Source organism: Momordica charantia (assembly GCF_013281855.1).
Source record: "Momordica charantia cultivar OHB3-1 chromosome 11 unlocalized genomic scaffold, Mcharantia_2.0 BLBB01000011.1, whole genome shotgun sequence".
NCBI classification, from domain to species: Eukaryota; Viridiplantae; Streptophyta; class Magnoliopsida; order Cucurbitales; family Cucurbitaceae; genus Momordica; species Momordica charantia.
Window position 1 is genome coordinate 2213878 of NW_028275159.1, and position 274988 is coordinate 2488865.

Consider the following 274988-nt stretch of genomic DNA (forward strand, 5'->3'; position numbering starts at 1 on the left):
AAAACTCACCGGTGTTTTCGCCGGCGGCGATAATTCACTGCGATTGGTAGGGTAGGGTTCCGACGAACGATTATTATATCTCATTGGATTATTCACTGACGTCATTCCGCCACCGCCCCATACAAACAAAAATTCTAACCTCTCTTTTTTTTCAGATGAACAAGTTTAAGAGCTTCCTCTCCTTCCGCCGGTCGCCGTCGCCGAGATCGCCGCTTCCGAAGCTGGTCATCACCGACTCCTCCGAGTCCAGCGATCTCCGATTCTCCATTTGAGGATAATGATTCTTTCCTCCGCCGAGATCGGAGAGCCGCCGATAACCGGACGGAACGGAGGGGTAAAATTGGAGATTCTGTGTGGTCCACACATCTGTACTGAAACTGACAGACGATTCATCCACGTGTCCCGTCGAATTTCCAGAAACATCGATTCCGGGTATCGGCCGGAGAACTCCCCCACCGAGCACTGTCTCCGCCGCCGCCTGACACACGTGCCAGTTCCCGCTCGATAACAGCCCCACGGCGCCGCTCACCGGATTCACCGTGCGGCCGCAAGCTTCGAATAACAGAGACTGGAACAAAGCTTCAAAAAAAAAAAAAAAAAGGAAATCTCAGAGAGTTCATTGCGGAATAAAATTAATAAAAAAACAGGGTGAAAAAAGATGGTTACCAGGTCTTTGGTGATCGGGGACGGCGGAGATGAAGGACAAGAGATCGCTTCGGCCGAAAAATTTAGCGAGAAATAAGGTGGCGTTGCCTTGGGATTCCGGCGAATCAATCCAGTGGAGACACGATCTTAGAACACAGCCTTCGCTGCAACCCTTTCGAAGAACTCTGCATCCGTTGCAACTCATTTTTCCACCGTCCGATTAATATTCAACACTCCAATCCAACGCCTCCTGTGATTACTTTAGATGGAAGCAAAATATGAAGGAAGAGGCAGGGAGAGATTGGAGGTGGGGGGATTAATAATAATAAATAATAATAATAATAATAGTAGTAATGTTGAGGGGGTGAGTGGTGAGGTTAAAAAGAGAGAGGGAATGGGGGAAATGGTTGGCGTCGGGGTTAGAAAAGTAACTGTGGTTAAGTTTGATGTCAGAGTGTTGACGGTGGACTTTTGTAAAAGGGGTGGGGCCCGCTGTCAGAAGTGAGAGTGGTGGCCGGTGGGCCCCAAACATTAGCGTTTCCGAGGGAATATCTTCCAAACTCTGGGCGAGAGCGGCTCCGTGTTTCCGCGACTCTTTGTTCCTTCAACCTCAATCTCCACCGCTCGATCTCCTCTTCTTTTGCTTTTTCGCTTTCATCTCAGCCGTTCATATCATCCTCATCCCCCTTTTTCTTTTCTTTATTATTTTTTATTTAAAATAAATAAAGCTTCTCCGAGTCCAAGTTCAAGTACAAATTGAAACGCAAGTGGTGCGGTCCGGTCAGCCGGTCGCACCCAGCGCGGCCTTGCACACATGTCACTCACGTGGCTAAGGTTAAACTATTTTCTTTAACGTTTAATTTAATTACTGTTTAACTGGGTTATTAATTAATTAGGATTAGTAATTTCAAAGAAACAAATAAAAGTAAAGTAAAGTAAGTAGGATTATGATTTGAATTAAATTATATTCTCAGCTCTCACCAAACTTTTTTACCTCACACCTATCTCTATGAGCTTAACCTGAAATTATTCCCCTACAAACTTGCAATTAATGTTTCGGAGATCTCAAAAAGACTATGCATTCATGCTATTGTTAGGTTTTAATTTTTATTTCTCTAGAGTTATTACTTTTATGTATATTCTATTTATCTTTTCTATAAATTTTGTTCCTATTATCTTTATTCGTTTTTAATTTTTATTGTAATATATGGGGTTAGTGATTCGAACTCACGAATTTAATCATTATATATCGTAACCAGTTCAGTTACGTTACTTACTATTTTTTTTTTCAATTGCATTTCTTTTTTAGTGCATTTTATCCCACATTTTAGTTTGGCTTATGTTTTCTGTTTTTTAGAAAATAAATTTATTTGTTCTGAAAACTGCTAGGCTTATGTTTATGTCAGTTATTTCTGGCTCTAAAATTGCTTCTAGAAGTTATTGGGTCAAATTGGTTTTCTACATAAAATAATATATATTTTTGAAATTTTTATTCCAAATATACCCTTACATAATTTGTTGGAGTTAATCTCGATTTATTACGATGGAAGCAGTTGGTTGAATAAACTAGAATGTAAAAGCATTATTAAAGTTTTGTCTCAACATGTAGAAGGATAATGGATCTATGTTCAAACACGTGTACTTTATATAATAATGAAATATGTCCATGTCCAAAACAGTCTTAATTACACCAAGCTGAATGAATTCAAAATCAACTTAAATATTTCCAACAAAAAATAAATACAAAAGAGGGTTTGTTTTTACATATGGAGATAGAATATTAACGGTTGTAGCAGTACAAAATTTGTGACTCTATTGTCTGTCTACGAAAGATCGAATAAGATAACCAAAATAATTGATGTAGTAATTGAGTTTAAAGACATGAAAATTGAATTCGACAATTTTTATATAGTAGTATATCAAGGTCAACTACAGTCAAACAATATGTCAGAAGAGTCCTAATATCATAGTTGTGAGATGCGGGTCTTTTACTCCCCATAGAATTCGTTCATCATCATGTTGTGACGAATAATAGTTGACAACATCTCCAAGATATTACCGTGTTAATTATGACCAATTTGGTCTTGAATGACCAAGACGAAGATTTGCTCAGAGTGTACTCCAAAGGTCTATCCTTACTAAACCAATGGAGGTCAAACTAGATATGATGTTAATTAGGAGATTTTCAAATATAAAATGTAATCAAGATCGTCTATTTAATTATCTAAAAGATGAATAATTTTTTCTCAAGTATTTCCAAGAAGAGAAGCATAAGATAGGATGGTTGGGGTTGGAAAATTTGAGAGAATTATGTATAAAAATGGTGGTAAAGTAGGGCCTTTGCCTTAAACAACTAGACCAAGAAAACCACTTATCTAACCAAAAACTGCAGAAAAATGAAAAGAGAAGAGAGGGAATATGATCTTCCCACCAATCATATGTCTCTAATAACAACATTGCCCAAAGCTTGGATGCTTTACAATTCATATCACTCTTTGGAGTCCATTAAAGGTACTTCAACTCACCCTCAACCATATTATGTCTACCCCACAAATATCAAATATGTGCACTTTTATTTTATAAAGTAGACTACATACATTTGATAAAAAAAATATATTAATAATTAGTATAATGGGCCAAATTAAAAGTGATCAAATACTTTACACCTATTTTTATCGGATATGTGCATCTAAGTGGACACCATTTTCTTATTCCTTTAGGACCAGTAGTTCTTCATAGACATTGTGTTATGATAACATGTCTCCCCATATTTAGTTCTTCATAGACATTGTGTTATGATAACATGTCTCCCCATATTTTACAATGATACGATATTATTTACTTTTTATTCTTTTTTATTTTGGTCAGTGTGAGACTATGTTAGTATTTCCAATGAACAATATTAGATTCTACGTTAGTATTTCCAATTAACAATATTGGATTCGAATTATCTTTTCTAAAGTGTACGAAAAAAATTAAATAACCACGCCGTATATGATTGATTGTGTCATTGTTTAGATAAAAAGGGTCGCGTGAGCGTGCCCGTTATGAGAGGCTTTAGGCACCTCGAAGGTCCAATCAGTAAAATGGAGTTGACATCACCAAATTTCTTCTCCTCCGTTGGTTTGGACTCGAAAGAATTGACAATTTTTCGCACATGGCAATGAATTGTGATTGGCCCCTTTTTTTTCTTCTTTGATATTGCGCTCTCCTTTCGAAAGATGTGGAGAAAAGTAAATATAACTATGGAGCAAAATGCCCATTCCGGTAGAAAAGGCTTTTTCTTTTGATTCTAAGTTGTAAGCTCCAAAAGGGTCACTGTCAAAGGCAATCGATCAGTGACAACCCCAGAAATCGATTGAATTTGTACTCATTACATGCACAAGAAATCATTAAACTCACACACACACAGAAAATAGAGAGAGCTCATAAATGGAGGCCTAGAAAGGGCAATAATTTATTGGGATTGACCTAGATTTCATGCCCATTTCTGTGTCTTTGGCCAGAATTCTTACACATAACTTATTGGAATTCACGAAAATTAATTTTGGTTATGTGGGATTGCTTTGAAGATGAAAAGAGGAGAGACAGAAACAAGAATAAGACAAAAGATTGATTGTTTGGTGATTTTTGTTCTTAGAAAACTTGCTGTCAGCCATCAAAGATGCTGCTGCCTGCTACTACGTGTTTGGATAATTTGGGCTTCACATGTAAACCCAATTGATCGTTTGGGCCTATGGGGCAGATTCAAATGAAAAGTTATCAATTGGGCCCAAGCTCCACACAAGTTCAAAATTTTGGTGGGCTATGCTTGATGTTAGAGCTTACAATTATTTTCTTTCCACAGAAAGTTATGTTATTGATGATTACTTTTCATATGCGGCTTGTGATATACGTAAATGAAGGATTGTATTAAATTATGGATACTTTGACATGTTAGCCATGTGGGAAACGATTGGTGACATCTATTATGAGTTGTATGGAAGGATATAAAGTATTGCAAATTGTGTATAAACATGCATTGTATGTGTTGTGCTTGCATAGGTTCCTTCTTTGATTAATTTAAGGTTAGGTGTTTTTGTTTCCTTTGTAATGGAAAATCTAAGCTGCAAGAAGAGAATATTTTAGATGAATTGGAAAAATGGGAGAGAATAAAAGCAAACTTTTGAGAATGGCTTCAAAGAGAAGCACGGGATAATGAAGTAGGGACGATAACGAGGTAGGGTGGTGTTGGAGATGTTCTTTCTATCTAATCCCACAACAAATTTCAATATGAATTCTCTTACTAAAAATTCTTCTTCTCCACATATGTTAAAAGTAAGGTTTTAAATGTCAATATTGATGGATAAATATGGATATTTTAATTTTATGAAAACATCAATGGAAATATTGATATAGAAAATTTTTTTTGCAATACTATATAAATATTGATTTACCCCTTGTGTTAATGTTAAACGCATGAAATTTAATACCATGAATGAGAAAATACTAGGGTCACATCTTAAAACTTATCTCCTTAAATACGAAACACATGGAACACAAGACTCACTTCTATGGAAAATTTGATTATGTTGTTGAAAAATTTTGGTCATGTCATTTAAAATGAATGAATTTTTATTGAGTGAAAACAAGTATAACTGAACGGTAATTGGGAAAAGTGGGCAGTGAGTGGGCAGTGAGTGGGAAAGCGGTGGCGGAGGCGGATCGTGTCGGGGCTCGAGTGGATGGTCGGAAATCGAAATCTCCCAAATTCCATGTACTAAGAAACCAACTCTCTCGGCTCCAAAATGATGCAATTTCCCCACCACTTCAAATGTTCTGTTTCTCCACTTGGTCGGCGTCGGCCCACCCATTTTCCATTCCATATCTTTTTGCAATTTCCTTTCCACCCATAAAAAATAAAAAAATAAAAAATAGTCAAATTTTCTGGATGGAGTAAACTCAGTGGCCTAGTTGACTTTTCTTCTTCTTAATTTTAAATGTAAAATAAACCGAGTACACGTAGCATTCAACATTCAACGCCCCACACGCAAAAGGCAAAACAAAACCCACTTTTCAAATTCACACACAGCCTCTGAAAAAGTCCTCATCAAAACCCATTAGTTGGCTTTTGCTTATAACATCGGCATTCTGTTTACGCGTACAGCGCATGCAGTTCATGTTCATCTGCGGTTACTCCAAAAGTTTGAAGAATTAATGGAAATGCAAATCAAAATCCTTGCTTTATGGCGCAACTGAAGGGAAGTTTTTCTATTTTTACGGGGAATATTCCGGACGCGGTGGCTTTGTTTTGCAGTCCCAGATCGTTTCCTTGTGGAAAACAGTTCCAAAAAGTCGTATTTCCTTCCCACATTTTGCACCCACTTGGAAAAAAAATATATATTAAAAATCCCAGATGGGGTTCCTTCCTTTTCGGTTCTTTTACTTGGGTACGTGGCAAAATCTCACTTTGCCACCCCAATGATTTAGAATAACAAATTGGAACACAACGTTCTATTATTTTTCACGTTTCTGTAGCGTCATAAACCAAATATACTCCACACCCCACTGGACTAACCAAAGCTGAAACTAATTACACAAGTTGAACATGGAAAATGGGAATTTGGCAGAAAAGGTTGAAAGAAAGAATAGAGACAAAATTAAGAAACCAAACGAAACCGTGAGATTCGGTGTGGAGTGGGCTTTGAAACTCGGCCACGCATGCCGCCACGTCACCGCACGCCACCTCCCCCATCTTCATTCCTTGCGTGCTCTGAATTTGGATCCCCCCTTCTTTACCTTTTCTTTTCCCCTGTCACTCTCATTAATTCAATTTCTCATTTTATAAATTTCCATAATTGAGAATTAAATGCCCAACTGAACCAATATGAAAGAATAATTAATTGAATTTATCATTTGGACGGACTACCAAGTACAATAGGAGTAGGGAGTAGGACAAAGGACAAACCAAAGATATTCAAAGCGCGATAAATGGGGTTATAATTTCTACTTTCTTCTATGTACACAAAATCAAATCACCTAAACAAACAAACAAATTGTATTTTCCTTCTTAATTGGAATTTCCCTAAGATTATGAATCTGGGTTTGATTTCAAAGATTTTGAGAAATTTCGATTTTGGGAATCGTCAGTATGCGAGGCTTCTTGAGGGGTAATGGGCTTTGGACCTCGTCGTCGCCGGCGGAGACTAAGAACTCCGGTGACAGTTCCGGTAAGGCCGGGAGGTTGAGGTCGAAGTCGCGGTGGCTCTGCGTGTGGCTCTCCGATGATGTCACGGCGTGGTTGTGGTTGCTGCTGTTGTTGTGGTTATTGCTGTTGTTGTTGCCGATTCCGCCGTCGTAGTGGCAGCGTTTGTGACCGCCCAACGCCTGGCCGGTCGGAAACGATTTGTGGCAAATAGAACACTGGTGGGATTTTCCCCCACCGACGGCGGCGGTGGCGGTGGCGGAAGTGGTGGTTGTGGAGGAAGTTGACTGGTCTTCCCCTGTAGCTGATTTCCTATGGCTGGCTTTGTGGCCACCCAAGGCCTGGTAAGACGAAAACGCCTTGTCGCAGACAGAGCACTTGTAGCTAAGCTTAACGACCGATATGGGCTGAGCCGGAATCGGAACTTCATAGCCAGGGTCAGCTCCGCCGCCACGAGCCAGCATGATGAGACATAGCGCCAAGTACTCTTCCTCTGTGGGTGGGTTGTCGAACCCCCGTGGACGCTTGGTCCTCTTCCGCTTGGACCACGACTCTAACGAATTCAGGCTCGGGTCGTCGTAGTGGAGAGCCGGCGACGGAGTAGTGGGAGAATTTAGAGCTTCCAAAGCCATGGGTCGGTTCTCTGTTTCTGATGATAATCAAACAGCAGAGGAGATGAAGAAGAAGAAGAAAGCAAAGTTGTGATGTGGGGGATTCGGTTGGAATTGGAAGTGTTTTCGAGTGATAAGAGTGAGAGAAAGGGGAGATGGGTTTATAAGGAGGGAGGGAAAAGGACCAAGAAGAGTAAGGAAGTTGCGTGACAAGTGGTGAGAAAGTAAGAGAGATGCCCAAGTTATTATAAAAAAATTAAAAAAAAAAAAAAAGACAACTTTTCTTTTATTTTCTTTTTTAATTTTTGCCCACAAAAGAAAGAAAAAAAGAACTTGAAGGAAGGAAGGAAGGAAGGAGAATATAAATTGGAAGACATCACGTTTGGGTTTGGTTTTGGGCATTTCTTGGTGGCGAAGGAGGACCCAGTTGGGTCAAAATCAAAAAACTTAGAAGAATAAGAAGAAGAGTGGAAGTTGTAAGTAAGTGAGTGAGTGAGTTTTAGAGTTTAAAGAAATCCCCACCATGACCACGCCACTCCCCAAATGGAACAATACCCATTATTGATTATTCCACGTTCAAAGTCAAAATCTAAGCAGTCCCCCTGACCAAGCCCAACCCAACCCAACCCCCAAGGATCTCTCAGCAGCAGCAGCCGGCGTCTTTATTAATTTTCATTTTAAATTTAACTTTGCTACCACCAGATCAGCAGCACAGACTTTAATTTCCGTCTCCAACAAAACTTCCTAACCCAGATTACTTCTCACGCAACGCTGCGCCATGAAATACAATGAATCTAATCTATTATACCCAACCGCCATATTTCTACTTTATTTTATTTTCGCAAGTAATTGGGAATGAGCTGCAATTTCAAACTGAGAGTGAGACGGTGGGTTTAATTTTAATTTTAATTTGTAGATTGGTTTTCTTTTCATTACCTATAAAATCTTTTATATTCATTCCACTGGGATCATGCCGAATTTGACCACACACCTGCACATTGGAACAAATTGTGGATGGGGAGGGGGGAGTTCACTTACTTTTAAAACGTCTAAAAATTGACTTTTTCAACCTCGCTTTGGTAAAACACTCTCCACCGCCATTTCACACCACAAACAACCACCTTCCCAGAAATTCCATCCAAACGCCCCACTTTACCCCTCTCCAAACTTCACTCGGTTATGGGTATTTCCGTAATTTCCAGCTAGAGTAAAGGTAGATTTTACCAATTTTGTACTGGTAAGAGGCGGGGAGTACGTGAAGAGAAAACGTCGTGTCGTAATAGTCGACTGTAGGAAATCTGAAACCAGCAGCCTCTGTGGAATCAGGAGGAAAAAAATAATAAAAATTAAATTCCAAGTAGGATGTGTTGATGACGTAGCCGAGCGGGGTCCATATTTGTGAATCAGAATAAAGATTTACACGTGTTATATAAGTGCTTCGCTGCTGTCACTGCCTACTCATCACTCCATTCTTATCCCTAAAAAACAATAAAATAAAAAACACCAGTTTCTTTTTTTTTCCCCTAGCTTAAAATTATCCAATCCAGTGGGCTTGTTTCACTCATTGTAACACAAAAACAAAAATCCGAGGACAGTTTGGGGATATTGGGTTGAACAAAAGTGCACCCACATCGGGTAAATAAAGAAATAGTAGAAGCGGCACAAAATAAAAGTGTGGGATGGCCGATGGGATTGTGATTCCGGCCGCCGCAGCCACAAGGTGGGCGGCCTCAGCGCTAGCTGCCTGAATTTTAATTGCAAATGGCTTTTCAAATTCTACAACACGTGGGTTTATCTCCTATAATATTCTAACCAACCTTTTCCAAAGACTACACGCAATTCAACTTAAAACTTCCTCTCACCCTTAACACGTAACTAATCAAACTCACATGGAACTCCCAAGAAATTTTCAAATTTGTTGATTGAATTGCCACTTCAGTTTATCACGACTTTAAAGCAAGTAAGTAATCGTGTGCAAAAACAAAATGGTCTTCTCAGGTTTGGATTTGAAAAGGATAAGCTTCAACTTGAAGGGAATGTAATATAAATTTTGAGCCGCGGTCGTATTTTTCTTAGGCTTTGTGTATTGGGCCACAGTGCTTGGTCATTTGATCCACGTGGGGGCCCACTTTTTGGGCACATATGTTGGGCCTGTACTTAATACTGTTATTATAAAGCAATCAAAATTTGTATTTTTATTTTCTAAAATATCGACAAAGTATCTTGAAAATAAAGAAATAAATAAATCCACCCAAATAGAGCTCATTCATGTTTAAGCGATAACTATACAATACAACAATTTACAACCCATCTGTGAAGTTGTTCGTTGCACTTGCACGGCATTTTATTAAATAAAGTCTGTGAAATGAAATGTGTGAAAGGGAAATTAAGCAGAGAGGTTGAGAGTTTGGAGTTGATAATTAATCCATGATATTAATTAGTGTGACAGAGGCAGAGTGGGACATGCCCAATGCCCAACCAATAAATTTAACAGCGTGTTTGGTAACAACATCAAAAAATTTTCAATAGGTACTCCACCGTGTAATATTAATATTAGTAGACCTCACATGATTTTCAATATAATATTAAAGTGTCGAACAATATATAGGAAAAGTTTATATATATTCATAGTTCTGTAAACTTTCTCGTTCAAATCTAATACTGGCAGCTCATAAAAGCAAGTACCAACCATTTCAATATTTTTTGAAAACTATTTCAATATTACAAAAATATCATACTCCTTTTGTTCAATAAAAAACTATTTCAGTACTACAAGAATATCATACTCTTTTTATTTAGTAAATAATTTTTTAATATTGATAAAATTACGTTATTTTTAATACAGCGTTGATAAACGAGTCCTGTACTCTTATGGTGTAGTACCATAAATTTTTTGAGCGGGACTTGGTAGACTCCCTAAAGGTGACACGTGCCCAACAAAGACGAACGCACGTAGGAGTTAGGAGAAGATGACACGAGGGAAAACACGTTTACCGGAATAAAATCCCCTCTCCGTTCTGGCATTCCGATCTGATCCTCTCTCTCCTGCTTTATTATTATTATTATTATTATTATTATTATTTTTTTTGGAGATTTTATTCTGTGGTGCAGGTGCAGTGGGGCGGTGGAATTTTGGAGCAACAAATTAAAACGGGACCAACGAACAAAACCTTATTAACGTTTGTAATTATGCAACAATTTAATTAATTTTTGTTTTTTGTTGTGTGTCCAAACTCCAAAGTCCATTATTATTAAAATTAAAAATGTGGAAACTTGTCTCCATCCAACGCGTGAGATTTAAGCGCCGGAATCTTAGGAGGACGGGTACCGAACCCTAAAGTAAACCCTAAAACCCGATTTTGAGTTCGTGGCTTTGTTCAGGTAATCTCATCTTTCTGTAATAAATCCCCTTCAAAATCTTACAGCTGGATTCTTTCCCTCTCTCTTTTGACATTCTCTCTATCCACCACAAAAAAAAAAAAAAAAAAAAAAGTCTATATCATTAATTTTGTCTTGAATCTCCTTTCATTTTGTAATTTTGTTTCTGTATTGAACTTTTCATTTTACTTTATTTCAAAATTTACTGATGTGGCAAACAAAGTAGTTAGATGAACTCAAAAAACGAAACAAAATAGTTGGATTAATTTAATAGAATAATATACACAAGTTTATATCCATAGAATATTGAAATATTATCCGATGGGACTTCAATGGCTTACTCGAATCCAAATAATTATATGGACTTATAAAACATACTACTATACTAGTACTTGATAATTAATATCTCATGAACTATACTTTTTTTCAAGGTTAAATTTGTAATATTTATTCAATTTTATGATATTAAAATTGAAAATTTTAAGTTAGATTTTACCCGCTAACCTAAATTCAAAGATAGAAATTAAAATTGTTCCTTATTTTCACAGTAAGATCTTGATTTTAAAAATTAAATATATAAAAAAAGCATAAACGAAATAGTTTAATATATACTAGAGACAAAGTTGAAAACAACAATATATAGTAGAAAGTTTATTATTCATTAGTTAGGGTCAGTTCTCACGAACTACAAGAGATGCAAGTTTAAAATAGGTATATTGTTTCGAGATATAATTTTTAAGTACATTTAATAGTATGAAATTGTGAGTCACATTGTTCCAACCTCATTGAATTAATAATATATTTAACAAGTAAAATTACATTTGGGTCCTCTATGATTTTACAACCCAATTAAATCGCCACGTTTTAATTAATTACCATACTGTTGTTTTCCCTTCACTCGTTAAATAAATGTAAAGTGCCCAACTTTATATATTTATATATAAAATGACTTATTTGTCGGACGTTGGGTTGAGTCATATGACACGTGTTGGAATTTAGACCACCAAAAAGTCGTGCCTTAAATAAGGAATATTATTATATTCGAACTTATGGTTGAAAATTGGAAGAATAAAATAAAATAAATAAAAGTTTGCCGATTTTTAAATAGTAGTTAGGACTTAGGGGTTGGGATTATCTCGAAAGTCATTAGGTTGAGTTGTACATCAGTTTACGGGCTAAGTGTTTGATTAAGGTAGTAGCAATGGTTCCAAATTTCAATGTTATCTTCTCTTTATTTTATGCTTTTTATTTACTAATTCTCTCCAATTATTTCATAATATTAAATAATAATTTTATATATTATCGTAGAATTATCAAGAAAGATGATAGCGAAAGATCATCGCTCATAAATGAAACAAGGTCTTCTTCACTAAAAAATTATTATTTATATATTTTTCATCATATTTTCAACCATAGTCAATTGAGTTATTTGTTCAATATAATGTTGTAAATATTGTTTTTAAAATTCATAGATTAGATAGATATAAGCATAAGAACAAAGCTACTTATAATTAATTAACCTAACAAAAGTAGAGAGAACAAATTATTGTTGGGGGTATTTTTGGGTGGGGAAGATAAATTTTAATATAGAGAGGAAAATGTTTTGCAGCCAATAGGAAAATGGGGGGGGGGGGGGGGGGGGGGGGGGGGGGGGGGGGCGGGGGGAAGTTGACCAAAAGAATTAACACTTAAATCTCGATTTTAATTAATCATCTTTCAAGTTTATTTTGTTTCAGTATATGTGAATTTTAAAAGTATGTCTAGTTTAGTGTTTCTAAACCTTTTAAAATATAACTATATTTTTCTTCAAGCTTTAATATATTTATTATGATCCTTGAACTTTTTTCTAATTCACTTATCTCCAAAATACTCTTATCAATACTTAATTTATATCTTAATAATTTATATGATTTCAAAACAGGTATCTACTGGCACATTATATTAGTATACATAGGTAAAGTCACACTGAGTCCATCTGTTGAGCACTTTATGATAGAGTAACTAATTGACAACATCAGCACATATAGATGTTCAATAGTAAATACACTTTACTTATTTTTTTTTATATCAATAACTTACATCTGCACATCCCATAGTTGTTGTACTAAAAAAAAGTAGAGAAATATATTTTAAAAAAAGGCACAATAATTAAAATAACCATTTTGAAAAATCATTTAAAAAATGAAAAAGTTAGTAAACAGACACTTTAAGAGTTGAAAGACTAAAATAAAATTTAAACCAAATTTTAGTTAGGTCAATGTTTAATCCAATAAACTAATCATTAAAGTACTTTTTCTTATTCAAAAGTTAAGTATAATTGCAAAGGAAACAAATGTATCTCGTAGAAGACGCACAAATGAAACAAATAGATACTTGCTAATAAGGCGATAGTAGAGTAACAAGAAAGTCAACAACACAACTAACACTAGCAAGAAAGTAAACAACACAACTAAAAGCAGACAAATAATAAAAGAACACCACACATGACTTATAAAACAAGACACAATATATAACATCTGACCATTTATGGAAACAAATTCTAATAAAGCTTTATCAACTAGAACAAATGCTATCTATAGATGGAGTAGTAGTACGAATATAAACATCACTTTGAAGAAAATGTAAAATAATCAGAATCAAATGATAAACACCTCTATGAATTCTAGAATTACGTTCACAATTATCTCTACTATCTCTACTGTGTACGTCTACGTATGGACGACAACTATTAAACTAACTGCAATTAAAAGCAAAAGTATTGAAGTCTATTTCTACCAATTTTAAAATTAAAAATCAAGGCTTTAGAGACATCAATATGGACAGAAAAAACTTTGGGAGCAAGAGCAAAAGCTAGCTAGGTAATTAAAATTGTGTTCGACGGTTAGAAATGCATGATGTTACATCTCACCACTCGATGAACAAGAACACCATAAACTTGGTTTAATTAATTAAAACCCATCAGAAAATTAGCAGACACAGAACGAGTTTGAAGCTGATATTGTCTGGCTTTTGATTGTACTTTTCAAACAAACTTCAGAAACAATCAGAACTCATCTCCACGATGTATACCCGACATCTTAACTGTATTTATCACTTTATTTTATATCATTACATATATTCCCAAAAAGAAGAATAAAAAAAAAAGAGACCCTCCACGTTCTTTCAATTTTCAACTCTCATCAATATTTAATACATGCTTAATGTTACCTTAATTACTTGTTAATTCAAGCATAACTGCATAAGCAGTGGCTCAGTATCCCCTTCGTTCTTCTCAAGCTGATTTTTTAGTATTATTTTTCCAAAATGTGATTAATTAAGGAGCCTTTGATAATTAGTTAGTTCATCTCGCTAATTTTATTATTTCAAGCCTATGATTGCATGAACTTGGCCAACTCGATCGTACGATTAATTACCCAAATTTATAATTCAGACTATATCCATTTAATGAGCAATGATTGGATTCAAGCCATTTAACTAATTAAAAATCCAAGTCAAAATCTAATTAATTGCATTACACAGCGTATAAAACCCCAGCTTCCAATTCCTCTGCTTTCACCAACACCACAAACTATAATTCGCACTTAAATTTGTACGACGACAAATTTTAGCCATATGGATTGTTTTGGGGAATGGGATTTTTGCAGCTCCATTTTATCACTGGAAGAGCTTGATTTTGCGCCATTTAATAATAGTCCTCCCGCCGGGGCCGATGCTTGGTTTTGTTCTTTGGATTACGCCAATAATTTTGTGGATCAAATTCCTTGTTGTATTGCTGCTGATGATCACTCCATAGCCAGTGGTGGCATTGCCATGGAAGAGATGAAGAATATGGAGTCCATTTTAGTGCAAGAGATGACTGGTTTTTGTGGCCATGATGAACATAGCATTCTCCCAAATCAACTGTTGCACCAAAAAAGGAAATCAAATCTCCCTGCTGATGATGATCACAACAATCTCCACGTCCCCAAAAAGAAGATTCGAACTTCAAACAATGTGAGTAATATAATCTCAATGTGACTAAAACATTAAAATTTGTTGGTTTTAGGGAAGATTTAGCATAGTATTTATATTGTCGTTTCCAATTCAATTAATATTGGTAATCACACATAATTACATGTTTGGGAGTATCATTTTTAGTTAGGTAGAATGGTCTTAGATTTTGTTTTGTAATATCTCTCTACCTTTTTAGTTCTAATATCTTTTCTAAGTTTGTTTCTCCAATTTTTTATCTCTCATCTTATGGAATTTTTCTCTCTAGATTTTGATTTCTGTCTAACTTTTCCTTTCTCTCTATTTTTTTTTTTCAAATTCTCTATTTTTAAACTTGAAATATTAATAATTCAAAATCATTTTTAATTATATCAAAACCACTTGAAAAAGTGTAACCAAACATTAAAATAATTATATAAAAATCACCATTATAAAATCAATTATAATTTAATCTCTTTTGCTCAAATCATCCATTAAAGATCAAGATCATTATCATTTGATTCTTTGTGCTAATTTTTAAAGTCATGGGATGGGTGAACATTAAGAATATGAATAAACAAAATAAATTCCCATAATTTATGAGAAACTTTGGAGTTAGTGGGGATTTCATGTATTTAGAGTTAGAACATAAGGGTCTTCAAACTATTCTAAAATATTATTCTCTCTTAAAAGAGGCGGAGTAATTTGAAGTGTATTCTCTCATGCCGAACCTACTATCCCAGTGACTAAATTAGTACAGTTTACTATAATTTATCCACTTTTGAATGGAGTGGTAATTAACAGTTTTAAAAATTAATTTAGGTACAGAAAACTAGGAAGCCAAATGTGAAGACGATGCAGAAGTTGGGGAGTCGCGGGCGGAAATGCGAAGAAGAAGAGGAAAATGGAGTGTCTGATCATATGAACAGTTACAGCAGTGAAAACTCATCAGAGGATGAAAATGCTTCACAGGAATTAACTAATGGAGGCCATGATCGGGCCGAGGCCGAGCCCCCAAAAGCCAAGACCAGAGCCTCTAGAGGCTCGGCAACTGATCCACAGAGTCTTTACGCAAGGGTATGAACAACCAAAGAAAAAACTTTGATCCATAATTATATTGAACTTTTGGTCTGATTTCACCCCAATTAATATTGCAGAAGAGAAGGGAGAGGATCAACGAGCGGCTCAGAATCCTGCAGAAACTTGTCCCAAATGGAACAAAGGTATAACTTTAATAAATAAGCCAAGTTCATCAACAAATTACTACATTTCATTTTTTCAAATGGAGTTAATTAAAGTTGTGAACTTTTTGATAATGGGTGTTGATAAAATGGATTACTTGACAGGTTGACATTAGCACAATGCTTGAGGAAGCAGTTCATTATGTGAAATTTCTGCAGCTCCAAATAAAGGTATAGACTTCAAATTTGGTCATTGAAATTTGCTAATTAATTATTGATAATTATGTGATCGATATGAGGAATTATTTCTGTTGCAGCTTTTGAGCTCTGATGAGTTGTGGATGTATGCTCCAATCGCTTACAATGGGATGGATATTGGTCTCCAGCAGAGGCTTTCTTCATTTTTATGACGAAACTAAAATTACCCTTTTTTTTTCTTCTTCTTCTTCTTCTTTTTTCTTCTTCTTTTTTTTTTTTTGGTAACATTTCATGTTTCATGACCCTTTTTTTTGTAAATGCACGATCCATATGATAAGAATCTGAATTTATACGGGTTAGAATATCCTGATTAAAAAGTTATGAGTTCGAATCGTCGCTCCCACGTACTTTTGTATTAAAAAATATAAATAAATGTGATACTCATATTGGATTAAATTTAAATGAATCCATAACCTTATGTATTTACAGATTTGTAATATACCAGGAATAATGATACTAACTTAATTGCTTATTAGGTTAAATATGATTGAATCTTGTACTAATATATATATATGATTAAATAATCGAAGAAACAAATAGATTATGGTAAATTAATTAATCAATTAAAAGATAACTAATACTTAGGTCCATCTTCAATTAATTTTAACCAAAATAAAGTATAATAGAACATTTAAAACTACGTATATTTTTATGAAACTACTGGTTAATAAAAATTTAATTTTATAACCGAACATAGCTCAAGTGGTTAAGGCACCTATCTCTTATCTGAATTCAAACCCCCAACCCCACATATTATATCAAAAATAATAAAAATTAAATTTTATAAAAGTTATTTCAATTGATTATTTATATAATATTACCTTTCTAGTGAACATAGACCATGATAAAGTTTATAGAATATGTGTGTTTGATCTATTTGGAACATAATTTATCGATGTTTGAATTTTTCATTCCTTAAAAAATCGTGGTAAACATTTAACATTTGGTTAAATTAAATAAAATAAATAACAACAAATTAAATGAATCAAGATTATAAAAGAAACAATTTTTTATCTGGATATTTTAATTTAAAAGATGATTTAGTCAATGTATTTTAGAATGATAATATTCATATCTTTAAATTAAACAGGTTTCTTAATCAAATAGATATGTCAATTAAAGTTGAACTAACCAAACGAAACTAAATATTAATATGAAATACTGATTCAGTAAGAAAAAAAAAAGAAAGAAAGAAAAATAAAATAAAAGAAATACCGCTGAAAATAATGCCATTTGCTTAAAGAAAAAAAAAGGAACTTGAATTCCTACCCTAACTGTCATAAAAAATTATCAGAGACCGCGCGCGCGTCTTTCTTTCTCGCAGTGGGCCATGGCCTCGGCGGAGCAGCCTCTGAAGAAGCGCAGGAACTACGGACCCTCATCAGAATCGCCGCCACTTCCGCAGTCGGCTCAGCCACCGACACCGCCACCGGAAATCCTAGCGCCGGACCAGACGTCCGCCGCTCCACCGCCTCCTACTCCACCACAGCTGTCCCACGCGGAAATCCTCATCAGAAGGAGGAACAGGGATGAGATTAGAAGTGTCTATGAATGTTATAAGCGAATTAGGTTTTTCCTTTCCCGGAAGGAGAAAGGCGCCCCTACGCCAGATATTGAGCAAGCATATCTTTCTCTCATCACTGCTTCCAGGGGTCAGTGTCCTGTTCTCTTCCTCCTTCTTGGCATTTTATATCATTTCCGGTATTCTAGGACTCAATTTTTATGTTTTAAGTGTCAAATTAGGGTTTCACAACACTTACGATGTGGAGAGGAATGTTGTTGATTTAAACGCTTCTTATGTGTGCCAGAGCCAGAGTCAGAACATAGTACTTCTTTCTGGAGCAAATTATATATTAGAAATCCTTCAAGTACTGTTGAAGAGTTTATAGTTCCAGCTTGTAGATTGCGACCTACGGAATATGGACTAGAAACCAATTAACACGTCCAAAGATTAGATGCGGCTGCTACTTTACACCCCGCATTTTGTTTATTAATTAATCCCAAACGACTTGCAATGACATCAATATGCCTTTGAAATTTGAAACTATATACATGCAGCGGAGTACTATTTCTGATACTTCTTTATTCTTTAAAATGATTTCTCCCGTTAGTTTCCACTAGAATAAGTTATGAAGTCTGTTCAACAATGAATTGAAATGGGAGTATAGACATAGTGGGGAACATCATACTGGTGATCCATGTAGCATTTGACTATAATTTTAGTGTTGGATTTGAATCAGATTGGGAAATGAACGGATGAGAAATTTTTTTGTGAAAAATGAGCCATCTTCAGTTCAAATCTTAACAGCTACTTCTTCCTCCTGGGGCTTTCTCTCACCTATGTTGCAATATGCTTGTTAACTTGCAGGATGCACCAGTGTGAAGCGTATTGTGGCCGACTTCATTCCTCGATATGCATCTCATTGTCCAACTGCCCTTGAAGCTGCAACGAAAGTTATTATCAATATGCACAATCAGAGCTTGGAAATGATAAATAATGGGGAGGATGTTGATAATGTTGCATTTGAGACGGCGAGGGCTTGTATTATTGGTCTAGTTGAGATTTGTGCTGCTGTAATATCTAAGGCACCTACGTCATCTGTCATCAGAGGCATTTGCTTTGCAGTCTTTCAGAATGTTTTCACCTTCCTTATGTCATCTTTTGAGGGTAAAGATATCTTTCAGATTGTAGACAAGGAAGCTCTTAAAATTCAAGATTCTACTGATGTTTTCACTGAGTTAAAGCAGAAATATACTGACGAAAATATTTTGCCGGTGATGAAGCTATCCAAGTTACGTGCTATCAGTCTCCTCTGGCTATTCTTTCATTACCCTAAAAACTTAGCTGCAGCTTGTTTTGAACTTTTCAATATGTCTACCGAGGTAGTTCACAAGGATGGGCTGTATTTTCTAACTCAGATTATACTTGGGCTCGATGATGACATCACCCATCAGTCGGATAAAAGAAGTGACAACAGGACAAGCCCCAAATGCGGCAAGGATGGGGTTAAGGAGCAAATTTCAGTTAGTAGCCACTTCTCTGTTGATGCATTTTCTGCTTCAAGGAACTGCATGTTGAGCTTGGTAATGCTTATGTTTTCTTTCTCTTAATTATTATTATTGACTGTGTCCTTATACATGTAGACAATAATCTTAAAGACTACAGTATCATGGCTGCTCATCTTTGCCTTCACTATAATTTATTTATATCCCGAGGTTGGACTCTTAAAAAGATGCTACGACAATGCCCTGGTTGGGGGGGATTGGTGTTTCATGGTCTTTGTTTCTGTAATTAGAGTGAGACATTATTCTCCTCTTGAATTATTTCAGTCGCATTGCATGAAAAACTTGGAAATTTTAGTTATGTGACCTATAATTATCTAATCAATGACCATAATTGTGTTTGAGCTAGTTATTCATTACATAATTACATTTTATGGAAATAAATCTACAGTAGTATGATCTAACATTTGTCTATCTCCACGAGGAATGAGCAGCAAGTCTTTAATTTCTTGATAAAAATATAGAATTATAGACTATTTATGCTCAATTGTTCAGGCTGGGTTAGAGGAGAGCTGTATCAGAGCTGTCTTCCTAAATCCTAACATACTCAGGAGTTTAATGATGTATTGGAACTTGAAAAATATAATGAACATTTTGGTCGACAAAAATCAGGATATTATGTATAATTCACTTCTGTTTTTCTCTTCAACTTGTGATTGATTGATTACTGTTACACATTAATGCATACTAGGACTCCATGTGTGAAATATATGGTCACCGGTTGAAACTGGGATTATTAACAAATCACTATTTATGGGCCGATTAACTACTTATTTTCTTATTTTCTCTCTCCCTACTCCCTGGAACTCATGAAGGAATAAATTCTTGCATATGGTTCATATTACAAGGCTTTCCTTTTCCCCCCTCATTCATGTATCATTGTACTAGGGGTTCTTGAATGCAGGTACTTGGAAAAGATCAATCATTTCGACACTGGATGTTTACTCAGTATAAGAGGTTCTCTGACTTGCCTTCCTTTAGAGCTTTAACAGATGTAAAATCTGCTCTGGAAGGAATTTTTGAATCATTCTCTGAGTTAATGAACAATGAAGACAGTCAAGTGAATATTGACGAGGAAATTACTGATTCCTTGAAGCATTCTACTCATAATTCATGTGAAATTTCCATTGAACTATCTGATAAAAAGAGAAAGTTGAGACATTGTGATTCCCTTGAAGATGGTGTCAATGACAAACATCGCTCATCAATTCCTCTTGATGGCAAGCACACCACGTGTTCTGATTTTGATACTGGTGGCTTAAGACCCATGGCCTTTGAAGTTCAGGAGCCTGGAGGCTTGCTACATGGCAGCTTGCCCAAGTCCCAGGATGCTAGCAAGCATGATTATTTGTCTTTTGCGAAAACATCATTAGACCCGGAGGGCAATTCATTTGAATGTACAAAGCATTCAGGTGATGTGAATCAAGTTTCAAAGGCTGACCGCAAATTTCCTACCCAGAGAGTGTCTACTGGAGATATCAATAGTGATCTTGTGCCTCCTAGACATCAATCATCAGCAACATGTAGTTCTACCACTTCTCAGAGTTTGTGGTTTTCTGATGGAGATCCATCAGCCATGGAGATCTTCTCTGCTTCTAAACAGCTATGGGTAGGTATTTTAGCCCCTGATGCATCTGAGGGTCATATAAGGTATCAATTTGAGAGGTTTGGTTACATCGAACATTTTTTCTTCTTTCCATTAAAAAGATTTGCATTAGTGGAGTATGGTCACATTATTGATGCCATAAGGGCACGTGAATATATGCGTGGACAATTTCAATGGTGTGTAAAATTCATGGATATTGGTTTAGGTACTAGGGGTTCTACCCACGGGGTTGCAATCGGTTCTAGTTCTCATGTTTATGTTGGAAGTGTTTTGAGCCACTGGTTGAAGGATGAGATTCTGCATGAGACAAGGAAAGTGCTGAACAAGGGTCCATACATGGTCTCTGATCTTAGCAGTGAGGGAGCATTACTGATGGAATTTGAGACTCCTGAAGAAGCTGCAGTTGTAATGACACATCTCAGACAACATCGAAGAGAAAGGAATATTCACTGGCCCCCTTCAAATGCAGGACAGACTAACATCGCCATGCCTTATTTAGATATTGGAAGAACTGCTTGTGCCCATACTCGTGGTAGCATCAGAAGTAACAATCCTGCAAACATGCCAAGTGGTATGGTTGGGTCACCTCATGCTCCCATTGTCCCAGAGAGTCCTAACTTCAGGACAAGAATGTCAGACCTTTCTTCCTTGCTCTATACACTACGTGCAAAATACAACATCAATCAAAACTCAAGTTATTTTGAAAACTACATATCTGGAGGTTGCAACACTTCCATGAGGGAAGAAGACAGAACCCCTACTAGCACTCTCTGGGTTTCTTTCCCGAATTTTAATTCTCCTTTTGTCACTGATGAGGAGTTGATGAACATCTGTAGTCTTGCCATCTCCAATACTGGGTCTGTTGTCAGGTTGACTCGGGCAAGTGTACAGGTGGGCTGTGGTTGGTTTATTGAGTGCAGCAGTGTAGATGCTGCAATCACTGTCTTGAAGAATCTCCGTGGTTGTCCTGGAATTTTCCTTCGAATAGAATTCAGGTTTTTCCCACCTTAACTTTCTCACGTTTTGTTTTTGTAGAAGATCTTCTCGTCATGTTTCAGGAGCTGTTGGTTTTATATATTATTCCTCCTGCCCCTGGAATGTTCTTTTGTTCTTGTGTTAATATATCTTCTTTTGTCTCTTATCCACATAAAAATATTATTCTGTGGTTGTCCTCGAATTTTCCTTTGCAGTATTGAGGTCCCCCCTCTCCTACATTTAAGTTCTACTTGCGAGAACCTTAGATCATATTCTTAAAGAATTTAAGATATTTTTATCATGTTTAGTCAGCTGTTACTTCTTAAATTCAGTTACACTCGGCTGTCTTCTATTTTGCATCTTTTCTTACTCCTACATTATCTGCTGTTCAGGTTGCATTTAGCCTGTCATTAAAGTATTTCTTCTGTATTTGAACAGTATACCCGGAAGGTTCCATACTACACCTTTTCTGAGGAACCACGATAGTTGTGCTATGGAGCATCCATCTCCTAGAGTAATACATGAGAATCATCCAATAGCTCAGCAAGGTGGATATTCATATCAATCCAACTGGGCTCCTAGTCATGCAGAGATTCCTGAAGTAGGGGTCAGAAAGACTGATGCTTATGAAAAAAACCTACTGATAGATCATCCACAAGGTGATATCTACTGTTGGTGACTTTCCTTTTTTTTTCCTTCCCCCTTCCCCATTATATGCTGTTTAACTGCAAAAATAAAAAAATGATGGACATCATTTAAAGTTACTGCTTCTTGTATTTGTATTTAGTTAGTAGTTTAATATTCTATTTAGGTGGACACATGGTGTCTGGAAGCATTCCATGCTTGCCCATATCAACAATGGGGCCTCCCGCTCCACCTCCTCCACCACAGATTCAGCCACCTCCATTTGTGCGATCTCCATACCCTCCTCCAAATGGTTCTTGGGATGCAAGGGGTTTAAATCATCCTTTGCCCTTAAATCCAATATCACCAAGTGTTATGCCTAATACTTTTCCGGGTAGTTCTGTTGCATGCCCTCCCTTTTTACCTGCTTCTGTGACACCTCTTGCTCAGATACAGGGAACTTCAATGCCGCAGCATCTAGATCATGTTTTTCCCCATCTGGCTCCACCACTAATATCATCTCTACCACCTCCCCAGCCCGAGAGGCTTCCTCCCATGCCTCCATCTCCACCACCTTTGCCTCACTCACAACCACCTAATATTCCTCCTCCACCCAGTTCTCCTCCACCTCCACCTCAACCCTTAGCTTCTACAGGAACAAGTGAAGTTGAAAGTTGCAGCCAGCATATTCAGTATCAATGGCAAGGAGCACTGTGTAAAAGCGGGGTTCAGTACTGTACGATTTATGCAAAAAGAGTGGATTCACATACTTGCAAATATTTGAATGCTGGTGCAGAACCCATTGAGTAAAGACCCTGTCCCTTTTCCTCTTCAATTTCAGCTGCTGGTTTCTTCTCCTTACATCTGCTGCTGCTGATATTTTACTTAAATTGTTGGTGCAGGTGGCCGGCAAAATTGGATATGACCAAACGCACGGATTTTAGGCATGTGAAGTCGACATTCACTAGCAGTTCACCAAATAAAGCAAGTACCTCATTCTTAAGATAAAAAGAAGCTCACTGGAGCTTATGATAGCTCCTCTTTCTGTTGCAAATATGTCGCAGACTTGGTCTAGATCTAGTAGATGCAAAGCCGTTTTTCATCCCCTTATTAATTCTCGCATTTCTCTAGCCATTTAGTGCTTATTTTAATGGTTTCCCATCTTAATTTTTTCTTTACAGAGGGAGATATGTCAGCTTATCCCATCTTCTGGTGGAGACCATAAAGGAGTAAGTAGACCTTTGCGTTTTAAATTTGTCTCGTTTTCTTTAGTTCTTTGGAAAAAGGTTTATTCCCACTAGTGGCATATCCTTGGAGGTTATAGTAGCTATTTCAAATAATTGATCTCTGTTTTCTAACCGGTGCCTCGACAGAAAATATGTTTACTATTTGCATTTTGCATGCAATGCATGTTTGCCACTTGAATGTTTAGGAGGAACAGACATGGCTACAGGCTACCTTTATTCTACATTTTAAAAATTATTCGCTGTTATTTTGGCAGTTCCAAGATTTTGTGTCATATTTGAAGCAGAGGGATTGTGCCGGAGTAATAAAGATTCCGGCCACCAAATCCCTATGGACAAGGCTTCTCTTCATACTTCCATATTCACAGGAATCGTGTTCTCTGTTCTCAATTCCACCAGGTCCATCAGATAGCCTGATTGCCTTGGTTCTTCCCAAAGAAACGAACTTCGAATGGGTTTGATTATGGTTGCTCGCAATCTTGTGCCAAATGGGAAATGAAGAGTATAATACGACACCACGCCTATTGCTGTCATCATGTTTGTGCGCTAGATGAGAGTATGTTAATATTGTACGAAACATACAAATTTTGACTCTCTTTGTTAGGAATTTCACTCAAGGTGGCAACTTTTTTCAAAATAGATGACCTTTCACTTCTTTTTTTTTTCTTTTTGTTATTATTATACGTGGGTGGAAATTCGAACTTACAATTTTTGGTCAAGAATATATGTTTTAATCAATTAAGCTAGGTTCACGGTTTAGGTTGGTTCCTTTCGTGTTCACCTTAACTTTGTTCAAGCAGAATTGAAAAGAATTTTGGAAACTGATGAAATTAAATAATGGTCATTTGTTGACAAGGTGATTTAACTTTTTTTTAGGAAAAGCGATACAGGTCGAATCAGTTCTAGACATGAAAAGTAAAGATTGTGGGAGTTTAATAATGTGTAAAGCTTATGTATACAGTAGCATGTATTTACAATGTGCGGAGGTAATTCTATTCTATGAATTAATAAGGTAATTCTATTCCATGAATTAATAAGTTTTTGTTCCATCTAACCTAAAATGTTCATAAACTTTTTAGAAACTAAATTGAATAGGCTTTTGAACTTTGTTTAGTAATGTCTTCGAACAGTCAGCAATTATATTTATGATGCCTAAATCTTCTAAAACCGATTGAATTAATTTGTCGTGTAAGGAGATTAGTTAATGATCGGTTTGAGACAAATAATTAAAAATTAATTTAAATACTATTTTGATTATTGTACTTTTTATTTTGGTCCAAATAATTTTGAAATATTTATTTTGATGTATATATAAAAAATTTTGAAAGGTAATCATAAATTTATATTAAAGAGAAATTTGGTAAAATTTTACCAACAGAGACTATTGATCTGTTTTTAGAATAAAAATGAACGTTTTTTTAATCAAAATAGTATGTTTATTTTACTAAGAAGAAGAACCAAAATAACATTTAAATCTGGATCTAGTTAAAAAAAATGGACCAAAATTATAATTTAACGTTTCAAACGATAATGTAATTACTATTCTTAAATATGGTTTTTCATATCTAAAAGCAGCTCTGGAAGACCAAGGTGCCGCTCGTCTCGTCGGAAACCAAAGCGAATTCCCAACCCAAGTCCCCGCCGCGGCCACTCGGCACCCGCCAATAACAGAGTCCAAGAAAGGTATAAATACGGAAGCCAACCGATTCGTCTTCCTCCTCCTCTCGACCCGCCGCGCTCTTCTTGCTATCAGTATCTGATAATCAACGAACCAACGAAGAAGTCATCTGAAAACAGAATGTCGAATCGGTACAACCAAGACGCAAACAAGGGTTTAAGGAAAGACCAGAGGAAGTACATACCCAAGAATCAAAATCATGCCTCAAAACAACTCCCCAACCCTAAACCTACGCTTTCCACTTCTCTCAGACAATCGCTACCGAAGCCATCCGATTCTGCTGCTGTAACCACTGCTACTGCGCCATCAATGAGTAGGATTCAGATGGGTGCCAATGGAGATTGGGTGTCTAGCGGAGCTAGTGGTGGAAGTTTTGTGAATTACTTGCCACAGGACGAGGCTGTTGCCACTGGTCTTCGTGCCGAAGATGGAGCGTTGGATCCGGTGGAATCTCAAAGAGTCGTCGACCTTTTGAACAGAGAGTTGTCTCGGCTGCTCAAGTTGAGTGCTAAAGAGTTTTGGACAGAAGGTATGTAGATAACGTTTCTGAACGCGTGCTTCTGATTCAGTAACAATTAACGGAATTTGTGGGCATCTTTGTCTCAATATCACTTTTTCTTACGATGATGAATCTAGCTAGAAGATTATTCTCCCAATTATCACGCAGTCGGTATTATGATTTTTATATTGATTGGTATCATGTGTTCCTGTGAGTAATTTTATGGATAGAGACACGAATTACTTGCGTTGAGTATATTTTGATGGTAATATGGATATAATGCTGAAGGCTTGTCTCCTTATATCCTTCCATAAAAGTTCTCCATACGTGGTGCTTGTCTCTTGTTGCCTGTAGGAAGTCTTAATCTTGTTATATGATTTTGATGTATTGATGATAGGTAAAGGTAGAAGGTAATCATCCTATAGTCGGCTGATTGATTCTTCTGTTCCTTTTGTCTTATTCCTTGCAGTGGCTAAGGATACTTCCTTGCATGAATTTCTCGATAGCTTCCTAAAGTTCAGGAGTAGATGGTATGATTTCCCTCATCGTGGAGCAAATGGATTAGTTGCAGGGGTCATCGTTGGAGAACTTGAATTAAGCCGCCGTGTTTTCATGGTATTATATCGCATGTAAGTTCCACTACTAAGTTATATTTACATTGAACATTAATGCATCACTGAATGACTATCGACAGATTTTTTTTTTCCCCTTCTAAAACCTTTTTCCTCAGGTCTTCCAATAGGGATCCTGGAGCACGAGCTGCTGACAGCCTCAGTTTAAAAGATCATGGAGGTGATTTCACTTTGTCTATTTTAACGTTGCCTTGTTCAGATTTATAGTCTAGCATGGCTTCCGAACAATATTTATAATTGTTTATCATATCACTATGCAATTGGGGCTATATTAAATCCTGTCTTAAGATTTGTTTCAACAAATTGAATCTGACAAAAGTGCGAAGAGTCGAACCAGTTATATGAAAAATTAGGAAAGCTAAATGGAGTATAGAAGAAATAAATGAAGAGAACAAAGGGTTCCATGAGGCAACAAAAGCATAGTGCTTCAGAGCAGATACTTATTTATACCTTGCTTATGATATTAGTGCACATATGGATAGGATGATTGAACATCTTTTTCCTGTTGGTTGTACAGTAGCCATGAAAATCATGTGTTTAACGTTCAATTAAGATTCTACACTGTTTTAAAAATCATGGATAGCCACTAGGTGGACCTTTAGGGATGCGTCAGGTGCACCTTGTGCTTCATGTATCCACTCTAAATGATGAGTGAGGTTCCTGCATTTAACACGCTACTATCTTCTCAGTTTCTCATAAATGAATGTCTTTCTTTAAGATTTTTTTGTCAATGTGGTCCATGGTTTTTTTTCTAGATACTCCAAATACTTCTTCTATTTCCCTTTTTCTACCAGTGCTCTTCCTTAAGCTTTTTCTCTTCTTGTTTAGTTGTTTTTACTCCTTTTATTTGTTGATGAGGAAATATGTATTTTCTCCTTTTTCTTTTCTTTTATTTGTTTCAATAGCAACTTCGAAGATAATAAAATTTGTCGCTTGATAGATTAATTTGCTTCTTAAGTATTTTCTAGGCGTGCTTTTTGTACTTTGTGCATTGTGCATCTCACCTTATTCAAGCTGTGATGTCACCTGGTGCCCAGGCTCCAAGGTCATTTGAGCCTCGAGTAAAATACCATTCTTTTTCAGACTTTGAAATTGCTGATGCCTTTATGCTATGAACAGCGGCTCAAAATTTTTGTTTATTTGATAATTAGAAATGAGCTCAATGAAATTTGATGCACCTGTTACAGTCCTGATTCTGCATGTTATGATATGCAGCTTACTGTTGTTGCACGTTTGTACAAATATTTATTAACAGGTTGTTGGAAGAATCATGTGAGCTTTTTGAAATATTTTTAGTTTGGTCAAGAGTATTTTACTTTGAATAGCTTCAAATGTTCTTAGGACGATCTGGAGTTTATATCAATTTTGTTGTAGTGGTACACTGTTGTTCACTAATTTTGCATGTAGTTCTTCTGCAGGGAAAGAAGTTGCTTGACCTTCCAAAGTTACTTGATATATGTGCTATATATAGTCACGAGAATGAAGATTTAACTAGAATACTGGTAATCATCTGGCTTAGTAGCTCCTATTGGTTATCATCGTAATGATCACATGATGTCTCCAACGTTTTGTACTCTGTTGCTTCAGATCTTCTAATTTTTGGATAATAAAGGTCAACTAGTTCAGCATGTTCATGTTTTAATTCACATTTATACATGCACAAGTTTGGAGCTTTTAGATGTTATGATGTAGTATTTTTCTCTTGCAGTTATCATAATGATTTTGGAGGTTTATTAGATTATTTTAGAAACTATCACTTGAGGAGAGAGAGAATTACCAATTTTCCAGAAGACATAGATGAGTAATTGTTTGTGAACTAACACTGGAAAGTAGAAACTGAGAACAGGCTGCAGCCTGCAACAGATATAGAACTTTTCTGTCTGTGGAAGATTGATTATAAAAATGTTTTCTCTTCTTCTTATCTACTTTATTGATGCTTTAGCTGCTGATTATTAAGGTCAGGGAATAAAAAGAAGAAGATAATAGAATATGTCAGCTGATTTTAGTGGAGCATCATATGTTACTTTTCTATTGTAAGTTGAAATATGAGAAACTGCCTCAACGCATTTTCCTGGTCGAGTATGCTTTAAAATCCCAGCATAGTGTTCTTGAAAATTTGAAAGGAAAAGGATACGGGGAGCTTTTAGCTGATTTTAGTGAAATGCTATATGTTACCCTTCTATTTTAAGTCCAAATTTGAAACTGCCTTTGCACATTATTCAGGTTGAGAATGCTATGAATTTGCAGCCTAGTATTCATGAAAATTTATCATCAGTTGCATCTCACTTCCTCGGCATTGTCTCTATGATGCATCAAAGGTGCAGCTCATCTCTTGAGGTATTTTTTAAATTAATATGTTGCGTTGATATTTGATGTCCCAGGCTATACTCTGGTATTCCCTGTAACAGCTAAAAGTTAATTGGCCTTTTGTACCTCTTTCTTTTTTGTAAGAAATAGAAGACAATTTTGGTGATAAGAAAGATACTAAAATCGATGGGAAGACAGGGGATCTCCTCCTCTCAAGCAGAGGACTGAGGAGTTTACAAAAAATTCTCTTGTTAGCTAGAACTATAGAAGAAGAGTGATTACATAAGAGCCAAAATTACCATCTATGCTTAAGAAGAGCCTTTTGTTCCTCGAAAGCCAAATATTCCATAGGATAGCTCTCATGTGACTTGACCAAAATATGTTTCCCTTGAAAAGGTGAAACGATGGCCGTGGAGTTGTTGAAGAAGTTGGCTGACTTTCCAAGTAGAAACGCACTATAAATGATAGGTCTTCACTCTTGAGGAAGCACTTCAAGTTGAGAAGCAACAGAACATGTGGAGGAAGTATGATTTACAGATTCATTAACCTGCTTGCAAAGAATACACTAATTTTGGCTTGAGCAAGTTGAAGGGGTTCGGGGTTCCTTCTCTAAATTTTATTAGAGGTATTCAAATCCCTCATGAGCCTACCGGAAGAAATTAATTTTCTTTGGATAGTTTCCTTTCCATAAAGCCTCATATTTGTAAAGAGGAAGGTTGGAGATCTTAGCACTGGATGATAACTTTTAGTAAGGAGTTGACAGTGAAGAGGACTTCAAAGTATGAAGATTCTAGAGTCTTCGATCTCTATCTCAGGAAATGGAGACCAGTTGAAGCAGAGAAGATAAAGATAGCCACTCTTGTAGTTTTGTATCTCTGAAGTTGCACCCAAAGCCAAGATTCTGGCTGCTATCTGAAGCAAACTGGGGGTTCTTTATGCTGGATTTTGAAGTAAAGGCAAAAATGTACAATCTGAGGAAGAGGACATTTAATGGAGTGTTACCCAACTAGTTGTACTCCCAATTTTATCATGGCTTCATAACCAATCTCAGGGTCAAGGAAGGGCCTTACTTTGTCATTGAATATGCTATTGTTTCTCTCTAGCCAAAGAGACCGAAAGAAAGCTCTTATAAATTGAAGCCAAAATATCTCTTCTCCTTTCTTTAATGGGTGACCCACCACAGTTGGGAAGCTTTATTTATTTATTTTTCCTTGTATCCTCTTCAAGGCTTGGAATTGACACCAGAAAAGATAGACTTGGAGAACTTCTCAACCTTGGGTGCAAACTTTTGGCCTTAAGGACAACATTAGAAAAATACCGTAAAGCATTTTCAAGGTCAAATCACTTATTGAGTGAATTTTTGCTATTTCTCATTTGCGACGAACCCTCGGTATCATATCGTTGCACTGCCAAAACATTACACAAAAAGGCACATGTTTCACTTTTTTATTTGCTCCACAACTCTGGATGATATACACACCAATGTGTATGTCCATGCCGGGGAACAGTGCTGTTGAACCTCTCATTATGGACTTCCATTGCTTTAGACAATTTTACTGCTTTTTTTTCCTCTTTTTCTTTCCCCTTTATTTCTGAAGAATAGTTTATCAAATAATTGTCTTATTGATTTTATGAAGTACCATGTGCAAATTGTGTTGTACAGACCTAAAATTTGAACTTTATTCATCACGGGGTCATTTTCTTTTATGCAGACTCTCTTTTCCTCCAATAGCCATGGGGAAAGTGGGTACAGTAGGCTTCAAGCTGACTTCTTGGAGGTAGGTGGACTTAAACAAGGGGGGAAATGCTGGATATTAGATTAACGCTCTCTCTTCCACGTTTGTGAATTTATTGTGTCAAGAAGGGCTAGATATTATACGTAGCTTACCAGTGTGTCCTTTCATTTGATGAAGAGTTTTCGTTTAAAATACCAATAATAAATGATTGCATTTCTCATGTCATTTTCATCTAATCAACTATGTAGCTGCCTTCATGATTTCCAATGTGGGTTTCTTCAAGGAATTAGTTGAAACTCAATTTATCAGGTCATAGTTAATTATTCAATTAAGCTAAAAAATGGAATAATTTCTGAACCTTCATTTTATTGTCCTTTCAACATTCTTTGATGCAAGGGCAAATAAACCTCTATACGTCACTTTCTGTTGTGGCAATTACTAACTTAATTTTCTGGATAGGTGATTGATTTTATCAATGATGCAATTGTGACTCTGGACTCCTATGTCACTGCATACAGATCGGCAGCTATATTCTTCTCCTCTGCAGTTGAAGTAAGGTATTTTTATATTTGATCAAAGTCTCTGGTTCTGAATTTTCACCTTGGGAAGCTTGTAGTAGTCTTTGAACATGTACTCTCACTCTCTACACAATTAATTTTAATTTTGTTTTGCAGTTGTGGGAATGAGGATTTGCTCGGAACTCTTGCTAGGTTGCATGATTTATTACTTCCATCTTTACAGCAGGGATTCCAAATTGTCTTCGTTCCTAGAGGAGATGATATGATTTCTAATGTAGCAACAAGTTTGAAAATGCTAGCAATAAGAATTGTGAGATTTGGTTGGAAACTGCTGGAAGCTTGCTATCTAGGGGACGATGTGTTTAGAAATGACCTCCCTGTTCCAGTCTCCATGAAGATGTTTCCAGCAAATGTAGAAGATCCTGTCATAAGAGCAGATATTTTGATTCAAACTTTGAGAGAAATCAACGGAATCTCGCAACAGGTTCCAGATAAACAACTTGGTCAAACATTCCTCCAGCGTATGGAAAAGAACCACTTCATAATGAACAGAATCAACAGTTTACGAAACAATGGTAAGTTTTCTTGACGGAAGTCGTATTTCCACTACATATAGGGTAAATTATAGTTGGTAATACATTCCTTGGTGCTGCAACATACAAATAAATAAGAGAGTAACATTATTTGAATTTTTTTGCTACTAATTGCTCATGCTTGAAATAGTCGATCATTAGACCATAAAACATCTTATGCATGGTTTGTGTCGGATTTAGTTCCTGTCGTCCTGTGAGATAAAGATTTGAGTTTGCCATCATGGCACTTGTATGATCTCAATGAATGAATATCTTGAAAATAGAATAAATTTCAATTTTCTCCTCTCGCCTACACAAGGGATGGAGCCTACAAAATGAAAAAACAAAGTAGATAGGCAGATTTCTGGAATGCATTTTGAGTATGGACTAATCTCCTTTTCCTCACTAGAAATAGCATTTTGACATGAATCGTTTTGCCTACTCTTCCTATTCTTACAGGATGGGTACTTGTCGATGATGAACAACTTGATTATCTATCGACGATACTGATGTATACCACCACATCTAATACCAAGGAACCCCCCGTGATGAACCACGTATCAGAAGTAGATGAAGATGCTGCAATGTTGGAGTCTAAAATCTGTCAAATAAAGGATCTCTTCCCTGAGTATGGCAGTGGGTTTCTAGCTGCATGTCTGGTAGCTTATAATCAGAACCCTGAAGAAGTGATCCAACGAATACTTGAGGGGACACTTCATGCTGATCTTCAGTCTTTGGACACTTCCTTAGAAACAATGCCAGTGCCCAATTCTGGTGCGAGTGTTGATAATAGGAATGACAAAGGAAAAGGAAAACTAATCGAGTCTTCAGCAGTTCCCTATACCAACCAAGTCCCTCGGGGTAAAGATTTACCAATGGAAGGCCCTTCAGTTTCATCAGCTTCTGGTGGTAGGTTTGTTCGAAAATCTAAAGATGAGTCACCATACTCAGAGACCCTCGACAGGAGAAATGAAGCAGATACAGTGAGGACTGCAGCTTTAATTTCTCAATACGAGTATGAAGATGAGTATGACGACTCTTTCGATGATCTTGGTATCAGTATAGCAGAGACAGCTACAGAAGATAATGAAGACTTGGTGGGTCAAAAGCTGAGTTCAGATTTGGGTAACTCTTCGAACTCGATGCGTGGAAGTTCGGCTCAAAGTGCTTCCAACTCTAAGTGGGGATCTAGGAGTAAACCACAATTCTATGTCAAGGATGGTAAGAATTATAGTTACAAGGTTGCAGGTTCGATTGCAGTTTCCAATTCTGATGAGGCATCCTTAGTTAATCAAGCTCAGAAAGAACTGATTTATGGACTTGGACGTGGAGGCAACTTGCCGCTTGGGGCAGTAAGAAAACTGACAGAGTCGGAGCAGGATAGCGAACCTGTTGTTTCTGCAGTAGATCCAAGAGATGGTGTACGGAAGTCCTGGGGAAGAGGAAGGAGGGAAGGTGGAACAGATGCAGCCATCACTGAAGGACAAGGTAAACAATCAAATGTGGCTGAGGTTTCAGACAGAGGGAGAGGCGGGAACAGGGGCCGTGGACGGAGGGGGGGAGGAGGGGGTAACCATCACAGGAAGGACAGAGCCATGAATAAACATTTTGCTGGATTATCTGGCTTCTGAGTTAATAAATCGGATCAGCAGTGTTTATATTCCCTTGGAAACCCCCATCCCCTGCAGTTCCAAATACAGAAAGTTAAGGTGTGTCTTTTTTCAGTCTAAGACACAGTCGAATGTTGCATACGACCGATAAGCTCCCTATTAGTTGAATTGAACCTCCGCAGCACAGCTTTCCTCTATGAGAGGATGTAGCTGACTAGCAAATTTTTATAGTAATTATGAAAGTTCTGTTTTATCTTAGGTTTTTGTTTGTCTCGGTGCATTGTCGGAAAATATGGGTGAAAGTCCAAGATATGAGAGAAGGTTGTGCATTCTAACCTCCACAGCAAGTCGTTGATGATCAAATGTACAGATATGTACAGTAGGGTCATCCTCTCTACCCAAGTTAGAATTTTAATTTTGTAACTGAATGCGAGTATTTTTTGGCTGAATTCTGTCCACTTTGGTGTGTAAATTTTGAATGAAATATGTAATCATTAATCTGAGAAATTTCTAGGAAAATAGGATTATCAACTTGAACACTAAAATAGAAATGTTAACTCAGGAGCATAACATTTGTTTGGAGAAAAATGTTTTAGAGGCAAAATACGAGAAACAAGGTTGGTGGTTGTGGTTAGAATGCACTTCTAGTTCCTAAGTTTGAGAAAATGTTCTGTCCCTCAAACTTCTTTATTGTTAGTTGACCAATAGGGAGATAATATCACAGTTAAATTACTTAATATAGTCGATAAAATATAATATTCTAATAATATTTTTTTTGTGATCAGGCTCTCGAACCATTGCTAGTCGTTGATCTATTTGAAACAAAGAACGCACTTGACTCATTCAAAACAGGAATGTTCTCATTCTAATGAGTCCCGTAAGCCAAAGAGAACAAGTCATATTACGAGAAACTTCCAAACATAAAGGGGATAACGTCATTCCTCATTCCTGATTCCAGATAAATTGGAAGGACGAAGGCTTTCAATGAGGACTTCCAACAACAGCTACTAGCAAAGAGGGAGACGGTGCGGCAAAATTTGCCCGAGGAAAAGAGTGAAGGAGAGAGTCTTGTCACCAAAAAAAACTAATAAATCAACATATTTTACCCAAATTGAATCATTTTGTCCAAATTTTTTTTTAGAAAAATAAATAAATAAATAAATGCAGAAATGTTTGCACTCACGCTACTGCAATGCGAAAACCTTTTAGAACAAAATCTTAACCAAAAAAGACAATAGTTTGCTTTTCATAAGAGTAATAATCTAAAACACGCAATCTAGAGGTAGAATAATATTTTACTATAACAAAACTGTCGACCAAACATATATTTAGCTTAGCTAACTCCACTTCCCAAACATGAATCTTGACTTAGCTAACTTTACTCCCCATTTCAACCAAACATCCCATAAAAGGAAAGTTAACTTACTCGGCCAAATATGAAAGTAAAAAACAGTTATTTATTTATTTATTATTATTTTTTTCAGATTTTTATCCTGCAAGAAGTCAGGATATAAAGAGGCTTCTTCGGAGTCCTTCTCCATCCACTCTAAGCCAACCTCTTGACCATATAACAGACCGAAATTATAGTACCCTACCCTATAACAGAAATAGTAATGTATGACTAAAGAGAGTGCTTGTATAGAAAATGTCTATTAGTCAGTCATAGAGGGCAATAGCCCCTCTTATAGAATGACATGGGCCCAAATTTATGAAATGGCACGTCAGTCTAAAAATAGTAAGTTACGTGCTAAACCGAATTTAAATGTGAATCGCCAGCACTTATGAATCATGGGCTGCACCATAATTCGAAATTGACAGCCCGAATCTGAACTGCGAGTAAATTTGGTTCCTACTATTTTACAATCTCTGAAATACAATTGTCTTAACAGAAGTGTGTTGGAGGCTCGCATCAGGCCTTTAACAGCACCTCTTCAATATCTAATTCAAGTCGCAATAAATAAATTCTACAATTCTCAGTCGCCCACATTTATTGCATAATGCCCAATGTTTCTGCCCTGCAAACACAATGCAAAAGAGGTTAACAAATATAATTCTATCGAAGAAGATAAAGAGTTCGACAATGTTTTAACCCAATTAACATTGGTTTTAGGCCACAGCATATATGCCAAGAGATCAACATTGCATAAGATTTATCAGTTAGATTGGGAATCATATAAAGTTGCCCTCGCCCCCCAACCACTGCCCAAATAAGGCAAGTGAAGAAGCAAACTACCCAGATTTCAAATAAATAATTTTCATATGTTGCAATATTGATCTCTAAATGTGGTACTACTAAACCAAACGCATGAATATAATAAGAAAAATTCATCAGCAATTTTAGCATATTTGTATATTCCTCGGATCAGGGAAACTAAAAAAAAAAAAAAAGCCCTTCATAATCATGTGAAGAAACTACCTCAGCTAACATTCGTTGCTTATTCAGTAGCTGAGTCCTTGCCTTATTAGCAAATGAATTTGGTGACTTGAACATCCTCTGTAATAAGAAAAGGCTAATCAGATGAGAGACAAGTACCATATCTACAATCGCATGTAAAGCCAATTAACGCAGAAATGGGGTTGCCATACGCAAGGAATAGAAATTACATCATTCAATACAACGCATTGAACCCAAAAAATAAATAAATAAAATAATAAAAAATCATAGTGGAAACTGACCTTTTCTGCACTTGATATTCGATGTTCGCCGTCCAAGAGAAATTTTTTCTTTGGAGTGAACCCAAAGACATCATGGAGGAATTCATTCTCCTATTACAGGAAATAATGAGAATATTAGAATATGCTAGAAGTCACAGGAATAATAACCACAGATTAATAATAAATCAAACTTTAAAAAAATACGTTCGTTGGCATACAAAAGGCAAAGAAACTAACCTGCATGTGCTTAACAAATCCTCCTCCAAGATAGTGCTTCAAGAAGTTCAACTGTACAAATTTAAAAATTTAGTGAACCAAACAAAAATAAAAGTTATACCATTGTCAGACAAGTACAACAAAAAGATAAATAAACCTGAATCAGTTTGGACCACGTTGAAGTCTGCAACAAATCTCCTCCAATCTTAATTGAAGTTTCAGGACAATAGCCATCCTAAATTTACAGAACCGATAATCAAATAAGCCTAAAAACAAAAAGGACCCGAAAATCAACAAATTTATAGAAGCAATAAAGATATAATGTACCTCGAGAAACTCCAAAATATCTCGAAATGTATTCCGTTGGAAGTTGAGATCTTTTTTAGCAGAACCCTTACCACCAGCTTCCACCGAGAGGCTTTTCACTTGATTCAAGATTTTTCCCTTCAATCCCTGTATATGTACATACCAATCCCGCAGTTTACTTCCCTCTAGGACGGAGCCGTCAGTCAATCCTTTAGCTTCAGCAGAAAACTTCTCCAAAACGCCCATCTCAAAAACCAATGCAAGTGCTTCACCAGCAGCAATGCGTACAGCACGGTCCTCCTTGTCCAGGAGACTTGATAAATATGAAATTGACCTGTATATGTGCAATATAATGATTTCCTTCAATTATTACATCATTCGATAATCAGAAACAATGAGAACTTATATTAATCACAGAAAATAACAAAGTAAGGGCAGGGGATCAGAACCCTTCAAATTCTCTTTAGAAAGAAACCGTATTGCCCCATCACGGGGGCAAGAACGCGCATCATAATGTCAGATGACAAAATAAATAATAAATTTATATACAACTATGACCGTTTCTTTACTTTTTTTTTTTTTAATATCTGTGAGTATCCGGACCAGCTTATGCGCACCTCGACTAATCTATGTTTCTTTACACATTTATTTACCAATTTTTTATGTACATATCTATTTACCATTTCAACACAATCAACCCCAATGATGTCCTTATTCCAACCACCTACAAATTCATTTTGATGATTCATTATTTCATACCTACACGTGCAAAATTATGTCTTCAACCACCTACAAATGATGTCCTAGACATGCAATTACCATTTTAACACAAAACCTCAATGATGCCCTTATTCCAACCACCTACAAATTCATTGGATGGTTCGTTATTCATACCTAGACATGCAAATTGTCTTTAACCCATTAACAAACACACTCAAATCAACTAATCAAAAAAGCAGAAAGAGGAAGCTGAATAATAACAAGCTCACTCTTGCCAATCTTTGGAATTAAGCTTCAACGCATCCGTAGTTGTAAGGACAAAGGACCATGCAGACACCACGGCTGTTATGACAGCTGCTGATTGCCTGACCGCGACTACCTATCAAATTTGAAGAACAATGAGAAAAATAGAGATCCATTTACTGGATGGTAAAAACTGTAAATATAAAACTTTGCACAGGATAACGAATTCGTAACACTAAACAGAGATTTAAAAAATTAGGGGAAGATAAAATGATATCAAGAGACATAAGGGAATACATTTGGTCCTAGTTTAGGATTGACAACTTGCCACATGAGCTGCAATGATCGTTCAGTTTCCTCCAGGTCATTCCCACCAACAAAAGTGATAATTGCCAAGCATTCGAGCAGCTATATAAAACAGATCACTCCAAGCATCAGTTGAATGAAAATCATATAGTTACTGTAAAGTTATAAGTAAATTTAGATTACAAATATATATCAAATACCGATATCTTTGAGGACTCTGGGCCAGATTTAAGAGCTTGAGAAATGGAGGGAACTGATTCTGACAATATTTCCCGAGCATTGTCGCCATAACCCACAGTTAAAGCCAATAATCCTACAGCTCATATATGATCATAAAATTAATTGGCATATGGACAAATAGTAGTTGAAAAGGCTAATGTTATAAAACGCCTACCAATTGCATGAGAAGCCAATGATATTTCCTTGCTGGAACCCTTTTTGATAGAATTCAGACACTGATGAAGCAGGGTAGCAAACCTGAAAAATGTCACCACAGGCAGAATAAATGCAATTAATCAATATTCACGTTTTTTCTTCTTTTCTTCTTTTTTTGGCTCCAATAGAATCTAAGATATACATTATATGGAGATTTCATCAAAGATTCAAAAGGCACATCCTATTAAAAGGGGGAAATTATTTGTTTTACACTATACTTAGCTAAAGATTTAATTTGATCAAACTGAACCAAATGACGAAATGCTTGAATGATAATGATAATTTTATCACTTAGTCGAGTTGCTGTTTTTTAGAGATTTTCGGCCAGGTGCGCATTTTCTGCTAGATAGGGGCATATTGGACTCTTTTTACTGCTTGGTTTAGTGGCCATGTAAGTTCAAGGTTCAAAATTAAGATTTTCGCCTAAATTTTGGGTACTCAAAATTTTTGACTTCTAGATTGTCGAACTTAGTATGGCATTGCCATTGGACCATGTTATATGTTCATGGTCATGGCAACAAAATAGGCGACCGTGACATGAACCTTATTAAAGGTGTACAACACAGTAATTTTTGTGGCAAGTATGGGGCAGCCTCCTTGTGCCTCAATAACATTGGCCAAGATTGAGCATTCTTGTAGCTAAGTTTGGGGATTTATAAGAAATGATTATGAGTATTTTGTTGGTTGGGTTTTAGACTATCTATTAGTCAGTTTCTCTGGATAATATTTTAACTTGATTTTGAGAATGGTATTACTTCTCTCACTTATTAAGTTTGTTGCTTGATTTTTAAGGTTAAAATTGAGTACATCTATATTGGTGAAAAGGACTTCTTCCCCAAATAAAAATTCTTGACATGAATGAACATGAAATAGCTGTTTATCTTCCATTTTGAACAGTTCTATACTATGCAGTAAGACTACGTTCTGCTGGATCCACATAACTAATCAGATTTAACAATGAAAGTGAATGAAGCAAGTGTGAAATCGTTTACTTTCAAGAATAGGCCCAAGAAAAATAAAAGGCCAATCTCGGAATATGGTAACAGATCAATAGAGCTAAAGACTGCTTGAAATAAGAAAAACTTTCACGGAGAGAGAGGGTAAAGAAGTGCTTACTTCTTTTCCACAAACTGATGTTGCAAATTGTTGCTGAAATTTTCTATAATTGATGACAGCGCTTTCTCTCTTGTGGAACCCCTTCATTTCAGAAATTACACATACTTTAATTCAAAATAAAAGGAATTAACTAACAAGTTATAAACCACAATGGGGCAACTGCTGTGGCTACTGGCAACAAATTGCATTAATTTTCGTTCTAGGAGTAAAACAATTAGTAGAAATAATCATTCAAAAACTAAAAGAATACCTCTTCTCATATAAAGCATCAAGAGCTAGATCAAGTAAAGAATCTTTGTCAAATTGAATATCTTCAGTCCCTACAACAGACATACGATCGGACCGCATAGTCGATGATGAACTCACACTACTGTCGTCGTCGCTATCCACCGCAGGAGAATTTTTACGCTGAGATTTACCTGCCAAATAGGAACAATATCAGTACCAAACCTTTGCAATTTATACCTTGCACGGTTAGAAGTTAAAACTTGGTCGTGGCAATTATATAAAGATCCATGGATAATCATTAAGACAGGATGATATTTCCAAATTATAAGCCGCATAGTAAAACATGAACACTTCAGGGCGAAAAGTCAAACATCAAAAAATGAAAACCGAAGAGGAAAATAAACCAAAGGCGAGATAAATTTCGTTGATAAAACAACGAAAGTAGGCTCAATTATCGATCAAAGTACGGAAAAGAAAGAGACGAAACTCACGTCTTCCCATTTGTAAAGATCACGGCGGCTCGGCTCGTCCCACCAATTGACGTTAATTAGAACTACAAGGGTTCGTAAAAATCGAAGAAGGAAAAAGCTTCGGAAAGAAAAGACGAAGAGAATCTAAAGGAATTGAAACGAGAGTGGTGAAGCAGTTGGATGAATTATAGAAGCATGAAATCGCCATCAAAATTGTTGAAGATAGGAAAAGAGGGGAAAGTTTCAGAGAGAAACGAATTAGGGATTTTATAGAATGAAGAAATAGAAAAAAGAACCTATCAGGTCGAAGACCTTTAAAACGCTGAACGGTGCCAAGGGTTCGTCTTCGTGGTAAGGAAAGGGAATTATTCAATTCGTATGGCAAAGAATATTCCGCGAAGCTGTGGTGCGCTGAAGACGATGACGTGGACGGCCTACTCACCGTCGGATGCGGCCAGTATTGGATTAGGAGGAGCCGGAAGTCGGCACGCGGTGCGTGGCAAATGAAATAAGAGGAAAGAGAACACGTGCGTTTCGAATAGGACGCGTGACCGATACGCTGTTCAAATTGGAGAGATTTTGGGATACGATTGTTCCGGAAAGCGGGAATTTGCCGCTATATTGCAGGATTTCGAGCCCACCTCAGCACATGCCCAACACAACCGGTTTCAATATCTCTGCAGAATAGATTATGGGCCTCACATCTTCCGGCCCAGTTTCATTGGGCCAATACTTAAGCCCGAAACGTTGGGCCTTGCTTTGGTCCAACCTCACACATATGGTAGATTTTCTTCTGCATAATTATAGTAAATCTTATAGGCAACAGGCTTTCAATATATTACCTTTTTTATTCTGAGTGAATTTTAAATATGTTGTCCAACCTAAACATTGTTTTTTTTATACAACAAGTGGGAGTGGGAAATTCGAACTCACACCCTCATGATCGAAGATACATGGGCTGAAGCCCATGTTGGCGTCAAGCTGAACATTGTTGAGGCACCTAAAAAAATTGTGTAAATTTTTAATTATTTATTATTATAAAAATATATTCTTCTCCCCCATTTTCACCCACAGCTTGAGCTCCATGCTTTTTCTCTACTTTTTGTTATCTCATACTTATTTTGCCTTTTTTTCTCTTTAATCTTGAAAGCATCTTAAAACATTATTCACATTTTTTGAGCATAAGATGTTTGTGTCCAATCCACGTTGTTATTATTATTATTATTATGCTTGTCTAGCAATTACCAAGTAATATGTATGGTAGTATTTATACTTGATATAACAATCCTTTTAAAATATCTCAATTTTCTTCTTTATTATATTGTTTCTTTTTCATAATTATTGGTATTCTTTGTTCTTAGATATTATTATAAAATCAAATCAAATTAAAAAATATATATGTATGTGTATATGTCCGCATGTGACACTAAATTAATTGATTTAACCCGTACCATGGTATAGAAGTTTATCTTACCAAACTTGGACGAGTGTCATTTTTAACTTAAAACAGGGGATTAATATTTGAAGTCATGGTCGGAGTTACCCCTAAAATATAATGTTGCTCCAAGGAATCCAAAATTGTAGGAAGGAGATGGATCAAACAATATAGTTCACAAACTAAGGACAACAAAACAACATAGAAACAAGCATAAATTGCTGTTTGATGAGAATGACATTCAAACTGTCACTACCAAAGGAAAGAAAGAAGAATAAAAGGGGGGAAAAAGAAAAGAAAAAGGGTATGTTTTATGAATTATGATTGAACATTAAAGCATGGAGGGGAATGGCTCAACTATCCTATCTACATATTCTCTCATCTTTATCCTCCCAGCTCTTCTTGTGTGCCTATATTCCCATCTGCTTGTCGCACACCACTTGTTTCTATGTAAATAACCATAAAACATTCATTTCTAAAAGAAAAAACATTTCTCTATCAACTAACTCCTACCTACCGGTAACTATTAAATTTTTTACTAATTGAAAATTGAAAGGTAGAGAAGAAACTTTTGCTATCTTTTAGAAAAAAAATATTTATCCTCTATAATGTTGATGTAAGATTGTTCCCAAGATGATACATCATCAGGGGATCCAAGGTAGACACTAGCTTGTGTTCTGGTAATAGAATATTGCAGTGATATGGTACTCAGCCACATACATTTCGAAGAAGTTAGTATATTGTTCGAGTTCATGTCGAATCGAGCTTAATTGAATGCGCAGAGATTGTGTAATTTTGAGAAAGCGGGAGCCAACCTTCATAGGTGGAGAGCATTGTGAAAGTATTCTTTTCGTCAGCAATCAAAAGATCCTATATTATCGAAATTTTATACAAGTCGGAGTTAAGCTGAGCTCTAATGTAAACTCTTTCATTTTCATCTGTTAGAAACAATAGACCAATGATATTATCTATTCTGGACATAAACCTCCGTGATTTTATTTTTAGTCTTACCTAAAGATCTATCTATACACAGATATTGTCTCACGAAATCTTCTCATTCTCTAATAATATAAGACTTTGATCTCATTCATTTCAACATCATCGATAACGCATGGCACACATTTTCCAGTGTTGTATTATGTAATGTGTTGGGATCGGAAACAAATAAGATACCCACCCATCTGCAGGCTGCAGGCACCCGGTCAAAGCCTCGGAATTTGGCTCCGCCGTGTCAGACTGCGAGTTTTGGTGGTGGGGCAGCACACGCACAACCACAACTCCAATCTCCAAACTCCAACTACTACAAAACCGTTTCTTTTTTTTCTCTAAACTACACTTGCTTTCAATTACTACTGACAAACCCACCTCCCCTCGCCGACATCTACCAAACCTAATTCCACCAATCATATTATTCCCATCGATTTTAAATTGAAGCTGGGGAGAGGGCATGCACAGCCACATGGGAGATGGCAGATGAAATGGAGGGGAGTGACTCATAGTGAAAGATGGGAGGTATGCGATCGTCTCTCCCACCATTTTCATCTCTAAAGGATAGTTCGGATGGTTTGGGGCCTTAAGGAATAACGTTGAGACCTTGAGTTCAAACCACATAAAACGCAACTTCCACCAAGTGATAACTGCTTGCATACATATGAGTATGGGAACAATGCACATACCTCAAGCATAAGATGAGAGAACGAAAAGGCATGCGGGAGTTTTTAAGTTTTGCTTGTCGAGGTCTTTGAATTAATTATGAATCCACTAACACTCCCAGCGTCACCTAAAACTTGAAAGGCAATTGCTTGCTTTTTGCTAGTTCTGTCACTTCTATGCCGCTGTTGCATATTCATCCATCACATGGGGTATCACACAGGGTGTGGGGTCGCTTTTTGCTTAATCATATGGCCCAAGATTTCTTGTGTGCCAATTCCCTACAACCTCTCCTTTTGCTTACTGATCTACAACACATTCCACTCCTACCGTTCCAACAAAAATGTTTATTTATTTATTTATTTATTTATTTATTTTTGCTTTATACACACAAGGAAAGAAAAAATCAATTTATACCCCAAAATTTGGAGTAGTCAATTTACATCTTTTGTTATAGGATTGCCTTTGAAAATTGTGAAGGCATGATTATTAGTGGCAGATCCATGCTGAATCTAAGGATCCAATCCCACTTCCATCAATTTTTTATCTTTTCTTTCCCTATTTTTCTCTCCCTATTTTTCTCTCGATGAAATTGGCTCTCAACTCCTTGATTCCAACGTTCCCCTGTCTACTCATATACATGTGAGAGTTTTACACTAACTATTTTCTCTCCAATAATACTGTTCACTTTATGCATAATTCTCACACGGTTTTCTTTTGATTTCACTCATCTATATAACCAATAACCACGATCTTCTTATTTAATCAATGTAGGATATTTTGACAGCATTCTTAATAAATGGGAAGAGAAAAGAAAAAAAAAACTAAACATCCCATCAGTGTTGTTACGATGACGTGGCATGAAAAGTTTTATTGTTTGTAAATTTGAAAACATGGTTACATCATCCATGATCTTTTTTTTTTTTAATAATATCATCCTATCTGTGAATTTTGAATATGTATAATTGTGGTGGTCTGCCACACCAAACATCTAATAAACTATTAGAGCAATGTAAAAAGAAAAAAAAAAGTTCAAAATAATTTAGGGCATATTTGATAATTTTCACATGGGATAATTTACTTAAAAATTTTTCTTGAACTCAAAGGTTGAAAGCCTTACAATTACATTTGTGGTAAAAAAAATTATTATAAAATTGATACTTCATTCAAGAGCCCTACAAAAAAAAAATAATAATAATAAAGAAAAAAAGGTACGTATTTGAAAATATAGTTTTGATCAAAATGACGGGTACTTAAACTTTGTACTATGAAAGGTCTCTTCAAATATATTGGAAAAGAAAATTAAATTTAGTGCTGTGATGTTTAAGAAAAAAATAGTACGCTTCGAGACTCAACTATTAATAATCATAGGGCTTCACCTTAAAATCAATTGGCAATGAGAGTTTTATGTATATTATAAATTTTTGTCCGCTCTCTTATATTTTAAATGTGAGATCTTTAACATGTCCTCTCAAAATTGTGACTCTTTTTAGTTCACCAATCTCGGTGAGATCTCATTTCGAACTAAATGCTCGTTTGAATTTTTTAAATTCTAATACCATATTAATATTCATGGGCTACAAGATCACACATCTTTTCAATTTGAGATTCTTAACATCAACTAATGATGGGTCATGAATAAATTTGAAAAGGACGAGCTTAGAACAACAAATCAACGTAGCATCAACCCACATGAAAACTCAAGCTAGTGACAGGCTGATCGTGAAGGGCCTCACCCTAGTCTGTCCCCCCAACCATTAATACGTTTTGTATGGATAAAATTCAATTGTCTCCTCAATAGGGGAGACCACTATAAAGCGCAAAGGAACCAAATCACCATACCAGTTACAAGAGATTCTCACCCAACTAAACTTAGCCTTCTCTAATCCATGTTTTAACTTAGGCATTCCACAGCGTAATACTGCAAGATTCCTCTTTTTAGTACAGGTCGATAAATGATTGTGTTCAAGAAACTTCCAACCACCCCTCTTGTGGGAATCAGTACACATCAACATATCGTAAGAAAAAAAAATAAAAAATCTTAGAATGGATGGGAATTTTATGAAATGGGTGAAGTGAACCCCAGAAGAAAAACAGGTTGGCGGGTAGCCCAGGCCCAGCGGTGGGGTTGTGGAAAAGGAAATTATGATGAGAATAATGGAATCAAAATGAAATGAATATTGGGAATCTGGGATAGGGTCATTTCGTTGCAGTGGTTGGAGGAAACAAATTGCATGTGGAATTCCCATATAATTTCAGCTCTCTGCAGCAAATATCAGATTATTAGCTGCCTCTTCAACTCCTTCTGGTACTGTGTATAATTTTCACTCTCAGGCAAATTTCTTTTAATATTCTATATCTATTTTGATAAATTTAGACCAAGAAAATAAAGATAAGAGTCCAAAAAATGGTTGAGAGTTTTATCAAATGAAATTGTACCTATAACAACTTGTTTATACTAAACAAATATAAGAAGTGATATAAACCCAAATTAGAATACCAAATAAACCTATAAAAGCTTTGTATGAATTGTGATTTTATATGATCTCTACCATTAATTGCATTAGCATTGACTAAATGATAACATGAAATATATGTGACAAATGTGTATAGTTAGATAAGATAAAGTAGTACTAAGGACATCATATCTTCTCTTTGAATATATTAAATACTTTTTTAGAATGTGTCACTTCATTTTATATATCCGTCCAATTTCTTTTAGTATATCATGTCATGCTTAAATTAATTGATGTGCTCCATCGACAAATTGTCACATTCTTTTTAATGGTGTTTAACCATAATAATTATATAGATACACACCAATTCTTTTGAGACTAAACAAACACCATCATCTAATTCATTAATTCATGCAGTATAATTATAATTTAACCAAATAATCTTTTTACCGATCACAAATGGTAAAAAAGTGAGTTATGTTACAAATATGGATTGCGATAGACAATGAGACAGACTAGAAAATGAATGATTTATGTCTCGGCCTCATATATTGAGAAATGCAAAAACAAACCAATTATAATTTCAAATTTAGCAATGCCTATGCATTAAAAACATGGTTGGAATTATGTGCTCAACGGGAAGAATAAATAATGCATAATTTATGTTAAATGTGTGGGAGGACCGAGGAGTAGTTGAAGAATTTGAAGTTGGGACAGCCACCAAAAGAGATTTTTACCCATGTTATACTCTAAATTAAAACTCCTTCAAAATACTAAAATATAGATATTACAATATGTTCCTAAATTTTCAATTTTCAATTTTGTATTTGATGGATCCATCTTTTCAATAATTTTAAAATAGAAAAGATTAAATTGTAATTGTATCTTTATTTTCAAATAATAAATAGGAAAATATTGAGCTGAACATTAGTATTGTATTGTATTGAGAAGAATTAGAAAAATGTTTGCGAGCAATATTCCAGGCCAATAAAATTAAAATTATTGGGTGGCAGATCCATGACAGAAATTAACAATAGAAAAAAATAATAATAATAATAAATGATCTTTAAATTTGGGCAACCCGATGCGACAAACCAGTATTTTTCTTCCCGTTGGGGTTGCTGAAGAACAGTTTGGTATTTCTCCGCACCACGTGTTTGGGGCTCTACTGATCCAAAGTCACACCAAATCAAAAAATTTTCCACAAATTATCGCTTTTCATTATTAAATTTAGACTTTAGATTTCATTCTTATTTCATCTTAATGTTTATATTTTTACTAAATATATAATTTGGTCTGTTATCAATATCAATTTTTATAGAAATTACAATTTCATTATTGAATTTTTTGACCAAATTTTTACTTTGCAAAACACTTACATTCATTTTTTAAATGAAAAAAAAAGTGATGTCAAAATATATGTAGTTAAAAATCAACCAAAAATAATTCAGCATATATTATTAACGTATAAAAAAAAGGTTTTATATAGAGTCACCTACTAAATACTTGAGAAAACTAATCATAACATGTATTTTAATCTCATGAAATAGACATATTTATTCTTGTAAATATATATATATATATATATATATATATATAGTTTTTATTCAACGTGATTATGTTTTGGATTAGATTTTCTTGAAAAATAAATCTTTGTATTATAATTCAATAAATAAATGGATTAAACAATTTGTATTACACAAGGAACGTGTAGTTTTTTCTTTTTTATAAGACCACAGTAGTTAATTGTAAAATCTCAAGAATAAGATTGAATATTTTCAAAATATAACATTAAAGTAGGACAGATTCAAAATATGATTTAAATATTAGTTTATTTTTATAAAATTATTCTCAGATATTTAAAATATTCAGATGCTTGAATTAAAAATTTTCCTTTTTTTAATGATCGTTACCAGAATGAAAAATCCAAAAAAGAAATACATTCATTTTAAAATATAATTTAAATGCTTTATTATTTATTATATTAGAAAGTGGATGATAAGGGACAAAAAGCTATGGAAGAGAGATTAAAATTTTGAATATCAGTGGGTAGCAAATGGGTATCATTCAGGCTTGTGGGCCAACTTTGGAGTTCCCCAATGATTCGTTGTTCCTTAATTTCTTTTTATTAATTAAGTCCCATAAATAAATAAATCAGTAATTCAGCATCTAAATAATATTATCATTAGAGCATTCCCTTAATTTAATTAAGAAAAAATAACTCACATTTTCATCATATGTACTGTAGGTTTAACTTTTCGAATGGGTTTATTTTTATTAAATTGAACTCCAAATGAAAATAATTATAATAATCATCATAAAAATACTTAGGTTGATGGGGTATGAACGAAAAAAAATAAAAAATTAACTCATAACTTGTCCGTTATCATGGTTATTGGGCTCTTTGGATCATGTGTTATCATTAAAAAAAGAAAAAGCTCAATTTAAAATTGTCTTCCACGGTAGTTAAAAACTCGAACCTAGAATCTAGTTCAACTGATTACGATATTTATATATGACTAAAAAGTCCATCATTCCCATATATTGTACTTAAAAAAACGTTCATAGAGAACAATAAGATTTCAATTTTATTTTGACACGAACCATATTTCTTACCTGCAATTATTGGACTAAAAAAAAGAATTAACAATTTTTTTAGTATAAATCCAGGAAGATTTGAACTCATAATCAAACTCTATTCATTGCTTTTTTTTTTCTCTAAATTGAGATAGTGATGTCATTAAAAATACTGGAGAAATAAAAGCCATAAAAAACAATTAACACGATGAATTAGAACCTCGTTTTATTTTTTATTGTTCGATGTTGATTTTGATATAATAATATGAAAGAAAAATACTAAATTTTTTCATGACGAGATCATGATGTTCCTTGTTTGCTAGTTATTATTTCATACATGAGTGGACAATTTAAAAAATGTACCATTAAATGATAATATTAAATTTATGGCAAAATACATTTTTATCCCTCAGGTTTCAAAATGAACACTTTTGTTCTCTAAAGTTTCAAAATAAACACTTTTAATCCTTGAGGTTTAAAGTAAGTGTCAATTTGATCCGTTTAAAATAAACATTTTTGGTCTCTGAAGTTTGAGAAATCGTTTTAAATGGTTTCTGATTTATTTTACTGTTAATTAACTAATATTAAACGACATGACAAATTGCAATTAAATTGTTTATTGTAGTTGTTGATGTGATAAATTATATTAATTAAATAACACCTATTTCAAGCCTCGGGAACCAAAAGCGTTTATTAGATACTACCACAAATCTCATGACCAAAACTTTATTTTGCCATTAAATTTATAAAGTACTTGGAAACTCTTGCCAACTAATCCATCTAAATGCAAACAAATTCTATAAAATAAGAGATCTTCATTTTTCTTTTGATATTTCGACCTTTTAATTATTATTAATCAAACTATTTGTTGCTAAGGTAATAAAGAGAAAATATTGGCATTATCTTATGATTGACCACCATCATTTGCTTTTCTCCATCTTAAATTAAATCCAATTATTGATTTTGTTTTCCAAATATACCCTAGGAGTTTTGATGCACACGTGGGTTGAGATATTTCGATGCTAATCTTCTAATTGCTACTTTTGAGCCATGTATTAGAAAGAATAATGGGTAAAAATGTCTTTACACCTTTTCCAAAATTTAAAAGCTAGATTCATATTCATTCACCTTTTTTCCCGAGTCGATCTATTTTTGGAAAGGGAGAGGGGAGGGAAAATAAAAGGGTATACTAGTAATTTTGTGGGGTAGAAAATTTAAGAGGTTTCCCTAAATTACACAAAATGTCCTTGGTTTCAATTTTACTCCCAATGTCTATAAGATTTCAATTATGCCATCAGTGTTTAAATTTGTTTCAAAGAACCTTTTAAATATCTAACAAATAAATTTGAACATTTTGCAACATTTAGGGCACAATTGGAATGGATATGTTAAGTAGCATTTATTTGATTTCACTTTTAACCCCTCACCCAAGTATTTGGTTCAATCTCATTTTCACTTCGATTAAGTGAAATTGAAACTCATACAATTTCAAACAAAATTAAAAAACCAACTATATAACTCATTGTAATTTCATATAAGGTTAAATTACAAGTTTAGACGATGAATTTTCAAGTTTGTGTTTAATAAGTCTTTGAATTTTAAAAATGTCTAACAGGTCACTAAATTTTCAATTTTGTATCTAATACATCCATATCATATTAAAAAATTTTAAAATTTGTGAATATATTAGTCACAAAATAGAACCTTAAACTTTTAATTTTTATGTCTAATAAATTTGTGAAGTTTGAAAAATATTGATTACATCAAGAATATATTACATACAAATTTCAAAATTCAAAAGCTTATTAAACACAAAATTAAAAGATTTAAGGAACTGTTACACTTTTTAACATACAAAGATCTATTAAACATAAAATTAAAACTTTAGAGATCTATTAAACAAATCTTACATACTATACTTATAATTTAACATTTATGTAATTTAGCCTCAATTTAATTAACCCAAAGTGTTCATTTAGATTAAAAAAAAAGAGTAAAAATGAAAGTAATAATTGCAAAAGTACGATAATGGTCATACGGCTCTTCAAAACAGTACGCTGGTGGTGTTTCTTGTAATAATGACGTGGCGAGATTTGACTGGCCATTGAACCGAAGTTGGCGCTGCGAGTGCAAGGCTTCTAAATTAAATACCATTAAATAAATAAATAAACAAATACGAAAAAAGAAAAATGGGGGTAAAAAGTATTGGGTGCGGTTACAGAATACAGAAAGTACTTGCTTCTGGTACGGTACCAGCCAATAGTATTAATAAGAGTGGCAGTGAGAGATCTCATCCGTGATTGGTGCGTGTACTCCACTCGCGTATATTCAAACAGTCCAATCCGAGCCGGCAACCCCAAAACAAGCTCTGCTTCTTCTTCGGTCAAATTTCAGTCTTCCTTCAAAACCCAACAACTATTCTCTCTCCTCTCTCTAAAATTCTCTCCCAAGCAAAACACTTTCTAAAATCTCGCCACGTTCTAAGTAAACCCAGATTCGGCTTTTTTCTTTTCTGGTTCTGTAACTGCTGGAGAACACCCTCCCCCATCATCCCCACTTCCCCCTGTTCTCGGTTCCTGGTTCTGGGTTTTCGCAGTTTCCTTATAATCGGATCCCCTCTTGAATGTAGAGAAGAAAAAAGCATCCATTCTTGTAAAAATGGACGATGTTGATGTGGATGTCGTAATCCCGAGTCTAACCTGTTTGGATGGGGAGATTGTGGAAGAAGAAGAACAGACATTCATCGGAATTGGGAATCAGAGCGAAGCAGAGGATGATTATGTGGATACATTATTGGCGAAGGAGACGAGTTTTGGGTTCAGAAAAGAGAAATCTTTGGTGTTCGGGAACTGGGTCAGATGTGCCCGTTTGGAAGCCATTGCATGGATTCTCAAAGTCGGTTCTTTTTTCTTCATTTTTTTTTTGTTGGGTTTGATTCATTTGGGATTCGATTCAATTAATTAATCAATTGTTCTAATTTTGCAGACCAGGGAAGTGTTTGGATTCGGTTTTCAGACGGCTTATCTTTCAATGATATACTTCGATCGGTTCCTCTCGCGGCGGGCCATTATTGTAAGGCTCCAGTTTCCATTTCCTCTGGCAATGGCTTCTTAATTTGCTTTCTTAATCCCAAATTCCATCGCTGCAGAATGAGAAGCTGTGGGCAATTAGACTCCTGGCGGTGGCCTGTCTTTCATTGGCGGCGAAAATGGAGGAATTGAAGGTTCCGGCACTGTCGGAATTTCCGGTGGAAGATTTCAGCTTTGAAAGTAAAGTAATACAAAGAATGGAGCTTCTGGTGTTGAATACATTGGAGTGGAAGATGGGTTCAACAACTCCATTCTCCTTCATTCCTTATTTCATTTCTAAATTATCCATTGAATCCCCACCAAGCAATAAGGTTTCTCAGATTGTTGAACTCATCTGGGTCATGATTAGAGGTAATTTCTCTTAACCCATTCCATCAATTTCATCGAATTTGTTCATCATCACATTCGAATCTTGAATGCAGAAAGGAGTACAGAGGACCACAGGCCTTCTGTAATAGCAGCAGCCGCAGCCATTTTGGCGGCAATGGATGACAGATTAACAAGGAAAGCCTTGGAGCTGAAGATGAATTCCATTTCACAATGTAGATTTCTCGAAGTAGTAAGTTCCATTGAGAAATTGGGGATTTGGGGTTTTTGATTAATTGAATTGATTGTTGGATGAAGTGTTCTGTTCTTCTTTCTGTGTCCAAATTTGCTCCACAGGAAGATGTGATTTCATGTTACAATCTGATGCAAGAGCTCAGATTGGAGAGATGTAGAGAAGAAGCAGAGTGTTTAAAATCGCCAGATTTATCACCCACCCAAATGAAATCAATGGATTGTTCGGAAAATTCTTCAGTAACATCCACGATTGCCTCCAAAAGGAAACGGCTAAACTTCAGTAACTGTGATGAAAAAAAGTATGGTGTGGCTGAAGGGGAAGCGGCCCCGGTAGAGGGAAAAAGATGAGGAATGTTTTTTTTCTTTTTTCCCTTATTTTTTCCTTCTCACAAATGACTTGTGGTGATAATTAGGGGTTTTGATGGTGGGGGGTTTTATGATTACAATAATTGCTTGATTTGTTGGTTTATTGATCAAGTTCTCTCAGAAAACAACCAAATGATGGAAGAAACAGTGGTAGAAAGAATAGAGAAAAATAATTTAAAAGAAAAGAAAAAGGTTAGATTTATTGGGGTGAATGTAAAAATAGAAAAAAGTGAAAAGAGAAGAAGAAAAGCTGATTCTGATTTGTATTAGGCCAAAGCCAAGGGGGGAGGGAGGGCTTCAAACAAAGCTGTTTTATAATGGGGCTGGATTTTTTTATTTTTTATTTTTATTTTTGAGGTGTCTGCAAAACCCTAGCTTTAAATGGGATGCTTTCTTTTGGTGTCTTTGAAAAGGCTGTAAGAAAGTTGAAGTGAAAGAAGAGGCACTGGGGGGTGTGGGGGAAGAGTGTTGAAAAGAGCTGAGGAGTGATGGGCAAGCTCTGTGACTGTGTTATTGTGATTTGATGCATTTTTTTGCTTCATTTTAGCCTTCAAAAATGTTTCTTTTTAAAAGGTGAGAACGATTGGATATGTTTGAATGTTTGGGGCAAAGCCTTTTCAGGTGGGGCCGACCTCTTTTTCCCTGTATACAAAGGGAAAAAATTGAACTCCAGGCTACTTTCTTTTTCTTTGTTTGTGTGTGTTATTTTTCTTTTTTTTTTTATTAAACTTCAATGAAATTGATTTTTTTGCCACACATCATGTGTATTCACTATGTAATTGCTTAAACAAACCAAAAAGTCTAGCATAAAAGTCCATATCCAATGAAGATGGATAGATTGGAACCATCAACGTAAAAGCCAATTTCTTCTTTGGCTTTTACCAAAGGATAAACATCCCACACCGTGGGGAAGCAATGGAAGTCAATTGAAAGATCAAACTAAAAACAAATTTACCCATTTACCGAGATAAAAGGTAAAAAACAGACTCCAGAGAGAGAGGAAGCAAACAAAAGGGAGTCGTTTCCATGGGAGGAGGCAAGGGGGAGATATGGTCAGATCAGGTTGACGTGCCATGAGATTGCCAGAGGATACTGTATGCAGTTATCAGTAGAATTGTTCTTTTGCTGAATGAGCTACAGGAATCCAAGCTGTGCAGTCAAACAAAAACAACCAAAAAAATAAATTTACTCCTACTACTATGGTAATTGGTACTTTCTCTTTGGCATAGGATGCCCTATTTCCTAGGGCAACTTGACACGTGGATTCCTCCTATTGGCTCTTTTTAGAAACTGCCCATCAAAAGCCAGTGTAATTTTTCCACCTCAACTTTTGCACCCATATTTTATCCAACAATGGCTAAGTGATTCACAAGCTAACTTGGTCTGCTGCAATCTTTTTCTTCAACATAGAATAAAGACAGCGATGCCAAAGGACTTTTTGTAAGGTGGGGGGAGTTGATACCATACCATGGAGAAATTTCAGATATGATATGTCAAAGGGGGGCAAAAAACAAAAAAAAAAAAAGATGACTAGTCTTTGAGGGTGTGATATATCTTGATGAAGTGACAGAGGCTCTATTTCTCAAGGAAGCTTCTACTTCCAATGTATGGAACTAAAACTAAAAAGTGACATGCTCCTCCTATGCTTTCTTCTTTTGCACACAATATGTTTGATAATTGATAGGTTGTGGCGGTGCCAAAAGCTTGAGCTGTCACTTGGAAAATTGGTAAAGAGAGAGAGGGAGATTTGCCATCTCTGTCAGAGAGCATATTCTTGTTTCAGCCTTTGCCTACGCTCCTCTATATGGTGTGTCCTCTCGAGGGAAAGTGAAAACTCCTCTTTTTACCAACGAAAAGCCTAATTTACCATGGAAAATGTGACAGGGGATAAGGGGAGGTTAAAGGAGGTAAAAAAATGGTGGGATTTAATACCACATAGTACAGGAATAAAACTGTAGAATATCAATATCAGCACCAACACTTTCACAGCTTCATATACCGAGTTCAAACTTTTTACAACTAGCTGCCTCCTTGTTCAATTTCGTCAGAAACAAATAACATTGGGACCCTAATATTGAAGGACTAAGAGAGCAAGTGTGGCCTGTGGTAGTTACTATTGAGCAATAGTTAATTGGTTTGAAGGCATTTAATTTGGGAGCAAACAGTGGCTCGATGGCAAACCAGGCCATTATGCCTCAAAGAAGGTTTGGGATTTCCCAACAGGGTGAAACCATATAAATGTCCCTGGAAAACTACTACAAGTTGTGGATTGGATAATCTGAGTAATGATGTTCATCACAAAATAGCAACTAAGCAATAAATCAAAAGAAATGTGGAGTGATAAATACAAGCGTATATAACTGAATAAAAAGGACCTTCCATGATCCAAGACTGATGTCCTATAAATCTTTCTTTTAAAAAGAAAAAAAGAAGTTGGTAAGCAACTTTTGAGAGGTTAATATACAGGAAAGAACTTCATCTTCTGCTGCACATGGCTATCATCACCTCAAGTTCTTGGTAACTTGTCTAATTTGATTTACGATAAGTCTAGTTCAAATTCAGATCAATGTAAATCCTACTTCGTGAGGAAATGACCTCAAAAAATTGGGGAAAAAAACTTGAGTTTTCGGCTGGAATTTTGCTGGGTTAAGAAGATACCGTTTTCAGTCTGATGGTACTGGAATCATCTTCAAAGCTGCTGCAATTGGCATACCAAGAAATCCGAATAGCACAGTGACAAACCATTGCTGGGAATTTAGAGGATACGTGTTTGCAAATGTTCCGAGGAATTGGATGATTATGATTTGGAAAAGTACAGTGCAAGTGAGCACTGCCACGAAGACGTAATTCTTCAGTATTCCTTCAAACACATTTATCTTCTCCATATCTCTAGAGCTTATCTCATTGAAAACCTACAAGGACCAGCAATTCATCAACGGTTAATTTTAGTCAGTAGAAACATGGATGTCCTTCTGCTACTATATCAGAAGGAGAATATTACACGACCATATCCGTGCAAGGGCGAGGATTCGGAAGAAACAAATTACCTGACAAAAGACGAATGCATTGAAAATCAGTGTATTCAGTATTAATCCAGAGTCTGGGCCATCAAGATAAAAAAGAGCCTGTCCTCTTGTCTGGAGATACCAAACTATTATAAACTGATATATAGACTGCCCCAAGATATTTCTCCACATCACATTGCTAATGAAATTCCCTTTCCGACCAACTGGCAATCTCTTCATCAAGTCATCAGTAGGAGGTTCGGTTGCCAATGCAAGCGCCCCTAGTGTGTCCATTATCATGTTGACCCATAGCAGTTGCACAGCAGTGAGGGGAGCATTTCCTGCGAAAATATTAGCCACATATTAAGTTTTTTTCTTTTTTTCTTTTAATGAAAGATTCACATTGATAAGGGAAATTTGAACTGCATAAATTAAGGTCAGCTAACCTGTCAAACAGGCTGAAGAGAAGTTGACGAGAAGTGCAACCACATTCACTGTTAGCTGAAACTGAACAAACTTTTGGATATTTATGTAGACTGAACGTCCCCATTTAGCAACAGTAGCAATTGTAGAGAAGTTGTCGTCTAGAATTATTACATCAGCACTCTCTTTGGCAACCTGCATTTTAATACGTTTCGTGTCATTTACTAAAAAACTGTATCAATGAAAGATGTACGGTAAACATTCAATTATTTGACCAGAAAACCCCTCCCCAACTCTATACCGGACCTCCCATTCAAAAAGATTTAATAGCGTGTCCATGGAAAGAAACAAATTAGAAGTTGAAATTAATAGTTCTCTGGATTATCATCTTTAAGACGATTAAAAAGTACCTCAGTTCCAGCGATGCCCATAGCTAATCCAATATCTGCTTCATGAAGCGCCGGAGCATCGTTTGTTCCATCCCCCGTCACTGCAACAACTTCTTGAAAAGTGGTGCGTAAGTGCTTAACAAGAGTATGTTTATCCATTGGTGAAGATCGAGCCATGACCTACACAAGAAATACCAGACTTTGTTCAGCACGCCAATTTTTTATAGCGTTAATGTAAAGAATTATTGAACCGAGTCAAAAAAAAAAGGACAAAGCCAATAAAAAACAGCATGGACTAAAACTATCTGTCTGTTATTTCTAAAATCGACAGCAACTTCTGTTACGTCCATTTTTTTCGGTTTGAGGTTATAATATCGATATCCAGCTCTAGGAGTAGTGGTTACAGTTCCAGAATCAAAATTCGTTTAAAAGTACCTGAATTTTTGGTACTATTTCACTCAATTCTTCTTCCTTCTTCTCCCGGAATTCAGGACCTTCGATTGCTATACCATCATCAGTCAAAATTCCACATTCCCTAGCAATTGCTTTGGCAGTGGTGATGTTATCTCCCGTAACCATCCGTACGGTTATACCGGCGGCCTTGCAAATTGCAACGGACTCCTTGACACCCGGACGAACGGGATCCTTGATACCAACAATTCCTATGCACGTGTAGCCACTTGCGGCAATCGGACTTTCAGGGTTATACTCGCCTTCGATGTCCATGTAAGCGAGGCACAAAGTTCGAAGAGCTTCGCTCGCAAATTCTTCGATTGTTTCCTTCAAAAAGTTGACGGACGCTTCGTTGAGAGGAACTGCCTCACCGTTCGAGTCAAGAACTTTGTCGCATGAAGCTAAAACGATCTCTGAAGCACCTTTGCAGTGGGCGCGGAAGCCACCGGCTGGGAGCTCCAAAACAATCCCCATTCGTTTCTTCACAGAATTAAAGGGCTCAACTCTTGCGATTTTTGACTTTTGGCGTTCTTCCTGGAAATCCCCACCAAGCAGAAGGCCGAATTCCAAAAGAGCAGACTCGGTTGGCGTCCCAATTATCTCATTCTCGCCATCTTTGTTCTTGACGATTTCTCCACCTGTGTTATTGAATATTGATTGCAGTAGAATACCAACAGCGGAATCGGGAATTTCTGAACGATAAGAAGAACACTTGCTAGAATCACTAACTTCCTTGACGTTAGTGCAGATGCAGGCTTTCACAACGGTCATGTGGTTAGTCGTTAATGTCCCAGTTTTGTCGCTACAGATAGTAGTAGCTGATCCCATTGTCTCACAAGCAGCCAAGTGCCGGACGAGTGCCTTATCGTTCATCATCTTCTTCATCGCAAAAGCAAGGCTCAGTGTCACCGCCAAAGGCAGCCCTTCAGGCACAGCAACCACAACAATCGTGACCGCAACAGCAAAGAATTCCAAAACCTCCATTGCTTCATCTCCGGACCAGCTAAAGTAAGACCCTTCTTGTAGCTTGCGACTGAACAATCCTTGCACCAATACAGTGAAAGTTATGACAGCAAAAAACAGGCCAATTTTCCCAATAATTGTTGCCACCCCATTTAGCTTCACCTGCAAAGGAGTCTCATCATCTCCTCCTTCACTAAGAGTGGCCATTAGTTTGCCCCATTGGGTTCTCATGCCAACAGAAGTCACAACCATCTTACACGAACCATCCTGAACCTTTGTTCCTGACAGCAGGAAAGGGTTTTGAGAATTTACATTAACTGGTTCGCTCTCACCTGTTAAACTGGATTCATTTATCAGAAGAGAGTACCCCGAAACAAAAAGTCCATCTGCTGGTACCTGATCACCCATGGCAAGATGAACAATATCACCCGGAAGAAGTTCGTATATGGAAATCTTTTGTCTCAGCCCATTTCTGGTAACCTGAACCGAAATTTTCTTCTTTTCTTTATCCAAATCCTTGAACTGAATCGATTGCCTATAGTCACTGGTGGCAGTGACAAATACAACAAGCAAGATGCTAGCAACGATGCCGAGCCCATCATGAGCACCCTTCGGCCATCCTTCCATCACTATGCCAACAAGAAGGGAAACAACAGCACAGACGGCGAGTATCATTAGAGTCGTATCCTGGAGAGCTTCCCAAACAAAAAGCCAAAATCCTCGAGATGGGCTTTCGGTGAATTTGTTAATTCCATAAATGTCTTGCCTTTTCTTGATCAAATGCTCTGTAGTAGGAATACCAGTCGCGGTTGATGTGGCAAGCTTAGTCGCAATACCCTCGGCACCCCCGTGAATCTTCAGCTTCTTCACGTCACGGCCGTCCACAATGGAGCCCGCTTCATCTCCACAAATTTCAAAACCTGCTTGCCTAACCTCTTCAGGCACAAGGTAATCAGGAGACAAATCCAAACCTGCAGGCATTCAAAGACATTGTCAACGTGCATTACTAATCTACAACCTCAGTTCTCAGTTGATCGCATAACCAAGACCTTACTTACCATTGATGAACTGAAGTGCAGCTTGTGAAACTAAAACTGCAACTCTGAACTTCTCCTGCAACGATTGTTGAAAATGAACAGATGGGCATCAAAAGCAAAACAAGATGGAAAAGAAAATCTTATTACAGAACATAGTTGTTATCGTTCAAGGTTGGACTCCAATGCATGTTAGAAATTTGTGAAGAACAAGGTTGAATATTACTTCATTCCAATCTCTTAGTCCTGGAAACAGTGACTATTTATCACGTCTATACCCCGTTCCAGAACTTGCAATACTGTAGAAAGGCATCATATGATGCTTGGAAAATGTCTCCAAGGTGATCACGAATTCTTATGGTATGATGTTCGTAAGACCTTACAACCAAACAAATACAAAAGATGAAAAGAACTGATGATATCAACATACGGGAAACACCACAGGATATCAATGTCAAATTGAGAGAGATGAAAGCTAAACTCAGACACATTACTCTAAGAACTCATATATAAATTTTGTAAATAATGTACATATCTTTCATCTGCCTCATTTTGGCCTTAACTATCTGGTCGACAGGTCCATTAAGTTTAAGGTTGACTCTTGAAGTTTAAGGTGAGTTTGGGATGATTTTTTGAATAATGGAAAATGCTTATGATTAAGTAATTTTCAAAATTTTAGCTTTGGGTTATGTAGTCAAAAGTGGTTGAGGAAGCACTTCGAGAAGTATGAAAAGTCATCCTACGCATTAATTTGAAAAATATTTTTAATTTGTTCAAACTAAAGTGTCTCCAAATACTCTAGTCAATCTTGCTTCGCCGTTCTTCATAGGATGGGTGCCTTTCAGTGGAAATGGTCAGTTCAAAAAAATAATGATGAACACCTTGACCAACTTTCCATACTTTCCACACCCACTAGCATATTTCACGAGTTGTGAAAAAAGGGTATGAGAATAAGTGTGGTGAAATCTTAGAGTCTACATGGAATCGAAGTGGACAGAATAGAGAAAACGAACTGATTATTTGGAATCAGTAGCTTCTGAACATCCACTTCTTAAGATGCAAACACTTCAAGTTGACCTAGTCAAGAAACTACAGCAGGTCCAAAATACAGGTAAGAAAAAAAAAATAACGGGGCAAGAATTAGGATCAACGAGAAACCTGATTGGAGCGTCTAATAGCGTCGGCCTCAAATCTTTTAGAGAGATTAGCAGTAAATCGAAACCTCCGTTTCCGATTCTTAACCAGCCAGCAAAGCCGCCTCCATCTCTGAAGCGCTTCTTCCGACGAGTTTTTCGGCTTCACGTCCCCAAAGTGTTCGTTCAAATAATTTTCCATCCGAGCTGTATTACCTTCCGCCTTCAAGATCTAGAGCTATTAAAGAAAAAGAAAAAACTCCAGATCTTGCTTCAGCTTCAAGTTCAGCGCAGAAATCAAGGCAAGACAAGGGGCGTGGAGAACGGGACACGCACAAAACCGCGTAGATGAAAAACAGTCAGCGGTACGGTAGAGCTGAGAATCAAAATCCAGTCTCCTCCGAGTCCTTGATCTGATATAACTATGGAATCAAGGCTTCACTTGTTCTACTATTACCAGAAAACAAAGAAACATGCGAAAAATGGTACGAACAGAAACAGAACAGAGATTTGAGATGGCCTGATTCAGCTGCTTCGTTTTGACTCCATGGCCTCCGGTGGCTGCTTCTGCCTAAAATATTTTATAATTGGCCAGCTTGAGACCAGAAACATCACTTTTGACCTCGATAATGGCGAATTGGAAGGTGTTGGGAAGTTGGTTTGGAACTTAGGCGCGTTTCTTCCACTCTTTCTTTTTCCAACTTTCCTACTGCGTACGCCTGTAATTCTGATTTCTGTCTTTATGTTTTCTATTTCAGTTTATTAACTACATGTCTACATCATTGTATTTTTTTCCTTATTATTTCATTTTATGAGTAACCTAACTTTAGTTTAACTGTTACTTATATGGTCAAGTAAAAATTTAACCAACATATAATAATTTCTTACCATAAATATTTCTCACTCTTTTTCTAATTTCTTAATTTCAGCATCTCAAATTCAACCTTCGACTTTTTTTTTTTTTGCAAGACTATGATTATAGTAGAAACTTTAATCCTACGATTGACATTTAAATTTGTTGAAATATTTTATTAATCAAGTAGTATGCAGTTGTTGAATGAATATCTTGCCTCGTCAGAATGACATCCCAAAAGTTATTTTCCATGTATAGAATCACACTTTTAATCTTATGCATGTGCGTGCTTATTACCCACAAATAAAAGTCCTGGAGTTCAATACACATTGTGGTTATAGTTAGGTCCAGTAGAGTTGACTACTTAATGATTGTTAATAAGTATTTTATTATTTATGAACTATTGAGATTGTGGAAACAAACAGCTGTGAATTACGGATTGAAATGTGAAAATAGAATGGTATAATTTCACCTAATCGAAAATTTTCAAGACCGTTGTACAAATACATGTTAAATAAACAATTAAATATGATACAAATTTGAAAACTACCATTTTTATAGCAGGCATTTGCTCGAAACTTGAAAGTACCACTCTTAGGTACTTTGAAATTCAGTAGCACGATGAAGGTTGAACGTAGATATCGATGGTCCGAAAATCTCTTTATTTCACTTTCAAATTTGAATGCTTTGAAAATTATGTCTAAAGATATTTGTATGACAATAAAAGCGTCAACAAAATATTTAATTTAAAAATACTATATTTGAAAACCTTTTTCAAGTATTGGAAATTTTAGTTTCACAATTATAAATATTTGAGCTGTTTTCCCTTTGAACGACGCGGTAGGAATATGTAGAATTAATTAACGCGGTGTTTTTTCTTTTTCACATTTACTTTTACTTGAAAAACTCAGAAACAAATTAATTAATATTAACGTTATTTAAATTAATTTCATAATTTGAGATGGCATTGAAAAAATAAGTTCTGAAAAGCGGTCAATAAAACTCTCCAGTTAACCAAACTCTAAATTTTAATATAATATAGTTAATTTCTAGTTGATTTTGCCAGAGAATTAAGTGTAAATGGGTTGCACTGTTTCTCTTGAAAAAAAATATATAAATATAAATATAAATATAAATGGGTGACAGTAAAATTATTCATCTTTTAAGGCCAGATATGTTATTGAAAATAAATAATATATTAAAAATAAAATAAATTTATTATTTTTACTATATTTGAAACGTCTTTGGCTGCAAATCAAACAAATTTGAATTTGAATTCAAATTTTGAAAAATGTATTTGTTAATGAATTTCGGGGAAAAACACACAAAATTGTATACATATTGTTGATAGAGAAATTTTCACTCATTATTAAATGTCACGTCACAAATTTAAAATTAAATTTAGGACCAATCACAAATTTACACGTGTCCTAACTTACTTTAAAAATCAACGAAGATAATCATGTCACGTGTCTCTCTTATGGCCGTCCGATGAAATCAATTAATTGAATCAAAACTCATAAAGAGATTAGGCTCAAACCCACAACCCATTAAAGTCCATGACCCATACAAGACTCATCAAACTCTATAAACAGAGGGAGTCACCTTTCGTTTGAGACATTCGAGGAGAAAAGATCCATAAGCATTGGAGATTCAAAACCAGAAAAGACTCGAAGAAAAGAATGGAAGACTTGAACACTACGAGAGTTTGAGAATTCTAAATCTTCTCTTTGTCAAGCAACCGACCGAAAAACTTCACAAGCTACGAGCCGAAAACTTCATCAACCCACAAATTTCGTCAAACATCAAGCTTCATGACCAAAGACTTTAAAAATTCTTCAATACGCTCAAAGCTGAAGCTCACAAGCCCTCGAAATAAAGTTCACATCTAAAAGAATCAATCAGAAGATCATACTAGAGATTGTAACACTACATATATTCAATACAATACAAGTTCATAAGTTCGAATTTTCTCTTATTGAATTTCTCGTCGAACACGTGTTTCATAAAATATAATCAATCTCAGCCAAGCAGGACAAAATTATGAAAAAATATAATTTATACAATTTACTACTTTAAAAAATTTATTGGTTTTTGTAAATAGAGAGTTTTGGTTTTTATAAACAGAGAGCTTAAGTATACAAATTAACAACTTAAAAGCAAATGTCAAAAGAGATAAATGTGATGGAGACGGGAAATTTATTTCGACATTTTCAAAAGTACATCAAACGCATTTTATTATTTTTTATTACTACTTTTTTGTTTTTTTATTTATTTATAAAATCAAATGCGTTTTTATTGCTTTTCATGCATTCATAATTTTTTAAAACATGAAGATATAAATATTATATAAACGAATCACAGACCAAATGAGACATTGCCCAATGAATCAAAATAAATAATAAAAAAATATCTAACTTTATGTGATTCCACATGTCATATGATCATATGTCTTGTCTTTATAGCATACGATAAATTATAGACGTGGGGAATCTCTGGAACGAAATTATTAAAGCATATTTATTTATGGTTTAAAAAATACATTTGGTACTATTTATTCATTAAATTTTAATATTAATTTTGTAATGAGTTTAACCTCTAAGTTATAATAGGTAACATGTAGGCCCATTTGGCAACTACGTCATTTTTTGTTTTACTTTATTAACTTTTCTTTTAATGCACCAGAACTCTTAGCCAAATTAAAAAATAAAACATAAAACTTTTTTTTTCTGACTTAGATTTTTAAAATATTTTTCAAAAAAGTATTTCTTAAAATTTTTTGATGAGTGAAATGTTTTTAACAAAAGTAGATGGAAAACAAATAAATACACAGAGGAACATAATTATCATACATGTCTTAATTTTTGTTAGTTTAAATTCGACAAATTTAAACTAATAAACAGTTACCCACTAAAATATTGAGACCAAATTATTATATGCTAAAATTCATGGAATAATCTACTACTTTGAATTAGTACAATTAACTTAAAACATATATTTTTTTAACTCTCTCTCTTCTTTTTTTTTTACCAATCCATGGGAGGGGTTATTGTTGGGAATGTTTTCAAATTTTAATTGGCAAAACATGTTGATAGATTCTAATTTGGTAGCCATAACACCAAAATAAATGATAAAAGCAACTGGATTGTAGAAACTTTGATATTGCAAACTCCTTTGAGAATCTAAAGTGCACATTGGTCGTTTATTCAACGGTATGAGTAAATAGATAAGATTTTTACTATAAATATGAACTTCGTTTAAATAACATATAATCTTTATCATACCTTCAAAGAGAGGTTTTAAAAAACGAACCGTTGGCATTAAATAAAATTTCAATTGAATTTCACAAAGTATTAGCTAAACATTACTTTATTTTATTAGTACGTTTTGAACAAAAAAAATTAAAATTCATTACAATTTATTTTTAAAATCAAATTTAAAAACTTACTTTTGGCTTTAAACAATTTTTTATAAAACAAAGCGTGTGTGGGGATAAAGTTGAATTCAAACTCTTCTCATACAAAAAGAAATAAAAAGAAAAAGGTACTGAGTTGAATTGAATTGTTATAGCGCATCTGCTTTATCTTATAAAATATAAATATTTTAGAATTAAAAAACGTTACATGCAATTCAACTTTGTCCACACAGGCTTTGTTTTTATATGGTAAAAATAAAATATTATCATAAACATTAAACAGTAAACATTAGTGGAATTGCATTCTTTTAGCGAAAATAAGAATCGCCTTTCAAAATGCTCTCGTAGCTCAGTTGGTTAGAGCACCCGTTTAGTAAGCGGGAGGTCTTGAGTTCGACTCTCAACGAGAGCATTTTTCTCTTTTTACTAGTAATTTTTTTTTTCTCTCTCGCCCGACTCCATTAAACCCCGCGTGATATGAAAAATCGCATGCGAGGGTTTATGAAATTCCCACCCCTTCTGTAAAAACCCTCCTTTCTTCCCTCACACCCACAATTTTCTCTTCAATTCTCTCAGCCCTAGGACCTGCAAGATGGCCGGGAAAGGTCCCGGGCTCTTCTCCGATATAGGCCAGAAAGCTAGAGGTAAAGAGCTTCCGCTTCATCTCCCCACTTTCTAAAACTTGTTCTAATTGGGTAATTGGGTACTGGAATTTACTTTATCGCCAGCCTACTAGATACTCTTCGATGATTTGCAGACTTGCTCTGGAAGGACTATAGCATTGATCAGAAGTTCACCATCACCACCTTTACCGACATTGGAGTGGTATTGAACGCCTTCACAATCATTTTCTTTTCTGTCCTGTTCTTGACTTGCTTCGCTTTTGATTCAGTATCGTTTACATTTTGCCCTTCTGCGTGTTACCTCTGTAGCTTGCACGGTTATTTTTTGATGTTTTTGTAAATTTTATTCTTCTTTTGTTTTGGTGCGTTTGCTGTCCTGCTTTGTCTTCTTGAGGACTGCACAAGTTGTTTATAGCAATCTGAAGACTCAACTCTGATTGATGGATGATACGTTTCTGGAGGGCTATGATTTAAATGTTTATTTACTTGAAATTTAAAATGTTGGACTGAACTCATCTTTATCAATTACTTTAGGAAGAGGGTTGCTTTTGTGAAATTGGATGTAAGGTACATAAAGTGGTCAAATCTCAGTGAACCGTGGTTTTCTTTGAATCACATAAAGTTTTGAGGGTGTACGTCTACTTCTTCAAATATTTAGGATTTTAAAACACGATGTGAAGGTGAAGGTGAAGGTGTAGATTCATTTCTGTGCTATCATTGGCTATAAGACTATGTCTTTATTCAAATTCTAGATTTGAGGAATATTTATTCAAACATTGGTTTTCTAAGATTGTTAACAGTATACAACTTCTTGTAATATTGACGAGAATCCATGTAAATAATTGCCTATTCATTTTGGTGAAAAGGTCTCTCTTGGTTAAAGTTTAGTTGGTACTGCTTACCTAGGGGTAAATGGGGTGTCCCACTGGTGTTTCATGGAAGGGTAGAGTGTTCTAGGTGGTTCATGTAATCTAATAATTTTCTCTTAACTTTTAGCTAAGCCGGTTCCCTTTATTCCCTGTAACATTACTTCTTGATCAATTATCTTCCCTCACATGCATTCTTATTTTGGCTTGAAACATTAAGAATTTCTCTTTCATTTTAGGGCCTTAACTCAACCGTGGTGAAGAGGGGAGGTCTTTACACAGGGGACGTGGCAGCACAGTACAAGCACAAGAATGCTGTTGTTGATTTCAAATTTGACACAGAGTCAAACGTAGTGTACCTCTTTCTTTAATTTCTGATATGTTTTATACTTGTATGTTTTATTTTTCTAACCTCGCATCATTCATGCAGGTCTCCTCAGTCCTGACAGTTACAGATATTCTGCCATCCACGCATGTCATTGCTTCATTGAGACTACCAGATTACAACTCTGGCAAGGTAATGTTTTCGATAATACTTGAGATGAATATGTACTTATGACTGTCCTGTCCCTATAAATTGCAAATTTTGCAACCTTTGAGATCTAATATCTGCCAATTCATTTGTTACAGGTGGAGGTTCAATACTTCCACGAGCATGCTACATTTGCTACAGCCTTTGCTTTAAACAAGTCTCCTTCAGTTGATATTTCTGCAACCATTGGGACACCCCACATTGCTTTTGGAGCGGAAGCTAGTTATTTAACAAATTCTGGTCACTTTGCAAAATATAATGCTGGCGTGAGTGTGACAAAGGCAGATTCCAACGCATCAGCAATATTGTTAGTGCTCTGTTCTAAGGGTTGTTCATTGAGATCTTGCCTCCGAATTAGTTGATGTTTAGTTGCACACACTTTATTTTGTTGTACAATAATATGACTTACAGGAAAACGGATAATTGACAATATCAGTCATCAGAGGATAATTTCTGAGTAGCGATCATATTTATTTCAATGTTTTCATTGGTTAAATTTCACTTAATGTTTGTTAATTCTCTCCCTATTATAGGGCGGATAAAGGAGACTCGGTAAGAGTGTCATACTTGCACCTTTTTGATTGGCTGAATGGGGGAGCTGTTGTGGGAGAAATCAGCAGAAAGTTCTCTACCAATGACAATACGTTGACAGTCGGGTGTTCTTATGTGGTTGACTCTCAAACAGTAGTGAAAGCAAAACTTAACAACCACGGCAATCTCGGGGCTCTTTTACAGCACCAGCTGACACCCAAGTCTTTCCTAACTGTATCTGGTGCCTTTGACACAAATGCTCTGGCAAATAATCCCAAGTTCGGGTTGGCGCTATTTTTGAAGCCTTGAAAAATATCGAAAGGATTCCAAGAAGGGTGAGTGAGTCCCAAACACGAGTAAAATACCATCTGTTTGTGCTGTCTTTCAGAATATGAAAAATAGCTTCTGTCTGTAGTCATAGGATTCTTTGCTCTTTTTTCTTTGTATGCTGTGCAATTAATTTTCGATATTTGTATGGATTGTTTAGAGTTTTGAGACATTCCCCTCCCCACGCCCGATTCGTTCGTGGAGAAAATGATAGAGTAAAAATGTAATCCATAGCATTTGTTAGAAGGTAATTTTCAGTGAAAACTCCGTCGTTTTTATTTCTACAGATGTAACTTGTGTCGATAGAATAGATAATAGATTATAGATATAACCGTCTTTCTTTGTTATTTTACTCAATCCTCTATATTTGGATACTCTCATACTCTATCCCTCTCTCTTGCTGCATGACATTCATTCACGAGGATGGCCTCATATTTAAGCAGCTACTTGATTTATGATCCAAAAATGTGGTGGAATTATTGGGTAGAGACGAGGACCTGAAATTTTGGTCCAAAAAAAGAGGATGATACTCCCTTGGTGTGGTCATATTCTAACTACTGTTGGCCATGTATGGGGTCGAGGAATCCCCGATCTAACTGGTACGGGTCAAATTGGAGATCATAAATGGTGGCCCCGACCCCACCCCGTACAATTTTTTTTTTAAATATTAGTAATTATAATAATAATCTATAAATATAATAATATTTTATATTTTATTTATCTACATATTGTATTTTGTTTTAGTATGTATTTTTATTATGACTTTGTGTTGATAAATCAGAATCTTATAATATTATGGTAGTTTTTAAAAATTTTGTTTTAGATCGTATACCTTTGATTCTAGTAAAACATTTGCCTTGCAAAAAATAGACGACAGATCCTGCAAAACAGTTGAAAATCCCTGACCCGTCCCCACTCCTAAATTGCGGGATGTCTCCATTGCCAATTCTGAACTACTTATATTTGAAATTGGTGTCCATCTTGAGGATTGAGAAAATCTTCTCTATTTGAATTTTATTTAGTTTTAATGTAAGCATTCTAAATCACTCCCATTTTGAATTCATGACAGTGGATCTAATAGTAGGGTTGTGAAAATATATATTGCACACGAGGCATTTGACTAAATTGAGGAGATATCATGTGTCGGGAACAACTCACAATTAGTTATCACCTTAACTCGGCTCTGGAGTTTGGCCAGGTTAGCTTGATCCCGCGATTTGGTTCACATCGCTTTTTAAGCTTGGCATAGGTTGGGGTAGGCATATATAATTTGATAAGTATATAAAATAATTAAAGTGATGCATATAATATTCTATAGATCTCGCACCTTCGGGTGTTGGTATCCAAGATCCAGGTTCGAGCTTTCCTGTGTCCCGAAGTAAAAAAAAAAAAAATTTATAGATCTCTGTGCGCTATTTTGTCCATCTCTTTTAACTTATGATCATTTAACATTTTAGAGAAAAAAATATACCACTGCTTACCCATGTCTAATGCATTGTTGAAAATGTTTAGGTCATTGAAATTTTTTACAACTTTACTCTAAGGAACACAGTTTGAAATCAACGAGAAGAAACATTATATTTAAATTTTATTATTTTTTTGTGCAATAAAAAAATAAAAGTAATTTTATTTATTTAATTTAACAAAGTTATGGCTTTTCAACCTTTATTTTACTTTATAAATTTAGTTTTATGTTTAGCATACAAACATTCAGACATTATTTTCTATATTATTTAAAATTTAGTCTATATATTCATGAGTTAAAAATCATTAGGAACTTTTTTTTAATGAAAAAAAATCATTAGGAACTTAATCAAGTTTGAAAAATGCATTATTTAATAATGTGCATAGATTAAGAACTTGTGCTCAATTAAATAGTAATGTTGCCAAAACGAGCGGAACTCAACGGTAGTTAGCATATATTTCCAATTAAGAGGTTATGAATTTAATTCACCACCCCACATGTTGTACTAAAAAATAGTAATGCTATAATAAGAAATTTATTATTATAATTATGAAATACATCAACTTTTTCGGAAAAAAAAACAAATGTTAATTTTTTAAACAAAGTTTAGTTACATTATATCAGCATTACATCAGGTTTATTTAAGACATTTTTTTGAATTTTTTTTTAAAAATTTCTATATTATGTAATAAAGTGAATGAACAGTGCCATTAGAAAGAAAAAATTTCAAATAAGAATGAGGATTTGGTCTAATAAAATTAGTAACTGTAAATGTCTGGATCAGTTTGTTCAATAAGATTCTTTTCTTCCCTTCCATGAACCCGGCTTATTTATTTATATTTCTCCTTGTTTCCTAATCTAATTTCAGTAACAATAGACAAATCATTTAAACCAAAATCATCGCCAAAATCGTCGCCGTTGTCCGTCGTGAGAGAGTTTCGGTGATGACTTCTATTTGTCGTCGTCGAAGGCCACCTTCAGAGACGAAAACTAATTTGGTTGAAGGTACCTTCGACGACCAAATTTGTATCGTTGCCGAAGATATCTTTGACGACGACATGAAATTAGTCGCGTAGATATCTTCGGCGACTAAATTTAGATCTTGTCGTTGAAACCTTGACTATTGACGACCAAATATAATTTCGTCGTCCAAGATATCTTTTGACGATGAAATTCTTTGTTTAGTCGTCAAAGATTCCCTCGCCAAAAAAGTTAAAATTCTTGTATTATAAACAAATAAAATATAGAGGTAAAAATAACATTTGTTTTTTAGTACAACAAGTGAGGTGGAAAGATCGAACTCGAGATATTTGTCGTTAAATTTATGTCGGCAAAAATAACATTTGTTGGGTTATTATATTAAAAAAGAAAGTGACCATTTAGTCCCTATAAACAAATTTTAATATAAATTTTATACTCAATATAAATTATTGTACACAAAATTACAGCTAAAATTTAGTCAGTAAAATTAAAATATAATGCTAAAGTACAAAATGATCATTTTAAATACTGAAATCCAAACTAACTTTTATAAGATACAATGACCAAAATGGATAAAAATTAAAAAAAAACATAGAGATTAAATAGACGTTTTAATGGTAAAAAAATCAAAATTAACCAAAAGAATTTAAATCTATAAATAATTCTCATAAAATTTAATTTAATAATTATTTTCTTATTGTTTGAGTACAATTAAAATCATTATCAAACGTAAAAAATCGTTATCTAACCGATCTTAAAAATTAAAGCTCGATAATAATTAATAACAAAAAGAAAAGAAAATGATAAAATAAAATGATTGACAAAAATATCAATATCCCGAAATATAGCATGAGGATCAAATCTTTGCGTATTTGAAAGCCATCGTCAATTCTAAACATATTTACAAATCTTCTTCCCTTCTTCGGAAATCAAATTCTTCTATTCTTCTATTCTAATGCTTGGATACCAAGCTATTTCCTAAAGATAATGCAATTCATGAACTAGGGTTTTGGTTTCTCCGCAGGATTCTTCCAAAAACCCTTCTCCCACTGCAACTTATTATGGCTTCTGCCATTTTACCTTCTTTTCCATCCCATTCTTCTGCTTCTGCTTCTCCTTCTCCTTTTGATTTTGATTTCGATTTTGATTTTAAATTTCCCTGCGCTGATTTCAGCGAGATGCCGAAAATGGCGGCCGATTCTTGCCTGGAGAAATCTGAAGAAACCAGCGACGACGACGACGACAATGACGCCGATTACTTTCCAGAAGGGTACGACCGGAGCAATTCCCGGATGTTCACGGTGAAGTTCGCTCCACAGGCGGTGGTCGACTGGTACACGATTGCTCTGGACAAGAGCGGCATCAAGAAATCGACTGTGAAAAATGATGCGTTAGGGCATCTTTTGGCCACGGGGTGGGAGATATATTACATTCAGAAGACAAAAGACAAGCGTGAGTTGCGATATAGATCTCCGTCCGGTAAGGTTTATATTTCTCTCAGAACCGCCTGCAAAGCCTACATCGATCAAGGCGCCGCCACCGCCACAGCCACCGCGGTTCCCGGTTCTTCCCGTGTAAAGAAAGATTCACGCCGCCGCGTATGGAAAGGAAAACAAATCACCTCCGACTCGAAGAAACAAATCCACGAATCATCGGATCGCGTCAAATTACCAGTGCCGCCGGTTTCAAATTTGGGCAAAAGGAAAACGTCGCCGAGGACGCCGGAAGCAGCGGCGGAGACGAGTTTCTCGCGCCGCCGCAACTCACGCGCCGGTCTTTCCTGTTTGATCGATCAGGGCATAGTTTCGCCGGGAGATAAAGTGTGCTACAAATTATCCGGGAAAGATCCGTTGGGTTGGGGAAGAATAACAAACGAAGGCATTATCAGATGCGATTGCTGCTCAAATCTGTTCAGAATCAGCAGTTTCGAGGCTCACACAGGCAGTACAAAGCGTAGGCCGGCGGCCAACATCTTTTTGGAAAACGGGCGCTCCCTATTGGAGTGCCTAAATCAATTGACGATCATCCCTCAAATCAAATCCCCTCACGAGAAACCGAATAACAACAATAAAATCAGCCCTCCACCATCTTCTTCTGACAAGTTTGTTCCGGACCAAAACGACAGCGTCTGCTCCGTTTGTTATTTTGGGGGCGAGTTGATTCTGTGCGATCACTGCCCCGCCGCCTTCCATGGCAGTTGCCTCGGTTTCAAGGCCATCCCATTAGGGGAATGGTTCTGCCCTTCTTGCTGCTGCAAAATCTGCGGCCAAGGCACCTACGATTCCACTGGGCCTTCTCCTTCTTCTTCTTCTAACCATCAAATCGATTCCAATTTCGTCAAATGTGTTCAATGCGAGCAGAAGGTTCATGTAGGATGCGTAAACAGCATTCGAGGGCTTGAAGAAGATGACCCAAATAATCCAAACATCGATAGAGAAAATTGGTTTTGTACCCAGAAATGCGAGAACATCCACACGGGTCTGCAGAACCTCTTATGGAAAGAAATCAAAATCCCAATGGGGGAAGAAGGGGAAGAAGATAGATATCTGACTTGGACATTAATGAAACACAGTACAGAACTCGCGGCTGAGGGCACCCACAGGAAGAAGCTAAATCTTTCTCTTGCTGTAATGCACGAGAGCTTCCGGCCCGTGAAGGACCCCATGACCAAAAACGACCTGATTGAAGATGTAGTCTACAGCAGAAGATCAGAGCTGAAACGGTTGAACTTTGGGGGGTTCTACACAGTGGCTTTGGAGGGGAAGAACAGTAAGGTAATGACAGTGGCAACGGTGAGGGTGTATGGAGAGGAGGTGGCAGAGGTTCCATTAGTTGCCACTCGGCTAAAACACCGCAGACATGGGATGTGCCGCGCATTGATGAAGGAGCTGGAGCAACAGCTAATGAAGCTGGGAGTGAAGAAGCTGACTCTGCCGGCGGTCCCCGAGGCCCTCGGAACTTGGACCGGCGCATTTGGGTTCTCGAGAATGGCGGAATCTGATAGATCAGAGCTTGTTAAATACACATTGTTGAGCTTTCAGCACACTGTGATGTGCCAGAAGCTGCTTACAAAGAGGAGCTCAGATGAAGAAGATATTCAATGGTGGGGACTGGGAGCGAGGAAGAGGCTGAAGCAAACTGCTGTGGAAGATGAGATCTCTGATGGTTGGAACTCAATTTCCGATTCATTATAACTGAGGATTTTGAAATTGTGAGGTGGTTTTTAGCTTCTTTTTTTTTGGTAGATTACATTATATGTTGATTCTTCACTGTAGATGATTGACAAAATTTTGTACACTGTCATTGACTTGCCCAGCCCATTAAATTTAAGCTGCTATATAATGTTAATAACATAAGGAGAAGCCTAATTGAAGTAGCTTTTTTTTTTCTTTTCATTATTATGTTTAATGATGATTTGAATGTTCAATTAATATTTGTGTTCTGTTATTGAGGTGAGTGATTTATTTCACTTCGCATGTGTTACAATATTAAATATTAGCTTGACTTTTTGGATACCCTACGAAATTTACAGCATGCAATAATTAGCTAAAGTTTATTTGGTCGGAGGGTTCACTTTTTCCATGTCCACATCATCATTCCATTTAAATATATAGAATTATAATTCAAAGTCGAGCAACGTTACTAGAATTTTTGTAAATAACTTTTGCAGACTTAATAATTTTACGACATGCAATAAATAGCCAAAATTTAAGAATTACGTAGACATAAACTAACAAATTTTAGAGGCTAATTTTGTAATTTAACCTCGGATAATGGAGTATTTATCACCTATTCGGGCAATTAATTTTGTTCTTAAATAAAGAATATATTTTAAAAATATGCTTTTGTTGAATTATTTTTTAATAATAATAATTTGATGGGTATTTGGTTTAATTTATTAAAGTAAAAATTAGAAAAATAAAATGAAATGAAAAACTGTGGAATGATAATAAAAAATTTAAAATAATATATAATTAAAATTATTTCAAAACTAAAATGAATCGAACTTGCAACCTCTTGGTTGAATATATATGTCAATTATCGGAATCATGCTCGTTTTGGCTATTCAAGATTAACTATTAATAACCTATAAATTTTATAATTACCTTGATTTAAAATTGGTCTATAAACTTTAAAACATTTTGTTTAATCTATAAATTTTACAGAACATTCTAATCCTTATAATTGACAGATTATTTAACAAAAATCCTACATAGACACATTGCTTATTTATTTAATTAGTAAATAAACATTTACATGGACACGTTTCAGGTTTCTAAATAGATTGAAGTTCTTAATTACGTGACATTGAAGATAAAATACAACATTTTTTAAGATAAAATACAACATTGGATAGTTTAAGAAGAAAAATAAAAAAGAAATAAGTGGGTAAGTTGAAACAATAAAATAAAATTTAAACCTGAACCCATAAACTTTGGATGAGTTTTATGAGAAGCTTATCTACAAGTAGGGTTTATTGCTTACTCTCTCGTATGAATATTTTCCCTCTATTTATAAAGGGTAAAATTTAAGGATTCTATGATATATTATTCTCAAATTATCAGGATATTTTATTTGAATTCCCGAAATAAAATATGATATCCTCGTTCTCTTTGGGATATCTTTTTCTTTTTCATAGTTGGACTTTCTAGACTTTTTCCTTTAGAGTCTAAGAATGAAGATCTAAATCGAATTGGGCTAACGAGCCAAATTGTTAGGTTGGTTGGACTCCGCCTAGCGTTGAGGTACTGAGCCAGAATGTCAAGGCGCTTGGGGCATAACTTTAATGGTGTTATGGAGAACGAAAATGACCCAAAACGAGACAAGGAGTTGAAGTCTGATTGGGGAAGACCGGCCCGGGACATAACATGCCGGCCAAAAGAGTGACCTAACGCCGGGGCAGAGAACGAGGAAAGCGACCAGAGGGAAGCCCACTGAGCCACGAAGGGCTCGGCCCCGACCCGGGGCTCGGTCCCGAGCCGTGCTCGGCCCACGGCCCAGCCAGTGATCCCTCGTCTTCGATCGACGATGTCGCCCAGGCCCTGCAACGGTGAATTAGGGTTAGCTACGGAAGATTCTGGAACAACTTCACGCTATAAGTATTGATCCAGCCTTAGAGGTATAGGGGGAAGAGAGTTGACTACATTTACGTTATTCTCTTGCTAACTTAAGCATCGGAGCCCGTGTGACTAGAGTCACACCGGTTTAGCTCGATTTGATTTTGCAGGTACTAGTCCCGAATCAACAAGTTTGGTGGATGCGAGGTAGTGAACCGGAGGACCGAAATCCACACATCAACAATTGGCGTCGTCTGTGGGGACAATACAGCAAAACGAGTTTCGTCGAAGCAAAATCCCGATTTGAGGTGAAATTTCGATCCAAGGCGTGTAGGGTGCAGTGGCCGACCATTCAGGCGAGGTAGGACGAAGCCCTGATCATCGACTTGGTCCGAAAGCGACATGAATCCTGATGAGAGCCATCGGTGCTTCGAAGAGAAGAGCCTGAAAGAAGCGGCTGATCACTTAGATGAGGCAAGACCGAGCCCTGATCGTCAACTTAATCCGACCACCCTTGACGGGGGAGAACCAGTGTCGGGCCTGAATAAAGCGACAGACCTCTCGGGAAAGGCGAGGCCGAGCCCTGGTTATCGACTTAATCCGACCACCCTTGATAAGGGAGAACCAGTGGCGGGCCTGATTAAAGCGACAGATCTTTCGGGAGAGGCAAGGCCGAGCCCTGGTCATCGACTTAATTCGACCACCCTTGACAGGGGAGAACCGGCTGAAGAGGTAGAATCTGTCCCTCTGACAGCCGAAGATCGACGGGTCAACATCGGAACCAAGTTGGGGAGTGAGGAAAGAGAAAGCCTTATAAACTTCCTCAGAAGCAACACTGATGTGTTCGCATGGTCACCAGTGGACATGCCGGGAATCGACCGAGGAGTTATGGTACATCGACTCAACGTCGACGAAAGCTGTAAGCCAGTGAAACAGAAGCGTCGCGCGTTCAACCAAGAAAGAAACGAGATTGTAGCTGAACAGGTGGATGAGCTACTGAAAACAGGCTTCATTCGGGAAGTACATTATCCCCAGTGGATATCCAACGTGGTGCTGGTAAAGAAGCCAAACGGCAAATGGAGAATGTGCATCGACTTCACGGATCTAAATAAGGCCTGTCCAAAGGATTCTTTTCCTTTGCCTCGAATAGATCAACTGGTTGATGCCACTGCAGGACATGAAAGATTGAGTTTCATGGATGCCTACTCTGGATATAATCAAATCAAGATGCATGTACCGGATCAGGAGAAAACTTCTTTTGTCACGAGTCGAGGCTTGTATTGCTACACCGTGATGCCATTTGGACTAAAGAATGCAGGTGCAACCTACCAACGAATGGTGAATCGGATGTTTGCAGCCTTAATCGGCAAAAATATGGAAGTCTACGTAGACGACATGCTGGTAAAGAGTCGAAAGAACGAGCGACACGAAGAGGATTTGGCAGAAGCGTTCGACATCTTGCGAAAGTACAAGATGAAGTTGAATCCCACCAAATGCACGTTTGGAGTGACCTCAGGCAAGTTCCTGGGATTTTTAGTGCACCAAAGGGGAATCGAAGCCAATCCAGATAAGATCAAAGCTGTTCTGGAGATGGATCCACCTAAAACTCTAAAGCAGCTGCAGGGACTCAATGGAAGGATAGCAGCACTCAACAGATTCGTTAGCCGTTCCACTGACAAGTGCCTACCATTCTTCAAAATCTTAAGGAAGAAAGGACAATTTGAATGGACGGAAGAGTGCGAGGCTGCCTTTAAGGAGCTGAAACAGTACCTAGGGGCAGCTCCACTCCTCGCAAAGCTGATCGTGGGTGATGAACTCTACTTATACTTAGCTGTATCCAGCACTGCGGTGAGTTCCGCGTTAATAAAGGAAGAAGATGGACGACGATCCCCAATTTACTACACAAGCAAAGCAATGGTAGATGCAGAACTTAGATACCCACCAATGGAGAAGCTGGCATTGGCACTGGTCACTTCAGCTCGGAGACTACGCCCGTATTTCCAAGCTCACAAAATAATGGTCCTCACCAACTTTCCCTTACGACAGATCTTACAAAAGCCAGACACTTCTGGACGACTGGTAAAGTGGGCTGTAGAACTCAGCGAGTACGACATTCACTATAAGCCAAGAACTGCCATGAAAGGGCAGGTTGTGGCAGACTTCATAGCGGAATTAACACCAACAGAGCCTCAAGTATATAGTATCGACCCACAAGTGGTTGAGGAAGAACAACTCTTGACACTCTACGTAGATGGGTCCTCAAATTTTCGGGGATGCGGGGTAGGACTCCTACTAATCTCTCCAGATAAAGAAAGATTCGAATATGCGCTGCGATTCAACTTTCATGCATCCAACAACGAAGCCGAGTACGAAGCTCTACTAGCAGGACTAAAAGTGGCCAGGTACGTTGGGGTCAGGAACATACTAATACTTAGTGATTCACAGCTGATTGTGGGTCAGGTGAAACAGGAGTTCCAGGCTAGAGAACCGCGAATGGCGAAATACCTTTCACAGGTAAGAAACCAGCTCGACCAGTTCTCAAAATATGAGATTTGACAAATTCCACGTGCTCAAAACGTCAACGCCGATGCGTTAGCTCGACTAGCTGCGGCTTATGAAACCGACTTAGGCAGAACTGTACCGGTCGAGATTCTACCCGAGCCAAGCATAGAAGCTCAGGAAGCCATGGATATCGACAATCAAGGGCAACCAGAAGAAAACTGGAAGAGCCCTTTGATCAAATGTTTGAAAGATGGGATCCTGCCTACTGAAAAGATAGAGGCACAGCAGCTACAACGACGAGCGGCCAGATATGTGCTTAAAGACGACAATCTGTACAAAAGAGGCTACTCGTTGCCGCTTTTAAAATGTCTAACGCCCGATGAAGCCGACTACGTCATGAGAGAGATACATGAGGGTGTTTGTGGGAGCCATTCTGGAGCACGATTCCTAAGTCACAAAATAATTCGACAAGGGTACTACTGGCCGACCATGCTGAATGACACGAAGCAATTCACCAAAAAATGCCACAAATGCCAACGGTTTGCAACCGTACCTAGACAACCGCCAGAGCCTCTGACAAGCATAATGAGTCCTTGGCCCTTTGCTCAGTGGGGAATAGACCTTATAGGGCCTCTCCCACTAGGAAAGGGCCAGACCAAATTTGCAGTAGTGGCAATCGACTATTTTACTAAGTGGGCCGAAGCCAAAGCCCAAACGACAATTACAGAGAAAAAGGTCACCGACTTCATCTAGAAGAACATAATTTGCCGCTTCAGAATACCCTACGCCATTATCAGTGATAATGGGAAGCAGTTCGACAATGCTGCCTTTCGAGAATTTTGCAAGGAGTTGGGCATTAAGCACATCTGTTCCTCGCTAGCACATCCGCAGGCTAATGGGCAGGTTGAAGCAGTCAACAAAATTATCAAAAGAACTTTGAAGACCAGATTAGAAAAGCTCAAAGGGTTGTGGGCAGAGGAACTTCCCAACGCATTATGGGCATACAGAACGACACCTTGTACTTCGACAGGAGAAACGCCATTTTCATTATCATTTGGCTCTGAGGCGGTAGTGCCAGTCGAGATCGGACTCCCCTCCCAAAGGGTAGAGCAGTTCACTCTACTTGACAACAACGAATCCGTAAAGCTCAACCTCGACCTATTAGAAGAACATCGAGAAACAGCACAACTACGAACGGCTGAATACAAAAATCGAATAGCTCGATACTACAACTCGAAGGTCAAACAACGTGACTTTAGAGAAGGTGATCTGGTGTTAAGAAAGGTTATGCCCAATACAAAAGATCAACTAGCGGTACGCTCGGGCCAACATGGGAGGGCCCATACAAAGTCACTAAAGTGGTGCGAATAGGCACTTATGCTTTAGAAGACCAGCGGGGGAAGGCCTTACTACACCCGTGGCACGCCCAACACCTCAAAAGATACTACCACTAGTTCGACATATTTCTGGACATTTTTATGTTTCTCCATTATTTGGACCAACTAAGCTTATTGTAACCAAATCTTCGACAGGACGATTTTCCTACTAATAAAGTATTCGACGTTCGACGTGATACTTGAGTTCTTATGTTCATTCTGAAATAAACTTCTCAAGCAGGGAGCATCATATAAATATCTACATATCTACGACCTGAACATCTACATATCTACGACCAATCAAGGAACTCAAAATTGGGACGGACCTAGAAGCAGGCCGATAAGCTGAAAGCCAATCAGTGAAACCAGGGAAAAGAATCCCGAGGTGCTGAGAAAGGCATGCGTACGGGCCCAGCAAGGTTAAAACAGAAAACAGGCAAGCCTAACCGATCAAGGAAACCCACGGGTAGAAAATCATATGGCAAAAGTCAAAATAGGTTAAAAACCCGAGGGTGTTGATTTAACTGGGGGTAAAAAACCGGCAGAAGCCAAATATGTTAGAAACCTAAGGGTACCGACTAAACTCAGGGTATAAAGGCCATTGGCAAAAGCCAAGTGGGTTAGAAACCCGAGAGTAAACCCTGAGGTATAAAACATGGGCAAAAGCCAAATAGGTTAGAAACCCAAAGGTATCGACATTAGTTCTGTTAAAGTTAGATCCCAAGGCCAAAATGGTTTAAACTCAGATGAGAATAAAACCAGGCTCAGGAGACTTGATTATGGTCAACAAAAATTGGAAAAACTTCCAATTCATGAATAGTATCGACAAGTTCAAGGTACAAAACCAGTGGCAGGAACCAAGCACTAAGATCCAAAATTGGATCAAAAGCTTTTGGTAGAAGCCCTGTGCGTTAGCAACCTTCCCATTTTTAGCCACTGATATACAATGATCTCGTGGTAACGACAAAGCGACAAGTACTCTCAAAACAAAGATCATTACACAATTATTCGTCTTCTGTTTTGAGAGTGGGGGTCATTGTTATGGAGAACGAAAATGACCCGAAACGAGACAAGGAGTTGAAGTCTGATTGGGGAAGACCTGCCCGGGACATAACGGGCCGGCCAAAAGAGTGACCTAACGCTGGGGCAGAGAACGAGGAAAGCGACCAGAGGGAAGCCCACTGAGCCACGAAGGGCTCGGCCCCGACCCGGGGCTCGGTCCCGAGCCGTGCTCGGCCCACGGCCCAGCCAGTGATCCCCCGTCTTCGATCGACGATGTTGCCCAGGCCCTGCAACGGTGAATTAGGGTTAGCTACGGAAGATTCTGGAACAACTTCACGCTATAAGTATTGATCCAGCCTTAGAGGTATAGGGGGAAGAGAGTCGACTACATTTACGTTATTCTCTTGCTAACTTAAGCATCAGAGCCCGTGGTTTAGCTCGATTTGATTTTGCAGGTACTAGTCCCGAATCAACAAGTTTGGTGGATGGGAGGTAGTGAACCGGAGGACCGAAATCCATGCATCAACAAATGGTATGATGCACTATGCCATGCGTAGGCCAACCTCACTGGTCGGTCAACCTCCATGGTATTGGTGTCCTTCCTTGGGTTGGTTGCTGATATCTATTTTGCCACTTTCGACTTTATCGGTCATTTCTATAACTTTAACAAAAATAGAGTTCTACCCTACCCCTAACATAACATAATAAATCCAAAGTAATCTAAATTGGGAAAAAAAGAATCGAATTGGATTGTTTATCACTTAAACCTCCCTCACTAGTTACTAGTATTCTCTCCATGTTCCTACACCATCACTTAAATGAACTTCTAAAGAAAATAATAATAAATATTAACTTCAAACATGGCTGAAAATTTAGGAAAAACAACATTCTCATCCAAAACATGTTTTAGTAGTGAAAATTAAAATTTAGGTATCTTAAACACCTAAATTTTATGAATAATGTGAATTAGAGGATAAGAAATGTTTAAACGGTAAAAAAATGAGGATAAGAAGCAAAGAACGGATGCAATTTGTTTTTGTCTTAAATGCATTCGCCATTAATTACAAAGTAACCAACCACCTTGAAAATATCAACACTCCTAACCTATGCTATAACTGAAAACCCCAAACCTTCCATTTGGTAGAAGCATCATTAATCCACAAATTAAGAAGTTTAATTAGTAGCATTTAACTTCTGATCAACCCAACTCCCCTAATTACCCATCTAATTAATTTACATTCATGGTCATTCAGCTCGAACCCCATCAAAGATCAAGGAGGAAAAAAAAAAGAGTAAGAAATCAAGAAACACCCAAAAGATCAAATTTTTTGTTTGCCCTTTGAATTGATCTTCATTCTTCAAAAGCTTTTCCGATGGCCTCGAATTGGAGAAGAAAGAGCAGAAGAGGCATCTGGGTTCATCTTTTTTGCAGTCAAAATTCTTCTATACTCCTTTCTCTTAGAGCTCTGTTTCAAAACAGGGACCAAATACCAAAGAACACAAGTGCAGAGGATGGTCACCGATTTCCCAAACACACTCAACAGAAACAGAATCAAAATCACCATGGCTGTAATATAACAACACGGTTTGCTCAATAATCTCCTTAAATTTCTCGACTGTACGATGCTCTTCTTGTCGGCCGGCTTCTGGATTGTCGATCGTTTGGTCTCTGAAACATCACTCTGCTTCTCTTCTTTCTTGTCCTTCTGCTTCACCACCACTGGAACGCACTCATCTGAATTCTTGTAAGCAAAACGAACCATAACTATGTTTTCTGGGTCGGTTTGGGAGTAAATTTTCTTCCTTTTTTCTTCAAGATTTGTTAACAAGGCAGAGAATTTGTCGAGGCCACGGTCGGAGTAAGGATTCTTCTTGTTTCTGGACCTTCTGGGAGTGGAATTGGGGCTGCTGCCATTTGGGGCCAATGATTCGTGAGCCATTACTGATGGGGAAGAAACAAAAGTTGACCTTTTTATGAACAGAGCTGCCGTCTGGAAGAAGGGGTTTGGGGATTGGAATGTGCGCAAAATGGAGAAGAAAAATGAGGATTCATATAAAGAAATTTAGACCCATTTAATCATTTAATGGTGGGGTGAGAAGACCAGATCCAAGCTAAAAGTTTGGTCAAATTGAAATCTTGAAAAAAAAAATAATAAATTTAAATACAATAGAAGCTTCGTGGCCCCATTGATTTGATTGACTTTGTTGGAGAAGAGAGATTGGATAACAAATTCGTTAAATAAATTGGTTGGAAGAAAAACGCAACTTGAAGAAGAAGTTTTAATTCGTCAACAAGTAATTTAAAATATGCTTGCCTCAAAAAATAATAATAAATAAATAAATATGCAGCAGAAAAGTCCAATGCTTAATTTAAGAAACAATTTTGAGTTTTCAATAAATGATAACAATGACAAAGATATGTTTAAACCAGATGCAATGAAATTTTTTTATTTATTTACCAGATTATCTTGTTGGGCATCTAAGAATGCCATAATATGACTGGTGTCTGGGAATGATGTTTAGAATAAAAGAACTTGGGAAAAACTTAATTTTTTTTCTTTGGTTGAAAAAATTGTGTTTCAAGAACAAAAACAATAACGATGATGACGATTAACCCGTTATAATCCATTTTCATTTATGATTTAAATAAGTTTTTTTTTTTTTTTTTGGATTTCATCAACAATGTACTACAATCTATCAATATATTATTTTATGCCGTCTATCAATAGAGAAATTTCGAAGAATCATTCATTTCTTTAAAAAATTAGAGAACATAAATTTCAACCCTGTTCACAATCTCTAATTTCTTAGAACTATATTAAAAAACAAATGTTAGGTATGTCTAAGTGCTGATTTTCCTTGTTTTAAGATATTATCCGTATCAAAATAACATTTTTATTTTTCATTTCTTGAAGAACAAGTTTAATTAGATACAACAACCTTTTTTCTTTCATATGCAAAACTTTAAAACCCTTCTGTTAGTAGAAAATAGCTTTAACTCCAAGAAATACTTTCAGCAAGTAGAAAGTAGAAAAAACAACTAAATTAATTTACTTGTAAAACAAGAAACAATAGAACCCATGAAACGTTGAGAAGAAAGTGAGCAAAAATGAGACCTTTTTGGATGTGATTCTTAATCGAGCCGAAGGGGCAGTTGAGAGGGCAGAAGATAAGCATTTTGTGAATTGAGAATGTGATAAATGTAAAGAAAGTGATCCGTAAGGAAAGAAAAACGAGTCATTATTCACTTCTTAACCCTCACACAAACTCAAGGTCTTTTTTTTTTCTTTTGTGATAACTGGGAGTCAGAGCTTTGCTCCCAATCCAGAGACACCCACGCTCGCTACAGAGCTCGGATCCGAGAGACAAATAATTTTTTGGTATTAAGCTCACTAGAAGGTTCGAATTTGAGACCTTTTAAGTCAGTATTACCAAGAGACCCCAAACCCTTGTCAATTTGGCTGCCCCTGGAGGCGTTCTCAATCTCACCTTGAAGTCACTATTTGGACCTGCAAGGTTTCTCACCATACCCACCAACCAAGCAAAAAATACAAATGCATCTAGTAGTTAATTAACCTATGGAAAATGAACACCACGTTGCTCGTGTATCGAACAATCTATATGGTTGGCGTATTAGAGGACCATGGAAACACAGTAGTCTACTGTTTCTAAGTGCAAGTTTGTTGAATCGAAAAAACCCAAGGCAAAAGGGGAAATAATCAAGGATAGTTGCCTAAGACGGTAATAGTTGTTCAAGTTGACTCAATGGAGCACAACACAGTCATACTCTAGATAGTAGTCCACAACACATGCTTTTTACATTCATTCAACATCTTACCAGTCAGTCCTTTTGAGGCAATATGGTTGAGAAGAACATCAGCTACTGCACAGCACAGGTGACAAGACACTAGACATCGCATCGCCGTGGCTGCCCATTGATAACTTAGGCCCAAGCAGTGCGCATAAAAAGAGGAGGAGACTGGTTCACCAGTACATGCACTTTCTCAGTAGAATTGTATTGATGTTAACCATCAGTCAGTTGAACTCGAGGTTTTCATCATTCATGTATTTCTCTTGCACTGCTGCGACTGTAATACTTAGTTAAGTAAATTCAACAGACTGTTCCTTTAGAGTAATAAATCGACTTAAAATGAATTATTGAGTGAGGAAAAACAGCTCTTCAGCTCATTCCTATCTTATAAAGATAACTACGTTATAGCTAAGAAAAGAAAACACCACAAAGTTCATTGCTTTCAGAAATCACGCACAAGAAATGAACACTCTTTTTACCACTCTTTCACAATATAGCCTGCTAACTTGGCAACAGAATAATCATATGATTTTTAGCCTGCTAACTCTTTCATTTATTCACTATTATTTAAATAGAACTTATAATTTGTCTCCACCATATTCAGTACAGTTCCAAGACCAGCGACTAGATTGTGAAATTGAAGAGAGCAGGCAGGTAATTCAAGTAAATTTCAAAATCAACATTAACAAGAGAGGTGAACAGCAGATAAGACAACCAGTTGCATGTCAAGATTAGAAACAGCAATGAGAAAATATATAATAAAAAAATTGTACACAAAGTAAGGATATCTATAATAATCCCAGTCCGTAGCACCAACTGCAATCTTGCTAAATTCAACTGCGCTAGCTTCCATACCAGCAAAAATGTACCCATTGCTCTTGTCTATTAGCTTAACTAGATTCCCTACGCTCTCTTTATCCTGTGAATAAGAATCTGACTGATAAATCCTTAGATTGACCAAGTGATATACAAAAAGTGAGACGGAGTTGCTTGCCTGGATATCTAAGGTTGTAAAATTGACTAAACCAAAATCTTCAATTACCTCACAAAGCTCCTTAGTGAGCTTTCTGCAACAAAAAGAGAATAATTTCAGAGAAGACTAGAGATGCTCAATTTACAAGATCACTGAAATAAAGAACAATTGGTGTAAACTAACTCTATAGATCAAATTGATATAAATATTGGACAGTACCTACTCTATCATAACATATGAAAGAGTGTTAAAAAATCTTACAACCACTTAACTATCCACATGAATGGTATAAACATCAATAAGACCCGTCTCTAACAATTTGTAAGCACTCGTCAAGCTTTGCAAGCTAAATCCATGTTCGAGAAAGCGGAGAAAACACCAAGTGGGTATTTGTATCACACTAGATTATGCAAAGAAAATATGGAATTTTGGAACGAAAATCTTTTAGGACAGATCAATAATGAATATACCAATATAACTTTGAAAGACAGGGACTACAGTGAGAAAGCAACAAAGTCCTTGTTCCAGTTAGATAAAAGAATAACGAATGGCTGACAGTGAAGATATCAGGTATACTTCAATTAACCATTTATTGTAAAGTGAAAAGATCCAAAACTTGGCTTAGCTAGTGGCCATCAACATCAAACCTGTACTTAGCAGAACGAGGATCTTGGTCAAGATGACATTGTAGGTATGATAAATCTTGCACATCCGTATAGAAGTCAAGATTAAAAGCTGTAAGAATAAAAAATAATAAGGAGCAATTACAATTACTGATGTGATCACCCTCTTCTACCAAAACGAACATAACATTAAACATACCAAGCCTTCCATAGTTCTCAATTAAGTCAATCTTAGATAAGACATTAATGTGTGGGAGCTCCAGATGCAACATGGTTGATAAAGAGAGCAGCAACGCACTAATATACTTCCCAGGGTCACTGCAAAGATGAGCATCAACTAAATGCACCGCAGTCAACTGCAGAACAAGCAGAATCTTATTAAGAAGTTTTCTAATATTATTTTCTAACAAACTGGGATCCATTTGTAACAATTTCATTTCTGATTTTCTGTTTTTAAAGTTTAGACTTGTTCACTTCTAATTTATTTGTTTAGTTTTTCACCTTTTTAAAACACTTTTTAACTCTGAGCTAGACTTCAAAAGCAAAAACTACGTTATGAAAACTGCTTTTTTAGTTCTAAAAATTTAACTATGATTTTAAATATGTTCGGAAAGAGAGAGAGGTTAGCTTATTTTCTAATGACAGAAAAGTAGAAACACCAGGTTATCAATGAACCCTGATATTATTACTGGTTTGGAGGGAAGTTTTAAATACATAGTTCTCCAAAAGTCCATACCCTCAGATTTAAATTCTTGATGAGCTTCATTATAACACTCTTGGCATTGGAGTGTAGCGAAAATAGTTCAACTTGTCCAGGAAAATCAAATAGGAGATAGTGATCTGCAAAATTTGATATTATCATCAGATGGGATTCCTTAAATTCTGAACCAAGAAATTGATAACTATTATAAACTAGCACAAGGGAAAGTTATAATTACTAGAAAGATAAATGCAGAGTTTAAAATACAACAGACAACAGCACAAAAAGCCACATCCTATATCAGAAGGGGTGACTAGAACAAACAATGATGCTAGGAGAAGATAGAGATCTAGACACAAACACAACCAAAATTTCAGATTCTAAATCCTTCAACAAATAAGAACAAGAAACTACCCATACCAAGTATTCATGAATGATTACATTATAAAAGGGTTTTTTTTTTTCTAATGGGCAACAGGAATTTATTATGAGCAAAAACAATGCTAAGAAAAGGTTAAAACTTTCAAGATAAACTAGAGATTCATATATAATGCTGAATAAACAGGTTTCCTCAACATTTTGACCAGCATTGGTTGGAAATAGATTGATCGACCATTTTTGAGGGGGGAAAAACTGATGAATTTATACCAACCTTTCAAAAGAGGTGCCAATCTAGCTTGCAACCAATCTATATTTTTCTCTAGATAATCCATGCAATAAACCAAGCCTGTAAAAGACATAAATATGTAATTCCAACAAAAATATTGAAAAATGAAGTATGTTGGTCAATAGCTCACCATATAGTCAACCTACTAAAACACATTACAGAAATTTCCCAGCCTTTAATTTTTTTATCTTCAGAGAATGTCTCTCTCTCTCTTTCCCGTTCTTTATGCAAAATCTCTATATTAATGATAAAAGGTTTTTCATACAAGACAAGATTCTCTGTATCACTTTATAGAGTTTTTTTCTATTTCTCATCCATAACTTAGCAAGTTTTTAACGTGACATGGATGCCATGCAGCTTCCAGAATAGCATGTTGAACTCATCATGCATTGACATTTGGGAACCTGACATAATAATTTTAGAAGACAAAGAGACCAACAAAGACTTCGGTATACCTACCTCCATTAGGACCAAGAGAATGTTCCATCATCACATCACTTAACTTGATTAGATCCTCAATGTTTACAGCACATTCATAACTACATTTCTGTCAAGGATACCTGAACTTATATTTCAGCCAAATGAACTCTTGAACTTGAATATTAACACATAAAATTGAGATCAGAGAGCCAAAAGATTGGGGAGGAAAGCCATTAGCAAGGATACGGTAATGAGTCATTAGCAGGATCCAAGTTGATAACGGCAACCTTTCTACATGCAAGCAAGAAATTGTCATTGACACAATGAGAAAAAATGTGCAAGTATATTGCGTTCTCTAACTAAGAAACTGAACATTAACACTGAAAAGTTCACGACTGTGAATAAAAGCTATTGTGCCACCCCTTTCAAGAGATAGTTTTAACACATAAGGCTTTCTAGAAGTTGTCAAATAACAGAAGTTACCCATTGATGTGCTACATAATAAAATATTTAATTACAGCATGACTCTTTACCGAATCAATAAGCTAACATTTTCCATCGTTAGCATAGAAGACTTCAATCAAGTAGAAGTTGCACAACAATAAAAGGGATGGGAAAATAAGAACTTCTTCACAAATAAAACTCAACTCCCAGCTGCTTCCTTCAAGGAATGCAATCAATTATCAAGAGCTCCGGAGTTGTTTGGGTCAGATGGAACATTAATTCTAACTTTAAAAAAGAAAAGAAAAGAAAAACAAAAAAGATCAAGCCCTGGGTTTGGAATTTGGTATTCAACATGGGAAATCGAAGTCAAACATCTACTGCCACAATGGCTTGGCATAGAACGTATTAGGTTATCGAGTTCAAAATTGAAATTATTGTAGGAAGTGCTGAAGTAACCAAACTTCGAACGTCGATTGTTACCCATCTATCTAGATGATTGTTTGATGATTTGAATAAAGAAAATTCAAAAGAAAAATCCAATTGCTATAGTTCCAATCTTCATCCAGTCACAAGGTATAGTTGGCTTCCTACTACTATATGGATTTAACTAATAGCAGTTCCAAAATCCTGAAAAGTGAAAACCCATTATTCTCTGGCAAAGAGATAAACCGGCGTCCCACTCGGACTGGACGGAACAAACGAGTCATCGTGAGATTTTCAACCAAGATATTAAAATTGAATTGGGTCCGGGGTTAAGCTAACTGAGAAGATATTTGGAAATGAGTTCAATGCGTTGCTATGCTGCACCAAGGAGAAGTTCGTACCTTCCGATTAGTTTCAAAAACTGAGACATGCCATTACAGTAGGTGGTCTTCCCTGAACCAGGCGGGCCGATCACAACTTGCCCAAACACCATCTTCGTTTTCCACTCTTCCCCTCCGCACTAGAAAATAGCTTTTAATTCTTCCGCCAAGAAATTTTCCGAAATAGTAGGACTGCAACAAGTCGAATCTAAAGTTTTCAATGCACCAAATGCTAAAACAACAGAAGAAAAAAAATTACCAGGATCAGTCCGCCTTCTACCGGCAACTACGCACTGGTTCCAGAATAAAGAGGAAACCAAATAAAATGGAAAGAAAGAAGAAAATTTGTTATTTTAATAAATCATTCAAAAAACAACTTTAATTTTTCCAAAAGAATAAAGAGGAAACCAAATCAAACATATGAGAATGATGACAAAAAAAAAAAAAAAGCCAACTGAACGTCAAACGAGCAGCAAATGCCAAATAGTTCGCACTTTCTTTCCATTTTGCTACCCTCACCTTTATTTTGTTCCATCTTTTTGAGTTTTTGCTTTTCAAAATAGTTACCTGTGGCTGAATTTAGAAGAATAGAAGAGAAAGTGAGAAGTTTCTGTGTGGATTTTGAGATGGTTTAATGAAAATTTGGTGAAAAAACAATTGGAGTTAGGTTAGAAGATGGAAGGAACAGAGAGCAGGTGGGGGGAAAGAAGAAGTAAAATGTCGGGTCATACCGGTTCGGTTTTCCTCAACACCCGACCCGACCGATTACACCCCTAAATTGACAACAGAGAAAAATAATTATCAGGGGCATTCCGAGAATCGAACTCGGGATCTCTCGCACCCAAAGCGAGAATCATACCACTAGACCAAATGCCCAGATGTGATTTATAAATGAATAGTTTATTAGGTAATAACTAGCAAGTAATAAGTGCGTACGGCCAGCAGTCGTCATAAATTGAGTTTTTCTTAGTATATAAATTGAGAAACAAAAAAATGGAGAGCGATTTGAAAGGTCCACTCTACTCTCCGCTTTGCCAACTGCCAACCCAATTATTCCAATATGCCCATGTTCCATGGCTGTCTTCCCTCTCATTTTACTTTTAAATATTTATTCAATTCACAAATTTCTAGGAAAAACATAACTTTTTTAAAAGAGGAATCCAAAACCGTTTTCGAAACCACAATTATTTGTTAATAAAAAGATTAATCATGATGAAAATTTTAAAATGGTCTTAAAAAAGACACAACTGTTTGAAATTTGATATACTTCCAGAACATATTTTCAAAATAAAATGGAAAGAATGAAGAAAATTTGTTATTTTAATAAATCATTACTTAACTTTTCCAAAAGGATAGAGAGGAAACCAAATCAAAGTTTCAAACACATGAGAATGATAAAAAAAAAAAAAATTAAAAAGGCCAACTAAACGTCAAACGAGCAGCAAACGGTTCATTTTCTAAAACCCCAAGGTCTATAAAATCAAAATTATAAGCAAACAAACAAAAAGCAATTTCCTGTGTAGAAAAATATTATCTTTGGAGAATAATCTCGAACCCACTCTTACTAGTTGTGGTAATAAAAAAATAATATTTTATCTCATACAACTTACAAAATTTAGGGGTAACATTTAATTTTTTTCCTCCTAATTATTATGATCTCAAAAACAGGAATAATTCAATTTCATTTAAACTAGTTGTGTATATTTTGGAAATTCCCTTTTCTTGACTCGCCATACTGTGCCCCCTCTTTATTCGTTTGTCACCCCTCCAAACTGTCATGGTCCCATCCGGATTCCTTGACACACAGATATTTTGTGGTCATGTTACAAATAAAAAAAATAATTAAAAAATTTTCATAAGAAAGTTATTGCCTTATTGTTATTGTTTCTTTTAATGATAAGTTAAATTTTAACTTTAAACTTTTAATTTTGAGAATATATTAATTATAACATTTATTCAAATGTAATAATTAAAATGAACGAGATTCATAGTTTAAATTTAGCTTTGATTTATTTTGGTTTCCTACCTCATTTTAGTCGTTGTAGTTTCAAAATGTTTATCTTAGTCTCTAAATTTTAAAAAAATGATTATTTTGATTGACATTTAACTCAATCAATTATTTGAAAATATAACCATAAACTTGTATAAAATAATTTTATCGGGTATAAAATATGAACTAAAATAATTAATTTTTAAAAATACACAAAGTTAAAATGAACTAAAGTTAAACGCAGGCAAACTGAGTAGATATTTTGAAAGTATAGAAAACCCAAATGTAATTACAATGACAAAAAATAATATTAAAAAAAACAAACAAAACAGCTAGTTAATTTCAAATTGATGTGGCTATTCACCATCTTTTGTTGTCAAAGAATAGAAATTTCACTTTCAAAAGAAAGTAGGGAATGTAAGGGGAATAATATAATCTCCATTCAAAATTTAGTAGGTCTAATATTGGCTTTAATTTTTTGTTCCTCTTGAAAGTCTTAGCCTATAGTAACCAAATTGATTGGGGGGCAAAAAAAAAAAAAAATCTTAGAGACAGGGGGGTGGTTGGTTGGGTTGGGTGCTTGCAAATTCAGACAAATTGATTACACATTCCATTTATACCCTCCAACTTTATAGATTTGTCTTAGAAACCATTGCCAAAATTTCCTCTCCCTCCCTTATCTCCTCCACATTGTCCTCTTCTTCTTCATCTTCATCTCCATCTCTTTAAACACCGACTCAAAATTCACTCTCTACGTCTGAAAGTTCATCTCCAAAGGCTAAATCAAGGCATGGCTTTCGCAGGGACAACCCAGAAGTGCATGGCCTGCGACAAGACTGTGTATTTGGTCGACAAGCTCACTGCTGACAATCGTGTCTACCACAAAGCTTGCTTCCGCTGCCACCACTGCAAAGGAACCCTCAAGGTTACTCTTATTATTATAACATCACATCATCTCTCGGATTCCTTTTCTCTTTCCCAAATGTCATTGCCTTTTTTTTTCCTTCTCTCTTGCGTTTCTTGGATTCAACACTACTGATCTGTCCCTGAGCTAACATTTCAAAGCAAAATAAATTACTATTGGGGTCGATTCATTTTGATTGGTCGGAATGAGTTCTCAGATCTCTGCCCTGCCCTGCCCCGCCCCGCCCCGCCCATGTATTTGTTTTGGTGGGGGCTATGGTTGAATTAAATGATATTCACTAATTAATTTCAGATCTGATTTTTGCTGCAGCTAAGCAATTACAATTCGTTTGAAGGGGTGCTCTATTGTCGGCCACATTTCGATCAGATCTTTAAAAGAACTGGAAGTCTAGACAAAAGCTTCGAAGGTAAAAAAAAAAAAGACCCCAAGTTTTTAAGTAATATCATCAGCTCAAACAAACCTTCATTATTTGTATTGTGCCTCATTTTAGGGACACCAAAAATTGGGAAACCGGAGAAACCGGCTGATTCTGAGGTATCTAATTCATGCAAAATTTTCCAATTGTGTAAGTGATCATAATATAATTCAACTGAGTTTGACAGATGAAATCGGCGGCGACCAAGGTTGCAAGCATGTTTGCGGGCACCAAAGACAAGTGCCTTGGGTGTAAGAACACCGTATATCCAACGGAGAAGGTAAAATTACTAAAATCTGATCATACGGATGGCTGCAACTTTTAGAAGACACAATTTGATTTGTGTTGTGTTGTGTTGTGTTTTCTCAGGTTTCAGTGAATGGTACCTCGTACCACAAGAGCTGCTTCAAGTGCTGCCATGGCGGATGTACAATCAGCCCATCAAACTACATCGCACACGAAGGCCGGCTCTACTGCAAGCACCACCACACCCAACTCATCAAAGAAAAAGGCAACTTGAGCCAGCTCGAGGGAACCCATTAAATATAATAATTCTCTTAATTTCTAGTCCTGTTTTTACGCTTAAAATACCAACGTTATGTAAAAAACAAAACATGTTTATTGTGTGTGGGTCTCTCTTGTTCATTGTTCTTGTCTTTCTACTTTCCCCCCTCATTTCTCGCTTTGCAGCTGCTTGAATTGAATTCAAAAAAATTGAACTACATTACATACATATATGTCATATGATATGATTAATACCGTCTAATATCTTATAGTTCCACACTAAAATTTACATAGACATTTACCCATTACTTAATTTCTAGATGTGGTACGTAGTGGGGCTCCAAAACTAACTGAGCTACCTAAGGCCTTTTTTTTTTTAGTTTTGTTTTATTTTATACATTTTTAATATTAAACATTGGTACAAATTGGTTGGGAAGGATCGTTATCTCTTGTTTGGGTGTGGAACCTCCACGTGAAGAGGTAGTCACGTGAGACGCACGAGAGTTTGATGACATCGCAGAAGGCGGTGATGGAATTCTTCTTCCCGTCGTTGCTTCCCCACTCGATCCTGACCCAACAGGAGAATCCGTTGGAGGAATGCGTCACCGCCGCCGCATCGGAGAGGTGGAGCATTACTTCGCCGCCGATTCTCCTGCCTCTGAACCGTTCGTCTCCGGTCACCATCGAGTCCAGCCACGGGCACTCCGGCTGGCCCACCATTTCCTTGTACGCCGAATTGGCCATTCTCACTTTGTTGTTCGAGTCCGAAATCACCGCCGGCAAAACCTCCGACTCCACCTCCTTCTCGACCTCGTCTGGTTTCTTCGGAGCCTCCGGAGGGGTGGATTGGGTCGAATTTTGACTCTCGTTGATGCAGCCGACGCGAATGCTGGAGCCAACCGGTCGAACAGGGTGCGGCGTTATAACGTTGCAAGTCGACACCACCACCGGACCCTGAAGTTGCTGCAGCAGGTCCCTCTCCTCGGGAATTTCAGACACGCCACTGCTCAATTCCACCCTCTTCTCTTCCTCAAACGAATTAACAAAATCAAAATCCGAACCAGCGGCGGTCTGATCGGAGGGAAGAAGTGGGAGCGTGACTAAACTAGGGTTCCCAGCGGCGGCATCTTCAAATCCATCATCTCCAACACCGGCAATTGAGAGATTAGGGAGTAGGGAAGCAGGCGGAAAGGCGCGTAGAGACAAATTATGAGGAGGGCCAGTCCTGGGGCGCTTCAAGGGATGTGGCGAAATAGCAGTAGCCCTACCCCTCTTGCGGGTCCTGGTAGGGCGGGCCTGCAACTGCGGCCACACATTACGGAGAAAAGTGGAGTGGCGGACGTTGGTGTGAGAGTGGGCGTCAGTAGGGGGTTCGGGCTTGGGGGCAATGGGTCGGTACCTGGACATGATCTCGGCCGTCTTCTCGGTGGCGGCCGTGTTGTATGGGGCGAGCGTCTTGATCATGGTGGGCGGCGGTGGGTAAAGGAGGGGAGGAGGGGGTTTGGAGTGTAAATAGAGGAAAGGGGAGTGTGAATAATAATAAAACGGTGGGTTTGCGCCAATGGGTGTTGGGCAACATGAAGCGAGAAGGGAGGAGAGAGGGACAGATGGAAAATGTAGGGTGGGTACGTGGATGATATGGTAAAGAAGAGGGACATGTGGTGTGGGGGAGGGGGTGGGGCCATGCAAGCCAACACATATCCAATCCAATGAATGGGAATCCATGGGCCGTGCCGCCAATGCAGTCTCAGGGCAATGGTGCCCTAAACGCAACGCGTGTGTGGTACCCTCCCATGCGTGGATCCATCTATCAGGATTGGTTTGGGCAATCGAATTTTACTCTCCTTTTGTTGGTTTTTACGGGAGTGCCCTCTGGCGGTCCGGGTCCACGTGGCGGGGGCAGGAGTGGGAAGGCGCCGCCACCGCGTCCACGTGGAAGTTGAAATTGGAAGGGAGGGAAGCGGCGGCACTGGAGTCGCGGTTGCGTTGCGGCTGGTGTGGTCTGGTTGGTTGGTTAAATAAGGCCTACTGTGAGGCTATAAAAGGCCTAAGGGAGTGATTGTTTTGTTTGTTTGGGCACGCAAAGAGAGGAACCCAAATTTTGAAGTGGAAGCGAATGGCATTGGAATTTGGGGACTCCCACTCCCAGTTACCAACTTACCATCTGGGGATAAACTCTGTACCCATCGCCTCCTCTCTCCCTAATCTTCTTGCAACTCATTGAATATTTCACCCTTCATTACTTCTTAAAATAAAATTTTGTATTTACCTTTCTCTTCCTCTTCCATAGTTCTAAAGAGATAAACTTTTATCATTTTCAGTATTACTTATTAAAAAGGTATTTCACTCCTTGCTAGCATGGAGCAACTTATTTCTTACAATTAAGATAGAAAAATGCAAAGACCAAATATTTTTTTAAAAAAATAACGAGTTGTCAAATATTTAAAGTGGTAGGGAGGAAATTGTCTATAAATATAAAAATATGTATAAAATATGGTCATGTTGTTAAATCATTTACATGAAATATTACATAGCGCGATCTAACAACCGAAGCATACCATATAAACTAATTGGCAGTCAATAGACTCATGAGGGCGGTCTGGGGTTTAGAGAATCAAGCAAATTCTCTACAAAAATTTGTATCTTCCTTAGTTCGCTCACGTGAAATTAGTCCTATCTAGCACGTTTAATTGCCATACTGCACCAATTTTTAAACACCTTATTACGTTAACGTTAAGCTAGTAGAGTTAACTTAAAAAATTTGAACAAGATCAATGTCCAAATAAGGATGAAACAAACTTTAACGAATTGATTGGTTCGATTCTCTGAAATGTTGGGTTGCAATTTTGGCCAGCATTGAAAGAGGAGTCCACAACAACATTGTTGTGAGAGAAGAGAGATTCTGACAGTCGTGAAATGATCAGAGGAGGAGGGAGAGACAATAGTACAGCTGGGAGGTTATTATAAACTTTTGTAAAGTCTCCTTCCCTTTTAACATGGAATTCTTAATAGGTTTATACTCTTTTGGTTTGTCAATTTTGGTCGGATCTCATTTCTGGACCGATATTCATTTCAGCTTTTAGACTCTGATACTATATCAATATTTACGATGTTCTATCTCAAAATTAATTGACAATGAGATGAATAATCTACGTGTATTACAAATATTTGTAAGGTTCGTTTTTTTTTCAATGCATACGATCTTTAAGAGGAGAAACAACTACCAAGGATCTTGAAAGAAATTGGCTTCGTTTCCAAACCCAGTCAACTACCACAATTTTATCATCATACCTTTTCCTCTAGCCACCTCTAACACTTCTACACTAAAGTTGAAAACATGATTTTCGAGCACAATGGTTGTAAAAGTAGACAGGTGAATCTTTGACCTTAAAGATAATTGATACTTTATTTACCAAAGTCAGGCTCGAATTCGCTTATTAGGTTCAAATCTACATTTTTTTTAAAACTGTAGTATTTATCTATATCTATAGTATATATAAAAGGGGCTATAAGGAGAAACTTTATCTCCCTATTTTGCCCTCTAACTTTAAATATTTTCCTTATTATGTTGATGGCAATTTTGTCATTCACTCCCTACTCATTTTTTTTATATATAATTTATGTATTAATAAAGGAAGTTATTAAATGTGGCCATGAACGTGCACATCTTATCGACCCACTAAGAAAAGTAACTGTTTGTAAATTTTTTTTAAACAAAATGAACTTTATTAAAGACCATCAAGGATTACGTGTATAGAATAATGTCTATTGGCATCATTAGGAAAACAAGTGGGAAAAAAATTATCCCTTATATTAACAATCCAGAGAAACTTTTCTGCCGCTTGAAAATATTAATAATCTAAGAGGCATATTTTTTTCACGTCAGACAAATTCTCTGAACCAAAACTGTTATAAAATTAGAAAGACAATGGCAATCCATTTATATTCTAATAAATATAATCATCTTGACTGTGATATAATTAATTTTTAAAATGTCCCGTTTCAAAACGAAGAAATTAAAATTAAAATTAAAAAAAATCAAAGGAAAAGAAAGTTGAGAGAATATGGGAGAAGGAGAACCAAAGAAAATCCACAAAAAAACATGCCAGTGACTTACTTCAATTTAATCTTTCTCTTTCCATTTTTTTTCAGACAATTTGGATTCTCAAATCTAATGGCTCAGCATTTCTATTAGAATTTGTATCCAACATTCTTGCTATAAATCATGCTCTATCCTCTCCATTCAACGATGACCAAATCCTCAGTTTGCCTCTGTTCCCCTCCTTGCTCTCAAGTGTGCTATTCTATTCTCTCTTTGAATTCGTGTATTTTTTTGGAATTATCATTGTTGAATTTTCTTCTCTCTACTTTCGTTTTTTTGTTCAGGAGAAGATTTATTAACAATGAATGAAAAGGTAATCATCATCGAACTGTAGATCATAGCATGGACAAAATTAGGTTAGGGAAAGAATAATTCGATGAAAATTGGGTTGATTCTTTTTTTTTTCCAATGTGAAATTCGCAGAAGAATTAGTAGGTGTGTCACAAGGTCGTCATTGGCTCAAGGGCGAATATGAACTACTTCGCAGGTGGATTGCAGGATAATGTAGAAAGGATATGCCCCTGATAATTTGATCAACCACACCTCTATAACCCATAAATCTCTATTATCATTCAAAGAACCAGCGCAACTGTGACTTTAAAAACTATGCTCTCATGGTCATCATTAATCCAAGGTAGTCTACCTTTCCATTTTTAACACCAAATCTCTCTAATTTTGTCTGTTCTTCATTCTTTTTTCAGTTTTTTTTTTTTTTGTGGTGGTTCCTATTTTTCAAGTCATCAGAACTACATTTACACTTGAATTACAGAAGAGACAATTACCTAACTCAAGAGAAATTTTTTTAAGTGATTTAAGAAGTTTTATCTGAAGTTGTGATTAGATAAGTGGGAAGAGATAGATATTGAATATTAAAAAACCTTCCCCATCAAAACTATCGGCTTTAGCCTCTCTCTTTTTTTTTTCTTTCTTTCTTTTCAAACGTGTGTATTTTAAGGATTACATGCTTCCACCCTGTTAAGATCCTTTTTAGAAAGATTTAAATATTGATTCCTTAGCATTCATCTTTAATATTTTTTTTAAAATATCATTTTCTTTGTCAAAAATTTAGTGGTGGTCATCTAAAAATTGGTACTGATACGTTTCTAAAGAAGCTATACTAAATAAGAAAATCTATTTATAAATTAGATCAAACGAAAATAATATACATTAGATGTATTTCAAAAATCAATTTGCAAACTATACAAAATCTAAATCTTACATTTTATATGTTAGTAGGTGGAGATAGAAAAAGGGAGAGAAAATTAAAGAAATTTAGAGGGATGGTAATAAAGAAAGTTTGTATTTGAATGATAAAATTACTCCAAGTAAATAGTAATAAGATGATAAATTTCACGTGGATCGCACTTGTTACTAACTAGTTAAAAAAATACCCCAATTGTCCAGAAATAAGGTTATATTAAATGGGCCGAAGCATGCTAGAAGGGCTCAGAAAATGGGCCTATCACATCTATGAACGGCCCACTTTTCCAAATTCCTATTGACTAATACCATATATTTTTTATATAATTCATATTGTCATGCCGTTCTGTAACGGCTATTCTTGTGTTTTAAATTGCAACTTTGTATATATATATATATTTTTATTTTATTTTAATTGCAACTTTGTGTGTGTATATATATATATATATATATATATATATATTTTATTTTATTTTAATTGCAACTTTATATTATGATTTTTTTCAATGTTGGATATAAGGTATTTATTTTGATCCCCTTGAACTAAAAAAAGTCTATAGGTAAACCGTTCATAGGACCTGTGACTGGAAGAGCATGGAACCATAGGATAGAGCAACAGCTTCAACATTGTTGTGAGAGGAGAGATTCTAACAATCGTGAGAGAAGTAGAGACGGAGAGGGATGATACTAGTGTACTTGAGAGATATTATAAACATTTATAAAATCTCTTTCTCTTTTAATGTAGAATTCTTAACATGTTCCTTGATTATAACTCTTTTGGTTTGTCAATTTTGGCCAGATCCCATTTCTTGACCGATACTCATTTGAAATTTTGGGCTCAATACTATATGAGATTTCATTTCAAAACTAATTGACAATGAGATGAATAGTTCACATTTATTACAAACATTTATAAGGTTTATTTTCTTTTCAATACGTACGATCTTTAACAGGAGAAACAACTATAAAGTGTTTCCAAACCTAGTCAACTACCACAATTTGTTATCATCAAATGACCTTCTCCTCTAGCCATCTCTAACACTGCTACACTAAAGTTGAAAACATAATTTTCGAGCACAATGGTTGTAAGGAGTAGACAATTTAACTTTTGATCTCAACAAAGATAATTGGTACCTTATTTACCAAAGTTAGGCTCGAATTCGTTTATTACGTTCAAGTCTACATTTTTAAAAAACTAATATTTATTAAAGAAAACCCCCAATTGTCCAAAGATAAGTATATATTAAATGGGCCGAAGCATGATAGAAGGGCTCAGAAAATGGGCCTATCACATCTATGAACGGCCCACTTTTCCAAATTCATATGGACGAAAACCATATATATATTTTATATTCATATTGTCCTGCCGTTATTCTTCTGTTTTGAATTGCAACTTTATACTATGATTTTTTTCCCAATGTTTGGATAAGGTATTTATTTTGATCCCCTTGAACTAAACAAAAATCTCCATTATTAAGAGTAAACTGTTCATAGGACCTGTGACTGGAAGAGAATAGAACCATAGGATAGAGCGGCAGCATGAAAACCAACCATAGTTTGTCGATCATTTTCTCTCCTTCTCCTTCCCTGTGCGTCGTTCAGAAATTACAGGCGAAAGTTCCGGCCATGGCCGAATCTTCCCAGCTTTTTTGTTGCCGCCGCGCCGCCACCATTGTCGCTGCAACCATCCACTACCATATGGAGCAAGAAGGAAGAAAAAGTTTGCTGGGTAGAAGAAGTAAACTAACCCTGTTTTTAGTCCAATCACATTTTTGTGAGAATCTCTTTAATTTCAAATTTAAAGAAAAAAAAAATACGCGTGGTTGATTTGATTCTGGTAATCGATGTAGAAATGATGGGGGTTTAAATGCGAGATTACCACGCTTTAATGTTTTGTAACTGCCGGCTTTGTTCAAATTTTTGGTTCTTTCTCAATTTATATACAGTTTCTCCCTCAGTTCTCAAGCATTTAACGGCGGAAACATGGCTCAGGGTGGAGGCGGCAACGACAACAAACCTGCCGAGGATCCGCTTCAGCCACACCCGGTGAAAGAGCAGCTACCCGGAATTCAATATTGCATCAACAGTCCTCCTCCATGGCGTTCGCTCACTTTCTGATACTTATTTCACTTTTCCCCTTTTGTTATTTTGTTTGGATCTTTATTGATGGTCAATTCTTTCTATGATTTTATTTCAGCGGAGGCTTTTGTGTTGGGTTTCCAGCACTATATCCTGACTCTTGGTTTCAGTGTTCTGATTCCTAGTTTGATTGTTCCTCAAATGGGTGGAGACGATGTAAGATACTGATGAACTACATTTTATTTTGAGTAACTTTTCCTTCAAAATTTTCAACATGTCTTTAGCTTGTTGGGTTTTTTATTGAAACTCAGGCTGAGAAGGCCAAGGTGATTCAGAACTTGTTATTTGTTTCGGGATTGAACACTTTGTTTCAGTCCTTATTTGGGACTCGGCTGCCGGTGGTGGTCACCGGTTCATACTCCTATGTCATTCCTACCATTTCTATTGTTTTGGCCAAGAGATATGCTTCCTTTGAAAATCCTCATGAGGTAAGACTATGCTAATTCTCCTATTGCATTTCTACCGGTTCTAACTTCTAATACTTCTTCACTAACTTGAATGAATCTGAAGCAATAATTACATGCTACATTTTATTGCATCTTCTCCTTTAACTCTGGCGTTTACTTGTGTGCTTCAGAGATTCAATGAGACCATGCGAGGAATACAAGGAGCTCTCATAGTGGCTTCGTGTTTTCAAATGGTTATGGGTTTCGTGGGCCTTTGGAGAAATACTGTGAGGTTGGTAATGTTTAATATGTTTGTTTCTAAACCAGTTTAACTTCGTCGTTTTAGCAGAGTAGAGTAGAACATTTTTTTAATGACTTTTTCTTAATTATTTATGTATTAGATTTCTCAGCCCTCTTTCTGTGGTTCCGTGTGTAACTTTCACTGGGCTTGGTCTGTATCATCTTGGCTTTCCCATGGTAATAAAATAGATAAGCCTTTTGCTCTCGAATTCTTACCTGAGGCTATTTATTTTCAATCATATCAGCTACCTGTAGAGAGTTCTTTCTTATTATGTTCTTTGCTCTTTTAGCTGGCAAAATGTGTAGAAATTGGACTTCCGGGACTAATTGTTGTAGTTTTCATCTCACAGGCAAGTAAAAACTCATGTTTTTCCTCATATCAGTTTCATTATGTGGCTAGAGGGTATCACAAAATTTTCTTGGTTGATTGCGGTTTTGCAGTATCTTCCTCATTTATTGAAAACGAAAAAGCCAATATCCGATCGATTTGCAGTGTTGTTTTCAGTTGCAATCATCTGGTTATATGCACAACTCCTAACTTCAAGTACTGTTTATAATCACAAACCCAAAATTACTCAGAGAAGTTGTCGCACTGACCAGGCTGGACTTTTGAGCTCTGCTCGTTGGTAAAACTCTTTCTACTGAATGGGAATATTCCTTTCCGAAACTGTCGGAAACATCTTAATAGTCTATATGATTTCATTACCTGCAGGTTTTACTTTCCCTATCCATTTCAATGGGGAAGCCCCACTTTCAATACTGGAGAAGCCTTTGCAATGATGGCTGCTTCTGTCGTCTCTCTTTTTGAGGTTGATTTCTTCACTATAGATATATTTCCAATATTTTTCATGAGCAGGCTATTGTACGTCCTAATTATCTTTCTTTTAATAATAAACTATTACAGAGTACGGGAACATTTTTTGCCACATCAAGATATGGCAGTGCAACACCGGTGCCTCCATCCGTTATAAGCCGTGGTAGTGTTTGGCTGGTAAGATGTGTAGACTGTCTAATTTTCCCTCGAATTCTCATCTTTACTTCTTATAAGTTTTGGTTTTTTATTTTCTGAGTAATTCTTCTTTAATTTCAGGGAGTAGGAGGTTTGCTCAATGGCATGTTTGGCTCCATCACTGGCACTTGTGCATCTGTGTAAGAATAAGAATATATTTCACTAGTTTGCATGAATTAACAAAAATTATGTGGTTCGGTACAGTACCGAAGGATTGAAATCTGAGATTCAGTCCAGATTTCTACCATAAAATCCCAAGACGAACTAAGTAGGCTGTTGCTACTTGCAATACATCTTAACATATGGAAACTATCATATACACTATTGTTGAACAATTGGAAGTAGGACAATATATACAATATGTAAATGCATTTGGACTCTTGAGAAAGCCAACCTCATTTATAACATGTTGGAGTGTTGTTGTCTTATGATTATTATTGAATGTTTAGGGAAAATGCTGGTCTATTAGCTTTGACAAGAGTTGGTAGCAGAAGGGTCATCCAAATATCAGCTGGCTTCATGATTTTCTTCTCTTTATTTGGTATGGTAGCATGATTTCATTGGCAAAATATTGATACTTTTTGAGCCTTGGAATTACTCTACTCTCTGCTTTCCATTCCCCGAACAAACTGGCTCACTGTCATCATAACGACAGGGAAATTCGGAGCACTTTTCGCTTCTATTCCTCTTCCAATTATCGCAGCCTTGTATTGTGTCTTTTTCGGCTATGTCTGTACGTACCCCTCTCTCTCTATAACTTACCTCCATTTTGTCAGTCCTTATATTACATTAAACGACATGTGAAATTTGATTCTTAAAATGACAAGACAAGCCATATGGTTTACATTTTCCTATGAATGTTTAGATATTGTTGAAAATTGGACACTGACAGCAATCTAATGTTGTTCCTCCAGCTTCTGCTGGGCTTGGTTTTCTCCAATTCTGTAACTTGAACAGTTTCAGAACGAAATTCATCTTGGGGTCCTCCTTCTTTTTGGGTTTGTCAATACCACAATACTTCAGAGAATATTATCGTCAAGTTTTGAAGTCAGAGCACAACTACTCAGGCCATGGATGGGTAAGCAGAATGAGACAAAACAAAAAATCGACTACGTTAGTGAATTTTCTATCCCTGTTCTGGTCATTTATTGAATGTCCGTTGTTTCCTATTCTGCATTGCAGCTTAATGACGTGATCGTTGTGATCTTCATGTCTCACGCAACGGTGGCATCTTTGGTTGCTCTAATTCTGGACTGCACACTTTCCCGAGAAAACGATGCGACTCGAAAAGACAGTGGCTTGCATTGGTGGGAGAAGTTTTCCTTGTACAGTTCAGATGTAAGAAATGATGAATTCTATGCATTACCATTCTGTTTGAATAAGCTATTCCCATCTCTTTAAGGCCTCCAAAATGTCTTAGATTGCAAGAATTAGTATTTTCATCCTTGTACTGTACTGCTGAGGAAGTTGATCATTTTTTCATTAAAAAATTTAGAAAAGATTGGTTTATGATCTGCTGAGTTGTAATCAACTTGTCAAACGGAACTGAAACAGAAACAAAGCAACTCCATTTGCAAAAGCTTGGATTTTCTGCAACTATTAAATCAGGTCCAATCCATCAATCAGAACTTGAGCTTACTTACTACAAAGAAAGGTTCCAAAATTCAACTCACTTTGATTTTGAAGCTGTGGATTGAGAAAATGACATGTGAAAGTGAATGAAAGTTTTTAACTCCACTAATCTCACAAAAGCATTCAATCAATGGCTTCCACTACTGGTAGGAAAGACATTTTAAAACCAAGTGTTTAATACAAAATCGAAAAAGGCATGTTTGACTTCAACTCAGCTAACATATACGGATGTCGGATTATTTGTCTTTGGATTGAAAGGGAAAGAAAGCTGTGGAAGGAGAGAAGAATCTTTGAAAAGGTGGAATAATGAGAAGAAATGGATATTCTTCTGGAGGCAACTAACTGGCCATCTTTGACCTTGCTATCCTCCATTGATTTGGGGACCATCTTCTCTGCAACCAAAGCCCATAACTTCTAAATCTCCATACCAAGAAACTTGATGGAGTTTACATCTTCAGAACCTTCACTTTGAAAAGAGTTCTTCTTCTCAGTTCACACTCACCTGAAAGTTTTTTTTTTTCCTTTTTTTCACGTAATGGAAGTGAAACTGCACTGACTTTACAGATAAAAGAGGAAATGTAAAGGGATGGGATTACAATTTACAACAGTGTGCAGCACGACGATGACGGTCTAATCGAAAACGCCGACCAAAACCAATCTCCAATGGAAGAGAGTCTAACAACAAAAAAGGAGTCAATAATTTAGCCATGAGGGGCGTCCACCGTGGGGACTGCAGAATCTTAACTTTTTGGGCGATTTTTCAATAGGAAGACCCACCCTTTTGGCTTTTGGAAGATATAATATGAAATTGGACGCTTGAAATAGAAGCCAAGTATAAAGAAACAGCAAATACAGTAACTTAAAACATCCCAAGCTCTCCACTGTACCATTCAGTGCAGAAGAAAAACCATGGGGATGGAGGGGGGAAAAAGAGACAAAATAGGAATTTGAAAAATGGGATTTGCAAATAAGATACACAGTACCTAATTATATGCCTGTCGGTTGCTTAACAATAAATGGAAGTCCAAATACTTTACATTAAATACCAAACATTTGATAAGATAATGAGAAAAAGGAGATTCTTTTTATCATCTTCTTTTCCTGATTGAGAGAAAAAGGGAAATGACAGGATGGGTCAAAAAGGAGATGATAGGAAAAAGTAAAAATCCGAACTTAATCAATCAAATCTCTTAAGGGGATGGAGAAAAATGTTAAGTGTGTTGTAATGAAGGTAAAAATGGATAAAAGAAAATGGGGTTTCTTTGAATATTAATCGAAATGACAGCAGCACCCCACACCACCATTGTACATTAGCAGAGGGACCCTACTGTTGTTGCACATCCAAAGGTTTGTCCTTTTTGATAACATCATTGTTGTTGATTTGCCCATTGTTCTTGCCAACTGGCACCTCTGATTTGTCCACAAACAGATAAAAGGAAGAGAAAGGCCAAAAGATAGAACGAGGGATAAACTAACTCCAGGATTTTAGAAGAGGCAAATTTTTCTTATATATTCATTCCAAATCTTCCTCTCCTCTGCTCTACCTGAAACCAATTTTAGTTCTTGGCACCATGAATGATTGGTCTTCTGCACATTATTGCAGTGGAGGTGAATCAGGCTGGACTATGTACTTGGACCAATCCTATGATTCCGAGCATCGTTTCGGTGGCGGCGGTGTCGGGGAGAATTATAGGGAAAAAGAGGCAAAAGTAAGAACAGAGGAGGAGGATGAAGAAGAAGATCTATCAATGGTGTCCGATGCCTCCTCAGGTCCACCACATTACCTTGAAGATAACGAGGGATACGTTTACAATAATGGGTACTCTTCTTATGCCTATTCAGCTGCAGAATCAGCAGCAAACTGTAAAGAGGAGAAGAAGAAGAAGGGGAAAAAACATGGGAGAAATCAGCAACATTCTTACCTTGATGACACTGCAAGCTCCCCTGTATATGGCTATGGAAAAGCAAGTGTAAAAAAACAGTTCCATTAGAAATTTCTCTCAAAATCTAATGAAAATTTCTATCAATCTTATGTTGGTGATTGTATCTAATGCAGAAAATCAATGCTGCACCAAGTAATGAAGCTTCGGAGGAGAATGCAGTGGATTTTTCTCAGGGATTCTCTGCGACCCACTTTAAGGTAAGTTCTTCTTCTTCTTCTTCTTCTTCCAGTTGAACTTTGGGGATTATAATTGAACAAGTTCTTCCATGTCCTATTGACTAAAAAAATGGAGCTTTTAAACACAGAGAAAATCTTCACTGAGGAAGCACATGGGTTTTTGTCGCTCTGAAAAATCAGCACCAGAAGAATGAGGCTATTAGCGATTCTCCCGCGGCTTCAAAATTTTCTTTTTCTTTTTCTTTTTTGGGGTGTCAAAGCAAATGATAACGACGTGTTACACATATCAGAATCAGATTATTAGAGGAATATTGTTCCTTTTGCTATTGCTCTTATTTTCAATTCAATTTTCCCCCCTAATCTTGTAGGCTGTGTGCCTTATCTTTTTTCCACGTTCTTGCCAATACAATGGGAAACAGAAAAAGCTAAAAATGGACAAAAGAGAAGAAAAAAGAAAAAAAAAAGGTCATTTATTTAAGATTTTATTTATAAGAAACAAAAACCCTCTTGCTCATGAAATATATCCCACTCAAGGGAAGTTGGAACAATAAAAGAAATTAAAAAACGTTCTTCCATGAGATCGTGCCTAAATATTTAATTAGTGATTCAATTAGTGATTCAAGAAGAAAGAAGGTGGCACTAACTTGAGTCTAACTCAATTAATTAAGGTATACATATTTAATTTAAAAGATGTAAAGTTCAAATCTACACAAACATATCGATCTTCTCGGGGGGTGGGATTACATATTCCACGTAGAGTGAAACGAATAAAGAGAGAAAGAACATGATTAAGCAAATAATAATAATGTGGGCAAACAACTCAGAAGGCAACTTTAGATTGGTGATGCCAGCCTAGCTGTTAATCGACCAAACAACATTAGATTACTGAAAGGAAGAGAAAGGAAGGGAAATTGGGGTGAGACAAACATGTTTGTAAGGAAGTTGAAAACGAACCTTCATTTCAAAACCAAAACGGACACAAAAAAACAAGAAAAAGAGCAACCCCACCACTCCTTGGGACACCTACCGACTAGGAATATGATCCATTTAAATGAAACCGCACCAATTATTGAATTTCCTTGTCTTTTCATTTCCTTTTTCTGCAATAAAAAAAAAATGTTTCTTTTCCCTTCAGAAAAATTGCGCCCACATCTTGGAGAACATATGGATTTTGGGTAATCGACAACTCTGCCCACTTCACTCTGACAAGTCCTAATGTCAATCATCTTCTGCTTGCTTCTGCTCTTTCTTCTACACTCATTATACACTAATAAGTTTGAACTACACAACAATCCATTTCAGGACAGAGTCACTAAACCCTACCATAATCTTTGTGATGCAGCTGTATTTCTCTAATTAATTAACACTCCAACTAATTTGTAGTATGATGTTGTAGAAAAAGGAAAACCACGTGTGACAGTTGTTGGTGCATTCCAGCAAACTAGGATTTGAAAATTTGCAATGCCTCCTAAAAAGTTTAATTGAATAGGGCCAATTTTACCTGCTACTAGTAAACTGAACTGGACCAGAGTGCAGGCTTCTTGGAACAAGAGCTATGACCACAGATGAACAGTTCACTAATTGGAAATACCCTTTTCAAAGATGCATTCTACACCATTTAAATTTAAATGTTAAGCATAAATACTTCAAGAACTAGAAGATATGCTTTAGAAGACTTTCACCTGCTGACTCAGACTTCAGGCCAGATCAATTTTCCACGGAAACTCCAGATAAGTATATTGCAAAAGATATATCCTGTAAAGCATATACTAATTCTACTCCAACAGTTCTTCATTCTGAATTAGCAAACAATATATTCCAAAAAGATATAGCCATCGGTAAATAAGAATGCCATGCATAAAACGCTGCCAAATACTAATAACAAAGACGGAGAAAGAACTATGCCTTGATGGGGTGTTTTTATTTCTTTGGTGGGGAGTGGGGGAGGGGGGAGGGCCAATGTAAGAACTTCGTAGACTAAAAGAACTACTACTTTAAGTTATAAAAAAAATTCAATAATACAATACAACACTGCTTTAGACGCTTAGATGACCCCTCCTCCCCAGAACAAAATTGTAAGAAACCGAGAGACGTCAGAGAAAGAATGGTGGATTCCAACATTCAAATATATCCTAAAAATAACACCTTTTATATGAGGACTTAAGTCCCATATATATGTCTGTGCACAGGTGCGGCATCGAAAGTGTTAGCCACTTCTAACCATGGTTTATCCATAATCAAGAGCGAATTTTTGGAGAGGTGTCCAATAAGCAAAACAGGATCTCTAAAAGGAAAAATTTCAAAATTCTTTCTACCATGTAGTCTACCCTCTGTTTGGCAGTCTCTTAACTTACGTTTCAATTTCCCATTTATTGTTGGTGTACCCCGTAAATTCTTCACTGCTGAATCTTGTCCACTTATCATGACATATTCATCATCTTGATCCACAGACATCCTAAAGTCAATTAAGCACATTGCCCTACAAAATAAAACAGAATTTTTCAGTCAGAGCATCAAAATGCATATAGCATGAGGTATGCTATAGATTGAACAGAGCTAAATACGAGTAGGAAGATAGGGTTTCCTAAAAAACCAAATTCCATTTCTAGAAAGGCAATAATATTTGAGTACATTTCACTGCAGCCCATAAAATGATAATATAGAGTGATACCTGGAACTATATACGATAACAGGTAAAGAAGTGGCAGACGGCGGGAAAGAGAGACCAATTACTTCCCCAGGAAATTCTTGGAATCTTTTTGGGAGAGCTTGTGTATGCCGCATCGACCAGTCTCCTAATTTCTTGGCCTCAACATCAAACGCATAGACCTGATTTGAAGAAGTAGTAACTACAAGCACATTGTTGTTCCATTGAGGAAAGCCTCCGGCTGTAATCGAGGCACCATCTAGCCTTGAAATGAACCAGTGTTGCCTGTTCCAAGAGAATAATAATTCGTGCAGAACTTTCTTAGAAACATGAGAATACAGATAGGGAGGGAGGGCAATGATAAGGTAAACATGAGACAATACATCAGCATATCAAGATATCGAACCTCATTATCTCCATATTGAAAATGTATATATCTCCAAAGCAGTTGACTGCAGCTAACCACTGCCCATCTGAACTTGTAAATACTTTTGTTATAGGAGGTTCAGCAGGAGGCAATGTATCATCCTGCAGCTCTCGGAAAGGTGTAAAACTATGTATGACTTCCAAACTGACCACATCCACAACCTGTCCCAAGCAGAAAGGGTTAAGAAATAATAAATTAAATACTACTTAAATGGACCGAACACCAAACCAAAGAATTAGTTTTTTTATTCACCAAGAAAACAGAAATCATTAGAATGCAATTAAGCGACTAACGTAGCAATTAGCTAAAAAAATTCTATTTCAACAGAAACAGAAATATGATAACGACCAACATAATAAATTTTAACATTTCCTGAAATAATTTTACAAAACAATCCCATCACTTCATCCCACACAATGTAAGACATGTTTCATAACTTTACACGCCATCAGAAAAATACATCCAGACAACTAAGGCAAGTGAGTCATATATAAAGGTGCTCAGCCTAAGCAAGCACACTATTCAAATAAAGCATATGTGGACTGGTAAAAGTATGTTTTATAGAAAATATAAAAAACTAGGTTCAATGACATATTTTACTATATAGAAAGACTTACATATATCCTTTTATCATGCCCAGCTATGATCAATCGAGAAGAATCAAAACTAAAGACCATAGAATGGGCAAACGGTAGTGAATGAGGAAGTTGCCTTCGATTAACAGTCCACGAACATTTGCTTCCTCCAGATTTCTTCAATTCAAATAGGTTGGGTTTGGTATGATCAGAATACGCAAATAGCTTGCCAGAGTTGGAAATAGAACTGCAGATAATCTTTCGAGATGCTTTGCTCTTAACTCGAACCAGTAAATCTGCCTGGGCATGTCCCTTAGAAGGGCCACAAGCCATATCTCTAAAGGAACCACTTTTTGGGCGAACACATAGGATGTCCAGAGAGTGAGCAGCCTGAACAAGTAGTAATGGTGCTTGGTTGAACATTGTATTAAGTACTAGTTGCATAGGCACCCTTTGCGGTGCAGGGCATATATCGTGGGGAGAAAATTTAGTAAATTCCTGAGCAGAGTATGCAAACAGCTTTGTATCATCACCACCTGAGATTAACATCGGAACTCCCAAATGGGCCCACTTACGATAGCTAAAATCATTTGGCTTCTTCTTACGACGAACTCTTTTAACCTCATCATCTTGAGACAGCTCTGCTGTTAAGAAAATATTTAAAAAAAGGTAAGAAAACAAAAGGGAACGTACAGAACAAAAAATGACATATATTCAATTTTTATAATGAAATTACCAACAAATCTAGAGTTTTGACCAGATGTATATGATGACAAAGAACCAATATTGATATTGACAAAGGTGATACAAGTAATAAGGAAAAATAACTAATGAATACCTTCTCGACAAATTGGTACAGCTACCGTCAAAGCCCGAATATCATGAGTATGAGCTCTCACATGACCAACATAAATCCATTTCTTCATCACTTCAGAAGAATACTTGTCTTCACTAGATGCAACATTCTCGTTAGAGAGCTTGTAGAGAATAACCTACAAAGACACTGTATTCATAAGACACTAGTATTATGGAATTTGATTTACCACATAGACAGACAATGGAAGCATTAACTTAATTCCTCAGTAACTAAGCTTGGGTTCCATAGTCACTACTAACCAGTGATCCCATTCATCGTTCAGGACAATTTAAAGACTGATGAAACTTAAAAAGCATTCTTATCAGTGACAACTATGAATTTAACCATAAGCTTCAGAAAGGAAACCAAATTGGGACAAGCTATTAACTGATGAGAAATATGGAAAGCCTAATGTTCAAACTAATCCCCTTTTTTCTTCCAAATAAATAAAATAAGATGATTTAAAGCTTGCAAAAGGAAACCACAGCTGATGCAACCTACTGACTTAGACCAAATACAAGTATAATAAAATTGTTGAGCAACACGTGAACTACCCACATGAGCAAACGCCAAGATTGTTAAAGAAATTTCAACTCTAAACATGTCTGCTTGCCCCTCATCTCCCAGTCATTATCTCAATACAAAGCTACTGGCTAAAGCATAGCTCGACTCAACATAAACCTTCTTCTCTTTTTGTTCTTAGAGTTAAGGAAATAAACTGATTACTTGAAGATTATTTCAAATCAGAAAAGAAACTTATCAAATGAAAATGGCCAAAACATTCAATGATTTGTTTTTTGGCATTTCCAACCCATTCTGAAGAGCAGAGAATAAATTTGAAATGTACACGTCAATATATATTTCAATGAAAGTTCTTTACTTAGAAACTAAAACAAATATAAAAAAAATTAAGGAACTATAATAAGAATATTTGAATATAAAGACAAGAATACTATACTGAGTGGTGTACAGACTATATGTGCAAGCACAAAAATGTAGATGACTACATATAGATATATACTTGAAAAACATGATTGCAAGACATCAGTGAGCAGTACAATTTACAAAAGCACTAATATGAAAAAAAATAAAATGACTATCAGTCGGTACCTGACCGTCAGAGCCAGCAGAATACACTCGATTATGATTAGGAGCAGCTGCAAGTGCGTTCACATCACCCTTGTGTAGGGTGTGTGCTTGCAAAAGAGTTCCATGATTACTGTCCCAAAATTGCACACTACCACTACTATCTGCACTGACAAGGGTACCAGACCTGCAATTAACAGGGAACACCAAATAACAGACGCATTCAGAACATAAAAGTATAGTCCTACTCCTGAATGGTAGAAGATATCACCTAACAACTAAGCAATCGCACAGTATGTGATTCTTTACCTAAGGGAAAGTAATGACCATACGCAAAGTTCAGGTCCACTACCCAAACCTCCAAGTCCTACAGTAATCCTATAGATCTCGTGTCCGAGACTAGCATTCCAACATCGAATAAACCTGAAAACAAGCAAACATGAGATAAAGATAACTTCACAGAGCAAATCCAAGTAGGTTCATACTTGAAATACTATATAAATTTTCAGCGCAAGTAACAAGTGATGGTACAAGTACATACCCATCACTGCTCCCAGAAAATATCCGTTCTGCATCATTACTCCATGTTACACTTAAAACCCTACCTGGGAGTAGCAGCAAGACAAAGAGGGCTTAAATATCCAGGTTATGGTAAAATAAAAAAAATGACACGGCAGCAAAGAATCTGGGAATAGATTCTCACCACTGACCCTAGGCAACGATCTTTTGTAGATAAACTCTTCGGCATCTATATTGTAGAGACGCACACAACCGTCATCACAAGCAACTGCTAGAGAGGGATTCTCATCTCTAGATTGCACATGAAGCTCGGATGAATTAGAATCATCATCGCTCTCACTACAATCTTGGTAACCATTCTCATTGTCGATTAAGTGCCCATTTTGCATGTCTTGGGCCTTTACCTTCCTGTCAAGTCCACGACTATTACAGGGTGCAGCAGCAATTTGCCAGATGGAGACGCCAATTGATTCTAAAACAGTCTGTGAACAATAACCATCAATAAAAAATAAACTTATTAAGATAACAACAAAGAAAGGCTTTCTTCTTAAAATAAATATGGAACTTCCAGAGACCCAAAACCACGTTGAAAATTTCAACATTCTCGCGACAAGTTTGCCTATCAATATTTTAAAATCTTCAGTGAACTTGAATCTGCATTAGAAAACGTAGGCAACAATCCTAAACACATTTTGTTTCAGAGAGCACTTAAAGTATAAACTGAGTAAATTAGTGCTAATATAACACCATAATGCACACAAGACCCGTTTTCATAAGTATCTAATGCACCAATCCCACTCTCGAAAAGCTAAGACACTGTTCTATCAAGAATTGCATTAGACATATGGCCACCAGTCGGAAAACAACACAATGCATTAATCCGTTAAAGTGAAGTGCGGAAGACTACAGCAAAGAAACAGCAGTTTTGGCGGACGCAAGAATGTATACCTTCTGCTTCAAATCAAACAGATCCCACTCCGAAATAGAACCATCGATGCTGGAAGAAAATAAGCGACCAGAGGGGCTATCTTTCAAACCGGCACAGCACCAGACAAGTGACGAAACCCTATAGTTAGTGTCTCCACTAATCATCTACATCAAAAAGACAATCCGATCAAACTTCAAAACAAATTAGTCAAGACACCAAAAAAGAATGAAATAAGTGATAATGGACTGTACCAGCTGACAGTGCCACCCGACGGAACCAGGAGATACCAGCCAAATCTCGAGCGAGCCGTCTTCTCGGGCTGCCGCGATCTGAGAGTCATCGGCGCTGGAGGCTAGCGCTACTACAGGAGACGGCTTCCAATCAATTGAGGAATTCCGATAAAATTCAATCATTTTCCCAACAAACACGAGAAAAAATAGTTAGTAGATTCGCGTCGGGACCGACCAAGCAAGAACTTGGGAGAAGAAATAGGGCATCTAAAACACAGAAAAACAATGAGAGGAATGGACGGAGGCGACTAGGATTAGGAGGAGGATAGTTGCAGAAGAAATGGGGCAATCGAAACACACAAAGAACAAACAAATAGAATGGGGAACCAGCGAAGGAGGCGACTTAGGTTTAAGAGGGTTTAAGACCTGCAGGTATATATTGCCGGTTCATTCCGGATTTCTCATTCGGCCGGGTCGGTTTATTTCTCAGGATTATGTTCAAAACCATTTATACATGTCAATTAAAAAACTTTTTTCTATTTTTTAATTGTAGTCATATTTATTCGATCATCTTTTTCGGATTTTGTTCATATTCCAGCTCTAATTAATTTCAAGTTTGTTTCGGTAGATATGATAATAGATAAAACTGGATTGAAAATTTGAAAAATAAGACTCGCTTTATAACTATTTTATTTTTTATTTTGTATTTTTAAAAATTATGCTGGTTTATTTATTACTTTTTTGTGTACTTTTACATTTTTTTAAAATACATTTAAATTATTAGTCAAATTAAAAAAGAAAAAAACAAGTTTTTGAAAATTAATTTTTTACAAAAGTTAGCTAAGGTTTAAAAAGCATTTTTAAAAATAATATAAAAACAAAGTTTAATTTTAAAAATGAAATAGTAATTAAACAAGAACTAAATAATTTTACGTTTACGTAGATTTTAAGTTCTCAATATATTATTCAAGAGTTCAGTGTCTTTTATGATATTTTATTTGTATATGGAAGGGAGGTCCCTTTTCTTTGGCATTTATGATTTTTATTTTAAATTTAGTTTAGATTTTCTTTTTAACAATAGTTAAGAAATCATTTTATATATATTATAAAAAATATTTTATATTTCTAAGTATTTGCGTCTAAAGTTTTGAACAGATTAATATTCAAAGCTGTTTCAAAAAAGATATTAATATTCAAAGCATTTTCTGTTAAGATTTTTTTTTTTTAATTCAAAATGATGACGTTTAAATTTGGCAAGGTAAACATCATCGCCTACTATTGTAAGGGCACTTTTGGTATTTGCATGGTTGTTCTTGTTGCGTGCTCTATTGAATATAATTTTAAAATTATTTCATTTATGATTTTTTAAAAATAACCCATCCAATGGCTATTTGTGTAATAAGCCTTCATTTTTTTTGGGCCAAAATTTCCCACCCCTTCATTCCACACGGTAAAATGTGGGCTTTTCTTATTTATAGCGATTGAAAATGGGCCCTTTCCTAGAAACGGGCCTGCATATTTCATTTTTGTTTTCGGCGAAAATTACGGTTACGATTTATTATATAGCCAGATTATATATTCTTCTCGATTTACTCTTATTTTGATATTTTTGTTTCCAATTATAATTATTTAATTAAAATTATTTTAAAATTTTCATTAAATTTACAAAATATTTAATAGAAACATAACATATAAGTTATATAACTATATTTTTTACAGCAAATACGAAGCACGAAGATTTAAACTTTCATCGTCAAAGAAATGAGTAGATGCTATATAATTAAGTATATGTTTGGTTTATTTATTTAATGAATAAATGCTTATATACCTAAGTACTTAGGTATATGTACATCCAATCATCGACAATATAATAGTTTACAATATTTTAGCAATCATCGACAATAGTCAACTAACGGTCAAAATGACCTTATGAATGGTTTAGAACCATTTTGAAACTCGAGAGACGAAAGAGATAGTTCATTTGGGCACAATGAAATTAAAATAATTTTTTAAGTTAATAACTAGGCTCATTTGTTTTAGATATTTCCATCCACGTCGACATTTTCATAAGTAAAATGGTCATATTCTTACATTTAATGGTTAAAGGTGATCAACCATAGGCTAATTAAGTTACCATTCAAGTTGCTAATTCAAAAAATTTCCATCAATTTTTCACAATTTCCATTTTTTTTTCCGAAATATCCGTCGATATCTACATGTTCATAAAATCGATATATCTACATTTCCATCGACATCGACATTTCGGACAAAAGTAAAAGCTAAATAATATTATTTGTTATATATTTAAACAAATCAATTCGTTGAGCGCTAATAATCTTTCTCGAATACTTTTATCTTTGAATTTGAACTTCTATATTTAAATTGTGATACTTCATACTAGCCATATTTATACCTTAACCAAAAAAAAAAAACAATAATAAATAGGGGAGGCAAAATAGTATTGTAAAATAAAATATATATCTATATCTATAGGCAAGGAAATATACGTAGCCAGCTAAATTTTGAAAACTAATATATATATATATTTTTTCATAAAGTTGGGTTAACAATTCAAGGGAGTTTTTTTTTATAATTTTTTTTTTATGTAAAATTAAGTTATAAACAAATTTAGATGGGAATTGAAGGGTGGGAGGGCACATGACTATATATATATATATGTAATAGGTTAAGCATTGGCCTTTAAAACAAATTTAGATTTAGTCATGTCACTTCGAAGTAGTTGTTTACTGTTTTTTTTTTAAGAGACAAATTGTTGTTTACTGTTATTTCGTTTTCTAAGTCATGTCAACTTGATAAATTTTGATTGTAAAAAATAAATTTTATCGTTTCTATTTCTTATTCCTATTCATTTTTTTTTATTTTTGTTTTGTTTTTTAAATTTCTATATCTAGGGAGACTTTAACTTAAATAAATAATATATCTTTGTCACCTAAATTCCATCACTCTCTCCCTACCTATGTCCAAGTTTGATCCCCATGGGCATGCAAAACGCAAAGTTATTTTAAAAATATTGTATTTTAATTAAAAATGTTTAAAATATGATATGTTTTGAAACTTTTTTTAAAAATATAGTAAGTTTTAAAAAAGTGAAGGGTGGTCGTCTCTTGTCCCTTGAAGAGACGACCATTTAGACGTGGCGCCACGCGGGTGCCACGTAAACATCACTTGTGATTCTTTTTTCGTGTGGCCGGCTGTGTGCCCTCCACCCTGCAAATAAAATATTCACATACTCAAAATCCATTAAAATTTTGTTTTACCACTAAAATGTTCTATACATTTTTCTTACCTTTATAGTGGTAAAAGTCATCTTATTGGAATAAATCTTTGTGTACCTATAAAATAAAAACATCAATAAACCATGGTAAAATCATTGGGTTAAATACAAACTCAAAATTAAATGGACAAAAAGAAAAAAAAAAAGGTTTCAAAGGTATTTACCCGGCAACCTGATGATTGATGAACCATGGCCTCCAATCATCGACAATAGAATAGTTTAACGATTTAATCCATGCTTGAGTGTCCAAGTGAGATACCAACATGTCATGATCCCCACTATTTTCATCGATATATTAGTAATGATATTTAACGTCGTAAAATAATATGGTTGTGGTTGTTGTTGTTCAAAGTTTGCAAATTACCTAAATATTAAAGAGCGAAAACCTTGAGAGCTGATATTCTTGTGATATGGTACAGCATTGTCAATGTCGTAATCGTAGTCCAGAGTAGGATTGCATCTTATCCATTCTTTAATAGTTCCCTATAAAACCATGTTTGATTGTTTAATACTATATAAAGAGACTAAAGCTATTTTTTGAAGTAATTTTCTTTTACCTCACGGATGTGAAGCGCTTTTCGAACTTCTTCATGATTAGCCCAACTATGAGGGAGTGCATCAATGTAATTCTAAGGATTTGAAAAGAAAAGGAAATAAAATTTAAGAGGAGAATATTCACTATAGTGGTTGCATAGATATAACGACCTTTACAAAATTTAAAAGTGAGTTTATGTTGGAAGATAAAAACTTACAATGCAGCTCGACTTAGAAAATTGATCCTCTAGCTGATTAAGGAATGGTTCAGGGATGCTATGGAGAGATCTTCGAAGCAGTGTTTTTTGCGAACAATAAGGCAACAAAATGTGTTGTTTGTCGAGTCTTGAAATACACTAAGATGAGGAAAAAATAACACCAAACACAAACACATTATTTATACCAAGTATAGATTTCGCACCTGTCCTGAGGCTCGGACCGGGAAGACAACAAGGGCTTTTAATATTAATTTCGTCGGAACAAAAAATTCTAGAAGGTATTATTCATCTTCCTAGTCTTCGACACCAGAAAAATTCTTTTTCTTGTTCTTGTGTCGAAATAATAAAATAATTAATTATTATTTATCCCGTTCGTGAAAGATCCCTATTCTTGGTTTCAATTTTTCCCAGGGTTTGAAGTTGAGACCACTAAGCTAGCATGACCAAGAGACCACGAACTCTCGCCAATCAAGCTGCTCTTGGGGCCTCAACATACTTCAAAAATCCACCTACCCAGTTTCAAGATGGAAAGGAAGAGGGCCTTGGAAACCAGGAACATATTTCAAACCAGAGTGAGAGGCAGCAACTACAACACGAGAAAACAATTGAAGCAGGAGAATCGAGAGACAATGGAAATGGAGGGTTGCCATATGAATATCTCAGCTTTGGCCTTCGGAAATGGTTGGATTTGGAAAGGAAGGACTCAGAAAACAAAATTAAATCCACCCAACACCGACGCCAAAAACAACATAAATTCTTTCGGATTACCCAGAGCAACGTGTCCGCCGACCTCACACCTCACACATTCATAATGGTTTCGACCCATTCTAAAAATTCTTGTAAAAAAATTGCACCATGAAGATTCAATTTTAAAATTAAACTCTCAAATTTATCATTCTCACCTCTCTCTCCTCGGTCTATTTCTCCGTTGTACAATGCAAACAAAATCTGCTCACCATCACCATGCCGCTTCTTATCCCACCTCCACCAAACTTTCTCAACATTCTCCATACAACCTTCTAGATCCGATTTCTTCCTCTTCCCACAAATAAGATATCTTATGTAAACTATAGTCCGATGGCGCATGCATGCACCTAAATTGCATCACTCTCTCCCTACCTATGTCCAAGTTCAATCCCCAAGATAGGAAAAACACTATTTTTATTTTCTTATATTTTATTAAACAAAAAATATATTTTTTATCTATTAAATTTAGAATATTTTGAAAATTTATTTTTTTATTTAAAGCTATTATATTTCCTTAAAAAAGAAAATTTATTTTTTAAATTCAAAATATTATTTTTATTTGAAATTGATAATTTATACTTTTGTATGAAAAAAATTTATATGGTAAATTATATATATTTTTAATGAATTATACTATTCTAATATATATCATATCTACTAAATGTTAATTTAACTAAAATTAAAAATAAGCTAACCTAAGTTAAGTATATATTATCTGTCAAGATTGTGGGTTCGAATCCACATATTGTTGTATTAAAAATAATCGTTGATATGAACCTACATTATTACTCTAGTTGTATCGTATTTAATGAGTGTATAAAACTTATTTGTCAATCATTTTTTTTATAGTGTATCTCAAAATAAAATAAAAAAACATTCTTTATAAGTTACTTAATTTATGTGACTCTATCAGTATTTCAATTGACAAATGAGACCTCGAGATTATTCTCACATTCAAATTCTTGTGACCAGAAAAAGTTATATATATTTATTCTTTCTATTAAACGCACCGAAGTAAAAAAGCAAAGAAAAAAAAAAGGTCCAAAATGGCTCTGAACACTATCTTTCTCGAACCAAAAACACTTTATAATTGTTTTCCTTAAACTTTCTACATTCAATTTAGTTATAATTTTAATTTTTTTTAAAATTTTTTGCTTCTGTTTTTCAGAATTAAATAACTATTTTATTTAGTAAAAGTAAAATGTTCCAATTTTGCCCTTAATCAAATAATGTTTAACCAAAATTTAAAATTTAGAGACGTAATTAATAAATACAAAACCTAAAAATTATAAATTCATGACTCAACTTACTTTTTTTTTAAATAAAAAAATTGTATTTGGAATTACTTTTTTTTTAAATAAAAATATACAATTACATTTAAAAATTTCCAATGCTTAGATCAATATTAGCTCCCCGCTATGGATCATAGATTTGAATTTCTTACTCCTCGGTGCAACATAGTATTAAAAAAATGATGAAATATACATTTTTTTTTCCTAAGTAACTTTTCAATTTATTCCCTATATATTTTTTAAAAGTTCCAATACAGTACATAATCTATATTGGGTTGTTTTTCAATTTAGTCCCTCGTATTTTAACTTTTATCAATTATTTCCTCTTTTGATGGTGAATGTTAAAATTAGTTAAAAAGAGGGAACCGTTTCTAGTTCTTCATTCAAATTTATAAGAAGTTAACATAAGTTTATACTTTTCACATTAACAGATGACAATGATTGACAAAGGTTAAAACACAAAGACACTAAATTTAAAATTTAAAAACAACAAATACTAAATTGAAAGAAACACCTGACACATTATTCGAACTAAAACATATATTTATTTAGAAAAAGAGAGAAGAGATTCCCTAATTTTACAAATAATATATTACTTTACCTCCTTAGAAGTTGGATGAATTAAGTAGATCAGAGCCACATCAATTGGGCAGTGATTGTGAACGTCATTATCATTATCACCATTGACCCTGTTGTAGAACGAAGCAAAGACTTCGATTCTGCACCACAAATGGAGAAAGCGCTACGTCATTGGGTTGAGGTATTCCAATTCCAAGCCTTATCGAGAGGAAAAGACAATTTTACAGAAAAAGAAAGAAGATGAAAGGTTTAGACCTGAAAATCGCCATAGTTTCAATGGCTATGGTCATGGTGCAGCAGCTGTACATGTCGGAATCGAGCCACGCCCTCCACCCTCTGATCCTCATCCCCGGCGCCGGAGGGAACCAGCTGGAGGCCCGGCTGACCAAAGAGTACAGATCTTCGAGCTTATTCTGCAGCCGGTGGAAACCCGTCGTGAAGGACGCCGACGGGTGGTTCAGGCTCTGGTTCAGCCCCACCGTCCTGTTGGCTCCATATACAGATTGCTTCGCTCACCGAATGACCCTTCATTACGACAGGGATTCGGATGATTATAGAAACGCCATTGGGGTTCAAACCAGAGTCCCCAAATTTGGCTCTGTTCAGTCTCTTCTCTACCTTGATCCTCGTCTCAAGTAAGCTTTCTTCTTCCCCAGATGAGATTCAAGAGCCCAATTTGGCCGTTTGATTGACCCTCGCACTAAATATAGTCTTTTACCAACCTGAAAAACAACCCATTTTTCCTTTTCTTTTCTTTTTATCCAAAAATTATTTAGCAGCGGATACTATTACAGTCAATCATCAAAGTAACTCATGGCCAAACCAGAGAGACCAAATTGAAAAATTACTAGGATTACATAGAAATTATGCCCCAACTATATGGATCAAATTCCTAGTTTAACCTTTAAATATATTGCGGCGAGGTTAGCTTGAGCTTTTGGATTCAATGATAGTTTAATATGATTTAGTGAGAGGCGCATGATAATTACTTGTTGAATCTTCTGTTAATTTCTATACTATAATCTATAATTTATTAGTTTGGCTTTTAGACATTGTAGTGATTTTTCATGTATTCAAATAGGTTATGTGCTCAAAAGTAATTTCATTTCCTGGCCGACTAATATTAATAATCACTTGTTAAGCCATGTGATAATTTTCATTCACAGATCAAGAATATGAATGAACATACCGTTGGTTTGCAGGCACATCACAGCATATATGGCGCCGTTGGTGAAATCTTTAGAAGAAATTGGGTATGTGCGAGACAAAACCCTGTTTGGGGCACCCTACGATTTCCGATACGGCTTGGCTCCAGAAGGTCATCCCTGTGAAGTGGGTTCCAAGTTCCTGAAGGATCTAAAAGAATTGATCGAAAAAGCAAGCGTTTCAAATGGGGGAAAACCAGTAATTCTCGTCTCCCATAGCTTAGGGGGTCTCTTCGCCCTCCAATTCCTCAACCGAAACCCGTCCTCTTGGCGTAGACATTTCATCAAACACCTGGTGGCCCTGTCCACGCCATGGGGCGGATCCGTCGAGGAGATGCGCACATTCGCCTCGGGGAACACCCTCGGCGTCCCGCTGGTGAACCCATTGCTTGTAAGAACAGAGCAACGGAGCTCCGAGAGCAACCTCTGGCTCTTGCCCAACCCCAAAATCTATGGGGCCAAAAACCCGATAGTGATTACTCAAAACTATTCCAATTACGCGGTTGAAGACATCCCTCGATTTCTCAACGATATTGGATTTGCAGAGGGTGTTTTTCCTTACGAATCTCGCATATTGCCACTGATGGACCAATTACAAGCACCTGGCGTGCGTGTGACTTGCATAATCGGAGGGGGTGTGAGGACGCCGGAGACTCTGTTCTACGGGAAGAATGGGTTCGATGAGCAACCGGAAATGGGTTATGGAGATGGCGATGGGACGGTGAACATGGTGAGCTTGCGGGCGCTTGAGCGATTATGGGCCGAGGAGGAAGAGAAGAACCAAACCCTAACCACGATCGAACTTCGCGGCATTTCTCATAAATCGATTTTGGAGAATGGAGATGCTTTGGATGTAATAAAGAGGGAAATTTGTAGTATAAATTCTGTTGGCTGTGGGCACCCACATCCACAATCACATGTTGAGATTTGAGAATCTAATTCCATTATTTTACACGATTGTTTAGAGAATTACAAATCGTTAAATGTATAAAATCGCAAGTAGAAACTACGACATTAAATCAACACAGAAGCTAATTCCTAAAACTAGGGCTTACCCGGTTCCAGAAGAAGACGAAGAAGAAGCTGAGACTCGAGGGCAGCCATTTGAAGCGGGAGCAAAGCAATTTTGGAGCCAACGAAATTTTTGGGGAACTTTGGAATTGGACCGTCATGAGTTTTTTCTCTTTTTAAATTAACTATTTCTTTTCACCATTCACACGTGTGTGTAACTCTTTTTTAATGATTTTTGTATTATTATTATATTTATGACGGCACTCAAGGACGACATCATCATCATCGTCATGATTATTATTATTATTATTATTATTATTTTTTAGTATAATGCCATTATTAATTGTTATAAAATCGTGATTAAAAGTTTTAGGTTAAAGATGTATTTCAACTTTAAACTTTAATGCATCAATGTTACATGAGATAGATACTAATTATAGATACTAATTATGGTTTGAGATATGTTCGTTTTGACTTTAATGTTACATTAGAGTTACTTTATTAACTTTTTTTTAGTTTAGCACTTGAGTGAGAATAGAAGTATCGACTTTAATAGACAATTTATTCGGTGATCTACATATTTAGATTGACAAATTATTTTATTATCTAAGAGTAGACACAAACGCTAATTTTATTTGAAATTTAGCTTATTCATATAAATATTTAATAAATAAACTAACGTACAGGAAACTCATGTATCTACCATTCATTATGTTTTGTAAACGTTTTAAAAAAAATAGATAACATATAGAAACATATTGGTAAAACTAGTGTATATAAACTAGGATTTTAAAATACATATCAAACGAGACCTACCGTTTGATAATAATTTCAGTTTTTGGTATTTAAATAATAAGGGAAAAGTTAAAAACAAAAGGAGTAAAGTTGAGAGCAAACATTGCTTAGAGAAAGAAAGATAAATTATAGAGAGAAAATTTTAGACAAAAAAATTAAAATATATATTTGTTTAAGAAAAATAGATAAATAAAAAAATTTGAAAGAAAATTAAAAAAGAAAGAATTTAGATGTAGAAAAGTTGGATGTACATTTGTTAGAGAGAAAATATTAGAAAGATAAAAGAAAAGTTATAAAAAGCTAAATTTAACTTAGTAAATATTCAAAATTTGAAAGAGATAAATTTAGTAGAAAAAAATTTAGAGAAAAAAGAAATATATGTTAGAAAGAAATATGTCCAAAGAAAAAATGAAGTTTCAAAAACATTTTTGAAAAACAGAAAACATAAAATTTAATTGGGAAAAACAATAGATGAAAAACGAAATTGTTTTGAAACACCCTCTTAATTAATTATTTTGGTTCTAATAAAATTTTCTTGGAAGGTAGAAGAAAATCTAAAATCTCCTTTGAAAGAGCAAAATCCTCTATAGAGTCAGATTCCCACAAAGATATTAAGTTCGATGGTATTAATATTAAATGAAAAAAAAAATTATCTATTTGTTTTGGATCAGTCCCATAATTAAACATTTGATTTTAAACTAATTTTCATTCTTCAACCATTTACCTACAAAGCTTTTTTCTTTTTGGAAAAAACTTTGTTCCTCAAGGCCAACGCTTCTTATTATAATATGACCCAATAATAAGTTCACAAGCGTTGGCTTTGGGTTTTTCCAAGTTTTTTATAAAGATTCTCCCGTTATCCATCTACTAAACATTATGCTGGATTCCTTTACCTTGTGTCCAACTGTGTGCCCTCCACCCTAAAAATTCACAAAGAAAAATGCACAATTAAATCACTTGTGGTATGAGAAACTTACTTATTTTACATTGATATTAGTTGCAAATGTCATCTTATTTGTATAAGTTCTCGTGTATCTGCCTAAAATAAGAATCGTTATTAAGCCAACGAATTAAAGCATATGTCACAATATAAATAAAATCATTACCCAGCTACTTGATTCTCAATGAACCATGGCCTCCAATCATCGACAATGGAATAATTCAAATAATTCAAAGATTTGATCCATGCTTGAGTGTCCATAGATGGCACCATCATATCATGATCCCCACTATATTTGGATCAAATTAAATAATTAGAACAAATAAAATTCTGGCAAACAACCAATCATTTACCAAAGATTTATACATCACCTATAGATCAAAGACCGATAACCTTTAGAACTAAGGTTCACATGATAAGGAACAACACTTCTAATATCATATTGATAATCTTTTGACTTACATCTGAACCATTCTCCGACGCTGCCCTGTTTAAAAAGACAAGTCTAGATTCAATACACTCGTTAGTATTTAAAACATTCTCTTTCAATAACTTCTCTTTGTACTACCTCACGTATATGAAGTGCTCTTCGAACTTGGTCGTCGTTAGCCCAATCATAAGAAAGCAAGTATTTATACGTCTACATAACAAGTATGATTGAAGATCATTGGAGCATTTTCATAAAAGATAATTAGTGCCCAACTAGGTAAAAATATATATATAAAAGAAATAAAAGTAGAGATCTACGAGTAAAGAGATCATTGAAGAAATTACATCGCAGCCAGGGACAACAGGGATGTTGTAAAGAGATCTACGAGTACTAGATACATCTAGTCGTTTCGGATATGGAACTGGACAATTGGGCCACAAAATACATCCCTCATTAACTCCGGAGACACACTAAGATGGTGAACAAAAGAAAACACAAGATATATCAATTTTGACAATAGAAAAAAAAGTAAACTTGGGTAAATAACAACTATATATCATATCATATAATGTAAAACGATGCGCACAAACCTTTTGGTATGTATTGTAATGTCTTAAGCACTCTGCGTTATTTGGATCAATATTTACGTATTCCCCTTTGCAACTACTTTTCAAGGACTGTACATGAATTCATAGTTAAGATCAATGTTTACATGTTTATGTTTTTTTTTTCCTTTATATATTTTTTCATTCAACAAACTATATGTTACCTCAAATAATTCATCGGAGATGAGGGTCTTGCTATGAGCAAATGGGATTGCAAAATTTTTATTTGAACCGTTGATAGTCACAGGATTTCCTAATATGTATCCCTCACATTGGAAAAAGAAAAAGAAAATGAGTTAGTATTCTCCATTTTATGCATTTATCTGGAGCCCAAATGACAAAGAGAAGGCAAAAAAAAAAAAAAAACAGGGGAAAGAATTCTGATAAGAAACCTGGAAATTTATATATGTAAAAATATGCCTATTTCCTGTGACATTAAACAAATTATACCTTCTAAATTTGATCAAAACTATGAAAATAAAAAAGAATTTATACCTTCTAAAATTTTTTGAGCAATACCAGGAACAATCATACCAGAGTACGAGTCTCCGCCAACATAGAATGGATTTGATACAAATTCTGGATGTTCGACCAACCACTACAGATTCCAAGACAAAGAAAAGGAAAGAATGCTTGATTTTAAACAACAACACATGAAATTTTTAGAAGTCACTCTAATATATAAAACGTACCTTTCTCAAAAATTGATGAGAATGATTAATTTGATTAAAATCTCCCGATTTAAGATGTTCTGGAGTTGTACCATATGAAAAACCAGTTTCCATAGGCAAATCTACAAATATTATACTTGATTGCTAGAATTCATGCATTATCACCACATGAAAGTTAGTCTAACGATGGATGAAATACAATGAAAGAAGTTAAAAATGACCCTATTTCTTTAAGAACAAAACTTGCATAAATGAGATCAATATGCAAGTTTAGTTTTTCTTTTAACACTTAGAGAATATATAATTGTCACCTTGGTCCATGAGTAAGGGTTCAAGATTAGTTGAGGCAGGCTCCCATTGTACAATACTTCCTTAAAACTTATCGGACCTTCAAATAAATACATTATAAAATCATCACAATTAAAGTTGTCAATCAATTCAAATAATTAAAACATTAATCAAATCATAGACTATAATATTTTATACATGAGATCGAGCAAATGAATCTATATATTTACCAATCCCAAAGAGAAGTGCGGACAGGGAAGAGCAACCGGGGCCGCCGGTGCGCCAGAGAATTAGAGGATCTGTTTGGGGATTTCCGTCGGATTTGACAAAATAGTAAAACACTTGGGCTTCCTCCGAATCCCCCACCCCCACGTATCTGATTATATATACATAATTTCAAAATCCATAAATAAATCTCTCGTTCCAATTTCACTGAAACGAAGAAGAAAGAAATTAACTGACCCTGTTTCGAGTTCGAAAGGAAGAGGAGCAGGGAATCCCGGCAGAAACTTCACTCTCGCTCCGCCGGCGCCGGAGACCTCAAGAACAAGAACCAACAAAAACCAAAACCCCATCTTCCTTCTTTTTTCTTTTTCAGTCGTCTATTGAGTGAGAGAATAAATGCGATTGTTCTCTCTCTGAAATATCTTCGATCCAATTTTGCCCTGTCGTCCAAAACAAACACGTGTTATACAGAGAAAAAAAAAAAGAAACGTGAAAATGAATAATGATACTTATCGATATACCGCTAAAATAAAAAAAATAAAAAAATAATTGAATTTAAAAAGACCAGGCCCATAGAATGGACCAGCCCCTCCTGGATGGGGCACAAGTTGTGCGCTTATTTTTTTTGATTTCTCGATTTCTTTTTTTTTTCCTATAATAATAATATAATTTTTACTATTGATCCATATTTTTATTTCTGTTGATTTTTTTTTAACTGTGGACCTATTTTTCTTTTCCAATCTAATTATAAATTTTTAAACCTATCTTTCAATTTCTAATAACTCAATTTAATCATGGTATATATACACATATCAATATTTCATATCTTATTCAATTATGTAGCTAAGATTAGATTTTGTTATAAATTATTAATAAAACATAATTAAGGAACGTTGAACTTCAATTTATTCCTTTACTAATTTAAATTATTTTCATCGATCTTTGTTATTTTGTTCCGACATTTCTATCGACATCGATATTTTCATAAGTTACTCATATTTTACATATAAGGGATAAAAAGTGATCAATTATAATTTAATTAAGCTATAATTAAAGTTTTATTTTCTAATTAAAATAATTTTTCTTAATTTCCATAATTTCTATAATTTTTTTTCAAATATCAATCGACATATCAACGTGTCTGTAAAATCAGGACCTCGACATTTACATCCATATTGACATTTCGAACATTGATTACCGCTGAGATATGCTCGCTTTAGCACCTTCGTCTAGGGGTGAGCATCGGTCGGTCGGGATCGGTTTCGATCGGTCGGAGAATTTTCTTTTATCTCTTTGTACAAATCGATCGTTCAACCGACTGTTAGGTCGGTCGGTTTGATCGATTTTTGGCCAATACTAAACTCGAAACAAGGACTCCTCCAAATAGGTGGTGGTGTGACTAAAATGCAGAGATCATCTAAGGAGAGAAGATGGAGAAGAACGAATGAAGAGAAGAAAGAGAAGAGAAGAAAGAGAAGAGAAGTGGCGAGAGAAAATGGAAAAGAGAAGAGGATGGTGGGAGGAAAAAGGGAAAGAAATAAAAATTGAAAAATGGTTAAAGAAGGGCTCCTAGAAAGCCAAGTAGGTGGACAAAAAAAGGGATTAAAAAATAACAAATATATATAAATTATGATTCATGTGAAAAGATTTTTTTTTCCTTTCCATTTCTCCCTCTGTTTTTTTTTTTTTTTATTGTTTTCTTTCTTTTCAATACCCATCTCTTTTCAATTCATTTCTCCCTTTTTTTTTCCTCTCTTTTCTTTTCTCCCACCTCCCTTCTCTCATTTCTTCTTTTTACTCTTACCCTCCTTTTTTCTTTCAATCTTTCTTGTAGCTCTCCTCTCTCCTGTGGAAAACTTTGGGATAAAATTTCGGATTTTTTTATTTTTTGTATAATTCAGTTGGTCGGTCGGTTTCTTTGATATTGGAAGAGTCTAATCGGTTTTTCATTGTACAAAATTAACACCGATTGACCGACGTCGGTTCGATCTATTTTAGTCGGTCGGCTCGATTTTTCGACTTGGTTTGATCATCCCTAGCTTCGTCTTAAACCATTTGAATTATGCATAATTGGTATTGCGTCACTTATTAGATTAGTTGAACCTAGTTTTTAGTTAAGGAAACTACTGTCTTATTTATCGATTCAAAATATTTTTAAATTCCAAATAAAAGTATCCTACAGTTTTGTCTAAAATATTTAAGAACAATAAGTTTAAATCATATAGTCAATGTTTTAACAAATTTAAGCATCGAAACTTTTTCTCACGGAGAGGCAAGGCAAGGCATGAGTTTTTGAGACGATATGAGATGTTAGACGACTCTTTTAAATAAATTAAGATAATAGCAAAGGATAAAAACATAAAATCATGTATTCTTTGAATCATAATATTTGTAGAAAAGTAAGAAATATACTTCAATATTAATAAAAACAAAATAGAAAGATACAACCTGGACATAGTTCAATTAGTTAAAGACAACTAAAATAATCGTGGATTTGAGTCTCTATATCTCCACTTTGTGCTAGAAAATGATCTCTGTAGTTCATCAATATTCAATGGGGGTGTATTTGTACTTATTGAATTAATAATTTGAAATTCATCTACAACATCATTATCCCAGTTTCTTTCACAAAGTCATAATCATGACTAATATAGTTTCATTTGTTGTCACTTCCAATTTGTATCCATTCCTCTTCATCCAATGTCATCATATCACTATCATTGATAACATATTCCCTACCTAAACAAAATAAAGCACAAGAAAGAAAAAGGAAAGAGTAAGAAAGAAAGGAAAAAAAAAAGGAAAAAAACTGCCCAGAAAGATAACAAACAGGAAGAAAAAAGAATCTGGCTAATTGCCTCAAAATAGGACAAGAATCGTATAAATCTTTGTCGAAGATATAAATTTTCTTCTACAAGAATCGTATCGAATCAATTATACCAGGGTATGAAACTCCAACAACATAAAACAAGTTTGATATGAATTTTGGATCCACTATAAATTCTAATCCATTAAAATTTTTGTCATTAAAGAAAGAAACAACAAGGAAAAGAAGAGAGATTTTCATCCTTTTGTCGGAAGTTTTCACCAATATTAGAAGTGACAGACACCTGCTACCCATGTTGGAAAATTTGTAGTAGTACGAAACTACTACCACGTTGTATTCAAAATATCGTGGAGTCCATTAATATTATAATTTTATTTATAAAGACAAAAAAAATTATATTATTTTTTTAATACAATATATTGAAATATTTATTGAATTTTTCATCCTTTAAATCTAATTTTAAAACAACGCATTATAAGGATCGATTGGATATCCATCTTCTGAACATTGTACTACATTCTTTTTGTAAAAACTCTGTCGTGTGTCCTCCACCCTATATTTTACAATAAAAAATCACAAAATGACGTATTAGTAAAGAATACAGGTTAGGTAAAGTTAAATTTAGACAACTAAATGCATTTCCCCTTTTACCTTAATGGTCGCAAATGTCATCTTATTTGAATAACCGTACCCCGCACCTTGATTGACAATGAACCACGGCCTCCAATCGTCATCAATGGAATAGTTCAAAGATTTAATCCAAGCTTGAGTATCCAAGTGACTTACTATCATATCATATGATATCTGCTGATTGAATGAGTGATTACCAATATGGATTAAAAAAATCCAATATAAAATAATATTAATGATTAAATATCAGTGTATAATTCAACTAATTAAAACAGTACTTATCTCTCAATATTCAGAGATTTATAACCCTCCACATCTTGTAAAATTAAAAAAAAAAAATTATTCAATATTTATATTACCTATATATCAAAGAGCGATAACCTTCAGAATTGAGCTTATTGTGATATGGTACAACACTGTGGATGTCATACTTATAATTTTTCATGTCAATGCATCTTATCCATTTTCCCACGCTTCCCTGCAAGCAAAAATTTATTCTTATTTTGCCAAGTTGTATAGCTGATTATGCTTTTAGTTTTAAAAATTCTCAAATTTACCCTTAAATAAATAATTTTATTTAACAAATTCAAACACATGGATATAACACTTCGACATGCTATTTGAAAGAGATGAATTTTTTTCTTACCTCGTGTATGTGAAGGGTTTTTCGAACTTCTGGGTTATTAGCCCAATAAGAAAGAAGCAAATATATGTATTCCTGCATAATATAATTAAAAAAAAAATTCAAACCCTATAATAAAGTGGATAAAAATATGTGATGAAGTTAAAATAAATATAAACATTTTAAGATGTTTCTAAGAGATGGAAATTACATAGCAATCATCTGTAGGTATATCATGTGCTTTTGGAGACGTCGAGGGACATTGAGGTAGCAAAATATTTGCAGAATTAATCCCCGAAATACACTACAATAAGGGGAAAAGAGAGAGACCAAAATTAGTTTTTGTTATTTTAAAAAGTAGCTTGAATAATATATATGCGTCTACAGCTGGTCCATAATATTTCCGTAAGTGAAACGATAAGTAAACCTTCACATAAGTATCGTAATATTTCAAACATTCCATATTACGAGGATCGATTTTCTCATATTCTCCCCCACAGCTTCTGGTTGATGACTTTATAAGGAAAAAGAAAAAGAACATTGAGTTAGAGTATATTTAATTAGTTTCATTTCTCTTTTAGGAAAGAGGAAAAAAAAACCTTGATTTATTACCTCGAATAATTCATCAGAAATGAGAGTCGCCCTATGAGCAAAAGGGATCGCAAAATGTTTATATGTATTATGTATGGTAACAGGATTTCCTGATATGTAACCCTAATTTATATGTCAAAATTAATACAAGGGTAATGCTTACATAAAGGAGAAAAAATTGCAAATTATATATCCTATCCACAATTTTTTGGGAAACAAAAAAGGGAGAGAATCATAATCCCAAACCTGAAAGGATTAAATCTGAATTCAGGATGCTCAATCAACCACTGCAAAATAATATAAATAATAAATAACATTATTCATGTCAAAACAATCATAACTCCGTAGTAATTAACATATATCTCCAATCAACTTGTCTTTGTCTTTGTATTTTGGTGTGCAATAATTTAATAAATTATTCAATAGAAAATCTGACATAAATAAGTCTTCATTTATTAACCTTATGAATAAATGGTTATATGTACGTGAGTTTTGAAGTCATATGTAATAAGTTCGGTATTAGGTTTTAGAAATCGACGACAACAACAAAAATAATTTTTGATGCAAAGTTGAGTAATAAAAGATAGAAAATTTCAACATTTTGATAACCCTTTTATATTTGGTTTTATGTTTTTCAATTTTATAAACACTATTTCTACCGATATGTTTTTTTAAAAATATTTTCAAAATCCAACATCTCAAAACTCAAAAACTAAAAACGAGATGATTCAAACCTTTTGTAGGAACAAATAGGAATGGTGAGCCTGAGTGCGGTCTCCTGTTTCAAGAGCATCATGAATTGTGGCATAGGAGAGTCCAGTACCCACAGGCGAGTCTAAAAATATTATGTTCGATACCTGCCATTTATTAACAAGCCCCAACTAAATTACTCTAATATCTTATAAATACATATTTTTTCGGATTGGATATCTATGAATCTCCGAGCAAACTTATATACACCTCGACTAATCTTACCAGACAATATCTTATAAATATTATCCACAAATTTTTTAATACTAACACTAACACTAACCTTTGTCCACGAATAAGGATTTAACTCAAGTTCAGGCAACTCCCCATTATGTTTCTCTACCTTGATTTTCAGTGGACCTAAACATCAAAAGTTTAAATACCTCAAATCAGTAAGTTTCACGGTCACCATCACAGAACTTGCTTGATAATATTTTTATTTCTTATTTTTTATCGGAAGAATTTGTTGTAGATAGACTGTCACTTACTATATGTCATGTCCACCAATATTAAAGAATTATTTATAAATAAAAAATATTATGTGAATCAACGGAGTAGTTACAAGATATTTTCCCTTGTTCATCATTTCTTCTATTTAATGAAGAAAAAATAGAACTGTATTTAGTAACGATTATTTGTTTATTTTTCTTTATTTTTTATAATAAATAGAAATGTATTAGATAGTCCATTCTTGTTTCTTGTTATCTAAATTTTAAATTAAAAAAGAGTAAAAAATTAAAAAAAATTAATTATTTAGATATTTATCATATAACAGAAATAAAAACTTAATTTTGTTGTTTGAAAATGTTTTTTAAAAATGAAAAACATGAAACGAGAGAGTTACAAAACACTTGTATTTCGAAAACAATTGGAAATGAAAATCCGAAAAAAAAAAAAGAAACGTTAAGCCCTATTTTAGATGGAAAAACGATTAATCTAAAATACGAATTTCCTTCCCATCAAGATAAACGAAATTTAATTTTGATTTTACCAATTTGAAGGAGCAGGGCGGACAAAGCAGAGCAACCGGGGCCACCGGAATGCCAAAGAATGAGAGGATCGGTTCGCGAGTCCGTCTCCGATTTGACGAAGTAGTAAAATAGGCGCACAGATTCGGAATCGCCCACCCCAATGTATCTGACAAAACCACTAAATCGCAACTACAAACCACGACATTAGGGCAACACAGAACCCAATTCCTAAAACTAGGGCTTACCCGGTTTCCAGTTCAAATGGAAGACGCCCTTCGAAATCAGGGAGATGCGTTATGGTGGAGAACGAGAGCCAAAATCCACTCAAATCCATAAGTAGGAGAAGAAGAAGAAGAAGAAGCTGAAACTCGAGGGCCGCCATTTGAAGCGGGAGCAGAGCAATTTTGGAACCAAGCAAAATTTGGGGGATTGGACCGGTAAACGAGTTTTTTCGCTTTTTATATTAACCATTTCTTTTCCCCATTCACACGTGTGTGCGAATTTTTAATGATTTTGTTATTATCATACGTAATTAATAATGTCATTATAAATTGTTATAAAAGCGTGAAAGTAAAAGTTTTACGCTAAATATGAAGATTCATCTTTATACCATTTGACAATTTTCTATTTCATAAATGGTACGCCTACCTACTTTTTTTTTCAACTTTAAACTTTAATGCATCAATGTCACAATAAAATTATTTTATTGAGTTCAATAATTACTGGAGTGAATATTGAATTATTGAATTTAGAGGTGATAATAGACACTTTATTCACTAATCTATATATCAAATTATCAAATTGATATATTACTTTATTATCTAAGAGTAAACACAACATTTCTTTAATTTCAAAATTTAACCTATTTGTATAAATATTTAATAAATAAATTGACTTGCAGACAACTGATCCACTTCGAACAAGAATTATTTTAATAATATTATATTTCAACTTATATCCAAAATAATACTATTTTGAAACATACTAAAAGAAAAATGCATTGCTTGAAATTTATTCAAAAAATAATGTGTTGCTTGAAATGTCTGATCTAATTTTTTTTTTCCATCCATCAAACTTTACACTTTCTTATCTAAAATTCAATATAGAGCACTCTTGAACTGAATAAACCATTAAATAAAAAAATAAAAAATCACATATCTGAATTTATGGTCTACTGGAGTCCTCTAAAAATTATACCTATCAATAAATTTCCTCTTGATTCTGCTTGAAGATTGATGGAAGATAAAAATTCAAAATCCCAAATAAAAGGAATGAAGTAGAACGATATGAAAGAAGAAAATTATTTTTATAATTTTAGAGGGAAAGTTATCTATTTATTTATTTTGGGTCAGTTCCATAAACAAACATTTTATTTTAAATTAATGTTCAATCACTTACACAACTTTTATAAGGATTTTCCTATTATCCATCTACTAAACATGATGCTACATTCTTTTCGTGTATATTCAGCTGTATGTCCTCCACCCTAAAAACTCACGAAGAAAAAAAAAAAAGACACAATCAACCATTTGTTCTATGAAAAAAACCAAATAATTTTACATCAAATTTTTTTCTTACTTTTATAGTTGCAAATGTCACCACTATTAAATTCTTGAATTAAATCATACATCATAATACAAATAAAATAATTATCCAGCTATTTGATCCTAGATGAACCAAGGCCTCCAATCATCGAATTAAATCATACGTCATAATACAAATAAAATAATTACCCAGCTACTTGATCCTGGATGAACCAAGGCCTCCAATCATCGACAATAGAATAATTCAAAGATTTGATCCATGCTTGTGTCCATAGATGGCATTATCATATCGTGATCTCCACTATATTTGGATGAAATTAAATAATTAGAACAAATAAAATTCTTGCAAACAACAAATCAAAGTTACTAATTACCTATAGATCAAAGACCGATAACCTTTAGAACTAAGGTTCACATGATAAGGAAAAACGCTCTTAATTTCGTATTGATAATAATCTTTTTTCTTACATCTTATCCATTCTCCAATGCTTCCCTGTTAAGAAAAATATGTATAGATTCACAATAATTTTTCGTTGATACTCGAAAATTCTATACTAATAAATTCTCTTTGTACCTCATGTATATGAAGGGCTCTTTGAACTTGATCATTGTTTGCCCAATCATAAGAAAGCAAATGCTTATACGTCTACATAACAAACATGAGTAACGATCATAGTAACTCCCTCGTAAAACAAGAATTAGCTTTAGTAAAAATAGCTTATTTTCTTATAAAAAAAAAGTAAAAATAGCCTATTTTCATGATAAAAATGAGAAATTACAGCGCATCCAGGATGAATAGGAGTGTTATAGAGAGATCTACGGCCAGTTATATCATGTTCTTTTGAAGACGGAAGCACACATTTGGGCCACAAAATACATCCCTCCGAGACTTTCAAAATACACTAGTATAAAGAACAAGAGAAAACACACATATAACAATTTCGAAATTCAGTAGTATAAAGAACAAAGAGAAAACACACATATAACAATTTCGAAATACAGTAGTATAAAGAACAAGAGAAAACACACATATAACAATTTCGAAATACAGTAGTATAAAGAACAAGAGAAAACACACATATAACAATTTCGAAATACAGTAGTATAAAGAACAAGAGAAAACACACATATAACAATTTCGAAATACAGTAGTATAAAGAACAAGAGAAAACACACATATAACAATTTCGAAATACAGTAGTTTGAACATAGCTTAAAAGTAAACAACATTAACAACTATCATATCATATAATATAAAATGCATTTACCGACCTTTTGGTATGTGTTGTAATTTCTTAAACACTCGACATTACTTGGATCAATGTTCACGTATTCTCCTTTGCAACTAGTTTTCAATGACTGTACACGAATTAATAATTAGAGCAATTCTTCTCCTCTCATTCCCTCACTATTTTTTTTTTTTGTGTGTGTTAATTAATGTTTTCGTTCTTCATATTTTCTTCCCATGACAAACTTTATGTTACCTCGAATAATTCATCAGATATGAGGGTCTTGCTATGAGCAAAAGGGATTGCAAAGTTTTCATTTGAACCCCGAATAGTGAAAGGATTTCCCAATATATATCCCTAACATGGGAAAAAGAAAAATAAAACCAGTTAGTATACTTCATTTTGTACATTACAATTGGCAACTCAAATGACAAGGCATTAATAATAGCCGAGCGAAATAATTCGAATCACAAACCTTGAAATTTATAAATGGAAAAATATGCTTATTTCCTGTGACATTGAAAAAAAATTAGGAATAGTGATTTATCCGATTTGACGAAAACTATGCCAATATAAAGAATTCGTACCTTCTAAAATTTCTTGGACAAGAATCGGAACAATTATACCAGAGTACGAGACTCCAACAACATAGAATGGATTTGATATAAATTTCGGATGATCAACCAACCACTAAAAATTCCGAATTTTTAACATCAAAGAAATAAACGACAAGGAAAAGAAGAATGCTTTGATTTTAAACTAACAGGAGATTTTCACAAGTCACTTTTCATGAGTATATATAATACATACCTTTCTCAAAAATTGAAGAGCATGGTGAATTTGGTTAAAATCTCCTGGCTTCCGATCTTCTGAAGTTGTACTATATGAAAAACCCGTGCCCATCGGCAAATCAACAAAGATTATACTGGACTTCTAGCAACCATTATCACCATAAAAGTTAGTCTAACAATGGATGAGATACCATGAAGAAGTTAAAAACTAATCTTTCTTTGAGGACAAAATTTGCCTACTGGTTGCCCACTTTCAAGATTTTGAAATGTGTTTTATTAATATTCAGGGGTTCCATCTCAAAACCAATTTGCGATGGGAGGAGTAGCCCATGTCTATTATAAACCATTGTTAAGTCCCTTCTTTTATCGATGTGGGATCCTTAACATGTTTAAAAGAAGAAAAAAGTTTCTGTCTCTCCCTATCTAGAGTCTCAACTACCCTGTATCAAAATCTCAAGATGGGCAGCAAGATGGAGAAGTTTTGTCCTTACAGAACAACTGTCACCTTGGTCCATGAGTGAGGGTCCAAGATGAGTTCAGGTACGCTCCCATTGTATAACTCCTCCTTAAAACTAATGGGACCTTTAAATAAATGCATTACAGAATCACAACAATCAAAGCTGTCAATCACTTGAAATAGTAAAATGCAATGGCAACGAGATGAAATTTGTTGATGAAACTAAATGGAAACATTTATGAAGTTGGTATGAATCCGGGGATGTTTATGATGAAATGAATAATTTACCAATTTCAAAGGCAAGTCCAGAAAGAGCAGAGCAACCGGGGCCACCGGGAAGCAAGAGAAGGAGAGGATCGGTTTGGGGATTTCCTTCAGATTCGACGAAATAGTAAAACAATTGGACTTCCTCCGAATCCCCCACTCCCACGTATCTGTAATTTCAAAATCCAACTAAACTTCTGCTTCCCATTTCTCACTCAAATCCAAACCCTAGACAGAAGAAGCAGAAGAAATTAACTAACCCGGTTTCCAGTACGAAAGGAAGAGGACCTGAGAATCCCGGCAGAAACTTCACCCTCGAGTAAGAACCTCCGCCTGCGGCGGCGGCGATCTGAAAAAGAGCAATCGAAAAAACAGAGAAGCGGAAGAGAACAGTGGCCATCTTGCATTGATTGTTTCATTTTTGGACGGATATTAAATAATGCGACTATTTTGTCTTCAAGTTATATAAAATCCAATTTATTGGACAAAGGAGAACATTTATTCTCCGAGCTCTGGCCTACTAAAAAGAAAATAGTTTTTTAATCGGTTAAATTACTATTTTGTTTTTGTACTATTTAATCTTTATATTTTTAAATATTTATTTTTTGTCGCTATACTTTATCATTTTTGTTTCTATTTACAAAATTGTAACACAAATTATATACATAACTTATAAACTTTTCAATATAAAGTCATGGATAATAGAAAAAAAGAGATTAAAAATAAAATTAAGAGAACAAAATAGTCGTCTTTTAATGTATGACAAAAACGACATATAGAAAGTACTATGATTAAAATGAACCAAAGCTGAAAGCATTGTTTCAAATGTCGAGCGATACGTCGATATATGTTGCTCGACACGTCGACCCCCTTCTACATTTTGACCCATTCAAACATTATACTTGATTTCTAGTCTTTCTACATTATCGCGCTGCAGGAAAGCTAACCCAACCATGGATGAAATACAACGAAAGAAGTTAAAAATGGCCTATTTCTTTAGGAACCAAACTTATGCATAAATGAGACAATATGCAAGTTTGGTCTGTCTTTAATAGGCCAACAGTAACACTTAGAGAATATAATATATAATTGTCACCTTCGACCATGAATAAGGGTTCAAGATTAGTTGAGGCAGGCTCCCACCCATTATACGACGTTACACTTCCTTAGAACTTATGGACCTTCAAATAAATACATTGTAAAATCATCCTAACTAAAGTTGTCAATCCCTTCAAATAAACAAATAATTGTCAAAACGAGCATAACTCTGACATATACCCCCAATTAAGATGGTGTGAGTTCGAATCTCTTTCCCAACATGTTGTACTAAAAAAAATCAAATAATTAAAACTTTAATCAAATCATATATTATAACATTTTATACATGAGATTTAGCACATGAATCTACATATTTCGTTCTGCTTGTCGTTAATTTTAATTTGATCAAATTTTACAAATAGTTGTTTATTTATCGTGTGATGAAAACTTAAATTTGTACTAGTTTTTTTTATTTCTCGAAATCCATGTCGTGTGACTTATACTAGCAGATCTCTATAACTGAGATTCATTAACTGAACCGAGCAACATTGTGATCAGCGCATGACTCGAATTTGAAGTCTCAAGGTAGGTGGTACCTTAAGGCCCAAAGTTCTTGCCAATGCACCATCCTCAATGGAACAAATTGTACTAGTGCTACATAGTAACAAGCTATATTTAAGGTCAACGCTTCTCGTTTCCACTTTTATTAAAAAATTTAGTATTTGACTTCTATTTATGTTTATTACTTCTTATTTTTTAGAAACATTTTTAAAATTGTATAGAAAACTTGAAAATAATAAAAAGTAAAAAAGAAGTTTTTTGTTTCTTGTTATTGTTTCAGAAGAAAATACTTGGCTTCTCACTAGTAAAGGATAAATCTTGTCCTTACCACCATTAAATATTTGATAGAAAATACTTGGCTCCTCACTAATAAGGCGGAATCGAAAAGCAAAAACAAAAAGTGTTTTTAAAAAACGATGAGTTATCAAATATTAAATGGTGATGTGGACAAGATTACTCCTTATTAGTGAGGAGTCAAGTATTTTCCTATTTGAAAACTCATCATTTCTTAAAAACACTTTTTGTTTTTGCATTTCTCCCTCTTAGTTGTCAGATATTTAAGGGTGGTAAAAACAAGATTCCTCCTTACTAGTAAGCAGTCAAGTATCTCCTTGTTTCAAATTTGCTCTAAAAATAAATAAGAATATATTTTTATCATGCTTGAATCTATAGGTGTTGAGCCATGCAATTTTATTTTCGAACAAATAGAAATAGAAATGATACCATTATCGAATGAATTATTTACAGATTCCAGAAGAGAATGGATAGAGAAGAGTAAAACACTTTGGAATGAGGATCATTCTTTTCTCTTTTTTCTTTTTCATTCATCTCTTCTTGAATGATGTGAGGGTATAAATGTGATTGTTGTCTCTCTAAAACATCTTCAATCCAATTTTACTTTGTGGTCCAAAAACAAACACATGCATTAGATTATGAGCGAATAAGATATCCAGAAAATAGAAAAAAAGGAAACACATGTGACATGGTTTGACAAATGAATGAAGCATGTTTTGATGCACAACTCTTCTTTGGAAAAAGTTTCTTCAAGGTAGTCTATAGACTACGGTTAATAACTAACTTTGACGTCTTTTGATTGATGATATATGTCTTAAATCAATTGAGTTATGCTTAATTTGACATACATCGTTTATTAGGTTAGTAAAATCTCGTTAAAAACAAAAGAAGCTACTACGTCCTATTAGTGATTCAAAATCTTTTTAAATTCCAAATTAAAATTATTTGATAGTTTTTGTTTAAAATATTTAAGAATAATAAAATTTAAATATTAATTAATCAATACATATAGTCAATGTTTTGAAAGGTTTAAGCATCATAGCTTTTTTTTTTTCACGGAGAGGCGAGACGTAAGCTTTGAGATATGATATAATACAACGACCCGTAAGACAGACTCTTTTAAATAAATTAAAATAATAAAAAAATATTGTGTTAAATATATATTAACAAAAACAAAGATACCTATAACCAACCTGAACTAATTAAGACATATATTCATGATTAATAGTTCCTTAATTCAAATCTTCAAATCTATATGATTCTCATAGTCCATCAACGAGGCGCATTCGTACTTCAAGGGATCTTTCAAGAAGTCATAATAATGTAACATTTGTTGTCACTTTCAATATCTATCCCTTTCTCTTCATCCAATGTCATCATATCACTATCACTAATAAGATCTTCCCTTTAGAAAATAAAGCACATGAAAGAAAAAAGGAAGGACAGTAAGAAAGCCAAAAAAAAAAAAATAACTAATAAACAAAAGAAGAAAAAAATAACTAACAAGAAAGATAACAAACAGAAAGAGGCAGAGAAAATAAAAAAGAATCCAATCCCTTTGTCCAATTGCCTCAAAATAGCAACCTACATTCTATAATGCATTTTAAATGAAGTTTCTTATTTTAGTTTTAAAAGTAAATACAAGTTATTCACTCGGGCTTCTTACTCCTGAGCTAATTTATTTATTGCCTTTCAAATGCATTGGACACTGATTAAGCAAAAGTTTGATTAAGCAATAGAAGGGTATAATACTTCTTCTATTCACTCCCTGCTACTCGAGAGGAATTTGAATTTAGGATTATCAGGTTGTACATAAGTATCTTAACCTACTGAACTATGTTCACGTTGATGTTGTATTAAAAATGATGTGAGGTTCATAACATTAAAAATTCATTTACAAAAAGTAAATCTAGTATTAACAAAAGGAATATGACACTCTCGTAATACTGAAATTTTTTTCTTGTCTTGAGGCACATTATTGCTGCCTCGCTAATTATAAATTAATTAATATTGCTTCAATCCGAATATAGCTATAAAATACTTTTGACTGTCTTATCTTCAAGTTTGATGGTTTAGTACATCAACCTATGTATAGTTATTGAACTAAAATAATAACAATAATACTGTTACTGTTTAATCAAACCTAATCAACTGGAGCAGCTATAACAACGCCACTAACGTTTATTTATTTAAAAAAATTTCAAAAACAAATTATTATTATGGTAAAATAGTACCTGAGTTTGGAGATAAGTCTCTATAAATTTCAAAAAGTAACAATTTAATCCCCACCTTTTAGAAAATAGTTCTGAAAGGTTTATGGAGTTAAATTTTGGTTGATAAGAATGCTGATGTGGCTCGATGAGTTGTATATTTGTTTAATTCTATATTATTTTTTATCATATTTGTATATTTTCTTTTATTTTTCATTTTATTTTTCTTTCTCTCTCTTCCCCTCTTTTACTCCTCTCTCTCTTCCCTTCCCTCCGTCAGCATTGGGATCCATCCTCTCCACCGAATTCTCATTGCACACCCTCTGTACACCCTCTCCCTCTGCACGCCATAGGGGTCCAGCGCACGCCATAGGGGTCTTTCGCATTTTCCATTTCACTGCACAAAATTCCCTCGCCGTAGAACCGTTTTCCCGCCACTATCCTCATCACCACGTTGAACGTCGGCTCCGAGAACATCGATTTTAACTTCGCCTTCGCAAAATCCCCGCCGGATTTCTCCTTCCGGATGCTTAGAGAGGAGCTGAGGCGGGCCGTGGAGAAGATATCGCTGGCAACGTCGAGAAGAGGGAAGGGAAGAGAGAGAGAGAGAGAGAAAGAAAAATAAAAGAAAAATAAAAGAAAATATACAAATATGTTAAAAAATAGTATATAATCAAATAAATACACAACTAATCAAACGAGCATTCCGTTAGTGTTGCGTTCTCTAAAAATTTATAAAAAAAAAAAAGAACACAAAACCTATCAATAAATTTCCTCTTGATTCTTCCTGAAGATTGATGGAAGATAGAAATTCAAACTCCCAAATGAAGTTGAACGATATTAAAGAAGACAATTATTTTTTATAATTTTAGAAGAGAAATAATCTATTTATCAGTTTATTTTGGGTCAGTCCCATAAACAAACATTTTATTCTAATTAATGTTCAAACTTCAACCACTTGCCCACGCAACTTTTATAAGGATTTTTCCGTTATCCATCTACTAAAAATGATGCTACATTCTTTTCGTGTGTATTCAGCTGTGTGTCCTCCGCCCTAAAAATTCATGAAGAGAAAAAAGGCGCACAATCAATCATTTGTTCTATGAAAAAAAAAACCAAATAATTTTACATCAAATTTTGTCTTACTTTTATAGTTGCAAATGTCATCTTATTTGCATAAGTTCTTGTGTATCTGTATTAAAAAAAAAATATTAAGTTCTTGAATTAAATCATACGCTATAATAAAAATAAAATAATTACCCAGCTACTTGATCCTCGATGAACCATGGCCTCCAATCATCAACAATAGAATAATTCAAAGATTTGATCCATGCTTGAGTGTCCATAGATGGCACCATCATATCATGATCCCCGCTATATTTGGATCAAATTAAATAATGAGAACAAATGAAATTATTGCAAACAACAAATCATTTGATAGAGTTACTCATTACCTATAGATCAAAGACCGGTAACCTTTAGAACTAAGGTTCACATGATAAGGAAAAACGCTCTTAATTTCATATTGATAATCTTTTTTCTTACATCTTATCCATTCTCCAATGCTTCCCTGTTAAAAAAAAATAAGTGTAGATTCGATATAATTTATCGTTGATATTCGAAAGTTCTATCCTATTCTAATAACTTCTCTTTGTACCTCACGTATGTGAAGTGCTCTTTGAACTTGGTCATCGTTTGCCCAATCATAAGAAAGCAAATACTTATACGACTGCATTACGAATACGAGTAAATATCATAGGAACTTCCTCATAAAAGAAGAATTAGCTTTAATAAAAACAACTTATTTCATGATAAATATAAGAACTTACAACGCAACCAGGATGAACAGGGGTGTTGTAGAGAGATCTGCGGCCAAATATATCATGTTGATTCGAAGACGGAAGCACACATTTGGGCCGCAAAATACATCCCTCCGAGACTTGTGAAATACACTAGTATGAAGAACAAAAAAAAAACACACCTATGTAATAATTATGAAATATGGTAGTTTGAATATTGCTTAAAAGTAAATAACATTAACAACTATCATATCATATAATATAAAATGCGTTTACCGACCTTTTCGTATGTATTGTAATGTCTTAAACACTCGACATTACTTGGATCAATGTTCACATATTCTCCTTTGCAACTAGTTTTCAACGACTGCACACGAATTAATAATTAGAGCAATTCTTCTCCTCTTATGCTCTCCCTCTCTTTTCATTTTTATTTTATTTTGTGTTAATTAATGCTTTTTTTCTTTATATTTTCCTCACACAACAAACTTTATGTTACCTCAAATAATTCATCAGAGATGAGGGTCTTGCTATGAGCAAAAGGGATTGCAAAGTTTTCATTTGAACCCCGAATGGTTATAGGATTTCCCAATATATATCCCTAGCATGGGAAATGGGAAAAAGAAAAGGAAAGCTAGTTAGTATGCTTCATTTTGTACATTAAAATTGGCAACTCAAATGACAAGCCACTAATAATAGACCAAGGAAATAATTCGAATCACCAACCTTGAAGTTTATAAATGGAAAAATATGCTTATTTCCTGTGACATTAAAAAAAAAAGGAATAGCCATTTATCTGGTTTGATGAAAACTATGTCAATAGAAAGAATTCGTACCTTCTAAAATTTCTTGGACAAGAATCGGAACAATTATACCAGAATATGAGTCTCCACCAACATAGAATGGGTTTGATATAAATTTTGGATGATCAACCAACCACTACAAATTCCAATCCATTAAAACTTTTATCATTAAAGAAAGAAACGACTGTTCACGGATATATATAATATATAGACCTTTCTCAAAAATTGAAGAGCATGGTGAATTTGGTTAAAATCTCCCGGCTTCCGTTCTTCTGAAGTTGTACTATATGAAAACCCCGTGCCCATCGGCAGATCAACAAAGATTATGCTGGATTTCTAACATCCATCATCACCATAAAAGTTAGTCTAACCATAGATGAGATATCACAAAGAAGTTAAAAGAACTAATCTTTTTTAAAGGACAAAACTTGCGCACTGATTGCCCGTGTCAAAATCTCAAGAATTGGACAGCTAATGGAAAAGTTTTGTCACCTTGGTCCATGAGTGAGGGTCCAAGATTAGTTCAGGTAGGCTCCCATTGTATAACTCTTCTTTAAACCTTATGGGCCCTTTAAATAAATGCAATACAAAATCATATAGCAATCAAAGCTGTCAATAATAATATTGATGAAATTTGTTGATGAAACTAAATTATTCGTGATGAAATGAAAATTTACCAATTTCAAAGGCAAGTCCAGAAAGAGTAGAGCAACCGGGACCACCGGTGAGCCAGAGAAGGAGAGGGTCGGTTTGGGGATTTCCTTCGGATTCGACGGAATAGTGAAACAATTGGATTTCCTCTGAATCTCCCACTCCCACGTATCTGTAATTTCAGAATCCAAATAAATTTTTGCTTCCTATTTCTCACTCAAACCCAAACCCTAGACAGAAGAAGCAGAAGAAATTAACTAACCCAGTTTCGAGTAGGAAAGGAAGAGGACCCGAGAATCCCGGCAGAAACTTCACCCTCGAGTAAGAACCTCCGCTGGCGGCGGAGAGGACCTGAAATAGAGAAATCGAGAAAACAGAGAAGCGGAAGAGAACGTTGGCCATCTTGCGTTGGTTGTTTCATTTTTCGACGGATATTAAATAATGCGATTATTTTCTCTCTGAATTATCTAACATGATTTTGGTCAAAGGAAAACATTTTTCTCCGAGCTTTGGCCCACTAAAACGAAAGGTGGTGTTTAATTATATATTTTTATTTTAGTTACTCCCTACAAAATTTTAACTTAAATTCTACGCATAGTAGTTAATATAATGTGGTTATTACATTTCAATAGATATATTAAATATAGTGTATTGTAATAAAAAAATGAGAATAAAAAATTTCGACCAAGTTAAAATCCACCTTTCTTTTTAGTAGGTCAAAATTGGGAGAGTAAGATAAGTTCGGATGGGAGTTGTTTATATGAATAATATATGAAATGAAAATTCCAAACCTCCACCCTTTTACATGGAAATGAAAATTAATTGAAATGAAAATGATTATTTATTTTTATGTTGTTTAAGATAAATTTTATGGACTATGAACTTTCATATTATATTCGCTATGATATATTCCTAACCTATAAAAATTGAATAACCTACCTGTAAAACTCAAATATAAAACATATTTAAAAAAATAAAACTTAGCTATATCTATCTATATATATATATATATATATATTTTTTTTTTTTTTTTTGAGAAAAAGAAACTTAGCTATATTTAAAATAAGATGAAAAGTTTGTGATATTTTAGAAAACTAGACGACAAAATAGTTTATGTCCTGGTACATTACCCAAAATATTCAAATGTTTGGAATTTATTGACACCATGTTCTTTTGCCGTGCCGCCATTAAATTTCTACTTTTTACTTGTTTGTGTGCACGTGGTATTTTTAATTTTGATTAGTGTATTAGAAAATAAAGTTTAATAAACTTAAATAAATATCATGACTAAATTATTTAAATAAAAATTATTATTTTATTATCAGTAGGACGGGTGAATATTTTTTTAAGAACAACATGTAGGAGTAGAAAATCAAACTTACAACTTCTTGATTGGACATATGAATCAATTATCACATAACTATTCTCGTTTCGACGTAAGACGGGTGAAGATATATTTTATATTTGCATATAAATTGATTTACATTATCTTTCGATCAAACAATATGGAATATGGACTAAGAAAGTAAAGATTAAATCCCATCACACTTCCTCCCACAATACTGTGAGAATTGGAATAAATGACCTTGAAAAAGATTAACTTTTTTCTAAAATCAATATTTTGAAGGAAGAAGAAGAAAAATAAGACGGCATTCAAATCTATTTAGTAACATTTCTATTTCTTATTTTTCGTTTTGAATTCTATTAAGAAATTTAAACATCTTTTTGAACTGATTATGTTTATTCTTTCTCATTTTTCAGAAACATTTTCAAAATTGTATTAGAGATTTTGGAAACAATCAAAACAAGTTTCTTGTTTCTTATTACCATTTTCAATTTATTCCAAAACATAAATAAAAAGATCATTTTATCATATTTGAATTAAGGGGTGTCGAGATCATGCAATTCATTTTTCTTTATTAAAAATTAGAAAATAGAAATAAGAAATAAGAACATTACCAAAAGCACCAAAACGAGCATAGCTCAGTGGTAATTGACATATATCTCCAACCAATAGGTTGTGAGATCAAATTCCCTGCCTAACATGTTTGTACGAACCAAAAAATACATTACCAAAAGGTTTTTATATTCCAAATACTAGAAAATGGCACATTATTTTTATTTACTAAAAAATCATACTGCTTATGAAAAGCAAGAAAACAATTAGTTACTTTTTATCAGTTTGAATAAACAATAACGTCCACGCAAAACAATCATAACTGAGGCTTTTGTTTCCTTTCAAACCATTGTTAAAAAAATAATAATAAATAAATAAATAAAACAAAACGAGAAATAGGAAAAAAAAAAAAAATCTCTCTTAAACCCTTTTGACTTATCAAAGAATTGGAATGGAAATGAATTGACGTATTCAAATAGCACTCCACAACCAAATTTCTAATATTTATGGGTATTTAAATTTTCATATATTTTTTCCATTGAAAATTTTTAACATATTTTTATTTTTATAGAATGACTTAATTTGAGATTTTTGTACTAAAATCACTAAGTGCCATTTGGCTATCAATTTTTAGTTTGCATGTTTGATAACAAAAACAATGTTCTGTTTTTCTAAACGCTTTTTATATTCTAAGTAATTTTTTTTTTAATCTCAATTTTTTTTTCTAGTACTCTTTTTTTTCCAACAAATTTCTTTCTTGCCCTAACATTTTTTCTACCTAAATTTCTCTTTCTAAAAAATTTATCTTTCCCTTTGAAATGTTCATCTCTGGAATATGTACTATTATTTTTCTCTCTTCAAAAAATTCTCTCTAGATTTTTAGAGGGCATCTCCAATTCTCGCCCCACCCTATTCTCATTTCTACCCTACGTAATGTTTTCTCTCCGTAACATATCTCTTCAATTTTCTAAAATTAAATAAAAAAACATAAGACAAAAAATATTAATCAAACGTGTTTGGTTTTTAATTGTTACATGTGAGTGGATAATCAAACTCATAACCCTCTTGTTTGATAATATATATCACTTACCATTTAGCTATACTCACTTTGACAATAAAAATATTATTAAACGGCTCTAAATAAACACACTGTAAAATCATTGCAATCAAACTGAAATCACTTCAAATAATCAAATACTTAAAACAAGTCGGAAGATTTTCCCGATGAATTCATATAGTGTTCAAAATTTTAGTTAAAGCATTTATTAAATGAATTTACTTTTAATCAGAATATAATTTATCATCATGCCAGATATTATTATAACATTTTGCAAATCACAATAATAATTTGAGTTTAGTTTCAATTATAATTAACAATGTAACACTTTTTATTTGGCAGACTCTATTATTAGCTTTTTCTATATACTAGAGTTTATGTAAGAACCCATTTGTTGTTGATTTCTAAAATGCGAAAAAAATATATTTATTGGAATTGTTAGAGTTAATAAGGGCATTTTGATCTTTTGACAAAAGAAAAAAAAAAGAAATTTGGTTTTTTATTTTGAGGTGATGCGTGTATGTTGGTGTGGGTGTTGGTGACATGTGGCTGAGAATTAAGAAAAAGAAAAGAAAAGAAAGGAAAAAGAAAGAAAAGAAGAAAGGAACGAAGAGAATAAAGAAAGGAAAAGAAGAGAGAGAGAGAGAGAAAACCAAAGGGGGTTGAAGAAAACAGAGGAGAAGATGAGACCCGATCGCAAAGTTATCTGAAAAAAAAAAAGGGGAAGAAGAAGATTTCTAATTTTTTAAGCCGAACTTAAGAACCTCAACTATGGAAGACAGCAAAGCTTGGTAAGGAAATCTGTTCCATGGAGTATTTGAAAATGAGTAGAAACTGAAGAGTAATTTTGTGGTTGTGTATATTATGTTTAAGAACCCATGTGAAAGAGTTAACGAAAATGGATTTTCGTCTCCTTAATTGATTTTACAGGTTGATGAGTTTAAGAGGTTAAACCAGAAATTGTTGGGTAATTAGATAGAAGGAAGATGAGTAGGCTTGCTTGAGACCTTCCTGGAATGTTTAATGGTCGTAAATGGTAAAGAAATTGGAGGAAAATGGTTTTTGGGGGAGGAAAAAAAAAAGAAAACAGAGAGGGAGTGAGGAAGAAAAGAAGAAGAACTCGTGGGTTTGGTTGGAGAAGAGAGAAGGAAAAAAAGAAGATGATGAATAGTTGTTGACGAGAGAGAAAGAAATTATGTATTAAAATAAAGAAGATATAATAAAAGTAAAAGAAAATGGGAGAAATCACGTGAGAAGATGAAAGTAAGAGAAATTGATTGTAGCTTGTGGTACCCACATTTGTAAGGTTGTAAGAAAGAAAAGCAGTGGTTTCAAATGAAGAGAGAGAATGAGTAATTTGGATAATTGATTTATTTTGAAGTTATTGTGATTAATTTGGAATTAGTTTATGTTGGAATTAAGTCAAATAATTTGGTATTAAATCGATATTTCAGGTCATACAGGAATTGGAGCTCCGTACAACCGAGTTTCAAGGATTTGTGAGTGGTTTACTTTACTAAATGTTTTGGATACTATTATTGGAATTTGTGAGTGATTACTTTATTAAAAGTTTTCTATTATCTAGTATTACAGAATTTATGAGAAATTATATATATTATGTATGATTTAGAATTTCTGCTGAGAATAAAAGAAAATGTGTTTGTTCGAGAATTCAAAAATGTTTATTAGAATTGAGAAATGCTTTATGATTTAGAGAAATATTCGAAGAAATTTATGAAATCTTATTTAGAAAGAGAGTTCATGAAATGTTCTTGGAAAGAAAAATTTTAGAAATGATTTGAGAAAGAAAGAAATGTTCTTAGAAATAAGAAGGAAAGAATTTTAGAACAGTTTGTGAGATTGAGAAAAAAGTTTTCAAACCACCATGTGATTGTATCCAAGTGATTACTCGTATGTTATGTGAATGTGTTTCTATAGTATACCCAGAAATAGAAGGTCTTTGTGACCATTTTACTCCACGTGTTGAGAGAATTATTCTGCTATGCATATCGAGATTACTTTATGCTAGTAGACCAGAATTATTCTGCTGTCTGTATTGAGATTACTCTTGCCAGTAGACCAGAATAGAATATAGATACATTTGTGGTGTTGAGTTTTATCTACCTATTTTATGATTGAAGAAGAATGTTATATATGTTTTAGAATGAGTTTTATAGCAGGTTGAGAAGTTGGCGTAATTAGATCGCAGGGGAATATCGGGGCGATAAGGGCCAAATCCGGATTCCGAATCCTGGACTCGGGAGTGTTGTCTTCTCGATTTGCCTGGAAAGAAATTATTGTTACCAGTTTGATCTATGAGAAAGTTTACTGAATTTTTAGTTGCTCAAGTTTTATGTGATTTTAAATGAGAATATTTGTTACTCCAGTTTTATGAAGTTTATTTCAAGAATTGAATTTTCAATTGTGTATGAAGAACGTTGACGAAATTATTTTTTATTAACCTACTACTCACTGAGCTTCCCAACTCACTGTTTATGTTTTGTTTTCCCCCCAGGCTGTACCTGAGTATCTGAGTTTCTGAGTTTCAAAAGGATTTTAGTTCAGCTTCTGCCACCAGTGTAGTTGAAGATTTGCATATCACTTTGTAGTTGTTGTAAAGCTGTAATTACCCTTTTGATAGAAGAGAATTTATAGAATGGATGTAAGATTGGTTGTTCTGTAAAGATTATTATTTTTATCGTGCATCCATTTAGAGTTTGTTAGTCAAAGTTCAGGTCAAAGATAAGAAGAAGTTAACCATTGACTTCGTAGTTAGTCAGGGTCTATGGTTGGCGCGACTCGTTCTAGGACTAGTAGGTGTTTTGGGACGGGTCGTGTCAGTTTAGGTCCATAAAAAATAGAGAAAATAATAATTTATTGATAATTTGTAAAGTTTAATCGGTTAAAGATTCCACATCGAAAAGATCAAAGAATTAGCTACTCCTCTCATTGTCAATTGATTTTAAGATTAACCCATGAAAATTGATAAGTATTAGAGTCCAACAAGTTCAAACGAGCACTCGATTTAAAATAAAATCCGGTCAAAATTAGAGAGCCTAAAAAAGCTACCATCTTGAAGTAGTATATTAAGAATCCTCATAAAAAAATTAAGAAACCTAACAAAATTTATAACACGTCTAATAGCTCATCCTTATATTCGTTGTCACTTTCAATATCGATGTATTTTTCTTTATTCAATTCATCGTAATTCGTACGACTATCACGAATAAGATCTTCCCCAAGGAAAACAAAGCACAAGAGAGAAAAATGAAAGAGAGTAAGAAAGAAAAGAAAAAGACTAACAAACAAACAAAAAGAATCTAACCTCTTCGGCTAATTGCCTAAACAATAATCTTTCCTTTTTGTTGAATCTTCCTTTGCAACTTGTCTTTCTATTTCTAGTAGGCTATAATGCCTTTTAATGAAGTTTTGTATTTCACTTTTAAAGTTATATTAAGTTATTCACTTTGGCTTCTAACTTCTAAGCCAATTTATACACTGATTAAAGCAACAGCCTACCAACCACTCCTTAATAGCCTCTAAAGCATTTGAGGAAAAACTTTCTAGTACTATGGAATTATAGATATTCATTTCATTCATCAAGTGTCATGTTAGATGATATAGATTCCACCAATATTAAAAAAAAAAAAAATTTAACAAAAGGAGTATGGTCCTCCACTATTAGAAATTTTCTTCATCTTGAGGCACATTATTATTGTCACCATACTTGCATGTAGTACTCGAATTAATTATAAATTAATTAATACTACTTTATCACGGTCAATCCAAATATGGCTCAAATCTATTGATGGCTCAATCCCTCGCTCCGAAATTATTGAACTAAAATAATAGTAGTAATACTATTTTATGAAACCAAAGAAATCGCGCTCCTCTTATTGGGGATCGATTTTGCCATGTAGAGTTCTTAAAGCTTTGTCCATTGTTGAACAACATTATCGATATTGCTTAACCTTTGAAAAAAAAAATTTATCTGACAGATGAAGTATTATCCAACTATAGGCAATTTCTGCCATATCTTCATTTTTTTTCTTCTTTTGTTAATGTATTCGGTAATCCAATGGGATCAGTAAATGAAACTTTCTGCTGGACGAGTAAATTAAAGCCTTCACTTATAAAACAATCTATAAGGATTCTCCAGCTATCCATCTACTAAACATTACACTGCATTCTTTTCGAGTGTATTCAGCTGTGTGCCCTCCACCCTGTAAATTCGACCCAAAAAATAATACTCAAATCACATTTATAAGAAAGCTTAACTATTTTACATTAAATTTTCCTTACTTTTATGGTTGCAAATGTCATCTTATTTGCATAAGTTCTCGTATATCTGTCAAAGAAACAAAATGATCACATTAAATTGAATGGTTGAATTATACCTCATAATGCAAATAAAAGAAAAAAATTTACCCGGCTATTTGATCGACGATGAACCATGGTCTCCAATCATCGACAATGGAGTAATTTAAAGATCTAATCCATGCTTGAGTGTCCAAATGCGGCACAACCATATCATGATCACCGCTATGTTTAGGTTAACAAAAATAATTAAGGACATAGAAATTCTTGCAAAAAGAAAATCCTTTAGCACGGAGTTACAGATTACCTATAGACCAAAGACCGGTAACCTTTTGAACTAAGGTTCACATGACAAGAAAAAGCACTTTCAATATCAAAATTGTAATCCTCTCTTCTCTTACATCTTATCCATTCTCCAATACTTCCCTGTAAAAAAGAAAGAAAGTGACGGTTCAATATAACATTCTCGCTAACATTTAAAATTCTTTTTCAAAGCCCTTCATTTTTTACCTCGTGTATGTGAAGTGCCTTTTGAACTTGATCGTCGTTAGCCCAATAATAACCAAGTAAGAATTTATACGACTACATAACAAACACAGTTCACGATCATAAGCGCTTGTGATGAATTATAAGTGACTCGAGTTAAAAATAGGTCACAAGATATAAAACGAAAATGAATACAAATATATAGAATTAATTGTAGCATATGAGAAAGAGAAGAAATTACAGCGCAACCCAGAGAAGGAAGTGGTGGCTTGGGATCAAGGAACACTTTGGGAGTGTTATAGAGAGATCTTCGATCATGGTCATCTTTTTGCTTTGGAGACTCAAATGGACATTTTGGCAACAAAATACATCCTTTTTCCAATTTTGAAACACACTAGAATGATAAAAGTAAATAAATAAATAAAAACAAAGATACATATCAATTTTGAAACAAAAGAAAAAACTTGCAATAGTTCGAAAATTGCAGAAATAACATTGACAGATACTTACAAACCTTTTCATACGTATCATAATGTTTTAAGCACTCTACGTTATTGGGATCGATGTTTACATATTCTCCTTTGCAACTAGTTGTCAACCACTGTACACAAACTTAATAGTTAGATCAATCAATTTTTTCTTGCTTGTTTTTTGTGCCTATATTTGTTTTTTTTTTTTCATTATATTTTGTTCCTTTGATAAATTTTGTATTACCTCAAATAATTCATCAGAGATGAGGGTCATCCTATGAGCATAAGGAACTTGAAAATTTTGATTTGAATTGCGAATAGTGACAGGATTTCCTAATACATAACCCTTAAAAAAAAATTAATAATTAGTAAGCTCCATTTTAAACATTAAAGTTGGCCACTCAAAAAGAAAGCAACAAATTATCGACTCAAACTAATGTTATCACAAACCTGAAAATTTACAAATGGCCAATCGCTATTTCCTGTGACATTTAAGAAATTTTAAGAACAATGATTTATTCCATTAGATATCATCCACATCAATTGAACATTTTTTATACCTTCTAAGATTTTTTGAGCAACAACTGGAACAATCATACCAGCATATGAGTCTCCACCCACGTAGAATGAATTAGACATAAATTCTGGATGATCAGCCAACCACTACAAAATCAAACTGATTACAATTTTCACTCATCAAGAAAAATGCTTGATCTCAAACTAACAATAATCTTTCAAAGTTGTAATGAGACTTTCATATTTATACTCAAACTTAAAGTCTCATGTACCTTTTTCAAAAATTGAAGAGAATGGTGAACTTGACTAAAATCTCCCGTTTCAAGAGCCTCTTGAGTCGTACCATATGAAAATCCAGTGCCTACTGGCAAATCTACAAATATTATACTAGATTTCTAGCATCCATCACCACCAAAAAAAGTTAGTCTAACCATGGACACAATGAGAAAGAGAGACAATAATATTATTCAATAGGCTAAAATTTAGAAAATAAATGTCACCTTTGTCCACGAGTAGGGGTTCGAGATTATTTGAGGTAAACTCCCATTGAATCGCTCTTCCTTAAAACTTATAGGACCTTTAAAGGAGTACATTACAAAGTTATCATAATTCAATGAGTTATATCACTTGAAATAATCGAAATGCATCTAATAACATTTTCTATTATTCTGAGAAACAAAGATTTGTTTAATAATGATTTTATATGGACTAAACAATAATCATAAATCTATAATTATATATTTAAATAAAAAAATTACAGAGTCAAATGTCATCATATCTATTTATAAATATTGGATAAAAAAAATAAAAAAATTAGAGTAAGTTATGGCTTAAAAGTGAAAGTATGTTTGAGATAGGGGGAAATAACACATTGGAAAGTGTTATTGAGAGAAATTTAAGATCAAGGAAAATAAACTATAAAAATATGTCATAAAAGAGAGGGGAAAAAAAAAGTCAAGGGAAATAGAGAAAATCTTAGAGAGAAGGCTACAGACACAGTACATAAAGTAAGATTTTGAAAAATAAAAATTCAACCATCTACCAATCCAACTTCTGTCAAAAGAAAAAAAAAACAAAAACAAAAAAAGTCCCAAAATATAAAGTTTATCCCAAACCAAATTGGTTGACCATTTTTCTTTGGTTTCGTATCTAAATGAAATTCAAATTGGATTTATGGGTAATATCAGTTGTTTCTTGTTTTCAAGTTTATTAAGAAATTTAATTATTTTATCTTTTTCTTAATAGAAATTTTAGAAATAAGAAAAACTAATTTTTCTTAAAAGAATTATTTTATCATATTTGAATTTTAGGATTATTTTTTATTATTAAAATGGAGAAATAGAAATAAAGAGTAAAAACAAAAAAAATGAAATAGCCTTGTTTTATGCAAGCAGAGCAGAGCGATTAATGATGAGTTTAGAGTATACGAATTACCAATTTCGAAGGCAAGCGAAGTTAAAGCAGAGCATCCGGGGCCGCCGGTGAGCCACAGAAGCAGAGGATCCGTTTCGGGATTGGCCTCCGATTCAACAAAATAGTAAAAAAGCTGCACTTCCTCCGATTCGCCCACGCCCACGTATCTGATCAATGATCATATCATTTCATCTCAAAATCACCCATTTCTCAATCTCTTTCCCTTAAAGAGAAAAAAAAAAGTTTCAAAAACTAACCCAGTTTCAAGTACGAAAGGCAGAGGACCAGAGAATCCCGGCAGAAACTTCACCTTCCGGTAAGAACCCACGGCGGTGGCGGTGGCGGTGGCGGTGGCGGAGAAGATCTTAAAAAGAAGAAGGAAGAAAACAGAGGAGCGGAAGACGATGGCGGCCATGGAGATCGAGTCAACGGCAGCGGCGGAGGTCTCGGAGACGGACGGTTGGGTCTCTCATACAAGGCACACGTATTTATTTTAAGACCGCCCATCATTTTATTTATTCCCATTAACTTCTACATTGTTGGGAAAATCCAGATAAATTCTATAATTGGGGTCAGATAAATCTACGTAGATGAAGATAATTATCTGCATTGAAACGAGAGTTTTTGGATTAAAACAAACAAAAATAAAGTCGTGTGGGGTGTGATTGAAAGCGAACAGTATCACAAAAATACTTTGGATATTGGATATTTTTATCGTCCTTAACATGCATCAATATTTCTCCTTCAATTTATGAGCCCACTAAATTTTTAAGGTTGTATTTAATAAATCTCAAGAAAATTTTATTGCTACATCTTAGAATCTTTAAATGTGTCTGATAATCTCTAAAAATTTTGACCTTGTGTTTTCTAGAAAATTCAAGTCTCTCCTTAAAATTATAAGGCTAAAGTTTTATTAGATACAAAATTTAAGAATTCCTTACCGATGGTTAAATCGGATAATAATCTATTAACCAAAAAATTGAAAGTTTGAGATTTATTAAACATATCTAAAATTCAAATTTTATGCACAAGTTTAAATTATAAATTTCATTTATGTGATTTAAGCTTAGTTTTCATTTAGTATTTATAGTTCACAAACTTTAAATTCAATATTAATGCTTGAGATTATTTTCAATTTTGTTAATTTAGTTTGGTTAAATATTATAGATTATCAATATGTTGTTTTTTACCTGCCTTAAATCCACTCGTTTTCAATTATTTTGTAATTAAATATAAACTCTTAGTACAAGTAGTTAATTAACATAATCAACCAAATTAATAATTAAAAAAAAAAGCCCAAGAGCATATATAATCTATGTAGTTTAATCAAACTATAACAATCAAATTATATTTATATTCAATCACTAAATTTATAACTTTAACATATATTAATATTTCTGATTATAGAGTAATAGATAATAGAGACATTCATGCATTTTTTTAGTTTATGTGTGAGTGACAATTTGATCTCTCACCATTTAGTTGGAGATATATGGAAAGGCGACAACTGGACTTAGGGAGGGATCGAGCCGTCCTAAACTTTACAATGGTTTGTATTATATGTTAAGTAAGCTCATTAGCTGTATTGTACATTTTAATAGCTAATTTTGTATTTTTATACCACAACATTATTAATTTATCATAATACTAGCCTTGTATCATTTTGATTATTTACGTAGCATTTAAAGGATTATGTCTACATGTTCAAATAAAATTTATATAACAATAATTTAATAATTCATCACTCTCGTAAACAAATTTTTAAAAATTCTCACATAAATTTATTATTATTATTATTATTATTATTATTATTTTTTGCGTACAACAAGTAGAGGATTCGAATTCATGACCTCTAGGTCAAAGAAGTATTCTAATTACTGCTGAACTAAACTCACATAGACAATTTTCTCACATAATTGAAATTTTTTAGTTTACCTATAAAATCTTTTACAAAGATTCTCCTGTTATCCATCTACTAAACATTATGCTGCATTCTTTTCGTGTGTATTCTGCTATGTGTCCTCCCCCCTGCAAATGTCAATTAAAACAAAATATATAGTACACAAAATCACTTGCAAAAGAAAGCTTAATTAATTTACACCAATGGTTTTTCTTACTTTTATAGTTGCAAATGTCATCTTATTTGCATACGTTCTCGTGTATCTGTTGAGAAATAAAATCACTATTAAATTGTTGAATTACCTTACTAAAGTTCACGGGATAAATAAATAATATCAACAACTATCATATAACAAAATAAAATAATTGAATTGCACAACAATGATTGGAGCAAATGTCGATATAAATAAAAATAATTACCCGGCTACTTGATCTGCAATTAACCACGGTCTCCAATCATCAACAATAGAATAGTTTAAAGCTCTTATCCACGCTTGAGTGTCCAAATGCGGCACTACCATATCATGGTCCCCACTATACTTGGATCAACAAAAATAATTAGGAAATAAAAATTCATGCAAACAATCATTTAGTAATAAATTATAGAGTATTACCTATAGACCAAAGACCGGTAACTTTTAGAACTAATGTTCACGTGATAAGGAAAAGCACTCTCAATTTCCATTTTATAGTCTTCTGTGCTCATACATCTTATCCATTCTCCAATGCTCCCCTGAAAGAAGAAAAAAAAGTGTAGATTCAAATATTGTCTTTTAGTTAATATTTAAAAATTCTTTTGCAATTCCTTCTCTTTTACCTCCCGTATGTGAAGTGCTTTTCGAACTTGATCGTCGTTCGCCCAATAATACGAGAGTAAGTATTTATACTCCTGCATAACAAACACGATTCAAGATCATCTTTGCGAGGAAATAAGAATTAATATCGCCATCAATTGATTCGAGTAATAGTTCACAAAATGTCTACATTTTCTTAATTCATGAGAAGGAGAAGAAAATTACAGGGCAACCAATGGGAAGAGGAGTGTTGTAGAGAGATCTTCGAGCAGATAAAGCTTGTTGCTTTGGAGACCGAAATGAACCACAACTTGGCAACAAAATACATGCTGTCTCCACTTTCGAAATACACTAAGATGAAAAACATCAAAACCGAGAATAACTTGAAATAGCTCTCAAATAACATCAACAACTATCATATAATATGAAATAAATAATAATAATAATAATAATAATCTTACCAACCTTTTTGTATGTGTTGTAATGTTTTAAGCACTCCACGTTACTTGGATCGATGTTCACGTAATCTCCTTTGCAGTTAGTTGTTAATGACTGTACACGAACTAAAAGTTAGATTAGTTCTTCCTCATCTCATATATTTTCTCTCTTTTTCGGTTTTGTGTTTATATTTTCTTTCTAAGTTACAACTTTTTTTATTGAGCAAACGGTATGGTACCTCAAACAATTCATCAGAGATGAGAGTCATTCTATGAGCAAAAGAAATTCTAAAATTATAATATGAACCGCGAATAGTAGCAGGATTTCCCAAGATATATCCCTAACATGGGAAATGAAAAAACTAGTTAGTATGCTAAAGTTAGAACCTGATCAATTGTACAAGTGAAAGAAGTCTAATTCACAAACCTGAAAATTTATAAATGGAAAAACATGTCCATTTCCTGTGACATTAAACAAATTAGGTATAACAATACATCTCATCTAATTATTATGCAATGGCAATAAAAAAATATTTACCTTCTAAAATTTCTTGGGCTATAGCGGGGACAATAATACCAGAATATGAATCTCCGCCAACATAGAATGGATTTGATATAAATTCTGGATGATCAACCAGCCACTACAAATTTCACTTGGCGGGTTACAATTATGGAATGCAAATGCTTGACTTTAAACTATCAATCATCTAAAATTAAATTTGGCAATTTGTCACAAAATTTTGTGATATTTCTCAAACTTTAAATTTTCATGAGTATATATATATATACCTTTCTCAAAAACTGGATCGAATGGCGAATTTGACTAAAATCTCCAATCTTACGAGCTTCTGAAGTTGTAGCATATGAAAATCCAGAGCCCACTGGCAAATCTAAAAATATGATACTAGATTTCTAGCATCCATTATTGTCATGAAAATTAGTTTAACCATGCATGAAAAGAAAAAAAAAAAAAAATCCCACTTTCTTTTTATTATTAATATTATAATTAGCCGAAGTCTAAAGAATTACTGTCACCTTTGTCCATGAGTGGGGGTTTATGTTTAGTTGAGGTAGACTCCCATTATTTGGCTCTTCCTTAAAACTTATGGGACCTTTGAATAAATATCATATAAAATCATCACAATCAATCGTATCAAATCACTCCAATAATCAAATGTGGATTAAATAATAGAGATATAAATGTTACGACATGTATAACATGATTCAATTGGTTAAGACATATAAAATTAACCAAAAAATCAAAGATCTAAATCTTTATTACACGTCTTAATATAATTTTATTTTTTTTCGCACCCACAGTATTTTCAAATATAAATATGGTAGCATTTGTGTTGATATGACTAATTAGCCCAATGAGACTAATTAACTTGTATTTTTGTAAAAAGCTGACTGATGTAGAAACAATTTTACAAAACTAAAACGAAAATCTTGTTTAACATTGATTTCTTTTCAGCCATAGTCATACCACAATTATAAATTATGATTTGACTTTTAATTATAAAAACTAATTTTATTAAGTATAGCTTTTAAACAATAAAATTATAAAATATTAGAGAAAGCGAAGAAAAAAAAAGGTTATAGAAAGAAAATTTAGAAAAACAAAAGTTTAGCGAGAAGATCCTTTTTTTTTTCTTTTTTAAATGAAGTCTAGACAAAAAGATATGTTAAAAAAAAGAGTAGGTGATAGAGAATAAGGCCAAAGATATAAAAGGTGAAGAATTAAATAAAAAATCCAAATCAAAATAGTTTATTTACAAGTTTACTGCATAAATTTTTGAGTTTGTGTTTACTAAATTTTAAAAAAATATCGAATAAAATCCCTAAATTTTTAATTTTGTGTCCAATACATTTTTGAATTTTTTAAATATCTAATAGGTCATTAAATTTTTAATTTTGTATCTTAATAGATTCTTAACTTATTCGATAATTTTGAAAATTAATACAAAATAGATTTTGTATTTAGTAGAATTTTAAACCTCTAATTTATGTTTGATTAAAAAATATTCCAAAAAGAAAAATAGTAAAAAGACTATTAGATACAAAATTAAAAATTTTAATGATTTATTATTCATTTTATAAAGTTAATGCACTTGTAAGTATTTATCATTTATTATCATGAGTTTAGCTTAATGGTAATGGATGCATCTTTCTATCCAAGAGTTGATGATGTATTAAAAAATATATATATATTTATCATCAAAATTAAATTAATATGCAAAAAAAAATAGCAACCGCATATTTAAATAGCTTTTTTTGGATATGGGAATCTTGAAATGAGTTGCATTAAATTAGAAAGATAGAACTGTGGGGGTTTTTTTATTTTTTATTATTTTTTTAAGATGGCACAATTTTGAAAACTATTTTTAGTAAATATTTGTAGTTTTGTGAATTATTTTGACAAATATCGTTATTTTAATTGCGCTAGAAAAATGACTGATCGGAGGCTTATCAGAAAGACCCAACCCTACCTTTATTGTTGTACAGTGCAATTGCTTTTTTAGTCTTTGGAATTTCATAAAATTACACCACAATATTCTAAAATTAGTTTTTAAAATTTTGAAAAAGAAAAAGGAATTAAAAAAAAATGGTTATGGTTAGCTAAGGGTTTACCAATTTCAAAGGCAAGCCCAGTGAGAGCAGAGCAACCGGGGCCTCCGGTAAGCCATAGAATGAGAGGATCGGATTGGGGATTTTCTTCGGATTTGAGGAAATAATGAAACAATTGAACATCTTCAAAATCCCCCACACCCACGTATCTGTTCATATTCCAAAATCCTATAATCAATCGCTACTCTTTTCAATTCCAATTTCAGAATAAAAACCTTAAAAAGAAGAAACAAAACTTACCCGGTTTCGAGTACGAAAGGAAGGGGACCGGGTAATCCCGGCAGAAACTTCACCGTCGAGTAAGAACTTCCGGCAGCGGCGGCGGCGGCGGAGGAGGAGAAGACCTGAAAATGGAGAACCAAGAAAACAGAGAAGCGGAAGAGGATGGTTTTGGAGGCCATGGACAAGATGAATCGGCGGGCGTTTGAATGGGGGGTGGGATAACATAATATAATGATAAAGCCAGGGGCCTTACATAATTTTATATTAATTTAACACCGACTGTTTTTTTTCTCTTGTTTCAATGTGTTAGGTGATAAAAAACTGGACCAAATAAGAAGAGTGAGACTCTAAATTGAGGTATGAAATTTCGAACCCGTCTTTTGAAAAGTTACGCACGAATATCCCGGCTATAAAAGATACCTCGGTTTTAAGGGATAACTCGGCCACAAATTACCTCGTCCTTGATTCAATGCTCGACCATAGAGAAAGAAATATATCACAAAACCACTTAACTGTAATCCTGACAACACGTCTTAATTTACAAACAATTGTAATTGCTCTTCAGCATCTATTGAAAGTACACGAAACTATATCCTCTCTAGATGATAGATCGAATAAGTACTGACTAGGAACATCAGAAATGCTAACTCTATTTTGGAAATCTTTCCGTTCGCTGGTATCAATAGTCCAATATTGGTTAAGAGACTTGATCATTTTTCTGATCAATAGAGTGTAGTACCACCAAGGGAGAAATTTTTTGTACTCTGGAAAAAAAAAATACTCTTTCAATTCATTGCTGGTCAATATTAAAAAAAAAATGATGTTGCCACCTACCAATATTTAAAAAATTATTTATAAAGTAAAATCATAGTGTGAATACTCCAAATAAATTGTTTAGAAGTTTGGCTAGATGTAACAACGAGTATCCAAACTATATAGGGATAAAAATAAAGTTAAATATAAGTTTACTCTTTTAGCGAGTCTTTAAACTTTAAAACTTTCCAGTTTGAGTTTAAAATGTTTAATAGATCTCTAGTTTATTCGACATTTATTTTTTTAAAATTAATGGATCTAAAAAACATTAAAAAAAATTGAATTTTATGTCCATTAGATTTATTTATTTATTTTTGTATAATAAATTCATGAATTCTAAAATATGTTTAGAACTATTAAACACAAAATAAAAAATTTGGAGAACCATTCAGTTGAGAGGATGAATCTGTAATTTAATCTAAAGACAAATTAATCATATAATAATATAATAATTCACTGCTGCACCCACATCCTGGTTTTCCTTTCGTGTGGCGCGTGAGTTTAATTAATTTTATCAAATTTTTTTTCTAATTATCAAATGTCTAATAAATGTTAAAAAATTTTGATAAAATATAATGATTTTGTATCTTTTATTTTTAAAAACTAATTTTCATGTTAAAAATGATTTTTTTTTAATTTCAAGTTTAAGACAATGAAAAACAAGTTCCAAACACATGGTTGTGCCTTTTTCTGGTTTTTAATAAAGAATAATAAACACTTACCGAACAAACAAGAAACAGAAAATAAAAATAACATCAAATGGGCTTTTAATTCATTCTTGTGTGAATTTAAAATATCTCTTATATATTTTATATGTCATGTGCTACTCGCGCTTAATTTCTTTTTTTTTTTTTTTGAAAAAATTATTCCTCTCTTGTTCAATTCACATGCTGATGACGGGTATGATATTATTATTTGTTGGACTTAAAATATCTATGAGATTTCTCCAGATTTGGACAATATTTAGTTGGACAGTAATTATCTTATTTTCCTTAAAAAAGACTAATTTTATTTTATAAGTATAGCTTCTAGACATTAAAATTAAAAAATATTAGAGAAAAAGACAAAAAGATAAAGTTGAAAGAGAAATTTTAAAGAAGAAAAATCTAGAGAGAAGTATTTTTCTTTTATCTTTTTTAAATGAAGTCTAGAGAGAAGTTATTCGAGAAGAAGTAGTACCAGATAAATAATTTTTTAAAAAAAAAAGTCTAAGGATCAAAATTAAATAATTAATAACAATCACACATTTATGACTGCATTAATGAGAAAAGTATAATGTCAGGGATTTTTTTTGAAAAAAAAAATTTAACTCGAGGAACTTGTTCGAGACCATTAAATATTTTACAACTAATAAAAATATTAAAATAAAATGAAAAAAAATAGGTTCATTAAAGTTAAGGAGTGACTTCCTACTTTACATCATTAAATATTTGACAATTAAGGAAGAAAATTGTAAAAATTAAAAAAATAATAAATTGTGAAATATTTAATGATCTAAGGGATCAAGTTTTTTCATTAATTTTTCTTGTTAAGTTACTATTATAAGAAGAAACATAAGTTAAATTAGAAATATATCTTTTAAAAACCTCATTTATAACTATGGTTTTAAATTATTTTAGCAAATATTATTCTTTTATTTGAGTTAGTATTTTACCAGTCAAACGAGCTAGTTGGGCGAAAGGGACAAGTTTTACTATTATTGTTGCGTAGTATGGTGGCAAGGTCTTTGAGATTTTTCAAACTACGCAATTCTTGAGAAAAAAAAAAGTTTGGAAAATAAATTATTTTAAAAATCTATTAAAAAAATAATATTTTTAATTTTTCTCTATATCGATAACAATGGAAAACAATCATTTAACGTAAATTTATATTTTAAAATATCACTTTTTTTTAATATAGCATAAATGTCGTTTGTTTGGATTGGATTATGCTATTTTTATAAGGTTTCAAATTTTATGTTATATTTGAGAATGTGTATTTTACTTGTTAATGTTGGAGTATTTTTCTAATTTATATTATATATTTCAATTTAATTACTCATGCTTTAAGATTTTAATTTAGTCACTTTATTATCAGTTAAAATTCGTTTATATGTACATGATACTTAATAGTGTGTGTCTGTATATATACATATATTTTGTACAGATTTCTTTTTTTATATATTAAGAGTGAATTTTAAAATTTTAAAAGATTAAAAATTAAATTCAGAAAAATCAATTAGCATTCGATATCTAAATTTGTTTTTGTTTTTGTTTTTTTAAACTTTGATAAAATTAAGAATTTATTTTTTTTATCTCGGGCTTTTAGGTTTTACCCGGATGTGTTAGAATGAAACTCCTTTAATTTTTTTTTATTGTATTTGTAAAAAATGTACGAGATAAATGATAAGAAAGCAAACATGATATTTAAAATATAGAAAATTGAATTTGTATAAAAGAAAATGTGTGAGAAAAATGGAAAAAAATGTTAAAGTATAAGTTTGGTCATAAACTATCGTGATTATGTCTATTTAATCTTTGACTTCAAACTTTTAATACGTTTTTAAATTTTAATTTTAAAGTTGTATCTATTTAGTTTTTGTACCTTAAAATTTTTTTAAACGTACCTTAAACTTTCATTATCCTCCGAGTTATATTTGAATTCTCATTCTCCTACCCCCATTTCTTCGTATGCTCTCCAAGCACCTAACCCCAACTAAATCAACTTGCACTGTAATCTCTAAATAGTACAATTATCGTACTATATTAATATTAAATTAAATTAATGAGCCACGAAGTTGAGAGTTCGAATTTTCATCCCACATGATGTACTATTGTTATTCTTTAGAAGTTATTAATAGACTTATTAGATACAAAATTTAGAGTTGGAAGCTTATTGATTTTTTATTTTTATTTTTTTAATCTTCTACCAAATAAATCTCTAAAATTAAGCCCATAAAGTTTATTTGTTGGAGGGGTAAATTTGTGTAAAATATTATTTAGAATTAGTGATCTGTATAAATATTTTTGGCCATTTTTAAATTTTGTTTTTTTTTTATTAAATGTGGAGAAATAGATATTTGCTGCTTTCTTATTGGGCCAATTACCAATAATCAAAGCCCTTCCCGTCATATGAGGCAAAAGACTAGCAAAACAAAAGATCCCCATCTATTTTGGGCCAAGCCCACTCAAAAGATAAAAGGTGCACTAGACCGTCATGCCCTAATCAATAATATTTTTTATCCTCGGTATGGACATAACTTAATTAAATTATTATTATATTATTTAATACTACGAAATCAAATAAATTATTCATTAGCGTTTTTAGTACAACAATAGTAGAGGTGACGATTTGAATCGACTACTTTCCTGCAAAGATATATGTCTTAACTAGCACTGATTAACGCTCTTTTCATATAAAAGAAAATAACTATTACCACTTCTTTATGCAAACAACTAACGTTTATATATTTAGATAATTGAAATCCATAGGCATCGATGTATGATATTTTTTTTAGTGAGTTGCCATTATATAAGTACATATTTAGTATCAGTGTGAAATTTTTTATTCATAGTTGAAAAAAACAATGTGGACTTGAGCCGAAGGAGAGAATATAATATATACCATTGGCGGTATAATTTATAAGGCTCGTTTCCCAAAGTAGATCCAAAAACTTTGTTTTCAATATTATCTTATTTGTTCCATATTATATTTGTAAAGCATGGACAAGTTTATTATATTCATTTGTTTTTTAATAAGTTTATTATATTTAATTATTCATATTCAAAAGCAAATTCAAATGCCAACCTTTTTACAAATTCTTCCATTACTACTATTGTTTGTATATCATGACAACATTAACAAATACATATGAAAATAGAGTGTATCTATATGTATGCGTACATTTTGATTATTATTTATTTGTAGTTTCTCAATTTTAGTTCAATTAACTACAAAAGTGGGTCAAACCATCACTCTTAGAGAATCACAATAGGTACTTTATGTATTTAAGATATGTTAATTGTAAAGTAATATGTATATAGAGGTGTTCATTTGTTGGATTGGATTGGATTGAGATACTTTTTAAATCAAACCCAATTGTTAGGGGGTAAATTTATTCAACCCGATCAACTCTTACTAAAAAAATCAAACCCATCCCAACCATAAATTATGTGGGTTCGATCGGTTCGAGTTATTCAAGTCACTTATTTAAAATAATGTATCAAAAATGGTAATATCTTAAAATTTTATTTATGTGTTGTCAATATTGAATCAGAAAATCAATATCTATTCCTATGATGAAAAAGTAAATTCTAAAACTTAAATAAAAAATTATTTTTAGAAGTTGCAGTAGAATAAGTAATTCATAGAGAGTTATTAAATGAAATAAAATAAAATATATATATATAAATAATTTTTAGGATGAACGAAGAAATAGTTTTAAAATTGACCAATACAATTTTCATTTATCTTGATCAAACCTAAGTCCAACAAATTTATAATCAAACCCAAAAGTATGGATTTATCTATTTTTTTTTTTAAGATCATCAAGTTTTTTGAATACCCTTATATATATATATATATATATTATTCGCATCTTGTGAAACAGTGAATTTGTATTTTACTCGAAATATTAAGTTACATAATTTAGATATAATATAGAGGTGATAAATATTTTTTTTCCATTGTAACATAATTCAACTAACTAAAACATCAATCTCACACCAAACAATCGATTTACATGTTAGTTGTATTAAACATCAACTTGAATGCTCCATTTCAACAAATAATTTAAACACTTTCATTCAAACACGTTGGACTCAAATTTCTAGGACTTTGAATGTCGAGGGCATCTAACAGACTCACACACAAATCAACAACGTCCCTTTCTTAGATTATAATTAAACAACAATAAATAAGGTTTTTAAACAATATTCAAACAATAAAATTAAAAAATAAATAAATAAACTCAAAGTTTCGGAAAATTCTAATAAGATTTTAAGCGGATATTACTCCAGTTTATGTACTAATTTTTTTAACCTATTGTTATTTGATATCAAACATATTTTGCAAGCTCACCACAGGGCTATTTCGTTTTCTTTTTGAATTTTGTAGACATTAATTCATCAACACATATCATTTTTTAGGTTCAAATTCCAACCTAAAGGGTGTCTTTTTTTTTCAGATGCAATTAAATATTATTGAAATCATATTATAGAAATTAAAAAAAGTTTGAAAAAAAAAATTAAGTTGATAAATAAAATAGCCATGTCCTACTTTCCTCGAAGTCGGAAATTCGATCCTCTATACTTTCAAATTGTTGTACTAAAAAAATAGGTAAATATATTGAATATATACTAACCTCGCTGCTTATATTGATTGGTAGTTGGATTTTATATACCTAATAAAATAGTAATTCAATGATCCATATGGATCTATTGCAGCATTTTTTTACGAATGACAGGATTAAGGATTTAATTCATTAGAAGATTTTTTGACAATTTAAAAAGATTGATGACTGGATTGAGAATTATCTAAAATATGAAGTACCTTATTGTATATTTAACAAAAAGAAAATGTTGGAAAGTTCAAAAATTAGAGGGAAAAATCTGGTGTGTGGTTTGACCAGTCTCAGTGCGTCCCCTCATGCAGTTGCTTCCCTCACAGCCAACAGAACACTGACACGTAGCAACGGGAACCGTGCGGCTCTGCCAATTCACACTGTTCTAAATCACCCGCAGGCCGCAGCGGCAGCGCACCATTATTTATCTCTCTTTTCAAAAAATATAAAATAATAATAATAATAATTAAGGGTGGAAGATTGGAGTTGGGGAAGTAGGAAAAGCAAAACATTTGACTGATGACTCTAATAATAATGATGTTTTGAATCCAAGTACATGGTGGTGATGGAGTCTCTTGACTTTTTGAATTTCCAAACTCAAAACTGCCTTATTATTATATTTTTAAATAAATCCCCTCACTCATTAAAATATTTCTCACCTACATTATATCTATTTTTAAATGCTGAAATTAGCACTTTTGGTTGTTATTTTAATAAATTCAAATTTAACGAACTTGAGGGTGTACCAAATGAGTTTATTGTATAGTTTGTATTCAAACTATTCAAATAAAGGAGTATAGTACAAATGTGAGAATTGTGCAACACATGGGGTAAAATATGAATGTTTACAATCTTGAAATACACGAATGGGTCATAAATTTTCATAGGAAGATGTGAAATTTTAGATGGTATCATGTTAAAACCGGGGAGGGAGTAGGAAAATTTGATCTAGACTATGAATTTAGAAAAATGTAATTTAAAATAAACATATTCACTCAACAAGACTTAAAATTACCTTCTTAGTCCAAATCATACAAAATTAACTAGTGAAACAAATTGCTTTTTTTTTCTTAATTTAAATATATCATCGTTTATTATTATAATTATTTTTAAAAAGTTTAAACTTCTTAAATATCTATACGAAAGATGAATTTGAAACCTACCTTCTTCAAGAAGGATGGAAGAACATTAAAACTTTAACTATGTTCATATTCACTGTTGATGTTATATTTATATTTTAAAATTTTAAATAATTATTTATATACAAATGGCTGATAATAATAATAATAATTTTTTCTTTTTTGTGACATACAGATGGTTGATAATTAAGGAGAAAGAAAGAGTATATTATAGCAATGATAGATAGCACATTATTTACAGCGAAATGGGCTACCAAATTACAGAATTACAAGGTCGCAGTAACACGAAACGGCGCCGTTAAAGGTCCGCATCAGTCACCACCTCGTGTCGCGGTTATTCCGTAATATATTATTCAATAATTTTGATGGTAACATCAATCGCTTTTTTTCATCATAAAAAAAAAAATCGCTTTTTTATTTTGACCATTTGACCAATTTTGCATCCCCAAGTCCAACCCAGGGACCATCCAGATGCCCACAAACTCCCAGTAAATAATTATTATAAAATAAAATAAAAGAAAAAACCGGCGATCACGGTTATAAGAGGTGAAAAGGCACGACTACACGTGTGGCTCCCGGTTAAACTACCGAGTGTAGCCGGTGACTGGCTGTAAAAATAAAAACCCTAATTAAATTAAAATTAAGAAAAAGAAAAAAGGGGGCTTCAATTCTCCATCCCCTGGCCCAAGCGATAGACCATAGCAGAGTGTGGGAGAGATCAGAGAAGAGACTCCGCAGAAACTTAAAGCTTTTTTTTTTCTTCTTCATCTTTCTCTTTCTCGGTGCCTCCCATTCTTTCGTGTCTTAGATCCTACAAAATTTCTTCTGGCACTTTTTTCCTATCAAAATAATTTTGGGGTTGAGTGTGGTGTTTCTCGAGTATGAGTGATTTACATCCATGGCGTCGCTTTTGATTCCCTCTTTTTTGGGTGGGTTTTGATGATTTCGCACTTTTTGTGGAGCTTGAAGAGGAAGTGAGCTTCATTCGACGCTACTGATGACGATGGAGGCGATGGCGAAGAAGAAGAAGAAGACCACCGCTCTTTTGACCAGCGAAAGGGTTCAGATAAAAGATAGAAAAGAAAAGCATCAATGTGGGAAAGGAATCAAAGATGTCCCCATTCGGTATTTTTGCTGATTTTGATTGTCAATGGGAAGGATACCAAAAGATAGTCGAAGAAAGTGAAAGTAAGAGAGAAGCAAGAAAAAATATCAGACTCTTCTTCTTTTTCTTTCCCCCTTTTGATTCTTCGCACGTATTTCTCTGTCGTAGCGTTTGAAACCCTTTGTGTTGTGCTCTGGTTGCTGAAAGTATTCAATAGCTGGTTCTGTTTTCTATTTCAGGGTTTCGGGGGTATTTTTTTTCCTTCTGTCGAGATTTGGTTTTAAGGGTTTGCGAAAATGCCGATGTACCAGCCGTCCGGTCGGCGAAGGGAAGCCGATTCGGAGCTGGGTGTGGGTGGTGGTGGGCAAGTTCTCGATGTGGAGACCGCCGTGAAGGACGGTATTCTGGGCGGCGGGGGTGGGTTAATCTGCGACGGCGGAGGGGCTGAGAAATTGGATCTGAAGGAGATGGTGGAGGAGCTGGAGAATTTGGAGGTTCCATCCGTGTTTATTTGCCCAATTTCATTGGAGCCAATGAGAGATCCTGTTACCCTTTGTACTGGCCAGACCTACGAACGAGCCAACATCCTCAAATGGTTCTCTCTCGGCCATTTTACTTGCCCCACCACAATGCAGGAGCTTTGGGATGATTCAATCACCCCCAATAACACCCTTCACCAACTGATTTACAGTTGGTTTTCGCAGAAGTATTTGGCAATGAAGAAGCGGTCGGAGGATGTTCAGGGCAGGGCTCTTGAGCTCTTGGACACATTGAAAAAAGTCAAGGGTCAGGCACGTATCCGAGCTTTGAAGGAGCTCCGGCAAGTCGTGGCCTCGAATTCTTCAGCAAAGAAGACAGTGGAAGACAATGGTGGTCTCGCTTCAATTTCATCCTTGTTGGGTCCTTTCACGTCCCATGCAGTTGGGTCGGAAGCCATTGGGATTTTGGTTAACTTGGTTCTCGATTCTGAGTCGAGGAGAAACCTTGTTCAACCTGCAAAGGTTTCGTTAATGGTGGACATGTTGAATGAAGGATCCACAGAGACCAAAATCAACTGCACCAGATTGATTGAGACTTTGCTGGAAGGGGACGATTGCGGAGCAGAAAACATCTCGAGTTTGAGCCTTTTGGTTGGATTATTGAGACTAATCAAGGAAAAGAAACACCCAAATGGTGTTCTTGCTGGATTAAGATTGCTAAAATCTCTTTGCTCCCAAGAACCAGTGTGGAACTCAGTAGTGAGCATAGGGGCAATACCACAATTGATTGAAATTCTGCCGAATTTTGACCCCGAATGTTTGGAACTAGCCCTTCATGTATTGGACTCACTATCATCCCTCTCAGAGGGCAGGGTGGCCTTAAAAGATTGCCCCAACACCATTCCCAACTTAGTGAAATTGTTAATGAGAGTCTCAGAGAGCTGCACTCAGCTAGCTCTATCAATCTTATGGGCAGTTTGTAAACTCGCCCCTGAAGAATGTGCAGCACAAGCAGTGGAAGCAGGCTTAGCAGCCAAGCTTCTTTTGGTGATCCAGAGCGGTTGCAATCCCGTTCTGAAACAGCGCTGCTCCGAGCTTCTGAAACTCTGCAGCTTGAATTACACAGCGACGCACTTCATTTCCAAGTGTAAGCTCACAAGGACAATACAATAAGGAAGGGAGAGAAAAAACCAGCGAACTCGAAACACAGATACCGCCATCTCTAGAGCTCCATTCGGGTTCGAAGAAGGTTATATAAGGAGCCAGTGGGAATGGCATTTTGTCAAAAATAAGCCTGGGCAAGCGGATATGGCGACTCTGTAATAGATTATTATGTGGATAAGATGAAGATAAGATTCTTGTTAGAGCCTGAGTTTTGAATTTGAAGAGTAAATGAATGAAGATATCTTTTTTCTGCCTTAAAAAAGGGTTTCTTCTTCTTCTTCTTCTTCTTTTCTTCTTCCATCTGGAGATGAATCAATCAATCAAGTGGGGGTGAGTATTTGAGTTCTCACCATTGTAAATTTTTGTAGAGGTTTTTATTGGCCTATCAAATCGTGTATGATGATGATGATGAACAATTTATTATTTTTTCCTTCTATTTCAGATACTTTATTATTGTAGGTTTTGGAATGTGAAATTTTTGGTACTAATTTTTCTGTTTGTTATCATTACTAAAAGAATCAGAGGTGATCGTGGGAGTAGAATGATTACTTTGTTGAACAAACTTAATGGGCAATGGAATAGTTTTTCAACATCATTTGATTCCTACTCTTATTTTGGTTCTAAAAACTTCTCTGTATTTTCTGGTTTTAAGCGAAGAGTTTGAAATTTTCTTTTTGCTTTCTCTAAACATTATTTGATCAAGCAAACTTATATAATCAACTAATTTTAATACTCATCAAATGAAAGAAAAGATGATCTAAAATAAAAACAAACTAATTTTATGAATTAATTGAGTTGTTTTGTTTAGAAGACATGATGTAATGGATGGTACAGTTAACAGTGTTAAGCACAGATAAAGTAAAGTAAAGAAAAACAATAATAAAAAAATAAGTTGGAAAATAATAATTATATAAAAGAAAAAAGTACAATTCCGATGAAGGGTCCCCCAAAGATTGAAAGCCTTTTCATCTTGTGTGTGTGAATAAAGGTTGATTGAGAGTTTGGATATGATTGGTCATGAATGCCCAGAAAATTGGTCGGAAAATGTCTACCAAAGAAAACAAAAAAAAAAAAAAAAAAAAACCCAAGAGGATAAGGATCGTCATAATAAATAAAATTCTATTACATTATTGCTTAATTCCTTTTAAAAACAAGTTTTCTTATGCCTCAATAATTATTTTCAATTAAACCCCAACTTTTGTTTTTCTTTTTCCAATAATTTTAATATGCACAACATGCCAACAACGTTAACTTCAAAATTATCAGTATCAAATTAAGTTAATAATTTGGTCTTTCTTTAGTTTCAGTTTGGTTACAAAATCCAGTTTGATCCATAGAGGTTCAGCAGCTTCAATTTTATTTAGTTAAACTTTATAAATTATGTCTAACTATATTTAATATGTTATATGTTTTCTCTTTACCTAAGCTAGTATTTATTTTTTATTTAACTAAGTGTACTAGAGTTGGGTAAAAAATTGCGAAGAAGAAAATTAATTGGGGAATAAAATATGATTTAAGGATGAAATGCGAAAGTATATTTCAATTAAAAAAAATTTAGCAGATAAAACACCTATTAGAATACAACTAAAATTGTGAAAAAGAAAGTAGACTTTTGGGTGGGTAAAATATGATTTAAGGACGAAATGTGAATTATATGTCAATCAGAATACAATTTAATAGATAAGATACCTATTATCATCTCAAAGGTCGATAATTCGATCTTTCACATTATATTTATTGAACTGAAGGAAAAATAAGTTTAGACCTAAGCAAAGAAACCAAATTAAAAATTCTAAAGTTATAGGGACGAAATTGTGACTAAGTGGTCCTAGTTTAACTGGTTAAGTTATGTATCTTCGACCAAAAGGTCGGATGTTCGATCATTCACCCCACATGTTGTTATAACTCAAACAAATTTGGACTCATAAACCTTTATAAATTACATTGAAAATAACTCGAAATTATATAGACCAAATTAAAACTTTTTCTTTTTTGTTTTCTCAAGGAGTAGATCCAATTGAAACTTTTATACTATACCAGCCAAATCGAAATTAAGTCTAATTTGTCCTTTTAGAGTTCATGCTCAACAATTGTGAGCGAGGCCTAATTCTAATAAGTAGAATATAAGAACGTAGAGATCTATAAATAAACATCGAACCATCAACTTTCTAATTAAAATATAACGACGTAGAGAGTACAGAGCTCAAAATTACCAAGAGTGAGAATAAATTTGGAAAATGAAATGAAGGGACGGGTGGCGTAAAAGGACACCCTGGAAATCCGTAATACTGAGGTGATTGAGATTTTAGTGTCGAAATAGAGGGGAGACATTGGTCATTTCACTTATTGGTCATTAGTTTTTCATTTTTCCTGTTGGTTTAATAATTTTATCTGTGGCTGTGGGTAGAGAGAAACTACTCTTTCCATTTGGGGGCCTTCCCCTCTCATTTTGTTGTCACAAATGGGTGCACACGGTCAACTCCTTTCTCCCATTTGCAAAAAGAAAAAAAGAAAAATAAAAACAAATAAAAACTAATTACATACATGAACCAATTTCCCCAAAAAAAAGAACTTTTGGTGGCAAATTTGAAAACTTTGGAAGAGAACATTAAATGAGAAAACATGGGGGGGGGGGGGGGGGGGGGGGCTTCTGTTTGTGACAATAAAGAGATGTCGCTGTTGAAGACATTATGAGAGACATACAGATTTAATTTTTATCTTCCTTTTGCTAAACTTTTTTTTCTACAACCCATAAATTTTGTTTTTTTTTTCTCTTTTGTTTTGTTTTTCTTTTTTACTTTGGTCTGTTCGTGTCGTGTCCCTCCCAAATGCCCTTCTCTGTTACTGCTCAGCTGTGTATGTTTTTTCGGATTTTCCTATGAAAATTAAAACCCCTCTCCACTGTCACTTCAATTTTTAAAATGTTTTTAATGAGTAGTTGGATTGAATTTTTTTTTTTTTTTAGGGTTTGAATATAGTTTGATGTCGATTACAAGTGTGAAAGATTCCTGATAATACAAGAAAAAAATATTTGTTATTTCAAGCATTTTTAGACAACTTGTGAGATCATGTTAGAATATAAATATATTTAATATTGAGTGTTGTGAATAAAATGAAACCTGATCAGTCTACGAGTGTTGTGAATAAAGAAACTTCAATATGTGAATGGGCTATAGAAAACCTCAACAAGTAAGCACATCGACCAAAAAACGTTAAGGCTAAACGATGAGTCAAGAAGCCGAGTTCTTGGGCACGAACTCGAGAGGCCGAACTCGAGGGGGTTGATCGGCCTATGGAGCCCAAATTCTTGGACAAGTTCTTTGCCCCCTCGATTCTTTTGAGAGCAACTGGAATTTCTCATATTTAAGGAATTCGAGATGGGAGAAGAAGTCCAAAAATCTTAGGTCTCCTTTAGAGAGGAAAGTTTGACAATTAAGATATATATGCTACGAAATTTTAATTTTCACTACACTTTAAACATAAACTAATATATGGTTTCATGAGTGCGATGGACTAACACCACATCGATATGTATTAGTTTAAACATAAACTAATATATGGTTTCTGTCTAATTTTACAAGTTCTGTTGGATCCTGTTAATCAAGAAAAATTATGCGAATTTGATCATTTTGCTAGGCCAAATTTAAGCATCAGCTTAGTAATAAAGATAATGATTTTCGTTTATATCTCCAAAATTGTATTATATATATACATACATGTATATATGTGTATCTTTTGTTTTCCTCCTACAAACACTCGATATAGTACCCTTTTTTTATTTTCTTTTTGGAAGACCACACTTAGTATAATACTATAATTTGAGATATTGTCTATGTCTATTATAAACCATTTTTATGTCCCTTTCTTTTCATCTTAGGATCCTTAACACTAATTGAGGTCGGATTATGCATTTATGTGTAATTTGTATCCTAAAAAATCCTAGGCACTTGTGGATTGAGAATTTGAATATTCGGTGGTAAATTTACTAATTCAAAATAAAATTTCATCAAAGATTTAATCATTCTATTTTTAACAGGCCCTCGTGAAATAAAATAATAATAACAAAATGGTAGAAAAATTCAACAATATTTAATTCTATTTATTTATTAACTACTTATATTCGTGAATTATTTTGTAGGTAGAGTTTAATTAGAAGTTATTGTATTTTTTGATATTAATATGTTAGAGAAATAAATGAATAAAATAGTTTTTAAAATTATGAATAATAAATAAACAGCCTCTAAATTATTATAAACAAAATATGGAGACAAGAGAGTCAAAATTGAAAATGTATTTTAACATTTTGTTATCTCTTCAGTCCCCTCTCTCTAAGTGATCATTTGGGACCACTGTTTTTTCTTTTGTTCTATTAATGGTTGGAATTCCATAAAGGGTCCATTGTGGAACCCTTCTAAGAAAACCATCATTTTATTTTATCTATTAATAATAAAGTTAATGAGTGCACAAAAAAAAAAAAAAACAACAACAACAAAAACAAAAGAAAAATATCAATGAACCTACGACCTCTTGATTAGAGGCATATGTCAATTACCTCTGAACTATGCTCGTTTTGGCGATTAAGACATTTATTATAAAACTAAAATATCGAAGTATAGATCCATAATCTCGTATGTTTTTGAACCAAAACGAAAAAATATATGGATATATTAATCTCTTTTATAAAGTGAGGGCATTAAAACTGATTTTAAAATATCACATCATTTTTTTTATTAAAAAACAAAGTAGATGGTGGACTAATTCGATCGCCTAAGAAGGGTTTGGACTTTCAGTGGGCTGGGCCGGAGTAACAGTAAGTAAACCCAAATGTGGGCCCAATGCTTGTTTGGGCCGACTTAACAACCGGGTTGGTCCATTATAGGTGTATTCAGCCCAATCATGACCTAAGCTACATACCAATTCTCCCCTTTTGTACCAACCAACCTGCTTTTTACCATCTCCAATGCCACGGTAAAAATATTTGGTTACATACTTACAGTTACAGTATCTTTTTTGTTCCTATGCTTTCAGTTTTAACATCTTTGTACTTCTTAAATTTTAATTATTACTGCTAGTATTTGATTAAACTGCCCCTTCAATGTTAACTTTTGAGTAAAACAAATTAACACAGTAAATGATTATAATTAAAGTCTAAACGTTGTTTTATTTATTTTTAGTACACCGACTAAAAGAAATTAGTCTATATCAATAGAAGTTCTTTGGTCCTTCTCATAAGGTGTTGTGACTCAACTCTCAATAAATGATTATCCTTTTCCTTGCACTTACCAAATAGTAATTTTAAAACTACGAACTTTATAATATTTTAATTACTGGTATTCAATTTCACAATTTCATTCATAGTTTAATTTGCAAAAAGAAAAAAAAAAACTCTATCCTTCCAAAAATTCCAATACCACTTTTAAAATTCATAAATATTTCAAAAATATAAATTTTCATAAAATTTTGAATGAAAAATTGACGTGGCATAATCTAAAACGACCAGGCAATTAACTTAAAATTTGTGTGAATCAAATCATGAAAGAGAAGAAATGTGGAGGAATTAGAACAAAATTAGATAGACAATAGAGAAATAAACTCTCTAGATAACGGAAAAATAAACTCTCTTGAGAATGGAAGAAGAAAAAAATTAGTACGTCCATGACGTCCATTCCTACGTCATTTCAGATTTTGTCATGCCAATTTATAATATTGATGGAGGTTTGTTTAAAGGGTATTTTCAAAATTTTTATAAAAGATAGTAAAGTAATTTTTGAAATATAGGAGGTAGGGTATTTCCCTTTTAATTTAGCCTAAAATATAAGTATGAAGTATCCAAGCTAAATTTAATTGAAGGCTAGACTATGGAGGCTTAAATTATAATTTAACTAAAATGAATTTACGAAAATGAACTAGTAAGAAAAGGGAAAAAAATAAAATAAAAGAAACAATGAACATATTAAGGCTGAAAGTTTGAACCAGTCACTTTCTCGTGGTCCGAATCAGATACAATGTCATGGTTGGCGCGCTCCATAGCCAACACCCTCAGACTCGAAGACGAAGAAGACGATGAGAACGACGTGGTATCCCCCATTCCCTCCGATCCAACTCTTTCTCCGTCTTCCACTCCTCGCCACCTCCATCACCACCCACGCGGCCTCACCCAGCCCCAATTCCATGATGAACCATTATCTCCATCTCGTGGCGTGAGAGAGGATTTGACCGAATTCAAGCAAACCCTAACCCGCCAATTGTGGGGCGTCGCCTCCTTCCTTGCTCCGCCGCCTCCTGGTTCCTCTTCGCCTTCCCCTCACCGCCCCATCGAGGATCTAGCCGGCCCTCCCGATCGGAAACCCTCCATCTCCGGGGCCCAACACGACCTGTCCGATCCGGGGGAGGTCTTGAAGATGCGTTCCGATTGTGATGCGTATGCGTCGGGGGATTTCCAGGAGGAGTACTGCGAGGATGGTTGGGGAGACGCTGTTGGGATCACCGATGAAGTGCTGACGTTTGCGACGAACATCGCAATGCACCCCGAGACGTGGATTGATTTTCCGATTGACGAGGAGGAAGATAATGACGGTACGTCTGTTTTGTTAATTGTGCTATCCAATTCAAAATGTAAATGTAAGTCCACCGCGAATGATCTTGAGCAGCATTGTTTTTAATTGACATTTTCAAAATGACATTAGAAGGTTTCGAACTAGCTGTTTGGAATCCTTTTGGAAACCCATCTCCTTGAATGGAGACTTCAATAAAATAGAACAATTGGATACTCGGGTGTTCCGTTCTTTTGGATCTACAGCACTGGGGATGCTAGAAATTTATCTTGGGATGTGTCAAGTGTTGCAATGAGATCACAGGAATCCTAATACAATAGATGGATATTAAGAAATTTTGATTTAACTTAGTTAGCTTTTTTGGATTTCAGGATAGTATTTTTGGATCATGCCTCTGCTTTTATATTTATATGGCCTCTGTCACCTCAGTTTTTAAGGCCTGGGCATGGGCTTACTTAAAGCTGCAGTATCACGTGCAATTTGGAAATTGTGGGCCTGCAGTTGTGTGTCATTCCTCGTATTTTCCTTCTTTGACGTTCTGGTTCCTATTTTTTCTGCTTCTCGATGTCTATTGCTTTATTAAATCATGATAACCATTACCTTTTTCATGGTCAGAAGTCGTAATATTGTGGTTCCCTCAGGGCTGTACAGCACTTACATTTGCTTATTTCTATTCATGTATACTTTCCGAATCAAACTCGTTCACTAAGGTGCCAATCCACTTAATTTTGTGATGGGAAGGTTAAACCCCGATTTTGTTTATTCACACCAGGTGAAAGCTATGCGAGTCTAAGTGAGAGTTTTGTTGTTATGTTATGCAATGTGTGAGTTTGTCCACTGTCAGAGAATCACCTGCATGTAGGGTGTGGCGTGTATGTATCCTTTACATGATACGGGACCCCTTTTTCTAACGAACTTACAATGACGGGGGATACAAAGTAGTATGTTGAGGGAGAGACTTAGGCCTCTTCAAAACCTGGGAACTTGTTGGTTTTCCTTCATCTATCAATAGAATTGGCATACCACAGATTATATTTGAGGTCCTATTAATTGGGTCCATTTATTGTGCAAATATGATGTTTCAGTTTTATACAATAAAGTATGATCGAGTTATTTGAACTTTTTAATATTATAAGTCGTACTGAATTTATCATAATCCCATCTTATATACTTGGATATAAGATGAATTGAGAAAGAAATGTTATAACGTGCTCTACTTACTAGATTACATATGCTGACTTTTGAATGACGAATTTGGACTTTGTTGTTGTTTAACTATCTGTTTTTATGATGTTTTTCACATTGTTGAACCCTGTGTATTTACATCTTTAGACTCTTCTTTTTCTTGTTTTAGATCTTGAAATGTCTGATGCCCAAAAAGAGCATGCTTTCACTATTGAACGTCTTGCTCCTAGATTAGCTGCTCTCAGATTTGAGCTGTGTCCTTGCCATATGAGTGATAGTTACTTTTGGAAAGTCTATTTTGTGCTCCTGCATTCAAGACTCAATAAGCATGACGCTGAGGTTTTATCGACTCCACAGGTTGACTACTCTTTCTTTTCTTTATATTGTAAAATTCAATGCAACCTTGTCTAGGTAAACTATGTAATTTCTATATTGTTACATGGTTGGCATGATCATTCTAATTATTAATTTAAGGTCCCGTGTATATTCGAACTGTGCACAAAATGACCCAAATGCCATGGTTACAGAAAAAAAAATATTACTTCCATATGAAGTTCAAACATGTATTTTACTGTTTTAATCGAGTATTATTATAGTTCCTTTGATTGAAACGTTATGTCTTCCAGCAGTATAAGGATTCTTCAAACATTGTAGGTTGTAGCAGCCAGATCAATGTGGATGCAGGAATTACAAAAGCAGACCAAGCCAGAAGCTTACTGGTGTGGTAGAGACACTTTTGAATTGAAAGACAGCTCTGGTGTGCTGCAGGAACATGGTATTTCCATGGCATTCCATGATACTCATTCAGGATCTACGCTGCCTTGGACATTTACATCCGAGCCAAGCACGTCATCCACGTCAAGCAATTATGAGACAGAGAAATACCTAATAGAGAGTTCTGAAACACAATTCATTGATAAGTCTGTTATTGTCGAAAAACCTTCAATTAAGAACGAGGATAGAAGCTCGATGATTGGGTCTTCTGCAAAATTCCTTGTTCAGAACTATGAGGACGAGTCAGATAATGACTGGCTAGAGGAAGACTCGGAGTTGGGTGGTTGTAATGCGGCCATCCTCCCTCTGGAGAATGATGAAGATATTTCCTTTAGTGATCTCGAGGATGATGATATGGTTTTGCCATCTAAACTCAAGATTGCTTCAAAAGAATAGGGAAATTTGACAACCAAAATTAGAAGGAAAAAAAATCAAGATGTTGCTTCCGGTTGTGTATCTGGTGAGGCTAAATGAACTTGTACAACGTCGTCTGGCATGATTGTGGGGCTTCATATGCCGGTCCAATAAAGCCATCTGATGTTGCTTTCGTGGGTGTGTTTGTAAATGAGATCAACGAACATTCCAATTTGGAAGAGTGTATCTTGATGATGTGTTTTCTGTTTGGTTTCTTGTTTGGGAATTGTGTAAAGAATGTATCAGTAAATAGACAAAAGGGGAAAGATATAGATTCTTTTTGTTCCATAAGATCTCCCTTATCAGCTTGCGTAAGGTCAGGTGTGCCCAAATACTAAAAAAAGAAAGCAACTTCTGTCAGGAATGGAGATTTCAGTGGAAGCTTTGTCTGACAGAAGAAACAGCCAACTTATAACAGCCACAAGAGGCAGCGAATTATGTAGCTGAGGCAGCTGATAAGAGGGTTCTGTTGGATTCAATATTTGCTTTCTTTGGAGGAAATTGCGTCCATCACAGCCACAGGTACCTACAAAGCGACCATAATGGACCATTTTTTTGATTTTATTGCTGTACTTTAACCTCCCTACTCCATAAAGATATATACAGCTTTAGTTATCATATTCATAGAAAGGCCTCTGTTCCAATCCTTTTGGCGTAGGAATGCAAGTTGGTGTATTATTTTATAACTGGAAATTTAGACCAAATTGGTTGGTTGGTTGGTCTGTTTGATTGTTTGTTTTGTAATTTGTAGAAATTGAAAGGAAACGTAGTGACCACAACCACTGTGGATGAGATTTGTTGTTGGGGTGAGGAAGAAGACAAAAAAGATAGAATTTGTAGAAATTGAGGATGTGGTCTGTGGAGGAGGAAAGTGGGAAGGAAGAAATTATATGGCAAAAAAAGTGTGTTTTTTTTTTCTTCAAGTTAAAATAATTGGCAACCACTCAGTTGATGTCCAACGCACAAATTCAGCATTTAATGATGAAATTTCGAAGTTATGGAGGAAAGAGAATCAGCAGGAATTTCCAAGAAATTAACCATTAAAATTGCATCGGATATTGTTTGTCTTGACTTTAATGGATATTTATTAAAGCTCCAGAAGTAAAGGCATATTTGTATAATTTAAACTTTTCACTCTGGGAATAAATGTACGCGCCCTTAGAATAAAAGCTATTTACATAAATAGCATGATACAAATTTTTTTGAACTTTTACAAGAAAAAAAAACATAAGCCAAATGAAATAAAAGGTCGAATATAATGAAATAAAAATACATGTAGAAAAGTCAAACTTAAGCTATATTAAAAAAAAAAAGGAAAAAAGGAAAAATAGGGAATTTGTGATAGGTGATTAAAATATTTGTTACCTTTGCAAATATAGCAGCAAATTTTGGATTTTGCAAATATGGTTAAATGAAATCTGATTTTTTGTCTAAAAAAAGAAATTTGATTGATTGATTTATTTATTTTGATTTTACGCCGCCAAATTTTCAGATATATCAATGGATCAATGGTGTATATAATATCATTCATATATCAACTTTTTATCGTATCACCATTTATAATAACATATATCAAAGTTATTTATTCCTTCAGTAACGTAACAAATCATATATACCAAAGATATATCAGCATTCATATTAGGTATATGATACATACATTTACGTTATAAAAGACAGACATTTCATCTAAAATCCGAAACGTAACAGAATAAAAGGAGGTAATATATTGGGCATATTATTGTTGTCGGTTGGAATTTTATTTTATTTTATTTTTTTTCGCGCATGGGATGAACTTTCAAATTTTGCTATTTTTCAAAACCGATAACTGATTGCTACTTTTGCAAATGTCTATTTTTGTTGTTGTTAATGTTGCAAGCACCCCTATTTTAAAATGCATATTAAAATTATGCTATTGATTGAAATTTCTCTCGTATAATATATCCCTTAAAAATATATACTAAACTAAAATGGTGGATCATGTAAACTTTTAGATAATTTTAAAATAAAATACTAATTTAACATTGCCATAATTAATTTTTTATTTATAAATTAGGGTTTAAAAATTATATCAGTAAAATTCTTATTTTGTTACGAGCATCTAAATATACAAAATTCAATTAAATTGATTAAAAATTTTGTTTAATTTCGAACAAAATAAACAATTTAAAAATATTTCAATTCCAAATCATTCTGATTGGTCATCTGCGGTTAAGGTGTTGCCGTATACGGATGGTGAACGTATAACCGATCTGAAGATGAACTCCGTATTTTATGACGAAAGATCCAATTTTACATAAATTCAATTTTTATTTGTGAAAAACAGATTCCATTCTATCGAAAAAAGGATCCGATTCCCGAACCCCAACGCTCATTTCAAGCCAATCACCTGTTCTCTCCTCCCTTCCCTGTTCTGTAGCTGTTGCCACTTGCCGCCAATTAAATTTCTCAGAAATTTGGCCGAAATCTTCCAGGTTTGCGTTTGACCCCATAATCTCATCGATTCGTACCATAAGCAGGTTTGCGTTTCTCGGGTCTAATTCTAATCGCTCTGTTCTATATATCGGATTAGCGTAACGGAAACCCAGCAATTTTCTCTCATTCCCCCTCTCCCCTCTCTCTGTGTTGTGCCATTTTCTTACAGACCCCATCAATATCAAATCTGGGCTTCGCTTTCATTTGGGTTCTAGGGTTTTTTTGAATCTCGCTCTAGCTTTTTGAATTTTCTGCACATGGATTCTGCACTGGTTAGAGGGGGCTTGGGATTCTCTCAGAGAAGAAAGAAATGGCTTATTCTGTTGGCTGTGATGGGGGTCTCTGGTTACGGTGCTTATAAGGTCTATCATTTGCCCTCTGTCGAGAGGAAGAGGAAGAGGCTGATGAAGCTCTTTGGCGCCATAATTTCCGTGGCCGAAATGGTGGCGGATTCTTCAGAAGCCATTGGAGTAGTTTCTAAGGACTTGAAGGAATTTCTGAAATCTGATTCCGACCAAATTCCCAACAGTTTGAAACAAATTTCTAAAATTGCAAGGTCGGAGGAGTTCTCGGAGTCTGTTGAAAAGGTCACTGAGGCCTTTACGGTTGGGATGATGAGAGGGTATAAATCTGTGACAAGGAATGAACAAAATATGGAGGCTGGTTCAAAGAATTCCAGCTTTGCTGCTGGTGTAGTTGAGAAGCTTTTCTCAACAGCTGGGACTGGTTTTGCTTCTGTTGTGGTTGGAAGCTTTGCGAAGAATCTGGTTATGGGGTATTACTCAGTTCCTGGATCAGCTGATGATGCAAGTCGAAATTTGCAGACAGGTGCTTACGAATCTGGATCTGAAGTTTCAGAGGTGCCCAGATGGGTAAGTGTGGCTGCCAATGAGAAATGCAAAAATGTTATGGCAGATTGTATACAAGTTTTTGTTAGTACTGCCGTTGCTGTATATCTCGATAAAACCATGGATGTTAATGTGTACGATGAACTATTTAGTGGATTGACCAATCCCACGCATCAGAACAAGGTGAAGGACATGCTTGTTTCTATTTGTAATGGCGCTGTGGAAACACTGGTAAAAACATCTCACCAAGTACTTACTAGCTCACAGACGAGTTCAAATTTGAGTCCCGTTTCATCCTGTAATGGACTGTCCAAGATAGGAGACGACCCTTTTTCTGAAGAAGAGTATCCAAAGAGGATTGCTGTGGCCAACTCAATTGAAGGTAGCCAAAGTGATTGGGTGGGCAGAGTTTCATCTACTTTGGCAGTTCCTAGAAATCGGAAGTTTGTGCTTGATTTAACTGGTAGGGTGACCTTTGAAACAACACGATCTGTTGTGGAATTTTTGCTGTGGAAGCTAATGGATGGTCTGAAGAGAAGTCTTGATATAGTTCATGACGAAGTTGTGGGTAGGGGATTGGAAGTCATTAGATACTTCACTGCAAAGTCCTCTGTTATTGTTACAATTTGTCTAGCATTGTATCTACATGTTTTTGGTGGCACCAGACTTCTGTTACCTGCATAATATAGCGGGATGCAGTTCATGCCACATAGATAGAAAGTATATACCATTGTTGCATTTTGGGGAAGTTTTGTACTTTCTCGATATCATTCAAATTTTAATGAAAATGATACTTTAGAACTGATGCATATGTTGATGCATAAGTAGCTTCCATGATCCTCTCTCTGTCTCGTCTGTGTCCCACTCTGATGTGCATTCTTACAATGAGTGTGCCTAGCCCTTATTGTTGGAGCAATGGGAATCTAAATCTCGGAATGAAATTGCTAGTATCTTTCGTCTTTACCGTCGACGATTTATTTCACTTTGCATGATTTCCGAGGTCATGTCAGTTATGGGGGAAAAGTAGCCAAAAAGACACTATTTCTTAGAATATCTAATTTGCTTTACTGCAATAATATAAAGGTCACGAGATAACTCAGATTGTCTGGTTTCTCTACAAGGTGCTTTTGGATATATTCTAATATTGTTGAGAGTCAATTTCCTCATTGAGCCGTCTTGATGCAAATGGCTACATGGCTTGGAAGCATAATGCAATGGCATATGTCGTTTGGATAACTCTTTGGATCATGGAAAGTTCACAATGATTGATGTAATGTCTCTCTCTCTCTCTCTCTCTCTCTCAACTTAGCATGTGGTACTACCGACATGTTTTTTATTTCTATTTCTTAAAAGATGTACAAGTTTCCTCTTCCTAAACCAACTTTCAGCAGCACATAAAGATTTCTTTTATTTCAATCTTAAATGTTCTACGATTCACATAATTAACTCCACACAACTGATTTTCATTTTTCACCCATTGCCCCACTCCTTGAATTTACCTCATGATTGTGTTGTGCAATTTTAGCAGATTTTTGCACTTATCTTCTGGCTAATGAGTTTGGTTATCATCTACTTTATGTTCAGCCACGTGTTACTGAAAACTCGCAAGTTCTTGTGAATAACTCTGTATCGCTTTAACATTCCTCCCCATGGCATCCTGATATCGTAGCAGCAAGCTTATGGGATCAGATACAATAAAGATTAAAAATATCAGGATGAGTAATCTAGAAACAAGGATTTTTGTTCGAAAAAGGTTTAGTAAAATGATCTTTCTGAAAATAATGTTAACAAAATAGGAATACTACCATGGAGAATGGAGATTATTAGTTATACTTTCTTCAATTTGAGTTTCAAGATGTTGAGGCGCTTCAGAAGATCACAACTGGAGGTAATTGCTTCATTCCAATCTTTGTTTTCTGTCATATGCCGATGTTATCTTTGTATATACTGATTCTTGTTTCAAGTGTCAATGATCCAAAATTATCTGTACGCCTCTTGGAAGGTTCTCTCTCTCGTTTATTCGAGCATCTTGTAACAGTTAAAGCAGCAGAAGTCTTGACATCAAATAGTTGTGCCGCTGTGATCACGAGAATACTCAAACTTTAAGGAACCGAGCTCGCTGATCAGTTAGCTAGTTTGAACTGTTTGCAGATCACAAGGTAAATCTTTTTCTGAAACTAAATGGCATGTTCTTGATCTGGTGGGGCTTGCGCATGGTCTTGAGATATGCATTGCGGCAGTGGGTTCGAAACTACTATCGCCTTCAACCTCCTCAATATACACTACACAAACGCTGGCTCGAATTTCTTATGTATACATAGGTAAAGCTGTGTGCAATGAAAAATGCAAGCATGGTTCGAGGTTGGGAAATAAACAGTAATCTTGCATTGGCATTCCCACAAGCAAATAAGATGACTTTTCCAGACTAGGTTTAGTAGAAATTTCTCTCTTTTGTTAAAGAAAATCTTTACTCGGTAGGTTTGCTTATAGGTGTTAAGGTGGGTGGTAACCCCATGATGAGGTGCATTTTTACATCTGGGTCTAATCATTGCCTTCTTCCCAATTCTTTTATCTTTAATCTCTATTTCCCTTACCTTAATTTTTGCTGTAACATTTCTTTAATGTCATGCAGCTCTTTTATAATCATGCTTTCTAGTAATGGAGAAGCCAATGGATCATGATTTCTTTTGCCCATCATCTCCGAGAAACTGCCTGCCTGTGCCTCCTACTAACCTCAAATATATTGGAATGCATGCCACATTGTCTTCACTTTTTCATTGTTAAAAAAAATTAATTATAAGTTTGTTTCTAACTTTTAAAATTGTGTCTAAGATGTCTGATGTTGTGTTTAGTAAGTCTTTAAACTTTTAAAATATCTTATAAATCTCTCAACTTTCAATTTTGTATCTAATACATATTTGTACTTTCAATGTCGTTTCTTTTTAAAGTCTAGAAACATGTTAGATACAAAATCAAAAACTTCAAAATACCGTTTGACTTATCAAACACAAAACTCAAACTTCATTGACCAAATTTATAATTTAACCTTGAAAATGACTTCATTCTCCAACTCACTGGAAGTTTCTGGTATTTTGACTGATATTATTATTATGCTTCATGACTCCATATTTTGACAGAATTATGAAGAGAGAGAGAAAGAAGGTGTAGAAACTGAAGTGGGAAGGAAGAATAAGAGGGCAGGGTGCCAGCTACGAGCGGCGGCAATGCAGGCCCCAGAGGACTATTGGCTGAGGGGTATTCCTTAATCTTACAACTTGCTTTCATTTTTGCTTTTGTTTAATTGGCCCCTCATTTTGAATCTGTCTTTCTAATTGTATCTACTTGAAATTAACAAGGGGCCAAATCATGATTGGCTCTCCCACGCTCTGTTTAGCAACTTTTGTTTTTTCTCTTTCATAAACATCTTTGTTTGAGTAGACTAATTTCCACTCTCTTTCGGTAATTTTAAACACTGTCTCTCAAGGGTATACTTCAAAATTCATCCCTTAATTATTAAAACAGGGAGATGCTTCTTTGGATCTTATAAGCTTATAGCTTGTAGCTTTCAAAACTCCTCCTCTGTCTCTGTGTCTCTGTTTTCTCTCTCTGATCATAGACGCAGCTTCAAGCTCCATTTTCATGGCCGCGACTACTTCCAGTTGCAGTGGCTTCTTCTCCATCAGATCGAATTCTATGGAGCCAAGAGTGAGAACTTCTTCACCTAGCCATGGCTCTCCAGCATGTGGGAAGCTTGATGGGGTGGCAACTTGGCTCATCAATGGCTTTGTTACTGCTTTCTTTGGATCTCTGGATCGTTGCTCGTGTATCCGTATCGCCACAGCAGAGGACGATGGCGATGAGGCGAACGATGTCCCCTTGATCCCGAACGACGGGAACCTACGACAGGATGGTGCTGCCGCCGGCCGGAGGAGGGCCGGGAAAGGCAAGAAGTGTAAGCTTCTTGTAGATTCTGTCTGATGAACGAGCTGCTTCTTGTCTTGTATAATTCAACTCAAAAAGCTCCTCTTTTTCTTTGGCAAGTGACATAAAGGAGCTCTCATGAATCTGAAAAATTTGCTGCTGTTTCTAGTTTTGTGGAGATGAAATCAACCAAATTACTTATATTTATTTACTGCTCTTCCATTTCCCAGTGGCTAATTATCTAGATCCGTCCCTATAATTTAGTTGTTTTTTTTTTTTTTTTGTTTAGATGATGAAATCTGAGTGCTTTTTTTTTTTTTTTTTTTTTTCTATTTGTGTTCACCACTTGACATATCTCAAATGAATTTAAATATATTCTATGACTAAAATTGTGTAAAAATGACATTTTGATGCTAATATTTTTTTCAAATTTTCAAAAATTACCCTTTCGAGTTTCGAAAAATTAGGAGATATTAATAAAGGAAAAGTGTTGGGAGGTGGGGCCATGATTTTAAATAATGTCGTAAAAATGGGAATGATATGATAACGTTGTGCATTAATTAAATAAAGTTATTGACTTTTACTTTTATCCCCAAACAACCGGCGGGGAATCCAAAGTGAACTAAACGACATCGTGTATAATTAAAGTATAATAATAAATTGCACAGTCAAATAACTTTTTTTTTATTCATTTAAAATTTATCCCACGTTTCATATCGTATGCTTTTTCATTCTGCCTTTTCATTTTTGTTGTCTTTTTAATATAAAATTGATTAGTTTGGTGAAATGAGAAATTCATAATAATTCACAAGTGAGAAAAAAAAATCGAGGAAGTAGTGTAAATTATGATTGAGCTAAGCTCATGTTGACATATCAACCATTATTATAGTAGGTAAACATGAATTAATTACTATTATTAAGTTAATTTTATATTTTTAAGTGGTACTAACTTAGACATAACTCGACTGTTTAAGATATTGTACATATATCCTAAAGGTCAATTATTCGAACCTCCATTCCCACGTTGTTAAATAAAAAAAAAACGACATTTTTGTCAATTCCAACTTTAACACAGTTCAAGTGATAAATATTAATATTTCTTTTTATAAATTAAAAGTTAAAATTCTACCCCACCTCATATTCAAAAAGAAAAATAATTTATGATAGCTATTTTGAGATAAATTATTGGAGGATGTGACCACAATGTAGCCATGGTTTTTTATGAATGGGTGAGAAATCGTAAAAATATTTTAAATATATATCCAAAGATTATCGAAAAGTTTACAAATTTCTGAATCACCCCCAACTGAGAGTAGACCACAATGTGACCGCTTCATTCAATAATTTAAGGAAATTTGGATTATTGACCATAATGACAAACGATCGAGAGCATCGTAAATTTGTAAGAATGACCAACCATTTTAATGGAAGGTTGATTCTAATCATGTACTTTTACATTTTACCCATGTCTATTTTTAGATTTATTGTATTTAGTTCCATGCTCACCAGATCTTTTATAGATCAACTCATCTCGTATTTTCCTATCCTATAAATATTTTTTTATTTAAAATTTCTCAACCAACTACATTTTTCTTTATTCTAAACTACTCTTTAATCATTTCTAGATAATATAGGTTTGGTTATTCCTACCCGTCCTTCTTTTTCTAATTTGTTTATATCTTCCTTTATCGATTTGCATCAATTCAATTTTTTTGATTGTGGTCACAACAATAAATTTATCGGTTACACAATAGATGTACAAGTGAGAAACTACAAAAATATTTCACTACAATGTCAAAGTATACAGATTTTCAAATCACCATCTATGGTGAAAGCAGGTCACACTTTTTTTAGTACAATAAATATAGAGATGTAGGATTGAATTTTCGACCTCGAAAATGAAAATGTCTTAACCATTAAGTTAAGTTCGTGTCAAGAGATAGTCGTCGGAACTTAATCCAGTAGTTTACTCATTTTCGGCCTAAAGATCGGTAACACGGAAGCCCATGACAAGAAGCGGGCTATTACTCTTCCTCCTCTACAAATTGACCTAATTAATACGAGGTTTTACTTTTATTAAACAAGACCTCGAAACCCAACGTTGTTTTTGTTTTTGTTTCAAGTTTCAACAAACCCTATCCAAAATGCAATTTTAAAAATTCCATTTTTTTTTCCTTTCAAAAACTTTAATTTGCAGCACATGAACGCGACTGATAAAAAGAAGGAAATTAGGCCAAAAGGAAAGCGTTTCGCAGTTAAAAATTAAAATATATAAGGCTCTCATCACTTTCTTTACAAAGTTGGCTAAAAAAACAAGAACAAAACCACCAACTTTTGTTCTGCATGTTAGCCTCCACTCATACTAATACCAATTATTTACCAGGAAAAAAAAAAAACCCACAACCGCCCATCCTCAATTTTAACTAAAAAAACCGCCCAGCCCCCAGGTTTAATTTCTTAAATTTCCCTGTCTCTGTCTGTTGTTGTCTCTACAGAAAAACAAGTTTTAGATTCTTAAAACTTTGTTCATGTGAGTTGACGATCATGGGGCACGATTGGTTTTTCTATTTTCTATTTTTTTTAATAATATTTCCATTATTATTTTTTCTGAAAAAGTTTTTTTTGTCTAATCTGTCGTTTTATCTGATCCTTCATGGTTAAGCTAAGAGGGTGAGGAGAAAACCAGAAAATTTTTGCAGACCCCACTACTGAATACGTACCCCCATTTTTCCCTTTTCCACCACCACACACTTCAAAAAAGGATGATATTTATAAACAAATTACCTGCTGCTGATCTTCATCAATGGCGCAATATGCAGCTGCCTTTACTTGGACAAATTAAATGTCCCTTCTTCTCCCCTTCAAACTTCAAAGTTTTCTCCTTTTTTTATGGGTCCCAACTCTGTTCCCCTCCCACCAGTGGCAGACCGGAGAATATATAAAAAGAAAATATTTGCCTACACACTATGTACTAAGATCCTATGTTTCTATTGACTTACGACGTGAAAATCTACTAGATTTCATATCAAAATTAATTGATAATGAGATGAGTAGTCAATCTTTTTGACGTGAATCATTAACAAAATCTCTACAAATCACTATTGAGAATGAGTGACGAGATCGTAGAAAGTTAGAGAGAGCAAAAATAAATTTTTTCTTTTCTTTAAATTACCTTTGAAAATAAGCACTTGTGTAAATAAATAATTTAGTGATGAGCAACAACAAATTTCCTATTGCCCTCATCCTTCTTGTTTTTATGTCTTTCAAAAAGGGATGAAAAATACTTATTTCCTAATTACTATGATCACCACTAAAAATTTGACTATTATTATTTTATTTTGATATCGTGTATCGGATTAATTTGTGTACTCGACTGATCATAGACCAACTATTTGACTCTACTACATTTGGTTGACAAGAAAATTAGTATGATATTAAATTCTAAGTAGGTGGTTAATTAACCATGATTCTCACTAATTCTTTTGCTATTTACATTGACTTTATTGACCATTAAACCATAATTTGACTACTATTATTTAAAATAGATTCCACATGAGCCACAAAGTTAAGATTTAATTATTTTAAAAAATCTGAATAGAAAGATTTGTATATAAAAAGTTAAAAATTTAGCAAATTATTCTTTATGAATTTTTGGTCTGCACTGTCCCCTTCCACTCTTCTTTATATACCCATCTCCTTCTCTTCCTTCCTTCCCTTTTCCCTTCCTCTCTTCTCTCACTTCCACCATAAACCCATTTTGATCAACTCTCTCTCTAATTTCCTTCCCAATGTTCCTCTCTGGAGAACAAGACGTCCGGTTCTGTCGGCCGGTTCTCGAATCCGGGTTCACGCCGTCTGAAATCCAGGAGCTTTGGTCTCTATTCGAAGATCCGGCCGGGTCCAGCCGAGCGGTGGATGACGAGAGGAGGCGCAAGCGAATGATGTCGAACCGGGAGTCGGCGAGGCGTTCCAGGCTGCGGAAGAAGAAGCATTTGGAGAATCTGACGGTTCAAATGGACCGGCTGAAGGTGAAGAACCAGGAGCTGAAAAGGCAGCTGAATGTTGTGATGAACCGTTATTTCATGGTACGGAGACAAAACGACCGTTTGTGGTCGGAGTACGTGGCGCTCCATGCCAGGCTGTCCGACCTTTACCGGATTTCCATGCAACAGAAGATCAAGAATAATGACAACTCCAACTCATGCATGCAAATTTTATTTTAATTATTACTCTTTAGAAATTGATATATATATCAGAAGTTGAAAATGAGAAATAAAAAGAAAAAAAAAACTTTATGGGCTTCAATTTAATGTCTCACCTTGTTATATTGTTTATACATTTACATTTTGGTTACACTAGTTTAATTCATCATTTGATGGGCTTAAAAATATTAAAATGTGACGACATATATTTACGTGGGTTGTTTTTTTACTCTTATGTTTTGTAACAAAAGTTTGTGTTTAATTAAGGTTAAATATTTTTTCCTCCGAATCTATATGTTGCTTTTTAATTTTATTCTTGGTTTTAAAAAAGAAAAAGAATTCAATTTTACCACTTATCTATGACGTATTCAATTTTTTAGTTAATGTCCCTTTAAATGATGAAAGAGTAATCATAAGAAATCTTGTAAATAATATATGTATATATTTTTAATAAAGAAGTGATTTTTTTTTTTACAATAAAAGTAGTGAGTTGTTGACGTAGTAGTATCTTTAAAGGGTCCATTTTTTTATGAACTAATTTAATTATGAAATGCAAACTTTAACTCAATTAGTTAAGTCTTTTTGAATCTCTACCGCATATGTCGATGAATAAAAAGACTTTAATTATAAGTTAACTATGTAATTAAATTTAATATTGCATATTTAAGCCAGATCATGTAAAATAAGTTTTTAATCTTACGAATCAATCCTATGTCTAGTTTATTGAATTGAAATATTAGATTATTCGAAGTCAATATATTTTTTATATAACGAAATTGATTAAGGATGGAGTTAAAAATCGATACCAATATTGGAGATTGTAATAATGTATTTAACGACCTCTAATCCATGCATTACTTTTGTATATGGTACTGAACAAGAATATGAATTTCTAGATCATTCAAATTTTTAAATGTAAAGAGCTCGAAAACTAGTGTATATATACATTATTTAAGTTGTAATCGATAAAAAAGCTTGATTATGATTAATCATAAATATTTTACATTTAACATTTTAAAGGTGATAAAATAAAATACGCAAATACTAACTATAACTAACTATATCCAGAAGCTTTTTAAGATATCTACATAAAATTAGTTTCTCTAAATTTATATCTCAGAATATTGTAAATAAAAATTTCTCTAGAAATATCCTATATTTTAGTAAAATATTCTTTGGTTATCCAAAAAATTCTAAAAAGTTGTTTTAAGATAGGATTAGATTTATAAAAGAAATAATTAAAGAGACTGAAAATCTACTTGTTTAGGCTCTAAAGATTTTTCTCCAATGAATATAGGAGAGATATCTCGGTTTCACATATTAGGTATGTGAGGAAAGTGAATGAAAGTGAAAAATGTGAACGGTTAGAGAGCCTTTTCTCGAAGATTGTCTTTTTCCTTTTGTGCTAATTTCTAATACAGTTTATATATGTTTTATGTCGAATTCAAATGAAGAGACTTATACGATCCAAATTCAAGGTATATACAAATATGACAACTAGCTTCTAGACAGCCATATCCATGGGAGAACATCAAAGTTAAAGACATAAAAAAAAAAATGAAGATTTGATTTTCCAACAACAAGAAAAAGGAAGGAGTGAAAGAAAAAGTTGACAAGAAGTTTCTCTGCCGATTATTAAAAAGCACAGCCATTATTAATCAACATTCCTTCGAGGAAATAACCTCAGGGCAGAGAATGCCGACTGTCGGAGTTTTTCTGGGAGGAAGGGAAAAAAAGTACATATATAACACTTGGGTTTGGTCGTGTCTGTTTTTTCGTATTATTATCCATTAATTTTGAGAAGATTATTAATCATTTGGGTCATTTCCGTAATTTTGATTTATTTTTAACAAATAGATATTGAGATTTCAAGTATGTATACTAACATGCCCATGTGAACATGCATCGGTGCCGCACAGATGAATAAAAGCACATACTTTTATCAATCGATGTTAGGTAGTAGACCAAAATGATTATTTTTTGGAACTTCATCAACTAAAAGTATTTTAAAATTTTGATAGGGATCAAATTTCGTAAAAATTTGTGTACAGATTAAAATGAATATCTTGAAAGTTTGAAGATTAAAATGAAATAATCTCAAAAGTTCTGGAAAAAAAAGTGGGAGAAAGAGATAAGGAGAAAAAGAGGGAAAAAAAGGTGGTGGAAATTGCAATCAAGCAACCAACCAGGTTAAAAAGGTGTCAAAAAAGTTCATAGATTTTCTTTTGACTGAGAAAGCTAAGGTCTTTGGATCATGCAATATTGATAGAGCATGTAAAAGTGAAAGCTAAAGTTTGTCTCTTTGATTTCTGCCCCAACTTTGCAAGAAGTTATGAAGATCAGCACGACACTTTGAGGAATAATTAAGTTCATTTTGCTTAATTAAAAGCCTCTTTAATTTTCGAATATGCGAATCTTCATACTAAATATATATATACAAAGAAACTTCTTGCATTTACTATGATTAGAATTAAAGAGTGTGATTCTGTTTAAAAAAGTTTAATGCATGATAATTACGATAATAATATCGTGCTTTAAATTTAGGATTTATTTTGTGAGGTCTAAGAAAAATGATAAAAAAAATTCTCATGGAATCTTCATATTAACTAAGAACAATAATCTTGTGTCCCTAGTTTGAATTTGGAAATGGGGATGGAAAATGTATTATAACCTTGTTCTTGACCTTCAACTCAAACTTACACTCTATTTTTCACATACATATAAAATGTATAATTATTAAATACTTTTCAAAATTAATAAAAAAATGTAATATACATTTCTATACATTATTTTAACAATTAAACAGTTGAAATAGTTAATTTGGATGTATATATAACAATTAAAAACGAAATTATCAAAGAGAACATAACTTAGCGGTAATATTGGCATATGTCTCCAACTAAGAGGTTGTGAGTTCGAATCCCCTCCCCAACATGTTGTACTAAAAAAACAAAAACACTAGTCGAAAAGCTTTGTTAAACTATCCCCATTTAGGTCACTCATCACCTTGGAATAACTCAAAAATGATTTGAACAATGAAGGAAGAGGAAGAAACAGCCTGCTTCACCAGCTTTTTAAGAACTTTCATTATAATCTTCATATCTGTTCGGTCAGAAATGTCATTATACTCTTAGGTTTTTGCTGAATAAAAATGCTCAATTCTGTGATTTACGCTCAAGGGTCTCTCTCTCTCCAAAGTAACACTTGATCTCCAAGCAACATTATTAATCACTTTTGTTCTTTTCTGCAATTAAGAAATCCAAAAAAAAACAAACTCCCATCCTTTTCCACTTTATTGACACAACCATGGAAGAAGGATCTGTATATTACACTTCAAAATTATACAACCAAAAACAATAACAATAATAGACAACCTCTAGTGGTAATTGGTCGAACCAGAACCAGAAAAAATAGTAAGGTCGGGTAGCTGTAAGCTAACCAAACACTCACGAATATTCAAAAAATAGAAAAAAAATCCTTGGGATTAGCCAAAAATTGGAAATTTGATACTACTCTTCCATACCCAACAGCCTTTTCGTCTGAAAGCAACACCTTGGCCAGAAAGAAATCTCAGATTCATGCATTCAGAAAAAGTAGCAAAAGCAGGATAATAAAATGATGGGCACGAGAGAAACTTATTTTATCAGTCACAACTCTCAGAATCCAAAAGAAACAGACTTCAAAAATCTCCATACTTCCATTACACCAATCAAACCAATAAGTTCACTACTGTAGCCCTTCTAACAACTAAACTTACTGTACCTTTTTTTCTTTCTTTCTTTTCTTTTTTGTTCTTTCTTTGACAGAGAATGGGGCTCAGGCTCCGGCATTGCTGTAATGAGATCCTCCGCATATCTTTGTTTTCACGTACAGTAAAAGAAAGAAGGCCACGGGTAAAGACAAGCAATGATTTGACAAAGAAAATGTATAAGAAAACAAAAAGTCTGCTAAAAAACAGCTAAGGCACAACCTTTGTATGGTGGTGGCAGTAACCTTAGCCGTAAAAACTTAAAACATGTTTTTACCTTGTCAAATCTTGAAAAGAGTTTAAACCATTTAGTCTGTATCTAAAATTTAACATCTTACAAGTTCTCTTAACATCTTGCAGATGTAGTGAAGTCACATAGTTGTTTTGTAAGATTAGTCAAGGTATATATATGCTGGTCTAAACACTTACAATATCTGAGTAGTGTGCATATCTCTCACTCTTCCTCGGTGTAAGCTACCATAAATGATTGATGTTTTTTCAGTCTGTTTCAAGCCTATGATGAATCAGGTTCTGACAGATGGGCTTTTTTTTCTCTTCTATCCATGAATTATTAATTTGCACCACATAATCTCTACCAACTGTAACTGAATTGCCTTTGCCTATTATATGTTCTTCTATTCTCCACTCCCATTTCAACCTTTCTTTTTCATAGCATCCATGAAACCAAGATCACCATTGAGACGACTTCTGCAAGAGCAACAAGAACCTTTTGAGTTGGAGGATTACCTTTTCGAGAGAGACTACTCGATAAAGAGCTTGAATGGGAGCACTGGCTTTGCCTGCAGCGGTGGAAGATTAGACAGCATTAAGAAGTTTGGAAAGGGATTCGTAAAGATTAATAAGAAACTGAGGAATTCATGTAAGAAACTTGTTTCCATCAACAGGAAGCAGAAAACTAAGAATTTGGGAAACAATGGTGGGACTTCTAATGTTGGTTGCAAGAGAGTTGCAGAATCAGAGAAGTTTTCTTCTGCCAACAGCTCCCCAGAGATGTTTGGTTCCTTTTCTGGAAATGATCATGAAGAAATGTCGCCTTCAACGAGAGGACGTCACACTAATTCATCAACTTCAGACACCTTCAGGGCTCCAGAAACCTGCAACTTGCAAGTAGTGAAGGTATGATCACTCTCCAGATATCTCACTCCAAATCTGTTCACTTGTTTTCAGATTAAATTATGATAACTTGCTCCAAACAACCCATTCATCAAATCTATCAGAACTATGAGGCATTTTTTAGTCCAGAGTACATTAACATAAATCCCCATTTATATCATATCAATGGGAATTTAAGAATGTGAAATTCCCAAGTCTACCAGACGGACTTGAATTATTTCCAACTTCTGTGAACTTGATGGACCATGTAACATTCACACAGTTCTTGAGGAACTTTAGTTTTCATTTGAGCTAACAAGATCAAACAGGTTGCGGCAGGAAAAAAGATCGTGTCTAGAAGCATGGAACCAAGTAAGCAACTCAGTCCTAGATTTGACACTGATTTTCATTTTATCTTCCATGTCCAAGAAGTTACCACCCTGTATATAGGGAGTCTCCAATCAAAACTTCAAATTGAATGAATGAATATGAATACCCACCCCCAACCCAAATCAACTGCATATGAATGAACTAAACTTGTTTAGGTCGTGAAAACAGGGAAGCAGAGTCAAGATAATCGACTATGCAAGGGCATTCCTCTGAAGAAGAAAGTTACAGAAGACTCGATTCTATCAGCCACTCTCTGGGAACTACTACTTTACTCCGCAGCAACAGAGAAAACGAGTAGCATCGGGACTGCAGAACTGCAGGAGCTTGTAACATCCAACCCTGCGTCTCAGCTCCTGATATCCAAAAGGGTAATACATCAGACAAAGCAGCTTCTTTTTGACTGTGTGAGGGAGGTGGTGGAGGCCCATTCCAAGCGGGGCAGGCACTTGGGGTCTGAAGAAGCCACAGTTGAAGAAGCAAACTTACTGAATCTACTGAACTCAGATTTCCTGGACTCAGTAGCAGAATGGAGGGATTTGAAGCAGCAGAAGCAACTTATAGGGACAGAGATTGGAGAAATCGTTCTCAAAGAGATCATCAATGAAGTTGTTACTCAACTAATTGATAATCTGTGACCTACTACTACTACCTTCTGCCTTCCCTTATACTAAGATTCCCATACAGAGTTTTTCCAGATTCAACTGGCTACAAAAAGACCAAAGCATCCTATATAATCTTGTTTACAAAAATCTCCCTAGCCCAAAAGAGGGGAGGGCTGTGAATTTTGTATTGCAACAATTATTACCAGTTATAAAGTACAGATTCCTTGATTGCTATTCAGATATAAACGTGCAATGCAACAGTTAAGATCTATACAAGCACATTAGACATTCACATGCGTATGAATTTAACCTTCTACTCATATCCTAGAAGTTTCACTCAACTATCTGAGCCCCTGCCTCTATTGAATGTATACTGTCAGAAATTACGCTTCAGAAAGAATGCAGATACCAATAGCCAATCTTAAGTGAATTTGGATCACTCAAATCATTAGCATCAAACCATTTTACAAGCTTAGAAATATCTCTTAAATACTACAAGACCATCCCTTCAGATACTAAAGACACATTGGGCCCCTGCCTCAGTAAAATGTACACTTTCAGCAATTATATCTTCAGAAAGAATGCAGATAATATAACAATAGCCAATCTTCACGAGTTTGGATCACTCAAATCATTTCATAAACCTATTTCAGTTTTATAAAGGCCTCAAACCATTTAACAAGCTCAGAAATATCTCTTAAGTACTACAAACAAAACCACCCATTCAGATATTAAATCACCTCAAATAGTACACATTGCACGTCTTGCAACATCTAATCAAGGGGTTGTCGGCATAAAGTGATTCCTTCTGTTGTCCATTACAGGCTAATCCATGTGTTCTTCACCTCTTGCTTTTAGAAAGACCAGACATATGCATAAAGTTAGAAATTGTGGACAGAAAATTTGAAGTTTTGAAAAAGTTCTACTCCAAGTTTTAACAACCATGATCTGGCTGTGAACACTCAATTTTGATGTCAATTTATACAGCCTTCCTATGTTTTCATTCTGGTTATAAATTGTGCTGTAAAATCAACTTAGAGATAATCTCAGTAACCAAACTTCTGTCAGTAAAAACAACCGCAAAAAAGCAGCATGTGGATTTTACTCTCTAGCAGAATTACAACAAATACTAGGGGAAGTCGCAACTTACAAAACCAGCTCTAATAAAAATCGCTTCCAATTAAGTGGCTCGTTCACATTCGCCACTAACTCCTCTAAGGAACACTACAGAGTATCCACTAACAGACAATGGAAGAATGATAATTGCGTCGCCCTTCATCTCTCTCCCATTCAAAATAATTCTTTCCAGAGGTTGCCATCAGTGGCTCTTAAAATCACAATGATCGTGCTACGCCGGGTGAACGGTTGGCCCCTTGGAAGCATAGAAGCAGAATCCTGAAACCAAGAGCAACCAGAAACTATTGAATTTCTCCATCTTCACCAAGCTCCCCATCTTCAAGTTCATCATGTCCACCATTTCTACGGGAACCATCTCGATGATCTCTCTTGTGCCTTCTGTGCCTACTCTCACTGTCTGATTCAGGTGAATATGCGTGCTGCAAAGAAAAATACATGAGATTTAATTTCTGTTCTCGTCAAAGATAACAAAGTCACAAGCATCTATGAGGATATTCACGTGCCTTCCTTGATTTTTTTCGGTCGCTACTATGTTTGCGTGACTTCTTAGACTCCTCTCTCTCATCTTTACCAGAACCACCATCATCAGTGGCACTATGATGCCGCTTCCGGTGCTTCCTATCTTTCTCTTTTTCTCTTTTCTTATCTTCTCTGTAGCCATGAGTTTCGCTTGCATCTACATTTTCACTATCTGATTCATCCTTCTTAATCCGGCCCTTTTCTTTTTCACGTTCTCTCTCCTTATCCTTTCGCTCTTTCTCCTTCCGCTTCTCCTTTTCCTCCCGTTCTTTTTCCTTTTTAGCCTGTGAAAATAGAAGTTCTCTTCTGAGAAGGAGAAAAAATTATAAACAGTTTTTTATTACATTTTCACTAAAGTTGTCAAAGGAGTTGAATCACTGAGGGCTTGGCTTCAAAATAATAACAATAACAACAACAAATATCTTTATGTTAGAAACTTAAAACAGCATTAGAAAGAAAAACAATGGTTTTCCAATTCTTTCATTCAAGAAAACTTGGTTTCTCATAAGTAAATAAATAAAAGAACAAACAACATAAGGAGAGGGAGCAAGGAAATTTTTTTATAAAATAAACCTAAGCAATGTGGAAAAGGCATCACTAAGCATGGAGATAGTACGTATTGCCCATCTTCAAATCTTACAAGCACAATAAAAATCATATCATACACACCAGAACCTCAAAAACTTTCCTGTATAAATGGTTTCAGAGTCTCATCAAAGCCCAGAAGGTAACTTATTTAATCAATGAATCGTCCATTTAATATTTGAATAAGGATGGATAAGGTTTTGAATTCCTTTTAAAAAAAATTGTGACAAGGACAGTTCTCTGAGGATCTATTTATCTATTTTCACATATTGACATAAAGATAGTAGTTTAATAAGATATTTTATTTCCTTAAGACTAATACTCTAAGGTTTGGAGCCAACAATTTATAAAAATTGCAAGCAGAGTAAAAAAAATTCAAGAGCTATTGAGTAAAACAAAATAAAGAATTATATGCTTAAATAACTTTACCATAAATTAATATACATACCTCGAAACAATTGGGATTTTTTTGGAGATTGGATGCAGATGACTCGTTTAGGAATAACCAACTCATGGGGGGGTTGGAGTATCACAGGAGCATAAATTAAACTCATTCATACAATTCAATTTATTTGAACTCAAACCGACCAAACAAAATTATAAACCCAACCCAATCCAACCAGTTCTGGCTAGGGTATGTTGATTGAGTTATTCAGATCAGTTGGTTATTTGAGAACACCTGAATTACTATATAAGACTTATAATTTTTCACCCAACAACTCAAAACTGAGATCTTGAAACTAGTGAATCATATGAGCAACATATCACACACCTTCTCCTCCTCACGCTTGCGTTCCTTTTCTTTTGCCTTTTCTTGTAAATGCATGATGTATTCCTCAAAAACTTCCCTCGCAAAACTTTCTTCCCCAATTGATCTAAGCAAGTGCAGTTCAAGAATAACAAAATCAAATATACTGCAGAAGATTGAGTACCCCCAAAACTGCATCATAATAATTAATAGAAATCTTTAAAAACTACCTGTACTCTTCACTCTCTTCAAAAAGTTGTTTGCTATCCTCCCAGTTGGAAGAAGTTGATATCTCCTGTATCAAAAAATAGAACCATTGAAGTCAAATAACTGTTAAAGAAAATAGTTGGTATGAAATGGACTTACATTTCATCAACAGTTCTAAAAATACCTTGAATGACTGTAGCAGTCTTGAGAAGTCATCAGCCAGACGTTGACGCCTTTTGGCTTCTTTCTCCTCCTTCTCTTTGGCTCTATCTAGTAAGTCCTCATATACAAGCTTCAATAAGGTAGGGTGTTATCAATATCTCAAAACATGTATCGTGTTCATCAATATGATGATTTTCAATATCAAACCAAACGTTACAAACTTAAAGATATAGACAATGAAATGAAGTTTTTCATAGCGAGAAGAGTATATATGTGGCCTAGACAATGGGAATTGGGGAGTAAGAATACATTCGCAGACAGACTCAGCTTTCAGCTTTCAAAGAAGGCAAAGTTCTATTTACCCAAGCCAAAAACAACCAGAGACTTATTCGATAAACATATTAGCAGCCTAAACAATTAGAAAAGAAATATTTATGAAAGAACATAAGTATATGTATATTCATGGTCTTCAGATGACCAAGTGATCAGAAATTCAGACCATTCAATTACTCGAGATACAGAACGGTAATATTTACCTTAGGATTCTGAGCAACTAGTTTAACTAAAGATACAAGACCAAAATGCATATTTCGTCCTGGAAAAAAAGGTTGGAACTATACTAATCAAACACATATTGTACATGACACTGGTACTACAACTAAAGATACAAGACCAAAATGCATATTTCGTCCTGGAAAAAAAGGTTGGAACTATACTAATCAAACACATATTGTACATGACACTGGTACTACTACAAATGGAATTAAACACGTCATGAAATCAATATTTATAAAATAACTTTGAAAGAGAATGCAATAAAACCATTCCAAACTTTTAGACACCTTCGGCCAATGTCTTAAAGTAGAACCACATATTTGAAGCCTTCTTTTCTGTCTCTTCATTCCTTCTCTATTCTTTTTAGCGGGCGAGAGAGAGGGAGTTAGTTAGAGGAGAGAACAGCTATGCAGTACCTTAAAATTTATATCTGATACGGTAAGAGAACCACCCTCTTCAATGGCAGCCTTAAAGTCATCAAATGTCCATGATGAAGTGATGGTAATCTGAAAAGCATTTCATTAACATTAAAAATGGATTCAGCAGCAGTAATTGATCATAAAGATTATGATCCTACCTTCGCTGCCTTCATCACATCTTTTATCTGGGCTTTTTCTTCATGATACTGGAAATTAAAAAAAAAAAAAAAAAAAAAAGCGCAGGGTGGTAAATGTGAGCTTAACAGAGAAATTTCAAAAGCACCTTGGGTTCAACTAATGCAGGTAATTGAGCTAATAACCAAAAGATATGACATAAATTACAGAAATAAAATGAGATAGAATCCGTCAATACATCTTAAAACCATTTTTTCAGGGGAAAAAGAATGCACGCAGTCCTGCAATATTCTTTTCAGGTTAAGCTCTTCAGGAGAATTCAAGTTGCTGAAAAGAGGGAAATTCACCAAGCAACAAGATTTGTAGATGCAACAACTCCTATAATCAGCTAAGTTTAACTGAGATCAATTAGAAATAGAAACTACTTTGAGAGCAGGAACTTGTTAAAAATGAACCTAAATTCTTCTGAAACAATTGCATGAGGGATATACTGTTTAGCCTAAATTCATAAACTGAATTCCATAAATCCTGATCAGAAGTATCTAAGTTGCCAACCAAGAGATCTGAAGCCCAATTGACTGGATACAATATCACACCGTAGTTATGTTGTATAGCAAGTACCATTTCTCAATTACATACGCCAAGAATTTCATTGCTTGTTTTCAGTGGATGGGAGGATTTCTCTTCTTCAATGCTAAAGTTGCCGAAATTTCAAAAGTCGGAAACTGGACATTACAAGGTCAGAGAAGGCTTTCCAATGAAAATCATACCTCTAAAAGGAAAATGCTCTACAGCTTTAGTGAAGTTTGTGGTCTCATGTTATTCCCAATCATCAAAAGAATTTCTACCAGGGAAAAGACCTAAGGACAAAAGTACCTTTATTCACAATGCATTTCCTGGCATATTTACTCAATAGTATGTCAATTTTTTTTTATCTATATACATAAGAAAGTGGATAATATATTCCATGGAAAAAAAGTCACAAAGGAACTTGGGTGTGGGGAGGTGCAGAGGAACAAATAATTGAAATTATTCTAAATTGACTCCTAGCAGATACAAAATGAAAATCAGAAATAGATGAAATACTTCACCAACGTGAAAATCACCAATTGGCAAACTATTAGAGTCTAAAATCACCAGTGTCTATTTATCTTATCTGGATCTGGGTGATGTTTGTCTTTTATCATGGAAGGATTTTCATGTTTGGTCTCCCAGTCCGTCAAGGGGCTTTCTTATAGTTCTTTCTTTCTTCTTTTGAGTGCCCTTTGCCTACCGTAGATGCCCCTATCTTGGCCTTGTTCTGGAACGTTAAAGTTCCTAAGAAGATTAAGTTTTTTGCTTGGCATGTTTTACATGTAAAAGTTGATATGTTAAATCGCAATTAGCATCGTTCTCCCCGGCCCTCTTACTAAGGCAGTAATGGTGTATACAATGCAGACATGCTGTTGAGGACTTGGATCATATCCTTTGAAGGTACCAATTTACACAATTGATCTGGGGTCGTTTTTTGGAGTCTTTCAAAGTCTCAAGGGCAAGAAACATAGATTGCAAAGAGATGATAGAGGCAGTTTGGGTGTCTATCCCCATTCGGGTTAAAGGCAAAACTCTTTGGATTTTTTTTTCCATTTTGTTGAGTATATGGATGGAGAGAAATGATAAGAGTTTTTAGAGGCATTGAGAGGTTTTGTGAGCTTTTTAGATTTAATATTTTTTTTATGGGCTTTGGTTACAAAGGGGTTTTGTAATTTACAGTTAGGTGTTCTTTTGGATTGGAGTTTCTTTTCCTTTGTCTTAATGGTAGCTCGATTTCTTATCAAAAATAAAATTGATAATAGAGAAAACCATTAAATTCACCAAACATCTAAAACAAAGTAAAGTAGAGTATGATAACCTTATTCTCTAATTCCTCAAGAACATCCTCAAACAAGTCCTTTGGTGTCGAACCAGATATATTTGAAGCAACAGCTTGGTACTGAGGCAACTCCTTAACCTAGCAAAGAACGATCAGGGAAGGTGAGGAAAGGGCCCTAATCCAGCCCAAATTTCAATGTTATGCAGCATATTAGAAAGCCTTCTACCTTCAAACAATAATCACGCCAGAAAGTTTTAGCTGTAAGAACACCCACAGAAATGTGTTCTTCCATGAGTTTGCGAAACTCGTCACGGTTTTTTCGTTCAATTCTTCGCACACGTTCCTTCAAGTGGTTAAATTTGAATGTGAGTGTCCTATCAATGTACTTAATATTAACAGGACCAACCATCCTAAAATGGATTGTACAGTTAGACCTTTTGTATCTTCTTCTGTTCGTCTTCCTCCTTTTCCAAGTCACGAATATAGTCCTGTACCAATCAAATTAAGCATAAAATTTTAAGTTTGAATACACAAACAGCAGATCAAATACAAATGAAAAACATGCCTGGAAAATAAGCAAGCGATCAAGTTTCTCAAGACGTGAGCATCTTTCGTCGTCTTCCAACCGATCTTGTACTTTCCGCCACTGGCTGCTCACCTAAACCACAGAATACAAGCCAGGAGAATGAGACATATAAGGAATAAGTAAATTTATATATCCAAAGCCTGAAGGATAATACCTTTATGTAGTCGCATGACTCAAGAAATTTCCTGTATTCAGCAATATTTTTCTTGTGTTCCTCTGCAGCCTTTTCTTTTTCCTGAGAGAAAGAATATGAGTGTTCTGTTCCCTTATCTGAAAAAAAAACTGTAATTTCATGCACTCCTACGTAAAAAAGGTTATAACAACTTATCATGCTAAGAAATATACCAAAAACTTGACATCACTCTGAAAAAGTACGGGACGACATCACAACTATTAATGGAAGAGCAACATGACCAAGGTACAACGAAGATATCCATTACTTTCTAATGCACAAAATAAATTGTTTATAATAATTTTCTTCGCACACGATGATTGAAATGCTTGTAATATAAACATGATATCATGTAATGATAATCCAAAGATATGAAATAAAATGTCCACAAAATGTCTTCCTCCCAAAGCGACATTCTGGCCTATCATTTTCAATTGCAAGGGAATTGGAACAAAATGCCTTCAATTTTTAAGTTGTAACTATCTAATCAACAACAGGGATGCACGACTAAAATCAAATAAATAAAAACTAGTAGGGAGAGGATATGACCCAAAAGAATAGGCAAGCAACATCTCAGTAATTCCATCATCAGTGTCAGTTTGGTCAATCAATCAAATATCAGCTGCTTTGGTTATAGAACTTCGGAACCAAAATCTTTTTGCCAATTCAGCTTTTTGCCAATTTTGGTCCGTTCTTTATGCAGTCAGTACAATTTCAAATTTTTAAGAAAATCCAAATTTTTAGTCACTTTTTATTTTCCCAAAAGTACCAACTGACCTACACACCTACCTACAAAAGGGAAATTTCTCACAGAACAGTACTAATGCTGCATGCACATGAATAACTAAATAAATTACTTTCACCTTCCTCTCAAGTTCCACTATGTAGCTTTCAAAAAGATCCTCTCGATCTCTAGCACGTTCAACAGCTTTGAACCGTTCGTCGTTCTCAAACATACTAACAGCTTTGCTGTCCCACAAAAAATTGAGTAACAAAAATATAAGATGGAAAGGACATAAAAACTAGTAAGGTAGTTAATAATAACAAAAACATAACTAAGCAATGAACCTCCATCTGGTAGATGATGCGAGTTCCTTGGACTCCTAGAAGAAAAATGCATATGCAAGCAAAAATCAAAAAGTCTGATAACATCAGATATAAAACAGAAGCATGACGAGAAATTGTCTACACAAACTTACTTCCAACATCTTAGTGAACTCCTCACGAGCTTTTTTCTGTCTTACGCGTCTTTCTTCTGCATCCAATTTTTTCCTATGTCCTAAATACTAAAAACATAAAATTCACCAAAGTAATCATAAAGTCTGCCTTTGTTGGGAAGAAAATAATGTTAGGGAAAAGGGGTAAACCAATTTCATCCCTATCCATTTCAATAGAACTTCATTAAAGTCCAATCATATCAATACCTCATGGAATGCTTGCTTGCGCTCACCAAGAGTTTTCAAGGCGCCATATCTTTTGTCATTGATTATTTCTCGCATAGCCTGACCAGATTATATTAGTATGCAATAAAATGAAAATTAAAAAATGTGCATGAAAAATGTCAAAACCAGACAAACCTGCTCCCACGTCCAATCAGATTGCACATTTACAGATTCCAGAAGCGCTTTAAATGCATTCTTGGCCTCCTGAAGTTTAAAGCATATTTTTCAAAAAAGAGAAATTAAACAAAACAATAACGACAATAATTGCATAAGTAAATATTCACAATTATAACATTATAGTACTCAATATTTTTCTCTCTAAAACCATTTCTAGAGAACATGTAGAAAGTACCAGCTTGTTGGCAAATACCAACGGTTCATCGTCAGCAGATCTCTCCTCCAAAACAGTCTCGTTAACTTTTCCTGCAACTGCCATTCCCTTTCTTGCTTCCTGTCATGATACCAAAGATTATTTCTTAACCAGAAACAAATTTTCATTGACAAATGAAAAGGAGACAGCAAAGATCACATTGAAAACTAGTTGAAAATTTACAAGCCAAATTTTGGAAGGCCATCATAATTTGATAGATGAACTAACCAAATTAACCTAGTTTAGTTATTCAAATTTAAAATTAGAAAGATCCTATGGGTTCAAATCATTAGGGCTTACCTGTGGAGGTTATGGATGGAAAGGAACAATAGGGTTTTTAGTAACTCTTTTCTCCCTTTCGAGGTTTTTTTTTATAAAGTTATTGTATTGCACTTGCTCTTGAATGGTGCAAATGTTTCTACTCACCCCTCCATAGTTACAACCTAAGCGATCTCATAGCTAATTGGGAGGTGTTTTTGTAACTAGCCTTACATGGCAATTTGTATATTTCATATCATCAGTGAAATACATGTTTCCTACTCAAAAAAATAAAATAAAATTTCAGAAAATTTTATAAACCAGTATCATTTATAAGGCTAGAAGTGGCAGCTTTAATTTCCCAGAAGATACCTCAATGTCCTCCGAAGATGTTCCATCAACAGGATTTTTGACATCTTGAGATGCAAGGCTTTCTAAACCAGTCCTATTTCCGAAAAGCCAAATACAAGAATAAGAAGAGCTAAATCGGAATAGTATATTCATTTGGAGCTGTTACCAAGAGAAAAGGGATGTGGAAAGTATATCAGCAAGACTAGTGCATACACTGACGAAGCATTGGCATGGACCACAGCAGGAGGACCAGTACCTCCAGAAGCAGCAACAGATTGAGAAGCAACTGTCATGACAGAAGACTGTACTCCAGTCACAGAAGTTGTTGCAGCAATGGGTGTGCCAGTAACGGCCAGTGATCCAGAAACCGCCACCGAAGGAGAACTAGATACAGAAACAAAAGGAGTGACTGGAACTGGACTTGATGCAACCCCAGATACCATTGGAGAAATGCTGGAGTTGATGGAAGGAACTGCTGGTGTTTCAGCATGGGAAAGACCAACAGCAGGCGGAGGTTGAGGTGTTGTCACAGCTATATCTGTTTGTGTTCCATGGACAGCTTCCTTCTGAGCCTGCTCACGAGCCAACTGCAAAAGCAAATCTATAAAGTCAGATAGGAAGCCAACAGTCCTTTTAAAGAAAAGAGTGTGTGAGAGTTATAACCCAAGATTTTAACCTTTAGTTCTTCTGGCATGGTCCACTTTGATTCTTTCGTCACCTTATTGTAATAATACCTATCCCGACTCGTGGAAACAATTAGTATACACGTTTATTCATGAAAATACTAGAAGTAACACACTGAAAAGAAACTTTAAGAAATATGTGAACGTAGCCATATTAATGCCAAATTGGAAATAAATAGGAACTTGGGACAGAGACAAGACAACGCACTTTCTTCCATCCGGGGCTGTAAATTCCTTCCACACAGTTGATGCATCAGCCCTCTGTAACAATTATTTGAAACAGAAACACAGGTATATTATTTTGGGAAAAGAAGTTCAAGCCAAATGTCCTCTAACTATGAAAATACAAAGAGTTTTAAAGAAAATACACAGAATATTGAACACAAAAGACGACAAAAAAGAACAATAGTCAAATAAGATATCTGAGAAAGAAAACATTTGTACCCTATTAAGAGAATATACAGAAAATAACTTGGGGGTATAACCCAAAGAAGATAAATTGATAACTGTTATAAATGCCTATCTAATAAAATTATCATTCCAGAAAAATCATACACATTCCCGGATTAACAAAATATCCAGAAAAATCATGATTTTGATGAGTCATATACTATGCCGCAGAGCCACCACACATCCCAACCCTAAAAGATTCAACATGAAAAGAAATAAAATTTAAGAACGGCATATCTATGGCAATGACTTTTTTTTAGAAAAGGTATAAGATGCCTTTTACAGATACTGCTTTTTAACAGATACATTATAATGTTATTGGTAAGAATAACACATAATAAAAAAAATTAAAAATTAATATGACATTTACCTCAAGTGGTGTCATAAGTTCCAATGGTTTCTCCCAACTGGACTGTTTTGTTTTTTTGTTGTAATAATATCTGGTAAATTTTTCATTCCGGTGAGAAATCAAGAAAATTGCAGAGGGCCAGAAAAAATGGGTGAATTACACATACAAACTGCAGAAGAATTGTTAACAAATTAACTGTGACTGGAAGCACAACATCAAACTGACATACATTTAAACCTTGGATTTTAAGAAATCTAAAAGCTGTAGCCACGGTGATAAATGAACCATTACCTTCTCCCATCAGCTGATGCATGCTCCTGCCAATCAGATGAAGACTGCTGATTGAAGACAGGAACATTAGCAGCCTGATATTAGAAATGACATGAAAAGGACCCATCAGTATATAGAATTTGGTATCTTAATGCACTGAGGAGCTAACATCACAAACCTGTCTTAATTTCTCATAGAAAAATACTGTGTTACCTAAGAAGAAAAATACCTTTTCCCAATGTGTACGTTACATACAAAAGGATGCGTCTGCCTTACAGGTTTATAAAAGAGCACCCAGTTTGAATTAATTACAAATAGAGAGTAACTTCAAAAAGTGTTTTATAGGGAACACCAAGAAGAATAATGGAATTCAGTCAACTGCCATATATATATATGTGTGTGTGTGTGTATTAGTGTATGTAAATGTGTTATGTAAATTGATATATTTGTATTGTTTCCGTTTCTTATAAAAATATATATTATGTATATACATATATTATTCTTTTATAACGGGGAGTCGAAGCTCTGGTCCCGAATACCCAGAGGCGCCCATGCTGGCCCCAAGGCCAGGACCCTGAGACATCAAGAATTTTTGGTATTAAACTCACTGAGAAGGTTCAAATTTGAGACCTCCAAACTAGTATGACCAAGAGACCTCAAGCCCTTGCCAACCAGGTTGCCTTTTGAGGCTATATATATATACATATATACCATATCAAAAACCCATTTCAATCTTTTTTCTTCAAGTATAAATAAGATAAGTAATGAAGAAGTAAATGAAATGACACTCCACTACACCATATATCTACCCAAAATCTAACATTGGGCCCATTTCCCACACAACGTCTGATACAATCTGGAAAGCAGCGCAACCTTGAGAGATAACGTTCCGAGAATATCCTTGGAGTCCCCTACAGCCATGTATTGATCACTACAGTGTTTATAACCCATATTTGGCTTCAATTAATAAAAGCCAAAATGCATCTCCCACCCTCCCTCCTCTCTCCCCAATGTCCCCATGTAACATGCAACCATGGCCAAGTTTAAGGAACTGTTTCTTTTCACAAATTCCCACTGTCCCACTCGGGGTGCAAACTTTCCCCAACTTATCAAATAGATCTACCTTCACTCATGCTTTCCTAAGACCATTTATCAAAGACTTAATACATAAGACCATTTTTTCGAGATACTAAATGGAGAGAAATAGTACGTACAATAAAAAGAAAAAAAAAACAATAAATTGAAATCTATCTCCTGCTTTTTACGTACAAGATCTATAGCACCCCTCCCATCAAAGAAGAAAGAAATAGACAAATTAAACAGTGCAAGCAGAACATACTGGATTTATGGCAGAAACTGAAGAATGCTGGTTAGCTTGCTCGACCGGTGAGACGAGGTTCGTAGTCTGATTCACAGAAGACAACCAAGGTTGGCTATTACCAACTCCAACGGGTGCATGCACTTGTGACATTGGCTGGAACTGAGAAATTAAACCAACATTGCTTGGTGTCAGTCAAGAGTAGATGGAGCAGAGCATACACTAGAAAATGATAATACAAAAAAATGTCTTCTCAAATTTACAGAAAATCAAGTAAACAACATGCAATAGAAGCGAGTATTACAGTATATGGTGAAGAAAGAGGTAGTCCATGAGCACCCATGCCATGCATATGATTATTTGGTGCAGCCACACTTTGGTGAGACTGAGGTGGAACAGAAGTAAGAGGCCTTGTCTGAGCATACGGCATTTGTATAGGCTGGGACGAAGGAGTTACATAGCTAGGATGACTTGGTCTTGACACTAACTGCTGCATTGATTGATGATACTGATGTGGCTGGACTTGACCAGTTGGCACTCCAACATTTGAAGAAGATATATTCTGCCCTGCTAACTGAAACTGTTGAGCAGCGGAAGAAATGAATGTCTGGCCTGGCTGTGCTGGGATAATCGGTCGAAACTGCAGCAGAAAGATCTCAGAAGTTCATTCCAACTTTATGAACATAAATATAAGATAGACTTCACCGAATATCAATTCAACTAACTAAATAAGTAACCGTGAAAAAGGCCTGCAAGAGAACCAAAATTTTGAAGTCCCATGGAAACGACCAAAAGAACCAAACAGACTATTACACCAAAAAGGAAGGGAAAGAGTCCCATGAATTTAAAAATATATATAACAATAGTTGAACAAACAAAGAAAATGTCTGGGCTGGAGCATAAGTAGAGTGATAAAATATATACAAGTACTTCTATATATATACATACACACACACACACACAAAGAGCTATAATCCAAGATGTATTTTTTTATTTTTTTAGTACAACAAGTGGGGTAGGGGATTCGAACTCATGATAATCGGAGATGTTTATTGAGGACTGAGAAGGGTTCTGTTACCTGTCCACCTGAGGACTGAGACAGGTTTTCCATTTCAGAGCATAACCGAGAGTCAAGCTTTGAGCAACCAATGCCAACAGATCAGTGAGCTAACTCCCAGTTGTAGTCACCAAAAGCAAGAAATAGAAATCCAACTGCAAACAACTCATAAATGTTAGTTAAGATAAAGATAGTTGGATCTGCAGGTGCGTGCAATCAAATAACTAATTTCAATTTTCCAAGGTTGTTTTCCTGGACGGTGTAATTGGAATTTAGCCGCCTTGGCTACCCTCATACTCCACCCATGACAGGGTGGCTAAAGCAACCTCCATCAATCCATTGCATGCCAGTAAATGACAAAGGTGCAACTCAAAGTTGTCCCATGAAATAATTTAAGAGAGCGGGAAGATAACTCATAAATATGTCAGAATTTCGTAAAACTGAACATCCAAAAAGGTAATCATAGTTTCAAAGCAAAAGCTGGTATGGTTAGGAAGGAAATAGATAACCGTTAGACCATAAAGATGCGAAGAAACAACTGAAACAGCCTATTGCACCATTCTTCTCAATTCTTATACATCCTAAACCTCCAAATTCATAACTGGGTAGATGAAAATAAACCAGCCGCATGCAGCGTGAATGAGAATATCACCGCACTCTTCACTACTAAGACTAACAATCTCCAAGAAGTCTCAATAATACCGTATGACCATAAAATTGGCACCATAGAGAATTCAATAGAAGAACGACTCAGTGGGAAAATAACAGACCGATCTCCAGCAGACATAAATTTCCTATCAAAGAAGTAATGGGGGAATACATTAAGCTCCTCAACGTTTCAGCAAACTCGAATCCTAACTTCCTCTAGATTTGACGTTCTCGAGGTAAACAGCGGTGTTATTTTAGAATATAAACAAAAATCAAGATTTGTCAAAAACCCAGCTCCGCGTCAACCATGATCTTTCAAATTCTTTCCCTATGAACAAAATTTTTTCTCCATAAATATATAGAATATGCAGAATCCGATACCAAAGCACCAATAAAAAGATAAATAGATTACTCACAGTTACGGGTATATTTCAAGTTGAGGTGGGCAGATGATGGCGCCAAAACCAGTAGCGGGTAAGAAACCCGACTGCTCGGAATCGGATCACGGAGCCACGGGTTCAATCGAGTTTTAGGGTTTAAGTGAGAAAAATAGCAGAGGGCCGACGAGAGGGAAACTAACTGATGGTGGCACCGAGTAGAAGTTAAAAGGGAACTTTTCGGCGGCTAAAATTTATTTACCGCGTTCGGGAATTAACCTCATAGAAATATAATTGGGCAAAACTCACCCGCAGCCGGGCGGAGCTACCGTCGCCGGTTAGAAAATTTGCAAGTTGTGTTTGGACACAATTTTTCTTTTTTAAATAATAGACTTTTTTTTTTAGAAATAAAATAATATTATCATAGCAACAACAAAATGAACATCTATGGATTTTTTAGTGGTAATCAACCACCAAATATATGCTGACCAATCAGCATTAAGTATTTTTCTTATAATTATGGAAACGAATACTCAAACCTTTTACCTATAAATAAGTTACTAAGGGTGTTTTTTTTTTTACTGTATTTCTTTGGTCATCTGAAAATTATTTATTAAATAAAAAATAAAGTTGTATTTCATGTTTTATAATATGTGTTTGGTACTAAAACTTGACTCTCAATCTAAAAAAAATATAAATATAGTTACCCACTCAATATTTAATTTAATCTAAAATATTATTAATTAATTTATTACCCTATATATTATACTTTTTATTATTTTATTTATGCTATACTATGATTTACATGTTTTAATTTCAAAAAATAAATAAATAAGTTTAAAACATGAAATGATATATTTATTAAAGTTTCTACTTATTTTTAATGTAGTTATGTATTTTTAATGTTTCAAAATCAAAAATGGAAAACGTTTAAAATATAAAAATGTTGTTTTGAAAATTTGAATCACATGACACAAAAATAGTTTTTGAAAAACAATGCATTGAGTATATTTTGACTTAGTGAATCTGAAAATAAAAAACAAAATTCATATTCTAAACCTATACTAATATTTTCAAGCTATTTTATAACAAATAACCTCTCATTATCAAATTTTAAAAAACCATCTAACTTTTTAACTACCATCAATATTTCGTTAGTACAACAACTGAAGTGGAGAGATTCAAACTCATGATATATGCGTGTCAATTAATTCTGAGCTAAGTTTAAATTGGTAATTATAGTCAAAGTTAATATTTATCCATAGTAATAATCTTGTGGCCTTTTCTTATTAACAGTAAAATGTCTACTGAATTGTTGTTGAGCGCTAAATCCCGTGTTTGACCATTGCATCATTGTTGTTTACTCCCTATTTATAATCATCTTCACTTTGTTTACTCCCTATTTATAATCATCTTCACTTGGGCTTGTTGGGCCTTCAAAATTATTATAGTTTAACAATATATAAGAGAGCCAACCTCAATTGTTATATTGTTAAGGCATTTATCCATCCACACCATGTGAATTCGAATCCCCGTTCTAGCCTGGTGTACTGAAGAACATATAATGGTAATTTTTTTACTCTTCGATGAACAATATAAACCTTAATCAACCAGTTGGTTGGGACCTTGGGTACGTTCACACAGTTGAAATTTAGAGTTTAAATGATAAACGTTAAAATTAACTCACAATCACATGTATTACACAGTAAACTAAACATTACGATAGATCTAAAACTATTTTGTCTGCATAATATCACTCCAATTTCATCTCGGTGCTAATATTGCTTACACGAATCAAACCAAACACAGAGAGCTTCGTCCACGGACATTTTCTCTACATGGTTCGTTTGGAAACCGGGGAAGAAGAAGAAGAAGAAGAAGAAGAAGAACTGATCAAACTATCATCTCGAACCGCCGTGAAGTGCTTGCAGGACAAAGTACCAAACATTTTTATCCACCCTCCAAAACCAGACAAATTTTTGTGCGACTTGTAATTATTACTACTCTGATCTCCGGTGCACTCCCTATAGGCCGCAAGAAACGGGTCTTCAGCGCGCCCCTCGTCTTTCTGCAGCTTTCTGTTCCCTTTTCTCGCCGAAGAACAAGGCGGTGGCCGGAGCTGCTTCGGCATCAGAACGTCGCCGTCGCGGCGGCTGTGCGGCGGCGCCACCTCTGCTGATTTACACACCCCTGGCTTCTTCTCCCACGAGAAAGCCACTCTGCCTCTTGAATGGGTTTTGTTAATGCTACCCATCGGTCGCCGTCCGGAGTCGACGGCCTTTTAATTTGGGAATTTTGGAGGTAATTGGTTTAATTTTGTTATTCCCCGTTTTATAGGAGAGAGCCATTATTTATAATTTGGTTTTTATTTGTTTATTTTTTAATTCCAAACGCCAGCTGAGGTTCCACTAAGGACAGACAAATAAAACAGAGGAAGCGGGTGCGTGAAAAATTCCTAGTCCCATATCGTTTTACCTTTATAAATAATTTGTTTAATATTGATAAATCCGGCTGTGAATGAAAAAAAATATTCATATTCTCATGGTACCATAAAATTTCTAGTGGCTTTACGAGAGAAAAATATTGTCAACACCCATGTTCGTGCTGATCAAAATAATCCATCGTTTTTAAAAAAATATAAATGATGATTATATATATATTATTTATCTGTTTTACTTGACAAAAAATTAAATGATGATAAAAATAAGATGGATGTTTATTTTTTCTCAAATGTTAAATTATCATAAAATTCGAACACAACACAACCAAACTCTTATTTGTCATAAAAGAAGATGCTATATCCATAGCAATCAGCTATATAAATTCGTTCCCAATTAGCACCACAACCCTGCGTGAAAATAAATCTTATTAGGTAGGTTTCTATGCATATTTTTTTTCAAACATTTCAATTCTAGCGTCATCTTTTAAAATTGTTTTTAAAAAATATCTTTATGTCAACCTTTTCATTTAAAATAAAACAAAAATATGATGTTGCTGTGAGTTGAACGATGAGTTGTTAAATGAAAATATGACGTGACACAAACGTTGATAATGAGTTCTCTCTAAAGTTTTAATTATACGTTTACTTTTAAAACTAATCAGAAACAAAATTTTCATTACTTTCTCAACGAATATACAAATCTGACACGACAGTAAGTTGAAAAAAATGAATGGATCTTAATCAAATTAAAAAATAACATCACTCAAAGAGAAAAAATTTTGAGGTTAGGAATTAAGATAAACTATTCTTCATCATTTGGCAATCAAAAGATTTTGGAGGAAACAATTTGAAGGGGCAAGCAAACCATGGAGTAGGGATGAAATTTGAGGCCTCCCTTCCCCATAACCCCACTCTTTTACGAATTTAATCTCCAAGGACTTATTCATTTCGAAAAGCTCTCTGAATTGAATCCTGCACTCCAACTTTACCAATATGTGTGTCTTTTTTTTTTGGTATATTTTTATCCATCCGTGAGTTTTTCTAAACTGCACGGTGGCTTCTTCCTAAAGGGACAAAATTTTACCTAAACCTCATACCTCAATTCTACTTTCCTCCGTGATAAGCACCATTTTGAATGTAACTAAAAATTTTCGAATGTCATCTATGTCGACATGTAACTTCTATTTTTGTGACTGTCACTTTATTTTTTGTCATTATTTTAATGAGGGAGTTAGTGAAATGACTGTTTAAAAATATTTGTAAGAATTAAATGTTAAAATAAAACATTTGAAATAACACATGGACATACAATATAATTAAAACTCATCCAAAAGTTTAAAATATGTAATTGAAAAAATTATGTACTTACATCTACGTGTACATCTGTCACTTTTACAACTTAGGTTTTCTTTTTGTATTTCTTAACTGACTTTGATGATTAAAAGTATGATTTAAAACTTTTGAAACAATTGTACTGTAAGTATAATTGAAACCAACTCTAAAAATTTATGGCATTTTGTATAACACTCCACCAAAACAAAACAAAACAAGAATTTACAGCTTAGCTCGTCTTCGTCATATTTAATCTTTAAAAGTTGAAGAATTCAAAAACTCACCGAGAGAGACAGGGTGGGAGTAGACTCAGTAGAGAGGATACATACAAGCAAGCCAGATATACACTCTACATGAACTTTTCCATTTAATTATAAAACAATATTTGATCTCCTAATCAATTCTGTCATTAATTTAATTTTTTTTTTCTATTTTTTTATTGTAGCTCTAAGAATTCCAACCGAATCTTACACCTGTGTTTTTTTTTTTTTACCTTTTTTATATTAATTTCAATATTGAACTCTCACTCTAACATGCTATAAACTCAATTCTATTTTTCTCTTGATGTTTACAAAAAAAAAAAATAATAATAATAATAAATAAATTGTTTTAGTACTAATTATTGTGTTATGCTTAATAAATTTATTGGTGAAAAATTATTGCCTAGAACAATAGAATTATGTAACGATGTAGATAAGTATATTATTGTTCATTGTTATATAAAATTAGTCAATAATCTAATCTTGTACGTTAATCTTATCTTTTTTATCTCATCCACGAAGTGAAACTTAAAAAAAAAGAGAGAGATTGTTGACTTTTAGTGATGAAAACTTTCAATCAAAAATAGAAATGGTTAAGGTTATCGTAGTTTAAGATGATCTGTATACATATATTTAATATATTTCGTTACTAACTAAGGTTTTTGAGTTTTCACTTTGTTTTACTATAATATACGATGTCGTGTGCAACAAACCACCCTATTAAAATAAAGATGTAATCTTTATGTTAATATATGTATTTAGGCTCAATACATAGGACAATGTAATGGGTTGATTTATATTGTGAAAAAGACAAAATTGACTTAGGCAATATTAAATAGGAAAAAGCCAAAACTAATACTTTCAACCTATATTCAAACAATCCTTCAATTTGAACATTCTTTAAAGACACTTATCTTCCAACAAAAAAAATTATTGAGTTCGAACCCAATTCTCATCCTTTCATGTTAGTACTAAAAAAATTAAAAATAAACTTTCGTAAATTTACAATACTAGGTAAGAGTACAACAAATCAATAAAATTATCGCCAACTTGATCATAGTTCAACTCAAACACCTATCTCTAATTAGAACATGTGTGTTTGAATCTTCATCCATACGAATTGTATTAAAAAATAAATATAATCATAACATATCTTCTTGTTTTTATTTATAATAAATATGTATTTTACGTTATGTCTTTGAAATAATTCATAAATTCAATTATTTAATTTTTAAATAAAATACTCACATGAGTAAAACTTACGTGAAAGTGAAAAGAGGACTCTCCTGATACTACGACGATGTTTAACACCATTTGAATCAGAACCGGCAGCTTATGGACGGCCCGTCAGTGCATTTCTTGTAGGCTTCCACAAAGGGATCTCTCTCCTTAAAAATATCTCGTTCCCAGCACCCCAAACACGCATCCTCCTCCACAATTCAATCCTCGCACTCTCCGCCCTATTTCGAGGAGAATATGAGATCTTCGTGCCATAGTCGTTGGAAAACCTAGAACTCTCCGATCGATCCGGCGGCGATGGTAATTTTTCAAGCAAGATTGCACTAGGGTTCAGATTCGAGTGCAATTTCGCTGGCCTCCCAAGAGAATGGCACGTTCATCGATTGAAGATGTTCGAATTAAAAATCCTTAGAGTTAGCCATGACGATTGAAAAATCAGTGCGAGTTTTGGTGTGCACAATTCCAATCGGGTGTTTATATATGGATTCGGGGAGATGGTTTGCTGGTTATCTACAGAAAAAGATATCCATATTAATAATTGGCAGCTCCAATCGGTCTTTCAAATGTACAAAAGTTGCTTCAAATTGAACAAATACAGCATTGAGGATGTGGTTCTGGTGTTTAGTTATTTTGACATTTTAACCCTTTTTTCGTGATATGTGCTATTACTTGGAAAATGGTTGTGGTCCGGAACTTTATTAAACTTGACCATGTTTTTTTTTATATATTATATTGATATTTCTACAAGTTATGAAAAATTTGCCCATTTATTAATGTTAAGTTTGGCGTTTCTCTGTAGTTTCTCCATTTTCCCCCAATAGGCAGGCCCAACAAGTTTTAGGGCATTTTAACCCAATAATTTCAGGCCCAATAACCATATTACCTTTTCCTTGATAAATACAGATTCCTTTGACCTATCTAGCCAGCGTTCGACATGGCATTTGCTCTGCCATGTGTTTTTGTTGAAAATCTCCTGATCTCCCTCGTGTCAAAGCCGTAAAAAGTAAGTTCTCACATTATTTCTAGTTTCTACAATCTTTTTTTGTTTGCTAGTCTCACTGTTTTCGTTGTCAGAATTCTGTTAACCCTCAGCATCTGCTAGGGTTTTGGTTGGAATTGGGGTTTTAGGGTTTCCATAATCCCATTGCTTCGCTGCCATTTGATGCGCCCAAAACCCTGGGGATTTGGGTTCGTTTGGTCATCTGATTCAACGCCGACTCTCTGTGATCCACATTGGTTTCTTTTATAGTTCTATTCATGCTGCCAATTGTGTTTACAGATTGCCGATTTCATCATATACTCTGTTTAATTAACGAAGTTGAAGATTGCGGATTAAAAGAGAATTCTATTTCTTTTTTAGTTCACTTTCTTTCTTTGGATTTATATCTGATTCTTTGATTAATTTACGGTGGGGAAAGATAGTATAGAAAGATAGTTCATTTTGTCAGATTATAACAATGCTGTGTGTATATTTATTGGTTGATTTAATTTATTTTCCTCCAAAATTGTAGCCAAACGTGAGAAAAGCCCTATCTATTGCTGCAGAGGTACTACGTTAGGATGAATAAGAGTAGTAATAGAATGGAAAGCAACAATGATCAGTCCAGAGGCAAAAAGATTTTTGTAGGGGGTTTACCATCTGATTTAACTGAGAATGAGTTCAAAAGCTACTTCGAAAAGTTTGGTCAGATAACAGATGTAGTTGTGATGCAAGATAGTGTAACAAACCGTCCTAGAGGATTTGGGTTCATCACATTTGATTCAGTGGAATCTGTAAACTATGTTCTGCAGAACAACTTCCATGAGTTGAATGGTAGGCGTGTGGAGGTGAAGAGAGCTGTCCCAAAGAATCGAAACTGCAACTCCTCCAACCCACAGAGAGGAAAAAGCCCTCTAAGCCCTCATGTTCCTTTGTATTATCCACATTTTAGTTCTGGACCTGTAGTTTATCCTGGTTATGCACCATTTCCACACTATTATGGCTCAAGCCTCTATGGGAGCTGGCACTACAATGGCTTATATGGCACTGGGCATGAGGCTCCTCCCTTGCCCTTGGGGAGTGCTTGGTATGCCCCAAATGTTTTTGGTGATGGTATGTTTCCTTCGCCCTACATAAATTCTGTAATTCATCCTGTATATTCAAGCAAAGGAGGTAGGCTCTTAGATCCAATGGCTGGAAATGGAAGAAGAAATGGAAATATGTCGGCTGATGCTGTGCCATTTCAGCTCAACAATAGAGCTTGAAGGGATCTGGAACTCTTGCATATGGAAAACATTTATTATTGGTTTTGCACCTTGGATAAGGGCATTTGGAGATTTTGTACATTCTGTTACTGCTATGGTGTCACATCCTCCTTTAGTTGTTTTTATTTTTATTTTTTTCTCAATCTATCTCTTTTCATGTCTTTAATTTTCATTCTTAACTCTATTTATTTGAACCCGTGTTTCATTTGTGGGATTTAGATATTTGTAATATAATTGTTTTAGGATTTGGATAATGACAAAAAATTGTGTCATAAATAGAGATAATGCTGTGACAAAGAGGAGTGTTTCAAAGACCTGGCAGATGAGTATTGGGCCAAACATCTCATCTGTGATCTACTAATCAATAATTTTGTAGTTAGTTTAAGAGACGTTGGCGGGCAAGGGCTTGGAAATTCTCGAGAATAGAATCGGATTTTGTGCGATAATTTTCCTTCATTTATTTTTAAAAATTATCTCAATTAAATATATTTTTCTAAATTAATGTATAATTAATTTCTTATTTTTAATGATAAAATAATTTTATTTATATGTCTAATCTTTCCACGTAATATTGGATGGGTGGGTAAAAAAGAATACAATTTTTTTAGTATATGCATATGCAGAGAAAACAATAACATTATCTTAATGTGTATATATATTTTAAAAAAAGTAGGTGGGAATTGAGAATGAAGATGGGAAAGTCTCGGTCTTCATTTAGTTGATAGGGAAAAAATTCCTCCCATACTCATCACGGATTTTTCTTCCCGTTTAGGCCCGTTCTTAACGGCTTTTTTCGTGTTTTAGTGCAAGAATGGCAATCTATCACCATGAGTATTAGTCTTTAATGTTATTACATATAAATTTCAAAACTATTTTAAAGAAGTCTAAGTGGTAAATTATAATGTTTAAACAAAATTATCATACACTTACTTAAATTACTATTTACAATCAAAATGACTTTCAAATTGTTTTTGAAAATCGAAAAAAAAAAGATAAATAAAATAAAGAGAGACTAAAGCCTTTAAAAATGACAAGATTGTGAGGACAAAATTCTGATTGCTTCGATTGTCGGTGGCTCTCTTGGATGCACTTCATCCAAAATCCTTTAAATTTTAAGATTAAAATTGATTACTAGACTAAATATAAGGATGAAAAAATTCTGCATATATGATTAATTAATGAAATCCGTCCTTACAGAAAAATCCATGCAATCATAATAAGTTTAAAAAAAAAAATTCATAACAAGTAACAAGACAAGATAGTGAAATTTTTTTTTTTTATTGTTAGTCACAATCCATCTTCTAAATTTACCAAATAGTTGCAAGAGGCAGAAACTGCCCATAAATAAGTATTGTTACGATCAAACCCTTGAATGGTAGGATTCTTACAATGAAACCTTTTTTTTACATAAAGTTTTTATTTTCTTAATCTAGATGTCGATCTAAAAACCAAAAATAATTTGGGTTGTAACAATCCGAACTTAAATAGTAATAATCTATGAAGGTCGAGCGAGGTCCTTTGCACTTTTTATAGTATCTAAAAGTTTAATAGTAACAGTTTTATAAATTTAACATCTCCATTGATTAAATTAAAAGTCTAGGATGTGACAGTGATTGTTGCCATTTTCTTTTTAGACCCATTTGAGCATGGGCATTAATAATGTTTTCTAGAAATGAATTTTGTAAAGGGAAAATTGTTTTGAAAAGATTCAAATTAGTGAGATTGGAAAGGGATGGGTAAAGTTTAGACATTGACATTGCACTGTCGATCCATTGACATAGACAATGTGGTGACAAATGGAAGATGGCAAACGAGGCACTAATGTAGAACCTGGAGGAAGCCGATTTCAATGAAAAATTTTATCCTTTTTGATATATTGACCAACGTCTAACTTAAATCTCAATGTACGTGGTACCTCAAAAACTTGAAGCACTTGCTAGTGCGCCATGGACCACTTGCAAAATTTGTCATATAGCTTTATGGTTGAAATACTATTTTGGTCCTTATATTTTTAGTTTTAGTTCATTTTGGGTTTGGTACTTCGTTCATTTTGATCGATGTAATTTCAACTTTGGTTTAGTTAGACTTTTGAAAAGTTGACTATTTTGATCCTTGTTTAACACAAATTCTATGCCTAACGTAAATTCTTTAATAAAAAACCATGATTATATTTCAATAAATATATTGATATAAACATAAAATTTAAGAAACCAAAACGGTCACTTTTTAAGAGTACAAGATTAAATGAACATTGTAAAAGAACACGGACTAAAATGAACCAAAGTTAAAAGTACATGGACCAAAATGAACATTTTGAAAATACATAATCAAAGTTGAATATACAAGACTAAAATCGTATTTTAAGCTTTTAACCCATATATATATATATATATATATATATATATATAATCTTACAATTTTAATAATTTAAATGGGTAAATTATAAAAGTTTTTAAATTTTTAATATTGTGAACAAAATGCTTCATAATGGGAGCTATATTTGTGTCTTTGCTAACCAGTTGTTGGCTACTCAACCACCAGCATTTTGAAAGTGAAGTAACATTTGGCCCTTTTGCTATTTGAGGTTAAAGGAGGCCACCTACATGCCCTGCATTGGAAGGAACTGCTTCAACATAACATAACAAAGTCTACTCTTCAACCTTATTCTCTTTCACTTTTTACTTCATTTTCATGTCTATGCTCAACAAAACTTGTACCGCCATTCCTATTTGCCAACATTGAAGTCAATTTCTAACGCATTGAACAAGGACCATTAATTTTCACTCACACTATTGTATAGTTTTTTTTTTTTTTAATACAACATGTGGGGGTGGGAGATCGAACTCTCGACCTTTTGATTGTGAATATATGCCAATTACTATTGAGCTATGCTCGTTTTGGCACTATTGTATAGTTAAAGCATACAAGTTTCGCTTTCAATAATTTTGTTACTCAATTGTCAATAGAAGCCTACTAAATAAGACCCAATTGGTAAATAAGCGCTCAAGCAGCTAAGAGCACAGAAATGGGATATGTTACATCTATTCATTCCATAATTTCGAATCACTTTCCCTCTTTCACACTCTTTATGTAGTTTACCTATCTGTGCGAGAGCCTTTCCATTATTGAGTTAACGTAACTATTGTAGAGTGTCTTAGACCGACGCTACACTAGTGACCATCCAATTCTATAGTCTATCTGTTTCTTCGAACTAAGTTATAAGTAGCTGTTGGGTTTGTAAGAATACAAACAAAGTTCCACATTGACTAGAAAAGAAGATGATCGTGAGGGTTATGTTCAAAACGGACAATATCATACAATTGTAGAGATATTTGAGAATACAAAGGCAGCGTTGTCCCGTTCAAATTTGATATTTCTTGCACCCAAAAGAGGAAAAAAAAGTCTTTGCCAACATTTGTGTAGACAGACACAGAGTAAGCTGCCATGCCTCCAAACGTCAAGGCTCAAAAGTCAGGAGTGGCGAAATGCGATGGCCCATCCCCAGCCCCACAGCCACAGGACAAGTTTTGTTTTGTCCAAATCACAGCGCTACATCAACATTCAACATGGGGCTGAGGCTGACTATAGCCACCGTATAAAACAGTGCTCAGGACACTGGTACATCTTTGTTCTTGTTGGATTTTCTTTCTGTCGCTCACTTTTCCCTGTTGGGTTTCGAATTGAAATCTGAAACCCAGAAATTGAAATACCCATCAACAACAATTCAACACACAGCACGCAGCACAGTACTGTACGAAAAGACACCAAACCCCAGACTTTCTGCTGCTCAAATCCATCAGAACCTGCCCCTACTGCCCCTGCAATTTTTTATTTTGAAACCCCAACCAAAATAATTGCTTCAATAAAAGAGATAATGCCCATTTTGGATGCCTGACCCCCGCTTACCCCACTCTATGCCCTTCATAAACTCCTTCTACATTTAGCAACCTTCTGTAACTGGGGACACACAGCGCACCAGCGGTGAAAAGTGGGCAATAATGTCTCGGTTTTCTTGACCTTTCTTGGAAAAATTGGGTCACACATTAGAGAAGACCCATCTGATTTCAATTTGTCATTGCTTTTTGATCTGGGTTATGTTGTTGGAGTTACCAATTTCAAGAATAATGTAACACCACTAATATAAGACGTGTTGTTTTTGTTTCTCATTTACACAGATCCCTATGTGCTAGGGGGAATTTCTCTCCATAGTTTTTTTTTTTTAATTTTCATTCTTTTTGTTTGTTCCATACGCATAGTTGCCTTACTTTCAATGAACTATGCGAACTTGGTTCTATAATTATGTGGATTGAGAGGGGAAATCGAATCATTAGCCTATTTTAGCTCCAATGATTGAGTTGCTTTGCTTCAAGATTAACTTGCAGCAAAAACTCAAGAAACTTTTTGCATAAGTAGACAACGAGAGTAGAATAAAAGAGAGAGAGAGAGAGAGAGAGAGAGAGAGAGAGAGAGAGAGAGAGAGAGAGAGAGAGAGAAATGACAATGGACGTTGCTGCTTCTGAGTCTCAGCAACATTCTCACTACAACCAAAGCCAGGCCACTTCAGCTTCTACTGTCTCTAACACCATGTCAAATAGCTTCTTAGCTCCTCAGCACTATAATGGCGATTTTCTTTCTCCCTTGTCTGTAATGCCACTTAAGTCAGATGGGTCTCTTTGTGTAATGGAGGCAATCAGCAGATCACAACCTCGAGGTCTGTTTTTTGCTTCTTCTGTCAAAGCTTTTATCTAATGAAGTCGTTAAAAAGAAGTTTTTTACTTTCTTTTTGTGTAGAAATGATGCCAAATCTCCCACCAAAGTTGGAGGACTTTCTTGGTGGTGCAACTCATGGAAGAGAGGCCACAGCTTTAAGCTTAGACAGCATATATTATAATCAAAATGCTGAGGCAGAGTCAGAGAGAGAACACTCTCTGAATCTTTTCAAGCAACAACATGTTTATCTTCAATCTCAGAGATACTATTCTGAAATGTTCCATTTTCCGGCTGAGGAAACCAGTAAGGAGTCTCATATTGCAGGCTATTGTTCTGAAATTCGACAAGCCATGGAGCAGCAAATTGATGGCAGCTTCGGAGGGATGACTTGTCAGGATTTGCAGCCACTTAGCTTGTCAATGAGCCCTGGTTCTCAGTCTAGTTGTGTTACTGCTCCCAGCCAAATTTCCCATTCTGGACCAGCTACATTGGAAACAAAGAAAAGGGGTCCGGCAGGACAAAAGCAGCCAGTCCATCGGAAGTCGATCGACACGTTCGGGCAAAGAACTTCGCAATACAGAGGTGTTACAAGGTTGTTCTAAGTTGTAACACCTTATGTTCATTCTAGCATCATCCATGACCAGGTTTTGCTGTTTCTTTTTTCTTTTTCTCTGTATGTTAGTAATGTTGGGTAGTTTGTTCTTATCAGACATAGATGGACTGGTAGATATGAGGCTCATTTGTGGGATAACAGTTGTAAGAAGGAAGGCCAAACTAGGAAAGGAAGACAAGGTTTGTCATATTTTGAACCATTTTCTTGTTTTTTGTCATGTTCCTCCAATGTTTTTGGCTCTCCTTCAGATGCATGTTTTGACTTCAAACCATTTCCTTGTTGATTTTCATGTTCAACTTCCATATGGATGCTGTTTAATTAAATCGTGTGAACTTCAGTTTATCTCGGTAAGCCTTTGCCAAAGAACTTTGCTGTAGGAAGTCCAATCATATGGAAGTTTACTAGTAGTGATTTGAATTTCAGGTGGCTATGATATGGAGGAGAAAGCAGCAAGAGCTTATGATCTTGCAGCTCTCAAGTATTGGGGACCCTCCACACATTTAAACTTCTCGGTATGATATGATTCTAGTGTTATCAACCTGTTCTGGTCTTCAGATTCATTATGATGATCATTTTTGTATTTTTGCAGCTAAGAAACTATCATGTTGAGATTGAAGAAATGAAGAACATGAACCGCCAAGAATACGTAGCACATCTTAGAAGGTACCTGGAAATTTGAAGTTATTATTTCGATATGTTGCCATAGGTTATCTTCATATTTCTTAGAATATAGTCTCATTTTCTGGTTTCTGGTTTGCAGGAAAAGCAGTGGATTCTCCAGGGGAGCTTCGATATACAGAGGAGTTACTAGGTGCTTATAAAAATTTCAAATCAGACACTCTTGTTTGTTTGTTCGTTTGTTTATTTTTTACTGCGAAATACTGCCTCATTTTGTTTACTAGATCAAATTTTGACCGCTGTTTTCAGACATCATCAGCATGGGAGATGGCAAGCTCGGATCGGACGAGTTGCAGGGAATAAAGACCTCTATCTCGGAACATTTGGTTTGTTGCTATAGCCATTGCTATAAAGTTTCAAGTTGTTAATTCAGTTCATATTATATTTCTTGAATCTAACTGATGATGTATGAAATTTTGTCTCTTTTTGTACCTTTAGCTGTGCTATATGCCAACTATAATACTTGAACAATCCCAATTTTAGCTTTATTATCTGTCCTTGCATAGTTATCATATTTAGCTTCTTTTCATTACAATGATTTTCAGGCACACAAGAGGAAGCTGCCGAAGCATATGACATAGCAGCTATCAAGTTTCGTGGCGTAAACGCCGTCACAAACTTCGACACTTCGAGGTACAACATAGAAAGGATCATGGCGAGCAGCGGCCTCCTTTCGGGAGAGTTTGCAAGACGAAACAAAGATCTCAAACCAACCAATGCCATCGAGCACAAAGAACCAACACAGAACATTACTCGAATCAACCTCTCAGAGATTTCCAACAGCAACAACATAGATTGGAGGACGGTATTCCACGACACCCTGCTGCTGGATCCAAATGCATCCATCGAATCCTTGGACCAGAAGTCCATGGCTTCCGGAATAGCCCTGCAGCATCTAATCGGAGTCGAAACCGTAAATTGTGATCGGGCAATGGGGAATGATTCAAGCAAGTTAAAGGCACATTTCTCCAATGGTTCCTCTGTGGTGAGCAGCCTGAGTAGCTCAAGGGAAACAAGTCCTGATAAGTCAAATTCCTCTTCCTCAGTGTTATTTGGAAAAGCCCCATTTGAAAGCAATGGGGGAATTTGGCTCCCATCAAACCAGATGAGGCCTGTTCCTATTTCTTTGCCTGTTTGGAATGATGTCTGAAACAGGCTTCTTTAATTTTGATGTCTTTCTTAAATGTTAGAAACTTGTAATGAATGGTCTTGCCAGTTGCCACTCACAACATAGGAATCTAATCCAAATCCAAATCCAATCCACCTTGTTTTCCTCGAATCTTTTGGCTCAAAATTCTGAAAGATTTTGAACAGTTTAGAAAGGACTAAGCAGGCGGGAAAAATATTCATTCAAGCCACTCAAAATAATTGAATGTGCTCCTTTTGTTCTTTTTTTGGTTAAAATGATAACTTTGGCCTCCAAACTTTCACCTCGTGTAATAAATCTTACATCTTTTAAACTGTAATAAATCTCTGAAATTTATGATTTAACAATTTTTTTTTACTGGTTTGTTTGTTTTTGGGAAGTACAAAGCCAGCTAATAGCCATTGCCAATAATGCAAAGAGGGCAAATGGGTTTGACCAAAACCACGTTTTTTCTCAGAATTAATTTTTCATTTTCTGAGTGTCTCTCAATCTGCAGTGCAGAGGCAGACCCATCATCATCGCCATTCCTCTTTCTTTTTTATTCTTTTACTTTTTTTTATCCCAACCAAAGATTTTCAAACAGAAGTCTCATCAAACCACCAACACTTTGGCCTATTCTGGGAATTAACAGCTAAAAGAAAAGAAAAGGAGAGACAAAACTGATAATAATTTGTCGTGTGGAAAGTAAAAATGGAAGGAGATTTCTTCACTCCTTGAAATGCTCCCACTTTTGCCATAATTTGTTGGATTATTGGAGGAATGGGGTCGTCCCCATATTGCTTTCTTTGTGTAAGCACTCGGATTAAATACGACGTGGGTGTTACTGGTCGCCTTTTCTAGCGTGTCACTGTTTCTAATGTTGAATTATTATTAGGTTGAACATTAATCATTTACCAATAGTCAAAAGCTTCATTGACGTATAGTAAACTTTTAATGCTAGTAAAAATAATAATATGTTATTTTTAATATATTCTTCATTTAAATATTCAATTTTGAACTTTAAAATATATAATGATCAAATATCTATTTTATAACTTCAAGAGTTAAACTATACTTTTACTCAACGTAAGTCGAATCTTTATTTTATATCGGTAATTTAATATAAATATCTCACCATGCATACATACAAATTGAAAATTAGATAGATTGTCTATCGTGCTTAATGAATCTTGCGGATGCCTATTTTATTTTTCAAACAAAACTTGCTAATAATAGTTCAGTTTTCTAAATTGAGGGAGTTCAACTTATATAAATCTATTCGGTCACTTAAAGCCTAGTTTGCCTTTTTCCTTATCACTAATAACCTTGCATTAAAATGTTTGATTTTACTAATATGTTCTGTCTCTATTTTTCTTAACGCTGTAAGAAGCTTTAAATCATTGCGTGAGCTTAGCGGTTCATCAAGTTCAAACTCATAATTTTCGTAGTCATTAACATCTTTAACTATATTGCTAGTGCATCATGCATTAAAATATGTAATATTATTAAAGGAAAGTTGCAAAAACCACCCCATAGAACATATTGACATTTCAACAACCACTGCATAACAAAGAAGAAGAGAGAAAAGGCAAGAGAAAGAAGATCTTTTGCAAACAAAAGAGTTGAAAAGACTCCAACAAAATACATCTCCCCTCGTAAAAAAAAGCATAAGAGAGAAGAAAGTGGTGTAAGATTTTGTTGAAAGCTCCTTTTTTAGGTTAAATTAGTCAACCCGTAAGATATAATCATATAATAATAAACAAAGTTGGTTGTTTACAGGTTGGACACCCAAATCCAAAGTCGGTGTCTGATTGGGCTTCATAATTTATTATTACATAATTCCGACAGTTTATAAAATAATTAATATATCTAATATGATGTTACTTTAATATTTCCCCCTAAAATAACATGTCACATGTTGTTTTCAACTAAATGGGATTAAAAGACATACATCTATATATTTAAAAGAAAATATATCTATTCATGTGTATAATAACTTTTCGTATAAATTAATACTAATTGCAATGAATTTTCTATTGATTAATAATTTCAAATAAATTTTTCTTTATTGAGAAAGGAGGGGAAGGAAAATTAAAACGAAACCTGGGGCTTTAAACTAAAAGGGCTCTAAAAGGCCCATAATTGTGGGTTATGCTGTGCACTGATTGGGCCTAGAATACGGATCCTCGGCCCAATTGATTGGACTCGTTATATGGGCCCAATAGCGGATTGCTTTCGGCCCGCTCTTTTAAGGCCGCCAAAGACAACATACAGGGCTACTAACATAAATTACCATTTAGGGAAATTTTCATTAAAAGAAAAACCTACTTTTTTTTCTTTTTTTCTTTAGAAGAAAAATAAAAACGTACCTCCTAATGTTATAAAATAACCAATATTTTTTTTATAATCGGTAATGTATTTTTACCTAACACTAAGACAAAAAAAAGGCGCTATTTTTACCTAAAGGATGATTAGTTGCTTTTCTAATTTTCAAATAAGAATCCCAAACAACAAACATGAGTATTTGCGGCGTTCATTTTCGACATGAGTTTTTATAACTTTGCTTTTATTTCACCCAAAAACTTTATACTAATAAAAATAATTGTTCTCACTTATATATTACCTCTTTTTATTGTCTAACAAATGCAATACTTTGTTTACCTTCTTAATAGAAGTTCATACTCGATGAGCGATTTGTAAGCAAGTCTCGTGTCAAAACACGATTCACGAAGGAATCTTGACACAACGATAAAAGAGATTATTGTACTGTGGAGGGGCAAAAGGAATATGGGGTGTGAGTATGAGGGAAAGTAATCGAGAAATCTAACCGATCAGAAATCATAATAATCATGGGCAGAGAATATATATAGGAAACTGCAACCACTCGGCACAGAGATCTGGGAAATTGGAAATGAAATTGAAAAATTCACAAATGAATAATATTTTTCCACAGAGGCATGGATATTACGCATTACGTTCTTGTTTTGTTACTGATAGATGAACAATGTTGTTTATGGAATAACCTCTGTCGTGATGGTGGCACCAACAATATTCTTAAAAACAAAGCAAAGATTGTCGTTTTTTTTTTTGTTGGTATTGGAATATGTTGATGAAAATTCAGAGTGGAGGTTGATTTTGCAGAAATATTTAGTTAGCTTCTTGATGTGGAAACATTCAATTGTAAGTGGTTATATGTCTCCAATATGATTAAAGTATTCTCTCTCACTTCTCTGAGTCACTTTATTTATTTATTTTTTTACATCAAATATATTCCAACTCACACTCCCCCTTCCTTCATCATCATCTCATCCACATCTATTACTTTCTAAATTTATCCCAACTTATATTTATTATTGATTTTTTTTAAACTCGAAATCTTAAACCCCTAGATCGGTGTTAAATGTGATTGGTATACTGTGAAAGTTGTTATGTTTATATAATTAGATCCACTTTGCGAGATAAGTTGATTAAGATGAAGGAGAGTAACAGTCACATTGAATAATTTCTCTTTGTGAGAACAGTGAATTATTTCTCCCATTTTTATCGTAGTTGTTTAAAGTAAGATCATCATTTTACAAAAACATCATACATTCCTATAACGTAAATATGTTTTTTTTGATCTTATATACCTTGCACCAATTTGAAATTATCTCTAAATTAGTATATAAAATTCAACATTTTCAAAATCTCCCCCTTTCATGACTCCCTTCAAAATGCACATCAATAATCATTCGTTTGGGTTCTAATTTAGTTTATCAAGACAATTAAACACAAAGTTCATGCACAATCTTCATTTTGATTAAACAAAATCTAATAGGTATAGTAGACTAATAATATATGAAACTAGATAAAAAAGAATAATTGGGTAGAATTTATAATTTGCTATTTTTTTAGAGAGATATATTATGTGCTTAATTTAAATAAGAGAGGAGAGTGATGGATGAATGATTGTAGGAGTTGGTGCGCATGCAAGAGCCATTTTTATTGGCCAATTGTAATATTAACCATCTCTGCTCATGGACTAAACTACACTTAATCTAATTAAATTTTAATTATTTAATTATAACCTTAAATAATTGATTCTTTAATGCACGTAAGTACGTTTTGTTTTGATGGCCTTTCTTTTTCTACTTATAAATTTTAGAGAGAGAGAGAGAGAGAGAGAGAGAGAGAGAGAGAGAGAGAGAGAGAGAGAGAGAGAGAGAGAATATGAGAGTTGTGTTGTGGTTTGCTTTTTGTAAAGAAAAGAAAAGAAAAGAAAAAAGCTTTCTTTAAACGTGTGGAGTGTGATGGGATGAAGAATCAAGCATGGCCCGAGATGAGCTTTGTAAAATTAAAGTAACCTGTTTTTAGAGTCTCACTCCCTAATTAATTTTATATTGATTAATTTAGATTCCAATAAATTAAAACAAATAATAAATAAGAATTTCCCAACACTATCAATTATTTCCATTCATCACCTCGATTTTGACATTAAAGATTTCTCTTTATAATTCACAAAATTGTCACTAATGCTCTTCTTCCCCCTTCCCCCATTCATCACATCTTAATGCATTCCATAAATTAAAATTTGAAATTATTGGTCAAAGTATTAATTTTTAATCTTAAAATCCTTGCTAGCTGGCCTAACTTTGTCTTTAATTCTATATTAATTAACAAAATAAAATGAGCCTTTTTTTTAAGAGATTTAAGTAGCAGAAAAATTACCAAAATAAAATGACATAGTATAGGTCAACACCCGATCAATTTTTTCGCATTAACATTTAGTATGTGCGGTTTCTTATTATAACTATAGATTTGCTGATTTCATAATAAGTTCCATAAGCTAAAGGCATCTTTAAACTACAAACTTCACCACCCAAAGCTTATTATTAAAGCTCCTAGCTCCACATTATCTAGCTGTGTTTACCAAAGGATTCTCTAAAAAATCTAAAATATATTCGTTTAATGAGTGGAAAAAAAAAATTTCTGTAGGCCTTGACTGACAGTTGAATATATATTAAAAATCTAGAGAAATAACATAAACATATAATATAAGCTATATTAACATGAGTCGACATCAAAGCTTTTAGACAAGAGAAAAAAAAAAGGCAAAAATCCATTGAGATTCTCGTTTAATGAACCAACCCCATCATTGACAGTGAAAGAGGACCACACGAGTCGCACGCGTGAGATTTCCCAACTCTAAAGATCATACCTTTTTTGCCCCTAAAAATAATTCCTATTCCCCACTTAACTTATATTATTCCTATACATGTAACTAACAATATGCTATGTAATATGACCCAACGATCTCAACTCCCGTATAATTTTCCATCCAACTCTTCACATATATATATATTTATATATAATTTATTTTTTTCTATAGTGTCAAAAGTCAAAATAGTGTTTCAGTTACGATGTTAGACTCATATGATATGATAAGAAGTTAGCCAATTTTATAGATATTGAGAATGTGACCAAAGTCTCACATGTGTTAAATAAGAGAAATATGATAAAATATATATGAGACAATATCTTCGTTAGTATAAACCTTGAAACCAAAAGCAAAGTTGATGGTTATGTCAAAAGCGGACAATATGACATTGTAGATATTTGGTGAGTACTTGAAGTACCATTGTCCTTGACAAATGTCATTCCCAACGGTAGACGTGTTTCCTCATTCTAAATTAATAATTTGTTAAACATATAAATTGTTAGAGTTGTAAAAAGTGTAAACAAAATTTTATGTTGGCTAGAAAAGGAGTGATCCATAATATATGTGTGGTATAAAGTATTGTATTTTAGATAATATCAAAAGTAGAATCACGAGTGTCATATTTAAAGTGGACAATTATCATAGAATTATAGAGATATTTGAGTTATTAATTCAATCAAACTATCACTTTCTTTTTTAGTTCGTCACAAATAACTCGTCGCATCATTCTTAAACAAACCAATACAGTCATTATACCATATAAAATCTATTCTATTAAACACAAAATCGATAACGAGACACCTATTTATAACTACATTATTAAATGATCAAATAACTTGTAGCTTAATCTACATAAACTGAGATTCATTAAAATGTTTGGTTGGGCCAATCATTCAATTGATATTCTGTATAAAATCTTGAAGAGATTGAAGTTGAAAGAGAGAGAGATGTTTATTCAGGAAGGAGGCCCTGCCCTGGTGAGAGAGAGAGAGAGAGATGATTTGGAGTGAGAAGGTACAGTGATAAGTTTGATGTGTAGCATCACAATCATGCATCTTTATAATACTATTGACTAACCAGTCATACTTCATCTGGGCCCTCACATGAATCGAGATGTTGATGTTCACAAAATATAATAAAGAGAAAAAAAAGATTTTTTTTTCCTTTTTCTTTTTGTTGAAAAAATAAAATATGTTCTTGATGATGATGATGATCCATATTCCATCCAGGCATTATAAAAAGAAGGGTAGGAAGAAATTTAGGCATTGATTTAGGAAGCAGAGGGGGTGTTGACCGAGCCTGGCTGGCTGGCCATTGGCTGTGCTCTGAAGATGCAGACACCAACTATAGCTGGAAATGGCACCACGACAAGCAACTAAAATTTTTGATGATTAGATTCCAATATTCCATATGTTGCACTCTCCAAAGCACCCAAAATCTATAAACTAAAACCAACACATTACCATTACCATTACATACAGCTGTTAGCTTCAATAAACTAAAATAATCTTTATGGCCCTATTGCTTTTGACATATGGAAAATGAAAAAAATGGTAGCTGTAGCTGAGGGCATTGAATTGGAACTACCAATAAGATTAGCAGTGGTTAATTATGGGGTGCAGGTAAAAGAAAAAGGTGTAAAATGAGGTTAGGTAGAATAATGATTTAGTTGGCAAAGGAAAAAAAAGAATGTGTAACAGCAAAGAAGTGTCTTTTGGAATGGGAGGCAAATGTGTCAGTTAAATAAGAGAAAGTATATGAAAGGGAGAACCCAAATGAAGAAGCAAGCTTGGGCTTGAAGAGAAGAACATCTCCCTTCTCCAGTGGTTCAGTTCTTCTATCATTAGCATGAGAGAGAGAGAAATAGAAACAGAGGAACAGAGAGAGTATTTTGATTTTTTTAATTCAAAGCTGCACAAGGGAGAGAAATTTGGAGTGAAAAGTAGAGGAAGGGGAAAAAAGAGAGATTAGGTTGTGTAATAATTCAGCATCAAGAGCAGTTGGCATTAGTTAGTCTCTGTCTGTCTTTTAATCACTTGTTGAGGATAGACAGGTGAGAAATGTCTGTGTTTTCTCTCTCTTTCTATTGTCTGTGATCTATAAAAGTTGGAATTTGATGCTTTCTTTCCTGCTTATGCAGCAACCCAATTGGTGAATTTGGTTTTTCTCGTCAAAGCATTTGATGCTCATTCAACCCACATTTCAAAAAACCCCCCAATTTTAGAACACTCCCCAATTCATTCATTATTTTCCCCAAATTCATCTTCAAGTTTGGTCCTTTTCTCGGCTACAGATACGAGGATATCTCGAAAGCCTTTCTGCAACTTACCCTTTTACCTTTTTTTTTTCTCTCCTCTCTCTTGAAGACCCTCCAGGTTCATAAGTTGAGACCCACTGGTTATTTCCCTCTGCTCAGATCAACCATTTTCATTTCCTGAAAACTTGCAGAGACCCTTTTGACATTTTTTGATCTAGAGAAGGAAAAAAAAAAAAAACCCAGAGGCAGAGACTGAGACCCTGCTTAAATCAATCATATTTTGGGATTTGATTGGATGGAGAAGTTGGAAAATGTTTTTCCTCCATACCCAAAAGTGAAAAGGGAATCTGCTTTCCTTTTACTGCATTGATGAGCTGTTGCATAGCTAATGTCATTGTTTCTTGTCCACTTTATACTCTGAAAGGTTCACTTTCTTGTCTTGCCCCCAAATATATTTTTTTCCTCCCTCCCTTTTCTTTTCTTTCTCCTTTTTGCATTCAAAACAGAGCTGGGTTGCTTCTTCTACATCCATCCTCAAAGGTTCATCAAGCCAAGAAGAGTTAGCTTCGTCTACATTTTATGCTCTCTCACAAATTCCATTTTTTTTTCTCTCACTCTCTCTGTCTTTAACTTTGTGTTCATGGGGATGCTGCATTTGAGAAGCTTGCTTTTGCTTTAACGCTCTTTAAAAGCTGCAAACTTGGTTCTTTGTTTAGTCCCGCAAGATATCACCGGCCAACTGTGGTCAAAACCGGCTTTCCCCTTTAAAATTTTTAATTTCTATGTTTTCCCCTCATTAGAAGTAACTGACCAAAAACCAACTATTGTAGCCTGGGGTTTCATAATAATGGGTGATCTCGAAAACGACGATATGGGTTTTAGAAATTCGAACGAGGGGTTACTGAATTCTCCATCTTCGGGGAAAATTTCGGGTGTGTTACCGATGGGTTCGGTTTCCGGTAACAAATCGTCTCTTGGAATGGACTCTTTCTTCGCCTCTGGTTGGGATCCACTGGTTTCGTTGGGTCAAAGTGAGAATTTTGGAGCAGCTTCAATGGTGTCCTCCCATGGCGAATTCTCCAGTTCGTTTCCTGTAGTTTTGGAGAACCAGGGAGCGAGTGGGACAACACAGGCCGTTCATTATCCGACAGATTTGGAGATGGGGACGAAGCTGCCCTGTTTTGGCAGTGGGAATTATTCGGACATGTTTGGTTCTTTTGGCCTTTCTGGCCAGATTCTCGGAGCCTGTCCTTCAAATTACAGAAATGGAGGAACTACCAACACTGCACAAACTCAAGAAAATTTACCATTATCTGGAGAAGACGCTGCTGGAGGATCTCCAAGTGGTAAAACCAGAAAACGAGCTCTTGATTCCACTTTCCCATTTAGCCCGAATAAGGTAACAATTAATAATTTGTCTCTAACCATTCTGATTGCAAATCATTCCATTAAATTTCCTTCTTTTTTGGCAGAAATCTGAAGGGAAATTGAAGAAGGATGTTTCTGGGGACAGTTCCAGTACGCAAGAGGAGAAGAATGCAGAAATGGAGCAGAATTTAGGTGGGAATTTTCGTGGTAAGGCAACTGGAAAACAAACTAAAGACAAGTCTAATAATAGTGGAGAAGCTCCTAAGGAAAATTACATTCATGTGCGAGCTCGAAGAGGGCAGGCCACAAATAGCCATAGTCTTGCTGAGAGGGTAACTTTTATAGTTTCTGCTGATGAACTTTGAATGTTGAAGTAAATTTTCTTGTTTAGTTATCTTACAAGAGTGGAAAACACTTTGGCCAATAGGTGAGGAGGGAGAAGATCAGTGAGCGGATGAGATTGCTTCAAGAACTTGTTCCCGGATGCAATAAGGTAATTCATTCATTTTGGTCAAAGCAACTATTTAGTCGTGAAACTTTAGTATATAACTATTTAATCGCTACCATGTAAATCTTGTTAATGTTAATCTTGTTAATGTTTAATGGGGTTCTTAAGATCTATACACTGCTTTGAGACCAAATGTTACTGGAATAAATTGTTACTTTAGTTTAAGTTCAAGGACCAAATGTGTCTTTGAACCTTCATTTAATTTGCGTGTTTTCGTCTGTGGAACTTTGATTCTTACTCGAATTCGGATCTGTTTAATCTCTATAGATTACTGGAAAGGCTGTAATGCTTGATGAGATTATCAACTATGTACAGTCATTGCAACAGCAGGTTGAGGTATGTGTTTAAAGGACATTGGATGACAAAAGTTCTTTTGGTTATTACAACTATTAAAACTTCAAAAGGAGAACTACAACTGAATGTTGGTTGTGGATTCATAACAATTTTAGATGATGGTTAAAATTTTGTGCATAAAGCAGGATGACATGATCAGTATGATAAATGTAATCTGAAATGAAGTTATTTTTTTGTACTATTCTGCAGTTTTTGTCAATGAAACTTGCTACTGTCAACCCGGACGTGAACATCGACATCGAGAGGATTTTATCCAAAGATGTAAGTTCAGAGTCGTCTTGGCTACTTGATCATGTTGAAATTAGTCTGTGAATGGCTTTAATTCGGTTCAACTTTTGTTGTGTAGATTTTCCACGCACGGGGCAGCAATGGAACTGTACTTGGATTCGATCCCGGGTTGAACACTGCTCCCCCGGTCCCTCACCGGATGTTTCAGTTTCAGGGGACGATGTCGAATATGCCAACCACATCCACACAGTTTCCTCCTCTGCCTCAGGTAGTTAACTTGGTGATCCTCTGAATGATGCAGCTGTTTTGTTCTGTGTGTTCAATGACATTAAACGAAAAGCATTTACGCGCAGACGATGTTAGAAACCGATCTCCAAAGTCTTCTTCAAATGGGATTTGACTCCAGTTTGGCCATCGAAAATTTGGGACCAAATGGTATTCTTCAAAACTAATAACTTCACATTCCAAAGTTCCAAAGTTCCAAGGTTAGAGATGTTTGATATATGATATTATTTGGCAATGGCAGGGCGGTTGAAATCAGAGCTCTAATTTTCTTGCAAATGGAGGAGACAGGGAAAAGAAGGGGAAAAATGCTCATTTTATTCCTCAACAGAAATTCAAACGTTTTCAAGTTGACAAAGAAGAAAAAAAGAAAAGAAGCATTAAAGTCTGTATAGGATTCAGTTTCTAACTATTGTTCTTCGAATTTTAGCAGAAGAAGATGGATTTAATAGCAGAAAAGGAATGTATATTTTGATTTTGTGGGTGAGGCTGATGAGAATTGATTTGAATTGGGAATTGTAGATTAGAGGATGAAATGGAAGGCTGAAGCTTTTGCTGTACCAATTTTCAAGGAAAAATTTTTAACAGAAGGACGAAATCTTCTAATCCTTCTTTTGTTTGTTATTTGTATTTCCAACCATTTTTCTTTCGATTTATTGCGTTAATCAAATGAGCCTATGATAATTATCAAAAAAAAAAAAAAAGAAAAGAAAAGAAAAGAAAAGGAAGAGCTTATGATAATCTTTTTTTCTTAGTGGAAAAGGATTAGATTGGAAGCTATAGTTTTGGTATATGATGTATGGTCTAAAGATTTTTTTTTTCAGCAGTTTTACGATATTTTATATTATAATTGTATTTTTAATTTTAGTTTATTTTTTGTAGAAATATCTGCCTAAGCTTTTGTGCATTTTAGTTTTTGTAGTTTCAAAATGTGGATCCTAATTTACAAAAATTTATATTACAATAGAAATTTTTTAATATAAATTTATAACTATATTTTAAAAATTTTAGTAGGTATATTGTCGGAAAAAAAAATGCCACTCTTTCAAAATACATAAATAAAAATAGATTTTTTGAAAATATATGAAGTAATCCGTGGCTCGCAGAACAGAATGGGCCATTTGGGTAAAGCCCGTTAGGCCGTTAGTGTGAAGTTGTGGCAGCCTTAATCCTTTTAAGCAATTTTCAACATTGTCGTATTGGAGATTTTTGTTTCGAATTTAACCCTCCAGTATAGTTTATTTTTTCTTTAAAATGTTTCAATAATTAAGTTATTAAAATAAACTTTTAAGGTCACTACAAACTTTTAATTTGAAAAACAAAAATATAAATTAACAATTTTTTAATTTATATTCATTAAAAAAAAGTAAATATAAAGACATCGGGAGACATTTATGTAAATAGCATAAAATAATGTAGTAGAAAATTTAAGAATTTACCATGACATAATTTAAATTAAACTCAAATTCACGTCTTATAAAATACAATAAGATTTACCTTTATGATATATTTGAAAAAACATAGAAAATTATAACATTTTTATGTTATGAAAAAAATTCAAATATAAGTATGGCAGTAAAAACTACAACTAATCCCAGTTGATCAACTTGTAATAAAAGATTTTTTTTTTCTTTTTTTCTTTTCCTGGAGATGGATCTAGATTAAAATGTGAAAAAAAAAATATTACTATTTGTCTTTGGACTTTATCAACCTAATTGAATTTTATAAAAAAAAAATTAACAGGTTTGCCCAATAATTCGCAATTAATGCGTCAGCACTAATTTATTGAAATCGACTTGATTGGCCACACACGATTAACTGAATCAATGATCAAAACTTTTTGTCTTCACTATATCTCTACGAATTAATTGGTTGGAGATTATTAAAATATTATTATGGCTAAAACAATTACAGTCAATTATTTTTTTCATAAAAGGTTCTTAATAATTAAAGTTCATCAGAGCATTATCCAAATCCAAGTTTGGTGAAGACTAATCTTATGTAGCTTAAAATAAGTCTAATGGGGAGATTGGGTTCGGCATGGAAGGGAAGAAAGTTACTCGCTTTCTTAATTTGTCGTAATTTAATTTTATATATAGAATATTTAAAATTTTGTAATTTTTACTTATTTTGACTCCCTAAATTTTTTAGAATTGAAATATTGACAAAATTTATATCATAGACTAAGGGAAAAAGATAAACAATTTGAACAATATAGACACTTAGGATAAACAATTGGAAAAAGGAAAATACTCAGTCCTCCATGATGAGTAATTTTATCATTCTCGTCACTAAATGTTTGACAACTAAAAGAGAACAAAAACATAGACCTTTTTTTAAATAATAATGAATTGTCAAATATTTAATGGTGAGAAAGAAAAAGTTTCAATAACCATAAGCGAGTATTATAAAAAATAGAAAGTTGAATTTACTCAAAGGTTTACAAACTCATAATTTTTCATTTATACTATTTATAATAGTATTATTAGAGACAAATTATAAAGTTAAAGCAAGCCTAGTTCAGTAGTGATTGACAAATATCTCCAATCAAAAGGTTATGAATTTGATTCTACACCCAACGTAAATAACAAGAATAAGAAGCACTATAAGAAACATTTTCAATAAAAATATATTTTAATATATATATATATACACTTTTTTTAAATAATATATTTTAATATCTAGAAAGTAATAAAAAACACTTTTAAAATTTTGTCTCCACGCTTCCCTTGCACTGTCATTTTCCAAAGAAGTTTGGGCGGGTTTAGAATTTCAAACGCACCAATCACTGAATAGTCACTCCCAACGCGCAGGAATGCCCAAAACATACGTAATTGTTCAAAATTGAATACTTTTTTTTTTACCATTTCCAATTTCGATTTCTAAGTCCAAATTTGGGGAAGAAAATTGCGTTGGTCAATTTTGCCTTAGCCAACCATAACTCAGTTCTCAGTTCCCACAACATTTTCTCATTGACAAACAAGAAACTACCATTAAATATGAACCAACTTCTTCTGTCCCCTTCATCCAACAGTTAACTAATTTCCTTCTTTTGATGTTCAAATTTTTCTTACAAAAGAATCCGACTCCGAAAAAACAAACAAATAGAAACAACAAAGAAATTAAGGGGCAAAAAAAAAAAAAAAATCCTACAGTACATACACTGGAAGATCATCGCCATTTGACTAAGCGTCTGTCTCCAATATTATGTGTTTGGCTTGTGTTCTTATAATGCTATCTGGTCTGTATTGGGTGAAATGGACTTTGACATTCTCTAGAGGGGTTGCTGAAAAAGTACAATTTTGAAGAATTCTGAGGCTCTGTTTGATGATTTTAGCCTCTAAATCTTCAAACTTTTTATTCCAATGTGGTTGGTTGGTTGTGCCTTTTTCCACTTCACCCATGTTTTTGTCTACTGATGTCTTTTCCTTGTGTTCTTTCTTTCCTACAAAGTTGATCCATTTTTTTTGTACAATCAACCTATCTGTTCGCCGATCAAGTCCAAACCGACCAGCAGGAACGAGATCCCTTGGAACAACAAGAAGTAGAAATGGATCCCTTGTGCAGACAGAAGGCTCCGGGCCGATGCGGTTAGGAGGAGGAAAGCCAATGTGAGCTCTTTCGTGTAGATTCGGTTGTGCTTCTTCTTTCGTGAGGGAGCAGCTTTCTGCTCTTGCTTCTGAATTTCCTCCTTCATCTCTTCTAGCTCAGGCGCAGATGCCACTCTTTGATGCTTTTGCTCTCTCTCTACCAAGGCAACGAGATCGCCCTCGGAGGAACGACCAGATTTCTTTGTAACAACCCATTCGTAAGCACTACCAAGCTGGAAGAGGCCTGAGATCATGGCATTGAACTTGGTGACTGACATGGTGTTCTCGAAAAGGAGGTAAGGGACAATGAAAGGGAAGGATTTCGGGGCAGGCAGGATGTTCAGAAACGACATGGTGGCTGGGATGTAGCAAACAACCCAAGCCGGTAGCTCGGCCTCAGGAACGAACATTGTCATTGGGAGAATTATGCAGAAAAGCGTGAAAGAATAGAATGGCAGTATCAGTTTTCTGAGCAGAAAGAAGAGGAAGATCAAGTTGAACTTCTTTGCTACACTAATCTGTATTCAATCAATTGCAAAAGAGAACTATATCAGCAATTTGATCACTCAAAATTTTACAACAAAAGAAGAAGTGCATGTTCAATACCTTGGACCGAATAATAGCAGGCAGACAAAGGCGAAACAATTGCATTGGACCAGAATGCCATCTATGTTGCTGTTTTCTATAAGCTTCATAAGATTCTGGTAGTTCACACTGGCACTGATTATGCAGAAAAAGTATATAATCATCAACTCAGAAACACACTGAATAAACTTGTTACTCATATCATATACTAAACAACAAAGATTAGTACCTCGACATCGTTCAGGAATATGAACTTCCATCCATGAAGATGAGCTCGAACTGCGATATCCATGTCCTCGACCGTGGTCCTCTCCAGCCACCCACCGGCATCCTCGAGAGCTTTGATCCTCCACACACCAGCAGTGCCATTGAATCCAAAGAAATTGAGGAAGACGCTGTTCACTTGCTGCTCCACTTCAAAATGGAAAGCTAAATTGATGTTCTGAAGCCTGGTTAGCAAGTTCTCATCCTTGTTCACAAAAGACCATCTTGCTTGAACCAGTCCCAGTTCTTCATTGTCCTGAGTGCCATTAAAAAGAGAGTCAGTAGTCTTCTAAGTAGAAATCTAATATTAAATTCATACTTCCAAATGGAACCTAAAAGTACCTTGAAATGAGGAACAGTTCTTTTAAGGAAATCAGGGGTGGGTTGAAAATCGGCATCGAAAATGGCCACGAATTCGTAATCTTTGACATAGCTACAATTCATGGCGGATTTGAGGTTCCCAGCTTTATAACCATCTCTAATGACCCGATGACGATAGACAATGTTGGCACCCTCTTGCTGCCATTTATGAACCTCCTCTTTAATCAGCAACTGGGTAGTTGGATCATCAGAATCATCAAGAACTTGTATGAGCAGCCTAGTCCTTGGCCAGTCTAAATTGCAGATAGCAGCAATAGATTGCTGATAAACCTGAAAAAAAGAATCACAAATTCAAGACATTGTCAACAAGAACCAAACAATTCTAACGGCAAAACAGAAGATATGGACAAATAATTTACCTCTTTTTCGTTGCACATGGGGATCTGAACAAGAACCATTGGGAAATAGCCCTTCTCGCCAGATTCAAGGTCTTCATCTCCTGGTTTAAGAACTGGTTTGATTTTCTTGAATCGGATCCAGAAACAGCCAAAACATAGGACTAAACGATCCAAGCTCTGAATGATGAACAGAATGATACAGGCATTGGCTAAGAACTGGAGAGGAGGAGCTAAATATTCCACTCGAACTAGTACCCATTGAGAATAAATCCAACCGAAAAATCCTTTGAAACCCAATTGAGTAGCCCAAAGATAGTCCAATTGAAGGTTTGGGGTACCAAAATGCCAGCCCTTGAAAAAGGCTGCAATCTCAAAGCCTAAGAGAAGCACCGACAGCCATAGAAACACCTTAATACAAGAATAAAACCTCGTTTTCACAGTGGGGTTCTCTTTCTCTCTGCCTCCCACAGTGACGTCATTGTCGGCGGCATCATCGGCGTCGGTCTCGCCGGAAGCGACGCGGCGTCTGACGGCGGCGGCGAGGTCCACCATTGCGGAGCCAATGGAGGTGAGACAACCGGCGGCCTTGTGGGCCTTGAGGAGGAGGACCCACGTGAGTTGCTTCGCGTTTTTGCCTCGGCCTTTCTCTCGGGTCCGGCCCTGCGGCGACTCGGCGGCGATGAGGAAGTCATCCTCCGACGGACCCTCGAGCTCAACCATGGACCAGTTCGGATTCTCCATCTTGACAACAACAGGGGTTCCTCTGTGAGTGTCTTTCCCCCACCAATCAAACGAGGGGGCCATTTTTTAAATCTCAAAAACCCCAATTGAATGAGAAAACCCGAATCTCAGACACCTCACAAAACGCACCCACCTCCCCCTCCTCCTCTACACTTGGTCCTTTCAAGGCCCGACTTCGAACTGATCGAAAAATGGTGAAAATTAAAAGACCCACAAAAAGAGAAAGTGGGGCAATGGCAACAACTACAATCGTGATCCTGATCTCATTGTCAGAGAAAGATGGAGAAGAAGAAGAAGAGAAAAAATTACTTGGAAAGAGCGAAAGAAGACGCGTGGTGAAGAATGCAGGAGTGGCCGTCTCTAAATCATTGTGGGCATTCGGTGACGACCGACAACTTATACGAGAACTATCCGAAGGAGGGGAATGAAGAAATGAGTTGAAGGAGATGTGTCCAAACCAGCTTCCATTCGATTACAGCTTGCAGAAAAGGTCAGGAAGGTAATAAGAAGGAAGAGCGATGGCCGAGAGCATTTCAGAATTTGGTAATGCTAACAGCTCAGCACGTCTTTGAATTTCGAAAGGGATTTCAAAACAATTTTCTAAATTACGAACCGAATGCACGTTCTCAACACTCGAATCATTAACCATATGAAAGCGATCGCTTTTACTGGAAAATTAAAGGGAATGGGGGAAACCCATTTCACAATCGGCAGATCTTTTAAATCACCAACAACCATCCACCAAAGCCCTACAATTTTGTACTTCCACTTTTACACTGAGAGAGAAAACTTACAGAGAGATAAGAGATAAATTACTGGGATGAGATTCTTTTCTTTGCCTGCCAAAATTTTTATCCTTTTTTTTTCCTGGCTTTCTTCGCTTTTGTAATTAAATCAAAGGGCTAATCTTTTTTTCCCTTTTTGTTTTAACAGATAAAAATGCACAAACAAATATCTAAAAGAAATTTAAATAAGGAATGAACAGCCTTGATAGGAAACGTAACGGCAAAAATGGGTAAAGAACGGAAAATGATTGGATTAATATATTCTTTTTTTTTCAATTATTTGATACTTATCATTATTACTGCCTTATGATTTTATCATGGAAAATTCATGGCCGTCCATTTCGTAAGAGATGACCAAGTCCGTTCCATTGACCCTTCACAGTGTAAAAACTCCGTTCTCATTTTTTCTATTTTCTACTTTTTGTTTCTTTTTTTCTTTCCCCCGTTCTCCCGCTCGTACGAAACTTCAATTTGGTTCGCCATCGTAAAACCGTGTGGATTTACCATCTAACCCTCCGCTACAGCGCGCGCGAGTGGATAATACCTGTAAATTTTCTTTATTTTCATTATTGATCACGCGCCAACACTGCAGGTGCAGGCGCAGCTGTGATGTTTCGGATAAATATTATAAAAAAACAGAGGGAGGATATTTGAATTGCCTAATTTGCCCTCTTTTCAAATTAATCCACCGACAAATTTTGAGTGGAACAAACGAAACCAGAAAGAGGGTGTTATCGGGAATATGAAGTTTGTACAGTAAAAGGAAAAAATAAAAGGTTCTACTTTTTGAAAAAATACAACTAATCCATTATGCTACTGTGGTACTTGCGTCGAATCAGGACCAGCCTAAGCCGGATCACATCATCAGCCACGTCCCAAAAGCTCCAGCCGATGGAAAAGTATAGGTTGATCATGATGTGCGTCTCAGATTTGTTTTCGTCAGCGGGATCACGAGAATTCGTACTATCAGATACAGTGGAACATTGCCCAGTCCTAACTTTTCATTCTTCAGTCTTATTCACATGGAAAAAGTAGCAGCAGTTTCAGGATAAGGGGTAAAGCCGATATTTACCTCCAGAAATTCAAATTTTGAAAAACTATTTTAACAAAAAATAACATTTTAAAACTGTTTTTAATGATTTTTAAATATTAAAGTTTATTAAGTCCTTAACACTTAAATTTATCATACGTTCGATAATTTTTTTTTTATGGAATGTAATATTCTAATAATCAATTCATTACTTCTTTAGGCTATATTTCAAAGAAAACTTGCCATATATTTTAATATTATGCAAGATTTACAAGAAAATAAAAGTCAAGTAAGATGTCAATTGGTTTAAGGCATGATTACATCGACAAAAGGAATACAATTGGTTTTTTTAGTTCAATAATATATCTTTGATTGAGACTTAATTAGTTGAATTAGGCTGAATTTGAAGATAAAATAGATATTTAATTATAGAAAATTATATGTTTTATTTTTTTTATAAAAAAATTATTTGTATTTTATTATTTTCTTATTTCTTTCAGGAAAATTTTTATTTTTATTTCAAAACATATTAAACTCATAAACTGTAACTGTCATGCTCGCAAATATGGTAATCCTTATTGTAACGAATTACTGAAATAAAATAATAATAAAAAGAAAACATACTTTTTTTCACAAAGCTTTTGGGTCAACTTACTAGTTTGTCCTGAATGACAATTGGCAGGATCGTAGAGAAATGGGGGTAAAACAGGAATTTAGTGAACAAGTTTGAGGAACGGATTGGATTCGGCGGAAGATGCCAAAGGACCGTCAGATCCAAAACGCGGAAGAGTTGGTAGAGGAGGGAGGGGCTTGATCAAAATCAGAACGCCATGATGAGCGGAGATCTTGCCACGTGGAGCGGCGGTGGTCCACAGTCAGCCCTTCGATTGCAAACAGGCTGGACACCACAGCCGGCGGTCGTGCGCTCAGGTATTTGCCCGCAATCTCCGCTTTCCAGAATCCCCAAATTAATTAATCAATTAATTTTTCTTTCTAATAACTTAAATAAAATTCTTCCTCTGACTTTATTCTTTTTTTCAACCTTTGTTTTTATTTATTTCTTAGGTTAGGTTAGCGGCTGATGAGGATGTCACCCAATAATATTTAAACCCACAAAAACAAAAAAAAATTAACATCAAATGATGAGTATTTTCTATTTTAATTATAAGTATTCCGATGGTTTCCTTTTCAAATCGTAACAATAATTCAGATACGTGGATTTAGCAAGTGATGATTTTAATGGATTTACAGCTTCCCATCTCAATTTCTACTGATTTTATTTTCCAAATATGGGGATTTTCTTTTGATGGGTCAAATATGGGAATTAGACTTTACATATTTCTTCAAAGAGAAACCAGTGGGCGACTGTTTTATATATTTGGGTTAAATATGGGAATTATACTTTACACTTTTCTTCTTTTTTTTAGACGATTTTACACATTTCTTGTAAGAGAAACCAGTGGGCGACTGAAATAATCACCAATTTATATAATTAAGCAGTCTAGACATGAATTAAGGTAAGTTTTTCTAACATATTTTTTTAAACAGTTTTTAATAGATTAATTAAGGTAAGTTAGAGTAATATATGCGTCTTATATTATAGCGAGGGTCATCCTTGACTTTTTAAAAGTATTGTTTTTATAATATTAATTTTTTTTTACCACAATTATGAAATATGGAGACTTAAATTTCAAAAGAAAGAGAACATGTTATTTATCTCTGAATTATTAGTTAAAATATTAAATTTTAATATATAAAATTCATAGTTAGTCTATAGTCAAGGAACAAGATTTTATATAAATTAATAGTTTAATAATAAAAAATAAAGCTTATCACTGTAAATATACCTCAACTGATTAAGATACATATCATTATTTAAAAAAAAAAGATATTCGAATATTCTATATCTTTGTATATAATAATAATAGTAATTATTTTTATTTTTATTTAATGAAACCTTGTATTATCTTTTCAAAAAAAAAACCTTGTATTAGCCAAATACAATGATCAGTTACCGACAAAAGCACTTTTCCTCAAACGTGTCCCGGTCATGGGGAGGCCCCGGCGTTTATAAATCAATTGGGACATCTCCATTTAGTGCTAAAGGGCCCCTTTTGTTCCCTCTTATTTTATGATATATCTATATTATTCTAACTCCATTTTTAATCTACAACATTTTAAACGATAATATATACTTTATGCAGTTGAATTAGGTTAATGTTGGATAATTTTATATTAATTAATTATAGCTCTATTTAGATAATTCTATAGTAATTAATTATACAAAAAATATCCGTCAATGAATCAACTCACTTAGATTAGCATCTAAAATATAATGATCATCCTCCATTGAATACCTTCTTGAGTTTAAAATTTATTATTTGTTAATCCTTTGACAAATTTTCAATAAAGGAAATTAAGAGTGATATCGAAAATCATAATGAAGAGTGGCAGGGTAGATGTTATTTAGTTTGTTTTAGTTACGGAAGAGTATAGAGAATCATTTAAAAAAATTTAAAAAAAAACGTATAGAGAGTGGAAATATTTAAGATTGTAATCAATGACAAATAGACTGGTGTCGTAATTGCTAATTTATGATCAAAAAATAGTGCAAGTAAACGTGCAAATCTTTGCCCAACAATTGCATGCTGTGCATGTTCCATTGTCTTTATTGCCAATTCCCATCTACAGTGCATCTTCTTCAATCATGTTTCCGATTTCCTTTTTCCCCCACCACCTTCCTTTGTGAGTTTTTTCTTTTAATTATTTATTTAAAAATTAAAATAAACACATTTTTATTGTATATTAAAAAAAATCCATTAGTAGATAAGATACTTATCAACTATTCAAAAAATCCATGGTTCAAACTCTCACCTTGTAATTATTGAACTTGACAGGAAAAACAACAAAAATAATACTTAAAAAGAATATCAAAATATCAACTTCTCTGTGATTCAATTTATAAATTGACATGCTTTCGAGTGAAAATATTTACTCTTTCCCATAAGATCGGAGGTCTAGATCTCACACAACCAACTTCGATACTTCTTTTTTTCTCTACGATGGCCTAAGCCAATTTTCAAGAACCAAAATATAGTTTTTCCAACAAAATATATATACACACACTAAAAGACAGCTATGGCAATATATATATATAGAATATTTATTTATTATTATTATTATTATTTATTATTTATTATTATTATTTCTTTTTTAGAAAAGCAGCGAGAGCAATATTATTCGTTAGGAGTTAGAAAAGGATGGGATATATGAAAAGCATATGAGAATATTACATTATTCTGAATTTCAACAATTTTATGTGAACAAGATTGCGTTGCTTTCAAAAGCTTTATAAGTAATGACAAAACAAATATGCAAAAGAAATAATTAATGAGAGAAAAAAAATCTAAAGCTCTCTCCTTGTCAGAAGCTTGGATCAATTTCATCACTTGTCAATAAAAAGATTTTATCAAACAAAAGAACATGCTAACAACAAAAACTTGCCACCTACCGGACCCAGAAATTTAGTGCACAAAGGGACTCGACACTAGAAATTTGAATTTGTGCATATCCACCCAACGCCCAAAATGAAGATCCTCTTCAGAGTTCAGACAACACCACATTGTGATTTAATTAGCAGGTGCTCCCACAAAAATATCAATCAAAATCTCCCTTATATTTTGGTGTTACAAATTAACAACAGGACCCCAGCCCGACCTGGCTAATGGTCGGTCGAAAAATCAAAAAAAATAAAAGGCTCTTCTTTGCAGCTCTGAAGTGACATCAGTCCTTAAAGAGGATAAAGAGTTGGTAGGAGAAAAATGCTACCTTCTTCTGTGGTCACTGTCTAATGCCTTTCTCGATCATGAAAATGCTGTAGATATCGGTCGAGATTGCTGCAAAACTCGACGATATAGCTAATACGAACATAATCCATGCTACTAGTCTGTCTTTCTTTGATGCAACTCCACAAGTGTCCCTGTGACATGGGAACAAAACAGGAAACTGATTAACTTCAACAGTTGTTAGACCAATGCAATGTCATGGGAATCTCTGGGTTCTATAAACTAATTATGCAGATGTGAGAGTTCTATTCTAGCATTGACATAAAGATCAATGTGTTTCAAACGATCGATTTGGTGATTCTCAATTACCTGAGGACGAGAGCAGCCGGGAATATGAACCCAACAGAGATGGCAGCAGTGGCTCCAGTGAGCTGGAAGGCATCCCAGATGCTGGGAACAAAGTTAGCTCCAATGAAGATGAAACTCATGAGAGCTATGGTTATCGAGAAGAATCGTCGGTTATCGACAGCAATAGGTATGGCATAGGGAAAGAGAAGACCATCAACATTGAGGCGAAGGGAGAAAAAAACAATTGGAAATACAAGCATCAGGTGGATGGCATAGCTCACCCTTACAACATCATCAAGCAATGAGCTGTATGGAAGTCCAAGATCTCCATCAAAATTCGCAAGAACATCGTCCAGCGTTTGATCTCCAAACAGGAGAAATCCAAAGAAGCTCGTCGCAATATATACCGAGGAGCATATCGCTAGAGATGTTCGAACTATTGACTTCATTTGTGTTGGATCTTTTAGTTCATTTTCAATAGGGTGAACTGAAAAAAAAATGCAATTGAAGAAGTTATAAACTTACAATCAATAATCATTAAGAGGTCATCAATTTTATAGGTGCAAAATATTGCAAGTCTGAATTTATTTTGGAATACTACATTACAAACAGGGGGGGGGGGGGGGAACTCAAGTCTACAACTCGTAAGGAAATGCTCTAATAACCACCCGAGCTATGCTCAAGTTAGTCGCTCAACAAATATTTCGCCTCATGTTAAGTGATTTGGCCATGCAAACATGGTTTAAAAGGAAAAGCAAGAAACATAAGGATGAATTCCATAAAAACATCCTTAGATAGGGTTTTAAAATCAAGTGCAGGATATTTTGATGCCAAAGTAAGATAAGAATGATTAACTAAAGCACTCAGATTTTCCATCCTTATCTTATCTGCAAAAGCAAAAGGAGAACACAAAGCTTCACAAATTTCCCTAACTATACCAAAATTATGATTGAATAATTGCTACTTACATCTAGATGCAATGATCGAAAATGTACTACCAGAAACAGAAAAGTTTTGAGAATGTAAAACCTGGAAGAGTTTTATGCTAATAACATTGCTGTTATCAGAAAGCAAAAAACGGCCAAAACCAAACAACTTACCATTATGGTGACAGATATAGGCAGTGACTAGGATTGGAACAGTGGTGAAAAGTTTGCCAAAATGATGCCTGATCAATGAGTTTGGGCATCAGACGTGGCATTCCGATACTCCCATCATCACTTTCGCGATCACTACTCCAGCCGTGATCGCCACAAATACAATGGCGAGGCCCACTGACAATGCTGATGTGTATCTCAAAGAATCTAGCAAAGCCAACATTGATCATAAAAGTGAGTAGAAACGAGATATCGCTTCTCATTAACGCGGTTTGAAAATCCCAAACAAATATTATCTCAACAAATCATGAGCAGAAATAGAGGCTTTCTTACCTACACGCTTAAAGGTGGTAAGAGGCACAAAAATCAGAAGTGTCGTAAGAAGCATCAAGGAAATGCGGGTGGTCCACCAACGCTGACCGAACCATTCTTCCATGACACCCTTATGATGGACGTCATTTGCCCATGTTCCTGAAAACACATCACCTACAAAACAAATCCCACTTTCAAATCCAGATCCATAGCCTTAAATTCCTTAAAAAAAACATTAAAGTGGCCATGATTTCATCCCGTAATTCGATTTAGATTCTAAAAATTGTATTAAAAGTTAAGATCTTCTCTAATTCCCCCCCTAAATTTTGTCCATCAAATTTCTGGCTCACGGAGCTTCAAACTCCAAATTATTTGGAAAACGAATTGGGGAACATAATTCTTGTTCTTAATGGAAGACTAATTTGAAATAGAACCAATTGGATACGAACAAGCTTTGATGGGGCAAATCCAAATCATTCAGAAGGGGAAAGGGAAAGAAGGGACCTACCAATGATGATCATGTAGACGACGAGCATACCCAAGTTATTGACCACGATGCATATCTGCAGGAGGGTCCGGGCGGCGCCGCCGAGAAAGTCGCCGACGGCGCTGGCGTACGTCACGGACTTGGAAGCCCGAGAGAATTTCAGGATGAAGTCAATTGACATCTCCGTGAGCGTGGATCCCAGCACGATCATGACCAATCCGGGAATCAGACCTAATTGTTTCACGGCTGCCGGAAGAGCCATGATTCCGGCGCCGACGATGGTGCTGGAGAGATTGAAGACGGCGCCGGAGAACGATGCGCCATCTGACCCTACCTCGAGAGACTCCTGGTGGTCGTATTTGTCGGGGAGTAGGGGCTTTCTAGGGCTCCGCCGGAACCTGCGGTCGGCGGAAACCAGAATAGTCATTTCTGGCCGAGGGAATTTCGAGAAACTAGTCGCGTCGCGGTGGAGGAAAAATATATGCCGTCGCCGGCTTTGTGTCAAAATGACACAGGGAAGGATTCACGCGGGAACCGACGTGGCTGCCGGGTTGTGAGTGGAGGAGCCAATTAGCTGCATCCACTTGTACAAGTTGAATGCGAAGTGGGGCCCTCAGCCTTGGCTTCAACGGTTTTCTTAATTACATTATTATAGTCTGCCGAACTATTTCTCGCCTATTACCCGACGAGGAACTTTTGCGTGACATGCCTGTTACCGGAAGCAAAAGAAAGCCAATCAAGACAGAACACCTACCCACCAACTAACCGCTTCCAACAAATTCCAGACTTTCAATTCCGGAGTCTTCCCTCCCTATTTCAGTTCCTATGGTCTAATCTAATATAGAATTTAAAACAGGATTATATCAAAGGTCGATATTTGAAAATGATAAATCATTAAAGGGCACATATGACATTTTCTGGAAAATCATATGGGAAATTTTCATATCAGCATCTTTTTAGAACAAATAATAAATCAAAAATATTGTTTTCTTATGTTGTATGTCTTACTAATAACGTATTGTCATTTTAAAGTTCAAAATTTTCAATATTTTGATAAGACCACTGTTGAAACATTAAAATAAAATATGAAAATAATTACATTGAAGGGTCAATTTGGAAACAAGTAACATCGTGGGGGTAGCATTGAAAATAACTTTGAAGAAAAGGGTAGAATAAACGATAAATTTCGAAATCATATCCCCAATCCCCTTCCAGAATTCGCCTTTGGGCTTATTCACTTGGAGGGCTGGGCTTGATATTGCTTATTGGGCCAATAAACTAGACTTTCAATTTTACACTTTTATATGGAAATTATACATGTACCCATACCCAATTTTAAGAATTCTGAGGAAACGAATAAAATCGATATATTTTTAAGTACAGGTTTAAATAAATAGTTTTGCAGAGTTAGAATTTACGAAATCTCTTGGAGTTTGTTTCTAAAGGTTGGCTAAAATTCCATTTTTTGCAAAAATATGTTAGCTAAAACTTCAAGTACTTCTAAAAAAACAACAAAAACATACTCTCTGTACCTTTTATTTTTGGACTTTATACTTGTTCCACTGCACTGGTAATATTAGAATTTACGAAAATGAATATGTGGAAGAGGAATAAGTTGATCAATGAGCTGTCAGGCAACTATAAAGAAAAGGAACCGACAAACTAATGCCCCAGCAAAACATGTCACCAAATTCACTGCCTCTGCCCATAATACTAGACAACATTGAGAGTGGGGTACACTACAATAGATTGGGAGGTTTTGTTGGGTTGTGGCTATTTTGAGATTGTAAAGAACAAAAAAAAGGTTAAAAAACTTTTCGGTTCACTCTGAACAACGATTCAGTTGAGTGTCGAATATAAAGATTTAGTCTTTGTAATTTATAGACACATTTGATAAAATTCTATTGGGTCTTATCAACATTTTTCACCATAAAGACTAATCATTACAAATTTTAAACTACATGGACTAAATTATTACTGATTAAAGTACAGCAACCACACGACAACGAACGATAAAAAAAAAAAAAAAAGCCAACAGTTGGAGGGGAAGACCAAAAAATAGCGATTGAAAGGATGTGAATAAGTTAGAACATGAACTGGAAGGCAATGTTTATTTTATACGTTAGGAATAGAAATAAGTTGTAGTGAAGGAACCTGAAACGCCAACTACAACATGATGTCCAAAAAAAGCAGTGGTAGAGGCTGTTACTTGACCAGCGGACGTCAAGTTTTTCTCTTTCTTTTAGCGCCACTTCCATTCTTGGGTTCTAATTGTGATTGTGAAGCTTTCAATTTTTCCCCTGTTGCTGAACTCCACAAAGCCCTCTCTACATCAGATGGTGTGAAAATTTGTCCGTCTGAGCTCAGTTCCTGCAGATGACCAAACCATCCCACATTAAAATAGTTGGAAATGCTAAACCGATACCAATGGTTAAGCCACAGTGGACTACTTATGTCCTCGAAATTAAGAATTGAGTATGAGTTCCAAGTTTGTTTTGGTGGGTTGTTTCAGATTCGCTATGTAAATCTTACACAAATTCATGCTAATGAAGTACTATATTATATATTAACTTCTACAAATCAAACATAGTTTACATAATCCAAGCACAAATCACACAACTAAAAACTCTAAAACCCGAATTTGAAAACGCATTACAGCCCTGAGCTTATAACAATTTGCAAAGATAAGTTGGTCAATAAGTCAAAACAGTGTAAAAGAAAATACAAATCAATGTCAAGAAAGAAAGACTAAAAGGAATGGAACAGAAATAAGTCTCGGTTGTTCTGACTCTAAGAAATCAATAATGAACATTATGAACTTAACTTCCATTCCATACATAATACAGAAAACAAGGGGCTTGATTAGAGACATAGCTAATAATGGTATTTTCTGACATACCTTGGCTTTCTCTTGCAACGTATTTGCGAAGGATAAGTACTGCTTCAACGAATAATCCTTGGAGTTGCCAAGGGCCGCCTCCATAGCCTACTTCTTCACCATCATAAGTTAGATATCCAAGTGCAACAAATACTCAAAACTCCAATTGCAGAAATCAATGGTTACTACTACTAATCTAATCGAATTGCATCAAAATTTCTCCTGATATCACCTCATCCGACATGAAAGGCGCAACGTCCGGCGCGTAAGCAGCGAGAACCGCCGAGGCAGTGGCGGGACCGACGCCCTTGAGCGGCGTAAGCTCAGACACGGCTTTGGAAATATCAGGAAGGCATTGGAAGGCCTTCTGAGAGGCCAATTTGACGAGCGATTCGTCCAACGATGAAACGAAGTCCAAGAGACGCGGCCTGAAATTCGTAAAATCGTTATCGATAAAATTGATGTGAAATCGTTGAAATCTGAATGAAGAGAAAGAGATAGAGAGCAGCTATCACCTCCATTTGCCACGGGTGAGCTTCCATTGCATGAGCTTGGAGAGCTCGGGAGTAGTGATGTAAGGGTTAGGGTTACGTTTGTGGAGAAGATTGGGGAGTTCGTTTCGGTAAAAATGGTCGAGAGAAACCAAATTGGGCTTGCCCAGGGCTTCGATTTGGGATGGATAAGAAGAGAGAGCTTCTCCCCAAAGAATTGGATCGGAGTTCTGAAACTCCACCATTGCAGCTCAGGCTCCTCGAGAGTTCAAATGTTTGAAGATGGGGGTTTTTCGCGGCTACCCAAAACTCTTGGCGGGTTTTTTTTGGTGGATTTTTTTTTTTTTTTTTTAGATATCAATTTTCTTACTAGTTACTTTAGTTTAGAAATAATGTTAAACTGTTCCACTCGTTTTTTTTTTCCTTGGCATTTTAAAAAGATCTACAATTTCAATTTTTATTTATTTTAGTTATTGTATTTTAAAAAGATAGTTTTAGATATTTTTTAATTACCATACTTATAAAAAGTTAATAATTTTTGTTCATATTTATAAAATTTATAGATAACTGAAACTTTTTCATATAAATTTATGATTACATCTTGATAAATATCAAATATATGAATTAAATTTACCTAATTCATTAGTTTAAATTTTTGAGTTGAGTTGTGGTTTAACGAACAAAAATGGTAAAAATAGAAAAAAAATTAACCTTTTTTGGAAGTACATAAACAAAAATCAAAACTACAAATACCAAAATAGTATTTGAAAAAAAAACACACACACAACTTTACTCATTTAAACTTAGACTTAGCTTAAATGACAGTCCATATGAATCAATTTGATATGATTTGAGATTTAGCATTTAATTTTAGAAATTATTTCGATTTAGATGTTTTATTCCTATTATGATTATGAATCATTCTATTATAAATATGATGATAAGTTGTATCGAGATGAAGCAAGAAATTCAATATAAAATTATATTTTGTAATTCTTTCCATCTTCACCCCTCCATGAAAGCTCCAAAATTTAGAATATTACATTTCAAAATCCACTCACTTTGTTGAAAATAATCTTGAACAAAATTAAGTGCAATCAATACATAAACTCTACCAATAAAAAATCTCCCAAAATCACAAATATTAACAAAGATTCGGAAAAAAAAAATCATTAAATATGCCCCTGATCTATAATCTTTTAGGTAATTATTGATTTCATCTTTTAAAACCTTTAGTTTTACCTTCCCCGTAACAAAAATTATCAATTAAGTCCTAAAAAAATGTAGTTAAAATTAGTTAGTAAATAAGCAAGTATTAACATGTTTGCATGCGTACTTTTAAAGTGGTAATTTGTATTTAAAAAAAAAAGAAAAAGAAAAAGAAAAAAGTGGTAATTTGTGTTGAAATTTTCAGAATATACACGTTGTTACTTGTTAGTTTGTACCGCCCGCAGATTATGAAATTTTCAAATAGACAAAAAATAATAAAATAATAAAAAAAAACCATAAAATACAACTCCCTGCGCTGCCATCCAGTCCGGTGTCCAGCACCCAGTTTTTGGGCACATCATATTTTCTCCAGAAAATCATAATCTACAGTCAACGTGGTCTCCAAGTTATCTTCCTCCGAATTGTCTTTGTCAAGAATACTGCAACGGCTCCCTCGTATTGTCGCTTTCGTAGTCGGAATTTTGAACAATGTGACCCAATATAAAATAACCTATTTGCTTTTGTAGTTCATTTATATTTTGTTTCAAATTGGTTATTTACTCTTTTTCTAACTATCATCCATATGTTTCGTTGAGAAATTATTATTATTATTATTATTATTATTATTATTATGGAAAATAGGTGGGAGAAACAATCTCTTATCCTCACAATTAAATATTTGACAATTTATTATTATTTTAAAACAGTATATGTTTTTTCATTTCTTTCTTAAATTGTAAAATGACGAGAATGATAAAGTGAGCCAAATATTTTCTTATTATTATTGAGCCGATAAATATAAGAGTAATATTTACCCTGTGACTGATGGATATAAATCTATGGTTTTTGTTTTTTTAAAGCAAGAGAGATCAAAGTAGAAAAATGAGAGTGGATACATTTTTCTTTAAAAAAACCAAATAACTCTCAAACTTTAAACATACTAGGTAGTTTACTTTAAATTTCCTGTCGTTATTCAACCTGTAAGTTTGTTTCCTTTTGGTTCTATTTGTAATAAATAATAATTTTTGTCCCTACTATTATTATGCTACCCAATACCTTCCTTGTCCGCTTCAAAATTTAGAGAGAAAATTTATATTTTAAAAGTTAAAAGAGCAATATTTATTCTTAATATAATTAAAATTTTTAATTTCAAGATCAAATGAACTTAAAAGGTGGAGCATTTAACATAAACCATACCATCAACCTTCAATATTTCATGCTTTAAATTATTTGTGAGTGGTCTTCCATAGTTTTTTTATTGCAAAACTATCAAAACATTTCAGTCCCAAGAAAAAATTGTCAATTGAACTATAAGGATATCAGTAAACAAACTAAACTTACAATGTAATTTGTAATTTATAAATGTGAAACTCTTTTATAATCTCATTTGAAAAAGTAGTTTTATTCTCTAAAATCCTGTCTTAATTTTTAATTGGATCCTTAAAGATAAAAAATTTATTTTACATATATTCATGTTAATGACATGAAAAATCAAATAGACTATAATTATTTTATAATATAATATGACAATCCTGACTATAAAAATCAACATAAGTTTTCTTTTTACAAAAAGCTTATAATTAAAGTAAATAAAACCAAAGGAGTTAAAAGTGAAATTAAACATCGAGTTTGTTTTATTATACAGAAGATGCGATCTACTTACCTGGAAATTTCTGCATTTTTCCGGTTGTTATTTTTTTGCCCTTAAAAAACTGGCCGAGTAGGCGTTAAATTTAATATATGAGTTGGCAGTTCAGTGGGTTTTATTTTTATTTTTCTTTTTTGAATGGTTGCATTGTATTTGTATTGTACAGTGGATTTTCTATTTTTTACATTCGGCTCCACTATCATCGTATCATATTGGGTGGTGTTACTAAAAATTTATGTTGGGGAGGTTATTTGTATTGATAAAGTAGAATGGTAAATTTTAAATTTTAGGACTTTTTTTCATAAATTATGAGACGCTTTTGTTTTTTGTTTTTAAGATATGCCGTGTTAAGTGTTTCAGCCTTTGAGATACCATGGAAAATTAATACAGAAAAGTCATCTCCATCCCCACCCATCAATGCTCATACCAAGTCTGGTATAAAATATTAACAATTTCTCTTAAATACTATAAATAAAGTAAATAAAAAGCAGAGTTGATGGAGTGGGGTTTTATAGTTTTATCCCATAAGGCATTCATCTGGTAAGGACAACGGTACATCAAGTATTATGAATATCTCTAATTGTCTGTTTTGAGCATAACCTTCACTAATTTGCTTTTGATTTCACCAAAAGTACCTTATACCAATGAAGATAATTGTTATCTCTTATATAAAATGAATCATGCTATTTTCTAACAAGTGTGAGACTTTGTCTGTATTTACCTTTTCAAACGCAACATCCTCTCCCAACGTTGTGGTTCTCTTTTCAACTCAATTAATATACTTAATACTTTAGTTGAATGGAATACAAAATGATTTGGACAAAAAAACAAATTATGAGAAACTTGCCAATCTGAATATATGTAAACTACTTTAGACAGATTAAGATGTCGTGAGTTAGAATTAACATGTTATAGTTAAAAAAAAAAACTAAAAATTACGAGGAGCTTAAAAAAAATCTTAAATATAATATTTTGTATATATTTACAAACGACATCGTTGTAGTTATTATATTGCTAGTCACTCGCAGTCGTCGTAGCCGGCCATGTGCTTGTCGTGAAAATCGGATATTGAATTCTCCGGTAATCGATAAATACGACTTGCTCTTCCTTCCATTAAAAGAAGGAAAAAAAAATGATTTTTTGATTGAACTGGTCAATCACAGTAATTTTCCACACAGATAATTGCTAATTAATTTTCAGCGTTAGATTCACGCAGACGAATGAGGAGGGGAGATGAGAGAGACAGAAGGAATAATATTTTTATTTTAGTAACCTTTTTCCATGCCAGCAATGCAAAAAAAAAAACAATTTAAATAAAAAATGCCACATATGCACGAAAACTGCCACGTCATATTTATACAACAAATCTGACGCAGTTTAACTTCAACACCATTTATAACCATTTTAAAAAATTTAGAGACTATATTGTCGGATCTTAAAGACCATGGACCAAATAAAATTCCAACCCATATCTCAAGACTAAAGATGTAATTTATTCAAGTATTATGTAGTTTTTAACTAATTATTAATTTTGTCAATATGAATCTACCCGAGTGGATCTATTTCTACTCCAAAGATGTTTAATATCTAATCCATCATCTTCTTACTAAAAGTCTTTCAAATCTCAATCGCTAGTAACTCATATATATTATATCTCGAATATTAATATAGTTGAATTAGTTAAAATATATCCGTTTGACACCAAGTGAAGGTTTGATTTCGAATATTGTTCAACCATATAAGAAACTCGAATATACTAAAACAGGGTAATTTGGTCATATTTTGACTTTCCACCCGCCACTAATTAAAACAGATGATGCATTCTCTATGATTTTGACATTTTGTAGTTATACTGCAATCAAAGTCATGGTCTTATAATAAATATGAAATAAAGCATACGAGAGGAGTTGAAGATAATTATGCAGTCATACATTAAATTGAGTGATTTAAATGTTATAATAAATACGTCAATATGAGTTTAGTTCAACAATTAAGACATCATATTCATTTCAAAGGGATTGAAGTTTCAATCTCGTGTCCCTATATTGGTCGGACTTAAAAATAATAAAACGCTATAACAAATAATTTTTGTTTCGTACAAAAAAAAACTAATATAATTTTTGTTTATCAACCTAACTTTAAGGGGGTTTGAATCAACGATGTTTGAACAATTTTTTTTTATATAAATAAAATTTATCGATTTCACTCCATCCCTTAACAGCTTAAAAAAACTTTATAAAATAATGTAATTTAAATAATGATATCATAGTTTTTTTCTAATTATTTTATAGTACAATAAATGAAGGAGTATAAATATTTAAACTTCCAACCTAGAAATAAGATATTGACCGGTTAAAGACAACGTTTAATTTTTTTAATACAACAAATTGGGAGTATAAGAGATCGAATCTCCGACTTCAATAAAAGGGATAGTTGACAATTAATGTTGCTATGCTCATGTTGATGACAACCCTGTGTTAAACTTGCATTTGAAATTAAATTTTACCTCATGTTAAGGATCCCACATTGATAAAAGAAGAGATTTAACAATGGTTTATAATAGACATGAACTACCCTCTCATTGCCAATTGGTTTTGAGATGGAACCCCATGAATATTAATATGATATCAGAGCCACAAGCTCAAACGAGCATTCGGTCCAAAATGGGTCTATTCATTTTTTTTTGAGCAAATCCCGCGCTCTCCATTTGTTGCACTGCAAAACTTAAATTATATAAAAAAAAACGAAGTATGTTAGTAACTTTTGTTTTTTTTCCTTTCTTCGAAATACCTTTTATGGTGAAAAATCTATTAACTCCATTTAAATTATATTAAAAAAAGTTAAAATAAAATAATAATATAAACAAGATTCATATGTGGACATAAATATAAAATTCATACATTAATATTCTAGATTTTTGAACTTCTAACCTACCCTTTTAAGTTATAGCTTAATCGATAACAAATTATGAATACTTTTCAAAAGTTAGAATTTTAAATCCACGATTTTATTGAACTAAAAAATATATTTTTAGGAGACTTAAAAATATAATTTCAGAGAAAGAAATAAAATTGGAAAATGCATAATGATTGAAAATTAGGTGGCTAAGTGCTGGCAGCGGGGCGCACATTAGCAGGAAATCGTGCAGGTTAACGCCGAAGGCATCTTTATTTTATTTTGATAAAGCCCCGTGGACGTGGGCGTGGCCCGTGATGCCTATAAAAAGCGGTCCCCTTCCATTCGGTGATGTGTTTACTTGTTTCCGTTAAGTCGGAAGTCGGTCTTTGAGAGAAGAGAGAGAGCCAGCAGAGAGAGAGATTAGAGAGAGAGAGAATTTTCAGAGAGAGAGAGAGAGAGAGAGAGAGAGAGAGAGAGAGAGAGAGAGAGAGAGAGAGAGAGAGAGAGAGAGAGAGAGAGAGAGAGGGCCGGAGAAGGAGAGCTATCGTCGTCGTCGTCGTCGTCGTCGTCGTCGTCGTCGTCGTCGTCGCATTGGCGGTCTCTGTGAGGTCGCTGGTTTAGTACTCTGAAAAAATGGTGGATCAGTGCTCGTTAGGCTGGTTCTTGGCCTCAGTTCTCGGAGTCGTTGCTGTATATATATTGTTCGGCAAGAAAAACTGCAGCGGTTCGAATGGAAGGAGGCGTGATAGCCTGAAGAACATCGCCACAACGAATGGAGATTGCAAATCGAGTAGCAGCGACGGCGACATTATCATCGTCGGAGCTGGAGTCGCCGGATCGGCTCTTGCCTATACTCTCGCCAAGGTAATCTTACACTTCTCAAACAAAGCGCTCTCACTCGATGATTTTATAATTATTTTTTTATTTTTTTGCCTGAAACCGTTAGAGATTTATGATTGTTTCGCTTTCGAAATGTTAATGTTGAAAATCGCATTCGAGTGATTAGAAAATGTAAAAACTAGAATTTGTTATGATGCGCTCTGGTATTGTATGTTTTGTGCATATTTTGTTCTTAGATTCTCTTTTTAGATGGCATTTTTCGCGTTATAGTTGGCCATCATCGTTCAGAAAGCAAGTATTATATGGCAGTATCTTGTTAAGCCAGTACAACCATTTTATGCTCTGCTGTCGCTTATGTAACCACAGATCGGATTTACTTTTATTTGATTATTTATTCTGAAACTCAGGCGGATTCTGAAACATGCACTGGATTTATGTGTAATATATAGAAATTCATTGTATCGAGAATCGCATATTCTCAATAGAAAATTATTTTGTATTTCATTTATGATTTAGACTAGAGTTTCTACTCTGCGTATAAGAATTTCTGAAACATTAAGAGTGATATGTTTCCGAGAGAAGTTATTTTTTAATCCGGAGATTGTGCATATCCAGATTCTAAAGTTCAATCACTTGATTCAAGAACAATCCTGCTGTCTTCTTGAATGAAATACTTTTTATTAATATTTTTGAGAGAAATACCTATCATGTCATTTCCTGTTTGTTTTTATGTTTATTTTTGTTTCAGATTTCTCGAATACTTCTTGATACGTGGTGAAACGGAATCAAATTCTCGAACGTCAATGATTTTTTCAGTTCAAATTAATTTAGGAGAGTGTTTGGCGGTGTTTTTCCAAATAGTCAGAGTGATTTTAAGCTTTGCCTAACTGAATCACTCTAAAAAGTTTAGAAGTATTTTGTTGCACATAAATCTTAATGAAAGAGAAAAAGACAAAGAAAGAACGCTTAAAAGAGTAGGAACATTTGAGAGGCCCTAAATTAAGTCTTCCTTTCTCCCTCTTTTGAAAGTGCTTGGAAGAAAGATGTTTCATTCCAAAAACACTTCTTATAAATACAGAGCTCCGTGCACGTCTTTAGATAATTCAAAGATGCCCTCTGCACTTTAATAGTTTGCTGTCAATTGTGGAAGCTAAGGGGGAAAAAAGGGCATTAGAGAAATGGAGAATGGACTTGTCATCTGCGATTCTGCAGTCAGTCTGTTTTTTCGTTGTCAAATTTGACAGCCAACCTGTTATTGCACTACTTTCTGGTTGGTCAGCTGCCACAGAAATTCATACGACAAAAATCATGTTTATGTATCTGGAGAATGCATGAGAATTTATTTCTATGCCCTGCTCTGCATCTAATTAACATTTGTTCCCGTAATTGTACATTTATATTAGTTGGCTTTTATTTTTGGCACTCCTTCCATATCGATTTATCTGTTAGCTTATGTAGTTGTTGCAAAATTTTTATGAATGGGTGAAACATCATTTTAGTCATTTTCTTTATGTTAAAGGATATTGGTATGATCCACCTTTACTTATGCAACAATGCCGAAATGAGGGAAACTTCGAGAGTTCCCCGCTCTCACTCAACCATTCAGTAAAAGTCTCACAAAAAAAGGAAAAAAAAAACATAGGACCTCTCCTTACTAAAAAACAGTGTGTTTAAACCCCTATAACTGACAATATTCCGGGCCCACAATAAACGGACACACTCCTTCTACTCCTTACATGTCCCTTGCCCCTCAATTTCCTACGTACATATACTTGAGTAATTGGGGTCTCTCAGATTTTCCCCCATTTTTACCCGACTATAGCTTAGTGGATGTTATATATTTATGTTCTTTTTTGAAATGCAGGATGGTCGTCGAGTACATGTGATTGAAAGAGATTTGACAGAGCCGGACAGAATTGTTGGTGAATTATTACAACCTGGGGGCTATCTTAAGTTAACAGAGTTGGGACTTGAAGGTTGATTAATTCATTAATATATTGTTGTTTCCTTGCCACGACTTTTATAGGCATACATCTTCTTCTGAGCCTTTGAATAAACTAGAATTGGTTGTTGAATGAGAAATATACTGTTTCCGATGCAGATTGTGTGGATGATATTGATGCCCAACGAGTGTATGGTTATGCTCTTTTTAAGGATGGAAAGGATACTAGACTCTCCTATCCATTGGAAAAATTTCATTCGGATGTGTCTGGGAGAAGCTTCCACAATGGGCGCTTCATTCAGAGGATGCGCGAGAAGGCCGCAGCCTTGCCAAGTAATTCCCTTCCTCAGCTAAATTTTCATACAGCGTTGTATCATCATTGTTTCTTGTAGTGTGTCTAGGCCTACTGACGAGTCTCACATACTCATGCTTATGTCCTTTGATGTTGCATTTATTTATCTTCATCTGATATAAATGTAATTCCTAATTTCCTATTAAAATCTGAGTGATGCATATATGTAGTATGTAGTTCTGAAGTTCACAAGAGTTGCTTTAATGCTGGAGTAGTGACCAAGATGCCATTGGAGTCAATGTAACATTCATTATTGAGAGTTGAGAATTAACATTCATTAGACTCTCCTGAAGCGTACATCTTTCTATTAAGATTGAGTTCATAATTATACTGATATCTTTCTTTTTACAAAGCATTCTCCTCGTGCTTTATTTAAGATTTATTATATATTCGTCTACTAATTCATTCCTCTACCTTTCCAGTGTGCGCTTGGAGCAGGGAACAGTCACTTCTCTGCTCGAGGAAAATGGTACAATTAAAGGCGTGCAATACAAAAACAAATCTGGCCAAGAGATGACCGCTTATGCTCCTCTGACGATTGTTTGTGACGGTTGCTTTTCAAATTTGCGACGCTCTCTTTGCAACCCCAAGGTGTGAACACCCTTCAATTCTTCAGAATGATAGAAACATATTCTGCTGCTTTCTTTTATCTTTCCAACTCAACTAATTATTCTACGCTCAGTGGCTCAAGCCTTATTTTTGTTGAGATATTGTATTTTAAATACACGAATCTTTTTCAGGTAGATGTTCCCTCTTGTTTTGTTGGCCTCGTACTTGAGAATTGCGACCTTCCTTATGCAAATCACGGACATGTTATACTAGCAGACCCTTCTCCCATTTTGTTCTACCCAATTAGCAGTACAGAGATCCGCTGTTTGGTGGATGTGCCCGGTCAGAAAGTCCCTTCCATTTCAAACGGTGAAATGGCTAACTATTTGAAGAATGTTGTTGCTCCTCAGGTGCGAACATTCTCCCTCCTCTTTCCCTATTAGTCTTTATCTATGATTTTTCTTCACCCATAATTCTCGACGTTGATAAATCTCACAACCAATTTAATGACCATATGAAGTTTTATCGCACACAGATTCCTTCTCAACTTTATGATGCCTTCGTGGCTGCCATTGATAAGGGTAACATCAGAACAATGCCAAACAGGAGTATGCCCGCCGATCCTTATCCTACACCCGGCGCCCTGTTGATGGGCGATGCGTTCAATATGCGTCATCCTCTGACTGGCGGGGGAATGACCGTCGCATTGTCTGACATTGTTGTTCTTAGGGACCTTCTCAAGCCTCTGCGTGATCTGAATGATGCACCCACTCTCAGCAAGTATCTCGAAGCATTCTACACTCTTCGTAAGGTAAATTTAGTTTATGGAACCCGCCACAGGCCTTTTTTTTTAAATCTTTTGTAAGACTAATGAGTTTGTTTTTGTTTGTGTACTTTTGCAGCCAGTGGCTTCGACAATAAACACGTTGGCAGGTGCACTTTACAAGGTCTTTTGTGCATCACCAGATCAAGCTAGAAAGGAAATGCGTCAGGCTTGCTTCGATTATTTAAGCCTTGGAGGAATCTTCTCGAATGGACCAGTTTCTTTGCTCTCTGGGTTGAACCCTCGCCCGTTGAGCTTGGTTCTACATTTCTTTGCGGTGGCGATATACGGTGTTGGCCGGTTGCTCATCCCATTTCCTTCACCCAAACGCGTCTGGATCGGAGCCAAAATTATTTCGGTAAGTGCTTCTAATGCTCTCTTATTTTTTATAACATTTGAATCCAATTACATAAAAAACCAAAGCTAATTTTTAATGGGATAAAACAAAAGCGTTTAACTTACGTTACTTAATAGGATTAACTTAAATCAAATTAATACTAAGGTCAATTCTGTTACGTAAATGGTTTTGATTTAATATATTTTTTTAATATTGCTTTTACTGTCGTATTTAATAACAAAATAAATGTTCTTAAATATTAACAAGATCTTATAACTTGTCAATCATATTCGGTTTTGTTTTTCTAGAAGCATGTTATTAAAGACTAATAATTGCTGTCTCTCTTAAGAAAGTTTTCCTGAAATCATACCTAAAGTGAAAAAAGTAGTACCGAAATATTTTTTTTAATAGTCTTTAAGTTGGTAAATGTATTTTTCAAAAGCAGAGAGTATAAGAAATGATAAATTTTATAGTTTTTTAAAAGCTTGGGACCAACCATTAATATTTTGTTCGATAATGATTTTTAAAAATATTTGTTAAAAACCATGTTAATTTTATCTACTTCTCTTTTTTTTTGGGAAATATTTTTAAATTCTTGACTAAACTTTAAAAACTTGCTCAAGTAATTGATGGTATCGGGACTAATGGTATTGGGACTAATGGGTTAGAATTTGTAACATTATAATACAAAGATGAAATATTTGCTCCGTTAGTACTTATCAGAAATCAATTATTTAACATGAACAATTATTAATTAATTGATTATATATATATATTATGTATGATTTTCAGAGATCCATTTTTGATACGTCAACAAATAGCTTATGGATATAAATTATGCAATAAAGATTTGAAAAAAATTAAATAAAAAATGGAGTGTGTCCAAAAAAAATAAAATAAACAAAATAGAAAACAGAGAGAGTTAGATATTTAATAATGCATTTACGTGTTGGAAAATGGAACTTCCGCTTCATGTGCACTTGCAGGGTGCATCGTCCATTATTTTTCCGATTATCAAGGCCGAAGGAGTGAGGCAGATGTTTTTTCCCGCGACTGTTGCAGCTTATTACAGAGCTCCACCCGTCGTGAAAGGCAGGTGACACTTCGAGGAGGGGTTATGTGAGAAAAAATGTATTATGTAGGGGCTTTCTGGCAAACATTTTGGTTCTGAAGATTTTCCTTCTAGCTGCTTCTTTGATGATGATGCATTACTAATCATATTCTTTTCTTTGGATGGAGATGTGTGTGATGCCAGCGTCCAGAAACTATTTTTCTCCCGTTCTGTAGACGCCAAGCCTGTAAAAAATTTCAAGACAAGCTCACATATACCACAAACGAAACAAGGAAAAATGGAATAAACATCCCTACCAAATCTGACAAACATCTCATTTATTTCTTTTAAATAAAAAAGAGGACTTAACTCAATGATTAAAACATTTTAATACTCCAAATTTGACGAGCAATGAAATATTTTATTGAAAAACTTATTCCTTGAAAAACAAGAGCTTAAAATAGAGTTCAATCTCTCATCTCACTAAAAATAATATTTTTAATAACAAAATTGTTTTAGGCTAAGGAAACATTTTATTTATTCCTTTCAAAAACATTTTAACAGTACATTTTCTAAAATGAAACCATTTTATTCCAACTAAAAAAAAAAATGATTGACTGTCGATTAAACCTAATAAAGTTTTAAAATATAATTTTTATTAGTTAACAATACAGTTAAAGAGTTTTGTTTAATCATAGCTTTTTCATCTTCAAAAAATAAAAAATGGTATCAAACGCTATTCTCTTTTTTTGTTTTTAAAAAGCATTAGTGTTTTCATCAAACATATATGATTTCTAATTTTTCATAAAACAGAGCAACAAAAAAAGTAATCAAATGGACCTGAATTATTTGGTCTATTAAGGCAAGCGTCCATCATGTATTATAAATTTTGTAGAGACTTTCAATCCATAAAAAAAAAAAATGGTCAGCGATAAAAGCCATGAAGTCGAAACAACTAGAATATGAAGGTGCAAGTTTGAAAAAGTATGGAAACAACCAGAATATGACCCACTTCCAACCGAAAAAAAAATTATGCGACAGTCAAATGGTAGCTTCCGAAACCTACTTTGTTTCAAAAGGCAATGGATTCTTCCCGTGACAAGCGCGAAGCCTACCGTAGTGGTATTTAAGTATCGAAAGTCTTCCTCTAAGTGGTTTCAAAAGGATGTTGCCACTACAAGGGTACAAGCTATCAGGCTGTTTTAGATTTGAATATCAATAAAATAAGTCGAGATTACAAGTCAAAGGCAGGATGATTTCACTTATGTCCAAGGGGCAAGGGTGAATGAACTCTCCAATCCAAATGGCAAAGTTTCTATATTACATCGTAGGTGATTGCTTTGGGATTAAACACGACCTTCAAGAAGCATGCCTGACTCGAGTAAGAAAGGCTTTCGACATTACATTGAGTCATTGACCGACCTAAAACACCATTAAGAGTGTAAATCTGAGCCTCTAGAGTGCCAATAGGAATAGTGCTGGATAGAAGTTTCGTTTTTGTCAACTCTGGGTGGTACTGTAAAGTAAACCTCTAGATCCATGGATTCATACTTTAGTACTGCATTCTCAAACAAATGACTATAACCTGGTTGATGCTTTTATTATTCCATATACCATCCTCGATGGTTGATTCATGTTAAAATAACAATAAAAATTACTACCGCCAAAATGGACATGGAGAAAGGCAGCTATAAACGAAATTAACCCAGAAACTTATATTCTAAGGGGAGAAAAAAAACAGCTTTTACGTACCTGAATTCTTCATGAGTTAATAGCAAAGGTTTCCTGTCACACATTTATTGTCCTGGCCAGTTGGCTCGGACTGCTGTCTGCAACGATAAAGGTTTAGCATTTAAAAATCTTGACCCTATGAACTCAGTTTGGAATAAAAGAATACGACCTTATGATGGAAATCTCAATATGAACCGTATTAAGAAGACATCTCAAAACATACCAATAGGACACTTTTTCCTTTTGTTGAATCAAAACAGAAAATACGTTCAAAGAATTAATGCAGAATTTTATAATAGGATTAACCTTCTGTGATTCCAGAACACCTAGTCGTCGTGGATGAACTGCAGTATTGCTTAAATATTTCACAACAATTAATCATTGCAGAGGAAAATGCAACAGAGATTATGGGCCCAATTTAGAGATATTGGCTCTATAGAAATGGCATACATCATCACAGAATACTAAAAAGTTAGGTTCATTTCATTCGTAGCCCATCCCTTTATTAGTATTGATGACAGTAAGATATTTATAAGTATAATTTAGTGAACATAAATAATCGACATAATTATCATACTAACAAAGAATGTCAGAGCAATACACTGACCTCAGTAGTGTTGTGTTAATGTCTCATACTGTCGCTTGGAGTCTCTGTATCGTCAGTCTATCAATTGCTGGGACATGGGTCAGTCCCTGATACCAGTTATCTTGGTGGAATTGTTGTATCATAAGCCCTGGATCATTTCCTGACGAGTCATCACAAGTTCTCTTATATCTGTTCCTCTCTCAATAGAGAACACTGCATCTGTCTTAGACGCTCCTGCATAGATATAAAGTTTAAATAAACCAACAATGTAAACTCATGATTCCGCAATTAGGCAAAACTGAACTTGAGAGAAATTTGTAATGAGGGGTCATCAGGTAATACAGTAATGTAATTCAGGAAACGTAGGCATGTATCATATATTAGATGATGATTCAAAATTGGACACTATTAAATCAACCTTGACATATAAAATGAAAATCAAGCTAGCCCCCTCATGGTTAAATTGATAAAACAAGATACATGCATGTGCAAGTAAGATCGATAGTCACAGCTAAAAACAGAAACTTTGTAAATTTCAGATTCAAAGATCATGTAGTACCTTGCAGCTCTTTATTAACCTTGCAAGGAAATATCCTAAGTTCAGTTTAGGCATGATAGCCAGTTCACATTTGTTCATAAGTTGGGAATGAAGATCAGACGTGAAGTGCCAGAACTTAAGATTTGATGCCTCTAAATTCCTGCTAATAAAAGACACACACACACACAAAAAAAAAAAAAAAAAAACAACAACAACAAGAAGAACGCCAAGAACATGCAATATAAATGTGAATGATTTTGATGCCTGTAAATCTCTGCTTCTATTTTCTTCTATTTCTTAATACCGCTAAAAAAGACAACGAAATTTGAAAAAATAAAAGACATGGGAAAATCTTGCCAACGCCATGTAAGTTTAAAATAAAAATGTGAAACGGACCACTCTCTCTTGTACTTCATACTTCTCTTGCAGACGGTCACTATACCTTTTTTTCACTTCCTCACGAAAATTTAATTGAAAATGATAGTGGCCTGGTCATCTGCAATGACCATGAATAATTATCTTCTCCATACGAACTACAAGTCATTTCAAGTCTATTTGAAAAATAGATCTCAATTGGATTAGTAATTCTCATTCATGATAAAACTATTTCTGGAAGAGCTTCCGTCAATTATTATACCATACTCTTTATCATATTGTTAAATACAATCTGACTACATGCTCAACACTAATAGAAACTCTATATATATAGTATAATCAGGCAAATGGATGCTATATTTACCAATAGAGACCAGGCTTTGCCAACACAGACATAAAGAGTACCTTAACACTACAGGTTAAAGTTGAGTGAATAGTCCAATTTTTTCAGGAAACTGTTTTTTATCAGTCAAATATTAGCAAGATTTCACACATTAAGAGAAATGATGAACTATAGTGAAAGAAACATAGGTCAGACTTCAGAGTACTTCGGAAAAAAGAAAAAGAAAATTTGTGCATAAGTGACAGAAAGGAAATTTCAGAGATCAAGGAAGCAAAATTTCTAGACTGCATAGTAAGAAAAACCTAATACAGGATGAATGATGAATCCATTTCCAGCTATAAAAAAGAAAGAAAAAAAAAGCAAGATAACTTTTACTTTGAACAGCCGTTAGCAACACAGAAGCTGATACAACAAAACATTAACGAGTTGACCTGATAGGCAAATAACTCCTCCAACTCCAAGTATTATCACGGCAATAAAAGCTTCATCGAACAATTGAGTACCAAATAGGACAGGATGTGAAGAAGCATCACAGGAGATGTAATCTAGTCAACCTGTATTGCAGAAGTTTTCTTTGTTTCTTTTTGAAAAGGAAAAATCACTATTCTCACTCAGATTGCAAACTCAATCAGGCGGAACGAGACCGAGATCTTTCAATCCGAAAGCAAGAGAAAGACACGGAATAGTTTAGAACCAAGTTAACTGTACTTGAGCATTAACTCAAGTAAGCAGACCTCCGAAGTTAACCGACCTGCCGAATAACTAAAATTGTCATTAAAAAATTGGTCGAACTCCTACTTCAAACGGAATAAGAAGTCCAATCGCGGTAAAAATCTCCAGTTTAGACCAGGCTTATTTTAGCATATTCAAGATCACTGATCAAGATCACAACGGTTTCTTAATTAAAACGCGAAAACCACTAGGTTAACTAAAATAGAACGATATCTTTTCGAGGAAAGGTACTCTACTAGAGAAAAAAAGAGTATGGATCAATAAGCAAATGACCATCCGTATTCAGTATAAGAGATGGAACGCATTCATCAATCATACGAAAATGTTAACCGAAAAAATACAAAGCAAATGAACAGCGTAATTAAAACTCACGGCGATAATGAAGGCTGTGTCGCCGATGAGGCCGGAGATAAAAATGCTCCAAAGCTTCCCATGCTACGATTCTTGAAAGCATCAAAGCATCTGAATAGCGTAAAACTCACGGCGAAAGTAGTGGCGGCAGCGCCGATGAGACAAAAGATAAAAGTACTACTTAGATGAAAGCACCAATCTACCGGCAAAAACGCGGTACCATACGCCGATCACCACTGTCGTTCCTCATTTTTCTCTCGACGATGAGATTCTCACTCTAAAGAATGCTTCAGCGTTTGCTTCCCGCCTTCTTCAATTCTATATATAGTCGGGGAGGAGCTCTGGCAGATGGCGATTTGGGAAATGGAAATGAGTTCGCCGGGTGGCCGAGATCGGCTACGCTCGCTCACATGAATCTCATTACACTTGCATACGTGGCAATTACGAAAAACCCACGGCCACGAGAATGTCTCGCGTTATGGAGAGTAAATTTATCATGTATCATATACATGACTCATTCATGATCATGAGTGACTTTACGATGTGTCGAACTCAAAAAAGAAAAGAAGACTCTACGATATGTCGGCATACTGGTTCGTGTAACACTGTAAAATTAGAAATCATTTTTAAGCTAAAAATTATTGAAATTCAAGTATAGTTTTGTTTTGGATTGACTACAAAAAATAAAAAAATATAAAAAAAAGCTCAAAAATAAAATTAAATTTGATAACAAATTTACTTTAATTCTTCAATAACAATTACTTATTTCTATACTACTTTTCAACAGCATTTTAAAAGTTTATAACACCGAACAACTAATAAATAAGTAAATAAATATATATAATCTCGGGTTGGCATTCTTTTTCTCATTTTATTCTTTCACTACTTGACTCAATTGCAAAATGCCAGTCTACAGAAACTCAAATGCAACTCTGCAAATGAATGAAAATTTGTGAAAGAAAGCGCCCTTACACAATTTGGACAAAAATTGTCCAAAAAGAGGCATGGTAAAAGGAATACAGCACCTAAACACTGCTCATTATCAAATTATGAACCTGATACACAATACATATCTAGACTGCATTACGTCTCAGTGCAAAAGTTTTGTATACAACCTACACTCATACACGGCCGGGCTCACCGATGTGGCTCGAATGATAAACACAAGGTCAGGATACATCTCATAATGTTGTATTTTCCTTCCATACATGATGACCAAATCTTCATGGAAGCAAATTTAGACATCCAAAACGATCTTAATTGTCCATGTTTAAGAAGTACCTTGGACTACAAAAGGGCTCTGTTCGTTTGGTCGATTTCTTTCCCTTGATCGATTTCTCCACAGCCACAAAACTTGCATTAACCCACCATTTGCAACATGCAAAGGAAATGCTTGTGCTTGCGTTGCAAAACCATAAGCAATTAGCTTGACAAGAACAAAAACGGAACCGAGAGCGAAAAGTTGCTTCTTGAAGCTTGATTCCTGTCGAACAATTAACTTTTAGTTTTATTACTTGTGGCATGAAGAAAAAGTATAGGAGCCAATTGCAAATGCAGAATGTACCTCAGAGTTGCCAAACACTTCTTGAGAAATCTCTTTTAGAAGGTCAGTCAGTAACACACCAACAAAGAGGCCAATGGGAATCAGTAACTCTTGGTTTCTAAATATGGAAGCTACAAAATCTGATAAAGAGCTAAAAACAAAGAACACGAGAAGAGACCACTTCGATGCCTCCTTCCCCATAAAAAGTAGCCTCTCCAGCAGCATCTTCTCTGCTTCCTTCCAAGGAAAAACTTTTACAGGTTCCGGTACGACCTCCTGCATCTTCTCTTTCAAATTTTCAATTTGCATAGGCATGGAATTAGAATCCATAAACTGCGACATTCTTGCTTTCGTCGAAGATGCAAGAGAGGCTTTACGACTACTGTGCAGCAGGAAGCAGCTATTAAGCTGAAAGGAGTTGTACTTCAGCAATATAATCTGCAGAAATTGGCAAATAGAATCTCAAGCCTGGGTTTCATTGGATCAAAGGTCATAAACAAGAGGGAAACCCACCTGAAAGCGAACAAAATATTAAAAATCCCCATCGGTTCATAATGTCACAAGTTTCCAAATACAACTTGGCAGCTTAACAAGAAAAACCTAAGAAACTAATAGCCAAATTTATAAAACTAATTATCTAATTAAAAACTTCACCAAATTAATGAACTAAATCAAAATAGAGTAACAATCTATACTACCCTAATTATATAATGTAACTAAAACTCCAAAAAAAAAGAAAAAAAAGAAAAGAACAAGTCGACCAAGTCCATTTCTCTAGAACTTCATCAACACATTCCCTTTAGGTTTCAGGCATGACGAAGGATTTGAAAGGTCTTGCTCGAGCATTCAATTAGAAATAGACTGCCAAGAATTCGAGAAGAGAAATCGACGAATTTACATATAATTGGCTGACTCGAGTCCCTGAAGAACTCTAACAAATTAAAGAAATACCTAAAAGAGATTAAGGCAAGTAGGCCAAAAAGACTAAGCAAATTATGGTGCTCAATCAGTTCATTTGAAAATACAGCATAAGAAAAGCGAGTCGATAATAAACGAGTTTTACCCCGGACTTGGGAGATAAGGAATGCAGCGGAATCGACGCCGGCAGCGCCATTGATGACCCTGGTTTCGCAGTTATCGTGTTCGTCTTCTACTCATTAATCTCTCCCTCTATCTAATGTAGGGTTGGGCGAGATTCTTCGATTCAGGATCCGAAACCCAGAGCCTCACCCCGTCATTTTTTTTTTCTATTTTTCTATTTTTACTTTTTCCTAATTGAAATGGGCTCACAACACACATGGGCTCCATCACTAATATTAGTGGGCCGGTCCAACAATAAAGTCCCATAAAAGGCTCCATAAAGCCCTTGAGAGAATCAATCATCTGTCCATGATTTTGTAGTGAATATTGTGCAACGTTTGGCATTGTCTACTTTATGGATGAAAACGGTCGTGGGCAGTAAAAAGAGTGATGTACTAGGAGCAGCCTAGAATGATACCATTATTGACCCTAAACAATGGTACTATGTTGGTGGGAGTTTTTTTTTTCTGTCTTGTCACCTACCTAATTTCACGTGTGGTAATTAATATTTAAATTATTGTACTCATTGATTGATATCCTTAGTTTTGTAATTGTCACGATATAAATGACTCATAATGAAGATCATATTTGAGAGAATTGTATTCCATACTTATAGTAACTAATTAATCAGTTGAATGAGATCTTCTAATTAACTTTGACATAGTAAAAGTACATAAATTTACCTTAGAGCTTAGCTTAATCAGAGTTTGTTAAAGGAGTTTACTTGGGTTATTCAAACCTTAATTGTTAATGCTACTGTTTTTTATTTTTCATTTATGGTTCTATTTTTGTTTCTTGTTTTTTAATTTTTAATAAATAAAAATAAAAATATTTTTATTAAAAAATAAACAGTATAAATATATTTGGTAACCATTTTTTCTTCTACAATTTTACATTTAAAAAATAATTTTTATTTGATTTTTTAAAAAAAATTAAATATTCAAAAATTTTATGTTAGGTTTATTTTTAATACTTATTATGCATTTTAATAATAAAACTTATTTATTTATATTTTGGAAAAAAACAATAACATTACATGCTCAACTAAGTTGATTGAATTGTCCTATTGAATGATTCTGGAATCGAACTATTGAATCTTAAAGACGATAATAGATGTCTTATCCACTTAAATTATGCTAAATTTGACTACAAATATAGATTATCATCGAGCTACTACGTCAGTAGAGCTAAAGTCAATTTAAAATCCCCAAGAAAAGAGCTAAATTTATAAATTACAAGCCTGCATCATCATCTCTTTTTCTGCAACGGCCGCATCGTCATCTGTTGCCTCTTGGAGAATTAAATAACTACCAGCAAAAGGAAAAATTAAAATCAGATAATTTATAGATAAGTTAAAATAATACATCAATTTCTCTGACAAGTAATTAAATTTCGCGACCAATTAATTAGAATTTCTCGTCCTCGGAAACAGTGGCAAATTTTGCAGAACTGCCTCCGGAGTCCAGTCATTTAGAATCACTCCCGATTCCATTTTCAAAAACTAAATAAATAATGGTAGCTTGGTCTAAGGTCTTCATAAAAATGACAAAATCTTGAAGATAATCTCTTGTGGTAGTGAGTGTCTTTGTCACAATATAAACAAAGAATAACATCACACCACGCCACAAACTACGTCGTTTCCTACAATATAATAATAAGGGACGTTCTGTGCGTGGAAATATAAAAACGAGGGAGGGGATTAAAGACGTCGTCGTTTGGTTGTTGGAAGTTTTCAAGCTGCCTAATATTTAATAATCTCTATCTTATTAACCTCAAGTTGAGAGTTGAGAGTTGAGAGAGAGCATTATGAATAAATTATATATAATATATGTAAATTATGCGTACAAACTTTGAAGCGTTGGACGTTTCCTGTTTGGGCGTTTTGCTGCTGTGCTTGTTCTTCGTACGGGATATTCTTTCTGGGCAGCATTTAATTTAATTTACACAAACAAATTAAAATTTCTTTTATATATGTGACTTGGATCTCTGTGTTTCTGAATTTTAGGCTGGAGAGATCATGTGTAAAACCACCCATTAATTGCATTTTTGTTCAAAACTATGAGCCCCCAGATTTGTCCAATTAGCCGTGACCATGGGGAGGTTTTGTCTAAGACTCTCTTTCTATACCTATTAATTACTTTTTTTTTTTTGAGAAAAATACCTATTAATTACTTAATGCATCTAATTTCATCTTTAGACCGTATATGAAAAGACTGATTGGATTTCGAGTCTCCCCATATACTTATGATCATGCTATGACATTATTACTCTACGTTTAAGTCTGCATCATTTTTTTTTTAATTTTTTATAAAAGTCTGCATCATTCTTAAAAAGCTTCTAATAGTGAAGATTACGATAAATTATTTAAATAAAATATTATAAAAATAGTAGGATAATTGTGTTGGGTTTGTAAGGTGATTGCAAACAAAGTCACATGTTGGTTAGGGAAGAGAATGTTCATGGGTGTATAAGATAGGACAATCACATTGACTAGGGAAGGGAATGATAATGAGTGTATAAGATAGGACAATTATCTGCCAACATTTTTTTTATATCCACGAGTGTCTGACCCTACAACATTTGACGACGGGAAACACGTACCATAGGAATCACTAATTCCTAAGGTAGGTGGTCATGAGGTTTGCCTCTTAACACTAGTCCATTTGAACAAATAATTATTCTATAATAGTGTCTTAACCAATTCGATTTGACTACTTATAACTCCTAAAAAAATGGATGATTTATAATTCTCGAACAAGTTATTTATTTATCTTTTGAGTAGATTGAAAAAGTTATATTTGTATATATATAGAAAAATGCTATATTTGTAATTGATTTTGGAAAAATACGTACTTACAAAAATTATGAAAAGGAAGTTATACCTTTCAAGTTTTTCCTTGTCCATATTCTAAGCGATGTGAAGATATGTTCGTGGGCTTCTACTAATAAAAATAATTTTCTTTTACTTCTATATTTAATATCTTTTTCTTAGACGTAATATTGATGTTAGTTTATTAAATTTAATTTATTTGTCGTTGAAGTCTAATGAATTAATTAACACTGCGACAACTTCATGCATGCGCATAATTTATCTTTATCTTTTTTTTTAATATAATTTTAGTATTTAATCAAATAATAAAAATAGTTGTGCAAGAAATTTGGAGACGCAGCTCAAAATAAATTATATATTTTATAAGATAATAAATAATTACTAAAAAAAAGTTTTGAGAGTTGGTTGTCAAGGGGCCAGCGTTTTGAATCACTGGCAAAAAAGTAGCTGCAGATTTTCAAAAAATGTCAACCAATTCTAACAAATCAGGACAGTTGCCTACCAAATACAAAGATAGTCAAAATTGAAAATATTGCCATTATTTTGAATTAAAAAAAAAAAAGGGAAAAAAGAAAAGACAACTGTAATGAGCTATTTGTGCTGTGAAAGATGACTAAACAATCAAAGACGTTGGAAAACACTTCATATGGAGCCCTGTCTGAATTTGCTATAAAGAGGGTTCCTACTTCTTGGTGTTGAACGCATTGCATTTAGTTATATGCTATTAAAAACAACAATATTTCCCTTCTAAAAAAGAACAACAGTATTCTTTTACCCAACAATATATATTTACCTAGCATTGTGTGTCAAGACTTTTAAATTTTATCAATTTATATTATGCGCTCAAATAAAAGTGACTTAGTCAAATAATACCACCGACAAAAAGTTTGGGAGAATTAATGATTATAGGCATTTTTGTGGTGTTTATTTCAATTGGCTGTGTTAAAATGTTTTTGAAAAATATTTAAGGTGCTTATTACCCTTGAGAATTTCCCAAAGTTATTCATTTTTGGAAAACTGGAATATATATATATATATATATATACACACACACGTTTTTTTAATGTATTTCTCTCTTAAAACATTAATGATAATCAACAAAAACAAGTGCATCGTTCAATGTTTTCATTTAGACAATTCTTGCGTGTTGGTGCGTGCCGCACTCACGAGGGATTGTCTGTGATATACTGGAGGAAGGTGGGGATGACATCAAGTCCGCATGACTCGATTCTTGAATTTGTCCAATTTCTAAGTCGGTGACGGGAGTTTGACATCTGAGTGAGAGGTCAGACTAATCCAATTCATCTTGGTCTGATTCGAACGAACCTCGATCGAAATATTTACATGCGAGAGAGATCTCGTAAGTTTAATTTAGTTTTTTTAGGCTATATTTTGCATGTGACTTCATTTTAACTATTTTGTTGGTTAGGTTTGAAAATTTTGATAGCTTATTTTATAGTTTTCCTCTAAGAGGAGTGTTAATTTCTATCCTTGGTTAAAAGTCTAACGTTCAATTTAAGAAAATTAAAATAAAGTGAGAATTATCCAAAGCATCGAGATATTTTCCTAAAATTTTATTATTAGTTGAGCCGTTGGGTGAATTTCCCAATAAGTCTTCATTTGTTCTTTCAGCTTCTATATTTAAACTTCATCTGAAACTTTTGACTTTTTTTTTTTCTAAACCAAAAACTAAGCTTAGGTGACTTGAAATGGCGTTATAGGTTTATAGGCTGCTTGCTTTATAAGATGATGACTTAGAATTACAAAGAAAAAGGTCAAAAGAAAAAAAAAACAAAAAACTATTCACTAATTTATATATTAACTTGAAGAAAAAGAGGGACGAAATTGAAATTGACTCCAAATCCAACGACTATGAAGTAAAGATAGCCGCAACTTGCTAAATCTCC

The 274988-nt window shown here is 34.5% G+C and overlaps 37 protein-coding genes, 2 long non-coding RNA genes, 2 other non-coding genes and 3 pseudogenes across 78 annotated transcripts in view; 22 read left to right on the plus strand and 22 right to left on the minus strand.

Moving 5' to 3' along the window:
• LOC111008919 (LOB domain-containing protein 39) overlaps positions 1-999 on the minus strand; it is a 1136-nt gene extending 137 nt beyond the window's left edge. Inside the window, exons 1-2 of the mRNA XM_022281799.2 lie at positions 667-999; positions 1-579 (exon numbers count right to left, since the gene is read on the minus strand). The exon at positions 1-579 is cut by the window's left edge and continues 137 nt beyond it. Coding sequence (XP_022137491.1) covers positions 152-579; positions 667-850 — 612 coding nt within the window. The 5' untranslated portion in view covers positions 851-999 and the 3' untranslated portion in view covers positions 1-151. The remainder of the gene's footprint in view (positions 580-666) is intronic.
• Positions 1000-6512: 5513 nt separating this feature from the next.
• On the minus strand, positions 6513-7637 carry LOC111004789 (zinc finger protein ZAT10). The gene has a single exon (XM_022276011.2). It carries the CDS (start codon positions 7459-7461, stop codon positions 6736-6738), a length of 726 nt encoding a protein of 241 aa, XP_022131703.1. The 5' UTR covers positions 7462-7637; the 3' UTR covers positions 6513-6735.
• A 6695-nt stretch (positions 7638-14332) lies between these two features.
• On the plus strand, positions 14333-16512 carry RSL4 (root hair defective 6-like 4). Of its 2 annotated transcripts, none has more exons than XM_022284643.2 (5): positions 14333-14811; positions 15610-15864; positions 15945-16010; positions 16134-16199; positions 16286-16512. In XM_022284643.2, exons 1-5 carry the CDS (start codon positions 14431-14433, stop codon positions 16376-16378), a joined length of 861 nt encoding a protein of 286 aa, XP_022140335.1. In that variant the 5' UTR covers positions 14333-14430; the 3' UTR covers positions 16379-16512. The 2 variants fall into 2 exon arrangements, with proteins under 2 accessions (XP_022140335.1, XP_022140343.1); XM_022284651.2 differs by having other exon boundaries at positions 15616-15864.
• Positions 16513-17477: 965 nt separating this feature from the next.
• Positions 17478-24375, plus strand: LOC111010994 (nucleic acid binding protein). Its single transcript, XM_022284602.2, has 8 exons — positions 17478-17878; positions 18595-19310; positions 20194-21890; positions 22309-22529; positions 22682-23300; positions 23397-23478; positions 23676-23723; positions 23996-24375. Exons 1-8 carry the CDS (start codon positions 17557-17559, stop codon positions 24197-24199), a joined length of 3909 nt encoding a protein of 1302 aa, XP_022140294.1. The 5' UTR covers positions 17478-17556; the 3' UTR covers positions 24200-24375.
• A 910-nt stretch (positions 24376-25285) lies between these two features.
• Positions 25286-33797, plus strand: LOC111011005 (Ubiquitin system component Cue protein). 3 transcript variants are annotated; one of them, XM_022284613.2, is made up of 9 exons: positions 25286-25945; positions 26385-26544; positions 26646-26707; positions 27955-28049; positions 28771-28884; positions 30567-30632; positions 31050-31147; positions 31265-31683; positions 32140-33797. In XM_022284613.2, the coding sequence occupies exons 1-9, from the start codon at positions 25537-25539 to the stop codon at positions 33309-33311; spliced, it is 2595 nt and encodes an 864-aa protein (XP_022140305.1). In that variant the 5' UTR covers positions 25286-25536; the 3' UTR covers positions 33312-33797. The 3 variants fall into 3 exon arrangements, with proteins under 3 accessions (XP_022140305.1, XP_087976026.1, XP_022140312.1); XM_088119900.1 differs by having other exon boundaries at positions 28795-28884; XM_022284620.2 differs by lacking the exon at positions 25286-25945 and having other exon boundaries at positions 26467-26544; positions 27966-28049.
• Positions 33798-34906: 1109 nt separating this feature from the next.
• SAT32 (interferon-related developmental regulator family protein / IFRD protein family) lies at positions 34907-40333 on the minus strand. Its single transcript, XM_088119902.1, has 13 exons — positions 40007-40333; positions 39538-39706; positions 39288-39368; positions 38131-38213; positions 37937-38049; positions 37728-37838; positions 37457-37566; positions 36489-36801; positions 36319-36396; positions 36183-36233; positions 35967-36056; positions 35707-35784; positions 34907-35305 (listed from the first exon to the last, which is right to left on the minus strand). The coding sequence occupies exons 1-13, from the start codon at positions 40014-40016 to the stop codon at positions 35264-35266; spliced, it is 1329 nt and encodes a 442-aa protein (XP_087976028.1). The 5' UTR covers positions 40017-40333; the 3' UTR covers positions 34907-35263.
• A 9712-nt stretch (positions 40334-50045) lies between these two features.
• Positions 50046-60234, minus strand: LOC111011132 (autoinhibited Ca2+-ATPase 1). 2 transcript variants are annotated; one of them, XM_088119420.1, is made up of 8 exons: positions 59545-60234; positions 58411-58465; positions 56372-58323; positions 55958-56116; positions 55571-55742; positions 55167-55465; positions 54778-55031; positions 50046-50224 (listed from the first exon to the last, which is right to left on the minus strand). In XM_088119420.1, the coding sequence occupies exons 1-7, from the start codon at positions 59719-59721 to the stop codon at positions 54783-54785; spliced, it is 3063 nt and encodes a 1020-aa protein (XP_087975546.1). In that variant the 5' UTR covers positions 59722-60234; the 3' UTR covers positions 50046-50224; positions 54778-54782. The 2 variants fall into 2 exon arrangements, with proteins under 2 accessions (XP_087975546.1, XP_087975547.1); XM_088119421.1 differs by lacking the exon at positions 50046-50224 and adding an exon at positions 53634-53977.
• Positions 50510-52875, plus strand: LOC111011140 (cyclin-D5-1). Its single transcript, XM_022284789.2, has 5 exons — positions 50510-50998; positions 51089-51175; positions 51252-51543; positions 51615-51751; positions 51856-52875. The coding sequence occupies exons 1-5, from the start codon at positions 50762-50764 to the stop codon at positions 52099-52101; spliced, it is 999 nt and encodes a 332-aa protein (XP_022140481.1). The 5' UTR covers positions 50510-50761; the 3' UTR covers positions 52102-52875.
• A 3891-nt stretch (positions 60235-64125) lies between the features above and the next one.
• On the plus strand, positions 64126-64199 carry TRNAT-AGU (transfer RNA threonine (anticodon AGU)). The gene has a single exon. It is a non-coding gene; the product is annotated as a tRNA-Thr (tRNA).
• Positions 64200-64238: 39 nt separating this feature from the next.
• On the plus strand, positions 64239-66952 carry LOC111010935 (mitochondrial outer membrane protein porin 2). Its single transcript, XM_022284558.2, has 6 exons — positions 64239-64431; positions 64545-64612; positions 65516-65626; positions 65707-65793; positions 65907-66115; positions 66342-66952. Exons 1-6 carry the CDS (start codon positions 64380-64382, stop codon positions 66646-66648), a joined length of 834 nt encoding a protein of 277 aa, XP_022140250.1. The 5' UTR covers positions 64239-64379; the 3' UTR covers positions 66649-66952.
• A 3050-nt stretch (positions 66953-70002) lies between these two features.
• LOC111008466 (increased DNA methylation 1-like) lies at positions 70003-72472 on the plus strand. Its single transcript, XM_022281197.2, has one exon. It carries the CDS (start codon positions 70174-70176, stop codon positions 72304-72306), a length of 2133 nt encoding a protein of 710 aa, XP_022136889.2. The 5' UTR covers positions 70003-70173; the 3' UTR covers positions 72307-72472.
• Positions 72473-80055: 7583 nt separating this feature from the next.
• On the minus strand, positions 80056-81272 carry LOC111009368 (uncharacterized). Its single transcript, XM_022282432.2, has one exon. It carries the CDS (start codon positions 80987-80989, stop codon positions 80408-80410), a length of 582 nt encoding a protein of 193 aa, XP_022138124.1. The 5' UTR covers positions 80990-81272; the 3' UTR covers positions 80056-80407.
• A 1437-nt stretch (positions 81273-82709) lies between these two features.
• QQT1 (P-loop containing nucleoside triphosphate hydrolases superfamily protein) lies at positions 82710-88173 on the minus strand. 8 transcript variants are annotated; one of them, XM_088119930.1, is made up of 11 exons: positions 88010-88172; positions 87750-87783; positions 87512-87682; positions 86490-86534; positions 86283-86362; positions 85809-85883; positions 85193-85296; positions 84656-84812; positions 84481-84568; positions 83855-83927; positions 82710-83779 (listed from the first exon to the last, which is right to left on the minus strand). In XM_088119930.1, the coding sequence occupies exons 3-11, from the start codon at positions 87601-87603 to the stop codon at positions 83543-83545; spliced, it is 951 nt and encodes a 316-aa protein (XP_087976056.1). In that variant the 5' UTR covers positions 87604-87682; positions 87750-87783; positions 88010-88172; the 3' UTR covers positions 82710-83542. The 8 variants fall into 8 exon arrangements, with proteins under 8 accessions (XP_087976056.1, XP_087976060.1, XP_087976055.1 ...); XM_088119934.1 differs by lacking the exon at positions 87750-87783 and having other exon boundaries at positions 83903-83927; positions 87512-87722; positions 88010-88173; XM_088119929.1 differs by lacking the exon at positions 87750-87783.
• Positions 88174-88294: 121 nt separating this feature from the next.
• Positions 88295-88366, minus strand: TRNAP-UGG (transfer RNA proline (anticodon UGG)). Its single transcript has one exon. It is a non-coding gene; the product is annotated as a tRNA-Pro (tRNA).
• A 1751-nt stretch (positions 88367-90117) lies between these two features.
• LOC111012728 (LIM domain-containing protein WLIM1) lies at positions 90118-91465 on the plus strand. Its single transcript, XM_022286983.2, has 5 exons — positions 90118-90405; positions 90715-90811; positions 90896-90939; positions 91008-91100; positions 91190-91465. Exons 1-5 carry the CDS (start codon positions 90271-90273, stop codon positions 91361-91363), a joined length of 543 nt encoding a protein of 180 aa, XP_022142675.1. The 5' UTR covers positions 90118-90270; the 3' UTR covers positions 91364-91465.
• A 102-nt stretch (positions 91466-91567) lies between these two features.
• On the minus strand, positions 91568-93152 carry LOC148208010 (uncharacterized). The gene has a single exon (XM_088119811.1). It carries the CDS (start codon positions 93047-93049, stop codon positions 91733-91735), a length of 1317 nt encoding a protein of 438 aa, XP_087975937.1. The 5' UTR covers positions 93050-93152; the 3' UTR covers positions 91568-91732.
• Positions 93153-98037: 4885 nt separating this feature from the next.
• On the plus strand, positions 98038-103506 carry LOC111023803 (Xanthine/uracil permease family protein). 5 transcript variants are annotated; one of them, XM_088119505.1, is made up of 16 exons: positions 98038-98364; positions 98585-98727; positions 98824-98921; positions 99017-99193; positions 99343-99443; positions 99553-99628; positions 99742-99801; positions 99893-100077; positions 100164-100260; positions 100356-100442; positions 100542-100600; positions 100910-101001; positions 101116-101193; positions 101375-101538; positions 101643-101798; positions 103411-103506. In XM_088119505.1, exons 2-16 carry the CDS (start codon positions 98610-98612, stop codon positions 103504-103506), a joined length of 1644 nt encoding a protein of 547 aa, XP_087975631.1. In that variant the 5' UTR covers positions 98038-98364; positions 98585-98609. The 5 variants fall into 5 exon arrangements, with proteins under 5 accessions (XP_087975631.1, XP_022131627.1, XP_022134748.1 ...); XM_022275935.2 differs by lacking the exon at positions 103411-103506 and having other exon boundaries at positions 98041-98364; positions 101643-101969; XM_088119504.1 differs by lacking the exon at positions 103411-103506 and having other exon boundaries at positions 98043-98400; positions 98619-98727; positions 101643-101969.
• A 145-nt stretch (positions 103507-103651) lies between these two features.
• Positions 103652-104558, plus strand: LOC111010447 (protein SOB FIVE-LIKE 5). Of its 2 annotated transcripts, none has more exons than XM_022283892.2 (3): positions 103652-104062; positions 104149-104232; positions 104340-104558. In XM_022283892.2, exons 1-3 carry the CDS (start codon positions 103664-103666, stop codon positions 104403-104405), a joined length of 549 nt encoding a protein of 182 aa, XP_022139584.1. In that variant the 5' UTR covers positions 103652-103663; the 3' UTR covers positions 104406-104558. The 2 variants fall into 2 exon arrangements, with proteins under 2 accessions (XP_022139584.1, XP_022139592.1); XM_022283900.2 differs by having other exon boundaries at positions 103652-104056.
• Positions 104559-106184: 1626 nt separating this feature from the next.
• Positions 106185-111887, minus strand: LOC111007425 (transducin family protein / WD-40 repeat family protein). 2 transcript variants are annotated; one of them, XM_022279797.2, is made up of 11 exons: positions 111501-111887; positions 111270-111413; positions 110506-110803; positions 110344-110407; positions 110112-110225; positions 109827-109989; positions 108699-108852; positions 107903-108501; positions 107265-107446; positions 106883-107143; positions 106185-106690 (listed from the first exon to the last, which is right to left on the minus strand). In XM_022279797.2, exons 1-11 carry the CDS (start codon positions 111660-111662, stop codon positions 106372-106374), a joined length of 2460 nt encoding a protein of 819 aa, XP_022135489.1. In that variant the 5' UTR covers positions 111663-111887; the 3' UTR covers positions 106185-106371. The 2 variants fall into 2 exon arrangements, with proteins under 2 accessions (XP_022135489.1, XP_022135481.1); XM_022279789.2 differs by having other exon boundaries at positions 107903-108504.
• Positions 111888-114578: 2691 nt separating this feature from the next.
• On the minus strand, positions 114579-116491 carry LOC111008438 (putative serine carboxypeptidase-like 52). The gene is made up of 7 exons (XM_088119663.1): positions 116483-116491; positions 115527-115664; positions 115332-115403; positions 115139-115257; positions 114939-115052; positions 114787-114832; positions 114579-114707 (listed from the first exon to the last, which is right to left on the minus strand). Exons 1-7 carry the CDS (start codon positions 116489-116491, stop codon positions 114579-114581), a joined length of 627 nt encoding a protein of 208 aa, XP_087975789.1.
• A 1806-nt stretch (positions 116492-118297) lies between these two features.
• LOC111025879 (alpha/beta-Hydrolases superfamily protein) lies at positions 118298-120301 on the plus strand. Its single transcript, XM_022303785.2, has 2 exons — positions 118298-118779; positions 119347-120301. Exons 1-2 carry the CDS (start codon positions 118385-118387, stop codon positions 120278-120280), a joined length of 1329 nt encoding a protein of 442 aa, XP_022159477.1. The 5' UTR covers positions 118298-118384; the 3' UTR covers positions 120281-120301.
• Positions 120302-121762: 1461 nt separating this feature from the next.
• Positions 121763-124751, minus strand: LOC111008419 (serine carboxypeptidase-like 13). Of its 4 annotated transcripts, XM_088120241.1 has the most exons (14): positions 124552-124751; positions 124320-124465; positions 124113-124189; positions 123823-123945; positions 123626-123728; positions 123523-123557; positions 123295-123396; positions 123116-123202; positions 122870-122995; positions 122664-122735; positions 122467-122582; positions 122262-122384; positions 122142-122190; positions 121763-122075 (listed from the first exon to the last, which is right to left on the minus strand). In XM_088120241.1, the coding sequence occupies exons 1-14, from the start codon at positions 124662-124664 to the stop codon at positions 121995-121997; spliced, it is 1353 nt and encodes a 450-aa protein (XP_087976367.1). In that variant the 5' UTR covers positions 124665-124751; the 3' UTR covers positions 121763-121994. The 4 variants fall into 4 exon arrangements, with proteins under 4 accessions (XP_087976367.1, XP_087976364.1, XP_087976366.1 ...); XM_088120238.1 differs by lacking the exon at positions 122142-122190 and having other exon boundaries at positions 124552-124749; XM_088120240.1 differs by lacking the exons at positions 122142-122190; positions 122664-122735 and having other exon boundaries at positions 124552-124750.
• Positions 124752-127436: 2685 nt separating this feature from the next.
• On the minus strand, positions 127437-131341 carry LOC148208011 (serine carboxypeptidase-like 13; annotated as a pseudogene). The gene is made up of 11 exons (XR_015789049.1): positions 130951-131341; positions 130726-130871; positions 130018-130094; positions 129719-129841; positions 129006-129271; positions 128821-128907; positions 128605-128697; positions 128418-128489; positions 128131-128249; positions 127793-127970; positions 127437-127694 (listed from the first exon to the last, which is right to left on the minus strand). The product of XR_015789049.1 is annotated as a serine carboxypeptidase-like 13 (transcript).
• An 892-nt stretch (positions 131342-132233) lies between these two features.
• On the minus strand, positions 132234-135439 carry LOC111025886 (serine carboxypeptidase-like 7; annotated as a pseudogene). The gene is made up of 12 exons (XR_015789048.1): positions 135251-135439; positions 135015-135160; positions 134775-134851; positions 134289-134411; positions 134066-134168; positions 133954-133988; positions 133734-133835; positions 133522-133608; positions 133029-133151; positions 132824-132895; positions 132624-132742; positions 132234-132550 (listed from the first exon to the last, which is right to left on the minus strand). The product of XR_015789048.1 is annotated as a serine carboxypeptidase-like 7 (transcript).
• A 3605-nt stretch (positions 135440-139044) lies between these two features.
• On the minus strand, positions 139045-142789 carry LOC111025759 (serine carboxypeptidase-like 7). Of its 2 annotated transcripts, XM_022303724.2 has the most exons (14): positions 142609-142784; positions 142373-142518; positions 142188-142264; positions 141909-142031; positions 141729-141831; positions 141619-141653; positions 141392-141493; positions 141173-141259; positions 140923-141045; positions 140751-140822; positions 140548-140663; positions 140354-140467; positions 140240-140285; positions 139737-140147 (listed from the first exon to the last, which is right to left on the minus strand). In XM_022303724.2, exons 1-14 carry the CDS (start codon positions 142746-142748, stop codon positions 140067-140069), a joined length of 1365 nt encoding a protein of 454 aa, XP_022159416.1. In that variant the 5' UTR covers positions 142749-142784; the 3' UTR covers positions 139737-140066. The 2 variants fall into 2 exon arrangements, with proteins under 2 accessions (XP_022159369.1, XP_022159416.1); XM_022303677.2 differs by lacking the exons at positions 139737-140147; positions 140240-140285 and adding an exon at positions 139045-139661 and having other exon boundaries at positions 142609-142789.
• Positions 142790-145952: 3163 nt separating this feature from the next.
• Positions 145953-148209, plus strand: LOC111025896 (uncharacterized). The gene is made up of 3 exons (XR_002603648.2): positions 145953-146091; positions 146755-146799; positions 147816-148209. It is a non-coding gene; the product is annotated as an uncharacterized LOC111025896 (long non-coding RNA).
• Positions 148210-149222: 1013 nt separating this feature from the next.
• On the minus strand, positions 149223-153011 carry LOC111025862 (serine carboxypeptidase-like 13). The gene is made up of 14 exons (XM_022303751.2): positions 152760-153011; positions 152524-152669; positions 151590-151666; positions 151362-151484; positions 151134-151236; positions 151024-151055; positions 150818-150919; positions 150618-150704; positions 150345-150497; positions 150128-150199; positions 149925-150043; positions 149729-149842; positions 149603-149648; positions 149223-149523 (listed from the first exon to the last, which is right to left on the minus strand). Exons 1-14 carry the CDS (start codon positions 152915-152917, stop codon positions 149443-149445), a joined length of 1413 nt encoding a protein of 470 aa, XP_022159443.1. The 5' UTR covers positions 152918-153011; the 3' UTR covers positions 149223-149442.
• A 1249-nt stretch (positions 153012-154260) lies between these two features.
• On the minus strand, positions 154261-158937 carry LOC111025866 (serine carboxypeptidase-like 2). 2 transcript variants are annotated; one of them, XM_022303764.2, is made up of 14 exons: positions 158501-158936; positions 158264-158409; positions 156668-156744; positions 156422-156544; positions 156171-156273; positions 156060-156094; positions 155872-155973; positions 155661-155747; positions 155421-155546; positions 155219-155290; positions 155016-155134; positions 154822-154935; positions 154620-154665; positions 154261-154530 (listed from the first exon to the last, which is right to left on the minus strand). In XM_022303764.2, the coding sequence occupies exons 1-14, from the start codon at positions 158659-158661 to the stop codon at positions 154450-154452; spliced, it is 1392 nt and encodes a 463-aa protein (XP_022159456.2). In that variant the 5' UTR covers positions 158662-158936; the 3' UTR covers positions 154261-154449. The 2 variants fall into 2 exon arrangements, with proteins under 2 accessions (XP_022159456.2, XP_087975440.1); XM_088119314.1 differs by lacking the exon at positions 155872-155973 and having other exon boundaries at positions 158501-158937.
• A 7474-nt stretch (positions 158938-166411) lies between these two features.
• Positions 166412-168960, plus strand: LOC111012109 (U-box domain-containing protein 30). The gene is made up of 2 exons (XM_022286152.2): positions 166412-166942; positions 167099-168960. The coding sequence occupies exon 2, from the start codon at positions 167156-167158 to the stop codon at positions 168509-168511; it is 1356 nt and encodes a 451-aa protein (XP_022141844.1). The 5' UTR covers positions 166412-166942; positions 167099-167155; the 3' UTR covers positions 168512-168960.
• A 5505-nt stretch (positions 168961-174465) lies between these two features.
• On the plus strand, positions 174466-177720 carry LOC111011179 (uncharacterized). Its single transcript, XM_022284855.2, has 3 exons — positions 174466-175078; positions 176411-176598; positions 176896-177720. The coding sequence occupies exons 1-3, from the start codon at positions 174508-174510 to the stop codon at positions 177409-177411; spliced, it is 1275 nt and encodes a 424-aa protein (XP_022140547.1). The 5' UTR covers positions 174466-174507; the 3' UTR covers positions 177412-177720.
• Positions 177721-179709: 1989 nt separating this feature from the next.
• Positions 179710-181552, plus strand: LOC111012299 (Carbohydrate-binding protein). The gene has a single exon (XM_088119630.1). The coding sequence runs from the start codon at positions 180159-180161 to the stop codon at positions 181431-181433; it is 1275 nt and encodes a 424-aa protein (XP_087975756.1). The 5' UTR covers positions 179710-180158; the 3' UTR covers positions 181434-181552.
• Positions 181553-182247: 695 nt separating this feature from the next.
• On the plus strand, positions 182248-184877 carry LOC148208012 (uncharacterized). The gene has a single exon (XM_088119631.1). The coding sequence runs from the start codon at positions 184389-184391 to the stop codon at positions 184725-184727; it is 339 nt and encodes a 112-aa protein (XP_087975757.1). The 5' UTR covers positions 182248-184388; the 3' UTR covers positions 184728-184877.
• Positions 184878-188372: 3495 nt separating this feature from the next.
• LOC111008383 (basic leucine zipper 4-like) lies at positions 188373-189006 on the plus strand. Its single transcript, XM_022281068.2, has one exon. It carries the CDS (start codon positions 188459-188461, stop codon positions 188891-188893), a length of 435 nt encoding a protein of 144 aa, XP_022136760.1. The 5' UTR covers positions 188373-188458; the 3' UTR covers positions 188894-189006.
• Positions 189007-192681: 3675 nt separating this feature from the next.
• On the plus strand, positions 192682-195013 carry LOC111022254 (uncharacterized). The gene is made up of 4 exons (XM_022299453.2): positions 192682-192775; positions 193294-193757; positions 194063-194105; positions 194292-195013. Exons 1-4 carry the CDS (start codon positions 192682-192684, stop codon positions 194756-194758), a joined length of 1068 nt encoding a protein of 355 aa, XP_022155145.2. The 3' UTR covers positions 194759-195013.
• A 780-nt stretch (positions 195014-195793) lies between these two features.
• Positions 195794-209666, minus strand: PRP40A (pre-mRNA-processing protein 40A). 3 transcript variants are annotated; one of them, XM_022285541.2, is made up of 29 exons: positions 209415-209666; positions 209171-209326; positions 208372-208505; positions 207598-207933; positions 207315-207455; positions 205997-206070; positions 205727-205796; positions 205115-205167; positions 204900-204957; positions 204437-204810; positions 204245-204317; positions 203597-203695; positions 203380-203448; positions 203227-203304; positions 203002-203088; positions 202871-202905; positions 202666-202771; positions 201785-201865; positions 201610-201702; positions 201479-201532; positions 201271-201387; positions 201084-201182; positions 199216-199263; positions 199055-199144; positions 198106-198213; positions 197945-198009; positions 197739-197841; positions 196366-196665; positions 195794-196281 (listed from the first exon to the last, which is right to left on the minus strand). In XM_022285541.2, the coding sequence occupies exons 3-29, from the start codon at positions 208402-208404 to the stop codon at positions 196144-196146; spliced, it is 2982 nt and encodes a 993-aa protein (XP_022141233.2). In that variant the 5' UTR covers positions 208405-208505; positions 209171-209326; positions 209415-209666; the 3' UTR covers positions 195794-196143. The 3 variants fall into 3 exon arrangements, with proteins under 3 accessions (XP_022141233.2, XP_022141225.2, XP_022141217.2); XM_022285533.2 differs by having other exon boundaries at positions 209121-209326; XM_022285525.2 differs by lacking the exon at positions 209171-209326.
• A 4961-nt stretch (positions 209667-214627) lies between these two features.
• LOC111008498 (RNA-binding protein 1) lies at positions 214628-217056 on the plus strand. Of its 3 annotated transcripts, none has more exons than XM_022281397.2 (2): positions 214628-215649; positions 216192-217056. In XM_022281397.2, exon 2 carries the CDS (start codon positions 216207-216209, stop codon positions 216888-216890), a length of 684 nt encoding a protein of 227 aa, XP_022137089.1. In that variant the 5' UTR covers positions 214628-215649; positions 216192-216206; the 3' UTR covers positions 216891-217056. The 3 variants fall into 3 exon arrangements, with proteins under 3 accessions (XP_022137089.1, XP_022137022.1, XP_022136959.1); XM_022281330.2 differs by having other exon boundaries at positions 214633-215649; positions 215721-217056; XM_022281267.2 differs by having other exon boundaries at positions 214634-215649; positions 216158-217056.
• Positions 217057-220582: 3526 nt separating this feature from the next.
• Positions 220583-224170, plus strand: LOC111008321 (AP2-like ethylene-responsive transcription factor ANT). 2 transcript variants are annotated; one of them, XM_022280980.2, is made up of 9 exons: positions 220583-221601; positions 221682-222192; positions 222310-222392; positions 222552-222560; positions 222637-222725; positions 222803-222876; positions 222974-223024; positions 223141-223217; positions 223437-224170. In XM_022280980.2, the coding sequence occupies exons 1-9, from the start codon at positions 221385-221387 to the stop codon at positions 224039-224041; spliced, it is 1716 nt and encodes a 571-aa protein (XP_022136672.2). In that variant the 5' UTR covers positions 220583-221384; the 3' UTR covers positions 224042-224170. The 2 variants fall into 2 exon arrangements, with proteins under 2 accessions (XP_022136672.2, XP_087976038.1); XM_088119912.1 differs by lacking the exon at positions 222552-222560.
• Positions 224171-231005: 6835 nt separating this feature from the next.
• On the plus strand, positions 231006-234835 carry LOC111010288 (basic helix-loop-helix (bHLH) DNA-binding superfamily protein). The gene is made up of 8 exons (XM_088119308.1): positions 231006-232870; positions 232944-233171; positions 233267-233332; positions 233615-233683; positions 233891-233962; positions 234048-234197; positions 234283-234364; positions 234456-234835. Exons 1-8 carry the CDS (start codon positions 232319-232321, stop codon positions 234476-234478), a joined length of 1242 nt encoding a protein of 413 aa, XP_087975434.1. The 5' UTR covers positions 231006-232318; the 3' UTR covers positions 234479-234835.
• Positions 234836-237233: 2398 nt separating this feature from the next.
• On the minus strand, positions 237234-240692 carry LOC111010270 (putative xyloglucan glycosyltransferase 12). 2 transcript variants are annotated; one of them, XM_022283649.2, is made up of 6 exons: positions 240420-240692; positions 239391-240290; positions 238993-239301; positions 238616-238906; positions 238408-238521; positions 237234-238319 (listed from the first exon to the last, which is right to left on the minus strand). In XM_022283649.2, the coding sequence occupies exons 2-6, from the start codon at positions 240171-240173 to the stop codon at positions 237687-237689; spliced, it is 2130 nt and encodes a 709-aa protein (XP_022139341.1). In that variant the 5' UTR covers positions 240174-240290; positions 240420-240692; the 3' UTR covers positions 237234-237686. The 2 variants fall into 2 exon arrangements, with proteins under 2 accessions (XP_022139341.1, XP_022139333.1); XM_022283641.2 differs by having other exon boundaries at positions 239391-240691.
• A 4774-nt stretch (positions 240693-245466) lies between these two features.
• LOC111010249 (amino acid transporter AVT6A-like) lies at positions 245467-248381 on the minus strand (annotated as a pseudogene). The gene is made up of 5 exons (XR_015789032.1): positions 247976-248381; positions 247489-247641; positions 247159-247362; positions 246080-246545; positions 245467-245904 (listed from the first exon to the last, which is right to left on the minus strand). The product of XR_015789032.1 is annotated as an amino acid transporter AVT6A-like (transcript).
• Positions 248382-248529: 148 nt separating this feature from the next.
• LOC111010256 (DNA binding protein) lies at positions 248530-251656 on the minus strand. Of its 2 annotated transcripts, XR_002601339.2 has the most exons (5): positions 251348-251656; positions 251065-251260; positions 250854-250940; positions 250109-250324; positions 248530-248663 (listed from the first exon to the last, which is right to left on the minus strand). XR_002601339.2 is itself a non-coding variant. In XM_022283622.2 (4 exons), exons 1-4 carry the CDS (start codon positions 251566-251568, stop codon positions 250178-250180), a joined length of 651 nt encoding a protein of 216 aa, XP_022139314.1. In that variant the 5' UTR covers positions 251569-251656; the 3' UTR covers positions 249993-250177. The 2 variants fall into 2 exon arrangements, 1 of the variants encoding a protein (XP_022139314.1); XM_022283622.2 differs by lacking the exon at positions 248530-248663 and having other exon boundaries at positions 249993-250324.
• A 5868-nt stretch (positions 251657-257524) lies between these two features.
• On the plus strand, positions 257525-263159 carry LOC111010224 (squalene monooxygenase SE1). The gene is made up of 8 exons (XM_088119299.1): positions 257525-257942; positions 259783-259894; positions 260020-260209; positions 260635-260803; positions 260953-261171; positions 261297-261572; positions 261664-261942; positions 262908-263159. Exons 1-8 carry the CDS (start codon positions 257712-257714, stop codon positions 263019-263021), a joined length of 1590 nt encoding a protein of 529 aa, XP_087975425.1. The 5' UTR covers positions 257525-257711; the 3' UTR covers positions 263022-263159.
• LOC111010235 (uncharacterized) lies at positions 262751-268229 on the minus strand. Of its 5 annotated transcripts, none has more exons than XR_015788653.1 (5): positions 267650-268229; positions 265849-267296; positions 265311-265523; positions 264725-264801; positions 262751-263217 (listed from the first exon to the last, which is right to left on the minus strand). It is a non-coding gene; the product is annotated as an uncharacterized LOC111010235 (long non-coding RNA). The 5 variants fall into 5 exon arrangements; XR_015788654.1 differs by having other exon boundaries at positions 265849-267307; XR_015788655.1 differs by having other exon boundaries at positions 266921-267296; positions 267650-268224.
• Positions 268230-268636: 407 nt separating this feature from the next.
• On the minus strand, positions 268637-270416 carry LOC111026039 (uncharacterized). 2 transcript variants are annotated; one of them, XM_088119300.1, is made up of 3 exons: positions 270235-270416; positions 269193-269579; positions 268637-269111 (listed from the first exon to the last, which is right to left on the minus strand). In XM_088119300.1, the coding sequence occupies exons 1-3, from the start codon at positions 270283-270285 to the stop codon at positions 268899-268901; spliced, it is 651 nt and encodes a 216-aa protein (XP_087975426.1). In that variant the 5' UTR covers positions 270286-270416; the 3' UTR covers positions 268637-268898. The 2 variants fall into 2 exon arrangements, with proteins under 2 accessions (XP_087975426.1, XP_022159733.2); XM_022304041.2 differs by having other exon boundaries at positions 269193-269609; positions 270235-270414.
• Between the last annotated feature and the right edge of the window lie 4572 nt (positions 270417-274988).

Bases quoted from the DNA above. Each gene is read 5' to 3' on its own strand.
- LOC111010288 (XM_088119308.1), top strand. From the start codon at position 232,319: ATGGGTGATCTCGAAAACGACGATATGGGTTTTAGAAATTCGAACGAG. The intron at 233,333-233,614 runs GTAATTCATTCA...TAATCTCTATAG, and splicing joins TTGTTCCCGGATGCAATAAG to ATTACTGGAAAGGCTGTAAT. The intron at 234,365-234,455 runs GTATTCTTCAAA...TGGCAATGGCAG, and splicing joins CGAAAATTTGGGACCAAATG to GGCGGTTGAAATCAGAGCTC.
- QQT1 (XM_088119929.1), bottom strand. From the start codon at position 87,603: ATGGTGTTTGGGCAAGTTGTGATCGGCCCGCCTGGTTCAGGGAAGACC. The intron at 85,884-86,282 runs GTAGGTATACCG...TGTCTTTTACAG, and splicing joins TTCTCTTGGTCCTAATGGAG to GCTTGGTTTATTGCATGGAT. The intron at 85,297-85,808 runs GTTGGTATAAAT...CAAATTTTGCAG, and splicing joins ATTGGCACCTCTTTTGAAAG to ATCACTATCTCCTATTTGAT.
- LOC148208012 (XM_088119631.1), top strand. From the start codon at position 184,389: ATGGCCGCGACTACTTCCAGTTGCAGTGGCTTCTTCTCCATCAGATCG.
- LOC111011005 (XM_022284613.2), top strand. From the start codon at position 25,537: ATGTCGAATCGGTACAACCAAGACGCAAACAAGGGTTTAAGGAAAGAC. The intron at 25,946-26,384 runs GTATGTAGATAA...TATTCCTTGCAG, and splicing joins TAAAGAGTTTTGGACAGAAG to TGGCTAAGGATACTTCCTTG. The intron at 28,050-28,770 runs GTAATCATCTGG...CACATTATTCAG, and splicing joins AAGATTTAACTAGAATACTG to GTTGAGAATGCTATGAATTT.
- LOC111010270 (XM_022283649.2), bottom strand. From the start codon at position 240,173: ATGGCCCCCTCGTTTGATTGGTGGGGGAAAGACACTCACAGAGGAACC. The intron at 239,302-239,390 runs GTAAATTATTTG...TCTTTTTTTCAG, and splicing joins CCATGTGCAACGAAAAAGAG to GTTTATCAGCAATCTATTGC. The intron at 238,907-238,992 runs GTACTTTTAGGT...AATGGCACTCAG, and splicing joins GAACTGTTCCTCATTTCAAG to GACAATGAAGAACTGGGACT.
- LOC111010935 (XM_022284558.2), top strand. From the start codon at position 64,380: ATGGCCGGGAAAGGTCCCGGGCTCTTCTCCGATATAGGCCAGAAAGCT. The intron at 65,794-65,906 runs GTAATGTTTTCG...CATTTGTTACAG, and splicing joins CAGATTACAACTCTGGCAAG to GTGGAGGTTCAATACTTCCA. The intron at 66,116-66,341 runs GTTAGTGCTCTG...TCCCTATTATAG, and splicing joins TCCAACGCATCAGCAATATT to GGCGGATAAAGGAGACTCGG.
- LOC111012109 (XM_022286152.2), top strand. From the start codon at position 167,156: ATGCCGATGTACCAGCCGTCCGGTCGGCGAAGGGAAGCCGATTCGGAG.
- LOC111012728 (XM_022286983.2), top strand. From the start codon at position 90,271: ATGGCTTTCGCAGGGACAACCCAGAAGTGCATGGCCTGCGACAAGACT. The intron at 90,406-90,714 runs GTTACTCTTATT...TTTTTGCTGCAG, and splicing joins ACTGCAAAGGAACCCTCAAG to CTAAGCAATTACAATTCGTT. The intron at 90,812-90,895 runs GTAAAAAAAAAA...GCCTCATTTTAG, and splicing joins TCTAGACAAAAGCTTCGAAG to GGACACCAAAAATTGGGAAA.
- LOC111010994 (XM_022284602.2), top strand. From the start codon at position 17,557: ATGGCCTCGGCGGAGCAGCCTCTGAAGAAGCGCAGGAACTACGGACCC. The intron at 19,311-20,193 runs GTAATGCTTATG...TCTTGAATGCAG, and splicing joins GGAACTGCATGTTGAGCTTG to GTACTTGGAAAAGATCAATC. The intron at 23,301-23,396 runs GTAAAGACCCTG...TTGTTGGTGCAG, and splicing joins GCTGGTGCAGAACCCATTGA to GTGGCCGGCAAAATTGGATA.
- LOC111010256 (XM_022283622.2), bottom strand. From the start codon at position 251,568: ATGGTGGAGTTTCAGAACTCCGATCCAATTCTTTGGGGAGAAGCTCTC. The intron at 251,261-251,347 runs GTGATAGCTGCT...TACGAATTTCAG, and splicing joins CTCACCCGTGGCAAATGGAG to GCCGCGTCTCTTGGACTTCG. The intron at 250,325-250,853 runs GTATGTCAGAAA...GGTCATCTGCAG, and splicing joins CGTTGCAAGAGAAAGCCAAG to GAACTGAGCTCAGACGGACA.
- LOC111004789 (XM_022276011.2), bottom strand. From the start codon at position 7,461: ATGGCTTTGGAAGCTCTAAATTCTCCCACTACTCCGTCGCCGGCTCTC.
- LOC111026039 (XM_022304041.2), bottom strand. From the start codon at position 270,285: ATGGCGCTGCCGGCGTCGATTCCGCTGCATTCCTTATCTCCCAAGTCC. The intron at 269,610-270,234 runs GTAAAACTCGTT...CAATTTCTGCAG, and splicing joins CCTTATCTCCCAAGTCCGGG to ATTATATTGCTGAAGTACAA. The intron at 269,112-269,192 runs GTACATTCTGCA...ATTGTTCGACAG, and splicing joins AAGTGTTTGGCAACTCTGAG to GAATCAAGCTTCAAGAAGCA.
- LOC111023803 (XM_088119505.1), top strand. From the start codon at position 98,610: ATGGCTCAGGGTGGAGGCGGCAACGACAACAAACCTGCCGAGGATCCG. The intron at 98,922-99,016 runs GTAAGATACTGA...ATTGAAACTCAG, and splicing joins CTCAAATGGGTGGAGACGAT to GCTGAGAAGGCCAAGGTGAT. The intron at 100,261-100,355 runs GTTGATTTCTTC...AAACTATTACAG, and splicing joins CTGTCGTCTCTCTTTTTGAG to AGTACGGGAACATTTTTTGC.
- LOC111008419 (XM_088120241.1), bottom strand. From the start codon at position 124,664: ATGGGGTTTTGGTTTTTGTTGGTTCTTGTTCTTGAGGTCTCCGGCGCC. The intron at 123,946-124,112 runs GTGACAATTATA...CATGAATTCTAG, and splicing joins ACCCTTACTCATGGACCAAG to CAATCAAGTATAATATTTGT. The intron at 122,385-122,466 runs GTGATGTATAAA...ATCCAAATATAG, and splicing joins TATCGGTCTTTGATCTATAG to TGGGGATCATGATATGATGG.
- LOC111022254 (XM_022299453.2), top strand. From the start codon at position 192,682: ATGGGGCTCAGGCTCCGGCATTGCTGTAATGAGATCCTCCGCATATCT. The intron at 192,776-193,293 runs GCAATGATTTGA...TCTTTTTCATAG, and splicing joins AAGGCCACGGGTAAAGACAA to CATCCATGAAACCAAGATCA. The intron at 194,106-194,291 runs GTAAGCAACTCA...TCGTGAAAACAG, and splicing joins GTCTAGAAGCATGGAACCAA to GGAAGCAGAGTCAAGATAAT.
- RSL4 (XM_022284643.2), top strand. From the start codon at position 14,431: ATGGATTGTTTTGGGGAATGGGATTTTTGCAGCTCCATTTTATCACTG. The intron at 15,865-15,944 runs GTATGAACAACC...TTAATATTGCAG, and splicing joins CACAGAGTCTTTACGCAAGG to AAGAGAAGGGAGAGGATCAA. The intron at 16,011-16,133 runs GTATAACTTTAA...ATTACTTGACAG, and splicing joins TTGTCCCAAATGGAACAAAG to GTTGACATTAGCACAATGCT.
- LOC111007425 (XM_022279789.2), bottom strand. From the start codon at position 111,662: ATGATTGAATTTTATCGGAATTCCTCAATTGATTGGAAGCCGTCTCCT. The intron at 111,414-111,500 runs GTACAGTCCATT...TTTTTGATGTAG, and splicing joins TCGGGTGGCACTGTCAGCTG to ATGATTAGTGGAGACACTAA. The intron at 109,990-110,111 runs GTAAAGAATCAC...TGTTAATTGCAG, and splicing joins TGGTCATTACTTTCCCTTAG to GTCTGGTACCCTTGTCAGTG.
- LOC111008383 (XM_022281068.2), top strand. From the start codon at position 188,459: ATGTTCCTCTCTGGAGAACAAGACGTCCGGTTCTGTCGGCCGGTTCTC.
- LOC111011132 (XM_088119420.1), bottom strand. From the start codon at position 59,721: ATGGAAAATTATTTGAACGAACACTTTGGGGACGTGAAGCCGAAAAAC. The intron at 58,466-59,544 runs GTTTCTCGTTGA...CAATCGTTGCAG, and splicing joins CTATTAGACGCTCCAATCAG to GAGAAGTTCAGAGTTGCAGT. The intron at 55,466-55,570 runs GTTAGCTGACCT...ATATTTTCGCAG, and splicing joins CTCTTCAGCCTGTTTGACAG to GAAATGCTCCCCTCACTGCT.
- LOC148208010 (XM_088119811.1), bottom strand. From the start codon at position 93,049: ATGGATTCCCATTCATTGGATTGGATATGTGTTGGCTTGCATGGCCCC.
- LOC111025759 (XM_022303677.2), bottom strand. From the start codon at position 142,748: ATGGCCAACGTTCTCTTCCGCTTCTCTGTTTTCTCGATTTCTCTATTT. The intron at 141,654-141,728 runs GTACGAATTCTT...TTAATGTCACAG, and splicing joins TGTCCAAGAAATTTTAGAAG to GAAATAAGCATATTTTTCCA. The intron at 141,046-141,172 runs GTCGGTAAACGC...TCTTCATACTAG, and splicing joins ATTACAATACATACGAAAAG to TGTATTTCACAAGTCTCGGA.
- LOC111010447 (XM_022283892.2), top strand. From the start codon at position 103,664: ATGAATGATTGGTCTTCTGCACATTATTGCAGTGGAGGTGAATCAGGC. The intron at 104,063-104,148 runs GTAAAAAAACAG...TATCTAATGCAG, and splicing joins ATGGCTATGGAAAAGCAAGT to AAAATCAATGCTGCACCAAG. The intron at 104,233-104,339 runs GTAAGTTCTTCT...TTTTAAACACAG, and splicing joins TCTCTGCGACCCACTTTAAG to AGAAAATCTTCACTGAGGAA.
- LOC111008321 (XM_022280980.2), top strand. From the start codon at position 221,385: ATGACAATGGACGTTGCTGCTTCTGAGTCTCAGCAACATTCTCACTAC. The intron at 221,602-221,681 runs GTCTGTTTTTTG...CTTTTTGTGTAG, and splicing joins CAGCAGATCACAACCTCGAG to AAATGATGCCAAATCTCCCA. The intron at 222,726-222,802 runs GTATGATATGAT...GTATTTTTGCAG, and splicing joins CCACACATTTAAACTTCTCG to CTAAGAAACTATCATGTTGA.
- LOC111025879 (XM_022303785.2), top strand. From the start codon at position 118,385: ATGAAAGGTTTAGACCTGAAAATCGCCATAGTTTCAATGGCTATGGTC. The intron at 118,780-119,346 runs GTAAGCTTTCTT...GTTGGTTTGCAG, and splicing joins TACCTTGATCCTCGTCTCAA to GCACATCACAGCATATATGG.
- LOC111008466 (XM_022281197.2), top strand. From the start codon at position 70,174: ATGGCTTCTGCCATTTTACCTTCTTTTCCATCCCATTCTTCTGCTTCT.
- LOC111010224 (XM_088119299.1), top strand. From the start codon at position 257,712: ATGGTGGATCAGTGCTCGTTAGGCTGGTTCTTGGCCTCAGTTCTCGGA. The intron at 257,943-259,782 runs GTAATCTTACAC...TTTGAAATGCAG, and splicing joins TTGCCTATACTCTCGCCAAG to GATGGTCGTCGAGTACATGT. The intron at 261,573-261,663 runs GTAAATTTAGTT...GTACTTTTGCAG, and splicing joins CATTCTACACTCTTCGTAAG to CCAGTGGCTTCGACAATAAA.
- LOC111012299 (XM_088119630.1), top strand. From the start codon at position 180,159: ATGGATTCTGCACTGGTTAGAGGGGGCTTGGGATTCTCTCAGAGAAGA.
- LOC111008438 (XM_088119663.1), bottom strand. The intron at 115,258-115,331 runs GTAAAAGAAAAT...ATGGTTTTATAG, and splicing joins AAGCGCTTCACATCCGTGAG to GGAACTATTAAAGAATGGAT. The intron at 114,833-114,938 runs GTAAATACCTTT...TTTATTTTATAG, and splicing joins ATCAATCATCAGGTTGCCGG to GTACACAAAGATTTATTCCA.
- PRP40A (XM_022285525.2), bottom strand. From the start codon at position 208,404: ATGGAAAACCTGTCTCAGTCCTCAGGTGGACAG. The intron at 201,866-202,665 runs GTGAAAGTAATT...TCTTTCTCTCAG, and splicing joins TAGTGGAACTTGAGAGGAAG to GAAAAAGAAAAGGCTGCAGA. The intron at 198,214-199,054 runs GTACTGCATAGC...ACCTTATTGAAG, and splicing joins TATCAGATATAAATTTTAAG to CTTGTATATGAGGACTTACT.
- LOC111011179 (XM_022284855.2), top strand. From the start codon at position 174,508: ATGTCATGGTTGGCGCGCTCCATAGCCAACACCCTCAGACTCGAAGAC. The intron at 175,079-176,410 runs GTACGTCTGTTT...TTCTTGTTTTAG, and splicing joins CGAGGAGGAAGATAATGACG to ATCTTGAAATGTCTGATGCC. The intron at 176,599-176,895 runs GTTGACTACTCT...CAAACATTGTAG, and splicing joins AGGTTTTATCGACTCCACAG to GTTGTAGCAGCCAGATCAAT.
- LOC111025862 (XM_022303751.2), bottom strand. From the start codon at position 152,917: ATGGCCGCCATCGTCTTCCGCTCCTCTGTTTTCTTCCTTCTTCTTTTT. The intron at 150,920-151,023 runs GTTTGTGATAAC...TTTTTTTTTAAG, and splicing joins GGCCATTTGTAAATTTTCAG to GGTTATGTATTAGGAAATCC. The intron at 149,649-149,728 runs GTAAATTTTTTT...TTTCTTTGACAG, and splicing joins ATCGTCGATCAAATAGCCGG to ATATACGAGAACTTATGCAA.
- LOC111011140 (XM_022284789.2), top strand. From the start codon at position 50,762: ATGGACGATGTTGATGTGGATGTCGTAATCCCGAGTCTAACCTGTTTG. The intron at 51,176-51,251 runs GTAAGGCTCCAG...CCATCGCTGCAG, and splicing joins TCTCGCGGCGGGCCATTATT to AATGAGAAGCTGTGGGCAAT. The intron at 51,752-51,855 runs GTAAGTTCCATT...TTTGCTCCACAG, and splicing joins AATGTAGATTTCTCGAAGTA to GAAGATGTGATTTCATGTTA.
- LOC111008498 (XM_022281397.2), top strand. From the start codon at position 216,207: ATGAATAAGAGTAGTAATAGAATGGAAAGCAACAATGATCAGTCCAGA.
- SAT32 (XM_088119902.1), bottom strand. The intron at 36,234-36,318 runs GTTTATTTATCT...AAATTTGTACAG, and splicing joins CGTGGTCCAAACTGATTCAG to TTGAACTTCTTGAAGCACTA. The intron at 35,306-35,706 runs GTAGTTTCTTCA...TTGTGTTTGCAG, and splicing joins AGCAACGAATGTTAGCTGAG to GGCAGAAACATTGGGCATTA.
- LOC111025866 (XM_022303764.2), bottom strand. From the start codon at position 158,661: ATGGCCTCCAAAACCATCCTCTTCCGCTTCTCTGTTTTCTTGGTTCTC. The intron at 158,410-158,500 runs GTAAGTTTTGTT...GAATATGAACAG, and splicing joins CCTTTCGTACTCGAAACCGG to ATACGTGGGTGTGGGGGATT. The intron at 154,531-154,619 runs GTAAGAAAAACC...TGACATTTGCAG, and splicing joins TGACATTTGCAACTATAAAA to GGGGGAGGACACATAGCAGA.
- LOC111009368 (XM_022282432.2), bottom strand. From the start codon at position 80,989: ATGGCTCACGAATCATTGGCCCCAAATGGCAGCAGCCCCAATTCCACT.